This window comes from Geotrypetes seraphini, chromosome 5 (genome assembly GCF_902459505.1).
Source record: "Geotrypetes seraphini chromosome 5, aGeoSer1.1, whole genome shotgun sequence".
Taxonomy (NCBI): Eukaryota; Metazoa; Chordata; class Amphibia; order Gymnophiona; family Dermophiidae; genus Geotrypetes; species Geotrypetes seraphini.
The window spans coordinates 120737624-121025981 of NC_047088.1; the positions used below are offsets into that span (position 1 = coordinate 120737624).

The 288358-nt window shown below is 44.4% G+C and overlaps 1 protein-coding gene across 5 annotated transcripts; it reads right to left on the reverse strand.

Annotated features, from left to right (window-relative positions):
• Positions 1–911: 911 nt before the first annotated feature.
• SH3BP4 (SH3 domain binding protein 4) lies at positions 912–242268 on the reverse strand. Of its 5 annotated transcripts, none has more exons than XM_033944884.1 (6): positions 241574–242268; positions 168729–168921; positions 167396–167628; positions 141445–143798; positions 107336–107524; positions 912–1503 (listed from the first exon to the last, which is right to left on the reverse strand). In XM_033944884.1, the coding sequence occupies exons 3-6, from the start codon at positions 167511–167513 to the stop codon at positions 1276–1278; spliced, it is 2889 nt and encodes a 962-aa protein (XP_033800775.1). In that variant the 5' UTR covers positions 167514–167628; positions 168729–168921; positions 241574–242268; the 3' UTR covers positions 912–1275. The 5 variants fall into 5 exon arrangements, with proteins under 5 accessions (XP_033800775.1, XP_033800776.1, XP_033800777.1 ...); XM_033944885.1 differs by lacking the exon at positions 241574–242268 and adding an exon at positions 240932–241561; XM_033944886.1 differs by lacking the exon at positions 241574–242268 and adding an exon at positions 177848–177862.
• Positions 242269–288358: the final 46090 nt, after the last annotated feature.

Genomic DNA, 288358 nt, shown 5'->3' on the forward strand with positions numbered 1-288358 from the left:
TAATGGAGCAGGAGGGGTGCTCAATCCCTCCTGCTCCAATGCCTCCTGTGATGCTTTTGAGGTCTTAGGCATGTGATGCACGGGGAGGGGCCTGAGGCACCTGAGCTAATCAGGGACTTCCTTAGGCTCCTCCCTAAGGAAGTTCCTGATTGGCTCAGGCGCCTCAGCCAATCAGGGCCTTAAGCCCCTTCCCATGCATCACATGCACCGGGGCAGAGCTTAAGGCCTCAAGCATCATGGGAGGCATTGGAACAGGAGGAATTGAGCACCCCTCCTCTGTTATAGGTGTGGGGTGGGACTGGAATGGGGAGTCAGCGTCCCTTGGGTGGCACGAGGGAGTTGGCATCCCTCCTAGGGTGTTTTTTTTTTGGGGGGGGGGAGAAGTCAGGTGTTTTAAAGATGGCAGCGAGCATCAGCATGGGGGAAGCATTGGCACATGTCAGGTGGGTTAAAACCATGGGCTGGCTATGCGTTTTGCAGAATATATAAAATATCATGCTACCACAGAAACATATCCCATTTACCTAGTTCTTTTTCTTTCAGCATGTATAACAAAAAATAATATTAAAGTATTACATTGAACAGGAATAAGCTGAATGTTACATTAGAGGCAATACAAATGTTTTATTACTTATATATCTATTTTTTTTCAACAAAGAGGCTTATAAGAGATGCCAAAAGTGTCAATGCTCCTGAAACACAAAGGTGAGGGCTACTTTGTTAAAATTAAAAGCAGCTTACTTGTTTTCTGGCTAGTATTTTCTCTTTTCACAATATTTAGACAACACAAAAGTTTCAAAGATAACAAGAATAGGTTTACGTCTCAAAAATAGAAATAGAAAAGGAATACACAAAGCCATGATCAATAAAGTCTAATACTAATTATTTGAAAAAAAGTCAACACCTTTATGTTCGTTTTTAAACATGTATTTACAAAAACTATATTATAATTAAAAACAAAGTCAAGGAAATTTCAATATTAAAACCTCCTAATCTCATATCAAAAAAGTGGTTTAAATAGCATTATTCATATGGAAGTTCATCTGTCTCCAAAAGCTTAAAAAATGTTTGTGCTTGAATTTTATAAGTACAAAGATGCCTTCACTGATATTTGTATTTTTTGTGATTTTACTATCTGTGACAGACTTTTCAGAGGATTTCAATGTTACTAAAAGTTTGAATATTAAGTCAGTGCTGCATGCCTTGGTTTCAGATTTCCATGATTAGCAGATGGCAGGTAGTATTCTGTTAAAAACATAGCTAATGTGTAATGATTCAAATGACAAAGTTCTCATGATCAGCAAGAGGGTTGAAGGCAGCAGCCTGGAGAACTTCCAATGAGTTAACTAGGATAAGAGTCCCTGTGAGATGATGCCAGCGCTTGGTGATGGGGTTCTTCATTCGATCCAGTGCAGTGTGCAGCTCTTGGATCACATCACGATAACTGTCACCCATCTGCTGGCTCCAGGTTAGCAGGAAATCATAGGCAGGCTTCCACATGGCCTGTCAATTCCCATGAAGAAAGTGGGAGGAGAAGAAGATAGGAAAAGAGATGAAACAGAACACAATTAATTGAACAAATTTTAGTTACTAAGCAACTGCCATATCAAAAGAAGAAGACAATTAGCTTTCTTATATATATTTTTTTTATATATAATATTTCTTTATTGAGCAAACCAGTACACACATAACATAACAGAGTAAAGGGACATCCATCAATCCAGAAAAAAAACCCCGCCCTATCGGGCATACAGAGAAAAGGTCATAAACATAACCAAGATCAGATGTCTCAGGAACAAGAGGTGCTCAATACAATTTTCCATGTAAAACCCTCTGAAAACCCCCTCCCAGGACATATCATAGCACCCCAATACTATAACATACATTAGAATACACCGTAGAAAACCGGATCCAAACCTCCCCGCAACCCCCCCCCACCCACCCCTACTCCCGACCTGTGAAATATATATACGAAATAGACAAAATGGGGAGGAAAACTAGGTCAGAAAGGGAAGAAAAAGAGGAAAAAATAAAGAGAAATGAACCCCATAAGAGAATCCATGTAAGAATGAGTCTGAAGAGGGAGAGGACAGAAGACCCCAGTAGATGCTAACAGTTCAATAGTAGACTCCTCTCGCGATGGGGAAGGGACAGCCAATACTCCTCCCATACATCCTGAAATCTAGACCACCTTCGTTCATCCCGAGTGCCCGCAGCCCGTCTTTCCAAGAGAGCTAAGTCATAAAGAGACCCCTGCCATCGAGAGAAAGAGGGAGCATGCGGCTCTCGTCAAAATGGCTTTCTTAGCCAGCAAAAGGGCCTTAGAAATCAACTGCCGCTGCCCAACAGTGAAGCTCCTCCTGCTGGTAAAAAAGAGCTACACAGGGGTTACAGCTCAGGAGCCCATGATCCAAGGAGGACAAGTAGATCCAAATATGCTGCCAAAAGGCTCGCACAGAGGGGCACTCCCAAAACATATGCCCCAGGGAAGCAGGATTTACGGGACATTTGGGATACCCCGCATGAGCTGCAATACCGGCCCGGTGTGCTCTGTGAGGGGAGATAAAAGCTCTGTGAAGGAATTTATATTCTTGTTCCCTATGTTACATGATATGGTGCGTAAATGGACAAAGCAGCGAGAAATCAATGCAGACGGAACTATGCAGTCCAAGTCAGCACTCCATGCCCCTGCCAACCAATCAGCTCGTTCGGTCTACAGGGGGGGGGGCCCAGAGCATCAACATAATAGTGAAGACATGGAGCCGTATCCTCCCCCAACGCCAAACACCTCCCAAGATCCCGTGCCACAGATCCGCTCAACCAATCCCCAGAGAAGCTGCGGACATAATGTCGGAGCTGGAAGTAGCTGAAAACGTCCACCCTATCCAGCCCATACAGCGACCCCAATTCGGCAGAGGAAAGGAGATCGCCCCCATCGGAGAGAGCATCCCCTGTTCTACGAACTCCATGTGCATGCCAAATCCTAAACACCTTGCTGTCACTGCCCGGTTTAAAATGCAAATTACCCACCAGTGGGAGAAGAGGAGTTATGTTAGAGTTGATGCCCAGATGCTTACAAAGTAATTTCCAAATGTGTCTCATATAAGACCAAACGACATGCTGTCGCTAGTGCTTGCTGCACTTTGTACCATCGGGACAGGCAGTCCCGCTGCTGCCCGACCCAGCCAGCTGAGAGGGTCCTTGGAGAAGGAGCCTTAAACACCGGAGAGCAGAGAGGGAGCCTGTCGCTAGTGCTTGCTGCACTTTGTACCATCGGGACAGGCAGTCCCGCTGCTGCCCGACCCAGCCAGCTGAGAGGGTCCTTGGAGAAGGAGCCTTAAACACCGGAGAGCAGAGAGGGAGCCTGTCGCTAGTGCTTGCTGCACTTTGTACCATCAGGACAGGCAGTCCCGCTGCTGCCCGACCCAGCCAGCTGAGAGGGTCCTTGGAGAAGGAGCCTTAAACACCGGAGAGCAGAGAGGGAGCCTGTCGCTAGTGCTTGCTGCACTTTGTACCATCGGGACAGGCAGTCCCGCTGCTGCCCGACCCAGCCAGCTGAGAGGGTCCTTGGAGAAGGAGCCTTAAACACCGGAGAGCAGAGAGGGAGCCTGTCGCTAGTGCTTGCTGCACTTTGTACCATCGGGACAGGCAGTCCCGCTGCTGCCCGACCCAGCCAGCTGAGAGGGTCCTTGGAGAAGGAGCCTTAAACACCGGAGAGCAGAGAGGGAGCCTGTCGCTAGTGCTTGCTGCACTTTGTACCATCGGGACAGGCAGTCCCGCTGCTGCCCGACCCAGCCAGCTGAGAGGGTCCTTGGAGAAGGAGCCTTAAACACCGGAGAGCAGAGAGGGAGCCTGTCGCTAGTGCTTGCTGCACTTTGTACCATCGGGACAGGCAGTCCCCGCTGCTGCCCGACCCAGCCAGCTGAGAGGGTCCTTGGAGAAGGAGCCTTAAACACCGGAGAGCAGAGAGGGAGCCTGTCGCTAGTGCTTGCTGCACTTTGTACCATCGGGACAGGCAGTCCCGCTGCTGCCCGACCCAGCCAGCTGAGAGGGTCCTTGGAGAAGGAGCCTTAAACACCGGAGAGCAGAGAGGGAGCCTGTCGCTAGTGCTTGCTGCACTTTGTACCATCGGGACAGGCAGTCCCGCTGCTGCCCGACCCAGCCAGCTGAGAGGGTCCTTGGAGAAGGAGCCTTAAACACCGGAGAGCAGAGAGGGAGCCTGTCGCTAGTGCTTGCTGCACTTTGTACCATCGGGACAGGCAGTCCCGCTGCTGCCCGACCCAGCCAGCTGAGAGGGTCCTTGGAGAAGGAGCCTTAATCTTCGAACAGCCGCGGTACGCGGCCCGCGGTTGCGAGCCCCCGGTCGCGAGCTGAAGGGGCGTGGCTAAAGGGGCTTGCCCCTTTTGAGCCCCTTCGGAGCCTAAGAGGAGCAGGGAGCAGGACTACCGATTCTTCAACATGGGTAAGAGGAAAGCTAAAGCAATACCATCTGCTGCAACAACAGGCCCGATGGATCGCCATCTTGTGGTTCCTATCTTGCCTCCTGTTGAGGAACAGGTAACTTTTAATATACAAGCTGTCTCCTTATCCTCTGGGGAACCAACACCACCTCCTCAACCATCATATTCCTTACGGTTAGAAGAATCTCCTTCCCCTTTTAAGGAAGGAATAATTTCTTCTTCCCCTCAATCATTGTCAGTATCTGGTCTGGAGGTTTCAGGACCGTCCCTGGGGCAAGCTAAAGAACTAACCCCAGTGCAGATGAGTACTGGGCAAAGCTCGGATGCTCTCCCCAGGGATAAAGTGATCACTCTAAATGATGTTTGGCTTAGTATTAACAGAATAGAGTCATCTTTACAAAAAACCGTTTTGAACTTATGTCAATTTTCATCTGATGTAACTGTGAAAATTAAAGAACAAAATAATAAAATTGGAGAAACAGCTGTAAAGGTTGAAAAGTTAGATCAGGCAGTAGGTAATTTACAAGCTAGTGCTGTTTCTAATATAAAAGATAGTATGATGTTACATACTAAATTAGAAAAAATGGAAAATGCTATTAGAGTTAAGAACCTTCGTTTGTTAAATTTTCCTACCACACATTACCTTTCTTCAATGGAACTCTTGAAAATGTATTTGAGGGAGATATTACATTACAACAAAGTGGAGACCTTTGAGGTCGATAATTTATATTACATTTCAAGAGATTCCAAAGAAAAGGTAGAGGAAGGTGGAATGGATAGAATAGTATCACCAGAGAGTTTGAATGTATCACAGTTTTTGGAGTCATCTAAAGACATAATTGAGAAACGAGCAACTCTTCTCGTGACCTTCAAGACAGAACTTGAGAAACAAGATATTTTGAAATTATATTTCCTGAAAAAGCAAGAGATGTTTTGTGGTCAACGGGTGATAATTTTCCCAGATGTCTCTAGACAAACCCAGTTTAAGAGGAAACAGTTCCTTCAGCTAAAGCCTAAGGTTTTGGCAGTCGGAGCTACTTTCTTCTTAAAATTTCCATGTAAATGCCTGATATCATATGGAAATGACAAATATGTGTTTTTTGACCCAGCCCAGGTGGAAGATTTTATCAAAGAGAAACCTTTGTTGAAAGTTTAATTCCTTATATTCAGTTTATTTTTGGAGGATGATGTATAATATATATAATAGCCATTTGCCTGTTCCTAGATAGTAGATAGAAAGATTTGCTTTGATGTTTTATTTGTACTGGCGATCAGTTTTAATGTGGACTAGGACATGGTTGAATTAGTTTCCTTATATTATGTTAATTCCCGTTAGGGAATTTACATTTGTATTTTCTGTGTTCATTCATGCATGTTTGTTACAAAGATAATGTAATGAATAATCAAATAAATAAAGAAAAAAAAAAAAGACCAAACGACATGTCCCCGGTAGACGGAGTCCAACTGGGCAGCTGGAGCATGTAACAAAAACAAACCAGAGATAGGGTGTAAAAAATCCCTGTCCACGGAAAACATTAAAAAAGAGGAGCTCTCCATACACCAGTCCCAAATCAATCTAGTCCCACATGCCAGATTATAGGCGTGAATGTCTAGCAGTCCAACTCCCCTGCGACTCAGGCAACATCAAAATACGAACATATAGCCGAGGCCGGCGCCCACGCCACAAGAAAGTCCTCAAAGCACTATACAACAGAGCTAAGTCCCCGGTCTGCATCCACAGCGGAAGAGTTTGAAACAGATAAAGCCACCGAGGGACAATCATCATATTGTACAAAAATATACGCCCCGCAAGGGATACCAGCAAATCACCCCACAAGCGGAGGAGCTCAACCGTGCTCCGGAGCAGGGGCTTCACATTGATCTCATAGAGTCGCATGAGGGATGACGGTATCAGAACCCCCAGATATTTTACCTGCTGTGGTGCTTCCTGAAGCGGGAAATCAGCCCAAGCATGCGAGATACTAATATGAAGAGGAAGCGCCTCCGATTTAGACACATTGAGTTTTAGGCCCGAGATTTCCCCAAACTGGTGAAACATCTCCAATAATCTAGGGAGGCCTGAAACCGGGTCAGTCAACATTACCATAATATCATCGGCAAAAGCCATGCAACGCAAAGAGGAATTCCCCAGCTCTACTCCAGCTATCTGAGGATGGCATCGAAGGGAAATCAACAAAGGCTCCAAAAACAATATATAAAGCAGAGGGGACAAGGGGCAGCCCTGGCGAGTGCCCCGCTGGAGCACAAAGTCCGGAGAAGCTACCCCATTAACCAATACGGCCGCCACTGGGTGAGAATAAAGGGCCCCAAGAGCTCTCGTAAAGAACCCCTCCAACCCATAATATCGCAACAAGGGGAATAAAAAAGCCCACTCTACTCTATCAAAGGCTTTTTCGGAGTCAAAACTAATAGCCAGCGCTGGTTGCTGCCGAGAAACACAATGGGCCAAAGCAAGGATGAGCTTCCTAACATTATGACCTGCTAATCGCCCCCGCACAAAACCTACCTGATCTGCACCCACCAAAGAGGGAACAAACTGGGCCAAACGGTTAGCCAGAACCCGAGCTAAAATTTTTAGGTCAACATTAATAAGCGAGATAGGTCTATAGGATCCCACAAGCAAGGGGGTCTTTTCCCGGTTTAGGCAATACAGTAATCAGCGCTCGATTCGCTCCAAGAGGAAACTGCCCTACTCCGCCGCGCTTTCAACGGATCAGCCACATACCCCTGAAGAAGACGATAGAATTCCCCCCCAAAGCTGTCCGGGCCTGGAGATTTACAAAGAGGTAGATGCTTGAGAACACCAGCACCTCCTCTTGGGTTATTGGGGAAGCCAAGACCTCCGAGTCCGGCGCTGATAGTTTTGGTAAGGGCAAAGATTCCAAAAATGCCCGAATCTGAGATTCCCGACCTACTACTTCCGCAGTATATAGAGAGCTATAAAAGGTGACAAATAGCTGTTCCATCTGAGACTGATCCGTGACCAACCTTCCCCCATCATCTTTAAGCGAGGTAATCAAATTGGCACCTCGCTGCACCTTAGTCATCTGGGCCAACATTCTACCTGGCCTATTACCAAAACGATGTAGTCGGTACTTATAATAGAAAAGGGATTTGTGGGCTCTCTCATGAAGAAGTGGATGGAGTGCTGACTGGGCCGTCTGAAAAGCATGTTTATGAGACAGGGTAGGATTCTGAAGGACCAAAAGTCTACTATCCCGCACCTTGCGTTCAAGAACCAAGATTTTTTCCGCTAGCATTTTCTTACGTCGCGCGCAGTAAGCTATCACAGCCCCTCGGAGCACTGCCTTGGCAGCCTCCCAAAACAAAGTTCCATTATCCACATGGTCCCCATTAAATTCCACATAGTCCCGCCACTGCTGCTCCAAGTAAGATTTAAAGTCCGGGTCCAAATGAAGCGCTATCGGGAATCGCCAGTGCTATCCTCCCCAGGGCGCCAGCTGAGAAGCTGATGTCCATCCATACCATGGTATGGTTCGAGAGCCAGTACTCCAATCTCAGCCGCATGAACCGCATAAAAGGAGGAGTGTGAGAGGAAAATATAATCTATTCTAGAGGAGGAATTATGCACTTTAGACGTATGAGTGAAATCCCGCTCCCCTGGGTGTAGGGTCCGCCAGACATTCACTAGATCCAAAGCCTCCAACCAAACGGCAAGCCCATTATCGGACCTACCGGAGGTGTGAGTTGATCCCTTAGAGGAATCCAGAAGCGGATCTAGTATAGAGTTAAAATCCCCCAAAAAGATTTTCTGAGACTCATGGATTTGTGATACAGACAGCAGTACCCCCAAAAGTGTCATACAAAAGGACCGCTGTGCACTGTTGAGTGCGTATACGGACATCAAAATTACAGGGCGCTGATTAAGAGAACCCTGGACAATAACATAGTGTCCCTCTGGATCTGAGAGGACCCTAGATGCAGTAAAAGACACCGATTTGCGGATCAACAGTGCCACCCCAGCCCTAGTTTTGGAGGAAGAGGCCGAGTAACACTGCCCCACTCAGGATTGACACAATTTACCATGTTCCCATTCAGTGAGCTTAGTCTCCTGCAGTCCAGCTACATCAGCCTGATGTCTGGCTAGGCTCTGCAAGATCTTAGTTCTCTTGATAGGAGAATTGATACCAGATACATTCCATGACACACACCTCAAACCCTTCTTAACAGGCATAAGAAAGAAAAAAGAACCAGATATACCAAAAGAGAAAAAGAGCACAAAACAGCTGCCGAGAGTCCCAGCCCATCCCCCAGCAGCCCAGTCTCCACATCACTTCCTCACATGAATCAACAACATACACACAGGTCAGGAGCCTCCCCCCTCCTGAACTCCCCAATCCCTCCTCCCACCCAACAGACCAAAAACCACCACACCAAGAAGGACTCCATGTGGCCAGAAGCCCCCCTCACAGCCCCTGAAAAACAGAGCCCAAGCTTCCAAGAAGGAAAGAAATTAAAGACAATGTTTGAAATAGAACAGTATATATCAAAAAACAGTTCCCCACCCCCACTGAGTCCTTGTCAGTGTAGAGGATACATAGCCAATGCAAGCAGGGGAGCAGAAATAAAGAAATAAAAATGTCAATAAGGCAAACCGCTGCAGTAGCAGCAAGACAAAAATGTCACATCAAACCTGCAGAAACTGGAACAAGTAAACATAGTCCAGGTCCCAAACCGGATTCCCCAAGTAGAAGTCTCCAAGTCAAATGTGCATACCCTCCGCAGAGGGAAAAAAGGCTGATCAAGCTCCCGGCATCAGGTCAGGGAACCACGTGATCAGCTGGGTTCTGGCCGCCACACATGTTTCAAACACCACCGGTGTGCCATTGTGGATAACCCGGAGCTTAGCAGGGAATTGCAATGTGAATCGAATCTTCTTCTCCGTGAGGGCAGTGCAGATTGGCGAAAAGACTCGTTGAAGAGCAGCCACCTGTGCTGAGTAATCTTGGAAAAGCAGGATACGATGGTTTTGAAACTGAAGATCTTTTCGCTGGCGGAAATTTTTAAGGAGCAGATCTTTTATGGCAAAATTCAATATATGAACTATCACCACTCGTGGTTTTGCCATCCCCTCCTGCTTCCTGCCCAGTCTATGGGCCCTCTCAATGTGAAGCGGGCCAAAAGCAGGGGAAACCAGTAATTCCTCAGCCAGCCATTTCTCCAGGGCAGGCAGGAGATCCGCATCCAAAATGGTTTCTGGGATACCCACCAGATGCAAATTATTGCACTTTGAGCGGTTCTCCAAATCGTCCAGTTTGTCGGTGGCACTCACCACCGTGCTTTTAAGCTGACATAGCTCCTCCTGCACCTGGGTAATCGCGTCCTCCGCGGTGCCCACACGGTGTTCCACCTCAGTCACTCGTGTGTTAAAATCAGCCACAGAAGCAGAGAGCGTCTCCAACGATTCCTGAACTTTATCAAGCCGGGAACCCAGAGCTAGAACCACGGCATCCGTGAGCCGTGATACCATATCCTCACCCACGAGGTCTGGTGCTTCTGCCTGGCCCGCCATCTTGCCATCAGGCCCTGGGCCCGATTTTAGCCGTTCCCGCTCCTTCCTGCCACTTTTTGTTGCCATATCAGTGCTGTTTTTGAGCACAAATTTGTCCATAGACCCGAGGGCAGCAGTGGTCTAGCGTTTGGATAAATCCGCTCATAGAATTTAGTTCAAAAGGGCTGATTTGGAGGGAGAACTTCGGAGCTCAGAGAGAACACGTCTTCCCTGTGCTCTGCACGGCCACGCCCCCCAGCTTTCTTATATTTAAACATCAATTATATTAGAACTAAAATTTGGGGTGTTTAAATATTTCTATCCCTAGGTAATTGAACTGGCATCAGTTCATTCAATAGCAGCTGCTGTTATTTTTCCCAGTTCTGCTATTGCTAGAAGAGGACAAAAAAGCTTGAGAGCTACAGCAGCAGATATATCTTTGTGAATGGTAAGAAAAAGAGAGATGGGAGCTGAGGTCTGGGATAGGAAATAAAAATTGACTGAGAAAAAAGGGGGATGACAGAAATCTGTAAAGAAATGAGAGCGGGAATAGGGTCTAAAGCTAGATGGAGAATTAAAGACCGCAAGAAGAGGATGACAGAAAAAAAAAGTATTTTGAGTACAGGAAAAGGTAATAGATGTTTTACAGGTGAGAGAGGAGAGAAGACATAATAAGATGGGCACAGAAGTGATTATAGGCATGGGCATAGTTTGAGGGGGTACAGGCAGTGGGGGCAATGCCCTCCAAATGTTGCTAGAGAAGGCCCAACCAAATTTCTAAGTCCATAAAGTGGCGAGAGCTCACACTTTCGCTCCCTGCTGTGTTGTCAACCAAGCTGCCCTCAGGCCAACATGAGGGAGAATACTTTTTGTCAGCCCCCTCTTCCCATTCTCAGCTTCCCTATGCTCGCTGACAATCAATGACAGCCATCACACTGGCCTGCCATGTAACAGAGAATTAAGAACAGAGGGAAGGTGGGAAATTCTCCAGAAGGTACCATAGTGCTGTTATCTGACTATGTTACATTGGCATGCAGAAGGTTGTTTACAATGTTTCAGTAATGTTGGCATTCATTTCATTTCCATTTTTTCCTTATTTAAGGGGAGAATTCAAGGCACGCTAACGATTAGTATGTGCTAAATGCTAAGATGCCCATAGGAATATAATAGATATGTTAGCATTTAGCATGTGTTAATACAGTTAACACTCCTTGATGAATTTCCCCTTTGTGCAAGAAACCACAATGGACAATAACACTAATGATTTTGTAATGTTGTAATGCTGTTTCGGTAGTTTTATCATTTAACATTTGATATGCCATAATTTTCCGGAAGGCAGGGGCAAAGTGGGTTACAATGTTACAAATTTATTATACCCATATAAAAGTAAAAATGGAACAACAAATTAAAACACAAGAGACAAATGAAACCATCAAAAGAAATCAACATTCATTCTCGTCTTGACCAGGATTATCAATGCAACCCCATAGCCCCCAGGCCAAATCCCCAAAGGCCATTTGAAAAAGATGAGTTCTTAAAGCACTTTGAATCTTAGTATAGAACAGTTCTAATTGCAAAGAGGAGGAAAATGAATTCCAGTGAGCAGGAGCCAAATAATAAAATGCAGCCTTATGGGTCAACTCTAGATGGGTTTCAGATAGAGAAGAAAAAGTTAAACAGTGATCGTTCAAAGATTGTTACATGTTACATATGTATAACATAGGTACTGATAGATACATTACTGCTCAGTGTGGCTCAGCTGCTATTTGGATGTTGTGTCCATGACACTATCACCTGGATTCTATACAGTGGACCTTGGTTTACGAGCATAATTCGTTCCAGAACTATGCTCGTAAACCAAATTCCTCGTATATTAAAGCGAGTTTCCCCATAGGAAGTAAGGGAAACTCGCTTTGATTCGTTCCACCTCCTCCTCCCCCCCTGAGGCTACTGGCACTGCTCCATTCCCCCCCCCATTTGAGGCCACTGACGCTGCTCCATACCCCCCCCACCCGCAATCAAGCATCCCCCTGCGAACCGGCATCCTCCCCCTGCTCGCGTTGCCCCTCTCCCCCGCAATCCTACATCCCCTTCCAAGTACCGAAATGACATCCCTTACCCTGATTGGGCACCAGCACCAATGCACAGGACGTGCCGGTGCCCGAAGATCCTCCCTCTGCTGGGCTGGGTGGTGCGTTAGAGATCCTCCCTCTTGCCTGGGCTGGGCTGGACTCGCTGGTCTCCGAAATTCTGAGAGATTCTGGTCTTGCTCTCTCCGAGATTCTGCCATTTATAGAATCTCAGAGAGATTCTATAAACGGCATCTACTGGTATGCGGCTAGATTGGTGTTGCCTTCCTGTGTAGATACTTGCATTAACTGCGCTGTTAACGACCTTTAATTGAAAGGTAGACACCTATCAATGTGACATGATTCTATATAACAGGTTGCCTAGAAATCTGTAGGTGCCCTAGGAAATAACAGGCACCTAGAGAGATAGGCGTGTGTGTGGTTTCCAGAATCGTCCATACTAGGCACTCTATTCTACACTTATATTTTAGGCTTGCTGGAAGCTGGCATTCTTTTCAAGCACAAGCATCAACTAGACATGATTCATGACAGTGCACCTACTGGCACAGTATATACTCATACATCAAATTGAATGAGTTCCAATGAGGTTCTTCTGGAGAGTCTAGGGGGCTGTTTGCTATCAGGCTGAACAAAACCATAATATGAATATGCGGAAGCCCCAATTCCAATGGGTATGCTCTCCTACAGAGCAGCTGAAGTGGCCCAGTGGATAAGGCTGCTTGCTCCATCATCCCCAGTTGGTGGCTTCAAATTCAACAAGAAATTCGGATACATGTGGTACTGGGCCTCTTTTTCCAATCTATAATCCCCCATGTATTTTTCTAACCTCTTCTTTGCCACATAAGAGATTGGGGTCTATGGACAAGTGTTGTAACAGTCATCAAGAGGACTTTGTCATTTGCAACTGCAGTGTGCAGTTTCCCCAAAGAGAAAATCACTTTTACATTGTCAGAGTACATTCAGGCACCCCTCCCTGCCTCCCATTGTCAGATTATTTTCCCACTGACAATAGAAGCTGTGTCTTAGGGAGGGCTGCACCTCCTTTCCCAAGACACAAATTCCATCATCAGATGACATGCGCCACCATTCCCTCCCTCTGCCCCCCCAAGACAGATTCCATTGTCAGATTATATTCCACACTCTTGACAATGGGATCTGTATCTTGGGGAGGAGGGGAAAAGGAGTGGTGGGTAGGGAGGTACAGTCCTCCCCAAGACACAGATTCCACTAAAGCCACCCCCTCACAAATCTGCTCTCTCCCAAAGTGCTACCATTTCCCTCTCCCACATATTTTAACATGCACCTCCCCAACATGTTAAACATTCCCCTCTCCCCTGCATGTTAGCTTCACATGTCTCTCCCCCTCAACTACAATACCCACTATGGGATAGGCAGGTTGCTACCTGGAACCTACACATCAACATCACATCAATTTATATGCCTGGCAGCACATCAAAGGTACACAAACCTCAAGGAAGCACACAGCGGTATACAAAAATAGTAAATTGGTTATCCTACAGTTATAACCTCCTATGAATATATTCCTCAGAAGGATAAGTCATCAGATTTTAATTTCAATGTTTTGGGGTTGTTTTTTTTTAATTTCTTCATTCATTTAATGAAACTCTCAAAGTCAATTTGCCAAACAATCTGAGTAGGCCAGCACAATCATGTAGAGAACATCAGCCAAGTGGCACACATCTGATAGTCCAGAACTACGTGAGTTAGGGACAAATGAGGGGCAAGTGACCTGCCCAGATCACCAGAGTAGTGGTGAAAAGAGTCAGTCCCACTTAACCTCAGGCTATTGCTGTAACATAGGCTATATCTTCCTGAACCAAAGAGGGAAAGTGCCACTATGAGTGGAAAGCAAGCCAGCATGTACACAGCAGACCAAGATGCCAACAAGTTAATTGTCAACAGAATGCCACATACCCAGCACTGCCAAAATTTGGGTCATATGCCCATAAGCCACCAAGACATGAAAAGAACCTTTTCACCTGCAATAGCCAAAGTTGACGTCTGCCCACAAGTCATGGAAGCTTATCATCTTTATGTAGAGAAGGGTCCGCTGGCAGAGCGGGCACCAAAGAAACCACACTAGCCAGCTGAATTTCTCTCAGCCTTCCTGAGATACAGAGCAAGGCACTCCCTAGAGCAGGGGTAGGGAACTCCGGCTCTCGAGAGCCGTATTCCAGTCGGGTTTTCAGGATTTCCCCAATGAATATGCTTTGAAAGCAGCACATGCAAATAGATCTCAAGCATATGCATTGGGGAAATCCTGAAAACCCAACTGGAATACGGCTCTCGAGGACCGGAGTTCCCTACCCCTGCCCTAGAGTCTGTGACATGCCAAACGCTGCATCCGGAGCACCTGCCTCTGGATCAGGTCCCATAGTGTAGCATGCTGGAGGAAAACTAGGGCTGGTGAGGGTTGTATAGCCCCAGAGAAGCCGCAACTGGGCATCATGTCTAGGCACTGAAACATCAAAACCTTGCAGATGTGAAAGGCAAAGGCAGGGAGCTCCTGCTGAGACAACAGCAGCCCTGTGGGCCTCCCCCCCCCCCCCCAACTATTCTCAAAGATTACCCATAACAAATCCGGTTTGCAACCAACCAGACCAGAATGAAAGACGGGGGAAAAAGCCAACTTCAGGGTCCATCGATATCTACAGAGTGGCCCCCTGATTCAGAGACTAGGGCTGGAACTACAAGGTGGGATCCGAATATAAGAATGCATGTTAGGGAAAGTCCCTGGAGCCGTATCCCCAGCTCCATGGAGCAAACAAGCAACTTGAAACCAGAAAACCCCTAATAGGGAAAACAGGGGTATGAAAGGAAAAGTTCACTTTTAATAGCATTGTATTTTATTTAATACATTCCAAACCCTAAGCGCGCACAAGTCCCCAAATTTGTCGAGAAGAAAGGCGAGGTAGGCCTTCCCGGCCAAACCTCCACAGCAGAAAAGGCGAGAACCACTCGTATGGAAGAAAAAACAAGCACGGCACACTGAGAAGCGGCTTGCCCGTTCCTCGATGAAAAATCTCCAGAACTTGCTACTATGGTGTGGCAGCAAAGGAGTTCAAACAGCCTTCAAGATATACTTCTGGTGGAGCTCACAATGTTACCCCCCAAACAAGGTCTTTTTCAAAAATTTATTTTATTAATAGTGTCGCAATACAACTACCAACGCAGCCCTACACCCACAGCCGCAGTCTCAGGAGACACCCAAAGGCAGTCACCCTGACTCAAAAAGAAAAGGCAGATGCACAAAATGCCCAAAAACGGAAACCACAGGCATTTGAATAACATGCCTCCAATAATAAACAGACTAATTCACCAAAAACATACCAGGCTGGTAAATTGATGGCCAAGGTAGAAGGAGAGCCTTGGGCAGAAACCACATCTTCCATATGGTGGTAGTCATAGTGGGTGAGGCTACTACTGATGTAGTACAAACTCCCTTGTGCTTTTTTTAATGTGGGAAAGGAGAAAGCACAGAAGCCAGATTATTCTTCCCTAATTATTATTCTATTTTAATTGTTTATTTTAAATCAAATGTAATTTAACCTCTAATTCTTTACGTATCTTTAATGTAATTATGGATAAAATTGTATGTATATGGTTTTAAATTGTTTTATTTGTCCCCCCCCCCCACAAATTATTATTGTTATACGCATTGAAAATACTTGATATTGCGTTTAAATCAAAATCTCAATAAACTTGAAACTTGGGGTGAGCAGGTATATCCCCTCAGAGGGTGAGGCAGGGATGTGGGAGGCAACCACTCAGCCAGAACACCCCTCGGCACTGAGCAAGCCTAGACAAATTCAACAAGCAGAAATCAGGTAAGGCTAGACTCAGGGCACTGGTCTTTGACCTAAGGGCCGTCACGTGAGCGGACTGCTGGGCATGATGGTCCACTGGTCTGACCCAGCTGTGGCAATTCTAAAATAAAAACCACATCCATCAGCCTGCTGGTATACTGGTTGGCCAGGAGACTGTGCATCTAAGAAACCTAAGAGCAACTCAGTTCTCTCTATCTCCACTTGCTGGTAGATGGACGTAATTCCACTAGTCTCTGGATTCATCTGCTGCTGATGCTAAGGAAAATTAAGTTTGCACTTAGGACCCATGTTGCAAAGTGCATGCAATGATCTAGGTTGTATATATATCCATGAGCAGCCCTTGATCAACAATTTAAAATCTCACCACACTGACAGTCTCCCCCTCCTCAGGTAGCCTGCTCATTTGCTCCAGCAGCAGAATGCCATCATCATGCACATCAGGATTGTGGGGCTAAGGTATATACTGTGCCATATTTGGAGGTTGTAACACACAGTACATGTATCCCTAGGGGTATGCGAGCCACTTGGGGGGGTACACGGCATGGGTCTCCTGCCCCCCTCCCCCCGTGCCAAAGAGCCTTCATGTCCACATGCTTGGGTAGGTCCTGTCAGCTCCACCCACTTTGACAAGTTTTCATCAGAGGGGTGGTACCAACAGGGCCTCACGAGTGATAGACTCAAAGGCTCTGTGTCAGTTAAGCTAGTGCCAGTGCCAGGCCTTGTATAGACTTTGGACTCCCTGACAGGCAGCAGAAGGGTGGCAGAAGACAGTTGCCATGACTTTACTTGTAGATTTTTCTGTCTTAAACTTTTTTGGGGTGGGTGATGACTTGTGCGTCCACTGCATTGGCTCCATTTTGGACTCAGGATCTCTGTGATAGACCCAAGTCTCATCTCCGTCATCAAACGATGCTAACAATTTGCTTGCTCTTCAGAAAACATCTCCAAGTTCTCCTGACAACACTGGAGCCTCGTGGCCTTCTGACATGGCATCAGTATTCTTGGAACCCATCTTGCACTAACCCTGGACATGTACAACTTTTCATGAATTATTTTCCAAACTGTACCTGCTTCTTCAGCTATTTGGGAAACCGTAATTCATCTGTCTGACAAAATTAAATCCTCAACTTTCTTGAACATTTCTGTGGAAGTTGCTTCCAGAGGCCGTATAATGTGAGCATCATCTTCAATGGACTCTTAACTGCTTGCTTCAAAATTATACTTTGTAGGATGATGGGACACACTCACGTTAAACAGCAGTCATATGTTCATGGATCTCCTTTGGCTTTTTCCCTTCTTTTGTGAGAAATGTTATCACTGAGCAGTGCTCCGAATCTAGCAGTTTCTTTCTTGATACACATGAGGACTCTCCTGACATCCTGTCTCTTGGAATGTTAGTCTCACATTGAGTTGCAACAAAAGATTAGGTTCTTACTTTGCTAATCTTCTTTCTTGTAAATCCAAACTTTATTCCAGGTCAATTGGGATAATTCAATATACCTCCCAGGACTTTGTAGGAAGTTTCAAATTCTAGAGACTTAAGCTCCACCCCTCTCACCTCAGCACTGCCCCCTCAGGAATCAGTTAGTTGTAAAGCAGCCAGGACATCTGTAGAGGACAAAGACAAAAGAGAGAGAGGGATACAGGGACACTTCCCGACCAATAAGTCCAATAAGTCAAAAACAGCAACAATTAAACAGAATTGAATCAGAAACTGGCATGACAAGAAACAGTGCTATAAGGAGACACTGTCAGAAAGGGATGCCCCCCCAAAAAAAAACCCTGAGTGCTAACCTATTCTAATGGCCACCTTATAAAGGCTGGTCAGAAATAGAAATCCAGCTTACCAGTTCTTGGAAAGGCAGAACAATCTGTGGATCAGGAAAGCAGTGAGTTCCCAGAATAAAGTATGGACTTACAAGAAAGAAGATTAGCAAAAGTAAGAACCTAATCTTTTATTCTTGTACAATCCCACTGTATTCTGGGATGACTGTAACGTAACAGAGCAGTTATGAAGAATCAGGGTGGGACTGTGAGCCTGCTGCCAAAACAGGCACCAAAAGCAGCATCATACATGGCTGCAAATTGATCCTGTAAAACTTGGTGAACATATGCAGAGGACCAGGTAGTGGCTCTGCAAATCTTGTCCAAAGAGCCGACAACTCTGCTCAAGAGAACAAAATACCTCTGGTAGAATGAACCTGCCCTGCAAGGGGGGGCATTTTCCCAGCCTCAACATAAGCTGTGGAAATGGCCATACGGATCCATCGGATCCATCTGGCAATGGTGGCCTTGAAGGCCGGACTGCCCTTGCGGGCAGGACCCACCAGAACAAAAAGATGGACAGAGAGATAGCATAACTGGTTTTAAGAAAGGTTTGGGCAGGTTCCTGGAGGAAAAGTCCATGGGCTGTTATTGAAAAAGACAAGGGGGAAGCATGGAATATTGCTACTCCTTGAGTTTTGGCAAGGTACTAGTGACCTGGAATAGCCACTGTGATGACCCACTGGTCTGACCCAGTAAGGCTATTCTTATGTTCTTAATAGTTCATAACCACCAGTAACCGCAACTACAGCTTGTGGACGTCAAATGACTGCAACACCCCATCCTACTTCCCCAAGCTGAAGGAAGCAAAAGCAGGAAGCCGGACTTCCTAAATCACAGGGAAAATGGAAACCACTTTTGGAAACCACACCAAATCTGACAAAACGCAGAAAGGAATCCCAGCAGGAAAGAGTCAGAAACTCAGAAGCCCTGTGGGAGGAGGTAATGGTCACTAGAAAGATAGTAATTGTAAGATCCATAAGAGATGTCTGCCCCACAGGCCCATAAGGTGGACGAGCCAGAGAATGGAGAACCAGATAAGATTCCAAGCTGGGAGAGGTCACATGATGTCGTGCTAGTGAGCGGACGTCGATGTTAAGCTCCCGCTTCTGTTCCCTAATTCTTAGCTTTTACCCCTCTGATTGTTGCCTTTTTCGGCAATTCTCAGCATTTCCCTGGCTTTTGAACAGTGGTTTTTATTGCTTGCTTGGTGCGCCCACATGGCCTCTAAATTGCTGCGGAGAGAGCACGAACAGACCCAAGGCAGGGGAAGCCATTGGCAGAGGGCGATTCTAGCCATGCCCTTACCGTTAGCTCCATGTGGGTTTCCGAAGTGGTAAATGAGGTGCGGATCTTGCTCGAGGGATCGCTGACTTCTAAACTGCAGCCTATTGTGGACAAACTTGATACGGTGACACCCGCTTGGAATCCTTGCATGGGGAATTCACGGTGTATCAGCAGCAGCTGGCCACGCTGGAAGATCAGGTCCACCACCAGGAGGAGGATCATCGAAGGCTCCAGGTCCGGGTCACAGAGTTGGGAAACCAAGCTAGATGATCTGGAGAACCGTTCGAGGTGAGGTAACCTCGGGTTGGTGGGCCTACCTGAGTCGGTCAAGGATGGTGACTTGCTGGCATTTTTGGATACCTGGTTGCCACAATCGCTTAATCTGCAACTCCCAAATGGCCCATTGCAGATTGAGAGGGCCCACTGCCTGGGACCAGTGGACGCGCTGGGCTTCAGGGCACGCATGATCATTTTCAAACTGCTGAACTCAGCACATAAGCTGGCCATTCTGAGGGTGATATGTTTATCTGGCCCCTTGATGCATGAGAATTTTATGTTTTCAGGATTACTCGGCACTGCTGCAGGCTAAACGGAAGGAGTTTACCATAGCTTGCTCTTTATTGCATCAAAAGAAAGTGCAATTTGCTTTGTTGTATCCTGCACGGCTGCAGATTTGACATGATAGAAACATTCTCTTCTTCACTAAAGCGCAGGAGGTGTTTCAATTTGCAAGGGGCCTGCTACAGCCCGGGGCGCCAAACAGATAACTCGGTGTTTCTGACTGGATCCATTTTTGTTCATGTGCAGGAGTTGGTGTCCCTCACCATGGAGGGGACTTTAACTTTGCATCTTGTAGCCCTTTCTTCTGTACAAATGAAACTAAATGAGTCCAAAACAAAGTTACTTTGGCTCGGCCCAATATTAGACCATTTACCCACCTCCATCCCATTGCCTTCCGGCCCCACTCTTCAGCTCAAATTTTCAAGCAAAATCCTGGGCATCATCATAGATTCTTCTCTTTCCTTCAATGACCACCTCAATTCCTTGGTAAAAAAATGCTTTTTTAGCCTTCATATGCTGAGGAAAGTGAGATCCTGCTTTCATCAAAATCACTTTGTCATCCTTACACAATCCACCATCCTCTCCAGATTGGATTATTGCAACTCCATCTACTTAAGCCTAACTAAAAAAAACCTCCATAGACTTAAGCAGATTCAGAATGCTGCGGCTAAGCTTATTTTCGCAAAAAGCAAATTCGACCATGTCTCAACACTCCTGTCCAAGCTTCACAGGCTTCCAGTACCCTCCAGAGTCCTCTTTAAATGTGCCTGCTTAGCCTTCAAGATCCTACACGGCATCCTTCCTTCCGTTATTCCACTCTCTTGGAATTCCTCAAACCCTAATTCCACCAGATTCTCCCAAAAATTAAAACTATCATTCACCTCTACAAAAGGTGCAGGAAAACTAGGAACATCCCTCCCCTTTAGAACCACAGAACTCTGGAACAATCTTACATCCCCACTCAGAAATTCAAGCTCCCTCCAACTTTTCCACAAACACCTGAAAACTTGGCTCTTTTCAAAAATGTAACACCTCCCCCTCTCTGGCACCCTGGCCCCTCTATACCCTCTTAGTTCCTATCCCATAACCCTTCATTGGAGTTCCTTTCTATCCTAACTCTGTAAACCGTGCCAAGTTCTACGCTTGCAGAGATGGCGCGGTATACAAACCTAAGGTTTACTTTAGTTTAGTTTAGGGCCCCTGCCCAGGAGAACTTCCATGTTGCCAGGAGGCCTGCTTGGGACTGTTTGCTAAATCTGAGCACCGTCAGCTTTTCTTTTCCCAGGACTTATTATATCTGCCTTTTCAGTTATTTTGTGTTGGGATGTCTGAGGGACATAGCTGCTCAGCAGTTGGGACCCAGTTATCTTTGGGGGAGGGGGGTGAGCTGTCCTTTTGTCAGTGTCTATGGGCCGTGGTACTTGGATTGTTAACTGCTCCTTGTGGGGGGTTCCAGGATGCCCTCTTTTTTTGCCAATTGTTGAGGGTACCCGATACTGGACACTGAGTTGGCCCCTCAGTCGGTGTCAGTTACTGTTGTTAAAAGGGGATAGGGATGTTTGGCATTTTTTTTTTTTTTAAATACTTTATTCATTTCATATCTTAAATCAAGTACAATCAATACAAATATCAATTTCACTTTCAAATACACTTGATATCTTATAAACAATCTTTATAAAATATAATTTCTCCCTTCCTTATATAATTATGAAAAATATATTCATTCTATTATATTATAATAAAAAAATACCCACCCATCCCCTTCCCTATTTTCTTTAATTTTTTAATTCAGGGAAGAATATTTTTTAATCTTTACAAAAATCCATCAATGGCCTCCACACATCCTTAAATTTGTTATAATTCCCTTTTTGGACAGCTAACGCCCTTTCCATTTTGACAAACAGAATTCCACCAAAAACAATAATTAAGACCACTTCAATTTTTCGAATTATAAGTAATCTGTTGAATGGCAATCCCAGTTAAAATTTACAATTTTTATTATTAGATGATATTTGTTTCTTCGCTCTCATTTCTACACCAAATAAAACTGTGTCATAAGATAATGCCACATGATTTTCTAACAGGGTGTTAATTTGATTCCATATTGATTTCCAAAATTCTAATATATAAGGACAATAGAACAACAAGTGATCTAAAGTCCCTGCTTCAAGATTACAATGCCAGCATCTATCAGACTTAGAGCCATCTAATTTTTTTAAATGAACATGGGGTCCAGAAAGCTCTATGCAACAAGAAAAACCAAGTTTGTTTCATAGATGCAGACATTGTACATCTCATCCTCCAAGACCAAATACGTGGCCATTGAGATGCCGTAATTTCGTGCTTAATCTCAATGCTCCAAATGTCTCTAAGACTATTTCTTGGTTTTTTTTTCAATAATCCATATATTAATTTGTACCACTGCGCGGCCTATTGTCCCAGAAAGTCTGCCTGAAAGCAAAGTAATTCTAAACTATATTGATTATTAAGATTTTTCCATTCAGGGAACCCTGCCTGAATGGCCTGCTTCAGTTGCAACCATTTATAACTTTGTGATTTATTCAAGCCAAATTTTTGTTGCAACTGTGAAAAATCAAGCAATTTACCATTAGACATTATATCATCAAGAGTACGTATTCCTCCTATTATCCATTGCTTTCAGATAAGCTTACTTCCGCCAATTTGAATCTTGGAGTTAAGCCATATTGTTTGATTTGTCGATTTATGAATTGGATTAGAAGTTAAATTATCTATCAATTTTAAAGTTTTCCAAGTGTCAATTAATATTTTATTATCTTTGTATACCTAGGCATTTTAGTACTAATACTATACATGAGTTGCCATTCCACTCTTAACCAATCAGGTAATTTTTCCATGAGTTCTGGGAGGACCCAATACATACCTTGGCACATAATATAGGATTGATACCCATAAAAATTTTGAAAATTTACCCCTCCCTCTACAATTGATTTTTGTAAAGTCACTAAGGCAACTCTAGCTATTTTACCTTGCCAAATAAATTTTGTAAGAGTACTATTAATTTTTTTATAAAAAGACCCCTGAAAAAACACTGGTATCATTCCCAATTGGTAACAAACCACAGGTGAAATCATCATTTTAACTGTTTGAACTCTTCCCCACCATGTAAAGGATTCCATTGCTCATATAATTCTGTAACCTTCTTTAATATAATGTTTTTTCATTTATTTTTATTGTCTCTTCTAATGTATTTAATCCAGATACTCAAATATTTTATTCCTTCATCTTTCCAGACAAAAGAAAATGTAATAAAATAATCCTTTTGTACAATAAACATTAAGTGGAAGGGACTTCTGATTTACTCCAATTTATTTTATAACCTGAAAATTTTCCAAATTTATTAATCAAATCCAGTAAATTTGGAATCGTTTCAGGATTCCTCAAATAAAGCAAAATAGCATCCACATAAGCAGATACCTTATATTCCTGATCTCTATGAGGAATACCCTGAATCTCCTTTAATTGTTGAATTGCTAATAACAAGGGTTCTAATACAATATCAAAAAGCAAAGGAGATAGCGGACAACCTTGTCTAACCGCCCCTCTGCAACTTAAAACATTCTGAAAAATTATTATTAATATATAATCTTGCAATAGGGGAGCTATACAATGTTTGAATCATTTGAATATAACAAGAACATAAGCAATGCCTCCGCTGGGTCAGACCTGGGGTCCATCGTGCCCAGCAGCCCGCTCATGCAGCGGCCCAACAGGTCCAGGACCTGTGCAGTAATCCTCTGTCCTCTATCTATACCCCTCTATCCCTTTTTCCAGCAGGAAATTATCCAATCCTTTCTATAAACCCTAGTACCGTACTCTGCCCCTATTACATCCTCTGGAAGCGCATTCCAGGTGTCCACCACACGTTGGGTAAGAAGAACTTCCTAGCATTCATTTTGAAACTGTCCCCTTTCAACTTTTCTGAGTGCCCTCTTGTTCTTCTATTTTTTTAAAGTTTGAAGAATCTGTCCCTCTCTATTCTCTCTATGCCCTTCATGATCTTGTAAGTCTCTATCATATCCCCTCTAAGTCTCCTCTTCTCCAGGGAAAGCTGGCACCGAAGGCTGAGCCGGCACAAACGAAGCAGGCTTGAGGATGCTCGGGGCCGCAGAGGCTGGAGAGCAGCGGCTGATGTCGAAGGCGAAGCATCCTTCGATGAAGACAGCTCCGTTGAAGATTCCATGCTGAAAAGCAACTCCCACAAGAAGCAACGACGCTTGAAAGCACGTGCTGTGAGTGTGGAACAAGGCCCGCACGATTTCGGAAGATGTTAAGGCCCGAGACACCGAAGACAACGTCGATGAGGGTCCGTGAGCGAAATTGTGCGCTGGCACTTGGCACACTTTTTGAAGATGGTAATAGGCCGGGACATAGGCCGGAAAATCTCCGCCGCAAGATTGAAGCCGCAGGGCTGCGGCCATGTGGCCTGCCCGGTCAAACGGATGGAAGAATTTTTTTTTTTTTTTTAAACCAAGAAAGCACGACGAAAAGCAACGATTCTGAGTAAAAGAACCCAAAACCGCGGACTTTAAGAAGGCGCAAGTGAACTAACTTCACGCAGAGAGTCGAAGACGGACTTCTCGGCTCTGTGGAAAAGTAAGAACTGAGAAGACGCGCCCTATGCTGGGTGGGAAGGCACTCGCGCGTGTGCAGTGCGGGCGACTTGAAACTTCGAGTTTCTTCAAGCAAGACTGCTTGTGAGGCATCCGCATCGGGGCTCCATTGGATCACGTCACCCATTAGTGAGAATACCTGCCTGCTTGTCCTGGGATAAAGAATGTCACTGTGTGGTTTGAAAAGCCAAAAGAGAGTATGAAGAGAGACTAGCCAGGAAAGCACGAAATTTCAAACCGTTCTTTAGATATGTTAAAGGGAAGCAGCCGGCTAGGGAGGAGGTGGGACCGCTGGACGACGGAGACAGGAATGTGAGTGGAATGGAGTGGTGAAGGAAGAGAAAGAGGTTGCGGAAAGACTTAACATGTTCTTTTCGTCTGTATTTACAAGACGAAGACACAGCCAACATACTGGAACCTGAGGCAAATCCTTCAATGGAAATCAAGCACAAAAGTTAACATCCATGGAAGTGAGCCTTGAAGATGTGCGCAGGCAGATAGAAAAACTAAAAACTGACAAATCCCGGAGGAGGAAGTGACGTCAGCTCACAGAATGGCTGCTTGAGTAGTGAGCTCCGAGGGGGCACGTGAGAAATATTAACTTTGCAGCATTCTGAACGAAGGAGTTCTAATCTTTACAATACTGAGGGATAACAGTTGAGATGGAGACCCGTAAGAAGCTGGACAAATTTCGATTTCCTTTGCCTGAAGGGGAGAAATCGGCAGCTGCGGGCAGTAGCGGATCGCTGGGATGTAAAAAAAAAAATGGCGCCGGTGCACGCGGAATCGGAATGAGGAGGAGATTGCCATCGAGAGCGCACCAGTTGAAGCGAATCACCCCCCAAGTGTTGCAAGAGTTGGTTTCGAGCTCTCAAGGAAGAAATGGTGGGTGATTCGCCAGGACTTAAAAACAGCATTGACAGAGCTGCGGTCTGAAGTGGCTGAGTTGGGAGGTCGAGTGGGAGACACAGAGGAATCGCGTTTCGGAAATGACACAAGATCTGCTGAACATGCGAGCTGAGCTGGATCAACTGCCGTCCTCCATCCTGACATTGCAAAATCAGGTGCAAGATCTAGAAAATAGATTCACGCCGATGCAACTTGCGTTTAAGGGCATACCAGAGTTGGAGGAGTACAAGGATGGTGCTACAGTGGTGAGAAAGATCTGTGCTGATTTACTAACTGAGGCACATGGCTCCCTGGCTGGTCCGATAGTGCTTGTGAGGCACAACCGCAGTTTGGGTCCTGCACGTAGTACAGGGCCTAAGGATATTATTGCTTGTTTCCAGGATTTTGGGATATAAGGAAAAAATTCTACAAGTAGCGAGGCGTAAGCAGGAATATCGTTGGAATAACATCTCTGTGGGGCATTTTTCAAGATTTTAGCCTGGACTACTCTACAAAAAACGTCGGAACTTTCAACAGATAACGCAATTAGCTGCGAGCTGAGGGCCATCGTTATCGCTGGTTGTTTCCATTTGGGGTGTGGATCACGGATAGAAGGCAAATCCAAACGTGTTGGTGATGTGGGAGGCGTGGATGGCACCCTGAAAGAACTGGGGTTGCAAGAATGTTCCTGAGATTCCAGTGCCTGTACCTAAGAAGGCGGAGAAGCGTTCCTCTGGTGTTTGGTCCACCTGTTGGGCGTACGGGGAAGCGGCTAATTGAAGGGATCAAACCTGATGGATTGAGGAGATTATTATCCATTTCTTTCACTGTTTTCTCCCCTTTTCTATCTGGGACGCTCGGTCCTAGTTTTGGGATCCTAGTCTGGCATTTGCCAGGGGTTCTCCAGACTGTTCTTTACAATGACTAATTTGATTTTGCATTTTCAGAATGAGGTTATGTAAAGAAAATAGTATGAGTTTTTCATGGCAAGCATTATTGTCTGTGAGATTGTTATTTTTTTATTTTTTTTTTTACTTGTTTTATTGCTGATGTTGTTCATTGTAGTGGGCATTTTTGGTCTTAAGGATATGGGAGAGAGACGCTGGTATAAAGGGATCAAGTTGCCTTCTGTGGGGGGGAGACCTTACTTCTTCTCATTGGCTACTCAGATTTTGGGTATGTCGGGGTCGAATAGACAGCAGGGGGGGGAGGGGAGGGGGGGGAGAGTGGGGGATGGGGGGGAAGGATAGGGGGGATCATTTAAGGAAAAAAAGTTCTCTTGTCCTAGGCTCGTGGAATGTCAATGGATTAAATAACCCTGGGAAGCGTAGTATAGTTTTTCGTGAACTGCATTGGCTGAAGTGGGATATCTGTTACTGCAATAAACATCACTTAAGACCGAGGGACGATGCGGTTATTGCATACTCATCATTATGATCAATTGTGGACTCATCGGGCTCGAGGCACACAGCGGGATAGGGGGGGGTTTGGCTATCGTGGTCCGTAAGGGGATAGGGTTGGAGGTGGATGAGGTTTTCAAAGATAGGGAGGGAGACGATGTTTAGCTATAAGGGGTAGGATCCAGGACAAGGTGATTACTATTATTAATATATATGGGCCTAACACAGATCAATCTCATTACTATTCTGGTCTCACGGATGGCCTGACTGCATTTGTAAAGTGGAGCTATCTTTTGTGGAGGGGATTTTAATGTGTGCCCAGATCTGTCTTTAGATCACTCCAGGGGGGGACGAGTGGCTCTTTCGACATCACAGTAAGGCCTTGGTTAGGTTTTATGCACCAATTGGGATTAGTGTGAATTGTTGGAGAGATTGCTCCATGGTACACAGAGGACCTATTCTCAATTCTCTAATGCTACTCAGACTTACACGAGAATAGATGGTTTTTTGGGCACATAGAAATCTTTGGGGTGGGATTCAATGAGGCGGAGCTTGGTATACATTCAGATCTCCGATCATGCTCCTGTCTGGGTGGTATGCAAGGAACTTAGGATACCATCGGGTAACAGATTTTGGCGTTTAAATGAATCACTTTTAGGGGATCCTATCATATTGTCAGAAGTGAGGTGAGTCATATTGTAGAATATTTATATATGAATGATAATGGGGAAGTAGGTGATGGGATACTTTGGGATGCTCTGAAAGCTGTTATTCGGGGTATTTTTGTTAAATGGGGGGCCCGTAGAAAAACGAGACAAAGCTAGGAGATCTTTGGGATTGCGCAAAACAATTAGTGGAATTAGAAAAACACCACCCATCTGATCCTCGGCCCAGGGTGTATGAGGCCCTGAGTAAAAACACGGTTGGAATTACACCAACTACAGCTTGAGGATTTGGCTTTCAGAAAGATAACAATTGAAACAGGCTATGTTTGAGAATGGAAATCGGTCTAGTGCTATGCTAGCCCGCTATTTACGGGCTCGAAGGATGTCTGCTACTATTCAGAGCATTCGTGGACCGGATGGAGTTAGGTATAGGACTGATAAGGATATTCATAACCATTTTGCTGCATTTTTTGCAGCGTTGTATCGTGGGGACAACACGAATGAGGGTTCTAAGATCACAGATTTTTTAGATATGGTCCCTTTGCCAAAGCTCTCGGATTTGGAACAAGAGGGGTTAGATCTTCCCATAACGGAGGGTGAGGTATTTGGGGTCATACGGGGTTTAAAAGGGGGGAAATCTCCGGGGTTGGATGGGTTACCGAATGTGTTCTATAAGACCTTTAGGGAGCAGATTGTTTCCTTGTTGGTGAGGGTTGGTAATGGATTGCGCGATGGGGGTTCTCTTCCATCTACTATGGGTGAAGCAGGGATCACAGTATTGTTGAAGCCGGGACGGGATCCGGAGCAATGTGGAGCATATCGTCCCATCTCATTATTAAATGTTGATGCAAAAAATTTTGGCAAAGGTGTTGGCATTGAGATTGGGGCGAGTGTTACCCGGGACTTGTCCATGTTGAACAAGCTGGATTTATCCAGAGGCGTCAAGTAGGAGATAATATCCGTAGAACTTTACATTGATTTGGGAGGCACAGCAACAGCATAGTAAAATGGTTTTATTATCCATCGACGCTGAAAAGGCCTTTGATCAGGTCAGTTGGGAATTTTTATGGGCAGCAATGGAACGGATGGGAATAGGGGGAATGTTTGAGAGGGGATAAAGAATTTTTCTTTGACACCCAGGGCTTGTATTAAAATTAATGGGTTTTATACAGACTTCTTCACTATTACAAGAGGGACCCGACAGGGTTGTCCGCTCTCCCCTTTACTTTTTGCTTTGTATTTAGAACCCTTGGCTTGTTATATTCGGGACTTGGGGGCAGTTCGGGGAATACATATGGGAGGACAGGAACATAAATTAGCGCTATTTGCAGATGATATTCTTTTTTATGTGACAGACCCAGAGGCGACTTTTCCTGAGTTGCTGGAGTATTTGGGAAATTAGAGGTCTGTCTGGCTTTATGATCAACATGGACAAGTCCGAATTCTTGAATATTTCTTTGGAGGAGGGGAGGCGCAGAGGTTGGTGGACACCTTTCCGTGAGGCGAGTAAGGGGGACATCTTAGGTATCTTGGTATTTTGATTCCATCTGATTTATCGCATCTTTATGATCTTAATTACTCTAGGATAGTGCGCTTAGTACGACAGATTTGCAAACTTGGAAGGGTTTGTGGTTGTCCTGGTGGGGGCGTATAGCTGACAATCAAAATGAATGTCTTACCTCGTTTGTTATTTTATTCCAAACGCTTCCCATATGCGGTGCCTAGGGGGACATTTTGAAGATATTGCATAAGACTTTCGTTTTTTTAATTTGGCAGGGGAAACACCCCAGGTTGAGTCAACAAGTACTTTGGTCTGCTAGGGAAGATGGAGGACGGGGCAGTGCCCAATCTGCACTGGTATTATGAGGCTGCACAACTTCGCTTTATTTTGGATTGGAAGATTGCGGTGTTTACATTGGGGTTCAAATAGAACAAAGCTATGTTCCTCATTGTACTTTGAATAATTGGTTATGGACCTCTTTTTCGATGTCGGAGCGATTGCAGGGGCAAAGGAACACGTTTTTTTGTCATTTGGTACGGATGTGGGTTTCTCTGTGTCATAGGGACAAGAGTGGTAGGGGAGCTTCTACGCTTGCTCCTATTAAGGGGGAACTGCGGTTTCTTGCAGGTTTGGAAAGGGGGGCATTTAGGAGATGGGAATCTATGGGGATTCTTACATTTCGAGATGTACTTATTGGGGGATGCTTACCTACTTTTGATGCATTGGTGACTAAGAAGCCTGGGTTAGGGGGTGAATTTTTTGCATATATGCAATTGAGACATTTTATGATTTCGGAAGGTTGGGATAAAGGGAATCCTCAGGAATCTGAATTTTTGGAAAATTTATGGCTTTTATTGAGTAAAGTGCCGAGACCGATTTCCATTCTCTATAAATTTTTGCGAGGAAGAGAGGTGATTCCCCTACCTTTTAGACTGCAATGGGAAACGGGACCTTCGGCTTCCATTTTTCTGTATTTGTATTGAGGTACAGAAGCATCTCATTGTATATTTGGTCCAAGAAAATGCTTATAAAATCTTAACACGCTGGTAATTTCACACCTGAACGGTTACATATTATGTACCCTCAGGTTCCCGATTCTTGCTGGAGATGTGGTAAGGGGCCCTGGAATCTTTTATGCATATTTGGTGGAATGTGGGGTGATTCGGAAATTTTGGATATCGGTTATACGCTTTTTGACATTGTGGATCCAGGACCCACTACAGCTTTCACCTCAAGTTTGTCTGCTAGGGTTACACAATGTTAGAGATACTCCTTGGCAGACAAAATTGGTCCGAATGGGATTAGCAGCGGCCAAATGTTTGATAGCATTCTATTGGAAGAAGCTAGCTACCCCACCAGAGGAGGAATGGTTAGAGAAATTGCGAAAACTTGCCCAGATGGAATGTATAGCTGCTAAGCATTATGGTTATTATGACGTGGGACAAAATATTTCAGTGCATTTGATTTTTTTCCTTCTGTGGGGTGGGAGGTGGGGATGGGGGGGAGGGGAGGGATGGTTATTTGGGAGTCTTTTTGAAGGAACAACGAAGGGACTTCCTCATGGTGTTTATTTTGTTGGGGGTTATTTTTGACTGTATTGTTTATTTTATGTTGGGTGGTGGGATTGGGATATAATTATGTTGCGTTTATCTAATATGCTTTGTAGAGTGATTGTAATATCCCTGATTGATGTACTTATGGTGATTGTATTGTTTATTTTCATTCTAAAATTCTAATAAAAATTGATTAACACACACAAAAAAAAAACCTGACAAATCCCCGGGTCCGGACGGAATCCATCCAAGGGTTCTGAAGGAACTAAAGGAGGAAATAGCGGAACTAATGCAGCAAATTTGCAACCTATCCCTGAAAACAGGCGTGATCCCGGAGGATTGGAAGATAGCCAACATTACGCCCATCTATTAAAAAGGGATCAAGAGGTGACCCAGGAAACTATAGACCGGTGAGTCTGACCTCGGTTCCAGGGAAAATGGCGGAAGCACTGATAAAAGAAAACATCGATGAACATTTTGAAAAAAACAAACTACTGATAACCAGCCAACATGGTTTCTGCAGGGGGAGATCGTGCCTGACTAACTTATTGCACTTCTTCGAGGGAATTAACAAACAGATGGACAGAGGAGACCCCATAGACATCATATACCTAGATTTCCAGAAAGCCTTTGACAAGGTGCCTCATGAACATCTACTCTGGAAACTGAAGAACCATGGGGTGGACGGAGATGTGCATAGATGGATCAGAAACTGGTTAGAGGGCAGGAAACAGAGGGTAGGGGTGAAGGGCCACTACTCGGACTGGAGGAAGGTCACGAGTGGTGTTCCGCAGGGCTCGGTGCTCAGGCCGCTGCTATTTAATATATTCATAAATGATCTAGAAACAGGGATGAAGTGTGAGATAATAAAATTTGCAGACGACACCAAACTATTTAGTGGAGCTCGGACAAAGGAGGACTGCAAAGAATTGCAAAGGGACTTGGACAAATTAGGGGAATGGGCGATGAGATGGCAGATGAAGTTCAACGTTGAGAAGTGTAAAGTATTGCATGTGGGAAGCAGAAACCCGAGGTACAATTATACGATGGGTCTCCTCAGGTCAGGTAGCACAGCAGCCCCATACCCCCGGTAGTGCTAAAAGTCCCCAAGGCTTCTAAGCCCAAGCACTCTCACACTGCCTCTAAGGAGCGCGAGGCCCATGCAGGGGTCCCATTGCTGATGCGGATCCATCCTTGCCAGCCTCATTCCAGACTATGCTTGAGAAGCAATTCATTGAGCTCTTTACCACCATGGGGCCCAAGCTTATCTCTCAAATCCAGCCTGTGCAAGCGGAGGTCTCCCGCAGGGTCAAGCCGCCTCCGGTACATCAGCAGTACGCACACTCTCAACAGGAAGCAGAGTCTCTGCGAGTGTCTGGTCTGGCATCGATGCATGCATCGCAAAGAGCAATCTTTGCCCATGCCTCCGTTGGAGCCGATTCACTCGATGCAAGGACTCTAATCTTTGCGAATGCCTCAAAGTGATTCCAGCCATCCACCTCTGCTTCGATCCACCGATTCCAGCCCCCATGGGGGCTTCAGCGAAGACACACTCGCCTCATGTGTCGAGGCCTGTTTCCAGACACAGCTCACATCATCGCTCAATACATTCGTCGAGGCATTCGTCCAGGCATGCCTTGCCTCATCGGAAACAGCCTTTTCTTGAATATTCTCCACCGGCTACTTCACCTCCTCCGATGCCGGAGCTCGAGAACACGCTGGGGTCTTTTTCTCCATCTCGATCCCCGTCTTCATTGGATCCAGAGGCCTCAACGTCATCAAGTCCTTCTCGAGGCCCTGCTTTGGCTGACCAGCTGTCTTTCTCCTTTCTTCGGCAGATGGCAGCTGATTTGGACATTCAACTGGACACCGGTTCCAAGTTTTCAAAGGAGTATCTGGAGACTATGCATCTCCCTCAACCACCTGCTGAATCCCTCAAGCTTCCTCTTCATAAGCTGCTGGATCAGACCTTTGTTCGGTGTCTTGAAACACCCTACTCCATCCTCGTTGTACCAGGCAAATTGGATGCCAGGTACCGCACGGTCCACCATAAGGGGTTTGATGGTGCCCAACTCTCCCAACAATCCCTTTTGGTGGAGTCTTCATTGAAACGGTCTCACCCCTCCCAGGTGTATGCCACCATTCCACCTGGCAGGGAGGGCAAGACCATGGACAGGTTTGGCAGGAGAATTTATCAGAACTCCATGATGACATCCAGAGTTCTAAATTATAACTTCCACTTCATCACCTATTTTGAATTTTTCCTGTCTGTCCTGCAAAAGTTCATGCCCTATTTGGACTCTAGAGCACAGTTTGAGTACCAGGAGGTTCTCGCTTCATTATCCCAGCTTAGGTTGCAGATGATGCAGTCCTCCTATGATGCCTTTGAGCTCTCTGCTCGGGCTACAGCTTGCTCGGTAGCCATGCGCTGGCTGGCGTGGCTAAGGACCATTGACATGGACCCCAATCTTCAGGACAGGCTTGCCAATGTTCCATGTGTGGGTACCGACCTCTTCGATGAGTCCATTGAGGCGGCGACCAAAAAGCTTTCGGACCACGAGAAGTCTTTCCAGTCCATTCTTCATCTGAAGCCCAAGCCTGCTCCTTGGCCATCACCGTTGATCTACCAGCGGTGTTTCCCACCTAAACAGGCTCCTGCCATCCGTCAGCCTTTTAAGAGGCAGCACCCACAGCATAAATCTCAGCCATCTGCTGTCCCCAAGGCTCCTCAGCCTTTTTGACTGTCTCATGGAGAGCCGTCCATCGTTCTGCCGTTTTCAGTTTTTCCACCGAGAGGGGGTCGTCTCCATCACTTTTACCATCAATGGACAACTATTACCACCGACTTCTGGGTCCTTTCCATCGTCAGGGAGGGATACTCTCTTCAGTTCCATCAAGTTCCTCTGGAACATCCTCCAAGAGAGTATCCTTCCAACTTGACCCAGACCGCCCTTCTTCTTCAGGAAGCTCAGGCTTTGCTCCAGCTCCGGTCTGTCGAGCTGGTTCCTTTGGATCAACAGAACAAGGGTTTTTACTCCCGGTACTTCCTTGTTACGAAGAAGACGGGCGATCTGAGCCCTATTCTAATCTAATCTAATCTAATCCTTAGGTTTGTATACCGCATCATCTCCACATTCGTAGAGCTCGACGCAGTTTACAGTAGGAGAAATAGGAAGGAACTACAACAGAGGGTTAGAGGTAGAAGTGTGAAGAAAATTTAGAGGACTTGGGATACCAAGATATAAGAGTTTCCTTGATTCCTAAGTTGGAGTGAGACTTTACATTTTTTGAGAAAAGCCAGGTTTTCAGATGTTTGCGGAAAACTTGGAGAGAGCTCAAGTTCTGAAGAGGGGAGGTAAGGTTGTTCCAGAGCTCAGTGATTTTGAAGTGGAGGGAGGTCCCTAGCTTTCCTGTGTGGGAAATGCCTTTTAGCGAGGGGAAGGATAGTTTTAATTTGTGGGAGGATCTGGTGGTATTAGGGTTTGAGGAATTCCAAGAAAGAGGGATAAAGGGAGGGAGGATACCATATAGGATTTGAAAGTTAAACAGGCGCATTTATAGTGGACCCTGGCGATTATCGGAAGCCAGTGGAGCTTAGCCAGGAGCGGGGAGACATGGTCAAATTTACTTTTAGCGAAGATGAGCTTGGCTGCGGCATTCTGAATCCGTTGGAGTCTGTGGAGGTTTTTCTTAGTTAGGCTTAAGTAGATAGAGTTGCAATAGTCCAATCTGGAGAGGATGATGGATTGGACAAGGAGGGTAAAATGTTTTTGATGGAAGCAGGATCTAACTTTCCTCAGCATGTGAAGGCTGAAAAAGCATTTTTTTACCAAGGATTGGAGGTGGTCATTGAAGAACAATGTGGAATCAATGATGATGCCCAAGACCTTGCTCGAGAACTCAAGCTGCAGAGAGGAGCCAGAGAGTAGTGGGATAGAGGTGGGTAGGTGATCTAGTTTTGGACCGAGCCAAAGAAGTCTTGTTTTGGACTCATTCAATTTCATTTGCACAGTGTGGGCCCAGGATTGTAGGTTCATTATACAAGAGGATATGTTCTTAGACAGGTCGGTGAGGTTCGAATCGGTCTCGAGGAGGACGAGGATGCCATCTGCATAAGTGTAAATTGTTTCAAGGGGGGATAGGTGGAGGAGTTTTAGGGAGGACATATAGATGTTGAAAAGGATAGGGGATAGTGGAGAGCTTTGCGGGACTCCACAATTCAGTTTCCAGGGGGAGAATGAGGTGCCATTCATGTTAACAATGTAAGAACGAGAGCGGAGGAATTTAGAGAACCAACCTAGGACTGTGGAGTTGATACCTATCTCAGAGAGTTGGTAAACAAGAATATCATGGTGAACAACATCGAAAGCAGCGGAAAGGTCAAATTGTAGGAGGACGGCGAACTTGTTTCGAGAGTGAAGTTGTTGAACCCTTGAAATCAGGGAAGACAGTAGGGATTTGGTGCTGAAGTTAGGACGAAAGTCATATTGATAGGGTAAAAGAATAGAGAATCTCTCTAAGTTTGATGAGAATTGGGAAGAAATGATGGACTCTAGCATCTTGGTTAGGAGAGGGATATTTGCAATTGGGCGTTAGCTGGATGGTATGGAAGGGTCAAGGTCAGATTTTTTCAGTAGTGGGGTCAAGGCGATATGACCCATTTCTGGGGAGAAATGGCCCGACTGAAGGGCAGAGTTTATGAGAATGGTGATAGAAGACATAGCCTGAGCGGGAATATTCTCGTATAGGTAGGAGGGGAATGGGTCCAAGGAGCAATTACAGGATTTCAGTTTGAGGCAGAGATTGAGGACCAGGGATTCAGATACGCGCTCAAAGGTGGTCCAGGATCTGTCAGCTGGGATAGGGTTGGAGACCATTAGGGTGGGAGTGGAATCGGTGGGCACTAGGGAGTTGTAAGAGACTGAAGGAGGGAAAGAGCATCTCAAGGAAGAAACCTTATCGTTGAAGAATTTTGCTAGAACATCGGCTGAGGGAGAGGAGGGGAGCAAGGTGGGGTCTCTTTTGGAGGTTAGGGAGCGCCAGATGTTGAATAGAGTACTGCTTTGATTGTTGGACCTGGAGATTTTGTCACCATAGAAGTTCTTTCTTGCTTTTTTTAGTGCTGTATTGTACAGCTTGATATTGACTCTCCAGGACTGTCTGTCTATAGGACATTTTGATTTTTTCCATATGCGCTCCAGAGCTTGACATTTCTGTTTTAGCACTCTGTGATATGGGAGGAACCAAGGGGCCTTGTGGGGATAGGAGATGGATTTAGTGGAAAGGGGGGCAAGGGAAAGATAGGTGGATTTGAAGAGAGCGACCCAGTTATGCCAATTAGTACCTGAATCTGCAGGCTTAGGGGCAGAGGAGAATAGATTGAGAAATTTAGACCAGAACAGGTCGCTTGTGATTTTTTTGCGGAAGGTAATGGGGTTGGAAGTATGGGGTGGAGCCCCAAGGTGCGACATAAAGATGAGGAGACAGAAAGCCCCTAGGAAGTGGTCAGACCAGGGGACATGTTCCCAGCGAGTGTCGTCAATTGACGTCTTGTGAGCGGTAAGGTCGAGGAAGCTAATGAGATCTAGTGTGTGCCCCTTTTCATGGGTTGAGGATGGTGCAGGGGGGGTGAGGCCAAGGGAGGTGAGGAAACTAATAAGTTCAATCGTATCCTTGCTGGTGATGTCGTCTAGGTGGAGATTGATGTCTCCGATGATCAATAATCTTTGGAACTTGAGGAAGGCGTTTGTTATAGTCTCAAGGACAAGTTCGGAGGAGTTGTTCCAAGGGGTAGGTGGGCGGTATAGGAGCAGGATGCCCAGTGGGTGAGGGTGAAGTTCATCGTTGACGGAAGCAAGCATGTATTCTAGTGAGGTGTGGCAACCCCTTTCGAGGAGCTGAACATCGAAAAAGGATTTGTAGAGAATTGCCAGGCCACCTCCTTTACGGTTGGTGAATAGAGACCTTGGTAGCCATGGGAGCAGAGTTCATTTTGTGTAAATAGGTCGTCTTTTTTAATCCATGATTCCGTGATGCATAGGAAACCAGGGTCAGAATCTTCAAGTAGGTCCTTCAGAATTTGAATCTTGTTGCAAGCAAATCTTGCGTTGCAATAAAGCATTGGGACTGGGGTGAGCGAGTCAGAGGCAAGGTTGGGGAGAAACAGACTTTAAAGAAGCATGGTTGATTCTTCGGGGTTTTTTTTGGGAGGATGTGGTCTGGTGCGAATCAGCGTGGGGATTTTGAGGCCAGGGCAGATATTATTGGTATTTGCGGAATTGAGAAGATCAGGAGAAGGAGGTATTACGCAGAGGGTGGAGTTGAGGGAAAAGCAAAGTAGGAGGAGAAAGAGCCACGAGGGTGGCTTCATGGTGAGAGGTTGGTGAGCCTTTGGTGAGCTTTTGGGTTGTGAAAAAAAATATATATATATGTATATTTTTTTTTTTTGGGAAAAGCTAGGCAACTTGGTATCTAAGCAAGAAGAGGATCTAGACCACAGTTCTTCAACCGCCGGTCCGCGGACCGGTGACGGTCCGCAGAAAATTTCTGCCGGTCCACGCAGGGCCGGCGAGATCAAGTCAGCAGTTAAATTTCCTGCCGACTGCGGTTCCTCCCGACTGCGGTTCCTGCTGACTAATGTTCCTCCCAGCCTCAGGCGATCAAGATAGGCTGCCAACATCAAGGCCTTCCCTCTGTGAGTCTCGCCTGTTCGGAAACAGGAAGTTGAAACAAAATAGGCAGGACTCAGAGAGTGAAGGTCCCGACGTCGGCAGCGTGTCTTGATCGCCGCCCCTGCCGAGTTGCTGAAGAGGGCCGCGGGGAAGTTGCGATTAGAATGGAGAGAGCTGCAAATTCAGGTGCAGGTGGAGGGAGATGGTCAGCGTGTGCGAACAAGATCCTGGGGAGCCTTCACAGTGGCTGTCTCCCCTCCCACCAGCTCTCCTATTTGCCAGGGCAGTGATTTACCGGCAACTTCCTGCAGGCAAGTACTGAGAGCTGCTGGAAGGGGAGGAAGCCACTGTAGGAGGCTGGGAAGGTGCTGGATAAAAGGAGAGCTGTTACTGGACTTGAAGGGAGTTAGAAGGAGAGATGCTGCTGGGAGGGGAGGAGGGAAAGGGATGGGAAGAGAGTTAATGTTGGATAGAGGGAGGAGGGAAGGGAGAAGGAAAAAAAGGAAGGAGGGTAGGGAGAAAGAAAAAAAAGGAAGGAAACAGCTGGCAGGGAGATTACAGGAGGGGAAGGGGGTCAGGGTGGAATGGAGAGATTAGATGAGGGAAAGGGGAGAGAGAGGAATGAGAAAGTAGAGAGACATTGATGCTGGAAAGGGGGTCAGCAGAGAAATGAGAGAGGGATAAAGATACTAGATCTGGTGTAGGAGAGATAAAAATGAAGAAGGCAGTGAAGCTGGAATGAATGATGTAAAAAGGAGAGAGGAGGAACAGGCTGGATGGACAGGGAAGAGGGGCATATAAAGAAGTCAGATATATATGGAAGGGGGAGAGGGCAGACATTGGATGGAACAGGCAGATGCTGGAAGGAAAAGAGTGAAAAGAAGATGAAAGCAGAAACCAGAAACAACAAAAAGTAGAAAAAAAATAATTTTATTTCTATTTTGTCATTAGAATATATCAGATTTGAAATATATATCCTGCTAGAGATATAACTGGGGACTGCAGTATTCTGTTAGCATGATATTTCTATGTAGCATTCTATAATAACTTGGCTTGTTCAGTTTTCTTGATGGTAGAGGGGATATAGGGGAGTGGAGATAGGGGTTTTGTTGGTCCGTGCTCTGTATATTTGTATTTATAAAATCACAATTGTTCAGAATATTGTTTCTTTTTATACTTTAATAAAATGCGTTCAATATAAAATCATAATTGCGGCTTGTGCAGATGGGATCAGATGGTTTGCGGGGACCGAGCTCGCGGAGATGGGGCGTAAATGGGGTTTTTAAATTATAGTCCTAGTAGTTTGCCGGTCCATAAAATAATTCTTTTATTTCTGCCGGTCCACGGGTGTAAAAAGGTTGAAGAACACTGATCTAGACCAGTGGTTCCCAACCCTGTCCTGGAGGAACACCAGGCCAATTGGGTTTTCAGGCTAGCCCTAATGAATATGCATGAAGCAAATTTGCATGCCTATCACTTCCATCATATGCAAATCTCTCTCATGCATATTCATTAGGGCTAGCCTGAAAACCCGATTGGCCTGGTGTTCCTCCAGGACAGGGTTGGGAATCACTGATCTAGACAACTAGGTAGAGAGAGGACTAGACAGACTTAGCATACCTTGATGGAACTAGTATAGAGGTAAAGGAGAGAGCTTAAATATTGCGCTCGTCCCTTAACATTGAAAGCACTTAGCAACTGGATGGTGTCCTATAAGAAGCTGTGGACAAGGGCACTTAGCAACTGAATAGTGTCAAATAAGAAACTTTGAACAAGGTCAGGCACTTAGCAACTGAATAGTGTCCTATAGGAGAACTTAGAACAGGGTCAGGGTCAGGCGTATATTGGCTATACATGTGGTTTTACATGCGGTAACAGGCTAAAGGTGCAGTATATAACAATCTATGACATGCTGGACATGCAGTTTGTACAAGTTAAATAAGCAGGCTATACAAGCTATACAGGTTATATAGGGACAGGGAAAGCTGTGTTGAAACAGCTGATAGAATCCCCAGGAAGAGCAGCAGTTAGGAGAGATGAAAGAAAAAACAGTTCCCTCAGAGCCTGGTGTGCTTTTTCACAAGTGACTTGGCACTAGAGGACAGCGTTAGAGCCCTATTTTGGATCTCAGGGTGCTCAACAAATTTCTGATCAAAGAAAAATTTTGCATGTTGACCCTGGCATCCCTGTAACCCCTCATCGAGCAGAATGACTGGTTATGCTCTCTGGATCTCAAGGAGGCCTACACTCACATTCCCATCCATCCGGCCTCCCGTCAAAACCTCAGATTCCGGGTGGGACATCTTCATCTTCAATACCGAGTGCTGCCTTTCGGCCTGGCTTCGTCACCCAGAGTCTTCACCAAGTACCTGGTAGTGGTGGCTGCAGCGCTCAGGAACCATGGTCTTCAGGTGTTTCCCTACCTGGACGACTGGCTCATCAAGGATTCCACGTCTCAGGGAGTCGTCCTGGCGACCCAGAGGACTATTTGGTTGCTGCAGAATCTGGGGTTCGAGATAAACTTTCCAAAATCCAATCTACAACCTTCCCAGACTCTTCCCTTCATCGGAGCTGTTCTGGATACTACCCAGCTCAGAGCGTTCCTTCCTCCTCAACGTCTGGAAGCTCTCCTCCATCTTTGTCACTCGGTGTCCTCTCGCCCGTCCATCTCGGTGAGACACATGATGGTTCTTCTGGGCCACATGGCCTCTACAGTTCACGTGACTCCCTTTGCCAGACTTCACCTCAGGATTCCTCAGTGGACCCTGGCATCTCTCAGTGGACGCAGGTATACGTCCCTCTGTCTCGAAACATCCAGGTCATTCCTGCTCTGCAACAATCTCTTCGCTGGTGGATGCTCTCTTCCAATCTATCCAGAGGTTTGCTGTTTCACCCCCCCCCCCATCAGATAGTTCTCACGACCGACTCTTTGACTTATGCTTGGGGGGCTCATCTGGACGGTCTCTGCACTCAGGGTTATTGGACCAGCACGGACCGCCAGTGCCACATCAATCTCCTGGAACTCAGGGCGATTTTCAATGCTCTCAATACTTTTCAACATCTGCTTCATGACCATGTTGTTCTCATTCGCACAGACAACCAAGTCGCCATGTACTATGTCAACAAACAGGGAAGAACGAGATCGGCCTCCCTCTGCCAGGAAGCTCTGAAAGTGTGGATTGGGCGATTCGCCACAACAGCTTCCTCAAAGCTGTTTACATTCAGGGGGCGGATAATGCCTTAGCGGACAACTTGAGTCATCTTCTGCAACTTCACGAATGGACTCTCCACTTCACGCCCCTTCATCACATCTTCTCTCAGTGGGGAACGCCTCAGATAGACCTCTTTGCAGCCCCCACAACTTCAAACTGCCTCAGTTCTGCTCCAGGATCTACACTCCTCATCACCTCGAGGCAGATGCTTTCCTTCTGGACTGGACGAATCTCTTTCTATAAGCGTTTCCTCCATTTCCTCTCATTCAAAAGACTCTACTCAAGCTGAAGTCGGACCATGCCACCATGATTCTGATTGCTCCTCAGTGGCCCAGACAACCTTGGTACTCCCTTCTACTTCAACTCAGCAGCAGGGAGCCTTACCTTCTGCCAGTTTTTCCCTCGCTACTTACACAGCATCAGGGATCTCTGCTTCATCCCAATCTGCAGTCTCTACACCTGACAGCTTGGTTCCTCTCAACATAACTCCTCTCCAGTTTTCTCAACCTGTGAGGGATGTTTTGGAAGCTTCTAGGAAGCCTGCTACTAGACAATGCTATCACCAAAAATGGACTAGATTTTCCACTTGGTGTTTTTCTCATCATCAGGAGCCACTAAATTCCTCCTTATCATCTGTTTTGGACTATCTTTTGCACCTTTCTCATTCTGGCCTCAAGTCTACTTCAATACGAGTCCATCTTAGTGCAATTGCTGCTTTCCATCAGCCTCTTCAAGGGAAACCTCTCTCTAGATTCATGAAAGGACTTTTCCATGTCAATCCTCCTCTCAAACCGCCTCCAGTGGTTTGGACCTCAAAGTTGTTCTTGCTCAGCTTATGAAACCTCCATTTGAACCAATTGACAAGGCTCATCTGAAGTATCTCACTTGGAAAGTGGTGTTTCTCATTGGCCTCACTTCTACTCGACGAGTCAGTGAGCTCCAGGCCTTGGTTGCTGCCCGCCTTTTACAGTGTTCCATCATGACAAAATGGTTCTTCACACACATCCAAAATTCCTTCCTAAAGTTGTCTCGGATTTTCATCTCAATCAATCTATTGTTCTTCCAGTGTTCTTTCCAAAGCCTCATTCTCATGCTGGAGAATCTGCTCTTCATACTCTGGACTGTAAGCGTGCTTTGGCTTTCTATCTGGAACACACCAAGCCTCACAGATCTACTCCACAACTTTTCATCTCCTTTGATCCAAACAAGTTGGGACGCCCTATCTCTAAGCGTACCATCTCCAACTGGATGGCGGCTTGTATCTCTTTCTGCTATGCCCAGGCTGGATTATCCCTTCACAGTAAAGTCACAGCCCATAAGGTCAGAGCTATGGAGGCTTCTGTAGCTTTCCTCAGATCGACACCGATTGAGATTTGTAAAGTTGCCACTTGGTCCTCGGTTCATACCTTCACTTCTCATTATTGTCTGGATGCTTTCTCCAGATGGGATGGACAGTTTGGCCAAACAGTATTGCAAAATTTATTCTCCTAAGTTGCCAACTCTCTCACCATCCCATTGTGGTTAGCTTGGAGGTTACCCATAAGTGACCTGCTTGTCCTGGGATAAAGCAATGTTACTTACCGTAACAGTTATTATCCAGGGACAGCAGGCAGCTATTCTCACGTCCCACCCACCTTCCCTGGGTTGGCTTCTCTGCTAGCTATCTGAACTGAGGAGACGCGCCTTACGCTGGGCGGGAAGGCACTCGCGCATGCGCGGTGCGGGCGACTCGAAACTTCGAGTTTCTTCAAGCAAGACTGCTTGTGAGGTGTCCGCATCGGGGCTCCATTGGATCACGTCACCCATTAGTGAGAATAGCTGCCTACTGTCCCTGGATAACAACTGTTACGGTAAGTAACATTGCTTTTTGATACTTCCTGTGCTCTTTCCAGTTTCCCTCAGTTTTGTCCTTTTTCCATTTTCTGAATGAATTTTTCTTATTGCCTATCGCTTCCTTCACTATTTTAGTTATCCACGCCGGGTCTTTTGTTCGACTCTTTTTGCACCTTTTCTGAATCTGGGGATATACAGATTTTGCGCCTCGCTCACTGTGACGTTGAAAAAAGACCAGGCATGTTCTACCATTTGCCATTTTTTGGAAGTGTTCCTAAGTTTCCTTTTTACCATTCCCCTCATTGCTTCGTAGTTTCCTTTCCTGAAGTTAAAAGTTGTCGCTATGGTTCGGTATTCCTACCTCAATCTTGAACTTGATCATATTATGATCACTGTTTCCCAATGGTCCCACTACTTCTACTTCCTTTGCAGGTCCCATTAGACCATTTAGGATTAGATCCAGATTTGCGTTTCCTCTCGTCGGTTCTCTAACAAGCTGCTCCATGAAGGTATCTTGTATGGCCTCCAGGAATTCTGTCTCCCTAGCGCATATTGAGCTTCCAAGTCTCCAGTCTATCCCGGGGTAGTTGAAGTCTCCCATAACAACTGTGTTACCGATTTTGCATTCCCGCTTCATCTCGGCTTCCATTTCTTCATCGATATCTCCGGTTTGTCCAGGTGGACGATAGTATAGGCCTATCTTTATTTCAGGCCCTTTCCTTCCTGGTATTTTAACCCATAGCGATTCTAGCTTGTTGGTTGTCTCTGCTTTGTCCATTCTTGTCAATTGTATGCTTTCTTTTATGTATAGTGCTATTCCACCGCCTTTCTGTCCTGAACTGTACTGGCAATAGAGCTTGTACCCTGGCAGTGCTGTATCCCAGTTGCTTTCCTCATTCCACCATGTTTCAGAGATTCCAATGATGTCTATGTCCTCTGCATTGGCCATGGCTTCTAATTCCCCCATTTTGTTTCTTAGGCTCCTTGCATTAGTATATATGCAATTTAGCTCCTGGTATTTTGTTGCCTTCATTTCCTTTCCCTGTGCTTCGGTCTTTAGTTTCTTTTCTTTTGCTATAATTAATTGATCCTGAACCAATTCCAAACCATTCCATTGCTTGATATATAAAGGACCATTCCACTCGATCAAAAGCTTTTTCTGCATCTAACGAAACACAGAATGCTGGATCATGAATATCTTTAGATAAATTTAACATATGTAAGACCAATTTGGTATTGTTAGAAGAATGTCTCTGAGCTACAAATCCAGTCTGATGCATTCCAATAAAATGGGGAAGAGCCTTAGCCAAACATAAAGCTAATGCTTTAGCCAAAATTTTTCCATCTACATTTAGTTTGAAACCAAGGTGGGATCTTTATTTGGCTTTGGCAAAACAATAGTAACTGATTCTGCCATAGTTCCTTTTATACTGCCATTCTCTAATTGTGTTTGATATAGATTCAGTAAATAAGGTAAAAGGGTGATTTGAAAAGATTTATAAAACTCTACTGTGAAACCATCCCCACCTGGAGCAGATCCAACTCTAAGGGACCCCAATGCTGTTTGTAATTCTTTTAATGATAATGGCTTTTCCAAGCTTTCTTTTATATGCTCAGGAATTTTTGGTCCTTTAATTATATTTAAAAATTCTAATCCTTCTTTTTCCTTATCAGAATAAGACTCAGAAGAGTAAAGGGATTTATAAAATTTTAAAAGCTGTTTCAAGATTAAATCAGTTTGAGAATATGTATTTCCTTTTTCATCTTTCACCATCAATATTTTTGTTTTCCTTTTTTTTGCTTTTAAATAATTTGCCAATAATCTTCCCGCCTTATTCGAATTTCCATAATACATTGTTTGTTGAAAATAAATCTTTTCTTATCATTTTAGAAGAAATCTCATTATATTTCCCTTTAATTTGTAGTAATTCTTGTAAAGTAGAATTATCCCAATTGTTAATCAAATTTGATTCTAATCTCTTTATCTCTTGTTCGAGATTAGAAAATTGTTTTTTAATTTGTTTTTTAGTGACGCTGAAAAATAAATAATTTGTCCCCTTACAGTAGCTTTAAATGTATCCCATAATGTTTCTATAGAGATATCTACAGTATTATTAAATTTAAAGTATTCATTTATTTTTGATTGAATTCTCTCAACAAAATTTGGTTCTGCAAGCAATGTATTATCAAATCTCCATAGAGCTTTACTACTAATTTGATCAGTTAAGTTCATTTTGATCCATACCCCACCATGATCCAATAGAATGATTGGATCAATAAAGGCTTGTTACTTGTTGAACCAGGGAATCTGAAACAAATAAATAATCTATTCTAGAAAAAGATTTATGGACTTGAGAGCAAAAAGAAAATTCCCGATCATTAAAATGAAATATTCGCCAAATATCATGTAAATCACAATTTTGTACCAAATTATCTAGTCCTAATGATTTCATACATCTACTAGGTTTTTTATCTAATATTGGATCCATAACAGCATTGAAATCCCCAGACACAACTAAATTAGAAGTGGCCAGTGGTATTAGAATTTGTTGTAGGTTTCTAAAAAAAATCAAATTGGTTTGAATTAGGAGCATATATATTGAACAATGCCAAGGTAGTATTTCCCATTATCATGTCCACATGGACCCATCTTCCTAATGGATCTACATTTTTCATTTTAAAAGAGGCATTACATTTTTTATGAATTAGAATTGCTACCCCTGCTTTTTTCCCTATAGCTACATTTTAACTTTTTAGATTCGATGGTAGACAGATGAGTTTCCTGGATACAACAAATATCTATATCTTGCTGCTTCAGAAATAAAAGTGTTCTTTTCCTTTTAATAGGATGGTTGAGGCCATTTACATTTAGTAAATACATTTTTATCTCCATTTAAATAATATTACTAAGTTCATACATCCTAACAAATAATCTGTTATATTGTAGCCTTTTCATTAATATTTCATTTCTTCTTAATTTACCTCCCCTTTTTTCATTCCGACTTAACATTCATTAACTTAAATAAGAAGCCCCCAGACCCCGACCCTAAACCCACCCACAGTCCATCCCAATCAATCATACGATAACTTGAAAACATCAGAACAAGCAAGTTTCTAGTAAACCTCCCTTAAAAATCTTTTTTTTAATATAAATTAAATAGATTATGAGTTATTTTCAATTTATATCATTCATCAATAGAAAAATTAGATATAGCTTTAAAATAGAATGCTAACAATAAATATTAATTCTAAAAACTTAAAAATCATATATAAATACATTTCAGTTACCAAATAATATCGACTAATAAGTTCAATTAGATAAATTTCAAATAGCTATTCTGAATAAATAATAGCATATCACAAAAATATCATTGCTTTACTAATGTCAGAGAGAAAAAGAAAGAAGAGAGAAGAAAAAAAAATCATTAATACTGAAGAAATCTTCAACTTCTTTGCAATTTGTGTCCTAAAGAGCATTTCAAAACAAAAGAAGCAGCCGAATATGAGGGGGGGAGGGGGAAGCATCAGCTAGTAATCTTCATGGGGCCCAGTCCAGGACTTACACTCCAGGAGAAGCCCAGATCCAGCGGGAATCTTAAACTTTAAAGTCATATTTTCAAGTAACTTATTTCATGTCTTACCCGACTGCATTTTCCTGCCAAGTATGTTTTTCAACTGCAAAGATCTCTTCGTAGTTTTCTTTCCCCGGTAACATGACCACCCTGGAAACAGGAAGCATGAATATCTGATGCGTTTCAGCTTTTACCTCCGACTTTCCCCTCTCCACACTAAAACCGTTCCCACCTCCGATCTCACAGCCCTCACTTCCACGATGTTTCTTCCGCCGGCATGCAGTCCATCAAGTTTCCTTTTTAATATCTAACCGGTACTATGTAAGTATTATCGATCTTCTTTTCCACGTATCCCTCTGGACATCCAGACAGACATTAACAGCCCTGCTTAACAACTGCAGTTACCATTCCTCCATCATCCACATTCTAATTATACCTCATCACAAGATACATTCCTTTCCAAGGTTCCACTTCAGAGCACTTAGACGCCAGCAAGTATATTTTCACTTCTTAGAGACTTTCCTTATTCAAAGAATTTATGAAATCTTCAAATTCTAAAGCAGTTAACAGTTTCTTGTGACAGCCATTTTAGAACTAAAGAAATAAACTAATAAAAAATAAATGACAAACTTTTTTTAAATTAATAAAGTTTTAAATAATGGATTTGCTTCATTTTTATATCTTTTCTTTGATCATTCCATTGGTATTTCTTGAGAGGAGATGAATTCCCTCAATTTTTCAGGATCACTGAATATATAAAGCTTATCTTTATAAGTAACCTTCATTTGAGACGGATAAAAAAGACCACATTTAGCTCCCATCTCTTTTAGTGATTGTCTTAATTGCAAGAATTTTTGTCTTTGCAGAACTGTTTCCTTAGCCAAATCTGGAACAATTATTAATTTAGAATCTTTATATGATATATTTTTACTTTCTTTTGACGCTTTTATAATGTCCAAAACATGCTGGAATCTAAGTACTTTAAAAATAATTGTTCTTGGCTTACCTTGCACATGTTTAGTATTTGCTTTTTCTATCTCAATAGGAATTTTTGTTTTAATTAAAAGAATCTTTGGAATTATTTCCTCCAAAAAGGAAATAATATTGTTTCCCTCATATCCTTCCTTAAGTCCAAAAATTCTTAAATTCTGTTTCTTGAAAAATTTTCAAGATCAGTTAATTTCTTCTGCATTATAATAATTTTTTTATGTTCTTTATTTTCCATCTGTGTTTTTTCCAAATTCTCAATTCTGTTTTCCATTTTATTCATTCTATGATTGATGACATCTAATTTTCCATTCATGTTGTTCATTTCTTTTTTCATTTCCAGCATTGTTATATTTATATTCTCCAATTTATCCATTATTTCAATAACATCCAAAGCATCTGGCGATTGTAGGTCTTCTTTTAATCTTTTTGGTTTCACTGAAGATTTACCTGAGTTATCTTGTGCCTTTTGTTTAACAGATGTCATCTTCAATAATAAATCTTCAAAATTGAATAAAATAAGAGGCTAACAAGTAATTAATTCCTATTAAATTGAATCTAAGGGAGGGAGCTCACACTTCAACCTGCCTTACGCTGTGCCTCCAAGTTACGGAATCTGGCATTTTCTTTCTAACATTGCTTTTGGGATACACTGGATATACTGAGGGGTGCTCTTTCTATGGTGTCAGCTGCTGCTTGGTTTTCTTTTTTTGCTATCTTATGCTATTACCTCTGTTCTCTTACTTGAATCTATACTTGCTAGGAGGATATGGGGAATATTTCTAAATTTTTTAATATGTTGAGGAGGAGAGGTGGGAGGAACTCCACCAGGACCTCAGATCTTTAGAAGGTCTTTCTAGATATGGGTTGTTCTCATGTTGGGGGATGGGTTGAGGGGAGGGAAGATGGGGTTTTCTTGGATTTTCTTTCTTTGGGGTTTGTCTTTTGTTGGTCATTTCGTTCTTTTATATTTGTTGTTGTCCTTGCATGTCTGGCATCCCCTTGACTGTGGGCTGCCCCCTGCTCCGACGGTGGGGATAGCTGTTGGGATACTTGAGATATGTGGGTCACTGGCTGGGCTCATGTATTAGTCAAGGTACCTATGCTTTCTTATTTTTATCGATCTATTACTTAATGGGGCTTCGCTGTTATTCTTGGATTATTAATGGGGTAACCTCGCCAATTAAAAGGCAGAAGATTCTGAGCGCCTTGAACAGACAGAGGGAAGATGTGGCTTTCCTCCAGGAGACCCACTTATTGGCCTCTGAGCAAGCTAAATTTCACAAATAGTAGGTGGGTCATTTATTGGGGGCACCAGCAGTTGATCGTAAGGCTGAGGTGTTGGTCTTAATCCGTAACATCTGGGTGGCTGCTATGTTTTGGCCCGGGTGTCCCTGGATGATCAGGAATTACTTTTGGGCAATATTTATGCGCCTAACACTTATGATCATACTTTTTTTTTACTATATTGATATCCTTTCTGGCTCTGCATAATTACTGACACCCCGTTGCTACTGGGCGGTGATTTTAACGTAGTTCATGACCCTTCTATGGATAAATCCCATCCATCCCACAATGAGAGGGCCCAACCTACCATGGGGATTTCTCTGCTCTGTTCTACACTGGACTTGCTTGATATCTGGAGAACCTTGCATCCTGGGGACAAGGACTTTACCCACCTCTCGAGGGCGCATGCATCCTTGTCTCGCATTGATTATTGGCTAGTTTCTCATTCGCTTTTCTCTAGAATACTATCAGTGGGGAGATCTGCTCCTTTGATGTAGCGGATCATGCCCTGATCTCCCTTGTCTTAGAAGAGGCAGTCCCCAGGCAGCGGGTTTTTCACTGGCAGTTTCCACTTCATTTGTATAAAGACTCCAAGTTCCAGGATTTTAGTGTTAAAAAATGGCAGGATTATCAGGTTAACAACTTGAAACATTTTGCTGACCCTATTCTTTATTGGGAGACTGCCAAGGCTGTGCTCCGGGGGGAAATATTAGCATATTCCAGTCATCAGAAGAAAGCATGGGATCGGGAGATCTTTCATTTGGAGCATCAATTGATGCAGATGCGCTGCCTCTATGGGAGACGGCCCACGGACTCTTTGAAAACACAATTGATATCTACTCAATATGCCCTACAGGAACTTTTGCATAGCCGCACTCGTAAATCCCTGGCCTACTACTGCTATCACTTTCATTTATATGGTAATAAAAGGGGAAAGATGTTGGCTTGAGTGATCCAGCGATCTAGAGGTACTGGGCAGATCTTGCAGTTTCAAAGCCCAGGGGATGGTTTGGTAAAAACGGATGTGGAGATTAATAAGATTTTTTCAGACTACTTCCAACAGTTGTATACTTCTCAAGCTGACTTACTGGATGGTAACGTTTATTTGGATAATTTATCTTTACCTCGTATTGATGCTCACTCACAGTCTATATTGAACATCTATTATGGAACACAAACTTTCCATGGTCATTCAAGGTGGGGCTTTGCTCAAATCTCCCGGCCCAGATGGCTTCAGGCTGGAATTTTATTGTTTGTTGCAGGCTCAGGTCGCCCCGGCTCTCACAACTTTCAAATGCCTTTGTTCAACAGGGCAAGTTGCCTGATTCGCTGCAGTCAGCCCAAATCATAGTACACTTCTTCCTCCGTATCCGCGGATTCGCTTATTCATGAATTTTTGGAAGCTGACTCCGCCCCCCAAAATTACATCATCAGTAGTTATTTTTCCTTTTACTGTACTGATAAAAAAGTGTATCGCTTACCATTCACTCTGAAAATCGCTGTTACCATTCTTTCTCCCACGAATTCGCTACTTCCATACTTCCTACTGTGCACTGAGAAAAACGCTGCTTCCCAGCATCCATAAAGAGAAAAGCTTCTTCCCAGCATGCCTGCCCAGAAATCGCTGGTTGTCTGTCCTGAAATTACTGCTTGCTTGCCCAGAAATAGCTGCTTGCCTGCCCAGAAATAGCTGCTTGCCTGCCCAGAAATTGCTGTTTGCTTACCTGCCCAGAAATCATAAGAACATAAGAATTGCCTCTGCCGGGTCAGACCAGGGGTCCATCGCGCCCAGCAGTCAGCTCCCGTGGCGGCCCTCTAGGTCCTTGACCTGTAAGTTCCCTCCACCTGAATTGTTTATGCCCTAATCCTGAAGTACCATGTAAAGTACCCCTCTACCCCTGTAATCCCTTTCTCCTTCAAGAAGTCATCCAAGCCCTTTTTGAAAGCCATTATTGTACTTTGTCCTATCACCTCTCCTGGAAGTGCATTCCAGGTGTCCACCACCCTCTGAGTGAAGAAGTACTTCCGAGCATTCGTTTTGAATCTGTCTCCTTTCAGTTTTTCTGAGTGCCCTCTTGTTTTTGATGTCCCTGCTAGCCTGAAGAATCTGTCCCGCTCTACCATATCTATACCTTTCATGATTTTATAGGTCTCTATCATGTCCCCTCTAAGTCTCCGTTTTCCCAGCCTCTCCAGCCTTTCGGTATAAGCAAGGTTTTCCATGCCCTTAATCATTTTTGTTGCTCTTCTCTGGACCCTCTCGAGCATCACCATATCCTTCTTAAGGTGCGGCAACCAGTATTGGACGCAGTACTCCAGATGCGGGCGCACCATCACTTGATACAGCGGCAGGATAACTTCCCTTGTTCTGGTGGTGATGCCTTTTTTGATAATACCCAACATTTTGTTCACCTTTTTTGAGGCCGTTGCACATTGGGGGTATTGTGTCCACCAATACCCCCAAGTCTTTTTCAAGGTTGCCTTCCCCCAATACCCTCCCTCCCATCGTATAGCTGTACATCGGGTTCCCTTTCCCTATGTGCAAGACTACATTTCTCTACATTGAAGCTCATCTGTCATCTATTTGCCCACTCACCTAGCTTGTTCAGGTCACTCTGTAGATCTTTGCATTCCTCAATAGTTCTGACCCTACTGGAGAGTTTTGTGTCGTCCGCAAATTTTATAACTTCACACTTCGTCCCTGTTTCCGGGTCATTAATGAATATATTGAAGAGCAACGGTCCCAGCACTGACCCCTGTGGGACACCACTCGTGACTCCTTTCCAGCTAGAGTAGTGTCCCTTTACTCCTACCCTCTGTTTCCTGTCTGCCAGCCAATTTTTGACCCATCTGTGCACGTCCCCTTCTACCCCATGGCTCCACAGCTTCTTTAGTAGGCGCTCGTGGGGTAACTTGTCAAAAGCTTTTTGGAAATCCAGATATACGATGTCTATAGGGTCACCTTTGTCCAGTTGTTTGCTTATCCCCTCAAAGAAATGCAGTAGGTTCGTTTGGCATGATCTTCCTTTACAGAAACCATGCTGGCTTGTTCTCAACAGATTATTTTTTTCTATGTGCTGAATGATACTTTCCTTGATCATTGATTCAGCCATCTTCCCCGGAACTGAGGTTAAGCTCACTGGTCTGTAGTTCCCTGGGTCCCCTCTCGATCCTTTTTTGAAGATAGGCATAACATTTGCTATCCTCCAGTCCTCTGGGATTACCCCTGTTCTCAAGGATAGATTACAAATCTTTCACAGTAACTTTGCTGTTTCGTCTCTGAGCTCTTTCAGTATTCTTGGGTGGAGCCCGTCTGGGCCCGGAGATTTGTCAGTTTTTAATCTATCTATCTGTTTGAGCACGTCTTTGAGGCTGACCTCCAAGTATGATAATTTTCCCTCTTGATCCCCTTTGAAGATTTTTTCCGGTTCAGGCACGTTGGATGTGTCTTCTCTTGTAAAGACCGATGAGAAGAATGTGTTTAGTCTATCAGCCACCTCTTTTTCCTCCTTCACCACTCCCTTCCTGTCTCCCTCATCAACTGCTTTCCTTTCACATATCGGAAGAATGGTTTAAAATTTCGTGCTTCCTTGGCTAGTCTCTCTTCGTATGCTTTCTTTGCATTTCTGACTACCCTGTGACATTCTTTTTGCTGCTTCCTGTGCTCCTTCCAGTTTTCGTCAGTTTTGTCCTTTTTCCACTTCCGAAATGATTTTTTCTTGTCTTCTATCACTTTTTTTACTTCATTGGTTATCCATGCTGGATTTTTTGTGATTCTTCTTGCATCCTTTCCTAAATCTGGGTATATACAGGTTTTGCACCTCGTTAACTGTGTCTTTGAATAAAGACCAGGCTTGCTCCACAGTCTGAGCTTTCTTGGTGCTGTTTCTGAGTTTCTTCTTCACCATTTGTCTCATGGCACCATAGTTCCCTTTCTTGAAGTTAAACACTATTGCATTGGTTTTCATCCCTTTGGGTAATCCCATTTCTACCTTGAACCTGATCATGTTGTGGTCACTGGTTCCTAGTGGTCTCACGACCTCCACACCCTTTGCGGGTCCCTTCAATCCGTTGAGGATTAGATCCAGAATCGCTGACCCTCTCGTTGGTTCCCTGACAAGTTGTTCCATGAAGCAGTCCTGTACAGCATCCAGGAACTCTGCTTCTTTAGTACATTTTGAGTTTCCAAGACTCCAGTCTATCCCTGGATAGTTGAAGTCCCCCAAAACTATGGTATTAGTATGCTTGCATTCCTGCCTCAACTCGGCTTCCATATCTGTATCAGTTGCTTCGTTCTGCCCAGGTGGACGGTAGTACAGCCCCATCTTTATCTTGGATCCATTTCTACCTGGTATTTTAAGCCATAGTGACTCCAGTTGGACATTTGTCGCTACTGTTGCATCCACTCCGGCCGAGTGAATGGTGTCCTCCATGTATAGTGCTATTCATCCTCCTTTCTGATACATCCTGTCTCTTCGGTAGAGCTTGTACCCTGGCAGTACTGTGTCCCATTTGTTTTCCTCGTTCCACCATGTTTCCGTGGTCCCTATGATGTCCAGGCTTTCATTTTTAGCCATGACTTCCAATTCCCCCATTTTGTCTTTTAGGCTCCTTGCATTAGTGTACATGCAGTTCAGGTCCTGGTGTTTTCTCTTCCTTGTTATGCTTCCTTCCTTTCCGCCCCCTTCCTGACTTGCTGACTCTTGATTTGAGTCTCTTTTGTCTCCCCCTTGTGGTATGTTCCTATTGTCCTCCTCGTGTTCCCTCTCTTTGTCCAATTTCATTTTGACTTCCCCATGTAGTAAGTTCCTCGTGTCCTCCTCTCCTTTGTCTTCCCCTTGTGTTATGCTTCTACTGTTCTCCTCTTCCTTCCCGATGTCCAGTTCTACTTTGACTTTTCCTTGCAGTATGTTCCCCCTGACCTCTTCTTGCTTCTTCTGTTTCACTTGTTTATTCTGCTCCTGTTGTTTGCCATTTGCATCGTCCCGGCGTTTTTCCCATCCAGTATCTTTTCGGGATACTGTCTTCCGAACCGTCGACACTAGGTCAACTGTCGGCTTTCCCCTTCTACTTAGTTTAAAGCTTGCTCTATTGCGTTTCTGACATTATTTGCAAGTTGTCTAGTTCCCGCCTTACTCATGTGTAGTCCGTCTTTCTTGAAGAGCTTGTTCTTACTCCAGAATGTTGTCCAGTTCCTCACAAAGAGAAATCCCTCCTCCTCACAGCATCTCCTCATCCACGAATTTATTGATTGTAGCTCCATCTGCCTCTTCAGTTCTGCTCTCGGCACTGGTAGGATCTCCGAAAAGGCTATCCTCTGGGTCCTCATCTTCAGTTTCCTTCCTAAGATCTTGAACTGTTTGTCAGTGCATTCTTGCTGTAGTCTCTCCTGGTGACATCGTTCATCCCGACATGGACTATCACTGCTGCCTCTTCCCTCTCTGCTCCCTCCAGGATTCTTTCAATTTTGTCTACGATGTCCTTGGTTCTTGCTCCTGGGAGACAGGTCACTAGCCGATCCTCTCTTCCTCCTGCTATGTGACTGTGTACTTGCCGTAGGATTGAGTCTCCCACCAGGATTGCAGATTTCCCCTTTTTCAGCCTCCGCTGTGGTCGCAGGTCCGTGTCCTTGGTGTGCTTCGTTTCTTCTCCCTCTAGGCACTGATAGATTCTTGCCTCTTCTTTTCTGCGAGATTCCTCCATGGTTACCTTCTACCTTGGTGTCAGATGGATCTTGTCCTCCGTTCTGTGTGTCTTCCTTGTCCCTGCGCTGCTCGTGTTCTTGTTCTTCCACTCTCCTGTAGGCATCCTCGATGAACTTCTCGAGCTCCCTGACCTGTTCCTCGATGTGCCTCTCTTGCATAGGGTCTTCGGCCGCCTGGAAGGTGTCTTCTAAGATGTAGAGTCCCTCTAGCTCCTGGATCCTGTGATTCAGACGACTGACCTTACTTTTCAAGCTCTCCAGTTCCCAACATCGCCCGCACACATATGACTGACTCCCCGAGGGGAGGTAGTCGTACATGTGGCAGTCTGTGCAGTACACTGGAAAGCTCATCCTCTGAGTTCCTTCAGCCTCCATTCTTGTCTGCCTTCTGGTCCTGGTACTCTTAGATTGTGTGCTCGCTCCTGTGCTTGGCTCTTGGGCCTTTCCCTTCCTTATCTTCTGTCCCAGCTACTTTTCTTCTGCGCCTTCACCTGTCGCCTCCTTGTTCGTGTGTCGCTACTCTTTGTTTGTGTGTGGGTATGGTCTCCCCTGGGCCTACTTGTTCCTTATCTTCTGTGACTGCTGCCCCTCTGCCTTACCTTGTTGTATGTGTATGCTATCCTGTGCTCTTGTTACTCTCTTACCTTGCTGTCTTTCTCGGGGTTCCTGGGTGTAGCAATCCGGCCCTTCTTCAGGCCCTTCGCAAAGGCGCTCTCGCTAAGGCAAGCGCCTTTGCCACGCGCCGAACGGCCGCGTGCCGTTCACTCCCTTCTTGTTAAGGGGAGTCGGGGCGATAACACTGATGATGCGGAGGGGTGGGCGGAGCTTCCTCTCGCCACTACCGCTAGCTGTCTTCTGCCCTTACAGGCTCTTCCCGGCTTCTCCCTCCTGCTACCGCTGCTCCTCTTCACCACGTGGCTGCAGTGGCCTTCGCGCCCTGGCTCCCTTCTTGTTAAGGTGGAGTCGGGGTGATGATGCTGATGAAGCGGAGGGGTGGGCGGAGCTTCCTCTTGCCGCTACCCGCTCCTCTCTGCCATCGCCACTAGCTGTCTTCTGCCCTTACAGGCTTTTCCCGGCTTCTCCCGTCGGCTGCTCTCTCCTGCTACCGCTGCTCTTCTTCACCACACGGCTGCAGTGGCCTTCGCGCCCTGGCTCCCTTCTTGTTAAGGGGGAGTCGGGACGATGACGCTGATGATGCGGAGGGGTGGGCGGAGCTTCCTCTCGCCACTACCCGCTCCTCTCTGCCGCCGCCGCTAGCTGTCTTCTGCCCTTACAGGCTCTTCCCGGCTTCTCCCGCCGGCTGCTCTCTCCTACTACCGCTGCTCCTCTTCACCACGCGGCTGCAGTGGCCTTCGCGCCCTGGCTACCTTCTTGTTAAGGGGGAGTCAGGGCGATGAAGCTGATGACGCGGAGGGGTGGGCGGAGCTTCCTCTCGCCGCTACCCGCTCCTCTCTGCCGCCGCTACTAGCTGTCTTTTGCCTTTACAGGCTCTTCCCGGCTTCTCCCTGCTGCTACCGCTGCTCTTCTTCACCATGCGGCTGCAGTGGCCTTCACGCCCTAGCTCCCTTCTTGTTAAGGGGGAGTCGGGGCAATGACAGTGATGACGCGGAGGGGTGGGCAGAGCTTCCTCTCGCTGCTACCCGCTCCTCTCTGCCACCACCGCTAGCTGTCTTCTGCCCTTACAGGCTCTTCCCTGCTCCCACCGGCTGCTCTCTCCTGCTACCACTGCTCCTCTTCACCACGCGTCTGCAGTGGCCTTCGCGCCCTGGCTCCCTTCGCAGTTCAAATAATAAAAACGGAAGGCTTTTGCTAAAAACCGCAAATAACATTTAAAAAGTTATTCACGGTTTTTCCGTATTCGCGCCTATGGTCTGCCCGCATCCCCTGCGAATACGGAGGAAGAAGTGTACTGCTTAAACCTAACAAAGATGCTGAACATGCCTCATCTTATAGTTCTATTTCCCTTCTTAATGTTGAATCCAAATTATTCGTTAAGATCTTAGCTAATAGTTTGGTGCATTGTCTGCCCTTGCTTTTGGCTTCACCTCAGGTGGGCTTCGCTCGAGGCCAAACTAGTGCTAGGAATATCAGGGCTATTTTGGCTATGCTGGAACATGTGGAGAGGGTTTTAGATGAAGTCACTGCTGATCTGCTTTGATGCAGAACAGGCCTTCTACAGGGTTTCCTGGCCTTTTCTTTTTTCAGTTCTGTCGTGTTATGGCACTGAGGGTTTTTTCCAGAATCCGGTGAGAGCACTTTATAGTTCCCTGAGGGCTGAGGTATGGGTTAATGGTTTGAGCTTCTCTTCTTTTCCTATTCATAGGGGGACTCGGCAGGGCTGTCCGTTCTCACCGTTATTGCTTGTTCTCACATGATATCCCTTGATTTGGGGCATTTTGGCTTCGGAGGCTGTTAAGGGGATTCGCATTGGACGGTCAGAATTTAAAATTTCCACTTTTGCCGATGATATAACCTTCAAAACAGCATGCATCATTCACCGTATACTTTAAGGAAACTCCGTGGCTCCTCTCATCCAATTCTTCTCCAAGGCATGGTCTACTTCCCGCAGAACACTCAACAGAATACTTCTAAATCTCTCTTCCACAAAAAATCTGCAATACAAATGTGTTTTCCACTCCATGCTCACCTTTCTAGGCATAAAAACTTGGAATGACTTTACTAAATGACCAGGACGGAACCTAACTACACCATATTCCGGAAGAAACTGAAAACTCATCTATTTAACACTTAATCACCTGTATCTTCTCCTCCCCCCTCCACCCCCCTCTTACTCTTCTCTTCTCCCACCCCTAAAGAAGGAGATCGGGAGACTACAGGTCAAAGTACAGGAGCTAGAGGGACTCCGCTCCATAGAGAAACCAAGGGAATTTGAACCAACCGAGGACACCAGCAGAGATAACCACATCCACGAACAGGTCAGAGAGCTCGAAAGATTCATCGAGGAGGCCTGCAAGATGGTAGAAATACAGGATCACCCGCTCTTCAGAAGGGAACAAACGGATGGAGGACAGGACCCGCCAGGAGCCACCAGGACCCACCAGGAGCCGAGGGAGAGGAACCTTGCGGAGGAATCAACCAGGAGAAGGAAGGATTGGAGGATCCAATCATCGACACAGACCTGAGACCCAGGAGGAAGCTGAGGAGAGGAAAATCTGCTATCGTGGTGGGAGATTCAATCCTGAGAGAGGTGGACAGTCACATAGCAGGAGGCAGAGCTGATCGCCTAGTGACATGTCTCCCAGGGGCGAGGACAAAGGACATCTCTGACAGAATCGAGAGTATCATGGAGGGAGCTGAGACAGAGGACACAGCAGTGATAATCCACGTCGGAACAAATGACGTCAGCAGAAGGAATTTCAACATGACTACACTGACCGAGCAGTTTAAGATCCTGGGGAGGAAGCTGAAGCTGAGAACAGGGAAGATAGCCTTTTCAGAGATCCTGCCAGTACCAAGAGCAGATGCGAAGAGGCAGACCGAGCTGCAAGCAACAAATGGATGGCTGAGGCGATGGTGTGACGAGGAGGGTTTCCTCTTTGTACGGAACTGGTCAACCTTCCTGGGGAAAAACAAGCTCTATAGGAGAGACGGACTGCATTTGAGCACGGCTGGGACGAGGATGCTGGCACGTAACATCCAGACCTGCATAGACATGAATTTAAACTGATAACAAGGGGAAAGCCGATAGTCGATCTGACCTCGACACATCGGACCACAGTATCAAGCAAGGATACTGAAACAGAAAATGGCGATAGTGGACTAGAGACAAAATGGACACTTTATGGACATAAACCCAAAGATGCAGCACAGGGACCCGAGAGGCAACTAGAAATAAAGAGTAAGACAAGGAGGAAACAGCAGGACCCAGAGGGCTATCAAAGAACAAAAAAGCGGGCAGAGGACGGGATAGACACACCACAGGAGGCAACACGTGAGGAGACCAGCAGGAGCAACAAATCAAGAGTAGATCCAAAAGAAAAGGTAACAAACTGGGACTTAAATTGCCTATATACAAATGCTAGGAGCCTAAGGACTAAAATGGGGGAGCTAGAAGTTATAGCCGGAAATAAGGACATAGACATAATAGGAATCACAGAGACATGGTGGACAGAGGACAACAAATGGGATGTGGCCCTTCCAGGGTATAAACTCTACAGGAAGGACAGAGCACACAAAAAGGGGGGAGGAATAGCACTGTATATAAAGGACTCCATTCCTTCATCCAGAACAGAAACAACAATAAGGGCGGACAGTCTGGAGTCACTATGGGTTAAGCTGACAGGAGGGGAAGGAGCTGACATCAAATTGGGATTGTACTATCGCCCACCAGGACAGTCAGAAGCAAACGACCTGGAACTGGAGGCCGAACTGAGGCAGGAGTGCAAAAGTGGAAGGGTGGTGGTTATGAGGGATTTCAACTATCCGGGAATAGACTGGGACATTGGGCACTCAAATTGCACGAGGGAAACTAAATTCCTAGAGGCGATAAGGGACTGTTTCATGGAGCAGCTGGTCACGGAACCAACGCGAGGGGATGCCACGCTAGACCTAATCCTCAACGGGCTAGAAGGACCCGCAAAGGAGGTGGTGGTAATAGCACCATTAGGGAACAGTGATCACAACATGATCCAGTACAAATTAAACATGGGAACATCAAAGGTGAAAAGAACCAAAACGACAGCACTCAACTTCAGAAAGGGAAACTACAAGGACATGAGGAAAATGGTAGGAAAAAAGCTCAACAGCAACTCAGGGAAGGTGAAGACCGTAAAGGAAGCCTGGACACTGCTTAAAGGCACCGTGCTCGAGGCACAAGACCTGTGCATCCCAAGGTTTAGGAAAGGGTGCAAAAAAAATTGAACTAGAAACCCAGCATGGATAACATCTGCAGTTAAAAAGGCGATAAGTGACAAGAAATCATCCTTCAAGAAATGGAAAAAGGATCCAACAAAGGAAAACCAGGAAGAGCACAAAAGACACCAGAAAGAATGTCATCGAGAGGTCAGGAAGGCAAAGAGAGAATATGAGGAAAGACTGGCAGGAGAAGCAAGAAACTTCAAACCCTTCTTCAGGTATGTGAAAGGGAAACAACCAGCCAGAGAGGAAGTGGGACCACTGGACGACAGAGACAGGAAAGGAGCGATAAAGGAGGAAAAAGAGATAGCTGAAAGGTTAAACAAATTCTTCTCGTCAGTCTTCACCAGAGAGGACACATCCAATATCCCAGAACCCGAGGTGATTATAAACGGAGAACACGACGAAAGGCTGGTACAACTAGAGGTAAGCAAAGAGGATGTCCTCAGACAGATAGACAGACAGACTAAAGAGCGACAAATCACCAGGCCCGGACGGCATCCACCCAAGGGTACTAAAAGAACTGAGAAACGAAATAGCAGAGACACTTCGCCAAATATGCAACCTCTCCCTAAAAACTGGGGAGATCCCAGAGGACTGGAAAATAGCAAATGTCACGCCCATCTTTAAGAAGGGATCAAGGGGTGACCCGGGAAACTACAGGCCTGTGAGCTTGACCTCGGTTCCTGGAAAGATGCTGGAAGCAATGGTAAAGGACACAATCTGCGAACACATAGAAAACAATGGACAACTGAAGGCGAGCCAGCATGGCTTCTGCAAGGGAAGGTCGTGCCCCCGAACTTGCTGTACTTCTTTGAGGGAATAAACAGTCAGATGGATAAGAGTGAATCCATAGACATCATTTACCTTGACTTCCAAAAAGCCTTTGACAAGGTACCACACGAACGGCTACTTAAAAAACTGTGGAACCACGGGGTGCAAGGGGATATCTACCGATGGATCAAACACTGGCTAGCGGGCAGGAAACAGAGGGTTGGAGTCAAGGGCCAATACTCAGATTGGCAATGGGTCACGAGCGGAGTTCCGCAGGGGTCGGTGCTGGGACCTCTACTATTCAATATATTTATTAACGATCTGGAAACGGGGACAAAATGTGAGGTTATCAAATTTGCTGATGACACCAAACTCTGCAGCAGGGTTAGAAACACGGAAGACTGTGAAGACCTACAAAAGGACCTAACGAGACTGGAAGACTGGGCAAAAAAGTGGCAAATGAGTTTTAACGTGGAGAAATGCAAGGTCATGCATGTAGGGAAAAAGAACCCGATGTTCAACTACAAAATGGGGGGAACACTGCTAGGGGTGAGTAACCTGGAAAGGGACTTGGGGGTGATGGTCGACTAATCACTGAAACCATCGGCGCAATGTGCGACAGCCTCAAAGAAAGCAAACAGAATGCTGGGCTTCATCAAAAAGGGTATCACAACCCGGACGAAGGAAGTCATCATGCCGCTGTATCGTGCAATGGTGCGCCCGCACCTGGAGTACTGTGTTCAATACTGGTCGCCGTACCTCAAGAAGGACATGGCGGTACTCGAGGGAGTGCAGAGGAGGGCGACTAAGCTGATAAAAGGTATGGAAAATTTTCCATACGCTGACAGGTTAAAAATGCTGGGGCTGTTCTCCCTGGAGAAGAGGAGACTTAGAGGGGACATGATAGAAACCTTCAAAATCCTTAAGGGCATAGAGAGAGTAAATAAGGACAGATTCTTCAAACTGAGGGGAGCCACAAGCACTAGGGGTCACTCGGAGAAATTGAAAGGGGACAGGTTTAGAACAAATGCTAGAAAATTCTTTTTTACGCAGAGGGTGGTGGACACATGGAACGCGCTTCCGGAGGAAGTGATAGGCCAGAACTCTGTACAGGGGTTCAAGAAGGGTTTGGATAGGTTCCTGGAGGATAAAGGGATAGAGGGGTACAGATAGAACTTGAGGTAGGTTATAAAAGTGGTCAGAAACCACTTCACAGGTCGCAGACCTGATGGGCCGCCGCGGGAGCGGACCGCTGGGCGAGATGGACCTCAGTCTGACCCAGTGGAGGCAACTTCTTATGTTCCCTCCTCCCCCTTCTCCTTCCTCACCCCCCTCTTTAAGTCACCTTGAGCCTACCTAGGTATGAGCGATGCAAAAATAGAAGATTAGATTAGATTTATTGGTTCACCTTTCTGATCCGGTTTCTTCCCTGTTGTGCCTGATGGAACTTTTTCAAGAATATGGGGACTTCTCAGGGTTTTGATTGAATTTAATGACCCTTTCCTTTACAATGGGCTGCAGATTTGTTCCGTTATTTGGGAATTATTCTTACCCCGACTACATTGGTATTATACCGTAGCAATGTGGGCCCTTTGCTCCAGTACTCGGAGGAGTGCCTGGGTCATTGGTCTCCTCTTCCAGTTTCCTTATATGGTAGGGTGCAACTGTTTAGCATGGTTTTATATGTTGCAGCTACTACCACTTTGGCTCTTATGGAAAGATTTGGCTAAACTTTATTCTCTCTTATTGCGATTTTGTTGGAATGGGAAGAAACCTAAGATAGCACTTAAATTTCTATTTGGTGCCTGGCATAGAGGTGGCCTGGGCTTGCCTGATTTACGTCTATATAACAAGGTGTGCCTGATGCATTATCTGGGTGATTGGTTGTCGGATCGCAACGACTTTGTTTCTAAGGCTCGGAGGGGGCACTTTATGCCCCTTGGAATCTCTTGTCGTTGCTTCAGGTCCCACGATCTGTGATTCCTGGAGATCTCCAAGGTAATTTACTGCTCTCTTCTCTACGGAGAATTTAGTCCATTTTACTGACAACATGGGGCAGGAATCATAACTCCACTAAGTACTTACCTATTACTGGTAACCTCCGGTTCACACTGGAGTCGGCCAAAATTAGTTTTCGACAGTTTCTTTCTCATGATCTTACATATTTTACAGGCCGATGGGGTAATGTGACCTTGAGCTGATCTCCAGGTTGCTTGTGAACTTACTGTGGGTGATATTTTGGCTTATAAATAACTGCAGCATTATGTGGGTTCCCTGTTGTCTACCGATCTGTCTTTTCCTGTTGATGTCAAACTTCAGGACTTTCTCTGTATTTGCAGGATGGATTTACAGTGTCGGGGCTCCATAAAGACTTTGAACATCTTTCTGTTCGGGTAGATAGGGGTGCACTGCGCTCTCGCTCGGGCCAAAAGTTGGGCTTGCCCCCTGAGTCCTTGGATATTGACGCTTTGATCTGCCGTATCCCAGAGATATCAGTAAGTGCAGAACTCAGAGAATGCCAATATTGGGTCATTCATCGTGCTTACTTTACACAGAATCAGTTGTTCTACTTAGGCCTGACCACTGTTCCGATTTGCCCAAAATGCACCCAACATACTCATTCTTTTTTTCATGCTTTTTGGTCTTGCCCACGGGTTTCCTCTTTTTTGGTGTCGAATTGCGGCTTATGTCACCCTGCTGGATTTTTGCTCAATAGATATAAGGCATAAAGTTGGGATGGTGGGATAGAGGGAAATTTTGTCGGTTTGGGTGTGTGACATAAAAACATAAGAACATAAGAATTGCCACTGCTGGGTCAGACCAATGGTCCATCATGCCTAGCAGTCCACTCACGTGGTTGCCCTCAGGTCAAAGACCAGTGCTCTAAATGAGTCCAGCCTCACCTACGTTCATTCCAGTTTAGCAGGAACTTGTCCAACTTTGACATGAAACCCTGGAGTGTGTTTTCCCCTATAACAGACTCTGGAAGAGCGTTCCAGTTTTCCACCACCCTCTGGGTGAAGAAGAAGAATTTCCTTATGTTTGTACGGAATCTATCCCCTTTCAACTTTAGAGAGTGCCTTCTCATTCTCCCTACCTTGGGGGAGTGAACAGTCTGTCTTTATCTACTAAGTCTATTCCCTTCAGTATTTTGAATGTTTTGATCATGTCCCCTCTCAGTCTCCTCTTTTCAAGGAAGAGGCCCAGTTTCTCCAATCTCTCATTGTATGGCAACTCCTCCAACCCCTTAACCATTTTAGTTGCTCTTCTCTGGACGCTTTCAAGTAGTACTGTGTCCTTCTTCATGTATGGTGACCAGTGCTGGATGCAGTACTCCAGGTGAGGACGAACCATGGCCCGGTTCAGCAGCATGATAACCATCTCCGATCTGTTCATGATCCCCTTTTTAATCATTCCTAGCATTCTGTTCACCCTTTTTGCCGCTGCCACGCATTGTGCAGATGGCTTCATCGACTTGTCGATCAGAACTCTGAAGTCTCTTTCCTGGGAGGTCTCTCCAAGTACCGCCCCGGACATCCTATATTCGTGCATGAGATTTTTGTTACCGACATGCATCACTTTACATTTATCTACATTGAACCTCATTTGCCATGTCGATGCCCATTTCTCAAGCTTGATTATGTCACATTGCAGATCTTCACAATCCCTCTGTGTCTTCACTATTCTGAATAACTTCATATCGTCCGCAAATTTAATCACCTCACTCGTCGTACCAATGTCCAGATCGTTTTTAAAGATGTTGAAGAGCACAGGTGCAAGCACCGAGCCCTGCGACACCTCACTGGTGACGCTCTTCCAGTCTTCTGAAAATCCAGATATACAATGTCGACCGTGTCGCCCTTGTCTATCCGCCTGTTTACTCCCTCGAAGAAATGCAGCAAGTTAGTCAGATAAGATCTGCCTTTGCTGAAACCGTGCTGGCTGGTGCTCATCAAACCATGTCCGTCAAGGTGATCAGTAATGCAGTCCTTTATCAGCGCCTCTACCATCTTTTCCGGTACCGAGGTCAGACTCACCGGTCTGTAGTTTCCCAGATCTCCCCTCAACCCCTTTTTGAAGATCGGCGTAACATTCACATCTTCCAGTCTTCCGGAATCTTTCCCGATTTGATAGATAGGTTGGCTATTAGTTGAAGCAGTTCAGCTATAGTCCCTTTCAGTTCCTCGATGCCATCCGGTCCTGGGGACTTATCGCTCTTTAGCCTATCAATCTGCCTGTATACCTCTTCTAGACTGACCGTCAGCCCTGTCAGTTTCCCGTCTTCGCTTCCAGCATAGAGCCTAATGGGTTCCGGTATGTTGCATATATCCTCTTCGGTAAATACAGACACAAAAAATGTGTTCAGTTTGTCGGCGATTTCTTTATTTTCTGTTAGCACTCCCGTTATTCCATGATCATACAACAGCCCCACCGCTTCCTTTGCGGGTCATTTCCCATTAATGTATCGAAAGAACGGCTTGAAGTTTTTCACTTCCTTGGCTATTTTTTCCTCGTAGTCTCTTTTGGCCCCTTTTATCACCTTATGGCACCTGCGTTGATGTTTATGTTTATTCCAGTTTTTATCCGTTTTTGAACTTTTCCATTCCTTAAATGAAATTTTATTGTCTCTGATCGCTTCCTTCACCTCTACAGTAAGCCACGCCAGTTCTTTGTTCTTTTTCCTCTTGGATCCTTTGTTGATACGTGGTATATGTAGATTTTGCGCCTTTTGGAGTTGGAGGAATCATCTTCATGCCCTGTTGTTGCTGTTGGAGTGTAGGGCGGCTACTCATACCTTTAAGCGTAAGACACTTTTTTTTCCAGATCTGGGACCCATATATACAATCCTTGCCTTCTCGGGCACGTAGTGAAATTTTGAATTCCCTGGCCTAAATCTTGGTGGGAGGGGGGGGCAGCTGGAGGAAGGGCATTGGATGTGCAGGACTGTGGTACACCAAGGTTTTGTTTTTTTTAGTTTGGTCTGTTTTCTTCAGCTTCCATCTTGTTTTTCTCTTGCCCTTGGGACTATAAGAGTCTCAGTTCCTAGGGAAGGTACTCTCTCTATTGATTTTGGTTTCTGTGGGAAGCTAGGGTTGGAATGGATGGGGGGGGTAGTTGGGGAGGTTGCCATGGAATTTTGTTTTGTAGATTAGTTTGTACATTGTTGTGGTTTGTATTCTTGTACTTAATAAAAATTGTTTACACATAAATATAAAGATTACAAGCTGGACATGGAAGGAGCAGCAGAGACTGAAACTTCAGAGCGCCCCTCAGAAACTGGACAACAGCCAGAAGAGCTATGAAAACCCATCAATCTCCACCTGAAGAGAAGCCACCGCAAGGCCTGTCATCAGGCCATTGTGCAGAAACTCTTTGTTCAGGTCCATGCGAAAGCGAACTCCCAGGTACTCCCAATCCTGAGTCGGGCGAGTTCTACAGCTGCCATATCCAGTAATTTGCGGACTGTACCTGAGTTGCCTTCTCGGGGCAGACCAAATGGAAATCCAGGAAATAGTCAGGGGATAGAGAAACTCTAGTTTGTAGCCGAACTCGGGGGACCTCTGAGACCCAATGGTTGGAGGTAATGGGCTGCCACTCGGCCAGAAAGGCTGACAATCGTCCCCTAAGCATGGAAGAAGAGGTACCAGCCTGGCATCAGAACTGTGTTTTCGCAGGCCCCACCAGACGACCGCAGTCTGGCAGAAGAGGGCTACTGGTCATTTGGACAGCCTGAGTACAGACGAGAATACCTGAAGGCACAAAAATTAGAGCGCCCCAAAGCCTGATTACAGGCAAAGGCTTAGGTCTGTGATCCTGCAAACTGGCCAAAAGTCTTCCAACCCATGGCCACACAAAAGTTGACCCTTGAAGGGCAACCGGCTCAAGGTCACCATAGAGGATGAATCACTAGACCACTGATGGATCCATAGCATCCTGCGAACCGAGATGGAAGAGGTGAACAGCTAAGAGAAAACCTTCAACATGTCAGACAGGACATCAGCCACATAGTCCACACCCGAGACCAGAGAATCCAGGTCCCGGAGCACAACAGTGTCAGAATCATGATGGTGCTTCGAATGACATGCTCTGGCCATGCAGGAAGAGACCAATGCCACCTGTATTGCTGGCAGCCACAACGTCAAAAAGGTGTTTAAGGATGAAATCTACATGCTGGTCTTGGACATCCTTCAGGACCACCCCTCCCCTCCTGATACTGGGGAGAGAAGTGCGTTTGGTGACCTGTGTCACTGAGAAATCCACCTTTGGGGAAGCTAAACGCTTGTTAAAAGTGTCCGCCATAGGATAAAGCCGAGACATGGTGCAAGCACATTTAAAGGAACCCTCAGGAGCCTCCCAAATGCCTGTAAGGATCTGAACTATGTCAGGATAATCAGGAAAAAAGACAGATTGCGGCTTCTGGTCTCTCATCATGAGGGAACACACTGTAGTGACAGGCTGCTCAGCCTCCAGCTTCAATACCTGAAGAGATTCTGAGATCCAATCCACCGGATGCACAGGCTGGAAAAATCTGTGCACAATGGGATCCACTACTTGGATCCTAATCCCAGAGCTCTGTCAGGGCTGCCATATTTCCAGCATCCAAAGAGAATTCCTGGATAAGTAGAGGCATTGTAAGTGCATCTAGAGCAAACATGGGCACAAACGGCGCACTGACTGGAATTCCATAAGGGAGGCAAGAGATAAGACCCTAGTCCAGAGGAGGAGGGGTTCTCGTGGCCTGCAAAGAAGACTGGGGAAGCTTGATTCATTCCATTAATAAATCGAGCTAAAATCCATCCTCCATGGTGGGAGCTGGCTCCTGAAGACCCTCTGTGGAATGTTTAGATGAACTGAGATTAGATGAACGTGCTTGTTTCGCCCGAGCACCGCCTGCACACTCTACGGTGTCCCCTGATGCCATTTTCATGGGTGCCTGGGCATGAATAGTGGGAAGATTCCATTCAGAGGTTAAAGGCCCAGGGTCTGGGCAAATTTTGCCCCCCTCATGGGCCACAGCAAACGTGGAACACAGTTGCGCACCTGACAGACATCCATTGCAAACAAGGCATGAAACCATGACATCCTGCACTGGGGCTCCATATGAGTGGTTTTCTTGCAAAAAACAAAGCTTGCAAGTGCTAAAAATAACTTAAAACCAAAACGGGAAAATCCAAGATGGCCACTGTGGATGCTGATTTTGACTAAAAATAGCCCAGGAAAAAACAAACAAAAAACCCCCCCTCTTAAAAACATTGATTTTAGGATTTTAGGGGTGGGGGGTAGAACATGCACGTAAACCTCTCAAAATTGCTGATTCAGGCTGTCCACCTGTACTCACTGTGACATGTGCTGACTGGGAAAAGAGCTGAAACAGCTTACAGGGAGATCTTCTGGAAGCAGGCAACCCTCACTGGCTGGACATCCACAGCCGGATACCTCCGCCACCCTCGGACAGACGCCTGGTGGAGGAATGCAATCTGGAGCCATGCAGCCTGCACTTGAGACACACAGCCTGCACTCAACACACTAATAGATGAACCTGGGGTGTAGGCTGTTCAGAGGGTGCACTGACTGGCAGCCAATCCCCTAGAAGCAGACTTTTCCAAAGGTCTGCGATCTCCCATAGTCAGAGCTGTCCCCAAAGGGAACCTCTGCAGCACGAGGGCGAAAACCGCAAACTAAAAGATTGAATTTCAAAGAAAATAAACATGGGCAGAAAAGACAAGCTCCTATAGCCTGGCTTGTAGGAAGGGAAATAGAATACTGAAGGGGCAGTGCTGAGGTGAGAGGGGTGGAGCTTAAGTGTCTGGAATTTTAGGCTTCCTACAAAGTCCTGGCGGGTATACAGAATTAACACAATCGTCCCAGAATAAAGTGGGATTGTACAAGAACTGTACATGAGTAACTGAGCCATGTCACAACATGCACAGACTTGCTACTTTCATACTCAGGTAGATAAATTATTGAATGCCCCCATAAGATGTTTCTCTGATGGTTATCCATACCTTCATTTATCATGTTACAATACATGAACTCATATGTATTTGGTGATACCAAAAGCTATATTAAGAGTGTTATGTTATACTTTGCAATCTTTGGGACTCACATATTGATACTGGCAGCCTACACTGAAGGTGCTTAGTGCAGTGATCACTACTACATTTCATTGCACTCACTGTGACCTACAGTTACTCTTTGCCTACACCAAGAAAAGGCACAAAGAACTGCTTTCCTGTTTGTTTTGCACTTTGATTTGCTATCAATATTTATTGTCAACAAAAACAAGTACACAGTGAGACAGCTGGCTTAACCTTCTATTCCTCTCATTGGTAATAAGGAGAAATTAGGTCCTTACCTGTGCTAATTTTCTTTCTTTTAGTTCCTCCAGACTGGCACAGAAATGGATGGGTTTATGACCCTCTGCTAGCAGGTGGAGACTGAGACACCGACTTTTGGCACAAGTACAAGTGGGCTGTGCAGTCCCTCTTACAATCAGTCTTTATGAATAGCCGAGCAGAAATCAACTAGGCTGATTCAGAACATACGATGCCATACTCACATGGAGATAAAACATAAGCCTAGCCAAAGAGGACCAGGAAAACACTGTTGGATACTGATGAAAACAAGGACCTTACCCAAACTTCCCAGTTTGCCAGCTAAACCAGCTGAACCAATTGCCGCTGCTTGTGAAACTCCCCCAACAACCAACACTCACAAAAAAAAGTACTCCTTTTAAAAAACACAGGATAACACGACGGGGGGGGGGGGGGGGGGGTTCTGTGCCAGTCTGGAGGGACTAAGGGCTAGATTCACTAAAGATAGTGACTCAATCGCTGTTGGCCAATTTTCAAACAGCGATTGATTCACTATCAACTTTCTATATAAATGATTTGCACGGACGGGCAATGCCAACCCACTGATTCAATCGCTCTGTGCGATTCACATGCGCAAAGCCCTGACAGTAGTGACAGGAGAAGCAGCATCCTGTCACTGCTGTCAGGGCTTCTGCTTTTCTTTTTAATGGGACAGATGTTCTGCGCGACTTAAACTAGCACCATCTGTACCATTAAAAAAGCCAATAATCGCGGCACCGTTCCCCTGCCTGCCCCCCCCGAGCCACCATTCCCTCACCCACCTGAAAAAACGGCAGGAGGGATGCCTACTCCCTCCTGCCCCCAAAGGCACCTGCCTGCGCCCCCCCAAAAAAAAACGGCAGGAGGGATGCCACTCCCTTCACCCCTCTCACCTCAGCACTGCCCCTGCTTGTCTGTCTTGGCTGTTTAGATTGTAAGCTCTTTCAAGCAGGGACTGTTTTCTTCTTCTTTGTGACTCTGTGCAGCACTGCGTGTGTCTGGTAGCGCTATAGAAATAATAGTAGTAGTATGTATTAAGATTATATTGTATGTATATGAAAAATGAATGGAAGAAATTGCATTATAATTAGTACTATTATTATGGAGGTGGGGTCAGGGTTGGAGACTGGGCAGTGTACTCAATTGATATTTATTAGACTTAGGGGGTACTTGGCTTAAAGAAGTTGAGAAACACTGGGCTATGCTATTGAATGGCTGATATAACAACTATACAGACAAGGCCCTTGAGGAGGTGCCAAGTTGGCAATCATGTGATAGCTCTGTAACTGTTGGCATTATATGACATCTGGCCATATGGGTTAGTTGAACAGAGCATACAAAGTCAAACCACCATGTGAGAGGACCGGAAACAGAAGTAAATGGCTGATTAGTGAGTGAACTCACCCGGACTCCACGCAGACGAGGAGCAAGTTAGCATGCCATCCCACTGAGCGTTAGCTGTATCAAAGCGCAGGAAAACTTTCTCTGAGGCGTCCCTGCTGTGAATGCACAAGCTGCGAGGGGGAGAGCGACTGAGCGCTAGTTGTAAGGAAGCACAGGAAAGTTGTCTTTGAAATATCCTTATCATGAGTGCATGAGCTGTGAGGGAGAGAGTGACTAAACAACAGCTGCATGGAAGCACAGGAACGCTACCTTTAAGGTGTCTTCACCACGAGTGCAAAAGCTGTGAGAGGGAGAGCGCGAACTCCGGAGGAGATTGCCTTGTGTCCAGTGGACCATGGCGGATTCCACCGGGACGGAGAGGAGGGGTTATTTTGCGATGTTCCTGCTGCTGGTGTAAGTTGTGGAGGAGGATATAGTCCCTCTAAATAGACCTTACTGAGCTCCGCTGGAGATGAAGAGGAGCACAGGAGTGGAGGAGAGGTTTGGCTCTTGAGAGCCCGAGAAACCGTTCTGAGGCAGTGAGCAGCTGTGCTGGAGTTGGATTGCGGCTGTGGATCTCTGACTGTGTTCCTCAGTGGCCTTTTGGTAGAGGTGAAGAGGAGGCCCTACATGTGCTGGCCAAGGCTGGGAGAATCATGGAGGCTGGAGGCTTGAAGGTTTGAGACTCTATATCCTATTGTAAATGGTACAAGGAGAGCTTTTTTATGCCAGACTCGGGGAAGGTATTAGGAGACTGCTCAGTGAATAGAGTTTGATGATAATAAATTAACAGAATCTTCAATTTAATTTCCTATGAAAAAACTAGGTGATTCTAAAAGTTCTATTCTTGGAGGTGAAGAGCTAAATTAAATAATTGTATTGAATCAACTGTAAGAACAATAAGTTACAAGGATGAGTTCATATTAAGCTGATTTGGTGAAGGGGGGGGGAACTAATAAATTTCTGAACTATTTAGTTATTTTGAAGTGAAATACATTTTGGAAGTATGGCTAATAAAAATACTAGACAAGATCTTAAAGTATTTGCTTATCATGCAGAAGAACCAGATGAAATATTAACCTCCAAGCAGACTTTAATATAGGAAGAAGCTGAGCCAAAGATATGTAGCAAAGAAGTAACTGAGACGTTAGAATCCCCTCTGACGGATCCAGTATTAGCCAGTAAAGGAGATCTACAACATTGGATGGCTGACATCAAACTTTCATTAGCAGTATTTACTTCAGATATTAAAGTAAATATTGATGGTTTACACAAAAATATGGATGATATGAGTCAAAATCTCCAAGAATTTAAAGAGCGGATTATTACACATGATCAGGAAAAGCTGAAATTCAAAAACATTGTAAACAAATAGATCTATTAATGGAAGAATTACTAGTTAAGGTTGAAGATGGTGAAAACAGAACAAGGCGGGATAATTTGAGATTTTGTGGAATCCTTGATTCAGAAGAACTCAAAGAACCGTCGATTTTCATACAATCTCTATGCCATAAATTTCTGCAAATGGAAAACCCAGAAGCAGACTTACCAACTATAGAATTTGAATGAATACATCGGGCCCTGGGACGACGTAAAGTAGAGAGACCAAGAGATGTAATAGCATGTTTTTAAAGATATCCACAGAAAGAAAGAGTGCTACAGGCAGCACAGAAAACAGGTCATCTACTGTGGAACAATGCAAAAGTGGAATTATTTGCAGATATCTCTTCAGCAACACTGAAACGCCGACAAGATTGCCATGAAGTTACCAGATGTTTGCAACAAAATAATATTCGCTATAAATGGCATTACCCATTTGGAATCACTTATTTGGAAATAAATATTATAAAGTAACTTCAGCTTTAGAGGCCCAACAGCTACTTATACTGGCTAAACTTTGGGCCAACGAGGGAGAAAAACAACAATCGGATCAAACACAGCCTTTATCAACAAGATTGTCAAACCAGAGATGGCATAGAACTGATCAAAAAAAGTGATTACAGAGACAAGTAGAATAAGAATACTAGTACAAATAAAGAGTGGAATTGATAACAGCTATGATAAAAATTTGTTAGATTTAAAGGAGAGCTAAAATGGGGTAGATAATTAATAAAGTTGTGGAGAATTTGGGTTAGGGTTAACCCTCTCCGACCCTGACATCTGGAAGTGGACCTAACCCCTGGTTATTTCGACTGGAGGTCAGATCTGTCTCTAGTGGTAGAGGACGGGTAGGATTTAGTTGGGTTGGAATGAGGGGTTTGGGGATTAAATGGGTGGGAGGATATGTGCAGAGAGAGGTATGTATGAGTTATGAATGGTGAAAAGATATGCATGGGTTTGATGAGCAATTGGGAAAATATATATTATGGAGTGTATTTATGGCAATTTTATGTTTATCAAATGATTGAATGAGTTTTTATGTCCCTGAATGTTCGGGGACTAAATTCTCAGCATAAACAACAACTTTACTTTCAGGAGGATGGTAGAGTTAAGATGGCAATTGGTTTTTGGTTGTTTTTTTTACAAGAAAAGCATTTATTACCACGAGTGCAAAAGCTGTCAACCACCCTTTCGGTGAAGAAATATTTTCTGGTGTCGCCATGAAATTTCCCACCCCTGATTTTCAACAGATGCCCTCTTGTTGCCGTGGGTCCTTTAAGGAAAAAGAGATCCTCTTCCACCTCGCTAAGGCCTGTGACATATTTGAACGTCTCGATCATGTCTCCCCTCTCTCTGCGTTCCTCGAGTAAGTACAGCTGCAACTTACCCAGTTGTTCCTCATACGGGAGATCCTTGAGACCTGAGACCATCCTGGTGGCCATTCACTGATCCGACTCAACTCTCCGCACATCTTTTTGATAATGCGGCCTCACCATGGATCTGTACAACGGCATTATGACCTCGGGCTTACGGCTAACGCCAATTACGTTTATTTATAGAATCATGGGATCTCATTGATTTATGGATACATCAACACCCTACAGAGATTGACTATACTTTCTATTCTGATTTCCATTTTACATATTCTAAAATTGATCTCTGGTTAGTGGGGAAAGATCTGATGGAGGCTGTTAGCTTCTCTTCCATAGAAACTAGGATATGGACCAATCATGCTCCAATTTGTTTTAATTTAGTGATTCAATCTGCCCAATCTGGTAGAAAATATTGGAAACTATAGTATCCTGCTAGACCAGCGGTCTCAAACTTGTGGCCCATGGGCCGCATTCGGCCCTCCAGGAACTTTTTTGCGGCCCACAGTCTTTCCTCTCCACTTCACAAGTTTTCCGATTGTGGAGAGGACAATCGCGTACAGACCGCGACTGTTGTAATTGGACCTGTGTCTCTCTGGAGGGAATGTCGGCAAATGGCTCGGCCTCGCCTAAAGCAGGGGTCCCCAATCTGCTTCCCTTCCCTTCTCACTGCCCTCCCCCAAGCCACCGCAATCAGGGAACAGGCCAGCGCCGAGGTCTTAGCTCTCCCTGCTTATCTTCTCCAACGCGGAGCTGACCAATTCTTGCCACCCGACGTCAATTCTAATGTCGGAGAGGAAGTTCCAGGCCAGCCAATCGCTGCCTGGTTGGCCCGAAACTTCCTCTCGGATGGCAGAATTGATGTCGGGTGGTGAGAATTGGTTGGCCCCGCGCTGGGGAAGATAAGCTATGACCTCAACACTGGCCTGTTCCCTTATTGCGGCGGTGGTGGCCTGTTCCCCAATGGTGGTGGCTTGGAGGAGGGCAGGGAGAAATAAAGAAAGGGGGGGACAGGGAGACAGAAAGAAAGAAGGGAGATGGGACACAGACAGAAAGGGGCATGGAGAGAGAAAGACAGAAAGAAAGAAAGAAAGGGCATGGAGAAAGAAAAAAAGAAAGGGGGCACGGAGAGAGAAAGACAGACATATAGAAAGAAAGGGGGCATGGAGAGAGAAGGAAAGAAGGGGGCAGGGTGAAAGAAATAAAAAAGTTGGGGGAGGGATGGAGACAGATGCCAGACCAGGGGAAAGGAAGGAAGGAAGGAGGGAGGGAGAGAAAGGAAAGAAAAAGATGTCAGACCATGGAAATAGGGATGGAAGAAGAGAGAGATAGAAGGGAAGGGAAGACAAGGAAATGTAGATTTTGAAAAGAAAGCAGAAAAATTGAATATTAAGTTAATACCAAAGATGGATGCAAGGCAGAAAGTGAAGACGGAGAGAAAAACAGTCAAAGGACAAGAAGGCCCTGGAAACATAGTTAAAAGCACAGAAAAATAAAGTCACCAGCCAACAAAGGTAGGGAAAATGATTTTATTTTCAATATAGTGATTGAAATGTATCAGTTTTGAGAAAGGAAAGATAGTTAATGACAATTTTGCATAAGTTTAAACCCTTTATAGTTTATAAATCTTTCCTTTAACTGTTAGAGTTTACCTCATGCAAAGTTGTCATTTCTTTAATAAGACATTAACTATTTTTTCTGCGGCCTTCCAAGTACCTACAAATCCAAAATGTGGCCCTACAGAGTTTGAGTTTGAGACCACTGTGCTAGACCCTGCATATGTGCAACAACTAGGTAAGGATATAGGAGAATATTTTCACTTTCATGATACAGGAGACAATTCTCCAGAGACCCTTTGGAAATGTCTAAAAGTAGTTATGCGGGGTAAAATTATTGGTTTGGGGACATATATTCTCAATAGCGACCTACTGTCCTTTTGATCACTTTTCTCCTCAATAATGAATTTCCTGTCTAATTACTTCTCTTTCTTCTTCCCCTCTTGAAGTCAGTCAATTTGTACCTTTGCTTAATCTTTTGTAAACCGCATAGAACTTCACGGTATTGCGGTATATAAGCTGTTATTATTATTATTATTATATTCGGAGGGCACGTATGCTTTAGATCAGTGGTTCCCAAACCTGTCCTAGGGGACCCCCAGCCAGTCAGGTTTTCAAGATATCCCTAATGAATATGCATGAGAGAGATTTGCATACCTGTCACTTCCATTATATGCAAATCTCTCTCATGCATATTCATTAGGGATATCTTGAAAACCTGACTGGCTGGGGGTCCCCCAGGACAGGTTTGGGAACCACTGCTTTAGATTGAGGATTTGCGAGATCAGATTTATATATTAGAATGGAATCGTAAGGGTGGGAGCTTACCCCCTGAAAAAGAAGCAAAATTACAACAACTGAAGTTAGATCTTCAGGCGTTAGACTTGGAGATAATTAGTGTTAGACTCCAATGGCTACACCAAGAATATTTTGAAACAAATAATAGAGCAGGTAGAATACTGGCTCATAAGTTGAAAAAAAGACAACTTTGCAATGTCATCACTCGTGTACAGGGCCCGACTGGAGATTGCACTACCTTAGACCATATTCAGCAAGTTTTTATTAACTACTATCATCAACTATATCAACCTGAATATATAGTGGAAGAAGCTGACATCCGCGCTTACCTGGATCCTATACAGCTACCTGGTCTTACTCCTGGTGAAACCATGGAACTCTCCTTCCCCATTACAGTGAAAGAATTAACATGGGCTATTAAAGATATGTCGTTGGGAAAATTGCCAGGATTAGATGGTTTTACTGCTAAATTTTATAAGACATTTCAAACAATTTTGATCCCTCCTTTGTTGCGTTTTTTTAACACCTTGGTAGACAGACAGGAATTGCCTTATTCATAGCGTTTAGCTGGAATAACTTTGATATTAAAACCAGGTAAAGATCCGGTATCCTGTTCTTATAGACCTATTTCACTGTTAGATGTGGATTATAAATTGTTTACTAAGATTCTAGCTAAACGTTTACAAATTTATATGCCACATCTGATAGTTGATGATCAATCTGGTTTTCTACGAGGTCACCAGACTTTTGATAATATTCGACAAATCTGTCATATATTGTGTCAAGTTGTTGGTGGAAATGATTCGACTCTCATTTTGGGTATCGATGCCGAGAAGGCATTTGATAGGGTTTATTGGCCCTATCTATTTCAAGTATTAGAAAAGATGGGGATATCTGATATTTTCCTACATTGGCTTCAATTGTTGTATATGTCCCCTTTAGTTTCAATCAATATCAATGGAGGATATACTGAAAACTTCACTCTGGGGAGGGGGACTTGTCAAGGTTGTCAAGGTCACCTGTGCTTTTTGCACTAGCAATGGAGCCTTTGGCACAATTGGTACTACAGACTTCAAATATCTCAGGTATAAGTTGCGGTGGATTGGAGATAAAAATACTATTTGCTGATAATATACTCTTTACAATACAAGATCCCTCCACCTCATTGAAAACTATAGTAGAAGCTCTTACAGCTTTTGGACAGATGTCAGGATTTTGGATAAATATGTCTAAATCAGAAATCCTGGATAGGTCACGGATGGATTTTGAATAATTATTCTTTCAAATGGGCACAACAATCATTACAATATTTAAGGATTAATTTAACAAAGCATGTAGAATTGTTATATGCTGCTAATTACCCTTCCCTTTTGAAAGCGATCTGGCAGGATATGAAGAGATGTAAACATTTAAACATTTCCTGGCTAGGTAGAATACAAACAATAAAGATGGTGGTGCTTCCGAGGTTGCTATACCTTTTCTCAGCTCTACCGATCCCTCTATCTAAAAAATTATTTCTACAATTAGAACAGATTTGGCAATATAAGACTCCAAGAGTATCTTGAGCGATGATGTACCAACCTAGGAAACTGGGAGGAATGGCAGCACCACAATTTTGATATTATTATCAAGCAGCCCAATTACGATATTTAGTTAATTGGAAATGGGACAAGGGATAATCATGGGTGTGTATGGAACAGGAGATATTGGGTGCACCTTTATTATGGGCAATTCCCTGGTTCCAACTCCCAAAACTCTCTGTAATAGTTAAGATGTCAAACCCTGTATTACGACATACTCTTGAGCTGTGGATCCAGGTATGCAGGCAATGTTATGAGGATGAAAATTATTTTATGGGGGCAGCTATCATACATATGCCTAATTTTGTTCTCGGAGAAGTTGATGTGACTTTTCATCATTAGGGAAAGAAAGGTCTTAAAACATTAGGCCAATTGCTGGAAGAGGGGAAAATATGGCCTCGCATCAAGTGACTTATTTTATTATAGACAAATTGAAAGCTTTATCAGAAAAGTAGTTCTTGGAAAAATAACTATTGCTAAACAGTCAGACTTGGAGAAGGCTATGACAAAAGAGGGTGGGAGGGAAAATATCACTAGATTATATAATGCACAAATGGAGCATCTTCATCCCCCTTCTAAAAAAAAAGGGACTTTTCTTCACTTCTCATTCTTTTCTTCTTTCTCTACTCTTACAGCTAGCTACACGCCGGGCATACTCCAACACACCGAAGAAATTTAGGTACAAGAAAAGTGAAATGGAGGCAGCAGAAGCCCAGTGAAGCTTCCCAGTATACTGCGTCGAGTGTCATATGTATGACTACCTCCCCTCCGGGAGACAGGCATACATATGCAGTCGATGTCAGGAACTGGACAGCTTAAAGAAGGAGGTCGGGAGACTGCAGGTTAAGGTCCAGGAGCTGGAGGGACTCCGCACCGTAGAGGAACCGTGGGCAACTGAGGATACCACCAGAGAGAGCCACATAAATGAGCAGGTTAGAGAGCTCGAGAGATTCATCGAGGAGGCCTGCAAGATGGTAGAGACACAGGATCACCAGCATTTCAGAAGGGAACCAACAGATGGAGGACAGAACCCACCAGATGCCAGGGGGGAAGGACCCTGAGGAGGATCTGAGGAGACCTGAGACCCAAGAGGAAGCTAAGAAAAGGGAAATCTGCAATCGTGGTGGGAGACTCAACCCTGAGAGAGGTGGACAGTCACATAGCAGGAGGCAGAGAAGACCGACTAGTGACATGTCTCCCTGGGGCGAGGACAAAGGACATCTCCGACAGAATCGAGAGAATCCTGAAAGGAGCTGAGACGGAGGAGACAGCAGTGATAATCCACGTTGGAACCAATGACATCAGCAGAAGGAACTACAATAAGACTACACTGACCGAGCAGTTTAAGATCCTGGGGAGGAGACTGAAGCTGAGGACAAGGAAGATAGCCTTCTCAGAGATCCTGCCAGTACCGAGGGCGGATGCGAGGAGGCAGACTGAGCTGCAGGCAATGAACAGTTGGCTGAGGAGATGGTGCGATGAGGAGGGTTTCCACTTTGTACGGAACTGGACAACCTTCATGGGGAAAAACAAACCTTACAGGAGGGACGGACTGCACCTGAGCGTGGCTGGGATGAGGATGCTGGCATGCAACATCCAGACCTGCATAGACATGGCTTTAAACTAAGGACAAGGGGAAAGCCGATAGTCGATCTGACATCGACACATCGGACTACAGTATCAAACAAGGATGCTGAACAGGGAAAGGGCGATAGAGGGCTCGAGACTGAGTGGACTTTTTTTGAAAAAAAAAACCATAGACGCAATCCAGGGGCCCAAGGAAAAAATGAAACTAAAGAGCGGGAAAAGGAGGAAGCAGCCGGAACCAGAGGGACACCCAAAAAAGGGGAGGCAGGTAGAGGATGGGATAGACACACTGCAGGAGGGAAATGAGGACGAAACAGACACACCATAGGAGGAGGATGAACGGAGCGAGGCTCGGGCACTGGTAGCCCTTGAGGGGGTCAACAGGAGCACCACACCACGAGGAAAACCAACAAAGAAGGTAAACAGCCGGGACCTAATTTGCCTATACACAAATGCTAGAAGCCTAAGAACCAAAATGGGAGAGCTAGAACTTATAGCCAGTAAGGAGGACCTAGACATAATTGGAGTCACAGAAACATGGTGGTCCGAGGACAACAAATGGGATGTGGTCCTACCAGGGTACAAACTCTATAGGAGGGACAGGACACACAAGAAGGGTGGAGGAATAGTGCTATATATAAAGGACTCCATACCTTCGAATAGGATGGAAACAACAGTAAGGGCGGACGGCTTGGAATCGCTATGGGTTAAGCTGACAGGAGGAAATGGAGCAGATATAAAATTGGGACTGTACTATCGCCCGACAGGACAACCGGAAGCAAACGATCAGGACCTGGAGGCTGAAATGAGGCAGGTAAGCAAGAGCGGAAGTGTGGTGGTAATGGGGGATTTCAACTACCCTGGAATAGACTGGAGCATTGGACATTCAAATTGCAAGAGAGGGACTGTTTCATGGAACAGCTGGTCACGGAACCAACACGAGGAGATGCCACTCTTGACCTAATCCTCAACGGGCTAGGGGGACCCGCAAAGGAGGTGGTAGTACTAGAGCCACTAGGAAACAGCGATCACAACATGATCCAATGCAAGAAACGGGAACATCAAAGGTGAAAAGAACTACAACGACAGCGCTCAATTTTAGAAAAGGAAATTACGAGGCCATGAGGAAAATGGTGGGAAAGAAACTCAGCAACAGCTCAGGGAAGATGGCGACCGTAAAAGAAGCCTGGGCCCTACTCAAGGGCACGGTGCACGAAGCACAAAACCTGTACGTCCCCAGTTTTAGGAAAGGGTGCAAAAAAAAAATCGGACAAAAAACCCGGCGTGGATAACAAATGAAGTGAAAAAGGCAATAACTGAAAAGAAAACATCGTTCAGAAAATGGAAAAAGGACCCAACAAAGGACAACCAGAAGGAGCACAAAAGGCAACAAAAAGACTGTCAGCGAGTGGTTAGGAAAGCGAAAAGAGAATATGAGGAGAGACTGGCGGGGGAAGCAAGAAACTTTAAACCATTCTTCCGGTATGTGAAGGGGAAACAACCAGCCAGGGAGGAAGTGGGACCATTGGACGATGGAGACAGGAAGGGAATGGTAAAGGAGGAAAGAGAGATAGCTGACAGGTTAAACAACTTCTTCTCGTCAGTCTTCACGAGAGAGGACGCATCCAATATCCCAGAACCTGAGGAGATCATAAACAGAGACCAAGATGAAAAGCTGGTCCAACTAGAGGTAAGCCGAGAGGATGTCCTCCGACAGGTGGATAGACTGAAGAGCGACAAATCACCTGGTCCAGACGGCATCTACCCAAGGGTACTAAAAGAACTGAGAAACGAAATAGCGGAAACACTTCACCAAATATGTATCCTATCCTTAAAACCTGGGGAGATCCCAGAGGACTGGAAAATAGAAAACGTCACGCCCATCTTTAAGAAGGGATCAAGGGGTGACCCGGGAAACTACAGGCCGGTGAGCTTGACCTCTGTCCCGGGAAAGATGATGGAAGCGCTGGTTAAGGACACAATCTGCAAACACATAGAAAACAATGGACAACTGAAGGCGAGCCAGCACGGCTTCTGCAAGGGGAGGTTGTGCCTCAAGAACCTCCTGTACTTCTTTGAGGGAATAACCAGCCAGATGGATAAAGGGGAACCCATAGACATCATTTACCTTGACTTCCAAAAAGCCTTTGACAAGGTACCTCACGAACGACTACTCAAGAAGCTGTGGAACCACGGGGTGCAAGGAGATGTCCACCGATGGATTAAACACTGGCTGGCAGACAGGAAACAGAGGGTTGGAGTAAAGGGCCATTACTCAGACTGGCAATAGGTCACGAGCGGAGTCCCGCAGGGATCGGTGCTGGGACCGCTCCTATTCAATATATTTATTAACGACCTGGAGACGGGGACGAAATGTGAGGTTGTTAAATTTGCTGATGACACCAAACTCTGCGGCAGGGTTAGAACCACGGAAGACTGCGAAGACCTACAAAGGGACCTAACAAAACTGGAAGAGTGGGCAAAAAAGTGGCAGATGAGTTTTAATATAGAGAAATGCAAGGTCATGCATGTAGGGAAAAAGAACCCAATGTTCAGCTACAAAATGGGGGGGATCACTGCTAGGGGTGAGCAATCTTGAAAGAGACCTGGGGGTGATGGTGGACACAACATTGAAACCATCGGCACAGTGTGCGACAGCCTCAAAGAAAGCAAACAGGATGTTAGGTATCATTAAAAAGGGCATCACAACCAGGACGAAGGAAGTCATCATGCCGCTGTATCGTGCAATGGTGCTCACCTGGAGTACTGTGTCCAGTACTGGTCGCCATACCTCAAGAAGGACATGGCGGTTCTTGAGGGGGTCCAGAGGAGAGCGACTAAACTGATAAAAGGTATGGAAAACTTTTCATACACTGACAGGTTGAAAATGCTGGGGCTGTTCTCCCTGGAGAAGAGGAGACTTAGAGGAGACATGATAGAAACCTTCAAAATCCTGAAAGGCATAGAGAAGGTAGACAGGGACAGATTCTTCAGATTGTGGGGAACCACAAATACTAGGGGTCATTCGGCGAAATTGAAAGGGGACAGGTTTAGAACAAATGCTAGGAAGTTCTTTTTTATCCAGAGGGTGGTGGACACATGGAACGCGCTTCCGGAGGTTGTGATAAGCCAGAGCACAGTACAGGGGTTCAAGGAAGGTTTAGATAGATTCCTAAAAGATAAGGGGATAGATAAAAGCAGAGGTAGGTTATAGAGATGGTAAAGAAACCACTTCAGAGGTCATAGACCTGATGGGCCGCCGCGAGAGCGGACCGCTGGGCGCGATGGACCTCTGGTCTGACCCAGCAGAGGCAACTCTTATGTTCTTAAATACAGACGCTGTTTGGAAAAGATTATAGGCAAATATTATACTGATAAAGAATGGTTTAAAATATTGCTTTATCTTTTATATGGCACTATAGCTAGCAATATGATAGAGAATGGATATAAGATGTTTTTCTGTTGGTATTACACACCAGTACGACTTGTGCTATATATGGGAAAGGATCACATAAATGTTGGAAAGGATGTGCAGAAGTGGGTACCTTTGAACATATTTGGTTGTATTGTACTAAAGTACAGATTTATTGGGATAAAATAATTTCCTTTATTGAAGAAGTACTAGGTATTGAGATTGTTGAATAAAGGAACAGTTGCTCTGCCCCTGAAATATCAGAAATGGATACATCTGATAATGACAGCAGGTCGACTTGTCCTAGCATCTGCTTGGAAACAACCAGATTTACCGGGGCCCCGAGTATTATTGAATAAAGTCAATGTCAAAATTGAATGCCCTTAGGAGAAATCAGATACATAATTATAACATCATTCAGGGTACATATGAAACCTGGAATAATTCCCAAAAGGATAGTCCCATTGATCATTGATAGCTTTTATTTTTCTTTAAATTTTTTTTTCTACACCTTATTAATCTCCTGCATACATCCTCCCACCAGAGGATGTATGCAGGGTGGGAGGGGGAGGAGGAGGAAGGTGGGCTGGGAGGGTTGGGATACAGTAGCTATTATAGATATTTTGATACTTTTAGTATTTATCAAGAAATAAGTTATATAATAAATTAACGTATTGTTTTATGAATGAATATATACATTGGATGTTTTTAACTGCATTAAATTTCAATAAAAAAACCCAAAAGAAAGCTATTTTCAACAACAACAAAAAAAAACCCCACCATGTGATATATACTGCATGTCACCTATTGTTGGAGACCTTTTGCAATGAGTTGTTCAGGACTGCAGACATGGTATAGTGATTAAACCTCTGATATCACACCCTGACATAGGGCTAGATTCACTAAGCCCACCGATCGTGTCCTGACCACTTTGCGACCCTGACCCAATTCACTAACCTTCCTCCTGATCCGATCCACACCCGATCTGATCCATGCATGAAAATGAGGGGAAATGGCATGCAAAAGTAGGAAGGCAGCGATTCATAAACAAAATCAGGAACACCGAGTGGGTTGGCAGATCAAAAAAGAAGCGACTGCGGAGAACTAGAGAGTTGCGCGGGGTCAGAAATCCCACTCGTCCCCGCCGGTCCCATCTGTCCCCGTGAGGACTCCCACCTGTCCCCGCGAGGAATCCCCTCCATCCCCGCGAGGAATCCCCTACGTCCCCGCCCATCCCTATAAACTTCAGAAATAGTTATTTCAGTTAATTATGCTACTGAATTAAAGGCTCTGGTAGAAACCCATTTAAAAATAAGCAAAAAGACTTTATTAATTTGGAAATATTAATTGGGAAGAATACATACTTTGTAAATGGGTTTCTACCAAACCCTCTAATGTTTACAAATTTTTATCAGCACAACTAATATACTACTTTATCCTGAAGCAAAAAAAAAAGAATTTTTTTCCTACCTTTGTTGCCTGGTTTCTGCTTTCCTCATGTTCTCATTCAATTCCTTCTATCCACTGTCTCTCTTCTCTCTGCGTCTTCCATTTGCTCTGTTACTGTGCCTCTCCCTTTCTCCCCCCTCCCAAATTGGTCTGTCACCCATCTTCTTCCCTGCCAGCGTCTTCTCCCCACTCTCTCTTCGCCATTTCCTTTCAGCGTCCTTCTCCCCCCATCTTCCCCATGTCCTGTCAGCATCCTTCTCCCCCCTCTGTCTTCCACATGTCCTTCTCCCTCCCCTGTCTTCCCCATGTCCTTTCCGCATCCTTCTCCCCCCCCCCCCCCGCCTTCCCATGTCCTTTCAGCGTCCTTCTCCACCTCTTTGTCTTCCCCATGTCCTTTCAGGGTCCTTCTCCCCCCTCTGTCTTCCCCATGTGCTTTCAGCGTCCTTCTCCCCCCCTCCCCATGTCCTTTCAGCGTCCTTCTCCCCCCTCAGTTTTACCCATTTCCCTTAAGCGTCTTTTCTTCTTCACTCCACCTTTCCTCCCTTTCTCCCTCCCTGCCCCTTACCTTTGTGGCCCTTCCCCACCCGACCGACAACAGAACAGGCCCGGTTGGACAAACCTCCCTGCCCTGTAGCTGCGGATCTAAATTACCTTCTTACAGCAGCTGGAGTATTGAAGCTGCTGTAAGAAGGTAATTTAGATTTGCGGCTACAGGGCAGGGAGGTTTGTCGGCCGGGCCTGTTGTCGGTCGATCGGGGGAAGCACCACAAAGGTAAGGGGACCTGACCGGCTGTGCACACTCCCCCCACCCCATGGCTGCACCCGGGGTGGACCGCCCTCCGCTTTGGTACGCCACTGCCTTCTCCCTACCTGCCTTGCCACACACAGCCGACCAGAAGTCTTCCCGATGTCAGCGCTGACGTCGGAGGAAGGGAGGGCTTTGCTTAAGCCCTCCCTCTGACGTCAGCGCTGACATTGGGGAAGACTTCTGGTCAGCTGTGTGCGGCAAGGCTATGTGTGCTGCAGCAGGGCAGGAAGAAAATGGAAGATGAGGCCTCGCAGCAGGGCAGGTAGGAAAGGCATTGAACCCAGCGAGGTCCCCGAGAGCACGAGGGGCATCCCCAAGGGATCCCCACGACCCTAGCGGGCGTCCCCACGGGATCCCCGTGACCTGAAGGGAGAACCCGCGGGATCCCCGTCGTCCCCGTTTCCGTGCAGCTCTCTACTGAGAACCAGTCGTTCACGTCTCTGCCGCCCTGCCTCTCTGCCCTGACATAATTACACCTACCCACCCTCCATACCAGAAAAGCGGTAGAAAAAATATATTTATAGATGAAATACTGATCCTGTTGGGTGCACACATAGGGGAAACTGAGCAATAGGTGCTCCGAAATAGAAGCAAACCTGTTCTCTGCTGCCATGCTACCCTTTGAGCCCGTGGTTTTAACTTGCGTGTTTAAAGCGGGGCTGCACTACGGCATGTTCTGGAACAGAACACGCCGTAGTACAGCCCTGCTTTAAACACGCAGGTTAAAACCACGGGCTCGTGAAGGTAATATTGGACAGTGGTGGATTATACCAAGCTGACCCCCTGGCTCTGACTGCTGAGTTTTCCATAAATAAACATTTGCTATAAATAAGCAAACCTGTGTGAAAAGGTGAGCCGGTGAGAGGGAAGTCAGGAGAGCAAGTGCATGCGCAGACCACAGGCAAAGAAGATGGTCTGTGCATGCGTCTGGATTGCTCTGCAGCAATCCTCGCAGTCACTGTGGGGCATGCCTATGATCGAGTTAATTTGCATGTAGTGGCTTACTGAATTGGTCGCCCAGGAAGACTCGGACACGGATCAGAAAGGTAACGGGGTTTAGTGAATCTAGCCCATAGTGGTTTCAAGTCCCACAGTTGGACCTCAGAGACCAATGAAATTAGAGTGGAGATGCTTTCATACACAGTTTGCAGGCAAAAAGGCATGGAATTGTATAGAAGTGAGAGTGCATGTAATATGACTTAGAAAAAATAGAGATGTACAAAGATATTTATATACTAGTGTTTAAGCTCGTTACATTAACGGGTGCTAGAATAGATGTGCAGACTTAACAGTTAAAAAGTTTACTGAAAACTTACCGTGAGAGGTTTAATATCCATTGTATGGTTGATTTCTTGTAAGTTTTTGTATTTTTCTTATTTGTTGTTGGATGTTGTGGGCTTAAAAAATTGTTTGGTTTCCCATTTTTCCAGCAGATCTGTGTGCCATTGGGGCATATAGGTGCAATTAAAACCCCCAAAGTTTCTGACAAATATCTTCATCTTGTGAGATCTTTCTCTTCTGCAACACTATAAATGGCAGTATTTTTTCAAAACTGCTCCCCCCTCCCCAATTAACTATGCATGCAAACATGTATACCAAAGCCTTAGTTACCCCAAACCTCCGTTAACTGAACATAACACACATACTTCCCAGACAACTTAAGAAATCCTGACTAACTCAAGGGTGTATAAGAATGCTTGGTGGTCAGATGCTTCTCTGTTTGGTGGTTATATTATATTGTGCATGTGAAGGCATGGAGTTTCAAAGTGTGCATGTGCAGCTAAGGGTTTTATTATTATTGAAATTTTGGTTTTTGTGTTTGTTAATATATCTATAAAATGTCCTTATATTCCTTGTGAAGATTTTGTTTGAGTTTGGTAATAGTTTTTCTTGGTTAGGGCCGTCTACAACTGTTATCAGAATGTCTGAAAAACTTCTAACTCTAGAAAAAGCTACATATAAATGGCCATGGCTAAATACTGGTTCTTGCAAGTAAATGCCCACTTTTTCTAAAGTTTGCCCCTGAGCTTTATTGATTGTAATGGCGAAGGCTAATGTGACTGGATATTGTCGCCTTCGTAATGTAAAGGGCAAATCAGTGGATGTTGGAGCCAAATCAATACGTGGAATAAAAACTAATTCTCCTTCTGCTGAACCGGTTATTATTTGAGCAATGATGAGGTTGTTCTTTAAGTCATTAATGATGAGCCGGGTACCATTGCACAATCCTCTTTTAGTATTTAGATTTCTAAGCAGCATAATGATTGCTCCTTTTTTAAGGTTGAGTTTATGTTTTTTGGCATACCTGTTGGAGTTAGTTCATTGAGGAACTCTATTGGATAGTTTTGTGTGTCTTCCTGAGTGGAGTCATCAATTGAGGTGGAGCTGAGATATGTTACAATTTGTCCTTCCAAAATGTTGAGTACCTCTTCATTTATGTTGTTTACATCAGAGTTTTTTGGGAAAAGTATAGATTTTTTTGTTAATTTTGGAATATCTGCAATTGTAATTTTTTCTCCAAAAAAGTCTTTGATGATATTTTCTGTGGTTAAAATTTGTGAAGGGATTTCAATGATGTCATCAGGCAAGCCGTCAATGTGTCGCATATCACCATTACCCACTTTGATGAGCCAAATGCTGAAATCAGTGTCTATTGATCAAATATTGTTTTTAAGGTTGAGGACTTTGAATTTGGGCCACAGGTTGTTATTCTTTATACAAGCCTCAACAAGTTTTGTCCAATCATCATGAGGCACCACGGGAAGTGTTTGACGGAAATCTCCACCAAGTAAGAAAACTTTTCCTCCAAAAGGTTTGTTGTTATCCATTATTTCTTGTAGTAGTTTGTCAACCACTGTAAGAGCTATAGAGGGGGCCATAGTGCATTCGTCCCAAATGATTAGTTTAGCGGATCGTAAATTGTCAGCATCTGTGAAATTTATACGCATATTTGATACTGAATTCTCAAGTATAGGCACGGGTAATTTGAATTGGGAGTGGTATGTTCTCCCACCCTTAAGAAGATTTGCTGCTATACCTGTGAAGGCTACAGGGAGTGCAATGTTACCTTGTGCACGAAATGTGCAGAGAAGTGTTGTATAAAGGTAGGTTTTACCACTACCTCCTGGGCCATCCAAGAAGAAACAACGGTGGGAGAGGTTGTTATTTTGGGTTGCTGACAATATTTCTTGTAAAGCTGTTTTTTGATCTACGTTTAAGGTTGTCATCATTTGTTCAGCTGTTTGTTTTTCAAAGTTTTGGTCGTAGGTATTTGTTTGTAGGTTAGTATTTGGTAGTGTGTATGGTAATCCAAAATCTTCACACTTTTTTCCATGGAGTAATAAAATGTTGGATATGTGTTTGAGTGCTATGTTACGACATAGAGTGCATTCATTATTGTGAGTGATATGTGTGTGAACTAAATCTTCAATAAGGTATTCTTCATATTTTAAGAAAAGGTCATTCATATTTTGTAGGGAGGCAAATATTCAGATGTATGCAAATAATTCCCTTAGTTTTTAGGCATGTTATATTGCACTGCATCTTCGAGAGTGTTGTCCCATACTTTATCATCGTTAATGAGGCCTCTTTGTTTTGCAGCCTCTTGGAAAGTGGGGTAGATATTTCCATTTACAGTTCTTAGATGTTCAAAGGATTGTGCACCAGAAACATTGAGTAATAGGAGGCGCAGAGAGTAGCGTTCTAGATCAGATAGTAAGTTCACAGAATACATGCGTCCAATAACTTTTTCAGCACCCCGTTGATGTAATTTCCAAGTACAATGGTCAGAGTCAAACACATAGTGTAAAGGAATGTCTGGGTATAATATACTCCTTGCTTCTTCGTGGTCCTGATTTAGTTTGAACCAAGCTGTCAAATGAGTATTGCGTTGTGAAGCTATGTGTGCTGCTGTGGAAATGTTATTTGGTTGGAAAAATACAGTTTGTTCATCAGGAAGATGTACTGCTAATCTGTGTATGGTATGTGATTGATAATGCATTTCAAATCCATTCAAACGCAATGATGCTTCTGGAGCGCTCACATATCTTGAATTCATAAAAGTTTTAATTTCATCATGATTTAAACTTCCGTGTTCTTCGATTACAACATTTGCACAATCATGACCTTTGTATACATATTTAAAAAGGTATTTGACGCTTTTCACAGAAGCACAGACTTCAACATTAATGTGGCAACTGTACTTGAGGGCTAGATATGGATTATATGGTACAACCCAAGTATTATCAATTGTTTTGCCATTAAAATTTGGCCTGTGTTTTGTCTTCTGTATTTGGGATAACCATTAATATTTGCAATAGTTTGTTGTTGAAATGGCTTTGGGTAATCCTTAGTGCATTTGCCATTTGTCATACACGGAGAATTTAGATTGTGTACTCCACATGGTCCATGAATCATATGTTTTGTTACAATTGCATATAAGCGAGGAATGGTGGTTATATTTGGAATTTCTGCAGATACAATTTTGTCTATCACTTCTTCTGTTTTTGGTTTACTATCATCTTTAAGAATGAGTAGTATGTGAGCATGTGGTAAACCCCTCTTTTGAAATTCAATTACGTATACAATGGCTTTTGTTAGTCCAAAAATATAATTTTTGCAGATATCATTGATTAGAGCTTTTAGTTTTATGTGAAATACCCTTGCAACTAAATCTGGGCGTGCATCAGCAGTTTGACCATGTTGTAGGTTATTAACAATCTCTTCCCATTTGGGGTTGCACGTCATTGTAATGAAAAGATCAGGCTTGCCATATTTTCTGACAATTGCCATTGCATCTTGATAATTTTGTAGCATGTTTCTGGGGCTACCTGTAAATGAAGAAGGCAAAATATAAGTTTTTCCAGGAATTAGGCCTTCATTGTTGGCTTCATTAATTAAATAGTCCATTAATCCTGAGTATTTTTCTACTCTTAATTTTGGCTGATTTTGGTGGGTGTAATTTAATCTGTTGGCTTCAGTTTTGACATATGCATCTACAATATATTGTTGTGTAAGCCAGCCAGCATGTAAGAAGGGATTAAATGCATCTCTGATGGAAAGACGGTACCCATAATATTGCATTTGTGTTACCCTAACTCTAGGATTTTTTGACTGATTTGTTAAGCCTACAGACTTGTGGTCTGTGTTGCAAAGGTATGTCAATTCCCCAGCTTTGATCCCCATATGGGAAGAGCAATGGGTAAACCATGGGTTCCAGATTAGGATCAAGGACACTAATTTTTTGTGTTATTCTTTGCGTTGGATTGTCTGCACTTGGTTTGCAGTGTATAAGGAGATCTCGTTCAAGTGGTGGTTCTCCGTCATTATTTTGAAAAATAAATGCAACTTCATTATGTGTTGGTGCGTTATAGCGCCTTTGGTCATTTTTACGATCTTGCACTATTGTCATAGTTACCTCCTTAGTAACATTGCCTGTTTTGATGGCATCGTCTTCATATTCTTTTTCAACCTGTTGCAACATTTTGCAGGCCTCAGCAAATGGATTGGATTGTGCCATAAGTGTTCTTAGTGTTTGCATCAGTTCTTCATTTATTCCTGAGTTAGGTGAAATGAGCATTCTTTGTTCTGCAGCTTCAGAGGGATCTAAAATATATAATTATGCATATTGTCTGTTTTTTCCCTGTTGTGGGTGCAGTGTACCTACTCTGTGACAAATTGATCCATGGATGCGGAAACAGTATGGGCCATGGTCAGGAGGTGGAGCAATGTTTGCTCCCATGGAGGCAAATGCTAGGGCACTATTTATGGATCGTATATTTTGGAAGAAATTTTTGCTGTAGTGATGTTGACCGGTCATGAATTGCTGGATGAAAGGGTTTATAGTAATTGGGGAAAGATGTACTTTTCCTTTTGAGCAACATTGTGAAAATTTAGAATCTGAAGGTCTTTCTGCTTCAAAATGTTTAGCATTACAAAAGTTGCAGATGTGATCTAAATATCCACATGTGTGTGTTTTAATGTTGTCCTCATTAATATTTTTCATGTCATTCAGAACTGCCATTGGTTGTATTCCGGTCCTTGACAGTTGGGTATGGTTTTTTTCTTCGGTGACAGATGTGTTATAATGGGTTGGTATAGGTTGGTGTGTTGCTGAGTTTGTGATTGTTGTTGTTGTTCTGGAGTGAAAGTTGCTATTTTAGTTTTTTGGTGGTTTGAATTTTTTTGACGTTGATTTTTATTTTGTTCAACTGTTATATGGGCCAATCAGGCCTTAGGCTTCGGCGGGATGGGCCGGGAAGGGGCGGGCCCGCCTCATTTCGACGAGGCGGGCCTGCCGGCTGGATGGGCAAGAACCGTCTGGCCTTAAGAAAAGGTTAGTTTGGTGGGGTGGAGGTTTGGGGGTTGTTAGCGCCGGGGGGGGAGGGTGCGTCTTCGGGCAGGAGGGATTGGGCACCCTCCTGCCAGCGATCGATATTGCCGTGGGGGGAGGGTGCGTCTTTGGGCAGGAGGGATTGGGCACCCTCCTGCCAGTGATCGATATTTTTGGGGTGGGGGGGAGGGTGCGTCTTCGGGCAGGAGGGATTGGGCACCCTCCTGCCAGCGATCGGTAGTGTCGGGGTGGGAGGGAGATCGGTAATTTTGGGGGGAGGGGCGGTTGGTAGTGTCGGGGGGGGCGGTCGGTAGTGTCGGGGGGGGGCATCTTCTGGCAGGAGGGTTTGGGCCGCGGCCCGCTATACTTATAGCGGCAGAGAGATCCCTTGCCGCAATAAGTATAGCGGCCGCGTCTACTTACAAAGTAGACCAGCATTTTGCTGGCCTACATTTTAAGCATTTCTTCCTCTACTAGGGAGACGCGTAGGGCCACCTAGGTTCGCCTAAAGCCCGCCTAAGGCCCTTAGGCGAGCTTAGGCGTCTTGCGGGTCTCCCTAGGCTCCCGGAGGCGCCTTCAATATAGGTGGCCTGCCTGGGGAGCATTTTTTTTAAAACGTGCATCCCGATTGGCTGATTAGACAGCTGTAGGACGCGTACAGCTGCCTAAAATTGGGACGCACTTTGGCGAATCAGGCCCTAAGTGCTGTTATGGTTGTTTTTAGTCACACTGAGTGGTAGGAGTGTTTTTTAAGTCACAATGAGTGGTGGGATTGTATTTTTAAGCACACTGAGTGTTGGGATTTTTTTTTATGCACACTCACTGCTGGCACTATTTTTTTACGCACTCTGAGTGCTGGCACTGTTGGGGGGTTTTTTGGGCACACTCACTACTGTAACTGCAACCAAGTACAACCCTCCCCCCAAAGCAAAGCAACATCACTCCATAACCCTAACCAACCACACCTCTCCTCCAAAGCAAAGCAATATCAGTCCTTGACCCAAACCAAGCACACCCTCCTTCACCCAAACTAATGCAAGATCATTCCCTGCCCACCTCCTCAACACACCCCTCCCCACAAAGTAAATTAAGATTGTTCCTTGCTCCCTACTAACCACACTCCTCCCCTCAAAGCAAAGCAAGATCACTCCCTGATTCCAACCAAGCACATCCCCTTCATCCAAACCAATGCAAGATCACTCCCTGGCCCCCTCCCCACTACACCTCTTGCCCAAACCAAAGCAAAATTACTTCCTGCCCCAAGCACACAAATTTTTGCCTTATCTGAGAAATTTTCTGTTTTCTAAAGCAGCTCTGGCAGGGTCTGACGCAGGCTCCTTGTAACGATAGGGAAACTGCTCCTGGTTGAAACAGCCACACACAAATCACTGCAGTTGCTAGAATAGATGTGTAGAGATAGGCATTTCTTTAATTTTTATTTCTGTAATGTGTGTCTTAATTTCTATCTGTCTCTCTCCCTTGCCCACTGTCTTTTTTTGTTTCTTGGACGCGGTCTCTCTGTCTTTCTGTCTGTCTCTCTGGTACTCCGTCTGTCTGTCATAATTTATTTCTCTCTCTTTTTCCTTGGCTGCTGTCTGTCTGGATTTTCTTTCTCTCTTTTTTCTCCTTGGCCGCTGTCTGTCTGGGTTTTATTCTCTCTCTTTTTTTCCTTGGTCACTATCTGTCTGGTTTTTTTCTTTCTCTCTTTTTTCTTGGTCACTGTCTGTCTGGTTTTTTTTCCTTTCTCTCTTTTTCCTTGGCCACTGTCTGTCTGGTTTTTTCTCTCTCTCTTTTTCTTCTTGGCAGGTGTCTATCATTTTATTTTTTTAATTTATCTATCTCTCCTTGGCCGGTGTCTGTCTATCTATATTTTATTTCTCTCTCTCTCCTTGGATGCTGTCTGTCTGTCTTTTTTTTTTTCTCTCTCTCTATCTCTCCTTGGCCGCTGTCTGTCTGTCTTTTTTTTTTTTTTCTCTCTCTCTCTCCTTGGCCGGTGTCTGTCTGGTTTATTTCTCTCTCTCCTTGGCCGGTGTCTGTTTGGGTTTTTTTTCTCTCTCTCTCTCCTTGGCTGGTGTCTGACTTTTTTTTCTTTGTCTCTCTCTCCTTGGCTGCTGGCTGTATGTCTTTTTTTCTTTGTCTCTCTCTCCTTGGCCGCTGTGTGTGTGGGTTTTTTTTTTTCTTTCTCTTTCTCTCTCTCCTTGGCCAGTGTCTGTCTGTCTTTTTTTAAAATTTTTTTTTCTCTCTCTCTCCTTGGACGCTGTCTGTCTTTTTTTTTCTTTGTGTCTCTCTCTCCTTGGCTGCTGGCTGTCTGTATGTCTTTTTTTCTTTCTCTCTCTCTCAGCCATTGTCTGTCTTTTTTTTTTTTTTTATTTCTCCCTCTCTCCTTGGCCGGTGTCTGTCTTTTTTTTGTATTATTTCTGTCTCTCTCTCCTTGCCTGGTGTCTGTCTTTTTTTTAATTTTTCTCTCTCTCCTTGGTCGCTGTCTGTCTGTTTATCTTTCTTTCTGTCTGTCTCTCTCCCAGGCCCCCTTTTTCTCTGCCTGTCTCTCGGTCTCTCTCCTTGGCCCCCTGCCTGCCTGTATTTCTCTGTCCCTTCATGGCCTCCTTCTGCCCCCTAGAACATCCCTCCCCCAAAGCAGCCCCCTTTCCCTCTCCCCCTCCACTTCCCTGAGCAGTAGCAGAATTAGCAATTTACTTACCTTATTAGAGAGAAACCGGCAGAGCAGGACACCCTCCTGCTGATCCTGTGAGCCAGCTAACAAAACTGTAGCTCCTGGACACAAACTGCCACCGCGACTCCCTCCTGCGCACCAGCCTGAAGAAATGAAGAATTTGAAAGCCGGGCGCATGCGGCAAGCCGCTGGCGCCTAAACAGTTTCACAGCGCGGTGCATGCAGCAAGCCGCCGCTCACGCACAGCTCGGAAGTCGGGGGAAATGCGGCAAGCTGCCGCTCGCGCCTGAAGAGTTTAAAAGCCAGGGCGCGTGCAGTAGAATACGGCCACGGATCACACACCACAGCGGCAGTGATCACGCCGTTTTCAAAGCGCATGCGCTGGTAACCTTTTATTATATAGGATTCAGTATATGAGCAGTACACTGATGTAGCTCCTAGCATTTATTTGTGATAGAGCTGACTGTTGTTTCTGCTAGCCAACCACAACAGTATGAAAGGTAAGACTGCACTGCCTAGATGCACAAGGTGCAATGATGGTGGAGATGTTTTTACATACAGTTTGCAGGCAAAAAAGCATGGAATTGTATATCAGGTTATCTAAGCAGTTTAACAATCAGGTACTCAAGCATTCTTCCTATCTGCCCTGGTGGGCTCATAATTTATCTAACGTACCTAGAAGTGAGACTTCAGATAATATGACATACAACAGATAGAGAGGTAAAAAGATGGTTATACATAAGGTGACCATACGTCCCATTTTGAACGGGACCGTCCCATTTTCAGACCCCCCTGTCCCGTTGTCCCCACACACAGCTTCGGGATGCCGGAATGTCCCATTTTCAGGGACAGCGTCCTGAAGCTGTGCTCGGGGCAACGAGACAGGCAATCACTTCCTATCCCTACCTGCTGCGCAAAAAAAAAAAAGCCTCCCTCCTTCCTTTCCCTCGGTCCGCTGCTATCTTACCTCCCTGCTGCTGCTGCTGCTGCTAATTGCCAACATGAAGTCTTCTTTCCGACGTCAATTCTGACATCGGAAACGACGTTCTGGGCCAGCCAGGCAGCGATTGGCTGGCCCAGAACGTGCTTTCCGACATCAGAATTGACATTGGAAAGAAGACTTTGTGTCGGCGATTAGCAGCAGCAGGGAGGTAAGATAGAAGCAGACTGGAGAAAAGGAAGGAGGGAGGCTTTTTTTTTTTGTGCGCAGCAGGGAGGGAAGGAGGTAGGCAGGCAAGCAGGCTTTGGCCAGGGAGGGAGGTAGACAGGCTGGCTTCTGGGGTGGGGGTGGGACAAAGTCTGGAAGGCAGTGAGAGGGACATAGGAAGGAGACACTGAGGGCACTAAGGACATGGGAAGGAGGCACTGGGGGCACTAAGGACATGGGAAGAGGCACTGGGACCACTAAGGCCATGGGAAGGAGGCACTGGGGGCACTAAAGACATGGGAAGGAGGCACTGGGGGCACTAAGGACATGGGAAAGAGGCACTGGGGGCACTAAGGACATAGGAAGAAGGCACTAAGGACACTAAGCACTGGTAAGTTAGATGCAAAACATTGATAAAGAAAGCTAAACAAAAATATGAAGAACAACTTGCCAACGAGGCAAAAACTCATAGTAACAAAATTTTAGGTACATCAAAAGCAGAATATCTGTGAGGGAAACCGTGGGACCGTTGGATGATCAAGGAGTAAAAGGTGAGCTCAGGGAGGATAAGGCCACAGCAGAGATACTGAATAAGAACATAAGAATTGTCGCTGCTGGGTCAGACCAGTGGTCCATCATGCCCAGCTCATGCAGCGGCCCTCTAGTCAAAGACCAGCACCCTGACTCTAGCCCTACCTGCGTATGTTTCAGTTCAGCAGGAACTTGTCTAACTTTGTCTTGAATCCCTGGAGGGTGTTTTCCCCTATTACAGACTCCGGAAGAGCATTCCAGCTCTCTACTACTTTCTGGATGAAGCAGAACTTCCTTACGTTTGTACGGAATCTATCCCCTTTCAATTTAGAGAGTGCCCTCTTGTTCTCCCCACCTTGGAGAGGGTGAACAATCTGTCTTTATCTGCTAAGTCTATTCCCTTCAGTATTTTGAATGTTTCAATCATGTTCCCTCTCAGTCTCCTCTTTTCAAGGGAGAAGAGGCCCAGTTTCTCCAATCTCTCACTGTATGGCAACTCCTCCAGCCCCTTAACCATTTTAATCACTCTTCTTTGGACCCTTTCGAGTAGTACCGTGTCCTTCTTCATGTATGGCAACCAGTGTTGGACGCAGTACTCTAGGTGAGGGCGCATCATGGCCCGGTACAGCGGCATGATAACCTTCTCCGATCTGTTCGTGATCCCCTTCTTTATCATTCCTAGCATTCTGTTTGCCTTTTTTGCTGCCGCCGCACATTGCGCGGACGGCTTAATTGACTTGTCAATCAGAACTCCCAAGTCTCTTTCCTGGGAGGTCTCTTCAAATACCACCCCAGACATCCTATATTCATGCATGAGATTTTTGTTACCGACATGCATCACTTTACACTTATCCACGTTGAACCTCATCTGCCATGTCGATGCCCATTCCTTGAGCCTGATTATGTCACGTTGAAGATCTTCACAATCCCCCTGTGTCTTCACTACTCTGAATAACTTCGTATCATCTGCAAATTTAATCACCTCACTCGTTGTATCTATGTCCAGATCTTTTATAAAGATGTTGAAGAGCACGGGTCAAAGCACCAAGCCCTGCGGTACCCCACTGGTGACGTCCTTCCAGTCTGAGTATTGTCCATTTACCCTCACTATGTTTCCCATGCTCCAGCCAGTTTTTAATCCATGTGAGTATTTCATCCTCGATTCCATGGCTCGCAGTTTTCCGAAGTAGTCGTTCATGTGGAACCTTGTCAAATGTCTTCTGAAAATCCAGATATACGTCAACTGGGTCGCTCTTGTCTAGCTGCTTGTTTACTCCCTCGAAGAAGTGCAGCAAGTTTGTCAAACAAGATCTGACTTTGCTGAAACTGTGCTGGCTGGTGCTCATCAGACCATGTCCGTCAAGGTGATCAATAATGTGGTCCTTAATCAGCACCTCTACCATCTTTTCCAGTACCGAGGTTAGATTTACTGGTATTTAGTTTCCCGGATCTCCCCTTGAACCTTTTTTGAAGATCGGCGTAACATTCGCCACTTTCCAGTCCTCCGGAATCTTTCCCGATTTGATCGACAGATTGGCTATTAGCTGAAGCAGTTCAGCTATAGTCCTTTTCAGTTCTTTGATGACCCTCATATGGATACCATCCGGTCCCAGGGATTTATCACTCTTAAGCCTATCAATCTGCTTGCATACCTCTTCTAGACTGACCGTTAACCCTGTCAGTTTTCCGTTTTTGCTTCCAGCATATAGCTTGATGGGTTCTGGTATGCTGTATATATCCTCTTCAGTAAATACAGATGCAAAAAATGTGTTCAGTTTGTCGGCGATTGCTTTGTCCTCCTTTAGCGCTCCCTTTATTCCTTGGTCATCCAATGGTCCCACCACTTCCTTTGCAGGTCGTTTCCCCTTAATATATCAAAAGAACGGCATGAAGTTTTTTGCCTCCTTGGCTATTTTCTCCTCGTAATTTCTTTTGGCCCCTTTTACCGCCTTATGGCACCTGCGTTGATATTGTTTGTGCTTTTTCCAGTTTTTGTCCATTTTTTACCTTTTCCATTCCTTAAACGAAGTCTTCTTGTCTCTGATCACTTCTTTCACCGCTACAGTGAGCCACGCTGGTTCTTTGTTCTTTTTCTTCTTGGATCCCTTGTTGATACGCAGCATATATAGATTTTGCGCCTCAGTGAGCATGTCCTTAAAGAGGGACCATGCTTGCTCTAGTGTTTTTACAGTGTTTATCCTCTTCTTAATCTTCTTTGCTTCAGTCTTTATGGAAGAAGATGCAAGAAATCTTCCAGAACTGGAAATGGTTTTCAAGGGTGAAGAGGTGGCGGAACTGAAATAAATCTCGGTGAATCTGAAAGATATACTAAGCCAAATCAACAAGTTAAAAAGTAATAAATCACCTGGACTGGATGGTATACATCCCAGGGTACTAAAAGAACTTAAACATGAAATTGCTGAACTGCTGTTAGTGATCTGTAACTGCTGTTAGTGATCTGTAACCTGTCACTAAAATCGTCTGTAGTACCTGAAAATTGGAGGGTGGCCAATGTTACGCCGATTTTTAAAAAGGGCACTAGGGGAGATCCGGAAAATTACAGATCGGTAAGCCTGACCTCAGTGCCGGGCAAAATAGTGGAAATAAAACTGTGGAACATGTAGACAAACATGATTTCATGAAACAGAGTCAGCATAGGTTCAGCTGAGTGAAGTCTTGCCTCACCAATTTGCTTCTTCATTGAGGGTGTGAATAAACATGTGGATAAAAGCAAGCCGGTTGATGTATCTATATTTCCAGAAAGCTTTTGATATAAGTTTTTCATGAGAGGCTCCTGAGAAAATTAAAGAGTGATGGGATAGGAAACAATGTTCAGTTGTAGATTAAGAAATAGTTATCAGACAGAAAACAAAGGGTAGGATTAAATGGCCATTTTTCTCAATGGAGGAGGGTAAATAGTGGTGTGCCACAGTGATCTGTACTGGGATTGGTGCTATTTAACGTATTATAAGCTGGTTTAAATGATCTGGAAATTGGAACTACAAGTGAGGTGATTAAATCTGAGATGACACTAAACAGTTCAAAGTTGTTAAAATGCATGCGGACTGAAAAACTGCAGGAAGACCTTAGGAAATTGGAAGACTAGGCGTCCAAATGGCAGATGAAATTTAATGTGGACAAATGCAAAGTGATGCACATTGGGATTATAATTACTAGTTGCTAGGGTCACCTTGGGGGTCAGCACTCAAGAAAAAGTTCTGGGTGTCATTATAGACAATATGATTAAACCTTCCGCCCAATGTGTGGCAGCGGCCAAAAAAGCAAACAAGATGCTAGGATGGTTAACAAGACTAAGGATGTTATAATGCCTCTGTATTGCTCCATGGTACAATCTCACCTGGAGTACTGTGTTCAATTCTGGTCTCCTTATCTCAAGAAAGATATAGCAGCACTAGAAAAGGTTCAAAGAAGATGGAACTCCCCTCGTATAAGGAAAGACTAAAAAGGTTAGGGCTCTTTAGCTTGCAAAAGAGATGGCTGAGGGGAGATATGATCAAAGTCTACAAAATTTTGAGTGGTGTAGAACAGGTACAAGTGGATCGATGCTGCTACTATTTGAGTTTTTGCTGCTCCTGGGTCAGACCAGTGGTCCATCATGCCCAACAGTCCGCTCACACAGCAGCCCTTAGGTCAAAGACCAGTGCCCTGAGTCTAGCCTTACCTGCGTACGTTCTGGTTCAGCAGGAACTTGTCTAATTTTGTCTTGAATCCCTGGAGGGTGTTTTCCCTTGTAACAGCCTCCGGAAGAGCATTCCAGTTTTATAATGCTCTCTTGGTGAAGAAGAACTTCCTTACGTTTGTACAGAATCTATCCCCTTTTAACTTTAGAGAGTGCCCTTTCGTTCTTTCTACCTTGGAGAGGGTGAACAACCTGTCTTTATCTACTAAGTCTATTCCCTTCATTATCTTGAATGTTTCGATCATGTCCCCTCTCAGTCTCCTCTTTTCAAGGGAGAAGAGGCCCAGTTTCTCTAATCTTTCGCTATATGGCAACTCCTCCAGTCCCTTAACCATTTTAGTTGCTCTTCTCTGGACTCTCTTGAGTAGTACCGTGTTCTTCATGTACGGCAAACCAGTGCTGGACACAGTATTCAAGGTGGGGACGTACCATGGCCCGGTACAGCGAGATGATAACCTTCTCAGATCAGTTTGTGATCCCCTTCTTAATAATTCCTAGCATTCTGTTCGTCCTTTTCGCCGCCACCACACATTTCTTGGGCACTAACCCCCAAGGTGGACCCTAGAATCCATTAATTGTGATTCGGGTTATTCTTCCCAATGTGCATCACTTTGCATTTGTCCACATTATATTTCATCTGCCACTTGGACACCCAGTCTTCCAATTTCCTAATTTCTGCCTGCAATTTTTCACAATCTGCATGTGTTTTAACAACTTTGAACAGTTTAATGTTATCTGCAAATTTAATCACTTCACTAGTCATTCCAATTTCCAGATCATTTATAAATAAGTTAAATAGTACCAGTCCCAATACAGACCCCTGCGGCACTCCAAGGTTTACTCTCCTCCATTGAGAAAAATGGAGTATTTATATACTGTTCTCCCAGGAGAGTTCAGAAGAACTGTTTTAATGGATTTGTTCTTGTACTCAGGCACTTTTCCCTGTCTGTCCTGGCGGCCTCACAATCTATCTCATGTACTTGAGTCAATGGTGGGATTAAGTGACTTGGATGAGTTCACAGGGAGCAGCATGTGTTTGAACCCTCAACCCTGGCGTGCTGAGGCTGTAGCTTTAACTACTGTGCCACACTCTTCCTCTTCATTTGCTCCTTGTTTTCACCTACTGATGCTCTACCACCATTTAAAGTCAGAAGGAGAGGCAGAGGAAGCTGAGGACCCAAAACACAATCTAAAAGATTGCGCACTAAGCTTTACACCACTCTGACTGGCCTGACAATGATATCAAATGGGTGGTCTATCCACGGTTGACATCCTGTTTTTCCTTTGAAGGTGGGAGAAACAACTCATATATCACTATGTCCCTGAGGAGTTAAATATTGTATGAAGACACATGACCTGGCCAAGTGCACACCATTTTCACATGTCCATATACTCACATATATGTTGTGACCAGTCAGACCCGGGCTCTGCCAAGGTCCCAGTTAAGTCTGGGAAAAATGTAAAAGTAAAATCCCGGAAGGAAAATGCCAGGATGATAATGTGGGGGATAATGCCAGTGGCCACCAGGAGGAGCCAGATTTATCTGCAGATGAAGGGAGTGAGCTTTGTCCTAGTCACCATCAGGGGAGCTCAAGAGGCCCCTGGTCTTCTGCTGACACCATCAGAACAGGGCACGTCCCTAGGGTAGATAAGCCAGCAGTGGCATTCAAACCAGCAAGCCGGTTAGGGAGGAAGTTTAAGTCTTGCCTCCCTAAGGATCCACCTGGGTCAAGCAGGGACAACAGACCTGTACCGATGGAATGGACTGAGGCTGAACAAGCAGAAGACTTACCACTTCTGAGCGAGGAGCCTATGGACTTCCAAGAAGCTTGTACTGGCTGTGAATCCAATTATCCTGAATCAATGCAGGTGGACTTGGCTTCAAGCCACAAACAGTGAGTGTGGTGTGTTTTGGACTGTTAGTGTGCTGTTTTCTGGAATGTTGTTTTGAGGAAGCTGTGAGAGTGTGGGGAGAGGTTTTGCTTCCACCTTGGGAGGGAATTTTTGAAAAGCCTAACTCTAGGCCTTTATTTTGGCAAAACCTGTTGCACTCTCCTGTTCCTGGCAGACATATACGGTTGCCAGAGGCTTTCCTTTATTTTTCTCTAATGGCTGGGAATTAAAGGAAACAAAAATGCTGAACTTTATTTTGAGTTGTGGACTCAAGAGCAATTAGGACTTAAAGAGCAGTAAAAGAAAGTTTGGACTTTACTGTGGACTGTTTGATTTTCCTGCCTGTTTATTTTGGCAAGTTTTTTTTTTCTTTTCCTTAAGGCTGTGAGAAATCCTGACTAGTGTTACAAGGTATGAATAAATACTTACCAGCCTTAAGACTTAAGTAAAAAGAACTGTGTGCTGAACAACCTTAATTGTGAGGACCTTATTTGTGTTTGATTTAAGCTTCATTGCTTCTAAAAATCCGGTCCTGCAGGGTGACTCCATGCCGGGTCACACGCCAGTGCATTGTTTGTTGTAGCCACCAGGATTTCTACGGAGCCCTGTTCTGGGCTATAGTGGTGGCCACAATGTATATACATTTTGTCATTTTTATGCATATCCTGAATGTTACACACCTCTAGTAGGAGGCCTGGTTACATTAGCATTTGACTATGAACTGGGAGACAAGAGGGATGAATCAGGTTAGCTTGGATCAGAGGAATAGACACTGCAGGCAAAGGAAGAAGGCTAGGGGCATCAGAACAAAATATGGAAACACAATTTGTCTTGCACCTATTGGACTATGAACCCACTGAAAACACTTACTACGCCCATTTACCTTACACTATAATAATAATAATAACAGTTTATATACCGCAGGACCGTGAAGTTCTTTGCGGTTTACAATGATTAGAAATGTTACAGATTGAGTGAATAAACAAAGGTACAGATTGAGTGAACAAACAAAGTACAGATTTAGCGACAGGTGGTTCTTGCGCTCGGTTGTTAAGGACTAAGATTGAATAGGTTGGTTTCCTAAGTATTTCAGGAATAGATGTGTTTTCAGGCATTTCCTGAATTCTCCATAGGTAGTAGGCACAAGCAATTGTTCAAGGTCTTTACCCCATAATGCTGCTTGATGTGCGAGAAGATGTTGATAATGACTTTTAAATTTACAACCTCTAACCGGTGGAGAAACGAAGTTCAGGTGTGAGCTTCGCTTGTGTCTGTTGGTTGAGAAAGAGAAAAGGTCTGTTATGTATTTAGGGACTAAGCCATAGAGTACCTTGAAGCAAAAACAGCCAAACTTGAATTTCACACGTGCCTCCATCGGTAGCCAGTGTAAGAGTCGATAGGAAGGTGTCACATAATCAAACTTCTTCAATCCACAAAGTAGTCTAACCGCTGTATTCTGAACCAGTTGCAATCGCCACATGTATTTCTGGGGGAGTGCCAAGTAGGCGATGTTACAATAATCGAGTTGACTCAGAATAAGGGATTGTACTAGAATTCGAAATGATGAGGCATCGAAGTAAGCTCTGATGGACCGAAGTTTCCAGAGGGTATGAAAGATTTTTCTGATCAAGGAGTCCACCTGGTCTTTCATGGTCAGGTTTTGGTCCAGTGTTACACCCAATATCTTCAAAGTGGGTTGAATTGGATAGCTGAGGTTGTTGATGCACATTGGTGCTTTAGTGTCGAGTGGGTATGGCACTGGGGTGTCAAAGTTCCTCCTTGAGGACCGCAATCCAGTTGGGTTTTCAGGATTTTCCCAATGAATATGCATGAGATCTATGTGCATACACTGCTTTCAATGCGGAAATCCTGAAAACCTGACTAGATTGCAGCTCTCAATGAGGGACTTTGAGATCCCTGCAATATAAGATCCTGGTGACAGGACAAAAGCGCTTGGGTCAAACGCCGACATAGTGTTCATACGTGACTGTGGTGTGCAAATACATTTTTAATCACTATAATTACCTAGCCTCTTGTCGCGCTCAATAGTCTTTTGCTCATTTGTCTTGCGCTCATTTGTCTTGAGCTCATTTGCCGACGCTCACTTGTCTTGCACTCACTTGTCAGCGTTCAGATGTCTTGCACTCAAATGTCATGCTCGTGCTTTTTACTAGAAATCATTCACACTGAATTGTCTTGTGCTCACTTGTCTGTGCCCGTTTGTCCACGTGCTTTTGTCTTGCGTGCATTTGACTATGAACCACACAGAAAGGGGTGGAGTTTGCTACAAGGCTAGGCAGCCACGTAAGCCTCAAGCAGGAGGGAGTCAGATGAATAAATTACCCTCAGCTGACTCTAACGAGGCAGGCAGGCACATGAGGAGCAAAGCAAAAAACTTCCCTTGTCCACAAAACAGGAGTTTTGTTCCAGGTCAGGAAGGAAGGGCAGGAATATTCCCTTCAGAGAGGTATGATAATACCCCATATAATCCTTGGGAGGTAGGGCTAGAGGATAGCTCCAGCCAGGAAGAATTCTCCTTTGAATCTGTCCCAAACACCCAGGAAGGGGGATGGGAAGTGGAAAGTGAAACAGGAGACCTAATGGACTATAGCCCAGTGATAGAGGATGGGGAAGATACAGTGAGACTGACCCAGGGGACTAGGTGCTAGATCAAGGCATGGACATGTGAATGACCCATGAGAAGCTGCCTCCTGCCTCACAGAGTAAAAGAAAAGTCTTTGCCAAAGAAACCTAAGCCTAATTGAAGCTACAGGTAATAACAATGCAGCATTACTCGAGTTTCCAAGTGTGTTTAAAACCTCACCTAACAGTCTCCAAAGAACCAAGCTGAAGGACTTTTGGGGGGCATTTTTGGAAGGGTCTGAAGACCTTGGTGAAAAGGGAGGCTTGCTCCACACAGCCTGCAAAGCAGGGCTGTGAAAGTCCTTAGAGGGGACTCATTGCTAGAGAGGAAAAGCAGTGGCAGAGAAAACGTTTTTCTTCTCTTTGTTAGGAAAAGTGTTAGGAAGAAGGGCTGGCACCTGCAATGCTCAGCCAGTGCTAGCCAGAACTGGTGCTAATAGAAGCCATCTGCCCTAAGGAGGAAGTATTGGGGCATTTGAGAGACTGAAAAGCTTGTTTGATTTTGGTTTATCTTTTTTGCTGTCAAGTACTGTCCAGTCCCTAGACTAGATTACATATAACAGACACTGGAAGTCTGTAACATGAACTGTGTGACTAGAGACTGTGAAGGAGAATTCTTTTGAGTTTGATAATCTTTATTTTTTCTTATAATAAACCCGGTGAAGTTTTGTTGGAAAGAAATCCAGTGTCTGGTTTTCCTTACACCAACCATATAAAAGGCGCATCAAAAATCTTACCTGTGGTCCGCGCTGGGGTTTCCCACTCACCTGGGGCCTGGCCCTGCCACAATACAGACCTATCTACAATAACTGAACAGAAGCTGTTAGCTATATGGTCTATGCACTGATATAACCTGATATGACATCTCCCATCGAGTGGTGCACCCCTATCAGTAGCAGTCATACTCTTGACATCATGTGGCTCACTTGAACATAGCACCATGATCTGCAGGAGGTCACAGCTGTACAGGGTACAACAGGGACAGCACTTTCTGCACGACAGATGGCAACTGATTAAGACATAGTTCAATGACACCCACTTCTCCACCTGAACACATGGGTGACATACGAAAAATATTCCTTAATGATTTTCTGCCGCATCTGCCTACCATTCACTGTGTTTGCTCGAGCACCTGCAGGGCAACATGCGGGATCTGGGATACGATGCCCGATGGCAATATTGTGCAGTATACAGCAACAGTCTCAGGGGGTTATTGTAAGGCTCCCTCCCCCCTCCGTTTTATCCAGGCACTTAAAATGACTTTTTAATATGCCAAAGGTGTGCTCAATGATCCCACAAGTGGCAATTTGTGCATCATTATATGCAGGTGTGACTGGATCATGCAGTGGACTAAGCAGCCATCTGCGACAAAGGGAATAAAGGAGCAAATATTACAAGCAAGTCATATTGGTGGGGAAACAGAGGCCCATATCCCTAAACAGCTGTTGTTAAGAGGCTTTCCTGGGATATCATCTCCAACTCATATCATAGCCAAATGAGAACCCACACCTCCCTTTGCACAGTGTGTTAGCATTGCAGATTATTAATTGTAGTCATTGCAGATTATTAATTGTAGCACACAATTCACAGTTAAATGCTAATGGTGGTTACATTTAAGCAGTTACATTGTTATGTATCCATGCTGAGGTTGGATCAAGGAGAATACATGGGGGCTACAAGAGCAAGCATCATCTGAATGACCCCTTACAACGTGGCCCGCATACCAGGTATCTCTTGTAACAACCATGCAAACAGAATTGTGAGGCTCCCTGAGCAATCCAGAGAAGATACCTGTAAACAATAGGTGTTTGCTACATGTTATCCTTGAACTATCCTACATGAACAATGTAGGAGCTGACCATCACCTTCACATTCTGCATTTGTTGGCACTTCTATGTGTAGCTAAGTGGCCAGGATTGGATACTCAACAGATCACACCATCCCAAGATAACAGAGAGCAGAGTAGTCCAATGTGTCACCGGTGTCCAAAGCTCAGTAAGTGAGATGACCCAGTGTACACTGAGCCACATACTGTATTTTCAGAGGCTTGTCTTGACAAACATTCCCATGACTCTTGCACACGCATGGCATGTTTACAAATGTGCTCATGACACACCTGGTATGTGGGACTGCCCTGCAAACCTACAGAGGTAAGGGTGAATACCAGAATAGGGAAAGGTTTCCACATGTACCTATATCAGAGCTATTCAGCTACCTAATTTGAGGCTGGAGATGGAATAATGCTCTGGGATTTCTAATAGGTTCATCATGGTGCATTATGGAACTTGCAGCACTAATAGTAATGGGCAGGATCAGTCCGTACAAATCCCACAGTGGTTTGATGTGATTTTGCAAGCCAAGAGTGTTACAAAATCACCATCCTGGAACAGGGTAACTTTTTGTCTGTGCTATTTGTAAACATGGAACACCATATGCCAGTACTGGTCTTGGAAGTTCCAAGTTTAAAGAGAGGTGGGAACAAGCAGGCTTGGCTATGGAAGATAGAATAGTCATGTATATTTCACTGGCAGACAGTGACCCCTACTGGTTTAAATCGGGAGGTGGAGTAGTGGGCGTTTCTACACTGATGATTGACACCCAGGCATAGTATTTAAACTGGGGGATCAGCTGCTTCTGATGTCAACAGGAAATGCAATCGATTTAGAAGTGAAGATTCAGGTATCCAGCCAGCAGCGTCGTGAGTTTGTGAGAGTATATGGGGTTTGAATTCTTACAATGGTTTGTCTCTGTCTTCTTTCGTTAGGAAGTTGTTGAACTTGATGTTCCATCCAGCATGGGGATTCTCTGAAGAAGTCTGTCGGCGAAACGCGTTAGAACCCACCTGTACCTGCTGCAGCAAGTTGGCTTCCTAAACTCTCACAGCTATGTTTTGCCTATTTTGAGGATCACAGTTTTCACTTAAGTATTGGACACTTCAAATGGACATTTAATAGAAAAAAGAAAAATAGTATAAAAAGACACTCACCAAAATTTAAATACCTTTCTACCGCTTGAGGATGGTGCTATGATAGACTCTTTGAAAGTCCTTACAAGGGTTGCTGCCCTGGTTTGGTCACTTTCTTACCAAGCAATGGTTCTGAGCATCTTCGTGGTTTAAAGGCATTTTCATTTTGTTTTTTGTTTTTGTTAGTTCATATAAACAGACACAGCACAAGTATGGCAAAGGTGACATAGATACCCAGACCCCCATACCAGCTAAACAACCATTGCTATGCTGGCATAATTGAAGGAGGCAGTAAACACAACAGAACTAAGCAACTTTTGAGGTAATTTACCATCCACCTAAGGCATTCTGGCAATGAATCACTCAAACACATGAGACTATGTTTGAGTCCACTAAGTGGGAAGGCACAAAATGCCCTCTTCAGGCTGTGAGGCCACCACTACCACAACCATGACTTGGAGAAGGCCCACAGAGCTGTAGCCAGCCAAACGGAAAAGCTCATAAAAACATAGAAACATAGAAAGATGACGTCAGATAAGGGCTACAGCCCATCAAGTCTGCCCATACCATTGACCCACCCTTTTAAGTCTACAGGACTGAAAATGCAGTCTAAGCATACAGAATTGTGAGGCTCCCTGAGCAATCTAGAAAAGTAATGAACTCTCTGGGCCTCACCATGCACATGACCCTCAGAGAGGTACTGACCCTTTTGAGATCCAATATGGGCCTGAACAAACTGCCCTGCTTGGGCACCAAGAAACAGATCACATTAAATTTCATCTGCCATCTGCATAAAGTCTTCTTGCAATTCCTACAATCCTGTTGGGAAGTAAGGCCAGGACAGCAAATCTTTAAGTCCTATATCCCCAAAAACGAGACAGATTAGGATGGACTAGAGTGGTCTTCAACAGCTTGCCAGCTGCCCTGGTTGAAATGATGAGGATATTGTGCAGAATATAAGATGGGTCCCCCATAACTAATATGGCCCCTATAACCAATATGTATTGGATACACTTTTAGTTAAGGCTTTAAAAGACACTAATATTATATGAAAATGTAGCTGAATAATAGAAGTCCTTCACACACAAAGCAAAGTATAAACAGCAGCTCGCAGAGTACATAGTTTTCCTTCATAGAACAAAATATTTTGGTTTAATGCCTGAAACAAGATGCTGGGGCCATAACAATCATTCCATGAAAGTGGGCTAAAAGTCACACTAACACATTTATTTATAAAAACATATTTTTCTTCCAGTAGTTGTTTAGATGGTTTAGAGAGAAAAACACATCTATTTATAAGAACGAGATATTTGCAATTGAATAGAACATGTCTGCAAAGGTCAGCTTGACCTCAGTAAGCCAATAGCATGTTGTCCACTTCCTTCTGACAGAGGTGACAAATAGCATGTGCTGAGTTAAGTCACTGTTGCTAAGGAAATTACTAGCAAAATAAAATTAAGAAACCATGTGACTTCAATTTCTTCAATTTGTTAATGGATTGTGATTAGAGGATGTACCACCTATGTATGTTTAATAATGAATTAATTAATGATGTCAATAAAATGGCCAGTCACCTGTATTTGGGAAGCCTTTCTGACGTCCCATTATTTTGGTGGATGCAGAAACACTTCTCAAAGCTTTGACTATTTAACTATACTTGAGTGTGGAATTCTTTCTCTGATCTCCCCAGAAATAGAATTAAGAACCGAGGAAAATATGGAAGTATTAGGAGGCAGGTAGATAGCCTGTATACATATTCTTTTCAACCAAACAGTGATGCCAGTGTTCAATCACAAAAGAGTGTAACCTACACAAAGTGGCAGATGTGACTCTGGCTGCATTATTGGGCAAAACGGATAGGTCTTTATCTGCCATTATATACTATGTTACATAGACAGAGACTTATGCATAGACATTATACACACAGATGTATACAAATGCATACACACAGGCACACCCATACGCTGTCATTCACTGAATAAGGAAAACTGGATTTGTAGGATGGCCACAGTAGTGAACTAAAATAATCCTGTAGCTACAATTAAAAAAACAACAAAAATCACACACCATAATTATAAAAAGAAGAGCCAAATTTGGCAGGAAACCTTTGCAACACTGAATGGTATTATATATTGCTAATGCAGACATCTTGAAGAGATCAAAATCACCAACTCATTATACACTCTTCCGAGGGCTAAAATTTCTGAATATTTGCAGGATTTAACCAGATAATCCCTGAGTGAATGGCTTTCTCTTCCTTGTCCAAGTCACTCAACCATGCAGGAACAAGTAAGATCATGCTCTTATAATAAAAGTATATTATCTGTGGTTATTTCAATGAACAGGATTAACAATTTCAATAGCAGTGTTTTCTTGCCATTCCATATTACCAGCCAAGTTTGTAGGGCATTAGAGGGAAGCAACTAAAAATACCAAGCCTGCCTCAATTTATTTATTTATTTATTTATTTTTTTAATTTAAAGAAGGCATAACTTGAAAATAGGCTTTGGGGGCCACCTTTTGCCCTAGTCCTCTGTATGTCTAACATTGGTCCTGCACCTTTGCTCAGCCCAGCTTGCAGTCATTACGTCTCCTTTTACCTCATTATCCACAATTCCATTCTTATCTCGGTGGGGAGCTTCATATGCCTCTATCTGTTGCTTGGAGATTTTGGTTAGCTTGTCAGCCAGTTCTCTCCAGTGTTGAGATATTTCCACTGCTGTGCTGAGAAGAACAAAATCCTGGAGGAGCCGAACAACCAGACCTTGTGAGTCCATCTTCAGCAAGGCCTAAGAAAAAGAACAGATCCAAACAGCTATTTTCACAACCTTAGCAAAGCTCAACACAGATAACATAAAATCATTCAATGTTGTTAAATTTCAATAAGTTAAGCCATCTAGGCAGGCTGCTCTCCACATGGTAGCATGTTCCCTCTGACGCGATCGCGTCAGAGGGAACATGCTACTGAGGTGGACAGCGAACTGCGAGGTTTCGCTACAGCTGGCCACGAACCTCAGCAGGGCGCTTTTAGTCCTGAAAAGACTTGCAGCAGTGCTTTTTGATGGTGTGTCTGGAGCTCTTGCACCTGGCGAAAGGCAAAGGACAGTGTGATGATGATCACTACCAGAGGCTGGACCGGTAGTGCGCCGACTGCAGGACAGAGAGGAAGGATGGCCAAGGCACAGCAACGTGTTGCTGTCAATCCACACAAAGGCTGAGCACCTCCGGTGTTTTGGGTAGCCCTGCTCCACCCAGTCAAGGCTATTCGACCCTTAGGCAAGAGGCGAACTGGCGCGGTCTGGGGGAGGAGCTGCCCACGCCCTCCACTCACCCGGAGACGTACAGATCTCCCCAAACTGAGGTACAACCCAGCTCACCCCCAATCCCCCACCACGAGTACCCTGTGGCCGAAACCCAAGGCAGATCGACGGATTACGGCTTCGTCAGCGCCGTGATATGTTTAGTGGCCGGGGTGGTCGTCTCCCACACGGTGCTGCAAGAGGCGAAGAAGGAGCGCGGCAAGATCCTGGCCCGGGAGATGGAGTGCCTGGTGCAGGAGAGTGCCAGGCGCGGGGCGCATCTGGACAGATGTGTGCTGGCGGGGATCTGCTTGCTCACGCTGGGGGCCGTGCTGCTCGCCACTTTGCTCATGAAGTCCCTCTGGGAAGGGAGGTGTACAGGAGGAAGAGACGGGCAGCCCTGAGGGAAGCTGCCAAACCCTATGGCTCCTTCAGCTTGAGAATAAGGACTGGTGATGGGGGGAGCAGGTACAGGGGGCTGCTTTTGTTGGAGAGGTGTTCTGGGGGGCAGATAGCTTTGCTCAGGGGGGGAAGACATAAGGGGGCCATGGAAAGACAGTCAGGGAGAGGGAAAGGGGGCTACTTTGAGGGGAGAGGTGTGCTGGGGGGCAGACAGCTTTGATCTGGGGGGGAAGACAGAAGGGGGCCATGGAGAGACAGTCAGGGAGAGTGAAAGGGGGCTGCTTTGGGGGAAGGGGTATGCTGGGGGCAGACAGCTTTGCTCTGGGGGGGGAATGTTACAAGGACACAGACACGAAGAATGACACACAGGGGGCCAGAGAGGCAGACAGAAAGGAAGACAAACAGCCAGCGTCTAAGGAGAGACAGCCAGTGTCCAAGGAGAGACAGCCAGTGTCCAAGGAGAGAGAAACAAATAAACATAGACAGACAGACAGCGGCCAAGGGGAGAGAAAGAAAGAAAGATACACACACATCTATTCTAGCACCCGTTAATGTAACGGGCTTAAAGACTAGTACATAAATAAATACATAAATAAATAAGACATAATAAGAGGAAAAGCATAGAAAAGGCCTCACTCTTGTGAACTCCAGATCCAAGTCAATCTCAAAACCTTCCCTTCTGGGCAAAGACCAAGTACAGGATCATGAATCAAAAATGTCATGGAAAAATGTGGGGTTTTTTTAAGATCAGCTTTAAATCTTTGGAAAGAGGTTTCCATTCTAATGTGTAGTGGGAAGTTTAATTTTTATATGCCGTACAGCTAATGGCAATTCCTTCATTGGAATTTACAATAAAACTAGAATAAAATTCCATGCCCAGACTAAGCTGCATCAACTGTGTCTTCTAGGAGAAATTCTTCTAATCGCCAAATGTGATTTGACATATTTTTTGAATAGTACGTATGAAAGTTCTATAGTAGATGTTAAGCACAAAGGATGGTGTCCAAAAAAATAATGCAAAAAGGAAGAGAAGCTAGCCAATTTTGCTGAGAGGAATGTAAAACTCATGAAGTATAGTATGGTATTCGAAGTCAGTAGTGCTGCCCAATTCAAACCGATTTCACTAATTCACTTTGGTGAATTGATTCGTTGCCCGAGAAAATCAGACTCACCAATTAATTCAGTGACCAACACCCTCCCCCCACCCCGGTAAGACCTGACATACCTCTGAGGCCTTCTAAAGCAGCAGCAGTGGTGGTGGTGGACAGTTAGCTGGCATCACTCTGAATGGGCTGCTCGCAGAGTAGCCTGTTCAGAGCAATGCCGCTGCTGATCGGCCACCGCTGCCATTGCTTTAGATCTTGGAGGTATGTCAGGTCCCATTGGGAGCGAGTAGATGGGTGCTGTGCATAGGAGGATGGGAGGAAGGGATGGAAAACTACTACACAGGCGGATAAGAGAGAGGGAGATGGAAAGCTGCCACACAGGAATGGGTGGGAGGAAAGATGCTGCACATTGGGGGGGGGGGAGAGAGAGGAAGAATTGTATATTTAATATCTAGAACAGGGGTGTCCAACCTTTTGGCTTCCCTGGGCCGCATTGGCTGAAAAAAATGTTTCTGGGGCTGCACAAACGCGCAAACGCTGCAGCAAGACAGAGGAGGGAGCTAGCAAGACAGTAAACACCCGGGGGCAGCAGAGGAAAACACTGCATTGCCCTCGACTGGGGCCGCACAAAATAATTCACCGGGCCGCATGAGGTAGGATACCCCTGATCTAGAATATCTATTTTCTCACTTGCTGGTAAGAATCTCTGGAATTCAATTCCAGGTATAATGAGATTATGCAAAGATCGTAAGTCTTTTAAGAAAATGTTAAAAACACAATTATTTGTGGACGTCTTTCTCTAACCCTGTGGTTATTATTTGTTTTAGAGTTAAAGAATTCTGTATTAAGGAAATTTGTGGGGAGATTGACTTATTTGTTTATTGCATTTTATAATGTTTGTTTGTGCTTGAAATTGTGGATGTAAATGTTTTGTACATCGCTTAGATTTAAGCGATTCATAAATTTTAAAAATAAATAAATAAAAAATTGTTGGCGTGGAGTAGAAGAAGGGAGAGAAGAGGTAGAAAAGGGTGAGAGGGAGAAATCCTACATATGGTGGAGGGGAGGGAGACATGTATGGAAAAGAGAGAGGGAGAAGTTTATTTATTTTAAAAATTTATGAATCTCTTAAATCTAAGTGATATACAAAAAACATTTACATTCACAATTTCAAACACAAACGTCATAAAATGCAATAGACAAACAAGTCAATCTTCCCCACAAATTTCCCTAATACAGAATTCTCTAAATCCAAAACAAACAACTAAACTAAACTAAACTAAACCTTAAGTTTGTATTACCACATCATCTCCATAAAGATAGAGCTCGGCACGGTTTACATGTAAATTCAATAAATGAGGGAAGAACATAATAAGAAATAAGAGGTTATGAAGAAGATAGCTAGCTTTACATTTTACATTTTGGAGAAAAGCCAGGTTTTCAGATGCTTTCACTTGCATGCTCTGCTACATAACACCAAGGAATTGGAACACAGCTAGACCCGAATTAGAAGATTTTATATACCAAAATTCATTAACAGCAATTTACAATCTAATCCTAGGAGACCTAAACCTCCATCTTGAAGACCAATCCTCCAAACAAGTAGAAAACCTATTGTCATTCCTCGAAGCCCTAACATACAAGATATTAGACCCACAAATCACACATGAAAAAGGTCACCAACTTGACATAGCAGCTTTCATGACCCAACAGCCCTTACTGCCAGAGAGTCAAACATCAAATGGAAAGTGGTCCACTCCTAATCCCTTTGGTCAGATCACTACACATACTCCTTCAACCTCAATTGGGCCAAAGACAAAACCAAACCAAAACCCCAAAGATCAACCTACAACTCTCGTAACTACATCGACCCCTCCAAATTCTGGACTAAAATAGATGCAGCACTCCAAGAATGCAACCCCAAGGACTTCGTCTCACAATGGTGCAAGATAAGCACAGCTACCCTAGACAAGCTAGCCCCAATACAAACAAAAAACAGAATTAGCAGACGATCAGACATATGGTTCGATAACGAATTACTCCTACTCAAAAGACGACTAGAAAGAAAATGGAAAAAGAATAACCAAGAACCCACGAAAACAGCTTGGAAAAAACTAAACCAATACAAACAAAAACTAAAAGAAAAACACACTACTCCAACCTAATAGGCAAAGAAACCCAAGACACACAAAAAATATTCCTAATACTAAAAGAACTCACAGACACCAAACCCTATCTGGCCAATAACGGAACCCCTCCCCCCTAAGCTACACTTTTAGCCGAATACTTTAAAAACAAAATCACAACAGCTAGGTCCACCCTCTACGGAAGCCCAACCCACCTAGAAGAGATCACAATGCCCCCCACAGAAAAAGATTCAACAGCGGCAGACAGAACCTGGTCCCACTTCCCCACAATACAATGGCCTGACCTTAACAAACTCTGCAAAAAATACAACCACGCAACCTGCTATCTCAACCACTGCCCTCCATACCTATTAAAATCCTCCAGTACCAAATTCCGCACTCTCCTCTTACAATGGATACAAACCATGCTCACAGATGGCCTTTTCCCGCAAGACCTTGGTGAAATCGTTGTTACCCCGATCCTAAAAGACCCTAAAGGAGCAACAGACCAACCATCCAACTACAGACCCATAGCCTCAATACCACTCTATGTAAAAATAATGGAAAGCCTGGTAGCCAAACTCCTCACCACTTACCTAGAAGACCACAACATACTCCATCCCACACAATTGGGTTTCAGAACCAACTACAGCACAGAGACACTACTAGGTTCTCTCCTGGAACTTAGCTAGACAACACCTCAGCACAGAAAAATGCTGATTATACAGCTGGACCTCACCGCTGCATTTGACCTGGTGGACCCACAACATCCTACTACAAATACTAGAAATAGGGATCACAGACATGGTTTCAAGGCTTCCTACAATCCAGAACCTACATAGTCAAATTGAACAAAGAAAAATCATAACCATGGTCCATCCCCTGCGGCGTACCCCAAGGATCTCCATTATGCTCAACCCTCTTCAATCACAACATTGCATCCCTCGGTACCTGCCTGGACAAATTAGGCTTAACCTCCTATAGCTATGCTGATGACATCACCATTCTCCTTCCTTTTGACCAACCAACGTCCTCCATGATAGACACAAGACACTTGAAACAATTGCAACATGGATGAATAATCACAAACTGAAACTGAACCCAGACAAGACAAAATTAATTCTCGAAAATAAATCCCCAACTATAACAAACCTAGTAATAAACTCAATCACATACCCTATACAACCTACTCTAAAACTTCTAGGAATGACAATAGACAGATGCTGTACCATGCAACCACAAATCAACAAAACAATACAAAAATCATTTGGGGTCATGAGAAACTTAAGACAAGTTCGAAAATTCTTTGACAGAACACAATTCTAGCTCTTAGTCCAATCCCTTGTCCTGGGTCTTCTAGACTACTGCAACATACTCTATCTCCCCTGCCCCACAAAAATGATAAAATAACTACAAACTGTTCAAAACACAGCGCTAAGACTTATCTATTCATTGAGGAAACACGACAACATCACAGTGGCGTACCTAGATTCTCACTGGCTCCCAATACAAGCAAGAGTACAATTCAAATTCTATTGCCTACTATTTAAAACCATAAACGGAGACAGCCCAGCCTACCTAAACAACCGCCTAATCCAAACTACCTCAACCAGACACAGAACGCATAGACCGTTCACTCATCCCCAAATCAAAGACGTCAAACAAAAAAAACTGTACGACGGCCTTCTAGCCACTCAAGCAGCAAAACTAGACTACCAACTCTCCAATTTACTGATAATGACTACAGACTACAAATCGTTTAGAAAAGAAATAAAAACCATCCTATTCAAGACATTCTTGAAGACAAACTAACTCCGCAAGACTCATCCCAATTCTCTGTAGGAAATCTCTCTACTCTTCAATTCCTCTGGAAATGGCCAGAAAACTTCTTTTGTAATCCGCCTTGAACCGCAAGGTATTGGCAGAATAGAAATCACTAATGTAATGTAATATAATGTAATAATTGGAATGAGCCTAGGTTCAGCAGCGGGGCAGGGAGGTTATTCCAAATCTCAGTGGTTATTGGATCTGGTGATTTTGTCACTGTAAAAATTCTTCCTTGCTTTTTTTAGTACTGTATTATAGAACTTGATACTGTCCCTCCAGTAATAGGGACTGTCCCTCCAGGACTGTCTATGCGGGGGATTTTGATTTTTTCCATTTACACTCTAGTACACGGCATTTCTGCTTTAGTTCTCTGTGGTATGGAAGATACCACGAGGCCTTACGGGAGTAGGAGACCGTTTTAGTAGAGGGGCAAGAGAGCAGTATGTAGACTCAAAGAGGTTTACCTAGTTGCGCCAGTTGGTTTCTGGGGTATCAGGTTTGGGACAAAAGGAAAACTGGTTGAGAAATTGGGTCCAGAACTAATCGCTTGCAATTTTTTTACGGAAGGTAATAGATTTTGTGGCGCGGGGTTGAACCCCAAGGTGAGACATGAAAATGGGGAGACAGAACGTACCTAGAAAATGGTCGGACCAACGGACATGTTCCCAGCAAACACCTTCGGCTAGAGTTTTGTAGTCCGTAAGATTGAGGAAACTAATGATATCTAGTGTATGCCCCTTTCATGGGTTGGAGAGGGCTCAGGAGAGGGAAAGCCTAGAGAGGTGAGAAAGTTGTTGAATTTCTTCGCATCCTTGCTGGTGTTATTGTCAAGGTTGAGATTGATATCACCAATAATCAGTAATCTTTGAAATTTTAGGAAAGCGCTTGTTATGGTCTCAAAAACGAGTTTGGAGGATTTATTCCAAGGGATAGGTGGACGATATAGTAGCAAAATGCTCAGTTGGTGATAATAGAGCTCGTCGTTGACTGAGATAATAGCATATATTCTAGTGGTGTGTCACTACCCTTTTTGAGGAGCTGAACGTCAAAGAATGATTTGTAGAGAAGTGCCAGGCCTCCTCCTTTCCAGCTATTTCTGGACAAGAAGAGGCCTTGATAGCCGTGGGAACAAAGTTCGTTTTGTGTAAATAAATCGTCTTTTTCAATCCATGATTCCGTAATGCACAGGAATCCAGGATCAGAATCTCCTAGTAAATCATTTAATATTTGAGTCTTGTTGCATACTGATCTGGCATTGCAGTACATTGTCGGGACTGGAGTGAGGGAGTCAGAGGTAAGGTTGGACAAATTGGCAGAAGGTACAGGCTTTAGAGAAGCATAGTTGACGCCTCAAAGGATTTTTTGAAATCTCTGTTAAGAATGCTTTTCTGAAATTAATAGTTTTACGTTTATAAAAACATTTCCTAATGATGAATAAAATATGTTCTTGAAAAGACAAATCTAAGTCAATAATTATGCCCAGCATTTTAAAGAAGACACAAAGTTTACTGGAATGCCAGCAATAGAAATAGAACTTGATGCTACATGTGTTCCTTTCCTTGAAAAAATGATACCTTTAGTCTTATCAGAATGTAATTTAAGTTTGTGCTAGTCTATTTGCAATGGTATCTCTAGTGTTGAATTTATTTTAAGTTTTCTATTTTCAAAGAGGCAAGTACTTAAATATCATCTGTGCAAACAAAACCAGTTGAGACCTACAGAATGAATAAAGGTTAGGAGAGGAGCTAGAAAGATATTAAATTGAATTGGTGCCAAAATAGAGCCTTCAGGAACAACTCAAGCAACATAAAATCTGTTTTATTCCTTGGGATCTTCTCAGGTACTTGTGACTTGGGTTGGCCATTGGATTCTGGGCCAGAGGGATGTTTGGTCTATCCCAATATGGTAACTTATGTTCTTCCCATAGAACTGTATATATTCTAACCTGAAGATATGATGTAAACAGTGGCATAACTAGGGTACAGTCATAAGAACAGCCTTACTGGGTCAGACCAATGGTCCATCAATCCCAGTAGCTCGTTCTCACGGTGGCCAATCCAGGTCACTAGGTACATGGCCAAAATCCAAGGAGTAGCAATATTCTATACTACCAATCCAGGGAAAGAAGTGGCTTTCCCCCTGTCTTTGTCAATAACAGACTATGGATTCCGGAACTTGAGGGCAACTGAAATTGTTGGGTGAATTTGAAGCTCCTCATATTCAGGCAGATATTTGGCTAATTTTTCAACTTTGAAGTTTATTTTTCTTCAAAACGCTGGTATACTCTAATAGTAGATGATGGCTTGTACTAAGCAAACCAAATTGGAGGCAGCTTTTACATCTGGTGGAAAGGGAAAGCGTTTGAAACCTGATCCAGTGACTCCCTCTAAGATTCCATTGCCTGCTGCTGATACTGAAACACTGGACTTATTAGACGAACTAAAGGCAATTAAACTAATTGTAAAAAGTAATGCAGATCAGCTAGCAGCAGTAAGAGAAGACGTTTCCAGCTTATCAAGGCAAATGGAAGTGGCTAACAACAGAATGGAGCAGATAGAAACCAGAGTTGTTAAAATAGAAGAAAAACAAGCACAGTGCAAAAAAGAACATAAAATGTTACAAGAAATGGAAAATCAGCTGGAAAATAAGAACATAAGAACATAAGCAATGCCTCTGCTGGGTCAGACCAGAGGTCCATCGTGCCCAGCAGTCCGCACACGCGGCGGCCCAACAGGTCCAGGACCTGTGCAGAATCCTCTATCTATACCCTTCTATCCCCTTTTCCAGCAGGAAATTGTCCAGTCCTTTCTTAAACCCCTGTACTGTACTCTGCCCTATTACGCCCTCTGGAAGCGCATTCCAGGTGTCCACCACTCGTTGGGTAAAGAAGAACTTCCTAGCATTCGTTTTAAATCTGTCCCCTTTCAACTTTTCCAAGTGTCCTCTTGTTCTTTTATTTTTCGAAAGTTTGAAGAATCTGTCCTTCTCTACTCTCTCTATGCCCTTCATGATCTTATAAGTCTCTATCATATCCCCTCTAAGTCTCCTCTTCTCCAGGGAAAAGAGACCCAGTTTCTCCAATCTCTCAGCGTATGAGAGGTTTTCCATCCCTTTTATCAAGCGTGTCCCTCTCCTCTGAACCCTCTCGAGTAACGCCATATCCTTCCTAAGGTACGGAGACCAATATTGGACGCAGTATTCCAGATGCGGGCGCACCATCGCCCGATACAATGGCAGGATAACTTCTTTTGTCCTTGTTGTAATACCCTTCTTGATTATGCCTAGCATTCTATTTGCTTTCTTAGCGGCTGTTGCGCACTGTGCCGTCGGCTTCATTGTCATGTCCACCATTACCCCCAAGTCCCTTTCTTGGTTATATATAATGAGAACCGGTCACGTAGAAATAATGTACGTGTCCTTGGTCTTGAAGAGGGAGTGGAAGGTAAAAATTTAATTCCCAAACTGCTTCCAATATCTTTTAAAGCCCCTTTTGAGATTGAAAAAGCGCACAGAATTACATTAAAAAGATCAACTAGTAATTCTGGACCCAGACCTTTGATTTTCAATGTGTTAAGGTTTCAGCAAGCTTTAGAAATTTTGCGTTTGGCAAAGTAAAATAGAAATCTGAAGTATAAAGAATAAAAATTATTATTTGTTCCAGACTTTGCTAAGAAAACGGCCAATTTAAGAAAACAATTTTTGATGCTACGATCTGATTTACAACAGATTGGGGCAAAACATTATCTTTTATATCCAGCCATAATGAGAATTACACATGAAAATCGTACAGTTCAATTTGAGGATCCAGCAAAGTTAAAGGAGTACATTTCTCAGTAGATGCAGCCCATGTCTTAAAGACTGTCAGTGTCTCCTGATTTCAATCAAGGGAATATGGACACTATAGTTGTTTTATTTTCATTTATTTTAAACTAAATTTTGATTGATTGATTTATTAAGAACATAAGAAATGCCTCTACTGGGTCAGACCAGAAGTCCATCGCGCCCAGCAGTCCGCTTATGCGGTGGCCCATCAGGTCCAGGACCTGTACAGTAATTCTCTATATATACCCTTAAATCCCCTTTTCCTTCAGGAAATCATCTAATCCCCTCTTGAAACCCAATAGCGTACTTTGTCCTATCATACCCTCTGGAAGCGCATTCCAGGTGTCCTCCACCCTTTGGGTGAAGAACTTCCTATCATTAGTTCTGAATCTGACCCCTCTTAATATTTCCGAATGCCCTCTCATTCTTGTAGTTTTCGAGAGTTTGAAGAATCTGTCCCTATCTACTTTCTTTATGCCCTTCATGATCTTGTATGTCTCTATCATGTCCCCTCTAAGGTTCTGCTTCTCCAGGGAAAAGAGCCCCGCGTTTCTCTAATCTCTCAGCATATGAAAGGTTTTCCATACCTTTTATCAATTGTGTCGTTCTTTTCTGAACCCTCTCGAGTATCGCCATATCTTTCTTAAGGTACGGCGACCAATACTGGACGCAGTACTCCAGATGCGGGCGCACCATCATCCGATATAACGGCAGGATAACATCCTTCGTTCTGGTTGTAATACCTTTCTTGATAATACCTAGCATTCTGTTCACCTTCTTTGAGGCCGCTGCGCACTGTGCCGACGGCTTCGTCTTATCCACCAGTACCCCTAAGTCCTTCTCTAGGCTACTTTCACCCATTACCAGCCCTCCCATCGTATAGCTGTACATTGGGTTTCTGTTTCCTATATGCAAGACTTTACATTTCTCTACATTAAACTTCATCTGCCATTTATTCGCCCACTCTCCCAGTTTGTTCAGGTCCCTTTGTAAATCTTCAAAGTCCTCTTTAGTCCTAACCCCACTAAAAAGTTTTATGTCATCTGCAAATTTTATAACCTTGCACTTCGTCCCTGTTTCTAGGTTATTAATAAATACATTGAACAGCAGTGGTCCAAGTACCGACCCCTGCGGAACACCACTCATGACCCTTCTCCAGTCTGAGTAGTGGCCCTTCACTCCTACCCTTTGTTTCTTATCCGCCAGTCAATTTTTGATCCATCTATATACATCTCCTTCCACCCCATGGTTCTTCAGTTTCCGTAGTAGACATTCATGGGGTACCTTGTCGAAGGCTTTTTGGAAATCCAAGTATACGATGTCTATGTTTAATTCCTTCGAAGAAGTGCAATAAGTTCGTTAGGCATGATCTTCCCTTGCAGAAGCCATGTTGGCTTGTTTTCATCAGTTTATTTCTTGCTAGATGCTCTTCAATGCTGTCTTTTATCAGCGCTTCCGCTATCTTCCCCGGGACCGATGTCAGATTTACTGGTCTGTAGTTACCCGGGTCACCTCTCGATCCTGTTTTGAAGATGGGTGTAACATTTGCTATCTTCCAATCCTCCGGGATTACCCCTGTTTTCAGGGATTGATTGCAAACCTGCTGTAGTGATTCCGCTATTTCTTCTTTTAGTTCTTTCAAAACCCTATGGTGGATTCTGTCCGGGCCCGGAGATTTGTCAGTTTTTAATCTATCTATCTGCTTGAGTATGTCTTTGAGGCTTACCTCTATGGATGTTAATTTTTCTGCTTGATCTCCTTTGAAGATTTTTTCAGGTTCTGGCACATTGGATGTGTCCTCTCTTGTAAATATTGACAAAAAGAACATGTTTAGTCTATCCGCCACTTCTTTTTCCTCCTTCACCACTCCCTTTATATCTCCTCCATCCAGCGGTCCCACCTCCTCCCTTGCCGGCTGCTTCCCTTTAACATATCTGAAAAATGGTTTGAAATTTTGTGCTTCCCTGGCTAGTTTCTCTTCATATTCTCTTTTTGCTCTTCTAACCACTCGGTGACATTCTTTTTGATACTTCCTGTGCTCTCTCCAGTTTTCCCTGGTTTTGTCCTTTTTCCACATCCGGAATGATTTTTTCTTATCTCCTATCGCTTTCTTCACTTCTTTAGTTATCCACGCCGGGTCTTTTGTTCAGTTCTTTTTGCATCCTTTTCTAAATCTGGGGATATACAGGTTTTGTGTTTCGTTCACCATGTCCTTGAATAAAGACCAGGCTTACTCCACAGTCTGCGATTTCTTTGAGCTGTTCTTAAGTTTCTTTCTTACCATTACTCTCATCTCTTCGTAGTTTCCTTTCTTGAAGTTAAAAGTTGTCGCTGTGGTTCTCTTCCCCTTCGATATTCCTACTTCGACTTTGAACTGGATCGTATTATGATTGCTGGTTCCAAACGGTTCCACTACTTCCACTTCTTTTGCAGGTCCTCTTAGCCCATTGAGGATTAGGTCCAGAGTGGCATTTCCTCTCATCAGTTCTCTGACAAGCTGCTCCTTGAAGCAGTCCTGTATAGCCTCCAGGAATCCGGTTTCCCTAACGCATATATACTTATATTTGTATTTAGCTTTTAAGAGGGCCTGTAAAGTATTTTGTTCCCATTTCAAAGCCAACTATGACTCTAAATCCTTAATATTTTATTCCAAATTAGCGAATTCTAGCTTAAGTTGCTTCCTGACATGAGCCAAATATGAGATAATTTGCCCTCTCATGGTAGATTTAAAAGCATCCCAAAGTATTTCTAAAGAGATTTCTTCTGAGGCATTAAGTTGAAAATATTCCTCCATTTGGAATTCCTCAATAAATTTTGCATCTGCAAGCAATGCATTATTAAATCTTCAAACAGGTCTATTATATTCTTGCTCCTCAACTTTAAACTCAGTCCAAACTCCACCATGATCTGACAAAATGATTGGATCAATAGTGGCTTTTGTGATCTGTTGCACAAATGTGTCTGATACAAATACATAATCTATTCGTGAAAATGATTTATGGACATGGGAGTAAAAGGAAAACTCCCGAGCATTATGAAGAATCCGCCATATATCCTTCAATCCACAAGATTGAACCAAATTATCCAATCCTAATGATTTTAACATCCTACTAGGTTTTTTTTATCCAGCAATGGATTCATTACAGCATTGAAGTCCCCTGCCACCACTAAATCAGAGGCAGTCAGGTGTAGAATCAACTGTTGCAGAGCCTTGAAAAATTCAATTAGATTTGAATTAGGGGCATATACGTTAATGAGTTTCAGCATATGTTTCCCCATGCTCATGTTTACTTGAACCCATCTACCTAAAGGATCAGCTGAAAGGAATTTAAATGTAGCCAGACATTTTTATTAATTAAAATAGCCACTCCCGCCTTCTTGCCCACAGCAGGAGTGTAAAAGCAATGTTTAACCCATCCTTTTTCTAATTTACTTGATTCTGAGGCATTTAAGTACGTTTCCTGGGTGTAATATATATCTGCATCTTGTTGTTTCAAGAAATTTAGAGGTTTTTTCCTCTTAATTGGATGGTTAATGTCATTGACATTTAATGAAAACTATTTCAGCGTTTTGTATATTCTAGCAAAAATGAGACCCAAAAATATAATCCAACATGCTTAACCCTTACTAGCATTATATAAACATTACACATCCTTATACCCCTATAAATAATCCTTCCCCCCTACCCCATATATAATACGAACCCTTGAAAGCACCCATTTAGTTTGGAAACTCAAAGACCCCTCTCAGGCCTTTAAATTCTTTTCCAAATTCAACCTTGTATCCCTTACAAATTACTACATGAATCAACTTCTCGTATGACACTACTGATTAATGATGTATAATATATATGAGATAATCTTTATTAACTTATCAATTTATCCCAAAATAAATTATTGCTCTGAAAATCTAAAAAATGATAACTCTATAAATAAATAACAAACCTTAAAAAGAGCCACAGAAACCCCCTTCCCGTCTCAGTATCATTCCAATACGTCCGCTAGGGGGCTCCGTAGATGACGTCACTCACATGTAGAGAATATGCTGCCTGCTTGTCCTGGAATAAGGGTATGTTACCAGTGTTTTTTCACGGGTCCTTTTATAAAAAGTTAAATAGTATTCTCACCAAATTTATTTGGCTAGGGAAAACTGCGAGATCTGCTCAGGCTGTATAAGGACAATAGAATTTTATTAGAAACATGGCAAACTTTAAAATATATTAATAATTTGATAAATATTCCGATTCATAAATCCATCTGTCAGTCCCTTTGGCTGAACTCCAAGATCCAAATTGGCAGGTTTAAGGTCATCTGGAAGCACTGGATGCAGGCAGGTATACGCACTTTAGATGATGTTATATCAGATGGTCAGCTGCTTGACTTTTCACAATTGCAACACAAATTTGGTCTTAATAAATCACAAAATTATACATGGCAGCAGTTGAAGCAGGCCATTCAGGAGGGGTTCCCTGACTGGAAAAATCTTAAGAATCTTAAGAATCAATATAGCTTGCCGGTCTTATGTTTTCAGGCGGACTTCCTGAGACACCAGGCCGTTCAGTGGTATAAATTAATATCTGGATTTTTGAATAAGAAACGAAAGACTGGTCTTCGTGACATTTGGAGCATTGAGATAAAGCAACAGATTACTGCATCTCAATGGTCACGAATTTGGACTTGGAGGATGAAATGTACGGTGTCTGCATCTATGAGACAAACATGGTTTTTCTTATTATATAGAGCTAATAGATGCTGGCACTGTCATCTCGAAGCTGGGATGTTGGATCATTTATTATACTATTGTCCCTTGATACTGAAATTTTGGAGATCTATTTGGGATCAAGTTAATAATTTATTAGAGAATCCAGTGGCATTATCATATACCACCATTTTATTTGGTACATTTATGAGAGCGAAGAGTCAACTATCTGTGAGAAATTACAAACTTCTTTTTATAACAGGGGTTGCCATGCAGCTTATTTTAAAAAATTGGAAAAATTTGGATAGATTAAATTACACATTCTAGTGGGAATCCCTCTGTTATATTTTCAAAATGGAGCGATTAATGGCCTTTCAGAAATTACAAGAAATTACAAGAAATTTATGGATGTTTGGGAACCATTAACTAAATACTGTAAGCATTGATCTCCTTAGATATCCCTTTAAACATACACATCCAGGGCGGGAGGGCGGGGGTGGGAGGTACATTTTGGAATTGGTTTAGGGGGGATGTTTTGATTTTTCTTGAAGGTATTTATTTATTGATTAGTAGGTGGAAGGGTGGGGAGAAATAATTTTATTTTTTATAAATTTTTGTAAGTATTATTTGCTTTAATTTGAATATTCTATGTAAGTTTATTAATTACTAGCTGATGCCCTGGCGTTGCACGGGTATTTAATTATAGCAATAACACAGTAAATGGATTGAAATAAAGATACTTTATAGTGGTGAATGAAATTATTTTTTTACAGCTTTATAAAAAGTACAATAATCAAATTATAATGTGAAATATTTGACAAAATGAATACAATACAACTAACACAAAACTTGATTATAAACAACAATTTTAGTTTCACCTCCAGGAGCAAGAACATATAAATTCTTGGGTGAACCCACCCTTGATCAAGCAACATAGAGTTGTCCATGGGAAAAACAGGGGGATCTTAAATCCACTCCACAGTATGTAATAGTCTGTCCCTGTGATTTGTTGATTGTGATAGAGAATGCAAGTTTCACTGGAATTTGCAATCTCTTAAACTGAAAAGGAAGATCTGTTGGAATAAGTGGCATCCAAAAGTTTCAATATTGATTTAAACAACTCAATATGTGGAAACTCAGGTTGAAAAGAAACTCCATGCAGTTTGTTCCCGGTTCAGAATGGAACCTGTGTTCCTAGTTCAGGATATGTGAGTACTCATGTAATGTAATAACATTATGAACTGGGGTGCATGAAGGAAACAGTTACAAACACAGTTAGAACATACAAACTCTATATGTATGGTGTCCGTGGTAGAATAGAAATGATGTCCCTAGTGGTTATAGTGTCATAGAAAGTGTTTTATAGTTGGAATTACTGTGAGAATGGCAGCTCCATTGACATGAATGGGTGAAATCAGATTTTCTGTTTGTAGCGCCGCCCACGTGTGCAGGTGGGCCGCGAGACCCCCAGAACATATCACCCCAGGTAGTGAGGGATCTGCATACCAAGTTTTGGTCAAATCGGTCAAGCCAGTTTTGAATTACAGTGAGAATGGCAGGTTTTTACATTTTTTCCATTGACATGAATGGGTGAAATAAGATTTTGTTTGTAGCTCCGCCCACGTGTGCAGGTGGGCCGCGAGACCCCCAGAACATATCACCCCAGGTAGTGAGAGATCTGCATACCAAGTTACATTCAAATCGGTCAAGTCGTTTTTGAATTACTGTGAGAATGGCAGCTTTTTACCATTTTTTCCATTGACATGAATGGTGAAATAAGATTTTCTGTTTGTAGCTCCGCCCACGTGTGCAGGTGGGCCGCGAGACCCCCAGAACATATCACCCCAGGTAGTGAGGGATCTGCATACCAAGTTACGTTCAAATCGGTCAAGTCGTTTTTGAATTATTGTGAGAATGGCAGCTTTTTACATTTTTTCCATTGACATGAATGGGTGAAATCCGATTTTATGTTTGTAGCTCCGCCCACGTGTGCAGGTGGGCCGCGAGACCCCCAGAACATATCACCCCAGGTAGTGAGGGATCTGCATACCAAGTTTCGTTCAAATCGGTCAAGCCGTTTTTGAATTACTGTGAGAATGGCAGCTTTTTACATTTTTTCCATTGACATGAATGGGTGAAATGTGAATTTGTTTGTAGCTCCGCCCACGTGTGCAGGTGGGCCGCGAGACCCCCAGAACATATCACCCCAGGTAGTGAGGGATCTGCATACCAAGTTTCGTTCAAATCGGTCAAGCCGTTTTTGCGTGATCGCGGCACATACACACACACATACATACATACACACATACATACCTCCGATTTTATATATACAGTGGTGCCTCACACAACGAACTTAATTGGTTCCAGGAGCAAGTTTGTTATGTGAAACGTTCGTTATGTGAAACGCGTTTTCCCATAAGAATACATGTAAAACAAAATAATTCGTTCTGCAGCATAAAATATGCTAAGATGACATAAAAAAAGATAAATTTTTGGTTATTATTTTTATTTAGATACATCTAAAAACACACATTTTTTAAATTTAAAGACAGACTAAGTAGAGTCTACCAAATCTTGCACATCTTCATCCATTTTCTGCTTTTTGGCCGATGGTTTCATGAAAAAACCTGTCCAAAGTCGTTTGTTTTCCTCTTTTCTCCAACATCTGCCGGAAATAACGGACAAGAGTATCGGAGTAAAGATCGTTGATCCTGTTTGCTTCAGCTGAATCCGGATAGTGGGCATTGGTAAACTCCTGAACTGCTTTCCATTTGACCAGGATGTTCTTGATGTCAGCACTTGGGATTGGTTGATTGTTTGATTGTTGCTCCTCGTCATCAGATGACGCTTCCCTTTGAGCATTGTCTGTTGCTGGACCAGAAGTGCTTGGAGCTCTTCAGTTGTCAGCTCTTCTTCGTGTTCCTCAATAAGCTCCTCTACATCCTCTTCCTCTACCTCTAATTCCAACCTTTGGGCCCTGTGATTGATGTCCTTCACCACTTCTGTGTCATCAACTACTGCTTCTTCCTGGGTCCACGAAGGCACAAGCATTCTTCCAAGCAGAACTTAGGGTCCCTTTGTGACACTTCTTCCCAGGCCTTCTGTATGAGTCGTATTGCCATAGAGGACATCAAATTTCTCCTTCCAAAACTTTCGGACAGTCATAATTGTCTCCACCAAACTCGCATTCTTCTAACACCTTATTAAAGAGGGCTCTAGTGTAGAGTTTTTTAAAGTTCGCAATAACTTGCTGATCCATTGGCTGAATAATGGATGTGGTGTTTGGTGGCAAATACTGCACCTTGATAAAAGGATAATTTTCCTGCAATATTTCCTCTAGGTCTTTTGGGTGAGCAGGGGGCATTGTCAAGTATCAGAAGGGCTTTGAGCGGCAGTTCTTTTTCCAGCAAGAATTTCTTCACGGCAGGAGCAAAGATTTCCAGAATCCATTCGTTGAAGATAACTTGGGTCACCCAGGCTTTTTGATTGGACTTCAATGGACGGGCAGTTTTGACTTAATAACGTTATTTTTCTTGAAAATTCTTGGATTTTCAGAGTGATAAACCAATAGAGGTTTGATCTTGAGGTCTCCGCTAGCATTAGACGAAAACATAAGGGTAAGTCTGTCCTTCATGGCTTTGTGTCCTGGCAATTTCTTCTCCTCTTTGTAATGAAGGTTCTGCTCGGCATTCTTTTCCAGAAAAGACCGTTTCATCGGCATTTGAACACTTGTTGTGGCAGTATCCTTCATCCTTAATACATTTTTGAAAGTTAATAGAGAACTTTTCTGCTTCTTTCTTGTCAGCACTGCCAGCCTCACCATGCATAGTAACGCTGTGGATTCCCACACCTTTTCTTAAATCTAAAAAACCACCCCCTGCTGGCTTTGAATTCTTCTTCATTAGCTTGATTGCTGCTACTTCCAGGGACGTTTTTCTTTAGATCCTCATAAATTCTCTTGGCTTTGTGACAGATAATATCTTGGGTTGTTACGTCACCTTTCACCTGCCTGTCCTTAATCCAAATTGCTATATAGCCTCTCCATTTCCTCGTGGATTGAAGACCTATGTTTTTCATGAAATAGTTTTGATACTCCTTTGGCTACTTTGGCTGATTTGATTGCATCCTTATTTGTCAAAATGGTGCAAATGGTGGTCTTGCTGAGGCCAAACTCTTTGACGAGGTCACACTGTTTTACCCCACATTCACTCCTTCTAATTATTTCCCGTTTAATTTCAACAGAAATCACCTTCCTGCTTTTTTTTAGAAGCCATGCTTACTGTTTAAACAATAATTTTACTGTGAGAGAGGGCAGAGTCTCAGCGGCAAAAACTGGGACTTAAATCACCTTCCTGCTTTCTTTAGAAGCCATGCTTACTGTTTAAACAATAATTTTACTGTGAGAGAGGGCAGAGTCTCAGCGGCAAAAACTGGGACTTAAATCACCTTCCTGCTTTCTTTAGAAGCCATGCTTACTGTTTAAACAATAATTTTTCTGTGAGAGAGGGCAGAGTCTCAGCGGCAAAAACTGTTCGTTTTTTTTTTTTTTTTCCTAGCATCGGGAAGCGGCGAGAGTAGCTCCGCCCCCCCCAACGCATCAACAGTAGGCGCCGGGCCCCTTCAGTCCGCCACTGCAACAGGGAGCCAGGCGGAGAGAGGGCAGTTAAGCGCGGTGCCTGCGCGAAAGGATGCAGCTCGGGCGACTTCGGCGACTTCGTTGTGTGAAACGAAGTTCGTTGTGGGGAGCAACGACATTAAGTTCGTTGTGCGCAGCGTTCGCTGTGCGAGGCGTCCCGTTATGCGAGGCACCACTGTATAGAAGAAAAATAGATTGTGCACATCTGTAGTTTAAAAATTGAATAAAGAATTTAAAAAAATTAAAATAAAAAAAGGGAGACAAAATTTTTTTCAGATATATTAGTGAAAGGAGGAAGATGAAAAAATGAAATTACTAAACTAAAAGATGCTGGGAACCGATATGTGGAGAGTGATGAGTAAAAAGCAAACATGCTAAACAAATACTTCTGTTCTGTGTTCACGGAAGAAAATCCTGGAGAAGGACCAAGATTGTCTGCCAAAGTAATGCGAGGAAAAATGGTAGTAGATTATGCGCTGTTCACGGAGGAAAGGGTTTATGTGCAATTTGAAAAAACTGAAGGTGGACAAAGCGATGGGACCGGACGGGATCCATCCCAGGATACTCAGGGAGCTCAGAGAGGTTCTGGTGGGTCCTATTAAAGACTTGTTCAACAAATCTCTGGAGATGGAAGTGGTTCCTGGGGATTGGAAGAGAGCGGTTAATGGAACATAAGAACATAAGCAGTGTCTCTGCTGGGTTAGACCAGAGGTCCATCATGCCCAGTAGTCGCTCACGAGGAAGGAAAGGTGAGTAGAGGAGTCCCTCATGGTTCGGTGCTGGGGCCGATCCTGTTCAATATGTTTGTGAGTGATGTTGCTGGGGAGGAAGCTGAAGCTGAAGCTGAGAACAGGGAGGATAGCCTTTTCAGAGATCCTGTCAGTACCAAGAGCAGATGCAAAGAGGCAGACCGAGCTGCAAGCAACAAATGGATGGCTGAGGCGATGGTGTGACGAGGAAGGTTTCCTCTTTGTACGGAACTGGTCAAACTTCCTGGGGAAAAACAAGCTCTACAGGAGAGACGGACTGCATTTGAGCACGGCTGGGACGAGGATGCTGGCACGTAACATCCAGACCTGCATAGACATGACTTTAAACTGATAACAAGGGGAAAGCCGATAGTCGATCTGACCTCGACACACCGGACCACAGTATCAAGCAAGGATACTGAAACAGGAAATGTCGATAGTGGACTAGAGACAAAATGGACACTTTATGGACATAAACCCAAAGATGCAGCACAGGGACCCGAGAGGCAACTAGAAATAAAGAGCAAGACAAGGAGGAAACAGCAGGACCAGAGGGCTATCAAAGAACAAAAAAACGGGCAGAGAACGGGATAGACACACCACAGGAAGGCAAACGTGAGGAGACCAGCTGGAGCAACAAATCAAGAGTAGATCCAAAAGAAAAGGTAACAAACTGGGACTTAAATTGCCTTTATACAAATGCTAGGAGCCTAAGGACTAAAATGGGGGAGCTAGAAGTTATAGCCGGAAATAAGGACATAGACATAATAGGAATCACAGAGACATGGTGGACAGAGGACAACAAATGGGATGTGGCCCTTCCAGGGTATAAACTCTACAGGAAGGACAGAGCACACAAAAAGGGGGGAGGAATAGCACTGTATATAAAGGACTCCATTCCTTCTTCCAGAACAGAAACAACAATAAGGGCAGACAGTCTGGAGTCACTATGGGTTAAGTTAACAGGAGGGGAAGGAGCTGACATCAAATTGGGATTGTACTATCGCCCACCAGGACAGTCAGAAGCAAACGACCTGGAACTGGAGGCCGAACTGAGGCAGGTGTGCAAAAGTGGAAGGGTGGCAGTTATGGGGGATTTCAACTATCCGGGAATAGACTGGGACATTGGGCACTCAAACTGCACGAGAGAAACTAAATTCCTAGAGGCGATAAGGGACTGTTTCATGGAGCAGCTGGTCACAGAACCAACGCGAGGGGATGCTACTCTAGACCTAATTCTCAACGGGCTAGAAGGACCCGCAAAGGAAGTGGTGGTAATAGCACCATTAGGGAACAGTGATCACAACATGATCCAGTACAAATTAAACATGGGAACATCAAAGGTGAAAAGAACCAAAACGACAGCACTCAACTTCAGAAAGGGAAACTACATGGACATGAGGAAAATGGTAGGAAAAAAGCTCAGCAGCAACTCAGGGAAGGTGAAGACCGTAAAGGAAGCCTGGACACTGCTTAAAGGCATAGTGCTCGAGGCACAAGACCTGTGCGTCCCCATGGTTTAGGAAAGGGTGCAAAAAAAATCGAACTAGAAACCCAGCATGGATAAACTACTGCGGTTAAAAGGCGATAAGCGACAAGAAATCATCCTTCAGAAATGGAAAAAAGGATCCAACAAAGGAAAACCAGGGAGAGCACAAAAGACACCAGAAAGAATGTCATAGAGAGGTCAGGAGGGCAAAGAGAGAATACGAGGAAAGACTGGCAGGAGAAGCAAGAAACTTCAAACCCTTCTTCAGGTATGTGAAAGGGAAACAACCAGCCAGAGAGGAAGTGGGACCATTGGACGACGGAGACAAGAAAGGAGCGATAAAGGAGGAAAAAGAGATAGCTGAAAGGTTAAACAAATTCTTCTCGTCAGTCTTCACCAGAGAGGACACATCCAATATCCCAGAACCCGAGGTGATTATAAACGGAGAACACGACAAAAGGCTGGTACAACTAGAGGTAAGCAAAGAGGATGTCCTCAGACAGATAGACAGACTAAAGAGCGACAAATCACCAGGCCCGGACGGCATCCACCCAAGGGTACTAAAAGAACTGAGAAACAAAATAGCAGAGACACTTCGCCAAATATGTAACCTCTCCCTAAAAACTGGGGAGATCCCAGAGGACTGGAAAATAGCAAATGTCACGCCCATCTTTAAGAAGGGATCAAGGGGTGACCCGGGAAACTACAGGCCTGTGAGCTTGACCTCGGTTCCTGGAAAGATGATGGAAGCAATGGTAAAGGACACAATCTGCGAACACATAGAAATCAATGGACAACTGAAGGCGAGCCAGCATGGCTTCTGCAAGGGAAGGTCGTGCCTCACGAACTTGCTGTACTTCTTTGAGGGAATAAACAGTCAGATGGATAAGGGTGAATCCATAGACATCATTTACCTAGACTTCCAAAAAGCCTTCAACAAGGTACCTCACGAACGACTACTTAAAAAACTGTGGAACCACGGGGTGCAAGGGGATATCTACCGATGGATCAAACACTGGCTAGCGGGCAGGAAACAGAGGGTTGGAGTCAAAGGCCAATACTCAGATTGGCAATGGGTCATGAGCGAAGTTCCGCAGGGGTCGGTGCTGGGACCTCTACTATTCAATATATTTATTAACGATCTGGAGACGGGGACAAAATATGAGGTTATCAAATTTGCTGATGACACCAAACTCTGCAGCAGGGTTAGAAACACGGAAGACTGCGAAGACCTACAAAGGGACCTAACGAGACTGGGAAAAAAAGTGGCAAATGAGTTTTAACGTAGAGAAATGCAAGGTCATGCATGTAGGGAAAAAGAACCCGATGTTCAACTACAAAATGGGGGGAACACTGCTAGGGGTGAGTAACCTGGAAAGGGACCTGGGGGTGATGGTCGACTCATCACTGAAACCATCGGCGCAATGTGCGACAGCCTCAAAGAAAACAAACAGAATGCTGGGCATCATCAAAAAGGGTATCACAACCCGGACGAAGGAAGTCATCATGCCGCTGTATCGTGCAATGATGCGCCCGCACCTGGAGTACTGTGTTCAATACTGGTCGCCGTACCTCAAAAAGGACATGGCGGTACTCGAGGGAGTGCAGAGGAGGGCGACTAAGCTGATGAAAGGTATGGAAAATTTTCCATACGCTGACAGATTAATAATGCTGGGGCTGTTCTCCCTGGAGAAGAGGAGACTTAGAGGGGACATGATAGAAACCTTCAAAATCCTTAAGGGCATAGAGAGAGTAAATAAGGACAGATTCTTCAAACTGAGAGGAGCCACAAGCACTAGGGGTCACTCGGAGAAATTGAAAGGGGACAGGTTTAGAACAAATGCTAGAAAATTCTTTTTTACGCAGAGGGTTGTGGACACATGGAACGCGCTTCCGGAGGAAGTGATAGGCCAGAACTCTGTACAGGGATTCAAGAAGGGTTTGGATAAGTTCCTGGAGGATAAAGGGATAGAGGGGTACAGATAGAACTTGAGGTAGGTTATAGAAGTGGTCAGAAACCACTTCACAGGTCACAGACCTGATGGGCCGCCGCGGGAGCGGACCGCTGGGCGAGATGGACCTCGGTCTGACCCAGTGGAGGCAACTTCTCATGTTCTTATGTTCTTAAGGGTTTGCCTTTTTGCGGATGATACCAAGATTTGTAACAGAGTAGACACCGAAGAGGGAGTAGAAAATATGAAAAAGCATCTGCAAAAGTTAGAGAAATGGTCTAATGCCTGGCAACTAAAATTCAATGCAAAGAAATGCAGAGTAATGCATTTGGGGATTAATAATCGGAAGGAACTGTATATGCTGGGAGGTGAGAGACTGATATGCGCGAACGGGGAGAGGGACCTTGGGGTGATAGTGCCCAAAGATCTAAAGGAAAAAAAAAACTGTGACAAGGGAGTGGCTACTGCCAGAAGGATGCTGGGCTATATAAAGAGAGGCGTAGCCAGTAGAAGGAAGAAGGTGTTGATGGAGTATTGTGTTCAGTTTTGGAGACCGTATCTGGTGAAGGACGTAAGAAGACTTGAAGTGGTCTAGAGGAGGGTGATAAAAATGACAGGAGGTTTGCACCAGAAGACGTATGAGGAGAGACTGGAAGCCCTGAATATGTATACCCTAGAGCAGGGGTCTGCAACCTTTAAGACATAAAGAGCCACTTGGACCCGTTTTCGAAAAGAAAAAAAAACTTGGAGCCGCAAAACCATTATAAAACAAATCTAACACTGCATATATTGTTTCTTATCTTAATGCTATATACAGGATCACTAAATTGAAAATAAAATCATTTTTCCTACCTTTGCTATTTGGTGATTTCATGAGTCTCTGGTTGCACTTTCTTCTTCTGACTGTGCATCCAATCTTTCTTCCTTTCTTTCAGCCTCCTGTATGTTTCCTCTCCTCCAGACCTCATTCTCTCCCCCAACTTTTTCTTTCTGTCTCCCTGTTCCCCCTTCTTTCTGTCTCCGTGCCGTCCCCCAAGCCACTCGGTTTGCTGCCACCGTAATCGGGGAACAGCCCCCAAGCCACCGCCGTCCCAAGCTTTCCCTGCAGAAGTGTTGTGCTGACCAGCATTCCGCTCCCTGACGTCAATTCTGACGTAGGAGAGGAAGTTCCGGGCCAACAAGGCATTTCTCCTCATTCCATCCAGCCTGAGCCCCATCTCTCCTTGATCCAGCATTTCCCTTCTGTGTCTGTCAGAATTACCATTCCACCCATCACCCTTCTTTGTGTCCATCTCACCTATATCCCTATCTCACCACTTTTTCAGAATCTTCATTTGTCTCTGTCCTTATCTTTACGCCATGTTCACCATTTGCCCTTTCAATGTCTTTATCTCCCCCCACACACTTTTTCAGCATTACTTCTATGTCTCTATTTCACCTCCTCTTCATGTCCCCTCTGTATCTCTATCCTTATTCAGTAGGTCCTGCTTACCCTTTCTCTTCTTTGTGTCACTATCTCCATTTTCAGCTTTCCCCCCCTTTTCCTTTGTTACTGCACCCTGTAGCTAGAATCTTTCCACCCTCCCTCCACTCCGGCCCAGCCCAGTATGAAAGATTTCCTTTTGTTTCCCTCCCCTCTCTCTTTCTCTTCTCCTCCCTCACCCACGAGTCCTGCATCTGGCCCTCTCCCTTCTACCTGCACCTGGCAACACCCCCCTGCTCCGCGGCTCTCTTCAGCAACTCGTCAGCAGCGGTGATCAAGACAAGCTGCCGACATCGAGGCCTTCCCTCTACGAGTCCCGCCTTTGTGGAAAAAGGAAGTTGAAACAAGCGGGACTCGCAGAGGGTAGGCCCCGACGTCAGAAGCTTGTGTCCATCGCTGCTGCTGAGTTGCCGAAGAGAGCCGCGGAGCAGGGGATGTGGCCGGAAGCAGGTAGAAGGGAGAGGGAGATAGGAAGGCTGTAGATCTCCGGAGCATGACACCGACCGCGGCCAGGATGATTTCTTTTTCAGGCACCTTACAAGTCCAGCGTCGTGGGGGAAATAGCCATGCTGAGCAGTGAGCTCAGCACTACACAGATGAAAGCCTTGCTTGCTGATTGGTCCGGCGGGGCTATTTCCCGCCGCGACGCCGGACTTAAGCTGCATGCCTGCGTGACACACTACCGGAGCCGCAGCAAAGGTGGAAAAGAGCCGCATGCGGCTCTGGAGCCGCAGGTTGCCGACCCCCGCCCTAGAGGAAAGGAGGGACAGGGGAGATATGATTCAGAAGTTCAAATACTTGAAGGGTATTAACGCAGAACAAAATATTTTCCAGAGATAGGAAAATGGTAAAACCAGAGGACATAATTTGAGGTTGAGGGGTGGTAGATTCAAGAACAATGTTAGGAAATTCTACTTTTCGGAGAGGGTGGTGAATGACTGGAATGCGCTCCCGAGAGAAGTGGTGGAGAGGAAAACGGTGACGGAGTTCAAAGAAGCGTGGGATGAACACAGAGGATCTAGAATTGGAAAGGATAGTAAATATTGAAGAATTAAGACCAGTACTGGGCAGACCTGCACAGTCTGTGTCTGTATATGGCCTTTTGGATGAGGATGGGTGGGCAGGGCTTCAATGTCTGGAAGGGTGTAGATGGGCTGGAGTGAGATTTGACGGAAACTTTGGCAGTTGGAACCCAAGCACAGTACCAGGTAGAGCTTTGGATTCTTGCCCAGAAATAGCTAAGAAGAAAAAGTTTAAATTTAAAAAATTTAAATTGAATCAGGTTGGGCAGACTGGATGGACCATTTGGGTCTTTGTTTTTTTTCAAACACTGTAAACATAATAACATAGTAGATGACAGCAGATAAAGACCCAAGAAAAAAACCTGCACATTTGCAGAGGAATTACAATTCAACTATTTCAAAAGTTTCTCAAAGAGATAAGCTTTTAACAATTTCCTAAAATTTAAATAGGAATTAGAATTTGAGATCAAATTATTAAACCTCTTATTTCAAAGGGCTGCTTGATAAGCAAGAATTCTATTGAAAAATTGCTTATAGGGGGAGGAGTTAAGATGGCGGCAGCGTGAAGCTTGCGATTACACCAGCGGTCCGGGACAGTTTCTTTACTTACGCCGTGATGCCTCATTCTAAACGGAAGGGTAGCGTCCAAGCCGAGCCCTCTGTGGCCCGGACGTCTACACCCGTTCAGCGTTCTATCCTGGACTTCGCTGCAGCTTCGTTTGGCCCCGTAACTCCAGGAGGTAGTCTCGGGCTCTCTCCGGCCGGAAGAGCGGCTGGGGATTTCGGGCAGGAGGTTTCTCTCTCCCCTCCGGAGCCTGCTCCGCCCCCGCACCCTGCTCAACTCGCGGCCCGAATGGATGCTTCCTCTGCGGAAGTGAACGCTGGGGAGACCCCGTTTCAGGGGCTCGGAGTCGCAAGAATAGGAGGAGAGCAGGGGGAAGTGAGAGCCAGTATTGTTACTGGCTCTGGAACAGCAAAAGCGGAGGCGATTACTCTCGAGAAGATTTGGGATTCTCTCGAGAGACTAAACATCCAGGCAGCCAGATCTTCACGTGATCTGACAACTCTTGTAAGCACTGTGGACACTTTGGGGAAATCCTTGGAGAAAACTAAAGATGAATTTTCAACGGAGATAAAAGAGGTTAAGGACAATGTGGTAAATTTTCAAGCTATAACCAATAATTTGATAAAGGAAAGAATAATTTTGAGTAAAAAAATTGAACAAATAGAAAATTACAACCGAAGACTGAATTTGCGTCTTTTGAACTTTCCGAAGGCCTTGGAGGTTACACCTATAGATATGTGGAAAAGGTATTTAATTGAAGTATTAAAGTTTTCCCCTGAACATATACCTCCACTTAACAGAATTTACTATTTGCCGAAAAAGAAAATTGAAGGAACCGACCCAGGTGTAGAGGAACGTTTGACAATAGACGCTATAAATGTTACTGAATTATTAGAAACTACACTTTCCGAAACTATAGAGAGAGCCACAATGTTCATATCTTTTGTTTTCGAACAAGATATGAATGCAATTATGCGTTTATATTTCCGAAATCCTCAACAAATGTTTCTAGGAAAGAAAGTATGGATTTTTCCAGACGTCACGAGAACAACGCAGGAGCGAAGAAAATTATTCTTAGCAATGAGAGTAGAGACTTTGACCCTTGGAGCGACATTCTTATTAGCATATCCATGCAAATGTTTAATTAAATACCAAGGTGTTAAATATGTCTATTATGCACCAGAACAGTTACGCACCTTTTTAGATTTAAAGAATCTTGCTGCCCGGAATGTTTAAGAGTAGGAAGAAAAGAGGGGGTTAAAGACTGTTAAGCCTTTCAAGAATACAATTATTACTTATGTTTGTTATCTCTTCAATATATTCATCTCCTCTCCCTCCAGAGTTAGTGGTCTAAGAAAGAATGAAATTTTCCTGATAGTAGAAATTGTGATTTTATTTAATTTGTTTCTTTTCTGTTTTACTTGTACAAGAGGAATATTCTTGTGAATTATGTAAAATTTCAATAAATAAATAAATAAGAATTTAAAAAAAAAAGAAAAATTGCTTAAAAAGACAACACTTTACTGAGGGGAAAACAAAAAACCTGGAATCACAAGCAAAGCATCTTCTGTTAACAAATTTGAAATGATCAACAATATAGGTAGGTATTAAGCCGTAGATGACTCTACTTTGCGTTTCATGGGCTGCGGGGCATCCGCGTACGTACGTGCATAAGTCATTATTTCCAGGCCCCAAAAACAAGATGGCCGCTCCAACAGGCTAGTCACCCTTTTTTGTCATCTTAGTACACAAGGGAAACACTAAACTGGCCAATCCCACCTCTCCGGTCCGAATTTGCAAAACACGTGGCACAAGGATGCTCCTGAGGTGAAAATTTACACAATCCTGGCATGAATTTGGGGTAGAAGAGTTCAAGGACTCCATCCCAACTAGTTTTGACACAGAAATTGCAGTTTTGGAAGTGCTAGGATCTTTTGAAAAAAGATCGCTAAAAAACCAAGCCGGCTGCCATCAAGATTTTCACGCTCCCCCCCCCCAAAAAAAAACCCCAAACTTGCTAAATAAAAAAATGGCGTATTTAGGATTTTTAAGGTGGAGTAACACTGAGAAACATTCAGAAACTTGGAAAAACCTGTTTTCAGACAAACCCTTCCCCCCCACCACCTCACAGGCTCTAACAGCCTTACTCAGTCCTTTACAGTAGCTGGAAAAGAGAAGAATCACTGCCTCATGCTGGAAATGCCTCTTCAACACTGATCTTCAGGCTGCCAATGTCTGACCATATCCCCAACCTCAAGGACTGAGGAACACGCTAACAGAAGGGAAGAGGTGAAAAATGCAGCTGGCACACTGTGAGACACCACTGAGCCTCCTATGGATGCCTAACATTCTGCTCTCAAACCCCTGCTCAGCAGTAGGTGAGGATTAAAAGTGGGGATGGCCCCAAGCTCCAAAATACTTGTGCAGGCTAGCTAACAGGTACCACCTGGGATCGGCCTATCAGCTGCAGACTGCAGTCTGCTTCTTCTCTATGTAGACAGAGCTGAAACCAAGGTGAAAGCTTTGAGCACTAAAATACCGAATAAAAATTGAAAACACCAAATAAAATAAGAAAAAGGGGAGAGCAGAACAGAAACACTTCTGGCTCGCATGCAAGAAGGGAAAAACTGCAGGTGGTAGTAAGAACATAAGAACATAAGAAGTTGCCTCCGCTGAGGCAGACCAGAGGTCCATCTCGCCAGCGGTCCGCTCCCGCGGCGGCCCATCAGGCCCATTGCCTGAGCAATGGTCCCAGACTATCCCTATAACCTACCGCTACTCTTATCTGTACCCTCAATTCCTTTATCCTCTAGGAACCTATCCAAACCTTCTTTGAAGCCTTGTAACGTGCTCCGGCCTATCACAGCCTCTGGAAGCGCGTTCCATGTGTCCACCACCCTCTGGGTGAAAAAGAACTTTCTGGCATTTGTTTTAAACCTGTCTCCTTTTAATTTTTCCGAGTGCCCCCTTGTACTTGTGGTTCCCCGTAATCTGAAAAATCTGTCCCTGTCTACTTTTTTCTATACCCTTCAGGATCTTGAAGGTTTCTATCATGTCTCCTCTAAGTCTCCGCTTTTCCAGGGAGAACAGCCCCAGCTTTTTCAGTCTGTCAGTATATGAGAGGTTTTCCATACCTCTTATCAGTTTAGTTGCTCTTCTCTGGACTCCCTCAAGTACCCGCCATGTCCTTTTTGAGGTACGGCGACCAATATTGGACACAGTACTCCAGATGCGGTCGCACCATTGCATGATACAGTGGCAGGATGACCTCCTTTGTCCTGGTCGTGATACCCTTCTTAATGATACCCTGGTAAATTAGGAGGATCACAGAAAAAATCCAGAGTGGATTCCTTCACGCGACCATAGGGAGATAACCCGCTTGTCCAGAATGACCCACCTATTGCACTAGAATAAATTCATGTAAACCGTTCTGAGCTCTCCTGGGAGAACGGTATAGAAAATGGAATAAATAAATAAATAAAAATACCTTACTCCTAGGGGTTTGACTGACTGTGTCTTTCTACTTGAGCTCACACCACACTCTTCAGAGCTAAGCCTGCTGGTCTTTCAATCCCCCCATCTCCTACAACTCCTAGGACTTTAGTCTATGGGTTTCCATCTGTGACTGAAACCTGACCCTAGGCTGACTTTCTGGGGATTCAGAGGACTCCTTTATCTATTAACACTCTGTTCCACCTCCCTATAGTCTCTGATAACAGCCCTTAAGTGTTACGCTACATAGCAGCTGACTGGGGGAATTCTGTGCAAAATATTTGAAAATTCTGCATTGTTTGCTTTGTAGTGTTTTTACACAATTTCTTCATCATAAGGCCTGAAATTTCCTCCTGCCTTTTCTCTCCACAGGCTCCAAACTCCTCAGTTCTCTCTCCATCTAAACTCCAGCATGATCCCTAATTCTGCCCCCAAAGTATTCTCCTGCTCCACACTTCTCATTCTTCCTCCCTAAAACATACACCCCACCTCTCATTATTTCTCTTCCTCTTCTCAGCTATCATTCTATCTTTCCCATCCTTCACATGGCATACCCTCAAGCTTGATTTCCCCATACAGTAGCAGAGTCTTTGCTTTTCAGCCCCCACTCCAACAGCACACACTCAGCTTTCACTGAACCCCCTCTCCTCATGAACTCCATGGTACACTCACCTTACTCTGCCCTCTCTCAACCTCTCCATGGTACACATCTTGTTTTGCCACCCTCCCTCAAGGCACTCTCAACTTTCTCTTCCTATCTCCCCTCCCCATCAGTGGCATATCTAGCATATGTGACACCCGGGGCCCATCATTTTTTTACACCCCCACCCATCTGTACAAAAAACATGATTTTTAGTAACAAGCCACACGTTACACCTGAGTACCTAGGAAAAGGCAGCATCTTACATATGCAATGAGCAGTACATCAATACACCCATTGTAAAACTAAACAAGCCAGACTAGTACAGATCAATCCTGCAGTCAATCCTAACAAAAAACCATGTCTTTCGAACACACAGAACACAGAAAACACCTTCGCCTAGTATGGAATATGTCATCACAAACTAACCCCTCCCCCTTTTACAAAACTGTAGTGTGGATTTTAGCCATGGTGGTAACAGCTCTGACGCTCATAGAATTCTGAGCATCAGAGCTGCTACCACCATGGCTGGTGCTAAAAAAACACTTCCACGGTTTTGTAAAAGGGGGGATAAAATAGAAATACATAGACAAAGGTTAAATTGAACCAGTAAGAAGCTGGATTCTGCATACAGTACTCCACAGAAACAGTGACACATGTCTCCTAAAGCAATAAATAAATAGAAAATGTTTTTCTACCTTTGTCTTCTGTGGTTTCTGCTTTCCTCATCTTCTTGTAACTCTTCCTTCCATCCACTGTCTGCCCGTCTCTTCCCCTATATGGCATCTTCTTTCCTTCTATGCCCCTTCCAGAAACTGTATGCCTCCCCCTTCCATCTTTCCTTTCACCCCCATTGGTCTGGCATCTCTCTCCTCTCCTTCCCTCTCCCACACCTCTCCTCTACAATCTCTTTCCCTTTTTTCCCTCATTTTCCTTTTCAATTTATTTTCTGTATCTGTCTAGATTACGTTCTTACTACCCTCTCATCATGTCCTTTTTTACTGTCTACTTAAAGCTTGCCACCTCTTTCCCCTCACCCCTCCAGTGTTTCCCTAACTCAATCCTTTTCTCCCTATCATGTGCCCTCCTTTTATTTATCCCCTCCTTCCATCATGTACCCTCTTTCTCCAACCTTTCCATCTAGTACCTTCTCCTCTCTCTGTCCACTTCCATCCAGTGTCTGCTCCCCTCTTTCTCTCCTCCCATTTCCTTCCTGCATTTGCTCCCTTATCTCTCCCATCTGCACTTCCATTCAGCATAGGCTCCCCACTACCATCAAATGTCTGCCCTTTCTCTCGCCATCCACCCCTCTTCAATCAGCTTCTGCCCCCTTTCTCTCCCTCCAATATTCTTCCCCCTTATGTCTCTCCCCTTCTGTGTATATCAATTCTATCAGCACCACCCTTCCATACCACCCTGCCCCCTTTCTTTCCCTCCACCACTCTTCCATTTCAGCAATCCTGCTCCTTTCCCTCCCTTCATGCAGCAAGGTCCCACAATGATTGTAGCTGCTGGCTGTCAGTCCACCCCACTCCGACGTACTTGCTCTGGAGCGGACTCAGCAGCCACATGCTGGAAGGTCCCGCGATGACTCATCTGCTGACTCTGCTCCAGAAGAAGTAAGTTACGTCGGAGGAGGTGGACCCGGCAGACGCAGGGAGTTGTGGCAAAGTCCCACAATGACTGCATCTGCCGGGTCCACCCCCTCCGACGTAACTTACTTCTTCCGGAGCAGAGTCAGCAGATGAGTCAGCGCAGGACCTTCCTGCACCTCAGCACAGCTGCCGACTCTGCTGCAGAGAAAGTAAGTCAGAGGTAACGTGACTATTTATTTTTTTCATCAAAAGGGGACATCTATTAATTGACTTGTGTATCCTTTCTTTCATTTCTTTCTCTCTGCACTCAGACCCAACAATTGGCCATTTCTATTCCCTCCCTCCTTCCTTCTCATGTCCTTAGTGCCCCCAGTGCCTCCATCCCGTGTCCACAGTGCCCCCAGTGCCCCTGTCCTGTGTCCTTAGTGCCCCCAGTGCCTTCGTCCCATGTCTATAGTGCCCCCCAGTGCCTCCATCCTGTGTCCTTAGTTCCCCCAGTGCCTCTATCCCATGTCTTTAGTGCCCCCAGTGCCTCCTTCCCGTGTCCATAGTACCCCCAGGTGCCTCCTTCCCGTGTCCATGGTGCCCCCAGTGCCTCCGTCCCGTGTCCATGGTGCCCCCAGTGCCTCCGTCCCGTGTCCATGGTGCCCCCATGCCTCTGTCCTGTGTCCATGGTGCCCCCAGTGCCTCCGTCCCGTGTCCATGGTGCCCCCAGTGCCTCCTTCCCGTGTCCACGGTGCCCCCAGTGCCTCCGTCCCGTGTCCATGGTGCCCCCAGTGCCTCCTTCCCGTGTCCATAATGCCCCCAGTTCCTCCGTCCCATGTCCATGGTGCCCCCAGTGCCTCTGTCCCGTGTCCATGGTGCCCCCAGTGCCTTCTTCTTATGTCCCCCCACTACCTTCCGGAAAATGCACGTCTCCCCTTCCTTTCTCCCGGTCCGCGCCTGCAATCTTAACTCCCCCCGCCGACAAGAAGTCTTTCCGATGTCAATTCTGACGTTGGAGAGGACGTTCCAGGCCACCCAATCACTGCCTGGCTGGCCCGGAACGTCCTCTCAGACGTCAGAATTGACGTCGGAAAGACTTCTTGTCGGCTGGGGTTGGTAGGATAGTTGTGGCACGGTTGGGGGAAAGGAAGGGCAGGAGGACCCGGACCTGGCCGGCTGTGCACCCCCCAAAGCCGTGCACCCGGAGCGGAACGGCCTCCCCCTTGGTACGCCACTGCTCCCCAAGGCACACTTGTGTCTCTCTTCCCCCTACCACCCTCCTAATGGCACACTCAGCAGGCATCATCTATTCTCTCCCTATTCCCCAAGAGAGATTTTGTGACAAGAGGAGGAGGAAGTGAACATCTGCCAGTTCCTCCTTGTCCTTGACCTAGATCTGTGGTTCGCATGCAGGTCTAAGCTGGCGGAGGAGGAGGAAGAAATGGGATGTGCAACTTTTCACTTCCTCCTCCTAACATGCAATCTCTGGAGAGGAGCAGGATAGAGCATCTGTTGCTGGCAGATTTGCAGATGTTCTGCCAGAAAATTCTAGACAAATTCTGTGCTACACAGTTGTACAGAATTCCCCCAGGAATATATGCCACCCCTCCTCTGTCTGCTCTTCAACTATATGGAAAGTGCCATGGTGGTTAGACAAATTTTCACTGTTTTATGGGCTTTTAAAATCTATGCATAACAACCCACTTACCAGTCATGTTTTACCCCTAAATTTCAAAGGATAGTGATTTAAAATTTGAGACTATTACTTTCTAGCAATGAAGAGACAATTCAATGCGTAACACATGAATGTTGGGCACTTACCATCATTAATTCCTTTTGAAAAGATTTGCGATTCATATTCTCCAAGTTATTACTGTCTTCCTTCAACTTTTCTAGCACAGAGGCCACTCGCTCAGACTCACTATCCAGTTGTGACCGACAAAAGTAGGCAAGTGGCAAGTTCACATAACCTAAAGCATCAGCAAATGATCTCCAACTACAGATGTTCTCCATTAGCAAGGTTCTTACTGAAGCATAGATATAAGTCAGAAACTTGCAAGGCCTCAGGATCTGCTCCAGAAGAGTGCCTGTAGTGAGATCTGGCCCAGAGAAGAAGCTTGGCTTGCTTTTCCCCATGATCAGCACATTTTTATTGTGTACAAGGCCTATTTTACCTTGATAGTATCCAATGTACCACTCCTTGGTCCACAGCTGACCTTTCAGTTTAATCTTCTCTTCGCTCAGTACTACAATGGCATCCCCCTTTTTATATTCCAACAAGTAACAGTTCTTACTTTGTCGTACAACTGTCTTCAAAAGCTTTCCATACTTTAGGTTTGCAACAGGACAATCCCGAAAGGTTGGGTATTTCCAGGTGACGGTTAGAGGAGATAAAATGATCTTTCCCACTTCATTCTTTTTAAGGAATCTTCTCTGGCCAAGGTTCTTGAGGCCAGTTTTTGAAGGGGGCTGTGGAGTCTGCACACAGAACTGAGTTAAGACATCCTCATCATGATCCTTAACTTGTATCCTCAGCGTAAAATCTGAAAGCATGTTAGGGGTGTGACAGTTTATGTGAAAGATAAGACAACTGACCTTACCCAGCTTCATCTGGAACCCACGCACTATTCTGGTTTGTTCACTTGCTCTGACCTCACAGTTAATCATGTTGGAATACATATAAACCTTTAGATCTTGTGGTCTAGCCAACTCAAATTGGTGCTTACCCCACAGTTGTAAGGCTATTGATGCTGACTTATGATCCTGCCATGCAACTTCATTAACAAGCAAGGTCTTTGGTGCACAATCATGTCCAAAGATAGTCACTACTGTTTTAAAAGAAGGATGGATGTGTTTTGGGCCATAGACCCCCATGGTGAATTTTTTACTGATATAATCCCACACAGTTGAAGAATACACTAAATTCTGTGCTTGTGCTACAGCTGCCAAATACATGCAAGGCCCCAGATTATCAAGCTGAGCTTGTATTGTATCTCCATAACAATGAGTCTTTGGCACTGGGGAATAAGGACCTTCTATTGTATCACTCCGTAGACACATAATCCCCACGCTGCTCTTACTTAGGGTATCATTTTTTACTTCTGCTGATACTTTCATCTTTAAGGTAATTAAACTCTTTACTTCCATATTGCTCAGCTTAATTTCTAGCACTGGGCTAATGGTGATAGATCTGTCACTGTTAAGTTCCAGAGGAGGGTCTAAAACAGCTTTCATTGAAATTTGCTGCACTTCCCCAATTAACACATGTCCTTCTGGTATATGAATGCTGATGTTGGTATTTGGGAGCTGGATAGCTCCTCCAAAACTGTCCAATTTACACACAATGTTAGTCTCTACAGGTTGTGTTTGACCCCAGCCAGGGTTCTGCCCAAGCAAATTTAAGTCATGGCAAGACCTAGTTAGTTTCCTGTGGTTCAGCCAAGCAGTTCTGAAGTCATCTCTGCTCTGGAACTCGTCAGGGGTAGGAGATTTCAATCCAGAGGAAAACCCAAATAAAGCTGAGTTCTCTGATTTTGCTTGAAGAACTGAGAGCTCAGAAAGGCTATAGGAACGTTTGTTTCTAAAATATGGATTGTCTTCTTTGGTGGCTTGATCAGACTTCAGTTTGGAATATGAAAGGTCCTCATTAAGGCAGCTGCCTATCTTGTTAGCAGAACTAAGCTCTGTGTATGAGGGAGCTAATGGGTCAAATAAATCTACTGGAGTCTTAAGGAGGTACTCATTATTATGTGAAGGTATGGCTGAAAGTTTACTATTGAGAAAAGGATTTGTCTGTATTCCATTAAAGAATGGATTATTATGGTATGTTTTGGCAGTGCTTGTCTTTACCACATCCGCCCAGTCCCCAAGAAAATCCAACTCTTTGACAAAGCTGTCTGGACTATCAATCAAGCTGTCTATCATGCCACTGTCACTCAAAGAAGAGTATCTATGATTCAGAGGTTGAACATAGGCAGATGGTATGTAGCCCATCTCAGTGGTATTATGTGCATACCACCAGTCCCCTCCAGATGAGTCTAGAACATATAGGTAATCCCCTTTGGAAAATTTTAAAGTGGTAAAATTTGATGGGCAATAGTCTTTGATGGCTATAACTTCTTTCACGTTTCCAAGGGATGTGCAATTGTCTATTAGTAAGGCACTGGGTGAAGGCACTGCAATGCAAACAAAAAAGCCTTTGTTAAATAAGGTATACAGTTTTCAAGCATGGTTATTTCAGTTATTGAGCTCAGTGAAACAACTCATGGCTGCAAAAAAACCCAGAGAAACTACAAAAATAATTCAGTAAAAGAAAATGGGGGAAAGAGGCAAAAATTAAAAACAGGTCTCTAGTAGTTTTAATTCTTAGCAATGCGTGCAAACCTTATAACCTGAGGGAATAGATGCTAGAATTTCCAAAGTTGGAGATCTAAATTCTAATCTAAGCTTGGATCCACAATATAAACTTTGGAGTTATCAAGTTTCTTCATTTGTGCTTTAAACTAAAGGGTAAGCTTACACACACACACAGAGAACATAAGAACTCACAAACACATCTGAGGCAGACACTATTAAACTTGTTCATATATGCAAAAAGCGAACAGGTATATAAAACAGACATAATCCATAATTACCGTATTTTTGGCTCCATAAGACGCACCTGGCCATAAGACGCACCCTAAATTTAGAGGAGGAAAACAAGAAAAAAAACAATTCTGAACCAAATTCTCCCTGCCAGGCTCTGTAACCAATCCCATACTCCTTGTCAAGCTCTGCACTTTGTCCTAGTGGTAGGCCAGGACAGTGCGGGCAGGGACAAGGCACAGAGCAGGCAGGCCTAGTGGCAGGTAGGTAGGCCTAATGGCAGGCAGGCTGGCATAGTGGCAGATAGGCAGGCCTAGTGGCAGGCAGGCTGGCCTAGTGACAGGCAGGTCTATTGGCAGGCAGGCTGACCTAGTGGCAGGCAGGCCTAGTGGCCTAGTGACAGACAGGCAGGTCCCATACCCCCCCATGTACCCTCCCAGTACCTTAAATCATCCCCCCATCCCCCCTACATACCCCCAATACCTTTTTTAATCATACCCCCCCTCCCCATATCTTTAAAAATCCCTCCCTCCCTAGATGGCTGTCTTGTATTTTAAAATCCCTTCCTCTCTCGCTGTTTCCTCTTATTTCCCAGCCAGCAGCACAGAGGTCAGAAGAGTGTGGAGGTCAGGAGCAAAGCTTTCTGCGCTCCCACTTGGATCTACATTGCTTTCTGAATGGCTACAATCAGTTCTCATGAGTCCAGCCATTCAGAAAGCAGGTCAGGCCCAAGTGGGAGCACGGAAAGCTTTGCTTCTGACCTCCGCGCCACTGGCTGGGAAATAGGAGGAGACAGCTAGCGAGGGAGGGATCATGCTGGACCACCAGGTTATTTGTAACAAGGTACCATAGCGGGTGAACGGCGGGCCGGCAGGGTTGGGGTTTAAAAAAGGTGTGGTGGCGATAGGTGTGCAGGGGGTGGGGTGTTTTACAAAGGTGCAGCAGGTGGGTGTCAGTGCAGCGGCGGGAGGGGTGTTTTTAAACGGTACGGGGGGTAAATTTTTTGTACCTACGCTACATAAGACACACCAAGATTTCCACCCACTTTTGGGTGGGGAAAAAAATGCGTGTTATGGAGCGAAAAATACAGTAATCAAATCAAAGTTTAAAAAAATTGAACTATATTCAATTTTATTTCAATGATTTACACACCATTTTACTACTAATTACTACAAATATTTATAGTACTACTAGATGTAAGGAGTGCTGTACACAACACATGAGAGAGAATTCATTGTATTCAGACAGCTCATGCTCAACAGACTTTACAGTCTATCCAAGATAGACAGGAAACAAGAAAATATTAAGAATAGGGGGGATCGACTTGTTGGAGGCATAGCGTTATATGTTAAGGAGGGCCTTGAATCAAGTGGACTAAAAATTTTACAGAAACCAAAACACACCTTAAAATATCTATGGGTAGAAATTCCATTTGTAACGTGGAAAAGGATAATGATAGACTGTAATATCGTCCACCTGACCAGGATGCTGAAATGTTATCAGAAATCAGGAAGGTGAACAAACTGGGTAGCACAATAATAATAGGTGATTTCAACTATCCTGATACTGACTGGGAGATAAAATTCCTTGATGAAATCAAGGACTTCTTTATGGGGTAGCTGGTACAGGAACTGAAAAAAGGTGAAGCAATTCTAGACCTAATTTTTAATGGAGCGAATGAAATGGTGCGGAAGATATTATTCACTAGGCCCAGTGATCTTCAGGTCAGTTTCACTGCAACAGGAACTGCCCCAAAGAACTCAGGCACCATTAGAGGAGTGGAATATGTCAGGGTCAGTGTGAAGAGAGTCACTCCACGGCCCCAACATCCTCCTGACATGCTACCATTAATCACTAGGCCCGGTGATCTTCAGGGCAGCTCCACTGCAACAGAAACTGCCCTCAAGAACTTGGACACCATCAGAGGAGCAGAGCAAGTCGGGGCTAGCATGGGAAAGTCGCTCCACCCCCCCTCGATGTACTCCCGATGTGCCACCATTATTCATCAAGAGCTGCCCTAACAAACTCGGGACACTGTAGGAGGAGCAGATCAAGTCAGGGCCGACATGGGAGAGTCGCTCTGCTCCCCTTCCCCTGACATCCTCCCAACATACCGCCATTATTCACTAGGCCTTCTTCAGGGCAACAGGAGCTGCCCCAACAAACTCGGATGCCATCAAAGGAGCAGAGTAAGTCAGGGTTTATGTGGGAGAGTCGCTCCATCCCCCCCCCCCCCCGACATACCGCTATTATTCACTAGCCCCAGTGATCTTAAAGGCAACTCCATTGCATCAAGAACTGCTTCAACGAACACGGACGCCATCAGAGGAGCAGAGCAAGTCAGGGACCGATATTTTCCCAACGTGCCGTCATTTAAAGCAGCCGCCGCCAGAAAAAAGAGGGGCGTGGCTTAGCGTGCACACAAAATGGTCGTGTGATCGCAGCGCTCCTCTTACCTGGGCAACCGTTGAATAAATAAAGATTTCCTTTTAAACTGTTTTCGGCTGAAAACATCGGAGAGGACAGCGGGAGCACGGCGAGCACCCGACAGAGTAAGAGTGAAACCGGAGGGGCTGTGAAAAGGCAGAAGCAGGATCAAATTACCCCGAATAAGGTTCCGCTTCCTGCTGATGTATCAGAGGAGTTAAGCAAAGCTGAAGTTATGGGGGAACTGAGGCAAATCAAACAAATGCTGACAGAGACTGTGAGTAATATGGCAGAACTGAAGGAAGAAATCCTGAATATACACAGACAAATGGAAGTAGCTAATAAAAGAACAACAGAGTTGGAAGTTAAAATGGAGAGCTTAGAATGTGAAGGAAAAAGATGCAAAAATGACAGTTTGGAAATAATTCAATTGAAAAGTCAGCTGGAAGATTACGAAAACCGTGGAAGAAGAAGAATATAAACTTTTTGGAATACAGGAAAATTTGGAAGGGAAAAATGCAATACAGTTTTTAGAAAATTTAATTCCTAGATTATTGCAGTTGGATTTCAAACAGCCTTTGGAAACAGAACGGGCACACAGGATTCCAATAAAGAGTCTGGAAAATCAAGGGAGACCAAGACCATTAATATTCAAGATGTTAAGATACCAGCAAGCAATAGAAATTTTAAATGCTGCCAAAAAAGATAAAAACTTAAACTATAAAGGATCCAAAATATGGTTTTTACCAGACTTTGCTAAAAATACAGCAAATATTAGGAAGAAATTCCTTGATCTGAGATCTCAATTAAAGGAAAAAGGATATAAGTATGGGTTATATTACCCAGCAAAAATGAGGGTATCTTGTGGGGATAAATCTTTGTATTTTGTTGATCCGGAAAAACTAAAGACCTTTCTTTCAAAATCAGAACCTATGTCATTTTAGCACAATGGGTGTTGAAATGAAGGGATAAATACTAAGACTGGATTGGTGGATATTGAACAAAAAATTAATATAAAGAACTATGGGACTTTAGTTTGTTGGAAAAAGAAGAATATGCAACAAAGAACAGGAAATAAAAATGGACAAGTGAAAAAGAAAATAAAAGAATGTAAAGAAGAAAGAAGGATAGACTGGAAAGACATTAAAGTGAAGTTATTAGACTGAACTTTTAGGAGACTGAAAGATGGATGGTTGGAGTAAAGAATGAACAAGAAGGATTAAAGGACTGGACAAATTAACACAAAAGGAAAAGTGAAGACTGAATAGGAAAATAAATAGATGTGTGTTGGATATTTAAAGGAGGATAGGAGAAGATGGATTAGATAATATAAGATATAGGAAAATGATACTTTTTATTAAATATATGACTATGATAGAATTTTCTTGAATTAAATAAAATGTTGGGGGAATGAATTAGAGATTGGTGAAATGATAAAAATGCATTAATGGAATGTTAGGAAATAAATATGGTTATGTGACTAAAGGTTAAATAATAGATAGAGAAATTCATTACTTTAAAATGGAAAAAAAAAAAAAAAAGAAAAAAGGTTTTATGATTAGAAGAGAGATATAATTAGATATATTGTGGAGAGGTAGTGAGTTTGTCTCAATAAAGGATAAAGGGGTTATTAATAAATATTGGTTGCCTGGGGGGGAGGGGGGAAGTTGGGATTACTGTCCAATGTGTGTCCTTAAGCAGTCATTATATTGGGGAGGGAGGTGTGGGAAGAAGGTAGGTATTAAAGATATTACTAGGATGATTAAGGAAAAGATTAATAAGGGATTGGGTAATTTGGAGGTAAGAATGTGTGCCATGGGGAGAAGTTTTTTAGATCTTAGTTATGGAAGAAGGGAAGAGGAAGATTATGATAAGGAGTATAAAATATATTATGTCTTTTAATATATTTTCTATTAATGTCAATGGCCTGAATCATGTAATCAAAAGGAAAAAGGTATTATCATTTTTAAAGAAGCAAAACGCGGATGTTTATTGTCTGCAGGAGACCCATCTTAATATAAAGGAATCAGAGAAACTAACGGGTGGGTGGGTGAAAGAATGTTTTTTTGCTCCAGCAGAGGGTAAAAAAGCAGGAGTAGCAGTTCTTATAAATAAAAAGTGTATGGCCAATTTTAAGATAGTAAATTCGGACCCACATGGAAGATGGCTACATGTTGATATAAGTATGGGAAATAATGCCCTGACGTTGTTCAATATATATGCCCCTAATTCGAATCAATCAGAATTCTTTAAAAAATTGCAGAGTATGTTGTTACCACTGGCTGCTTCTAATTTAGTGGTGGCTGGAGATTTTAATGCTGTAATGGATCCATTAATGGATAAAAAACCAGGTAAAAGTATAAAATCTTTAGGTTTAGATAATTTGGTTCAATCATGTGATTTGAAGGATATATGGCGTATTCTTCATTTTAATGATCAGGAATTTTCATTTTGTTCACAGGTTCATAAATCATTTTCAAGAATAGATTATATTTTTATTTTATCACATAAGGTGCAGCAAGTGATTAAGGCTTCCATTGATCCCATTATCATTTCGGATCATGCGGGAGTATGGATAGATTTACAATTAGATCAATTAGAAAATAGAAGACCTCTTTGGAGATTTGATAATGCATTGCTTGTGGATGAAAAATTTTTGGAAAATTTTAAAACACAAATTAGTGATTTCTTTCAAATTAATTTAATGGAAGATACATTTATTGAAAATGTATGGGACGCTTTTAAAGCGACTATGAGAGGTCATATTATATCATATTCGGCTTTTCTTAGGAAACAGATTAAAAAACAGTATATAGAGTTAGAAAAAGAAATTAAAATACTAGAAACTAAATTGGTAAGCAAATGGGAACATGATGTATTACAAGCTCTTTTGAAAGCAAAAGGTAAATATAACGAATTAGCTTCAAAAATGATAAGAAGAGACTTGTTTTCCAAACAGACAATGTATTATGGAAATTCTAATAAGGCGGGAAGATTATTGGCAAATTATCTTAAAGCAAAAAAAAGAAGAACTAACATTAATGGGATAAAAGATGATAATGGTATAATAACCAATCAAACGGATATAATTTTAAAGCAATTTCTAAAATTTTATAAGGACCTGTATTCTTCCGAGCCATATTTGGAGAGGCAAAAAGATGGTAAAAATTTTTTAGATTTAATTATTGGACCTAAGGTTCCTGATCATATAAAACGGAGTTTAGATGAACCTATATCATTAAAAGAATTAGAAACAGCGTTGAGATCTCTTAGAGTTGGATCCGCTCCAGGTGGTGATGGTTATACAGTAGAATTTTATAAAACATTTCAAAATGTCCTTTCCCCATATTTACTAAATTTATATCAGACACAACTTATAAAAGGTGATATTAAAGGTACTATGGCTGAATCAATAGTAATTGTTTTGCCTAAGCCAAATAAAGATCCTACTTTGGTTTCAGACTACAGGCCTATATCTTTAATAAATGTGGATAATAAACTTTTGGCGAAAATTTTGGCTTTGAGATTAGCCAAAGCTCTCCCACATATTATAGACACGCATCAGACGGGTTTCGTTGCTAAAAGACATTCCTCTAATAACTCTAGATTATTGTTTCATATGTTAAATTTATCAAAAAAAATGGATGAACCGGCTTTTACAGTTTCCTTGGATGCAGAAAAAGCGTTTGATAGGGTAGAATGGAATTTTATGTATCAGGCTTTAGAATGGTTTGGTATAGGTTCTGGATTTATACAAATGGTAAAAACATTGTATAGCTTCCCGATTGCAAGATTAAATATTAATAATATGATATCTGATGGTTTTCAATTGCAGAGGGGAGTTAGACAAGGTTGTCCTTTATCTCCTTTGTTATTTGATGTTGTATTAGAACCCTTATTGTTAGCAATACAGCAAGCAAGGGGGATACAGGGTATTCCATATTCTGATATGGAATATAAAATTTCGGCTTATGCGGATGATATTTTACTTTATTTGAGGAATCCAGAGTCTACCTTATCTTGTCTATTGGAATTAATTGATATGTTTGGCAAATTTTCAGGTTATAACATTAATTGGAGTAAGTCTGAACTTATACCTTTAAATGTTCATGGTGTAAAAGGATTATTTGACGCTTTTCCGTTCATATGGAAAGAAGAAGGATTTAAATATCTTGGCATTCAAGTTAAAAATACAATTGAAGATACAGTAAAAGAAAATGAAAAATTTGTATTGAAAAGAGTTATGTGAGCAATGGAATCTGTTACATCTTTCTTGGTGGGGGAGAGTTCAAACTATTAAAATGATGATCTTGCCTGTAGTTTGCTACCAAATGAGTATGATACCTATTTATTTTCAGGGGTCCTTTTATAAAAAGCTTAATAGCATTTTAACGAAATTTCTTTGGCTTGGTAAAACGCATAGAATAGCTTTGGTATCTTTGCAAAAATCAATTAAGGAGGGAGGGGTAAATTTTCCAAATTTTTATAGGTACCATCAAGCCTATATTTTACGTCAGGGTATGTATTGGATCCTCCCAGAACTGATAGATAATGCACCGGATTGTTATATTTGGAATGGCGCCTTATGTTTCCCCTAAATTTAGTTCATCTTCCAAGTATCAAAATGCCTAGAAGATACAGAGAAAATAAGATATTAATGGATACTTGGAAAACGTTGAGGTTTATTAGTAAATTAACACCTGTCCCAATAAACAAGTCAACTAATCAGTCTTTATGGATAAACTCCAAGATTAAAATTGGCGGAGCTCAAATCCTTTGGAAGGAATGGATTATTGCAGGCATTAGATCTCTGAATGATGTTATTTCGGAAGGTAAACTGCTGGAATTTTCACAATTGCAACATAGATTTGGTCTTAGTAAAAAACAAAGTTTTAAATGGTTGCAATTGAAGCAGGCCATTCAGGTTGGGTTCCCTGAATGGAAAACATTGAATAATCAATATAGTTTAGAGTTCTTATGCTTCCAAGCAGACTTCCTAGGGCATCAAGCCGCATTGTGGTATAAATTAATATCTGGATATTTGAATAAAAAACCAAAAAATGGTCTAAGAGACATTTGGAGCATTGAGATTAAGCATCAAATTACTGCATCGCACTGTAATCTGGAACCTGGGACGTTGGATCATTTACTATATCATTGTCCCTACATTAAAAGTTTTTGGAATGCAATTTGGCCACAAATTAATAAATTGATGGAAAATCATGTAGCAATATCATATGATACAGTGTTATTTGGAATGATGATGAGAAAAAAAAGTCAAATTTCACCAGAAAATAACAAGCTTTTACTAGTCATGACAGGGGTTGCCATTCAGCATATAACCAATAACTGGAAGAATCATAGTAACCTTAATTATACATTTTGGTGGAATACAATTTGTCATATATTCAAAATGGAAAGAGTAATAGCAATACAAAGAGGGACATATCCTAAATTTATAAAAATATGGGGGCCATTGACAAAGTATTGTACTGAATGAATAATAGGATTTATCTTCTTCTTTTCTTCTTTTTGGCACACATGGAGGGGGGGTAGTGAAAATAATTTTACATAACATGTTATAATATGGTATACAATATGTATAAGGTGATTGGAAAGTACTTGAAGGGTGGGGGGTGGGAGAGGGGATAAAAAAAATGTGTTCAGAATATTATGTAATAGATATAAAAGTGATATTGTGTATTCATTAGTTGTAACTCAATATTTTGTACACTTCATGTAAAATATGAAAATGAATAAAGAATTATATTTAAAAAAAAGCAGCAGCCGCCGCCTAAGGCGCAAATCAAAGGCATGCCTCTTAGTGTACTTCTTTGCGCAGTACTTGACACAATTCCTTGCACAATACCAGACAAATGAACCTTGATCAAAAAAAGGTTACCCTTCCCCAACCTGCTGTCTCCTAACACCTACAGCTTGTATCCAAGTTCTGCTGAACAGCTCAGCTAACTGCAGTACTACAACCTCTCCACCCTTGGAAAGTATCTTCCAGGTTATTCCAGAGAATCAAAAATCATAGAACCGCAATTAATCTCTCAATCATAAAAATCTTTCCTCTCCTATACCTGGCAAACCTAATAGAAGACCAGTTTATAACTATCACTAACATACTCATATCCCTATGGTCCAACACAAAATGATGACCCAAACCCCATAGCTCCACCACTACACCATGGGAGAGCTACCCTCATCACCAATACCCATTTCCCATTCTCAATTCTAAGCATGATACCAACAACAAAAAATCTAAGACAACCCCCTTTCAGAAATCATGCAAACTTAAGATATGTATCAATCAGAAAAAGGAAAAACTTCCAACCAAATCCCCTGCATGTACTTCAATGCTAGGTCTGTAATCAACAAATTTTTTTACTTACCAAGAACGTGGGCTCATCTTCATCACTGAAACCTGGCTAAAAGACCCCAATAGTCCTGAACTGCCCCACCTCTGCCCACAAGGATACAGTATCTTTCACATTCCCAAGCAGGATAGGGGAGGAGGTATCTACAGAAGCTCCTTCAATATTGTCCTAATTGACACCTACTCTGACTTTGAATATATGAACTGCAAACTTGAAGACAGTCTAAGACCACCAAGAACGTCTGCCTCCTACTGATATTTATTTAATTAAAATATTTATATCCCGCAAATGCAACAATGCTAAGCGGATTCCAAAATTACATACATAATTAAAAAACAAAACAGGACAAAGACACAGAAAAATACAAAAACTATGTAACAAGAGCTAGAAAAAACACTTACAGAAACAACAAATTTAAAACATCATAAAAACTGAAGAAAAAGAAAAAAATATACAACTAAAAAAGGTATTCAATAAAAAGCTACCTCAAGCAAATTTATAATCTCAAATCGATGTACAAATAAGAATGTTTTCACACCTTTCCTGAACTGAGCGAAAGAACTCCAAAGAAAGAGCATTCCAGCAAACTGGACACTGTATGGAAAACATAATTTTACAAGTTACATTTAGTTTCACAAAAGTCAAAGATGGCACTTTCAAACTCGCCCCGTCCATAGAACGTAATGTGTGTGATGGTTGATAGACCTGTAGACTGGAGCACAACACTGTTGGACAGTTATTTTGCAACAGCCTGAAGATACATAAGACCATCTTCATGTCATTCTTTAAAGAGAGAGGGAAGAATCAGAGTATGAATGGCCACAACAACTGACCCTCAAGCTTTGCTTTGAAGAATGCTGGTGTAGAAGGACTGAGGCTGAAATAGACACAAAAAAATGACATGGGATTATTTCCCGCGGTTATGCGCGGGGACGGGAACGATGATGAATTTTGTCACTGTGTCATTCTCTACTACAACTGTCCCGGATGCAGCGGATGGCCTACTGGAGGAACCGAAGACTCTAGCACCAGCAGACTAGCTATTGAGCTTTTGATCCTTGCTGGAAGAAATTAAGAGTGGCTCAAATTAAGAGTGACTCAAACTCCAAATTCTTTACCGACTGCACAAGAACTCTTAACCTATTTCACAGATAAAATCATTAACATAAGGAAAAATTTAACTATCAAACAAGACCATGCCCCTCCGTCAGAACTTTTGGCGCAAAGGTTAATATCATCTTCGAAATGTTCACATTTCAATCTTCCCAGTCTTAAAGAACTAGAATCTCTTATTAAAACTATTAACACCAAGGGCACGCAATTTGAATCAATCCCTCCCTTCCTTCTTAAGAGATACTTTACCATATTTGGTCCTCAAATACTCACTCTAATTAATACAAGTTTGCAATATAGTACCGTGCCCCCAGCTTGGAAAAACGCAATTATTCATCCTATCCTGAAAGATCACAAAATCAGCCCTGAAGAAAAATCTAACTATAGGCCAATCGCCAATATCCCCTACTTAGCAAAACTGACAGAAAAGATTGTATTTAATCAAATTTCAGAATTTGTAGAGAAGACAAATGTCTTACACCCAAATCAAACGGGTTTTAGACAATATCATTCCACCGAGCACTTGCTTATTGGCATGACTACATCTATACTCTACTTTTTAGATCATCATACCTCTGTGCTTTTGATTTCTATCGACCTTTCATCTGCTTTCGATACCATCGATCACAACCTTTTATTAAATAGACTTCACTCTATCGGTATCACAGACCAGGTTTTACTTTGGTTCAAATCTTACTTTGATAATCGTTCTTCTACTGTTTTTTTTAACAAATCTTCTTCAGAAAGCTTTTCTGCGCCCTACGGTATTCCGCAGGGTTCCATTCTTTCTCCCCTTCTTTTCAATATCTTCCTTGCACCTCTTATGACACTCTGTCAATCTATTGGCTTTTCCGTATTCGCTTACGCGGATGATATACAATTATTACATTCTCTCGACCCCAATAATTCTTGTGAAATATTAGCCATAAATGATAAGCTTGAACAAATTCACCAATGGCTTGACTCAAATAGATTAGCCCTTAACATTAATAAAACAAATATCATGCTTTTTCCCTGGAAAGATTGTCATAAACTCTCTTTCCCAATCACTATTAAGGGAATCCCCTTGAAGTTGATTCACAAAATCAAGATTCTCGGGATTATCTTTAACGATAAACTATCATATCACGACCATATCAGTCATGTTGTCAAAGCAACTTTCTATAGACTCCGTCAAATACATTCAATATCTAAATTCCTATGCTCGAAATCTCTGAATATTCTAATTCATTCTCTGGTTATCTCTAAAATCGACTACTGTAACGCCCTTTTCAAAGGTCTGGCGCAAAAAGAAATTAGACGTTTGAAAATTATTCAGAATGTCTCAATCAAACTTATTACGAAAGCCAAAAAATTTGATCATGTCTCTCCCTTACTAAAAAAAGCTCATTGGCTTCCAGTCGCTCACCGTATTATGTATAAACTATGCCTGCTCACTTTTAAATCTTTGATATTTAAAATCCCAGCTTTTATCTATAGAGTTTTAATCCCATATACCTCATCTAGACTTTTGCGTTCAAACGACCAACATTTATTGGTCATTCCCTCTCTTAAAATTATCAATACGCAATGGCAGTCTATTTTTTCTGTAACGGCTCTCCAATCTTGGAATGCCCTTCCAATTTATTTAAGAGAGGAAAAGAATCTTGAAAAATTTAAGAGCAAATTAGAGTCTTCTTTTTAAAGATGCATTCAACGATTAATTGAATTGCTTATGGCTCTGATTTTAACCTAGACCATTTTGACTTTTTTTATTCCCTTCCCCATTGTTCTTAACCCTAATTGTACTACTTTATAATCAAATTGTAATTTATTCGCAAGTTTCCTTATGTTTCTACTTGCATGTGTAATTTAATTTTATATTATGTTTTAGTCGTTTAGGTACCTGTCACTTAAGTCTGTCTTCCTTTACTCTGTAATTTTTATCAATTTGTACATCGCTTAGAGTTCAGATTAAGCGATTAATCAAATGTGATAATAAACTTGAAACTTAAAGCAGTACATTCTGAGTTGGGAACTCTTGCAACGGACCTCAGAGGCGAAATTACTTAACTTGGTAATCGTTTACTGCAGGGGTGTCCAATGTCGGTCCTCGAGGGCCGCAGTCCAGTCGGGTTTTCAGGATTTCCCCAATGAATATGCATGAGATCTATTGGCATACAATGAAAGCAGTGCATGCAAATAGACCTCATGTATATTCATTGGGGAAATCCTGAAAATCCGACTGGACTGCGGCCCTCGAGGACCGACATTGGACACCCCTGGTTTACTGGAATCCGAGGCACGTCTGGATGATCACCATGATGCTATTACCAACTTGGAAGCATCGGTACAAGGGTGTAAGGAAATGGATACTTACCTGTTAAGTTGGAAGATTTGGAAAATCGTTCGCGGAGGCATAATTTATGCTTCTGTGGTATCCTGGAACTGCCTGATTTTACTGACTATAAAAGTATCATATAAAGATTGGTGAGTGCTTTACCAATGGAGACCCCCATGCAAGATCTCCGGAGAAAGTGCATATAGACAGAGCACATCGCATTTTGGGACGCCTGCGAACAATTGTGCCTCGTGATATAGTGGTCTGTTTTGGAGAGTACAAATTAAAAGAGGCAATCTTATCGGTGGCCAGGGCTAAGACGCCTTTTCAATAGGATACCTATAATATTGAAATATATCAAGATTTGGCATCCACTACATTGCGTAGACAAAGTGAATTGAAGCCCTATGCTAACCATCTGCGGAAGCAGGGAATCAAATATAAATGGCAGCACCCCTTTGCCTTAGTGTTTTACAGAGATGGCAAATTGCACAAACTTTGTTCATTGTCAGCAGCTAGAGACTTGTTGCCGGAAGTACAAGTTCCAGATGATCGTGCGCTTTCTACAGTTCCAGAACAACCACCTTCGGGGACCCTATTGTGTCCTTGATCAAAATGGCAGCATGCCCTGAAAGGGAAAGGCCGTCTTACTAGGCAATCTTCTCAGATCCAGATGCAACTGGGCACTTCTTCAGCAGTTCTCCGACTTCAGTTTGATGAACATAATGCAGAGTTATTTAATGGCACCGTTGTGATTCTCTATGTTTAACATTGAGGGTTTCTTGTTATTGCTGTATATTATGCCCCGATGACACCTAGGGTAGGTTATGATATAGGGGTTGGTATTACTACTTATTTACCTGGGCTCGGTGAACTGGGCAAGTTTAGCCTGGAGTTTCTGGCCTGGCTTTAGGGGAGGGGTCCAACCCTCCTCTTTTTTCCTTTTTATTAGTTTGCCATTTTATTTGCCTAAAGACACGCTGGATTTAGGGCAGCGTGCATGACCATCTTGTTGAATGTTGGGTTGGAATGAGTTTTCGGGGGGGGGGAAATGTGGTTTGTTTTTTTGTTTCTGGTTTACCCTTTTCAGACGTGGGGATTTTTGTACTACTGCTGATATTGGTTATGGTAGCTATACTTTGAAATGTCTGATATTCTGTTGATGTCCCTAAATGTGAGAGGCTTAAATACTCCTACCAAGCGATCTCTTTTGTTTAAGGAGGCACGATTAAGAGCTGATGTGCTTTTTATACAAGAAACACACTTATGCCCTAGGCACAAGAGACTTTTAGTACATCCACAATTTCCACAAATTTATTTGGCATCATATTGGGGTGGTTCAAAAACTAAGGGGGGTGGGGGTTCTTTTCTCCAGTTCCTGTCCATGGCAGATACATCATACAGTACAAGATAAGGAGGGCCGATATCTGCTAGTAAGGGCGTAATTATATCAGCAGACATATACGTGTTTGAATATCTATGCGCCGAATGTGGCACAGGGAGAATTTTTTGCTCATATCTCTCAAGCATTAATGCCAATATAGAAGGTATTTCAGTGCTAGGAGGAGATTTCAACTTAACGACAGATCCGGTCCTGGATAACTCTGCTGTTGTAGTTAATTATGCTCAGATAAAGCTCAACTTATTAGCTTTCTAAGTCAATGGGGTTTATTTGATCTTTGGTGCTTAGGTCACCCAGGAGAGCGTGATTAAGCACAGTTACTTACCCTAAAAGTGTTATCCAGGGACAACAGGCAGATATTCTCACGAATGGGTGACGTCACCGACGGAGCCCCGGTATGGACCACTTTAAAAGTGCATCACCACTTTAGAAAGTCTTTAGAAAGTTTGCGATAGCCCGAACCGCGTACATATGAGTGCCTTCCCGCCCGACGTAGGGTGCGTGGTCCCTCAGTTAAGATAAGCCAGCTAAGAAGCCAACCCAGTGAGGTGGGTGGGATGTGAGAATATCTGCCTGCTGTCCCTGGATAACACCTGATATGGTAAGTAACTGTGCTTTATCCCAGGACAAGCAGGCAGCATATTCTCACGAATGGGTGACCTCCAAAAGCAGGCAGCATATTCTCACGAATGGGTGACTTCCATGCTAACAGAAATGGGATGGGGGGAGTGTTGGCCTAAGAAAATAAATTTTGTAATACAGATTGGCCAAAATGCCCATCCCATCTGGAGAAAGACTCCAGACAGTAGTGAGAAGTGAATGTATGAACTGAGGACCAGGTGGCAGCATTACAGATTTCCTCAATGGGAGTAGACTAAGGAAAGCAACAGAAACTACCATAGCTCTAACTTTGTGGGCTGTGACACGACTCTCCAGTGCCAGTCCAGTCCAGACTGAGCATAACAGAACGAGATGCAGGCTGCCAGTTGGAAATCGTTCTCTTGGATACAGGATGCCCCAACTTGTTTGGATCAAAAGAGATGAAAAGTTGGGGAGATGTTCACTGTGGCTTTGTCTGGTCAATGTAGTAGGCTAAAGCCCGCTTACAGTCCAAAGTATGCAAAGCAGTTTCTCCAGCATGAGAATGAGGTTTAGGAAAAAATACTGAAAGAACAATTGACTGATTGAGATGAAATTCAGTGACAACTGTTTGAAGAAACTTTGGATGTGTATGCAGAACTACCTTGTCATGATGAAAAACTGTGAAAGGTGGATCTGCTACTAATGCTTGTAACTCACTGACCCTCCTGGCAGAGGTGAGAGCAATAAGGAAGACCACTTTCCAGGTAAGAAACTTGAGATGAGCTGTGGCCATTGGTTCAAATGGTGGCTTCATCAAGTTGGAAAGTACCACATTAAGGTCCTAGACGACAGGAGGAGGTTTGAGAGGTGGTTTAACATTGAAAAGCCTCTTCATGAATCTGGAAACCAAAGGATGAGCAGTCAGAGGTTTTCCCTCGACTGGCATGTGAAAAGCAGTAATAGCACTGAGATGGACTCTGATAGATGTAGACTTGAGACCAGAGTCAGACAGATGAAGAAGATAATCCATCACCAATTCCACTGCCAAAGAAGTTGGATCATGATGATGAAGAAGACACCAGGAAGAAAACCTAGTCCACTTTTGTTGGTAACATTACTGAGTGGCTGGTTTCCGGGATGTAAGTGAGATGGATTCAGCCCGAGAGAAACCAAGCTGCCAGGTGTAGTGATTGCAGGTTGGGATGTAGAAGTGATTCCTGATTCTCAGTCAGCAGAGTAGGAAATACTGGAAGAGGTATGGGCTCCCTGGAAGCCATCTTTTTGGACTCAGTTGAAGCGGTTGTTTTCGCTCTTTCAAGACTGATCGGTCGGGTCACACCCTGATGCAGCTAGTCGGTGAAACGCTGGCCTCCGTCGGTGTGCCGATCAGTTGAAGATAAGTGGTTTTTCCTCTATCTACAATTGTATATATGTGAAGCATAAGTTTCTTTGCTCAAATCACTCATTTTAATGAAGGTTTTGCCTGTGAGACCGTATCTGGCGAAAGACGTAAGAAGACTTGAGGCGGTCCAGAGGAGGGCGACAAAAATGATAGGAGGCTTGCGCCAGAAGACGTATGAGGAGAGACTGGAAGCCCTGAATATGTATACCCTAGAGGAAAGGAGAGACAGGGGAGATATGATTCAGACGTTCAAATACTTAAAGGGTATTAACGTAGAACAAAATCTTTTCCAGAGAAAGCAAAATGGTAAAACCAGAGGACATAATTTGAGGTTGAGGGGTGGTAGATTCAGGGGCAATGTTAGGAAATTCTACTTTACGGAGAGGGTGGTTGATGCCTGGAATGCGCTCCCGAGAGAGGTGGTGGAGAGTAAAACTGTGACTGAGTTCAAAGAAGCGTGGGATGAACACAGAAGATTTAGAATCAGAAAATAATATTAAAGATTGAACTAGGCCAGTTACTGGGCAGACTTGCACGGTCTGTGTCTGTGTATGGCCGTTTGGAGGAGGATGGGCAGGGGAGGGCTTCAATGGCTGGGAGGGTATAGATGGGCTGGAGTAAGTCTTAACAGAGATTTCGGCAGTTGGAACCCAAGCACAGTACCGGGTAAAGCTTTGGATTCTCGCCCAGAAATAGCTAAGAAGAAAAAAAAAAATTTAAATTGAATCAGGTTGGGCAGACTGGATGGACCATTCGGGTCTTTATCTGCCGTCATCTACTATGTTAAGTGTGTCCTACCAAGAAGATATGGGACGTATACATATCACACCCATCCCCAAAGATCAGAAGAACTCAATCGCATTGACGTCCAAATACAGACCCATAGCGAGTACCCCCTTATTCACCAAACTACTGGAAGGGTTGGTCAACCTGGAACTAGTAAATCACTTAGATAAATTCAACCTCCTCAATGAACATCAATCTGGGTTTAGAAAAGGATTCAGCACAGAGACAGTCCTAGGATCTATCCTCAACTACCTTTATGATCTCTTCAGTAAAGGTACCAGTGCCCTGATCTTACAACTGTACTTCAGCAGCGCATTCGACCTAGTGGATCATGAAATAATGCTAAACTGCCTAGACGCAATGGGCCTCTCAGGAAGTGTTTGGACCTGGTTTCAGGGCTTCTTAACGAAACGATCGTATCAAGTGGTCTACAACGGGAAATATTCTAATTCTTGGAAAAGTCCATCGGGAGTTCCCCAGGGTTCCCCCCTATCTCCCACCTTATTTAACATCTATACTTCTTCCTTAGGCCATCTTCTACAAAAGTTAAACCTAATATACTATATATAAGCCGATGACATCTCTATCCTAATACCAGTGACCAAAGTGACCAATGACATCTCAAAACAAATCTTCCCACATCATGACCGAAATAGAACAATGGTCTATTAATTTTAAACTGAAACTCAACTCAGAAAAGACAAAAATCTTCATGGGCAAGCCCAAAAGACTAGGAGTCACCCTAGACACCCACCTGACCTTGATTGAACACACAAACTCAGTGACCAAAAAATGCTTCTACACACCTTGGAAATTAAAAACCATCAAAAAATATTTCGACCCTCCATCTTTTAGACTACTGGTTCAGTCACTGATCCTATCCACCTTAGACTACTGCAATATCATCTATGTGGGTACACCCAAAAAAACCTTGAGAAAATTAAGGATAGTGCAAAACACGGCCGTCCGACTAATATTCGGACTAAAGAAAAGTAACCACATTAGCCCCTACTATAAACTGCTGCACTGGTTGCCAATTGAGGCACTTGAATAAAGTACGTGCCTCAATTGACAACCAGTGCAGCAGTTTATAGTTGAATAGTTTTCCTGCTTTTGCTATAAACTGGTGTGGGGAATGGCCCCAATTTACCTATTACCTCACTTCAAACTTTAAACCCCCACAAGGACAACCAGAAATCGCAACCTCTTTGCCTACCCGAAGATCATAGGTTGCAAATACAGAACCTTTCTGGATAGAACTTTTAAGTTTCAAGCTGCCAGACAGCAAACCTGGCTAGGCAACTTCACCAACAAAGCCAGGCAGACCTATGGCGCCTTTCGGAAAGAAATCAAGACCGCTCTATTCAATAGATTTATTTCCCAGCCAGATAACCCCCCCCCCCCCCCATCCTAAAACCTTTCTCTTTATGTTGATACTACACTTCTTCACAAATGTATTCTGTTCTTCTCTTGACTATTCAGTGTCTTCCTCACCACCTGTATTCTGTAACTCGCTGACCATCCAGCCCCTTTGATGTAAAATGTAAAATGCTTAAGATTATACTGTAACCTATTTATAACCTGTAAACACTGATTACTCAGTGACTTCCTACCTGTTCTCACCTTGTAATTCGCTGATTGTACAGCTTTCTTTCACTGTAAACCGCCTAGAAGTCGCAAGATTATGGCGGTATAGAAAAAATAAAGTTATTATTATTATTATTTACCACTGAATTTGTATGTTCTACCACAGATAATTGGGAATCTAATAGAACCCTTAATATTTTTATGGATTTTGATATTGGGTAATCATAGCCATTTAAACAAAGCGATGGCCTAGTTATTTTGCCTTTTGGGCTGGCCAAGAATATTTTTGGTTTTTCTATATTAAGTGTGATCCGGAAATGCAGGAAAGCCGGAGCTTAGAACTTATGACGGAATACTCCGCCTGAACCAAGTTTCAAGGTCTGAAGGGATTCAGAGATAAGATCAGGAAGGCGACTGGACTTAGAGAGCCTGCGCACCATCTGATCCTCTCCCAGATCACGGAAATCAGTGTTCTGGGAATCCCCAAGATCCACCAGGCTAGCCACATCAGCAGAGCCTGCCAAAGAGCCATGCGACTGCAACGTCATAGAAATTGATGCAGACACTGAGGCAATAAGTGGAAGTTGCCACTGGCTTTCAGGTGGACCAGCAAGGGAGCAGACTGACATGCTGGAATCCAAAGGCTGCACAGACTGCCGCACCGGAGTCTGAGAGGAAGACACAGGCATAGCCTACTTTCTCATGAAAGCCTGATACAGCATATCCACAAATTCCAGCGTAAAATAGTCCCCAGCGGCTTCAGTTGATCTGTGGGACTCAGATTTGGAATGAAGACTTATGAGACTTTTCCCTGGAGCTGCGCTTGCGTTCCACAGAAGCGCCCTCCTCGCCCAAATTTGGTGTCCCAGATGTTGGATCGCGTTTCCGGCAGAATCGGAGGAAAACAGGGCCTCCCCAGAGGAGGATAGTGCAGGATCCACACACAGTTTACACCCTTTGCGGGCCGCAGCACACGTGATACACAGCTACGAATCCATCAGCTATCCGCCACATTTACTGCATGAATCCATGCCCCTCCTGTACTGAGGTGGCCATATGTGAAGTTTGGAGCAAAAACGAAGCTTCTAAGACCAACAAATATGCTTTTAAAAACTTTAAAGAAAATCCAAGATGGCTGCCACGAGGGCCGATTTTGCCTAAAACACACCTGTTAAATGCAGGAAAATGGTGGGGGGAAATCAGAGCATGCAGGGAAACCACCCAAAACCCCGATTTAAGCACCCTCAAAATTGGCAAGCTCTGTGACTCACAGACACCACAGAGACATGTGCTGCAATGAAAGTCTATGGCAGCCTGCAATACACAGTACAAGCAAGGAGATCAGTACCTCAGGAGCTGATTAAACTGAATTTTTCAGAACTTCTGACCGCCTCACCTTCCACGTCACCTCAGATCACAACCACCAGGACCTCTCAGGGAAATTAGGGAAGACACGCGGTGCGGTTCCGATCTCGGCGTAACTCAACAGAACCAAAGCAGCCTGCGCTCTACCCTTTTGCGGATAAACCAGGGGAGAGATGGCTCCCGATCCAATTTTCAGGCTGTCTAGAGGGCTTACTGCAGTTTAAGCTTACAGAGCACCCTCTAGAAGCAGACAAAATTTAAAATGTCTACGATCTCCCGCCAAAGGATCACTCGTACAGAGTTGATCCACAGCACGTGGGCAAACCCACAAAATAAATTTTTTAAAAACTAGGAATTGAAAACAAATCACGAGCAGAAGAGACTGATTTCAACCATGCAGAGAAGCTGTAGGTACAAAACTGAACATGACAGGAAACTCCCGGGCATGTAGCCCAAAGGGGAGGGATCAAGTTTTAGTAGCCGTGCAGCAGAAGCTACCAGACATACAAGAACCCTCAAGATCAGCCTCTAGAGGGATTGTACAAGAATTTGTAAACGCTGATGTTTCAAATTTGGTACAAGTGCACATAACACAAGTATAGTCCTTTCTCATTATTTGAACATTCCCAATTTGCAATTTCGCTTATGTGCAGTTGCATACGTTGTGACCACTATTCATTATTCATATCATGTGTTCGCACACCATGTGAACTAGCATGTTTTCTGTATTTGTAGACTTCTGACCTTGGAGAAAAGCTTTCTTTCCTTTCACATTCACTTCCAGTTTTGGCTTTTCTTCCAGAATCAGCCATTAAGCATCAACAGAGTGAGTTACAAGCATCTGCAGGTACAACTCCAAAGAGAATGGCCACCAAGTGTCAAGAGAGTTAGTTACTGTACTTCTAATAGTGAGAAAACCATGGTGCATTGCATTGGTTAATGAGCAGATTAATTGCTTACAATGGCTGTACATATACTTATTTTCTAGCACTGTTTTGTGCAATTATTTTGTTTAAGAATGTTACAGTACTTCTATAAGCAATATTGCAAATAAAAAATGTTTGCAACATTCTAAATGTTCTACTATGTTTTTTGTCAAATGCCGTCCCATGCAGGAACCTAACCCTATTTTTCTTATAAGATCCATTAAGCACAATTACTTATCATAACAGGTGTTATCCGGGGACAACAGGCAGATATTCTCACATGTGGGTGACCTCCAAGCTTACAAAAAATGTAATGTGGGAGAGTTGACCTTTAAGAAAATAAATTTTGTATGACTGCTTGGCCGAAATAGCCATCCCATCTAGAATAGGGTTCCAGACAGTAATGAGAGGTGAAAGTATGAACCGAGGACCAAGTAGCAGCTTTGCATATTTCATCAATAGGAGGAAAGTGGATAAAAGCTACTGAAGCTGCCATAGCTCGAACCTTGTGGGCTGTGACACGACTCTCCAGCTGCAACCCAGCTTGAGCATAACAGAATGAGATGCAAGCAGCCAACCAGCTGGAAACTGTCCTATAGGAAATAGGGTGCCCCAACTTGTTAGGATTCATTTCAGGTGCCTATCATGGCCCTAGGGATTCACCTAGGGTTGCTTAAGCTCACCTAAGGCCACTTGAGGTGAAACCACACCCATGCCCAGCCTTGGGCGAGCTTAAGCGTACCTGCAACAGATGCCTACAGTGTAAGCAGCCTGCCTCGGTTTTTTAAAAAATTTTTTAGAAAACGTGTGTCCCAATTGGTACTAAGTGCCATATAACTTGATTTTATCTTTATGATTTGTGACTTTTATCCATTTTTATGTCTCAGTCTTTTGTGTGGTATTTTTCTATTTTTAAGGTTTATGTCAGGGAAGCAGAGAGGTTAAAAGGGAACTCTGTAAAGTTAAATAATGTATTAAAACTTATGGCAAAAATGTCTAGTCTTTGCAGATTAGCTTAGAGTGATAACCCACGTTTCTAACCTTGGTTTATATTCGAGTCACCCTTTTCCCCATTTTGGGAGGGAAGGGTTACCTCAGTTTATATTGGAGTACATACGGTATATGTATTTTATACCCAAGTACAGATCTTGCCTATGTTGGGGGGAGGGGAAGACATCTTATAGGGCAGACATGTCAAATTCTGGCCCGCGGTATCATAAAATTTGGCTTGCCAGACAATAAAAAATTTGCAATTAAGCTGGCCTGCCAGAAGGTATCAACTATAGGCTTAGGTAGAAGAAAGACCTTTACTGCTCTGCTGCGAGACTTGAGGCGCGTGAATCTACAGCTGATGCCTTCCAGGGGTCAGCTTAAGCTAGCCCGCCGGAAGGCATCATGTGTAGATTCACGTGCCTCAAGCCTTGTGGCCGCCACACTTTGCGACACTGTGCTCCCGACGCTCTCTACTGCCACCGCTCTTCACGAGCGCCTTCCTCTGCCTTCGTCATCGCTGTCACCGCTCGTGGTCGCCTGCACCCTCCCAGCTGCCGTCGTCGTTCAGGTCCCGCCTAGTTCTCCCGGCTGCCTGCACTCTCCTGGCTGCCTGCCTGAAAATTTTAAAAGAAAAGCTTTCGAACAGGTGAGTTCCAAAACCTACTAAGTATTTTTGTTTTTCAAAAATAAGGTCCTACTGGAAACGGACTGCCTTCACAGATAGCCACAGCATGTGTGAAATTTGCACCAAAAGCATTTATTCGGTGAAAACCTTCTATTACGTTGGCTAGAATTCTTGAAAATAAAAACACGCCATTTATCCAGAAAATAGCTTCTCATATTAACAGGTTTGGGAACTAAGTTCTTCAGTTGTGTGGAAACACTTAGGGGGGAAGTTATCAACGAGACACTGCTAAAATAACCCAACTCAATAGCAGCCCCCATTAGGAACTTCTCTCCTTAATGCTGATTGCATGAATGCTTCTACTGACCCACCCATGGCTACATGTATAGAGCACTGCTAAATAATGTTAACTATGAATCAAGAGGTTCTTCAAGCTTGTCAGGCCTCAAAATTTCAGCCAGCCTGAATTTTTTCCCAAGCAAATATACAATGTACCATACATTCGAATGGAAAAGGCATATGGCTATACTGGGACAGACCGAAGGTCCATCAAGCCCAGGATCCTGTTTCCAACAGTGGCCAACCCGGCCTCATCCTCCCCAAATGGCGTGATCAACATCATATACTTCTACTAAGACTAAGGGGTGCTTTTATTAAGGTGCGCATTTAGAGTGCACTACATTGGTTAGCATACCTTAATAAAAGGACCCCTAAGTATCCCTTACACTGACAAAATGCACCTTGATAGTAAACCACTTGTATTGTAACCCACTTGAATCCCATGTACTGACAAAATATATCTTTACTGTAACCCACTTGTATCCCATGTACTGACAAAATATATCTTTACTGTAACTTGTATCCCATGTACTGACAAAATGAATCTTTAATGTAAACCACTTGCATCCCATGTACTGACTAAATGTATCTTTATTGTAAACCGTTTCAATCCCATGTACTGTCAAATGTATCTTTATTGTAAACCGCTTCGAACTTCATGGTATAGCGGTATATAAGAAATAAATTATTATTATTAATAAAAAATTTGGCCCGCGACTTAGACTATGTTTTAGATTTCAGTCCCTTATGTGATTGAGTTTGACACCCCTGTTATAGAGGAAATTAGCAAGTAAAATGAATAAGTACTAGATTGTTGGTCAATTACTATGACTGTTGGACACCCTGGATGGACCATTCGGGTCTTTATCAGCTGGACACATCTTAAATTCCAAATCTTAATGACAAATCCTCTTTTTTGTAACTTGAAGATGGCTTACCTTTGACATCACTGAATTTGGGTTCTGAGCATCCAATGTTCAAGTCAAACAGGGTCCCTTCAGACTGGCAGCGTGGGAGACCACTGCACGTAGCTGTACGGATCCTCTGAGCTGCCATTCTTGCTTAGTAATGCTAGCACTTCATGCTTTTACTGGAACTGCAGCAGCAACCACGGGATCACACTCAAAATGCTCAGTTGATAATCAAATTACGATGCCCAAATGAAAAAACCCTGTTAAATAAAGAAATCAACTTGTTAAGATGAATAAGAAAAAAAAAAAAATCTGAAAAAAGCTAGTATGCTTTCCTTCAAAGATATAGTAATTGTCTGATTTTGTGAATTCCTCTTATTTTTTACCTTGTTGGTAGGCACCCCAGAGCAGTGTTTCCTCTAAGCTGTGGATTCCTCCAACCACATTCCTGCCAGTGATTCCAATATCATATTTTCAATCTCAGGGTGGTCCCCCTCTGGAGTACTACAAAACTTGCCTGTCCCTCCATATTGAAATTGTGATATTAATTTGTAATATTTTTACTCTTGTTTCTTTTGATTTCTTTAATTAAAATCTTCAATACAAAAAAAAAAAACCCAAAAAAGAAAACAAAGCAAATGTTTAGGTTTTATTTGGTTTTCTAGCCCATCTTCCCAAGATATCCATATTTAAATTAACAAATACTCTATATAACATTATATCATAGCCAGGGCTGTGGAGTCGGAGTCGGAGGAAATTTCGGGTACCTGGAGTTGGAGTCGGAGTCAGAAGTACAAAAACTGAGGAGTTGGAGTCGGAACATTTATCTACCGACTCCATTTTTGAACTTGGCATACCAATCACAAGCGATTCTTTCAGCTATAGCACCCACTATATACACAGCACAAATGTTGCGAGCAGCTTCTGCGGCCTTAGAACCTTGATTAAAAGCAAAAAGAAGGTGGTGTCGAAAATGCTCATTTCTCTCAACTTGACATTCCATTTTAACAATCTGAAAATTAGCCAGTGCTGTGGAGTCGGAGTCGGAGGAAATTTTGGGTACTGGAGTCGGAGTCAGAGTCTGAAGTACAAAAAACTGAGGAGTTGGAACATTTATCTACCGATTCCACAGCCCTGATCATAGCAATAATGTCAACATAAATGAATCTAAATTTAAGATCATCATTAAACAAAACCTCAAACTAAAATCCTAACAATTAATTTAAATACTAAACAGATTAGTTTTCACAGTCCTTCAAAAAGACAACACATTGTCTAATGATTTGATCATATTACCCCAATCTTACGGAATTTGCATTTGTTGCCAATTGGTGCACGTGTGGAATTTAAGGTTCTGTACCTGATTTTCAGGCTTTTAAATTACAATTGTCAAGTGGTGCTGAGCTCTTTGTTGCATTCCTATCAACCAACATAGATGCTTTGGCCTGTTGATAAGATGTAGCTGGAAGTGCGTCCATGAATATGGTCACTTTCAGGTTTTTGTAAAACCATGTTGACTGTACAAGGGCCAATATGTCAGAATGCACTGCCTACTGAGATTTAAAAAAATAAAAAAAAAGCATCACATGTTTTGCAGTTCAGGAAAATGGACAAAACCATGCTATTTGACAGCATTTTTAATAGCATGTTAGGGTATTTTTTTCTTTTTTAATATTTATTAAAATTTTTTGCAATAAAGAGAGCATAAAATAAGACAAAAGTGAACAAAACCAAGAATGTACAAAACCAACAACAAACAACAAAGAGGATTCTCCAAGGCCTCACTGAACTAATTAATACAAAAATGGACTCCTCATGGGCCCTAGACAGCAATCCTGTGCACAAGCACCCTCAATCCCAAATAAACACACCCCACCTACCCCTCTCCCCCTGAAAAAGAATCCCCAGTCCCTCCCCCCCTCAGCATTATTCCAAAAGGAGTAACATGCAGGGTGTCCTTCAGCATGCCCCCCAGAACACCATCTCCCCCCTCCCCCATCCCAGCCCCTTTACACAACCCAAAAGTAGAAAGGATCAAAGAATAGCGAAGATTTTCATCCAGGTCCACTCCTGTTTCTCATAATGACCATAATGTTTAGCAGCAAGGCACTCCATTTGCGCCAACTTACATAATTTAAGAATCCAAGCCTCTCCCATTGGAGCTGTTCTACTCTTCTACTGACCAGCGATAAGACATTTAGCAGCAGCCAGCCCCAAACGAACCAATTTGGTCTGCCAAGAGCCAGCGCGGACATTATGCAGCCCCAGAAGACAACTTTGGGGTAAAAATTGAACCGGCTCCTGGATCCAAGCGGTCAAAGTAGAAGTGACATGCAACCAAAACACCTGAATAGCTGGACAAGCCCACCAGATATGAAAGCCCTGTCCCCACCACATCTCCAACAGATATCACTAGTTTGTGGATACATGCTGTGCAACTGATCAGGAGTAAGATACCAGTGGGTCAGCACTTTGTAAGCAGTCTCCTGCACCAATGAGATGAGATGCTTTCTGTACTTCAAGACAAATTTAGGCCCACTCCTTCGGTTGGAATGTAATACCCAAATCCTCCTCCCTTTTAAGCTGAAAAGAGTACTGTAGTTCCTCCTGCCCCCAGATGTATCGATATAAAATGGAAATGGGCCTCGGCACCTTACTCAACAACACCCACACATTTTCCAAATGTTCGGAGGCCTGAGGTGATTCCTTCCCCCAACCCACAGAAAGAAAAAAAATGACGCAGTTGCATACAGGCAAAAAAATCCCCCTTTAGGCCCTCCACCTTCCCCAAAAGCTCATCAAAAGTAGGGAACTTTCCACCCATGAAAATATCCTGAAAGGTAACCAAGCCCTTCGCGGCCCATTGGAGAAAAGTATCTCTCCTGTCTCACCATAAATTTAGGTTCCCCCTACTCATGTACTCATGTCTGGACAGTAGAAAGAATGAGTTAACACCTCCCAGCCATATTTGCGTAGTTTTTCAATGACATTCCCTATGTGCGGGCAAGTGTTGTCTTGAAGAATGAGTGGCCCAGCCAAGAGCAACTGAGATTGGGTTTTGTAAATTTTTTTGCGCATTTTTTGCAATAAATCACGATAATACACTGCTGTGATACTTCTTCCACGTGGAACTTTGTCTGTAATGATAATGCCTTCTTGATCATAAGCAAAAATCATCATTTGTTTGACTTTTGATTGAGCTTGTCAAAATTTTTGGGCTGTGGAGAAGATGGAGCTCTCCACTCATCATTGAAAAACTACACATATACGGCTGGGAGGTGTTACCTCATGCTCCCTACAGTCCAGACATGAGTCCACTAGACTTCAACCTTTTTCCAAAGTTGAAACAACCTATATGTGGACATCATTTTGCATCTCTGGAAGAGCTTTTTTCCGCCGGTACCCGAGCCATTTGGCAACTGAACAAAAATGGTGTCTTGGATGGAATAATGAATTGGGACTCGGTCATTGAAAAGCAAGGATTGTAAAGAAATATTTGAAAAAAAACCAAAAACATAAAACATGTAAATTAACAAAAAGTGTGTATTATTTATGAAATGACCCTTGTATTTTGTTTAACCACATCAGTTAACATGAATGTTTCAGCAAATACAAGAAAACATACACTATAACATTGTTTTGGTTAAATAAAAATAATTAAATTGCTATTAAGATAATGATTATTTTTCTCCTTTCAATAAAGTACAGCAGAAAAGTTGTCCAAATATGAATTATTAATCTGTTAAACTGAAGATAGTTCAGTTCATCTCACAATAGTTTCACATTTATGCATTTCAAATAGTATAACCAAATCAGTAATTTTTTGCTATAACTGTAAAACTAATCTGAAAAGATGTTTAAACAAAACCCCTTCATCTGGTTGTAAATATATCAGAAAGAACGAGTTTTTCTGTTCAAAACCATGATTTAAATCAAGTCAACCGTGACATATATAGCCTTATGAAAACTAATCCTTATTTCATGATGAATAACTTTTAGACTATAATGTATCTTAAATAGAAAAGTATCTTTAGATTGGATTTTTTAAAAATATCTTTATTAAACAGAACAAGGAAAAACTAACAAGTAATACAATAAAAGCCAACACAAGAACAATATATCAGTCTTTGAGATGAGAAGAAACATTTTTACAAGTTTCTCCCCTTCCCCTCCAACCCCTTCCCCCCAACCCAACCCCCCCATTCCCTACAAACAGCAGATGTAGCCCATACAAATGCAGTTTACTAAAGCTGCCACTCTAGGAGCGTCATAACAAGGTAAGTGCCTCAATAAGGGCTAAAAATCAAGAGCCTAAAATTACATGTTCAGCAAATAACTACACGCCGCAGGTGTTAATGTATTTCAAAAAGGGGCCCAGACATCTTGCAAACGCTGACCTGCTTGGGACTCCAGATTGGGAGCCATTTGAAGCTCCATCTGCAACAAATGGATCATAAGCGCCTGTCATTGCTGCAAAGAGGGGGGCGACTTGTCCAACCAGCACAGGAGTATTACCTTTTTCCCCAGCAGTACAGCTTTTCTTAAAAAGCAATGCAGGCCCTTCGGTACTGGAGCAAGTACCCAACAATGATAGAACAAAATCTGAGGTAAGACTATACAATGGGCATGCCACATTGAGGAAATGTGATCCAAGACCCTCCCCCAAAAGACACGGATCCCGGGACAGGTAAAAAACATATGCTCCAAATGAGCGCCCAGAAACTTACAATTAGGGCAACAAGCATCCAGTTGAAGTGAAATTTGTTGGGCGCGCCGAGGAGACATGTGAAACCGCATAGTCATCTTATAATTCAGTTCCCATAGAACCACTGAAAAGCGCATCTTGGATACCACTTGAAGACTACGACACAAAAGGTCTGCAGAAATAGGAACCCCCAGATCTCAAGTCCATTGGTGACCCAAACATGTGTAATCAAAACTGGGGAGATACTCCTCTAAAGATTTCAAATGAAACCGCAATGGAATGATATTCTGTGCTTCCAAGCATAACCCCTTTCGAAGGTGTTCAAGGGAGTCCCCCAACAGTGCACTGGCTGGTAGTGTGAGAATGTAATGTTGCACTTGCCAATAAGCAAAGTGATCTGAAGCTGGGAGCTGAAACTCCACCTGCAGATCCGCAAACGGGCAAATGCTGCCGTCCTCCAAGAGAACTTGATGCAAGTACGAGACCGTGAGACTGCCATGTATGAAATGAAGCGGATGTCAATCCCGGCGTGAAAAGAGAATTACCCCAATCGGTAAAAGAACGGTCGTTGCCTTGTTGCCAGGCTTTACAAATCGAAAAGCAGAGAGGAAATGTTCGGACAGTGATAGAAAAGTACCGCAATGGAGCATGAAGCAGACTACTAAAATGCAGAGGATGCAGCAGCGAAGTTTCCGCCGCCATAAATGAGAACTTTGAGACATTACAGAACCAATCGTTAAGGTGACGCATCTGACAGGCTACGATATAAAGTTTCAAGTTCAGAAGCCCCAGGCCTCCCTTTTCCCTAGGCAAGGCCACCACCTGATACGCCAGGCGGGCCGTTTCTGTTCCACAAAAAGGTATTCAACATGTGCACAAAAGCTCGATAAATCGAAGCAGAAAAAAGATAGAAGAAGCATCTGAAAAAGATACAACCAATAGGGGAAGAGTAGCATGCTATATAAGTCAATTTTCCCCAGCAAGTTTCAAGTTTCAAGTTTCAAGTTTCAAGTTTATTAAAATATTTGATTGAACGCTTTTCAGGATACAAAGCGTTTAACAAAGAAATAAAATTGGATATATTAAAATTACAAATACATCGTAAATAAAAATTGTTACTTAAAAAATTAAAAAACGAACTGGGGTAACAAACACATGGAACAGTAGGAAAGGAGGGAAAAGAAAAAATACAATAAAAAAATAAAAAAAACAAGATGAGTTAATCAGGTTGGGTTAGAACATAAGGATAATGTGAGAAAAGGATTTACAATCTTGAAATCTAAGAGAAAAGGATTTACAATCTTGAAAATCAAAGAGGGAAAAAAAAAAGGGGTATATACTCAGAGTTTAATACAAAACGATAAAATTAGGAATGAACCGAAAAATAAACTTTTAGTTAAAGGCTTCTTTAAAAAGAAAACACTTTAAACTATTTTTGAATTTATTCAATTCTTGTTCAAGTCTTAAATGAAGAGGAAGGGAGTTCCAAATGGTAGGGGCTGTAACCGAAAAAATAAGGTCACGGCGAGTACCTATGACTTTCAAAGAGGGAACATAAAGGGACGCTTGTGAGGAAGATCTAAGAACTCTAGAGGGGCTGTAGGGGATCAGAAGCCTGTCTATAAATGCAGGTGTATTATTTCTTAATGTCTTAAAGACTAATAGTGCTATTTTATAGGTGATTCTATATGAAATTGGTAGCCAGTGAGCATTTTGAAGCAGTGGTGTAACATGATCGAATTTTTTTGAACCTGTGATTACCTTTATTGCAGTGTTTTGTATGATTTGGAGGCGCCTTATATCCTTAAGATATGCCCCCTTTAACAAGGAATTGCAGTAGTCTAGCTTTGAGATCACTAGAGAATGTATTAAGGTATTGAGTGAAAATGAATCTAGAAGGGGAACCAATGAGCGGATCATTCTTAATTTATAGAAACAATTTTTTACCAAAGCACTGATGTGTAATCTGAAAGAAAGATTATTGTCTAAAATGACGCCTAAGATTTTTGTGTTGGTAGTAAGGTATAGAGGTTTGTTATCTATTAAGATTGGGTTAATTAGTTTTACACCTTCTCTCCCTGAAAAAAGCATAGATGTAGATTTATTAATACTTAAAGAAAGTTGATTATTGTTCAACCAATCGTGAACTTTGGTCAACTTACGGTTGATTTCGAGTATATCCTGGGAGCTTGAAGAATCAATAGGGTGTAAAAGTTGGAAATCATCCGCGTAGGCATACACTGTAAATCCTATAGATTGACAAAGAGTTAAGAGAGGGGCCAGATAAATATTGAAAAGTAATGGAGACAATATGGACCCTTGAGGTACACCATAATTTGTTTGATAAGGCTTTGAAGTAGAATTGTTAAAGTGTACAGAAGAAGATCTATTGGTAAAATATGACTTAAACCAATCTAAAACTTGGTCTTTGATGCCTATGGAAGAAAGGCGGTGAAGTAGTAAATGGTGATCAATAGTGTCAAAGGCTGCCGCTAAGTCTAAGGAAATGAGAATGACAGATTTGTGTTGGTCCAGAAAGTAATGAATAGTAGTAACAAGACCTAATAAAGAGTGTTCAGTTGAGTGATTCTTGCGAAATCCTGCTTGATTGGGATGCAAGACATGAGTTTTATCTACAAAGTCTGATAACTGTTGAAAAACTACCTTTTCAGTTAGTTTTGCTAGGAATGGAAGACTCGCAATTGGACGATAGTTAGAACATTCACAAGGACTGGTTTTAGAATCCTTGATAATTGGTAGAAGAACAGAATGTTTCCAGTCTTCTGGAATTGATGATGAAGACAAGCTTTTGTGGATAATTTGTAGAATAATTGGACCGAAAATTGAGAAGTATCGTTTAAGTAGAAAAGGAGGGAATGCTTCATTTTTCGAACCTTTAAGTTTTATTGATTGAAACAACTGTTTTAGTTCAGATAGGGTAGGAATGATAAACTTAGAGCATGTAGCTTGAAAATTAATTTGATCTTCATCAGAAATAGCAGGAGTTTTGTTGGATATGTTAGCTTTGATAGTATTAATTTTAGTATAAAAAAAATCAGCTAAACTGTCAGCTGTGAGGGAATCATTGACAGGAATATCCGGTTTATGTTTAAAGGTAGTTAATTGTTTTAATATTTTGAAAAGTAAAGAAGAATTCTTAGTCATAGATATTTTTTTATTGTAATATTTTTTTTTTGTTTCGTTGATCTTTTGGCGGTAATATTGGGAATGATTTTTGTACGTTTCCAGATTGTTTGATGTGGGTTTGGCTCGCCATTTACGTTCAGCTGAACGTAACTGTTGTTTTAGTAATACAAGAGAAGAGTTGAACCAGGGATTTTTTTGTTTTTTTGGAGAGATAGTTTTAATTGTTATAGGAGCAATTTTATTTAAAAGAGATTGACAGGTGTTGTTCCAGGTAGTTAGTTGGTCGTTTATAGATAGAGAGTTAAAGTTATCCAGATCCAGTAATGGTGTAACGAGAAGCGAGTCATCTATATTTTGGAAATCTCTTACTTTAATAATTTTGGGAGATCTAAAGGGATCATGAGGGGGGTAAATAACTAGTGTTGATTGAATTAGACTATGGTCAGACCATGGGACTTTTAAGATTTCTAGATCTGAGAAATTATCAAATAATTCCCCTGAGGCAAAGATCATATCTAGAGTGTGACCTTTGATATGTGTTGGGCCAATTTTGAAGGGTTTAAGGTCAACAGGGGATATGCTTGCCAAAGCCTTAACTTAGTTTCTGTGAAAATCTCTAGGAATCCATACACCCAAATACTTTATAGTGTCACCAGCCCAGAGAAAAGGGAAATCGCCCACTCAGGTATGGGGCAAAGTGTCGCCTAATGGTAGAATAAGTGACTTATGGCGGTTGAGTTGGAACCCAGAGTAGAAAGAGAATTCATCAATCACCCCCAACATGGCTTTTGAGACCAGTGGCTGAGTCAAGACCAACAGCAAGTCATCTGCAAAAGCCAAGACTTTTGTCTCCGGCATCCACACTAGAACTCCCGACACCGCTGCATCCAACATTAGAGTACGCAAGAGGGGTTTAAGGTATAAAACAAACAACAAAGGAGATAGGGGACAGCCTTGGTGAGTTCCACGTACAATAGCAAAATAAGCAGATCGCTGGCCATTCACCAACAGGTGTGCAGTGGGTTGAAAATATAGAGCATAAAGAGCCATCAAGAACCAACCCATCAACCCCATATAGTGTAACAGATCAAAAAGATAATCCCTACGGACTTTGTCAAAGGCCTTTTCAGCGTCCAAACTTGCCACAACCGTGGGCATAGCCAAAGATTGACAATGAAAAAGAGATATAGTATACTTCCGGACATTCACCACCGACTGTCAGCCCTTGACGAAGCCTACCTGTTCAGGGCAAATCAAAGTAGAAAGAATGGGAGAGAGACGATTCGCCAGTATATGTGCAAAAAGCTTAATATCAACATTCAAGAGTGAAATTGGACGGTAAGAACCAGGGAATTGCGGGTCTTTGCCCGGCTTGGGAATCAAGGAAATCAACGCCACATTGGACCCCGCAGAGAACTGCCCATCAGCGATAACCTGGTCAAAATGAGAGAAGCAGGGCACACAACTGTGGTAAAAGCATCTTACAGAATTAGGAAGAGTATCTGTCAAGGCCAGGAGCTGTCGCAGTACGCAATTATTTCATACTTTTCTGCAGCTCTCTTGCTGTCAAAGGACCATTCAATATGGCCAACTGACCTGGTGTAAACTGAGGAAGGTGAGAGTCAGAAAAATAATCTGCTAGAGAGGGGTCCACAGCAGAAGCATCTGGGGAAGCGTACATGTCTTGGAATAAAGGCATAAAAGACATCCATGATGTCTTGAGTTTTATGGTGGAGACGATGTCTCTGACCGTCTTTGAGTCCCGAGATATACCGAGAGCCCTGGCAGGTATGAATGATGCGAGCCAACAGTCTCCCCGAGCGGTTACCATATCTATAAAAGTTAAAGCACCGGCGGAAAAGACATTTCTGAGTCCGCTCATGAAGAAGCGCATTCAAAGCAGTTTGGGTGGCCAGGTAAGCCTCTTTGGCAGCACAAGAAGGGTTACGAATATAAATAGCTTTCTTTTGTGAAGTGTCCTTATCTAGGGTAACGATACCACTAGCAATCCGTCGAGCCCTAGTGAACATGTACTGTAAGATGTCACCACGCAACACCGCCTTGAGAATATCCCAATACAGAGTTGGTGTATCTTGATGCTGTTCATTAAACCGACAGAAGTCTTCACATTTAGACAAAAGATAATCCTGAAAATGCTTGTCCTTATACAAGTAAGATGGGAAACGCCAATGAAAGGCACCCGACACCACCGATGGAAGTTCCAAGTCCACCCAACAGAGCGCGTGATCAGATACTACAATATCCACTGACGCTACCTTCTGGAACAAAGAGGAAGATAATAAGATGTAGTCTATGCGCGACAAAGTACCGTGACTCTAGAAAGATGCGTGTAGTCCTGAGTGGAGGGATTCAAAAGGCGCCAAGGATTTATCATGTCCAAGGTGTTGCAAAGAAAAGGGATGCCCTTTCTGCGGCCCAATATGGGCCCTCTTGGGGAAGAGCAGTCAAGACTGGGGTACAAAACCTGGTTAAAGTCACCGGCAAGGACCACAGGCAGATCAGCTGTGTCCATTATCGTGTGGATCAGCTGTAAAAACAAATGTGTGCTCATAATTATTAGGGGCACAGATAGCAAGGAGTAAAAAGGTAAAATGTGGTAAACGTACCCGCAATAGCACATATCTCCCATAGGCATCACACTGCAACTGATCAACTTGTCCCAGGAATCCTTTCTGAAGGAGAACCGCCACTCCTCCCTTTTCCCATGGATTAGAAGAAAATACCTGGCCAAACCAGGCCGTCGCCAATTTTGCATGCTCAGCTACAGTCAATTTAGTTTCTTGGATACAAGCAATATCCACAGAATGCCTCTTGAGCTGGGAGAAGATCTTAGATCTTTTTATGGGAGAAGTAATACCTGCAACATTCCAGGTATGTATTCTCACTGTATTCCATGGCATGTTATAAAAGATCTAGAAAAAGACAAATAAAACCATGAGGAACTGGTAGCATCCTCCGGACTCCCATCCTAAACCCAGAGGAATCAAACAAAACAGAAGAATTGCAAGTCTGGCGGACATGCACCACAGCATCTAAGACACTGAAAGGCAAACAATGCTGGTCCCTTGAAGGCTCCAAACAAGTAGCAGCAGAAAGAGGCAGGCCCAATACAGCATATAGGACACACACCCAAAACCCAAACCACCCTCTCCCCCGACATTTACCCCAGCCACATCACAACCCTCCACCATCCCCCCCACCCAAGTCCCCAACCACCCAGCCCCCAACTCTTGCCCCCACCACAACCCAAAATACAACCAAGTATACTCGCTCTGCACCGCCAAAGCAAGCAGAACGAAGGAGTCACAGCACGATGTGAACAGGACCCCCAGCCCCCCACCTCACTCAGCTTCAAAGCCAGCTGCAGGCCAACAGTCACACCAACATGCTCACACCCACCTCCGAATTGAAGGAGCACTATTATCAAGATCAAAATAGAGGCTCTGGCCTGTGCAACTATGACGACCCCCTAAGAACTGGAAGAGTCCCAAAGATGAGCCCGGGACTTCAGCTGAATTACCCCTCTCGAAAATGGAAAAAAAAAAACTATAGGGAGGGTATTCGCACAGCACCAACAGACTAAGCCATCTGGGTCACGGCTAAAATCAGAGTGAAAGTGATCACTGAGCAACCCGGACACCCAAACCTAAAAGAACAGTAAAGGTGCGCTACAGCTTGTCTCATGCCCCACCACACACCAGAAACTCAAACCATGCACTAAACAGCCACAAATATTTGTCTCCCATACACTCCATCTCTCATACAGCCAAACAGAAGTAGATCCCAATCCCACACAAACGCACCACTCACAGCCATTCTCCTCGGGCACCAGACCATGAAAGCGAGCAATAAGACCGCTACAATGAGAATCAAACAATGGCACCCACACATATGGATAACACAGTGGGGTAAAGTCTTGAAGTACCATTGCTCAGGAAAGACTGTCCAGCAATGTCCACAGAGGTAACCACTGCTTCAGTCAAGCCCATCAGGGGGACGACGAGGCTCCAGGCTCCCGGGATAGATTATCTAAGTAGGCTCATGCAGTTTCTACGGTGTCATATGTCTTCCACCTGGTTCCTGTCCAGATTTTCAGTAGCACTGGATACAGCATAAACACTACTTCTTTTCAAACAATGCAGAGCATACTGGGGAGAATTGCTACCGCTGCTCCTGCAAAGAAGCGGAGTAGTCCTGGAAAAGCCTGGTTGGTTCACCCTCTTAGCAGAGGGTATTTTTTTCCCTTTATACTGTCGCATAAGTTCTGCTTTATGCGCATAATTATGGACCTTCAGGATGACAACTCGGGCGCGTGTATGATCATCCCGCCGCCGGCCCAGACGATGCGCTCATTCTAGATGCACCAGTCCCATGCCCTCTGGCAGCGGAAGTTCAGCTAGGAGCCAGGACTCTAGGGTGGAAAGCAGTTGAGCATCGGAGAGATTCGGGCAAACCCACTAATCTCAAGTCGTCCCTCTGGGAGCGATTTTCAAGGTCTTTGAGCTTCTCAGCCTGGCGCTGTAGCTACTCCCGGAGGGTGACTAAATCCGCTGATGAGGAAGTGTGCATGTCCTCAACCAGTGCCACTCGGAACTTCAACTCTCCCGTGCGCCTAGTTGTTTCCGAGATATTTTCCATCGTGGAAAGTTGCCCCGATAGTTGTTCAAATCGGGAGTACAGGGCGCGCATCATCGAGGCCATGAGCGCCTCGATGTGCTCAGCAGACAGCAGGAGTGCGGAACCTGACTCTGCCGACACCATCTTAGGATCAGGCCTCTGTGGCTGTTTGGGTAGCCTTTCCGCTCATCTCTGGATTAATATCCTGGACAAAACCTGTCCATGCACTGCACAAATCACCACCACAATAAAAGAGGCAAGGGAGAGACCCGGTGAGGAGGGATAGGACTCAGGGCCCCGGTGCTCAGGCAAGACACGTCTTGCTCTGCTCAACACATCACGTGACTCCCTAGATTGGATTTTTTAAAATAAAATGCGTTTTTGAGGAAAAATCTATTTAAATTTTAAAAAAATCATTCTTATTCACCTTAGATTTTCCCAAGTCCATCTTAATAACGGCTTATAGACTTTTCTTTTAAGAACTTATCCAAATCTTGTTGTAGTTGCCAATTGTCTGAGAAAAGAGGTGCTGGAGAGGAAGAGACGCTGGATGGACCAGTGGGGAGGAAGTACATGGGTATCCAGGAGAAAGGGATAAGGGTGAGATGCTACCATTTCTAGCTGTGGCTTCAGGGCCAAAAAAAAAGGGCACCCCAGCTGTCCACACTGGAAGGCTTTGGCAGTCAGATTGCAAACTGTGGTTCAGCATTTGAGTAGCCCTGGTTTAAGGGGTGAAATATGTTTTTGCACAAATTAGAAGTGGGACTTGTTGTGATTACATGTGATGATCTATCTTAAGATGGGCAAACAGGTTGAAAAGGCGAGAAGTATGCTTGAGTACATAGGGAGAAGAATGGCCAGCAGGAAGAAAGGAGGTGATGAGAAATTAGGTACTTACCTCAATAATCTTTCTATTAATATAGCATACGGGTGTTGACAAGTGGGTTAAGTCCCCCAAATCGTGGACTGTTGCAGAAGGAATCAATATTTTTTTCTTCAGCTCCGCCTCCTTCCTCAGTGGGCTATACTGCCTCTTTTCAGTTTGCATCAAAACATTCACTAGCCACTACAATAGGAAGAAGGGGTAAAGGGAACTTCCCTTACAAGATACTTCTGTTCTGCTCTGTAAGAAGTATAAAAAGAGATTAGCTTCTTACCTCATAGCTTCATATATTTTCCAGTAGATAGGGATGGTATGCTGAGTTGTAGGTTTATCCATGTGTGCTTGCAAGCACTATGCAGAAGATGTTAATCACAGCTTTTCACTCCTCCTCCTTCTCCCTGGGCTGTGCTGCCCCCATCAGTTTGTACCAAAGCCAATGAGAGGTCTAAATGAAAAGACAGAAGGATGTACACAGGGAAACTCCCTGAACACATATTTCTGATCTGCTCACAAATTGTTAAATAACAACCAAGTTTAGAGATGAACAAGAAAATGCAACAACTTTTCAAGAAAGTTCATTCAACAAATTTCAATAAAGAAACATCAGTCTGAACATTTATGGAGTTCAAACATGCTCCTTCAAAACTATTGTGACAGGGAAGAATCCGTCACTAGTGAAAATTCCCCTTTAATGAATTCCCCTATAAATCTGTCCCAATTCCAAAGGAGAGGAACAAACCCAGTAAACCTGTAGCTAGCCCTAGAGAAGGGATCTCAAAGTCCCTCCTTGAGGGCCACAATCCAGTCGGGTTTTCAGGATTTCCCCAATGAATATGCATTGAAAGCAGTGCATGCACATAGATCTCATGCATATTCATTGGGGAAATCCTGAAAACCCAACTGGATTGCGGCCCTCAAGGAGCGACTTTGAGACCCCTGCCCTAGAGGAATGCAGGGATTACAACAGAGAGGGAATACTGCAGGGGAGAATAGGATTCCTACCACTTGCCCCTACTATTCCTTTTTATAAGCAAGGTGCTAGCTGGATGGATCGAAAGGAACACAAGAGGGAAGGAAATGCAAGAAAGTAACAGGATGCAAACTCAAGTGTATGTACACGAACGTAAGGAGCCTAAAGAATAAGATGGGTGAATTAGAAGCTATGGAACAAAAAGATAACCTTGACATCATCGGCATCACAGAAACATGATGGAATGAGGAAAACGTCTGGGACACTGTGCTACCGGGATACAAGCTATACCGCAGAGACAGAGTGGGTCAAAAAGGTGGGAGCATTGCCCTATACATCAAAGAGGGAATCGAGTCTACCAGAGAGAACACAAAGCACAGTTACTTACCGTAACAGGTGTTATCCAGGGACAGCAGGCATATATTCTCACATGTGGGTGACGTCATCTACGGAGCCCCGATGCGGACAGCATTTCAAGCAAACTTGATTGAAGATTCAAGCTTGCTGTACTGCACCACGCATGTGTGCCTCCTGCTCCACTAGAGGGCGCATCCCCTCCTCGTGGTCTCCAGTTCACATATCCAGCAAAGAAGCCAACCCCGGGGAGGTGGGCGGGTTGTGAGAATATATGCCTGCTGTCCCTGGATAACACCTGTTACGGTAAGTAACTGTGCTTTATCCCAGGACAAGCAGGCATGATATTCTCACATGTGGGTGACCTCCAAGCTAATAACGAAGGGGTGGAGGGAAGTTGGCAATTTAAGAAAATAGATTACGTAATACCGATTGGCCGAACTGGCCATCGCTTCTGGACAGTGTATCCAGGCAGTAGTGAGAGGTGAAGGTATGAACCGAAGACCACGTGGCAGCCTTGCAGATATCCTCAATAGGCGTGGACCTGAGGAAAGCTACCGAAGCTGCCATCGCTCGGACTTTATGTCCCGTAACTCGACCATGCAGCGCGAGACCAGCCTGAGCGTAGCAGAAAGAAATGCAAGCAGCCAACCAGTTGGACAAGGTGCACTTGGAAACTGGGCGTCCCAACCTATTAGGGTCAAAGGACAAAAACAATTGTGGAACTGTCCGATGAGACTGAGTGCGTTGAAGGTAAAAAGCCAACGCCCTCTTGCAGTCAAGAGTGTGGAGCGCCACCTCTCCAGGGTGAGAGTGGGGCTTGGGAAAGAACACAGGCAGAACAATGGACTGGTTGAGATGAAAATCAGATATCACCTTAGGCAAAAACTTAGGGTGAGTGCGGAGGACCACCTTGTCGTGGTGGAATACCGTGAAAGGTGGGTCCGCCACCAAGGCCTGCAGCTCGCTAACCCTCCGAGCAGAAGTGAGAGCGATTAGGAAGATCACTTTCCAAGTGAGGAACTTAAGATGACACTTATCCATAGGCTCAAATGGAGGTTTCATCAGTTGAGCTAGAACCACATTAAGATCCCAAACCACTGGAGGTGGTTTGAGGGGAGGATGAACATTCAAAAGCCCCTTCATGAAACGGGAAACCAAGGGATGGAGTGAAAGAGCCTTCCCTTCCAGGGGCTGATTAAAGGCAGCAATGGCGCTGAGATGGACTAGAATGGAATTGGTCTTCAGGCCAGAGTGAGATAAATGGAGCAAATACTCCAGGACCAAGGACACAGGGACTGACACCGGGTCCTGGCGGTGAGAGGAGCACCAGGACGAGAATCTAGTCCACTTCTGAGAATAGCAGAGTCTAGTCGAGACTTTCCGAGAAGCCTCCAACACTTCCCTGACCGACTGAGATACAGGGAAGGAAGTCAAGGGGAAAGAAACCAAGCAGTCAGATGAAGAGACTGAAGATTGGGATGTAACAGTGAACCCCGACTCTGAGATAGCAGAGAGGGAAAGACAGGCAGAAGCAGAGGTTCCCTGACACTGAGTTGAAGTAGTAGGGAAAACCAAGGCTGGCAGGGCCATCGAGGAGCGATCAAGATCAGAGTGGCCCTCAGAGATTTTAGATGGACCAGCGTCCTCAGAATCAGAGGAAACGGCGGGAACGCATAGAGGAACTTTCCCTCCCAATCTAGGAGGAAGGCATCGGCCTCAAGACGGTCCGGGGAGTATATCCTTGAACAGAAGAGAGGCAGTTTTTGATTGTTGGGGGAGGCGAACAGATCTATCTGGGGAGTCCCCCACGTGTCGAACACCTGTCGCAGCACCTGAGAATGCAGGGACCACTCGTGTGGCTGGAGGAGGCGGCTGAGCCTGTCCGCCAGGCAGCTTTGTTCCCCTTGGATGTAAACCGCTTGAAGGGAGATGTTTTGGGAGACCGCCCACTCCCAGAGCCGTAAGGCCTCCTGGCAGAGGGGCCAAGACCCCGTCCCTCCTTGCTTGTTTATGTAGTACATCGCCACCTGGTTGTCTGTGCGGACGAGAACCACCCGGTTGTGAAGCAGATGCTGAAAGGCCACCGCGGCGAAGTAAATGGCCCGAAGCTCCAGCACGTTGATGTGGCAGCGACGGTCCTCTGTGGTCCACAGACCTTGAGTGTGTAGACCGTCTACATGAGCCCCCCAAGCGTACTCCGATGAGTCCGTGGTTAGGACCTTGTGGTGTGGAGGGGCGAGAAAGAGCAAGCCCTTGGAAAGATTCGAAGAGTCGGTCCACCAACGGAGCGATCTTTGCAAGGAAGGAGTCACTGTCACATGGCGGTTGATCCTGACGCCATTGTGATGCCAAAGTCCACTGTGGTAACTGCAGGTGAAGTCGAGCAAGCGGGGTAACATGGACTGTGGAGGCCATATGGCCGAGGAGCGTCATCATCTGTCGTGCCAAGACCGAGGTCGATCTCGATACCTGTCGGCTCAGATTTACCAACGCCTCTCGCCGCTGAGGGGCAAGGAAGGAACGAAGACGGATCGTGTCCAGCACGGCCTCGATGAATTGTAAGGACTGAGAGGGGCGCAGCTGGGATTTTGGAAAGTTTATCTCGAACCCCAGATACTGAAGCAAAGTAATAGTCTGTCGGGTCGCTGAGATAACCCCCTCCCTGGTCGGGGCTTTGATCAGCCAATCGTCCAGGTATGGGAATACTTGCAGACCCTGGGAGCACAAGGCAGCCGCGACCACTACGAGGCACTTCGTGAAGGGGACGAGGACAGGCCGAAGGGGAGGACCCGGTATTGTAGGTGGAGGTCCCCCACCTGAAAGCGGAGGAATCTGCGACAAGCAGGGTGCACCGGAACATGGGTGTAGGCCTCCTTCAGATCGAGGGAGCAGAGCCAATCGCCCTCGTCGATCAGGGGGTAAAGAATCGGAAGGGAAAGCATCCGAAACTTTTCCCTCATCAGAAATTTGTTCTGGTGCCTCAAGTCCAGGATCGGGCGCAGGTCTCCCGTCTTCTTCGGTACCAGGAAGTTACAGGAGTAAAACCCTTGGCCCCTTTGATTTTGGGGAACTGGTTCCACCGCCCGCAGGCGAAGGAGGTCCTGTGCCTCGGAGAGGAGGAGGGACAGCTGCGCTCGATTGGGAGGACATGCACTCGGTGGGCTGTCAGGAGGAACCTCCCGAAAGTTGTGCGAGTACCCTGATGAGATCACGCCAAGGACCCATGAGTCCGACGTTATGGCTTCCCAGCGAGGGTAGTAGGCTTGTAGGCGGCCCCCGATGGGAAGGAGACCCAGGTGCGGAGGGGGCCCGCCCCCGTCCGCTCATCCCGTCAAAAGGACGGAGACGGCTTCGCAGGCGCAGTGGGCTGTGATTTTGGTGGAGCCCTAGAGTGAGCCTGGAGGCGTCGCGGTGGCGGTCTGGAAAAGGCCGGAGTAGACTTCTGGGGGTAGCGGCGAGGCAATCCCCGGAAGGGGCGAGAGGCTTTCGGTTTAGGTTTTTGCCGGACGAGGGATGCGAAGGAACGTTCGTGTTCCGACAACCGTTTCATAGCTGCCTCGATGGTGTCGTCAAACAGTTCCTTCCCGACGCAAGGGAGGTTAGCTAACCGATCTTGCAGGTTTGGGTCCATATCGATGAACCCTAGCCACGCCAGTCGGCGCATGGCCACCGCGAAGGCTGCGACCCTGGAAGACAGTTCAAAGCCATCGTAAGCGGCATGGAACAAGTGCAGTTGGAGGTTGGAAAAGTCCTCGAGAAGGAGGCGGTAGGTCCCCCGAGAAGGAAGCCAGCAGCCCAATGAGGTGTTTCAGGTAGGAGGAAAAGGTGAAAGTGTAGTTTAGGACCCTAGAGGCCATCATAGAGTTCTTAAGCACATAAGCACATAAGCAATGCCTCTGCCGGGTCAGACCTGAGGTCCATCGTGCCCAGCAGTCCGCTCACGCGGCGGCCCAACAGGTCCAGAACCTGCGTAATAATCCTCTATCTATACCCCTCTATCCCCTTTTCCAACAGGAAATTGTCCAATCCTTTCTTAAAACCCCAGTACCGTACTCTGCCCTATTACATCCTCTGGAAGCGCATTCCAGGTGTCCACCACCCGCTGAGTAAAGAAAAACTTCCTAGCATTTGTTTTGAATCTATCCCCTTCTAATTTTTCCGAATGCCCTCTTGTTCTTTTATGTTTTGAAAGTTTGAAGAATCTGTCTCTCTCCACTTTCTCTATGCCCTTCATGATCTTGTAGGTCTCTATCATGTCTCCTCTGAGTCTCCGCTTTTCCAGGGAGAAGAGCTCCAGCTTCTCCAATCTTTCAGTGTATGAAAGGTTTTCCATGCCCTTAATCATTCGTGTCGCTCTCCTCTGGACCCTCTCAAGTATTGCCATATCCTTCTTAAGATGCGGTGACCAATACTGAACACAGTACTCCAGGTGCGGGCGCACCATTGCCCGATACAACGGCAGGAATGACTTCTTTCGTTTCTGGTCGTAATACCATTTTTAATAATACCCAACATTCTGTTCGCCTTCTTCGCGGCTGCTGCGCATTGCGCCGTTGACTTCATTGTTGTATCCACCAGTACACCCCAAATCTCTTTCAAGGTTACTTCCCTCTAATACTAATCCCCCCATTTGGTAGCTGAACATCGGGTTCTTTCTCCCTATATGCATGACCTTGCATTTCCCTACATTGAATTTCATCTGCCATTTATTTGCCCACTCCTCCAGTTTGCTTAGGTCTCTTTGTAGGGCCTCACACTCTTCTGTAGTTCTGACCCTTCTACAGAGTTTAGTGTCATCCGCAAATTTTATAACTTCACATTTCGTCCCCGTTTCCAGGTCATTAATAAATACATTGAACAGCAGTGGTCCAAGTACAGACCCCTGCGGAACTCCACTCGTGACCTTTCTCCATCCCGAGTAGTGACCTTTCACTCCAACCCTCTGTCTCCTGCCTGCCAACCAGTGTTTGACCCATCTGTGTACGTCCCCTTCCACCCCGTGGTTCCACAGCTTCCTAAGTAACCGCTCATGGGGTACCTTGTCAAAGGCCTTTTGGAAGTCAAGGTAGATGATGTCTACAGGTTCCCCTTTGTCCAAATGGCTGTTTACCCCCTCGAAGAAGTGCAGTAAGTTTGTTTGGCATGATCTTCCCTTGCAGAAGCCATGTTGGCTCGCTTTCATCAGCCCATTTTTTTCTATGTGCTCACAGATGCTGTCCTTTATCAGTGCTTCTACCATCTTGCCTGGAACCGATGTCCGAATTTGTCTAGTGTCCGGCCTTCGCGTCCAGGAGGAACCGCCGCGGACACTCTAGAGGGGTGAGCTTTCTTCAGAGAAGACTCCACCAGTAAGGATTGGTGGGACAGCTGTGGTTGCTCAAACCCTGGGCAAGGCACCGTTCGGTACTTTGACTCCATTTTAGATGGGACCGCCGTCACCATGTAGGGAGTCTCGAGGTTCCTTATGAGGGTCTGCCGGAGTACCGGGTTCAGCGGTAGCCGGAGGGACTCTCGGGGCGGGGAAGGCAAGTATGCCAGCTCCGCCAGGTACTCCTTGGAGTACTCGAGTCGGATTGTAAGTCCAAGTCAAGGGCACGTCCCATGTCCTGGACGAACCTCGTGAAGGAAGGTCGTGGGATCCCTTGGCCCCTTGCGGGGACGGTGACCGAGACCTCCGTTTCGCCGAGAAGGAAGGGGAAGCCTCCCTCGAATAGCGAGGTTCTCGCTCGGACCCTCGATCCGACGCCGGGGACACGCTATGGAAACGCTCCAGGGTCGAGGACCTGCGTCGCCTCGAGGAGCCCCTCGGGGACGACGCCAGGGTACGGGGTACTGACCGATGTCGGGTCGGGACCCCTTCCCGACTCCCTCGGCGAAAGCCTGGAGACTCGGACCGGAGCCCCGGTCCGAGGGGGAGTCAGTAGGAGCTGTGGGTTAGTGAGAGACAGCTCGGTAACCCGTAGCGGTCCCCCCGATCGGGTTGAGGGGGAGCGGCCTCGAACCGGAGGCGAACTCCGGGCCTTTTTAGAGAGGGGCTTCGATTTTCGTTTCGCCCCGCGGTGCTCCGCCGGGGACGCGCGCCTCGAGTGCCTCGGAGAGGAATCCGAGGAAGAAGAGAGGCGGCGAAAATGGTGTGCTTTGCCTCGAGGGGTCTCGACGCGTTGCTCAGGCTGGTCCGGCGCATGCGAGGTCGAGGTCGGTTGAAGGTGAGCCATGGCAGCGGAGAGCTCCGTTGTGATCATTGCTCGGAGCAGCTCCTGGAATACCGGCACGGACAGCATCGACGGCATGTCCGAGGCCGCGGTGCACTCCACCGGGGGCGATCTCGATTCAGAGCATTCCCGAGTGGTGGAGGCACGTCCCGAGGTCTTTGGGGGTTTCGCTGGGGCCATGGGCAAGGAACTCCCCCCTTGTCCGGCCATTGTCCCCGAGGATGGCTTCTTTGGAGGTATGGAACTGAGGAAGGAAGAGGGGACTTACCCGGAGCGGAAGACTTCTGAGAGCTCGGGGTCTTCGAGGTCGAGTCCCGAGGCGGGGCCGAGGTACCCGAGGCCGAGATCGAGGCCGAAGCCGGGGCCAATCTCGAGGCCGAGGTCGAGGGTTGATCAGCAGCAAATAGGTCCGCCATGCGGGCCCGTCAGCGGCGGAGCGCCCGGTGTTGGAAGGTTGCGCACCGGGGGCAAGTTTCTGTTGGATGATCGGCCCCCAGGCAGAGGATGCACCAGCGATGCGGGTCTGTGAGTAGATAGAAGACGCTCGCACCCGGTGCACTTTTTAAAGCCCGAAATGGGCCGGGACATAGGAAGTCCAGGCGACCACGGCCAATCAGGCCACGCGGCCACGACGACCCGGGAGCCCCCGGATCGCGAGAAAAAAGCGCGAAAAGCGCGAAGAGCAGGAAGAAGAAAAAATTTTTGTATGCAAAGCGACTTTAAACAAAGAAAAAACAACAAATCGCGGTGCAAAGAAAGCACTGGGGCAGAGCTAAGAAAAAACGTGTCTTCTTAGCACAGCGGAAAAAAAACGAACTGAGAGACCACGAGGAGGGGATGCGCCCTCTAGTGGAGACAGGAGGCACACATGCGTGGTGCAGCACAGCAAGCTTGAATCTTCAATCAAGTTTGCTTGAAATGCTGTCCGCATCGGGGCTCCGTAGATGATGTCACCCACATGTGAGAATATCATGCCTGCTTGTCCTGGGATAAAGAATAAGTCAGAGTCTCTATGGGTCAAAATTAGGGGAACAAATGGAACGGAAATGAAGATTGGCATCTACTACCGACCCCCAGGGCAGTCAGAAGAAATTGATGGAGAAATGACAGATGAGATGAAACACAACTGCAAGGGAGGCAATCCGGGGATAGACTAGGCAACTCCGGCTGCGGTAGGGAGAACAAGTTCCTGGATGGTGTAGGCAATTGCTTCCTGGAACAATTCATCAAGGAAAATACGAGAGGAAACGCAATTCTGGACTTGATTCTAAATGGACTATGAGGACTGGCGCAAGGTGTAGAAGTAGAGGGGATGCTAGGAACCAGTGATCACAATATGATCCGCTTTGACCTGGACACAAGGGTGAAACATCGATCCAGAACGACGGCCATGGCGCTGATCTTCCAAAAAGAGAATTACAAAGGGATGAGACTCATGGTAAGGAAGAAGATTAAGAAGAGGATAAACTCTGTAAAAACGCTAGAGCATGGTCACCGAGGCGCAAAATCTGTATATACCTCGTATCAACAAAGGATCCAAGAGGAAAAAGAACAAGGAACCGGCGTGGCTCACTGTAGCGGTGAGGGAAGTGATCAGAGACAAGAAAACTTTGTTTAAGTAATGGCAAAGGTCAAAAACAGATGAAATCTGGAAAAAGCACAAACAGCATCAAAGCAGGTGCCATAAGGTGGTAAGAGGGGCCAAAAGACATTACAAGGAAAAAATAGCCAAGGAGGCAAAAACTTCAAGCTGTTCTTTTGATATATTAAGGGGAAACAACCCACGAAGTAAGCGGTGGGGCCGTTGGATGACCATGGAATAAAGGGAATGCTAAAGGAGGACAAAGCTATTGCCGACAAACTGAACACATTTTTTGCGTCTGTGTTTACTGAAGAGGATATACACAACATACCGGAAGCCAACAGGCTATACACGGGAAACGAAGATGGGAAACTGACAGGGTTGAAGGTCAGTCTTGAAGAGGTATGTAGGCAGATTGATAGGCTTAAAAATGATAAATCCCCTGGACCGGATGGCATCCATCCAAGGGTAATCAAGGAACTGAAAGGGGCTATAGCCAATCTGTCAATCAAATCGGGGAGGATTCCGAAGACTGGAAGGTGGTGAATGTTACGCCAATCTTCAACAAAGGTTCGAGGGGTGATCCAGGAAACTACAGACCGGTGAGTCTGACCTTGATACCGGGAAAGTGGTAGAGGCGCTGATAAAGGAGCGCATCATTGAGCACCTTGACGGACACAATCTGATGAGGACCAGCCAGCATGGCTTCAGCAAAGGAAGTTGCTTGACGAACTTGCTGCACTTCTTCGAGGGAGTAAACAGGCAGATAGACAAGGGTGACCCGGTCGACATTGTATATCTGGACTTTCAGAAGATGTTTGACAAGGTTCCGCATGAACGACTACTTCGAAAAATTGTGAGCCATGGAATCGAGGGTGAAGTACTCAAGTGGATTAAGAACTGGCTGGCGGATAGGAAACAGTGAGTGGGGGTAAATGGACAATACTCGGACTGGAAAAGCATCACCAGTGGAGTGCTGCAGGATTCGGTGCTTGGACCCGTGCTCTTCAAGATATTTATAAACAATCTGGAAATTGGTACAAGTGAGGTGATTAAATTTTTGGATGATACGAAGTTATCCAGAGTAGTGAAGATGCAGAAGGACTGCGAAGATCTGCTACCTGACAAACACGCTCGAGAAATGGGCCGCAACATGGCAGATGAGGTTCAACATGGATAAGTGTAAGGTGATGCATGTCGGTAACAAAAATCTTATACACGAATACAGGATGTCCGGGGTGGTACTTGGAGAGACCCCCCTAAGAGAGACTTGGGATTACTGGTCAACAAGTCGATGAAGCCGTCCAGAATGCTAGGAATGATTAAGAGGATCATGAACAGATAGGAGGTTATCATGCCGCTGTACCAGGCCATGGTACGCCCTAACATGGAATACTGTGTCCAGCACTGGTCGCCATACATGAAGGACACGGTACTACTTGAAAGGGTCCAGAGAAGAGCGACTAAAATGGTAAAGGGGCTAGAGGAGTTGCCATACAGCGAGAGATTAGAGAAACTGGGCTTCTTCTCTCTTGAAAAGAGGGGACATGATAGAAACATTTAAGATACTGAAGGGATTAGACTTAGTACATAAAGACAAGTTGTTCACCCTCTCCAAGGTAGGGAGAACGAGAGGGCACTCTCTAAAGTTAAAAGGGGATAGATTCCATACAAACGTAAAGAAGTTTTTCTTCACCCAGAGAGTGGTGGAAAACTGGAACACTCTTCCAGAGGCTGTTATAGGGGAAAACACCCTCCAGGGATTCAAGACAAAGTTAGACAAGTTCCTGCTGAACCGGAGTGTACGCAGGTAGGTCTGGTCTCAGTTAGGGCACTGGTCTTTGACCTGGGGGCCGCCGTGGGAGCGGACTGCTGTGCGCGATAGACCACTGTTCTGACCCAGCAGCGGCAATTCTTATGTCAGCTGATACAGAAAGGGTTAAAGGAGGGCAGTTGGGCTGAAACACACGGTGTGCAAGGATCACAACCTTTAGTTGTCCAGGGTGACATTATGAGGGAAAAGTCTTTGAGTAATAAATTGAGCATACCTGGGAGCAAAGGAAGACAGCCCAGGATTCTGAAGCCAGGGAACTTCAGGGAAGGCACAGAATCCCAGAGACACCAAGTTCCCGTGCCTGCACAGAGGGGACGCTTTCTACAGAAAGGTAGCAAAGGTGAGAGAAGTGTAATATCAGGGCTTGGGCAGAAAAAAGGAGCAATGGGAGTTTTCTCAGTTTAAAGCTGCCCAAGAGGATCCTTTGAACTCTCTATCAGACAAGACAGAAGAGCTCACTGATGAAGAGCACTTTATGAAGTTGAGATCAGTTTCCCTGACCTGGCAGGAGACATTCCTATGGAATGGGATCCTGAGCCACAAAAGGAAGGCAAGAGTGAGGTTTTATTACTTGAGAGAATATGTAATATGAAAGCAGATGGTTCTAAAGATTGTTGTATACAATGTACTTTGGAATGAATGCAAGGACTTAGAGCATTAGTGCTGAGAACCTTATTTCCCCCAAGGCAAAGAAAGGGATTGCTGTATGAGAAAGGGGATGGGTTGAAGAGAAGTTTGGGGACTTGATTGTGTTAGTGCCCTGTAATTAAATAGAAACCCTTGCATTGTCAGAAACCCATGATAGTGGGGGGGGGGGGAGGAGGGGGGAACTAGGGAGGCACTAGAACCATCTTAGTGTAATGGGTGGTACAGTTCCCCTACCCCACTGACTTAGGTCAGTGAGGGGGTTGTTGTTTATGGGAAAGCTAAAGAGAGCTTTCTAGTTGTGATGTTTAAAGAGCTTAAGTTGGCTGCAAAGCACAGGAGAAGAGGAGAAAGGCAAAGGCAGGGTGGCCTTAGTCTAGCTGAAGGAACACAGGTTCCAAGGACTTTTTCCTGCCACCAAGAGTCAACTGGGAGAGCAGCAGTGCCATGTGAAAAGGAAAGATGTTCACTGAAGTTTGAAGAATGCTAATGAACTGTTTTTACCTGCGGTTCCTCTCATACTGAGCAGGGTTACTATTGCAACAATGCGTCATCAGTAGGGTAAAACTAACATATTGTTCCGTTTAGGGGGGATTCTGACTTAGAGGTGTTCAGTCATAATCCCACAGATGGCAGCTTCGCCCCATTGGCTCCTCAGCCAAGCACATAAACCAAATATCTGAATCTGCGGTTCCTCTCGTACTGAGCAGGACAAGAGGAACTGCAGGTTCAGACATTTGGTGTATGTGCTTGGCTGAGGAGCCAATGGGGCGAAGCTGTCATCTGTGGAATTATGACTGAACGCCTCTAAGTCAGAATCCCCCCTAAACGGAACGATAGGATAGTTTTACCCTTCTGATGATGCGTTGTTGCGAATGAACTGTTTTTAGCCATTCAAACACTGATTGGTGTGTCTTGTGATTTGTGCACCTGTGGAAAGGTTATTTTTGTGAGGGGCATTTAAGCCCATACAGTGAACTATAAGTTACCAGAATAAATGCTTTGCTTTTGGATTTGGCTGGAAGACTCAGTTATTATTTTTACTAGTTGTCACTACCCTGTGGCCCCTCCAAGGAGTGCTGGATTGTGCGATAGTGGCATGGGTCAGCTCTTTGTTCTGCTGGCAGACTCCAGCCCCACCACACACCACAGACTCTTCCCAGACCTAAAGTCTGGCTGACAGAAAAACTCAGATAGGGAGCTGACCTTTGAGCTGGAAGCATTGAAACAGCAAGCAGGTGAATAAAAACCAGACAAGTGAAGGTTCCAGCATACCATCCCTATCTACTAGAAAAGATTATTATCAAGGTAAGAATCTAAGCTATTTTTCCAGTGCAATAGGGATTGTATGCTGAACTGAAGGGATATACCTAAGCAGTCCCCAAAGTGTAGAGTGGGCTTGATGAGCCTGCGTGCAGTACTGTAAAGCCAAAAGAGACATCCTCCCTTACTGCTATGTCCACTTGGTAGAATTTAGTGAAAGCACCATTTTCATTTGGGATCCAACTCAGCTCTCCATGTTCCCACCCTTCCCTCTTTAACTTGTGAGAGGTTCAGTGCTGTTGCTCTTGAGGAAGGAGGTCTGTTGACTCCAAAACAGAGCTCTGTTGAGCATTCATGTATACAGCACAAACGATGGACTGTTTATATGCCACCATTTTGTGAGATAAGTACACAGCTCTTTCATTTTAAATTTTATTCATTCAGGAAACAGTTTGTATGCGAAGGGGAGTACATTCTGGGAAGTTGAAACCCAAATCAAGAAAATAAATGTAGCAATTTTCATTGCACTATAAGTATATTGGAGAGACCTATGCACATTTTTCACTTTGTGCAAGTTTGCACTTTATATTAAAATACCACTACACTAAGGTCCAAGAATGTAACACGCTTAAAAAAAATCCCTATGGGTTTATACAGCTTTCAACTCAACATGGCAGAGCTTGTCCCGATAAAGTGAGTTGTGTTAACTGAGGACCTTGCACACAAAAATTAATTTAATTTTGAGATAATTATTAATTTTCCCTTGTTGGGGATATTTTGTGTGGATCTCCTAATACATTTTGGACTTATACTTAGCTATTCTTCAGTAGCTTCGGGTTTGTAGACCTTTTTGAGTGTAAGCCTGCCAGAGGAGTTTTAACAAATTCTAGAGTAAAAGCCTGAGAAGACAACAACTCTTCCCCCTTGGGATGCTGGATGAAAGAGAAGAGGGGAGGTTAAAAATTGCAGCCAGCACTTTAAGCACCCTGAAAGAATGCTATTGGTGCATAACAGCCTGTACTCAAGCTCCTGACCAAGTCAAGGAAGTGAGCAAATGCTGAACCGAGCCCCAGCTGCAAATAGAAGTCTGCTCCTCTCCAAGCAGGCAGAGAAAACCCTTCTCAGAGGAAATTTAACACCGCAAAAAATCTGCAAAAACACTGAAAAATAACATGAAGTAAACCGAGAAGATCAGAGAGACACCTTCATGCTCATTTGAAGCAGAAGAACTGATGAGGACATCACAACCCAAAGAGGACGAGGAGTAAAAAGCTATGACATCTTCTGCACAGTTCTCACAAGCACACATGGATAACCCTATGGTTCAGTATATCATCCCTATTGCACTGGAATGAAAATTGTTAATCCAAACATATATCAAATGAGACAAAACAACCAAGCCACCTTCCTGCATGAATTTATGGAGTTTGCATACTCTCAACTGCATTTATATTTACAATATGGTATCGTATTCATATTAGCCGACTGGCAGGATAAGAATAATTATACTGACAGGGAGAAGCATCAGGACTCGTATGCTGAGTTAACAGAAGATTATCGAGGTAAGTACCTAATCGTCCCTTCTGTTCCACAAAGCATATGAGTCCTGACAAATGGAATGTATCAAAGCAGTCCCTGGAATCTAGAATGGAACAAGATAAGTCTGCCCTTACCACAGAGAACACTGTTCCATCCACACTATAAAACTTATTAAAGCTATGAATTATGGACCATGTAGCTGCTCTGCAAATCTCGGGTGGAATCACTCAGGTCTCCGCCCAAGAAGAAGATACACTTCTCATGGATGAGCTCTGAAAGATAACAGTGGCTTGCTCAGCCTGGCTTATTAGTTAGGACAAAAAGATGGTTGGATAGACAAATATTATTTGTCTCTTCAAGATACTGGAGAACTCTCCTCACACTTACGGCCTCTTTTACAAAGCTGAGCTATCGGCTGCCCTGCGCTAACGGCCCCGAAGCCCATAGAAAATTAAAGGGCTTCGGGGCTGTTTCCGCGCGGCTTTGTAAAAGAGGCCGTTAGTACATTCAACAGTTTCTCCTGTTCCTTTGAACCTGTAGTTTGAAATGCCAGTAGAGATATATGCAAGTACAAAAAAAAGAGACTCCAGTTGGGTGTAGATTTTTCTACAGTCACCTACTTTCCATATGGCTTTGGGTAACATAGTAACATAGTAGATGACGGCAGAAAAAGACCCGAATGGTCCATACAGTCTGCCCAACCTGATTCAATTTAAATTTTTTTTTTTTTTTTTCTTCTTAGCTATTTCTGGGCAAGAATCCAAAGCTTTACCCGGTACTATGCTTGGGTTCCACCTGCCGAAATCTCTGTTAAGACTTGCTCCAGCCCATCTACACCCTCCCAGCCATTGAAGCCCTCCCCTGCCCATCCTCTACCAAACGGCCATACACAGACACAGACCGTGCAAGTCTGCCCAGTAACTGGCCTTAGTTCAATATTTAATATTATTTTCTGATTCTAAATCTTCTGTGTTCATCCCACGCTTCTTTGAACTCAGTCACAGTTTTACTCTCCACCACCTCTCTCGGGAGCGCATTCCAGGCATCCACTACCCTCGCCGTAAAGTAGAATTTCCTAACATTGCCCCTGAATCTACCACCCCTCAACCTCAAATTATGTCCTCTGGTTTTACCATTTTCCTTTCTCTGGAAAAGATTTTGTTCTACGTTAATACCCTTTAAGTATTTGAACGTCTGAATCATATCTCCCTTGTCTCTCCTTTCCTCTAGGGTATACATATTCAGGGCTTCCAGTCTCTCCTCATACGTCTTCTGGCGCAAGCCTCCTATAATTTTCGTCGTCCTCCTCTGGACCGTCTCAAGTCTTCTTACGTCTTTCGCCAGATACGGTCTCCAAAACTGAACACAATACTCCAAGTGGGGCCTCACCAATGACCTGTACAGGGGTATCAACACCTTCTTCCTTCTACTGACTACGCCTCTCTTTATACAGCCCAGAATCCTTCTGGCAGCAGCCACTGCCTTGTCACACTGTTTTTTCGCCTTTAGATCTTCAGACACTATCACCCCAAGGTCCCTCTTCCCGTCCGTGCATATCAGCTTCTCTCCTCCCAGCATATACGGTTCCTTCCTATTATTAATCCCCAAATGCATTACTCTGCATTTCTTTGCATTGAATTTTAGTTGCCAGGCATTAGACCATTCCTCTAACTTTTGCAGAACCTTTTTCATATTCTCCACTCCCTCTTCGGTGTCTACTCTGTTACAAATCTTGGTATCATCTGCAAAAAGGCACACTTTTCCTTCTAACCCTTCAGCAATGTCACTTACATACATATTGAACAGGATTGGCCCCAGCACCGAACCCTGAGGGACTCCACTAGTCACCTTTCCTTCCTTCGAGCGACTTCCATTAACCACCACCCTCTGGCGTCTGTCCGACAGCCAGTTTCTGACCCAGTTCACCACTTTGGGTCCTAACTTCAGCCCTTCAAGTTTGTTCAACAGCCTCCTATGAGGAACTGTATCAAAGGCTTTGCTGAAATCCAAGTAAATTACATCTAGCATATGTCCTCGATCCAGCTCTCTGGTTACCCAATCAAAAAATTCAATCAGGTTCGTTTGGCACGATTTACCTTTTGTAAAGCCATGTTGCCTCGGATCCTGAACCCATTAGATTCAAGGAAATACACTATCCTTTCTTTCAGCAACACTTCCATTATTTTTCCAACAACCGAAGTGAGGCTCACCGGCCTATAGTTTCCTGCTTCATCCCTGTGACCACTTTTATGAATAAGGACCACATCCGCTCTCCTCCAATCCCCAGGAATCACTCCCGTCTCCATAGATTTGTTGAACAAGTCTTTAATAGGACTCGCCAGAACCCTTAGTATCCTGGGATGGATCCCGTCTGGTCCCATCGCTTTGTCCACCTTCAGTTTTTCAAGTTGCTCATAAACACCCTCCTCCGTGAACGGCGCAGAATCTACTCCATTTTCTCGTGTAACTTTGCCAGACAATCTCGGTCCTTCTCCAGGATTTTCTTCTGTGAACACAGAACAGAAGTATTTGTTTAGCACATTTGCTTTCTCCTCATCACTCTCCACATATTTGTTCCCAGCATCTTTTAGCCTAGCAATTCCATTTTTTATCTTCCTCCTTTCACTAATATATCTGAAAAAATTTTTATCTCCCTTTTTTACATTTTTAGCCATTTGTTCTTCCGCCTGTGCCTTCACCAAACGTATCTCTCTCTCGGCTTCTTTCAGTTTCACCCTGTAGTCCTTTCTGCTCTCCTCTTCTTGGGTTTTTTTATATTTCATAAATGCCAACTCTTTCGCCTTTATTTTCTCAGCCACTAAGTTGGAGAACCATATCGGCTTCCTTTTTCTCTTGTTTTTATTGATTTTCTTCACATAAAGGTCCGTAGCCATTTTTATCGCTCCTTTCAGCTTAGACCACTGTCTTTCCACTTCTCTTATGTCCTCCCATCCTAACAGCTCTTTCTTCATAGATAGAGATAAAATTGATAGAAAGCACATGAAAAGTTCGGTGCTTATCTGGGAAATAGATACAGAAAACTGAATATAGGATACAGTTAAGAGCCAGAAAAACAGAATAGTAAAAAAAAAATCATAGGAATAATATATATATTTGTGTAATTTGCTGGTTAAGCAGGATTTAGGATAGTCATTCGAGACTACGACGGGAACTCCCTACAGCCATTTCCTCATGGCGATCTGCACAGGGCAGGAGCATAGGAAGATCACTTCTGCCCCGAAAGCCCGCTAGACCACCAGGTAAGGCAGAGAAGGCGGCAGGGAGGTAAAAAATATGGGTTTTTTTATTTTCCCCCTCCCCAGAAAAAAATCGCAATTATGTGAAATCGCGAGTGCAGAAACCACGAATGGGGAGGGGGAAGTGTAATACATATAATTTGGCATTTTAATTCTAATTTTAACCTCAAGTTTAATTTTGATATAAATTTAATAAATATTATTTTTATGAAAATGCATATCTTTGTGTGAGTTATTGGTATCAAAAGGTACCCTATGTTGAGCCAAGATGCAGTAATCATGCTCAGCAGGCGGACCTTCTGACTGACGTGAAAAGCCCAAACTACCTTCAGTAAAGCAGTTACTTACCGTAACAGGTATTATCCAGGGACAGCAGGCAGCTATTCTCACATATGGGTGACGTCATCCAACGGAGCCCCGATGCGGACACCTCACAAGCAGACTTACTTGAAGAAACTCAAAGTTTTGAGTCGTCCGCACCACGCATGCGTGCGTGCCTTCCCGCCTAGCGCAGTGCGCGTCTCCTCAGTTCAGATAGCTAGCAAAGAAGCCAACCAGGGGAGGTGGATGGGTTGTGAGAATAGCTGCCTGCTATCCCTGGATAACACCTGTTACGGTAAGTAACTGTACTTTATCCCAGGACAAGCAGGCAGGTATTCTCACATATGGGTGACCTCCAAGCTAACCAGAATGGGATGGTGAGAGTGTTGGCAACTTAGGAGAATAAATTTTGTAATACTGTTTGGCCAAATTGTCCATCCGGTCTGGAGAAAGTATCCAGACAATAATGAGCAGTGAAAGTATGAACCGAGGACCAAGTAGCAGCCTTACAAATTTCCTCAATTGGAGTAGAAATGAGGAAAGCTACAGAGGCTGCCATTGCTCTGACTTTATGGGCTGTGACTTTACTGTGAAAGGGTAATCCAGCCTGGCCATAGCAAAAAGAGATACAAGCCGCCATCCAGTTAGAGATGGTAAGCTTAGAGATAGGATGTCCCAACTTGTTTGGATCAAAGGAGACAAAAAGTTGAGGAGCAGTTCTGTGTGGCTTGGTGCGTTCCAAGTAGAAGGCCAAAGCACGCTTACAGTCCAGAGTATGAAGAGCTGATTCTCCAGGATGAGAATGTGGTTTTTGAAAAAACACTGGAAGTACAATGGATTGGTTGAGATGAAATTCCGAGACCACTTTAGGAAGGAATTTAGGATGAGTACGAAGGACCACCTTGTCATGATAGATCACCGTAAGAGGTGGATCAGCAACTAAAGCTTGTAGTTCACTGACTCTGCAAGCGGAAGTGATGGCAATGAGGAATACCACTTTCCAAGTGAGATACTTCAGATGAGCCTTATCAATTGGTTCAAATGGAGGCCGCATAAGTTGAGAAAGGACAACATTGAGATCCCAAACCACAGGAGGCGGTTTGAGAGGAGGGTTAACATTGAAGAGTCCTTTCATGAATTTGGAAACCACTGGATGAGTAGAGAGAGGTTTTCCGTCAACAGGCTGGTGGAAAGCCGCAATTGCACTAAGATGGACTCGGATCGATGTAGATTTGAGACCAGAATGGGATAAGTGCAACAGGTAATCCAAAACAGAAGATATGGAGGAATGTTGAGGCTCCTTATGATGAGAAAAACACCAAAAAGAAAATCTAGTCCATTTTTGGGAATAAGATTGTCTCGTGGTAAGCTTCCTGGAAGCTTCTAAGACATCTCATCAAAACAATAAATACAGCTCCGCTTATAGGCATATGATGCTACTCTCCATCCGAAGAAACTTGACTCAGCTCATGTAACATCTTCTGTAATCTAGAACATATTGTAATTCCTTATTCTCCACCAGTAGTAAATTGACTCAGTTGCTATGTAACATCTCCTGTGATATTGAATGTACTATAATTCTTCAATATAAACTGTAATTATCTCTTCCTGTAATGTAATTCTACTGGAAACGCCCAGATATCTTCTTTATTGTAATCCGTGGCTATGTTACATATGCTGCGATATTGAATGTATTGTAACTCTTCACTGTTACTTGTAATCTACTCTTCTCCTGTAATGTAATTCTACTGGAAATGCCCAGATATCATCTTTATTGTAATCCGCCTAGAACCGCAAGGCACAGGCGGAATAGAAATCCCTAATGTAATGTAATGTAATGTAATCTCGTACAGATTGAGAAAACTGAAGAGGAGTTACGTTGAAAGGTACCAAGCTGTCAGGTGTAGAGACTGCAGGTTGGGATGAAGCAGAGATCCTTGACTCTGTGTGAGCAGAGAAGGAAAAACTGGTAGAAAGTATGGCTCCCTGCTGCTGAGTTGAAGTAGAAGGGAGTACCAAGGTTGTCGTGGCCACCGAGGAGCGATGAGAATCATGGTGACATGATCGTTTCTCAACTTGACCAGAGTCTTGAGAATGAGAAGAAATGGAGGGAATGCATAGAGGAAGAGATTCGTCCATTCCAGAAGAAAAGCATCTGCCTCGAGGCGATGAGGAGAGTAAATCCTGGAGCAGAACTGAGGCAGTTTGTGGTTGTGGGGAGCTGCAAAGAGGTCTATCTCAGGTGTTCCCCACTGTGCAAAAATGTAATGAAAAGGCGAGGAATGGAGTGTCCATTTGTGAGGTTGCAGAAGACAACTCAAGTTGTCCGCCAGCAATTCTTCGCCTCTTGGATGTAGACAGCTTTGAGGAAGGTGTTGTGGCGGATTGCCCAGTCCCACACCTTCAGAGCTTCTTGACAAAGGGAGGCAGATCCCGTTCCTCCCTGTTTGTTGACATAATACATGGCGACTTGGTTGTCCGTCTGAATGAGGACTACCTGATCGTGAAGATGTTGAAAAGCGTTGAGAGCCTTGAAAATCACCCTGAGTTCCAACAGATTGATGTGACATTGACAATCCGTACTGGTCCAATGGCCTTGAGTACGGAGACCATCAAGATGAGCTCCCCAAACATAAGTTGAAGAATCTGTCGTGAGAACCTTCTGATGAGGGGGCATTTGAAAAAGCAAGCCTCTGGAAAGATTGGAAGAGAGCATCCACCAACGGAGAGACATCTTCAAGGAAGGAGTGACTGAAATATGTCGAGAAGGAGGGTCGCAAACTTGCATCCATTGAGATGCCAGAGTCCACTGAGGAATTCTGAGGTGAAGTCTGGCAAAAGAAATCACGTGTACTGTGGAGGCCATGTGACCCAAAGTACCATCATGTGGCTCGCTGGGATGGAAGAGCGGGAAGACAGAGATGAAGAAGAGCTTCCAGACGTTGCTGTGAAAGGAACGCTCTGAGATGGATAGTATCGAGAACAGCTCCGATGAAGTGTAGATTCTGTGAGGGCTGAAGGTGGGATTTGGGAAAATTGATTTCGAATCCCAAAATTTGTAGGAACCAAGTAGTCCATTGGGTCGCTACAATAACCCCTTGAGATGTGGAATCATTGATGAGCCAGTTGTCGAGGTAGGGAAATATCTGAAGACTATGGTTCCTTAGAGCTGCCGCTACCACAACCAGGCACTTGGTGAACACTCTGGGAGACGAGGCCAGGCCAAAGGGTAGAACTCTGTATTGAGAATGCAGATTCCCCACTCGAAATCTGAGAGTTTTACAGGAGGCCGGATGAATGGGGATATGAGTATAGGCCTCCTTGAGATCCAGAGAGCATAACCAGTCATTCTGCTCGAGAAGGGGATAGAGAGATGCCAGAGATAACATTTGAAACTTTTCTTTGACTAAAAATTTGTTGAGAGCCCTGAGATCCAAAATGGGTCACAGATTGACCGTCTTCTTCGGAACAAGGAAGTAACGGAAGTAAAAACCCCTGTTCTGCTGTTCCAAGGGAACTGATTCGATGGCATGGAGACGAAGCAGAGCTTGAGCTTCCTGAAGAAGAAGGGTGGTCTGGGATGGATTGGAAGGATACTCTTTTGGAGGAAGCTCTGGTGGAACCTGAGTGAAATGAAGAGAGTATCCTTCCCTTATGATGGTAAGTACCCAGAGGTCGGATGTAATGACCGTCCATCTGTTGTAAAAATGATGGAGACGACCTCCTATAGGGGGTAAAGGAGACAGAGACAGAACAGTGGAGGTTATGCTCAGTGTTAAACAGTCAAAAAGGCTGAGAAGCCTTAGGTGCAGCAGAAGGTTGGGGTTTCTGTTGCTTCTGAGGTGGCTGTTTCTTCAAAGGAGGGCGAGTGTAAGGCGCCGGCTTTGGAGGAAAACACCTCTGGTAGATAACAGGAGGGCTTGTAGGCCTAGAAGGAGCTGGCTTAGGTTTAGGTCTGACTATGGAGGCAAAGGATTTAGCATGGTCAGATAATTTCTTGGTGGCTGCCTCGATGGATTCATCGAAAAGGTCATTGCCCTCACAAGGAATGTTCGCCAGGCAGTCCTGAAGGTTAGAGTCCATGTTAATGGTGCGAAGCCAGGCTAGACGACGAATGGCCACAGAGCAAGCCGCTGCTCGGGCAGAGAGCTCAAAGGCATCATAAGATGACTGCAGAAGATGGATACGTAACTGAGAGAAAGAAGCAATGACTTCTTGAAACTCAAAATGCATGTTATCATCCAAGTAATTCAAAAATTTTGGCAAAAGAGACAAAAGAAATTCAAAATAACTGATAAAATAAAAATTATAATTAAGGACTCTAGAAGACATCATAGCATTCTGGTAGATGCGATGTCCAAATTTATCCATGGTTTTTCCTTCCCGGCCAGGAGGAACTGTGGCATAAACCCTGGAAGGATGGGATTTCTTTAAAGAGGATTCCACAAGCAGGGATTGATGAGACAACTGGGAGTTGTCAAAGCCTTTATGATGCACCGTTTTATATCTGGAGTCCAACTTTCCTGGAACTGCTGGAATGGAAAAAGGAGTCTCCATGCATCTAGTAAAAGTCTGATCGAGAAGCTTATGTAGTGGAAGCTTAAAGAGATTCAGTCGGAGTTTGCGGAAGATGCATGACCTCGAGGATTTCTTTAGAATATTTAGAGCCAGTGTCCAATGGAATACTCAAGTCTACAGCCATCTGTCTCAAAAAAGAGGAGAAAGATAACTGATCTGCAGTTGCATGGCCTCGAGAAGGACTCGAGGACGTCGAGACAGCCGGAGTCGAAGAAGAAGCCTCGGCAGGACACCATGTTGCGAAGGAACCTGGAGACTTGGACGAGGCACTGGAAATTGGAATATCCTCGAGGGCCGGCATCGGAGACCTGGAACGAGGAGTTGGTGGTCTTGTCGAAGCCGGAGAGGATCGAGGAATGATGCCTCAAAGAGGAAGAATGCCTCAAATCAGGTCTCGAGTGATGTTGAGAACTGGGTCTCGAACTGGATCTCGAGGACCGAGTAGATTTCACCTAGGAAGCAGAAGATCGAAGATCTATAGGTTTGGAGGAGTAGCCTCGAAGCACTTTCGAAGACTGCACACCCTTTGTAGAGTGTGAGGTATCCTGTCGATGCACTCGCAAAGAATCTACTCCATGTGTTTCGTGCTTGGAAGCCAGACCAGACACTCGCAGAGACTCCACTCCCTGCATCGAGTGTGGAGGATCAGTCCGGGGCAAAGGCGGCCCAACCTCGCGGGAGACTGCTGCATGCCCAGGCTGGAGAAGAGTAAGCAGTGTGGGTCCCATGGTAGTGAGGACCTTAAGAATCTGCTCCTCCAAAGAGGTCTGGGACGAAGCCGGCAAGGAGGGTACCGCTTCTGAAACCGGCCCACTTGCCTTGGCTGAAGGGTCCCGCACAGTGGTGTGAGTGTTTCGACTTCAGAGGCTTTGACACTTTAATCACCACTGGCGGAATCGAGTGCTGAGCTATCTGACCTGAGCAGACAGGAGAAGATATCGCAGCAGAGGACGTCGAAGCAAGAGCCGCTCCAAACGACGAAGATCTGATGAGGCTCAAGGTGGAAGCAGTAGAGGCAGAGGCTTCGACAGGGGTCGAGGCCGAAGACACCTTCGATGTTGAGGGATTAGTAGACTCCATCTCGAAGAGGCTATCCACCAGGATGCAACAACACTTAAAAGCACGAGGTTTAAGTGTTTGGAAACGCAGGCACGAGGTAGGATGATGCATCGGCCCAAGGTACTTGAGGCAGCGTCCGTGAGGGTCCGTGAGAGATATCGTGCGCTTGCACTTGCTACACCATTTGAAACCAGTAACAGGTCGGGGCATAGACAAAAATACAGCCGACGCAAAGTCGAAGCCTGCGGGCTGCGGCCGAGCGGCCTGTACCGGACGAATGGACAGAAGTAAAATTTTTTTTTTTTAAAGAAAGAAAAGTAACAATACAGCGATTTGTGAGAAAAATAAAACACAAACCGCATTGAGAGAAGGCACGAACGACGAAGTAACCAGAGAGAGCCAAAAAGACAGACTTCTTGGCTCTGCGGAAAACTAAGAACTGAGGAGACGCGCCCTGCGCTAGACGGGAAGGCACGCACGCATGCATGGTGCGGACGACTCGAAACTTCGAGTTTCTTCAAGCAAGTCTGCTTGTGAGGCATCCGCATCGGGGCTCCATCGGATGATGTCACCCATATGTGAGAATACCTGCCTGCTTGTCCTGGGATAAGAAGGCAGGAACCTTGTACAGGGAATCCCAATTTTTGTCACCTAAAGAAATGGCTCTCAGTATGAAAGTGCCTGAACCTTGCAAAGGCGATAGCCACTAGAAAGACTGTTTTGATTGTCAGATTTAGTAGAGATGCATCTTCAAAGGCTCCTACAGAGCCATAGTGAGACCCTTAAGCACAATGTTAAGGTTCCATGACAGAAAAGGTCGTCTTACTGGAAGATGCAGACTGTGTACCCTCTTTAAAAATCTTGCTATATCTGAAAGAGAAGACATTGAACCCTTTTCCAATTTGGCTCTGAAATACGACAGGCTGCTTACCTGAAACTTGGTGGAGAGCTATTCTATGGAGGCCAAAGGGGAAACACATACAACAGCTTTTTCTCTGGTCACAGCTTCTGGACTCGGATCTGCAGCTTAAGAAACAGTTTGAGTTCCTGTTCACTGCTGAAGCTAGACCCCCTTCGGTCATCCCCAATGCTGCATTGAAAAGCTATCTGGGACAATGGCAGCTTCCCCAGGTCCAAATTCTGTCAACTGAAATTGTCAGCTTGTATGTCTCCCCCCTGCTACAGGAGCAGCAGAGCTCACAAGAAGGTGGATTTCTACCCAATGAAACCACAACTAGGTCTCTAGTTTTAACGGCACAGTCTTGGTGCCTCTGTTCTGGTTGATATATGCCACCACTTTAGAACTGTTTGAAACCTCCTGAGGACTTTGCCTTCTAGGGATCTCCCATTCGTATGGCTCTCAGTTCTAGTCTATCAACCATTTCTTTTGAGAGAGAATCCATTGGCCTTGAATCGGACAGCACCCAGGCTTAAAAACTGGCATAATGGGTATAATGTGTGAGATTCAAATAAAATGTTTGATATGGGTGGAAGGGAGGGGGGGGGAGGGGGGATAATATAAGATTTAATATTATATGAAGTATACAAGTGAATTGTATGAATATTGAATGATTATTGTATACTTGTTATGAGATATGAAAATGAATAAAGAATTGGAAAAAAAAAAAAACTGGCATCTGTGGTATCACCCATGATGCTATCCAGAGGGGCATGTCCCTCGACAGAGACTCTGGCCGAAGCCAACGCATGCCGCACCATGCTTCCTCCATCCAAGCCAGCTGCATATGAAGGGAATCTGTCTGCGGGGACCAGCTTTGACAATAGGGTGTTCGGTAATGGGCGCATCTGAACCGCCATCCGAGGAACCATTTCCCATTCCTTGAAAAACTAATGGATAAAATCATATTTAACCAAATCTCAGACTATTATGACAAAACTCAAGCTCTCCACCTTAATCAAACTGGCTTTCTAAAAAATCACTCTACAGAACATACACTAACAGGTTTAACCACATCCATACAATACTTTGTGGATCAGCATAAATCGATTATTCTCGTTTCTTTAGATCTGTTAGCCGCATTTGATACAATAGATCAACTCCTACTTCAAAGGCTGGCTGTGGCAGGGATCTCTGAACAAGTCCTTGAGTGGTTCATTTCTTATTTCACAAATCGCATTTACGTTGTCTCTTTCAATAACTCCACTTTGTTAGCTATCCAAAATAAAACTTCAGCATCCCTCAAGAATCTATACTATCCCCTTTACTCTTTAATATATATCTGGCCACTTTATTGACACTTTGCCAATCTATTGGTCTTACCGTCTACACCTACAATATTCAGATCATCCATCCTATCGCTGCTTCCAGCCTTAATGACATTAATCTCATTAATTCAAAATTAGACAAAATTAGTCAATGGCTTCACGAAAATATGTTGTCACTTAGCATATCTAAAACCAAATGTCTTTTGTTTCCATGGAAAGAAAATATAGAGCTTACATCTCCTATCACCATTAACAATGCTCCAATTATTTCTGTTAGTGCCGTTAATATCCTGGGAGTAATAATAGATGGCAAACTGTCCTACCGTCCACAAATTAGTGCAGTAGTAAAGAACTGTTTCTTCAAATTTAGGATGATTAGATCTCTTGCGAATATTCTGGACCCCCAATCTCTTAACATTCTAATTCACTCTCTCATCATATCCAAGCTCGACTACTATAATGCACTGTATAAAGGGATCTGCCAAAAAGACATCCGTCATCTTCAACTGATACAAAATACTGCCATAAAAATGATCACAAATATGAAGAAATTTGATCGTCACCCTCCTACTAAAAAGCGCGCACTGGCTGTCAATCCCACACCGAATCATATATAAAATAGCTATTCTCTCCTTCAAATTCCAAAATACTACAGAAACGGCCCATGCTTCTTATTCCACATGATTCTTCAAGAGTCAGAAGATCCTCCTCTCAACATCTCCTTCATATACCATCCTTGAAAATAATTAGTACACATCGGGCTTCTTCATTTGCTATTACGGCCCCTACAGTATGGAACTCCTTACCACTTCACATTAGGGCTAAACAAAATTTAGATAAATTTAAGGAAAATTTAAAATGCTTCCTTTTCCAAGACGCATATGATTGTTGAATAGGTTTAGCCTGGGTTACATAAGAACATAAGAAGTTGCCTCCACTGGGTCAGACCGAGGTCCATCTCGCCCAGCGGTCCGCTCCCGCGGCGGCCCATCAGGTCTGCGACCTGTGAAGTGGTTTCTGACCACTTTTATAACCTACCTCAAGTTCTATCTGTACCCCTCTATCCCTTTATCCTCCAGGAACCTATCCAAACCCTTCTTGAACCCCTGTACAGAGTTCTGGCCTATCACTTCCTCCGGAAGCGCGTTCCATGTGTCCACCACCCTCTGCGTAAAAAAGAATTTTCTAGCATTTGTTCTAAACCTGTCCCCTTTCAATTTCTCCGAGTGACCCCTAGTGCTTGTGGCTCCCCTCAGTTTGAAGAATCTGTCCTTATTTACTCTCTCTATGCCCTTAAGGATTTTGAAGGTTTCTATCATGTCCCCTCTAAGTCTCCTCTTCTCCAGGGAGAACAGCCCCAGCATTTTTAACCTGTCAGCGTATGGAAAATTTTCCATACCTTTTATCAGCTTAGTCGCCCTCCTCTGCACTCCCTCGAGTACTGCCATGTCCTTCTTGAGGTACGGCGACCAGTATTGAACACAGTACTCCAGGTGTGGGCGCACCATTGCGCGATACAGCAGCATGATGACTTCCTTCGTCCGGGTTGTGATACCCTTTTTGATGATGCCCAGCATTCTGTTTGCTTTTTTTGAGGCTGTCGCACATTGCGCCGATGGTTTCAGTGATGAGTCGACCATCACCCCCAAGTCCCTTTCCAGGTTACTCACCCCTAGCAGTGTTCCCCCCATTTTGTAGTTGAACATCAGGTTCTTTTTCCCTACATGCATGACTTTGCATTTCTCTACGTTAAAACTCATTTGCCACTTTTTTGCCCAGTCTTCCAGTCTCGTTAGGTCCTTTTGTAGGTCTTCACAGTCTTCCGTGTTTCTAACCCTGCTGCAGAGTTTGGTGTCATCAGCAAATTTGATAACCTCACATTTTGTCCCCGTTTCCAGATCGTTAATAAATATATTGAATAGTAGAGGTCCCAGCACTGACCCCTGCGGAACTCCACTCGTGACCCATTGCCAATCTGAGTATTGGCCCTTGACTCCAACCCTCTGTTTCCTGCCCGCTAGCCAGTGTTTGATCCATCGGTAGATATCCCCTCGCACCCCGTGGTTCCACAGTTTTTTAAGTAGCCGTTCGTGTGGTACCTTGTCGAAGGCTTTTTGGAAGTCAAGGTAAATGATGTCTATGGATTCACCCTTATCCATCTGACTGTTTATTCCCTCAAAGAAGTACAGCAAGTTTGTGAGGCATGACCTTCCCTTGCAGAAGCCATGCTGGCTCGCCTTCAGTTGTCCATTGTTTTCTATGTGTTCGCAGATTGTGTCCTTTAACAATCTGATCTCCATAACTTCCCTACTATTTTTATACCCTCTATGTCTTCTTTACTTTAAAATTGTAGTTTTCCCAACTTTCCTTTTGTTCTTTATGTTTGTCAAATATTGTCTAGTCGGTATTCAATGTTTTCCCCTTTTTTATTGTAAAACGCTTAGAATTTATGATTAGTGTTTTATCAAAATCTTAATAAACTTGAAACTTGATGACTGCCACCTTGGACCCCCAATAATTGTAGAAAGTGCCAGGCCATAGGCGTTGGCATTGTCAAAAGGTCTGAATTTGTCTTGATCTGTTTGCATCTCTTGGGAAGAAAAACACAGCCTTCTACCGTATTGAACCAAATTCCCCAATACTCTAGGGATTGGGATGGTACTAAGTGACTCTTCCAGAAGCTGACTATCCAACCCAGGTTCTGCAGCTGTTGGACCACTTCACCACTGCCTTTACTCCCTTCGACTTGGGCAGAGCTCTAATAAATCAATCATCCAAGTAAGGATACACCTGTATTCCTGCCTTGCAGAGATGGGACGCTATCACCACCATCACCTTAGTGAATGTGCACGGTGTTGTTCCCAGTCCAAACGCAGTGAGGAGAACTGGAAATGTCTCCTCAAAACATGGAACCTCAGATACTTTCTGTGCTCCAGAATATGAGAATATGCAGATAAGATTCCATTAAATCCAGGGAGGCTAAGAATTCCCCTGGAGCCACCACCCCAATGACCGACTGAAATGTTTTCCATGTGGAACCATAAGAACATAAGCCGTGCCTCTGCTGGGTCAGACCTGAGGTCCATCATGACCAGCAGTCCGCTCACGCGGTGGCCCATCAGGTCCAGGACCTGTATACTAGTCCTCTATCTATTCCCTTTTATCCTTTTCCTTCAAAAAATTGTCCAATCCCTTCATGAACTCCGTATACCATACCCTGTCCTATCACTCCCTCTGGAAGCACATTCCAGGTGTCCACCACCCGTTGGGTGAAGAAGAACTTCCTAGCATTGGTTCTGAATCTGTCCCCTTTTAATTTTTCGGAATGCCCTCTCATTCTTGTAGTTGTCGAAAGTTTGAAGAATCTGTCCCTCTCCACTTTCTCTATGCCCTTCGTGATCTTATAGGTCTCTATCATATCCCCTCTAAGTCTCCACTTCTCCAGCGAAAAAAGCCCCAGTCTCTCTAATCTTTCAGCATATGAAAGGTTTTCCATACTTTTTATCAAACGTGTCGCTCTCTTCTGAATCCTCTCGAGTATCGCCAAATCCTTCTTTAAGTATGGCGACCATACTCCAGATGTGGGCGCACCATCGCCCGATACAACGGCAGGATAACTTATTTCGTTCTCCTTGTAATACCCTTCTTGATTACGGTATTCCTAGCATTCTATTTGCTTTCTTAGCAGCCGCTGCGCTTTGTGCCGATGGCTTCATTGTCATGTCCACTATTACCACCAAGTCCCTTTCTTGGGAACTCTCACTCAATAACAGCCCTCCCATTGTGTAGCTGTACCTCGGGTTTCTGTTTCCTACGTGTAAGACTTTGGATTTTTCTACATTGAACTTCATCTGTCATCTCGTCGCCCACTTTCCTAGTTTGTTTAGGTCGCTTTGTAAATCTTTGCAGTCCTCTTTAATCCTAGCCCAGTGGTCTCAAACTCAAACCCTTTGCGGGGCCACATTTTGGATTTGTAGGTACTTGGAGGGCTGCAGAAAAAATAGTTAATGTCTTAACCCAAAAGCTCACCAAAGGCTCACCAACCTCTCACCATGAAGCCACCCTCGTGGCCCTTTCTCCTCCTACTTTGCTTTTCCCTCAACTCCACCCTCTGCGTAATACCTCCTTCTCCCGATCTTCTCAATTCCGCAAATGCCAATAATATCTGCCCTAACCTCAAAATCCCCACGCTGATTCGCACCAGACCACATCCTCCCAAACCCCCCCCCCCCCGAAGAATCAACCATGCTTCTTTAAAGTCTGTTTCCCCTGCCAATCTCCCCAACCTTGCCTCTGACTCGCTCACCCCAGTCCCAATGCTTTATTGCAACGCAAGATCCGCTTGCAACAAGATTCAAATTCTGAAGGACCTACTTGAAGATTCTGACCCTGGTTTCCTATGCATCACGGAATCATGGATTAAAAAAGATGACCTATTTACACAAAATGAACTCTGCTTCCATGGCTACCAAGGTCTCTTTTCACCTAGATCTAACCGTAAAGGAGGTGGCCTGGCAATTCTCTACAAATCCTTTTTCGATGTTCAGCTCCTCGAAAGGGGTTGCCCCACCTCACTAGAATACATGCTTGCTTCCGTCAATGATGAACTTCACCCTCACCCACTGGGCATCCTGCTCCTATACCGCCCACCTACCCCTTGGATCAACTCCTCCGAACTTGTCCTTGAGACTATAACAAACGCCTTCCTCAAGTTCCAAAGATTATTGATCATCGGAGACATCAATCTCCACCTAGACGACATCACCAGCAAGGATACAATTGAATTTATTAGCTTCCTCACCTCCCTTGGCCCCACCCCCCCTACACCATCCCCAACCCACGAAAAGGGGCACACACTAGACCTCATTAGCTTCCTCGACCTTAACGCTCATAAGACGTCAATTGACAACATTCGCTGGGAACATGTCCCCTGGTCTGACCACTTCCTAGGGGCTTTCTGTCTCCCCATCTTTATGTCGCACCTTGGGGCTCCACCCCGTACTTCCAATCCCATTACCTTTCGCAAAAAAATCACAAGCGACCTGTTCTGGTCTAAATTTCTCAATCTATTCTCCTCTGCCCCTAAGCCTGCAGATTCAGGTACTAATTGGCATAACTGGGTCGCTATCTCCAAATCCACCTATCTTTTCCTCGCCCCCCTTTCCACTAAATCCATCTCCTATCCCCGCAAGGCTCCTTGGTTCCTCCCATATCACAGAGAGCTAAAACAGAAATGTCGAGCTCTGGAGCGCATATGGAAAAAATCAAAATGTCCTATATACAGACAGTCCTGGAGAGTCATTATCAAGCTGTACAATACAGCACTAAAAAAAGCAAGAAAGAACTTCTATGGTGACAAAATCTCCAGGTCCAACAATCAAAGCAGTACTCTATTCAACATCTGGTGCTCCCTAACCTCCAAAAGAGACCCCACCGTGCTCTCCTCCTCTCCCTCAGCCGATGTTCTAGCAAAATTCTTCAATGATAAGGTTTCTTCCTTGAGATGCTCTTTCCCTCCTTCAGTCTCTTACAACTCCCTAGTGCCCACCGATTCCACTCCCACCCTAATGGTCTCCAACCCTATCCCAGCTGACAGATCCTGGACCACCTTTGAGCGTGTATCTGAATCCCTGGTCCTCAATCTCTGCCTCAAACTGAAATCCTGTAATTGCTCCTTGGACCCATTCCCCTCCTACCTATACGAGAACATTCCCGCTCAGGCTATTTCTTCTATCACCATTCTCATAAACTCCGCCCTTCAGTCGGGCCATTTCTCCCCAGAAATGGGTCATATCGCCTTGACCCCACTACTGAAAAAATCTGACCTTGACCCTTCCATACCATCCAGCTATCGCCCAATTGCAAATATCCCTCTCCTAAACCAAGATGCTAGTCCATCATTTCTTCCCAACTCTCATCATACTTAGAGATATTCTCTATTCTTTTACCCTATCAATATGGCTTTCGTCCTAACTTCAGCACCGAATCCCTACTGTCTTCCCTGATTTCAAGGGTTCAACAACTTCACTCTCGAAACAAGTTCGCCGTCCTCCTACAATTTGATCTTTCCACTGCTTTCGACGTTGTTCACCTTCAAGAAGGGATCGAGGGGTGACCCCGGGAACTACAGGCCGGTGAGCCTGACTTCAATTATAGGGAAGATGGTGGAAGCTATGATCAAGGACGGCATTTGCGAGCACATCGAGAAGAATGACCTATTGAGAACAAGCCAGCACGGATTCTGTAAGGGAAGGTCGTGCCTAACGAACCTTCTGTACTTCTTTGAGGGAATAAGCAATCGGGTGGACAATGGGGAACCCATAGACATCATTTACCTCGATTTTCAAAAGGCTTTCGACAAGGTGCCACATGAAAGGCTGCTTAAGAAGCTGTGGAACCACGGGGTGGGAGGGGATGTGCACAGATGGATCAAGCACTGGTTGTCGGGCAGACTGCAGAGGGTCGGAGTAAAGGGTCAATATTCTGACTGGCGGGGAGTCACAAGCGGTGTACCACAGTGGTCGGTGCTGGGACCATTACTCTTTAACATATTTATCAATGACCTGGAAAAGGAGGCAAAGTGCGAGGTTATAAAATTTGCAGACGATACCAAACTGTGCGGCAGAGTTAGGACAAGGGAGGAATGTGAGGACCTACAAAGAGACCTGGACAAGCTAGAAGACTGGGCAAACAAATGGCAAATGAGCTTTAACGTGGACAAATGCAAGGTCATGCATATAGGGAAAAAGAACCCGTTGTTCAACTACAAATTGGGGGGGGTATTATTGGGAGACAGCAGACTTGAGAGAGACTTGGGTGTGCTGGTGGATGCATCACTGAAGCCATCTGCACAGTGCGCAGCAGCCTCGAAAAAAGCCAACAGGATGCTTGGCATCATAAAGAAGGGCATAACAACCAGAACACGGGAAGTCATCATGCCATTGTATCGAGCGATGGTGCGTCCACATCTGGAATACTGCGTTCAGTATTGGTCGCCGCACCTCAAGAAGGACATGGCGGTACTTGAGAGAGTCCAAAGGAGAGCAACGAAAATGGTAAAAGGGCTGGAACACTGCCCATACGCCGAGAGGTTGGATAGGCTGGGGCTCTTCTCTCTGGAAAAGAGGAGGCTCAGGGGAGATATGATAGAGACCTTCAAGATCATGAGGGGCATAGAGAGGGTGGATAGGGACAGATTCTTCAGACTGAAGGGGACAACAGGTACGAGGGGGCATTCGGAGAAACTGAAGGGAGATAGGTTCAAAACAAACGCAAGGAAGTTTTTTTTCACCCAAAGGGTCGTGGACACTTGGAATGCGCTACCAGAGGAAGTGATCAGGCAGAGTACGGTACAGGGATTCAAACAGGGATTGGACGGATTCCTGAAGGATAAAGGGATCATGGGATACTGAGGGAGGAGCTGGGATGTAACAAGTATAGAAAGCTAACCAGGTAATGAGTATAGAAACCAAACCAGGTCGTGCATGTGCAAGACCGGAGGGTTAGGACTTCGATAGGAAGACAGGACTTAAATGAGAAACCAAGGTGGCAAGGGAGCCCCTTCTGGTGATACAGACAGGTCGTGACCTGTTTGGGCCGCCGCGGGAGCGGACTGCTGGGCAGGATGGACCTGTGGTCTGACCCGGCAGAGGCACTGCTTATGTTCTTATGTTCTTATATTCTTGTTTACCAACTCTCTGAGATAGGTATCAATTCCACAGTCCTAGGTTGGTTCTCTAAATTCCTCCGCTCTCGTTCTTACATTGTTAACATGAATGGCACTCCATCCTCCTCCTGGAAACTGAATTGTGGAGTCCCGCAAGGCTCTCCACTATCCCCTATCCTTTTCAACATCTATATGTCCTCCCTAAAACTCCTCCACCTATCCCCCCTTGAAACAATTTACACTTATGCAGATGGCATCCTCGTCCTCCTCGAGACCGATTCGAACCTCACCGACCTGTCTAAGTACATATCCTCTTGTATAATGAACCTATAATCCTGGGCCCACACTGTGCAAATGAAATTGAATGAGTCCAAAACAAGACTTCTTTGGCTCGGTTCAAAACTAGATCACCTACCCACCTCCATCCCACTACCCTCTGGCTCCTCTCTGCAGCTTGAGTTCTCGAGCAAGGTCTTGGGCATCAACATTGATTCCACATTGTCCTTCAACGACCACCTCCAATCCTTGGTAAAAAAATGCTTTTTCAGCCTTCACATGCTGAGGAAAGTTAGATCCTGCTTCCATCAAAAACATTTTACCCTCCTTGTCCAATCCATCATCCTCTCCAGATTGGACTATTGCAACTCTATCTACTTAAGCCTAACTAAGAAAAACCTCCACAGACTCCAACGGATTCAGAATGCTGCGGCCAAGCTCATCTTCGCTAAAAGTAAATTTGACCATGTCTCCCCGCTCCTGGCCAAGCTCCACTGGCTTCCGATAATCGCCAGGGTCCACTATAAATGTGCCTATTTAACTTTCAAAATCCTATATGGTATCCTCCCTCCCTTTATCCCTTTTTCTTGGAATTCCTCAAACCCTAATACCACCAGATCCTCCCACAAATTAAAACTATCCTTCCCCTCGCTAAAAGGCATTTCCCAGACAGGAAAGCTAGGGACCTCCCTCGACTTCAAAATCACTGAGCTCTGGAACAACCTTACCTCCCCTCTTCGGAACTTGAGCTCTATCCAAGTTTTCCACAAACATCTGAAAACCTGGCTTTTCTCAAAAAATGTAAGTCTCCCTCCAACTTAGGAATCAAGGAAACTCTTATATCTTGGCATCCCAAGTCCTCTAAATTTTCTTCACACTTCTACCTCTAACCCTCTGTTGTAGTTCCTTCCTATTTCTCCTACTGTAAACCGCGTCGAGCTCTACGAACGTGGAGATGATGCGGTATACAAACCTAAGGATTAGATTAGATTAAAGAAATGACAATTTTGCATGAGGTAAAACTCTTTATAGTTTATAAAACTTTCCTTTAACAGTTAAAAGGAAAGATATATAAACTATAAAGAGTTTTACCTCATGCAAAATTGTAATTTCTTTAATAAGACATTAACTATTTTTTCTGCGGCCCTCCAAGTACTCAATTTTTTCTGCAGCCCTCATATTTAAAGTTTAATATCTTTTCTTTCTCAAAACTGACACATTTCAATCACTATATTGAAAATAAAATCATTTTCCCTACATTTGTTGTCTGGTGACTTTATTTTTCTGTGCTTTCAACTATGTTTCCAGGGCCTTCTTGTCCTCTGACTGTTTTTCTCTTCGTCCTCACTTTCTGCCTTGCATCCGTCTTTGGCATTAACTTAATGTTCAATTTTTCTGCCTTCTTTTCAAAATCTACGTTTCCATGTCTTACCTTCCCTTCCTAACTCTCTCTTCTTCCGTCCTATTTCCATGGTCTGGCATCTCTTTCCTTCCTTTCTCTCCCTCCCTCTTTCCTTCCTTTCCCCTGGTCTGGCATCTGTCTCCTTCCCTTCCCCCATGCCATGGCATCTCTCCCTCCCCCTCCATGGTCTGATATCTCATTTCCTTCCCTCCCTCCCATGAACTTGGCTTCTTCTCTTGTTCCTCTCCGCTCCCTTCTCCTTCCTTCCCTCTTTCCCCAATTGGGTGCAGCAGCAACAGAAGCATTTCCCTTCCCCCTTTCCTGTGCAGGAGAGGCATTTCTCTTCCCTTTTCCCTCCATCTCCCTTTCCCTGTACAGCAGCAGCAGCATTTCCCTAGGGTCCCCCTTTCCTATGTAGCAGAAGCATTTCTCTTTCCCCTTCCCTTCCGTTCTCTTCCTTGTGGAGCAGCAGCGTGTCTGGCCGGCTCGTTCCGTTCAAAGCCGCGGGTGGCGGCTCCTTGCGAGATCCGCGCCTGCGTCTGAAGCCTCTCTGATGTTGTGATGTCAGAGAGGCTTCCGATGCAGGAGTGGATAGCGCAAGGAGCCGCCAACCCGCTGCTTTGAACGCCACGAGCCGGCTAGACACGCTGCTGCTCCAAAAGAAAGGGAAAGGGGAAGAGAAATGCTGTTGATCGCGTCCAGACCGCAGGCCACAAATAAAACCTGGAGAGCCACATGCGGCCCGTGGGCCGCGTGTTTGAGACCGCTGTCCTAGCCCCACTGAATAGCTTAGTGTCATCTGCGAATTTTATTACTTCGCTCTTCATCCCCGTTTCTAGATCATTTATAAATACATTGAATAGCAGTGGTCCAAGCACCGACCCCTGCGGAACACCACTCATGACCTTCCTCCAGTCCAAGTAGTGGCCCTTCACTCCTACCCTCTGCTTTCTGCCCGCCAACCAATTCCTGATCCATCTGTGTACATCTCCTTCTACCCCATGGTTCTTTAGTTTCCGAAGTAGGCGTTCATGGGGTACCTTGTCAAAGGCTTTTTGAAAGTCTAAGTATACAATGTCTATGGGGTCCCCTTTGTCCATCCGTTTGTTAATTCCTTCGAAGATGTGCAATAAGTTCGTCAGTCACGATCTTCCCTTGCAGAAGTCATGTTGGCTTGTTTTCATAAGTTTATGCCTCTCTAGATGCTCCTTGATGCTATCTTATCAGCGCTTCCGCCATTTTCTCCGGAACCAAGGTCAGACTTACCAGTCTGTAGTTCCCCAGGTCACCTCTCGATCCCTTTTTAAAGATGGGCGTAACATTGGCTATCTTCCAATCTTCTGGGATCACGCCTGTTTTCAGGGATAGATTACAAACCTGCTGTAGTAGTTCCGCTATTTCCTCCTTTAGTTCTTTCAATACTCTAGGGTGGATTCCGTCCGGGCCGGCGATTTGTCAGATTTTAATTTTTCTATCCACCTGTGTACATCCTCAAGGCTTACTTCCATGGATGTTAATTTCTCTGCTTGGTCTCCTTTGAAGTTTTGTTCAGGTTCCAGTATGTTGGATGTGTCTTCTTTTGTAAATACTGACAAAAGAATATGTTTAGTCTTTCCGCCACTTCTTTCTCCTCCTTCACCATTCCCTTCCTATCTCCGTCATCCAGCGGTCCCACCTCCTCCTCCCTAGCCGGCTGCTTCCCTTTAACATATCTGAAGAACAGTTTGAAATTTCATGCTTCCCTGGCTAGCCTCTCTTCATATTCTCTTTTTGCTTTTCTAACCACGAGGTGCCATTCTTTTTGATACTTCCTGTGTTCATTCAGTTCTCCTCGGTTTTGCCCTTTTTCCATTTCTTGAATTAATTCTTCTTATCCCCTATTGCTTTCTTCACTTCTTTAGTTATCCACGCCGGGTCTTTTGTTCGGCTCTTTTTGCACCCTTTTCTGAATCTGGGGATATACCGATTTTGCGCCTCGCTTACCATGTCCTTGAATAAAGACCAGGCTGGTTCTACAGTCTGCCATTTCTTTGTGTTGTTCCTGAGTTTCTTCCTTACCATTACCCTCATTGCTTCATAGTTTCCTTTCTTGAAGTTAAAAGTTGGCGCTGTGGTTCTCTTTCCCTTTGGTATTCCTACTTCAACTTTGAACTTGATCATGTTATGATCGCTGTTTCCCAACGGTCCCACTACTTCCACGTCCTTTGCAGGTCCTCTTAGCCCATTAAGGATTAGATCCAGAGTGGCATTTCCTCTTGTCGGTTCTCTGACAAGCTGATCCATGAAGCAGTCCTATATAGCTTCCAGTAATCCGGTCTCCCTAGCGCATTTTGAGTTACCAAGACTCCAGTCTATTCCGGGATAGTTTAAGTCTCCCATAATGATCGCGTTACCGTTTTTGCATTCCCGTTTCATCTCAGCTTCCATTTCTTCATCGGTAGTTTCGTTTTGCCCAGGTGGACGATAGTACAGGCCCATCTTTATCTCGGGCCCTTTCCTTCCCGGTATTTTAACCCATAGTGATTCCAATTTGTTGGTCGACGCTGCTGTGTCCACTCTGGTCGAGTGTATGCTTTCTTTTATGTATAGAGCTATTCCTTCTCCTTTCTGCCCTGACCTGACCTACCCCGGCAGTGCTATGTCCCATTTGTTTTCTTCATTCCACCATGTTTCGGAGACCCCAATGATATCTAGGTTCTCAGTTTTGGCCATTACTTCTAGTTCCCCCATTTTGTTCCTTAGGCTCCTTGCATTAGTATATATGCAATTTAAGTCCTGGTAATTTTTTGTCTTCGTTTCTTTTACCTGTGCTTCGATCTTTATTTTCTTCTCCTGTGCTACAATCCTCTTATTCTCCTCCTATGTTTTAATCCGCTCCTGTGTTTTGCCTGTTGTAACAATTTAATTAGTCTTAAGTTTTTTAAATATATACTTATAATGTTATTGTTTTGGTTAAATAAAACTATCAGCCAGGCCCACAGGTGAAAAACAATCATAGAGTTGGGGTGGGTATTTGGAATGGGTAGACTTGGTGGGCTATAGACCTTTTCTGCCATCATTTTCTATGTTTCTAGAGTTCCTATGAGCGTTGGAGTAGCGAAGAGCATTCAGTGTGCTGGCCAGAACTAAAAAAAACTCTTGCACAGTTTTGTAAAAAGGTGGGGGTCAAAAGTACTGTCTTCAGTAGTTCCCTCATCTTCTTGTTTGCTCATAGTCTGGAAAAGAAAAACAAAGTTTCCCGGCTTTATCGGGTCCCAAACAATTTCTTAACTTGGAATGAATGAGACCAAAGGAAGAGAATATTCTTTCTATGCCAGAAGCAGCAGCTACTGCTGTTAAAAATGAAATCATTACTTCAACAGTCTCTAAATCAAAGTTCTTAAGTGACCTCCACTAGTTCACTGATGTGACTTTATTTAAAACATAATCGGCAAACGTATATATTTGTTGAATGGTTCCCCTTAGATCTGAAATTTATTATACTGTAGTTGGCATTACAGATGGATGATTCCTGAATTCAATGTCATAGCTAACTCTTCTTATTCAGCAAGAAAATGAGCTGGAGAAAGTGCTTCTCTGAGTCATTTTTTTAATGCTTGTAATTTAATTCTGTCATTGTGGCGTTCTGTTTTTAATAGCTCACAAACTGTCATCACAATAGGCCAGCTCTTGATATACATGGACTGCTCATTTAATATCATGTAGGAGCGTTGACTTGCTTCCACCCATTTTCAGAGCTGCTGCAAAATGATTGTTATAGAAGTATTTAGCAATTTCAATGACATTAGTCTTTATTTGTGGGACACTAAAGTCTGGCTAGGAGCAAATGCAAATATATGGTATTAGCTTGGTATTCTCTTCATGCTCTTCTAAATGTCTTCTCATCTTAGATACATTTGCAGCATTGTCTGTGACTAAACTGCATACTAGACATTTGAATTTTTGTTCACATTATAGCTTTTGCTTCTACCGTGTTTCTCCAAAAATAAGACACAGTCTTATATTAACTTGGGGGTCCAAAATAACACACTAGGGCTTATTTTCGTAGGATGTCTTTTTTTGAGTGTGTGTACAACGATCATCTCTCACTCATCTCCTTGTGCAGCATCTTTCTATCCCTCCCATCCCCCCATGCAGCAGAACCCCAAAAGCAATTTCATTGTTGTGTTAGATCTAACCTAAGCATTGTTCTTGTATGCCACATCTTCCCTATAAAATAGAGCTTTAAATGGTTAACAAACAAATTACAGATCATCCTTCAATAAACTGAATTCAGATGTCATAACATTTCTGAAATAAAAAAGTCTTGAGATTGTTGTGGAACAGATAATACATGGGCTTTTCTGAAAAAACTACAATACCAAACAGCTCCAAAGGATAAGCTACTTCTGTTTACTGTAACGGAAGCCTATGCTGAATTGTCTCTGGTACCATTTTGACAACTTTTAAAAGACTGTTACACTCAGTGTTTGGGGTGGTGCAGCACAACTAAAGCTAGCATTTGGGGCTAGAAATCCCAGGACTGCTTCAGTGGGTGATCTTCACTAATTTTGGGGTGTTGCACAGATAATACGAAGCTATTCCCCCCATGCAGCAGAACCCCAATAACCCCATCAACCCATCCCCCTGCACATCTTTCCATCTCTCCCTTTCACCCCCCACTCCTGTACAGCAGAACCTCAACGACCCTCCCACAGCGAGGCCGACATACCTCCGTTCCAAACAGCAGCAGCGGCAGCAGCACTAAACAGTCTGCTTTGCAGCCTTCCCTGTGCCGTGTCACTGACATCATCAGTGATGCGGCAGAGGGATGGGAAGGCCCCGGCAGGGAAGTCCACGAAGCAGCTTGTTCAGTGCTGCCACTGCTGCTGTTTGGAACAGAGGTACATTGGCCTCGGGATTGGAGGGTCGGCGGGCTTCTGCTGCACGGGATAGGAATAAGCTACACATGGGGGGAGGAAGAGAAAGAGCTGCCGACGGTGAATCAGGGAGTGTCGGGGACATTTGGGAGTCAATCCAACTAGGGCTTATATTAGGACCTACCCCAAAAATTATGCTAGGGCTTATTTTCGGGGTAGAGCTTATTTGGGGGAAAACCACGGTATTTCCTGTAACTATTCTGATGTATATGCATTTCCTGGGGTATCAATTATTTCTGCAAGAAAGACATTTCCTTCTGTTATACAAGCACATACAAGATCATTGTATTCATTTCTCTACTCATGTAGACTTAGGTTAACAATTTTACCCTCTAGACCAGGGGTGCCCAATAGGTCGATCACGATTGACCGGTAGATCGCCAAGGCAAAGTGAGTCGATCGTGGAGCCCAGACTCACGTTGCCTTCAAAATCTACTGGGCGGATCAGCCTTCCTCTCCCCGACGTCAATTCAGCCGTAGGAGAGGAAGTTCCAGGCCAGCAAATCTAGTCGGCCCGAAGCTTCAGGGGAGGAAAAAATGCCATAAAAAAGTCTGTGTATTTGCTCTTCCTGCCTTTCACACGCAGACCAGCAACTGACCAAGGAAGCCAATCTCCTCTTGCGGAAAGGCAGGCACAAACCGCTTCTCGCTCCAGCCCAGTGGGATCTTTACCACGTCCCCTTCCTGCCCTGCGAGCAAGGCAAAAAGACCAGTCTCCCTCCTATCTGTATTGCATCATCTGTCAGCACTGTTTGCCTTCCCTTCCACCCTGAGCGCTGGCCAGCACTCACGCTTAACTCCCTCCTCAGTATCCAAGCGTGCATGCAGCCGCTGTAGGAGAAGGCGACGGGGAGAATGCCCCAGAAAAGTTTGGGAGAGCTTGGGATGGCGGTGGTTTGGAGGCCTGTTCCCCAATGGCAGTGGCAGTGGCTTGGGAGCAGGCAGGGAGACAGAAAGAAAGGAGAGCAGGGAGACAGAAAGAAAGAAGGGAAAAAGAAAGAAAGGAGGGAATGAGGTCTGGAAGCATACAGCAGGCTGAAAGAAGGGAAGAAATCTTGGATGCACAGTCAGAAGAATAAAGTGCACTCTTGCGACCAGTTCCACCAAATATCAACTGGGAGTGGGTGTTTCTCCGCTTGCTTCGTGTTTCTATAGCTAGCTCTTTGGTGGAAAATGGATACAAGATGCTATACCAGTGGTACCTTACACCCATGCGTCTCCATAAAATATACCCCCAAGTTTATGCTGGAGAAATCACATTTGGTGGGACTGCCCGCGGGCTGTACCCTATTGGGCTATGGTTTTTGAATTATTGTCTGATATCTTACATACCACTCTTATTCGACATATGGGTAGTGCTCTTTTACATCTTCCCTTGGCTCCATTGACTGCTAAAGCACATAAATTAGCTTGTTTTATCTTTACTGCAGCTAGACTTTTATTGGCAGCTCATTGGAAACAGTCTTTTCCCCCAGGTCGGACTCATCTACTGTGAAAAGTGGACTTTATTTTCCGTATGTCTAAACTGACTGCTTTGCTTCAGACTTGTCTTACTCCCTTTTTCAAGGTGTGGGATCCCTATATTAGATGGTGTAAAAGTTCCTCATGACCTATGGTTAGTTATATACTTGTTACCTGCAAACCTTTTGTATTGCTATAAGCTATATTTTTGACCCTGGGATGGGGGTGGGAAGGGGGGTTTGGTTTATTGGCTGTGTTCTTGTGCATTGTACTGAAGAGTTATGGTACAACATTTTATGATATTTAGAGTTTTTTTGGGGGGGGATTGAGAGGATCTGTTTCATGTGGTTTTTTGGTTCTGCATCTGTTGTACCTCTGAGGCTTTGTATTTTTTCTGCAAAAATTCCAATAAAAAAAAAAAAGAAGAAGAAAGTGCAACCAGAGACTCATGAAATCACCAGACAATAAAGGTAGGAAAAATGATTTTATTTTCAATTTAGTGATCAAAATGTGTCCGTTTTGAGAATTTATATCTGCTGTCTATATTTTGTACTATGGCCCCCTTTTACTAAACCGCAATAGCGGTTTTTAGCGCAGGGAGCCTGCGCTAAAAACCGCTTTATTTGTCTATTTTTGTATAGTTGTTCCTGAGGCGACATTGCATAAAGTCATCTGCCTTGATCTCTTTGAAAACCCGCGGAATATAAATGATAATTAACATTTTCTCTGCGTATAGTGTGCTTTGTGTTTTTTTTAAATTTTATTGTTGGTAGATCGTTTTGGCTTGATCATTTTAAAAGTAGCTCGCAAGCCCCAAAAAGTGTGGGCACCCCTGCTCTAGACCTATTGCACATTGCTCCATTTCTCTGTCATACACTTTATCCAGCAATTTTCCTGCAACATTTGCTCTGTTGGGTGGACTGTATCCTGGTCTCAGTGACTAAACCATATTAATGACGTATGGGTTTTCAAGCAGATGGAAAGAAGATTTTGGTGCATAAACAAACTGGGCAATTTATTCATCAATTACCTTTTTTTCTAACCTACTGTTTTTATCACAAACTTATCTGTTGGTCCCTGGATGGTTGTTTTTCTTCTTTCTTTTAGGTGATATACTGTGGATATATGATATATATATGATGTGACTGAAACATTATAAGGGACAGATAACTCTGAAACTGTAGAACAGAAGGAGGATGATCTCGAAGGTGGATAGTTTCCACAATCCTTTAGGTTGCTGATAAGATTCCTCCAAACAAAAATGTCAATGCTGTCATTATATGATTTCTGCTTATTCCATATTATTCACTGTATACACTATCACCGCCCAGAAAAGGAATATTTGCTTGTTTCAACTCTTTATTTCTTCATAACAACTATATCAAAATGATGGTAACATGCAGTAATAACAAATATGAGATTTATGCTCAAATATGACAACTCCTCAAGGAAGTCATTAAGAAATATAATGAAATCAAAACATTTACCAACCTGAAGATCCTGCCTGTTCACCCATGTTCTTTTGTCATCTTTATCAATGCAAAACATTTACCAACCTTAAGATCCTGCCTGTTCACCCATGTTCTTTTGTCATCTTTATCAATGCACTTCTCATGTTTCAATCAAGCCACCAGGCTTTGCTTTTCTTTGTTGCACTTTTCATTTTGCAAGCATGCCTGCTTTAGCCACAAGCAGAGGAACTGCATTAAAATATTCTCAAACCAGGTCTGTTTTACAGTCTGCACCCATTATAGGTTTTCTCCTCCACGGAGAAAATATGATAAACCTCAGGCTATACACACAAAGATCCCAAAACCTGTAGAGCATTCTGTTCAAAAGGTTTCACATTCATGTTTACTGCTTGTTCCTTCCTCTTCACACTTAGTTCCACTGAAGAGGTACATCAATTTGAAAAGGAACAATGGGGGTTTAAAGTCTTTTTCTCAACTCTGTATATGTTATCTCTGCAGACACAAATTTTCAGTTTTGAGAAATGCAAAACCAAGTATCTTTTAGATCAGTGTTTCTCAAACTGCAGTATGCATACCTTAGGAGGTACGTGGACTGCCTGTTGGGGGTATGTGGGCTGACCGCTAATTCCTTCCTGTCACCCCCCACCGTCGCAACTCTGGGAAGGGAAGGGCCAGGCATGTGCAGCAATTGCACGCCACCGACCCACAAGTCTTCCCCCAAGAGAAGGTTTAGGCCAGCCATTTGCTGCTTGGCTGGTCCAGACCTTCTCTCCAAAATCAGAATTGATGTTGGGGGAAGGCTTGTGGGCTAGCAGCATGCAATCGATGCACGCATCTGGCCCTTCCCTTCCCAGAGTTGCAGCGGTGGTAGGGATAATTAAATGGAGCTGGCGGATGGTGGCGGTGGACTGGGGGGGAGGAGGAATTGGCGCAGGTCAGCTTCAGGGGAGGGAGGGAGTGGGACAAAGGCTGGAAGGCAGTAAGGGGGAGGGAGCATGAACTTGGGACATAGGAAGGAGGGAGAGAGGGGGCACTAACTTGAGACATAGGAAGGAGGGAGAGAGGGAGGGAATAGAAAGGGACAATTGTTGGGCCTGAGTGTGTTAGTGTGAGAGGGAAAGACATGGTGCACATAGGGAAAAAGGCAGAGGAAATTGGGCACAGAGAAGAGTGAGGTAGAGATGAATGGGGAATAGAAGGATGAGAGGGAGAAATGTTGGATATTGTGGTGGAGAGGGAACAGAGGGATAGATTGAAGGGGATGCAAGGGGGAGAATGTTGGGCATAGTGATAGAGGGAGAGATGTGGCATGGTGTTGGAAAGGGGTGATAGCAGGAAAAACGAACATGAGGCTGGTTGGCAGTGGTGAAAAATGCTGCACATGATCTCTGGGGGATGAGAGAAGAAGAAAAGTTGGACTCCTGGAGGGACAGAGAAAGATGTTGGTTGGGGAATGGAATGAGGTCTGGAGGAGAGGATACGTGCAGGAGGCAGAAAGAAAGAAAGAAATATTGGATGCACAGTCAGAAAGAAGTGCAACCAGAGACTCATGAAATCACCAGACAACAAAGGTAGGAAAAATGATTTTGTTTTCAATTTAGTGATCAAAATGTGTCAGTTTTGAGAATTTATATCTGCTGTCTATATTTTGGACTATATTTGTATATTTTTCTATAGTTGTTACTGAGGTGACATTGCATATTTTAAAGTCATCTGCCTTGACATCTGAAAACCCCCAAATATAAATGATAATTAACATTTTCTCTGTGTACAGTGTGCTTTGTGCTTTTTTAATTTTGTGGTTACCATTATGTATTAATAAGATTATATTGTGTGTATATGAAAAATGGATGGAAGAAACTGCATTACAATTAGAAGTATTATTATGGGGGTGGAGTCAGGGGTAGAGTTTGGGCGGGGGTATTTGGTATTTGTTAGGCTTAGGGGGTACTTGGCTTGAAAAGGTTAAGAAACACTGTTGTTAATTAAAAAAAAATTGCTTATGACATTATGAATTAATTTCCAAAAAAAATTAAACATTGCATGAAGTTCCAGGCCACGCCACCTTCAGCTTCCAGCAGGCTTAGGGCTCTCCCTGGTCAGGAGGCAGTTGCACTTATTGCACTCCACTCCCCTAATACCATTCTTGGCATGTGTTATCTTTATATTTTGCACAGCTATAGGAGGAAATTGATCTTTCAATTTTTTTGGTGTTGTACTAAATGGAAAGAGTGTGGCTTCTTGGGATTTTGGTTTGTTTATAATTTTTGGTCAGCTATTATGTATTGAAAGATTAGGTTTCTTACCTCTGCTAATCTTCCTTCTTGTAGATCTCCTTTGAAGGCTGAACTAGTGGGTAGTGCATCTATTCTAGTCTTGGCTGTAGAACTTAAAAATAAAACCAATCCCCTCTGCAAGGTCACTTCTGCGGCCACTCCCCTTGAAGTGCAGTAGGTATCAAAGTAATGTAATGTAATGTAATTTATTTCTTATATACCGCTACATCCGTTAGGTTCTAAGCGGTTTACAAAAAATATACATTAAGATTAGAAATAAGAAAGGTACTTGAAAAATTCCCTTACTGTCCCGAAGGCTCACAATCTAATCACAATCAGGAGTATCTAATATAAACAGGAAACACAAGCTGCTCATGATAACCAAATACATAATCAACAACCGCCAAAAGAGGCCAAGTTAGGATAATAAGAAATTGAAACATGGGTCATTCCATGTCAAGTGATCAGATTCTTGGAAAGTGCCCTGCATGACCATCACGGATTTTGATGAAACTTCATATGCAGAGTCCACCATGTCTCAAACGAACTTTGGTAAAGTTTTAGTTTCGCCTGTGGAATATTTGTGGAGATATAGCCATTTGTTTGACCCCATACCACAATGAAATACAGTACGACAATGACATTCTGACAACTTTGAGACACAATATCTCCCGAGCTGTGTTTCCAAAAAAACTGAAACTTAGCTACCCTGCACAACTTTTTGAGCTCTGTTCATTGCTACCAATAACAATTTTTGCCACGCACTGATTGAATGCCTGAATTACAGTAAACTTGGCCAAAAAAATTAGTGCTCCAAAAAAAGTCAAAGTTTGACATTACTTAGCTCCCACAATAATTGAGTAATAAATGCAAAATTTGGCGCATAATGTCTCAGTACAACGTTGTTTTCAAACGTACAATTTCAACCTCCAAGCTCTTTCCATTAGTTTACAAATTAAGTGTAAAGTTGCTAATTTGTGTAAAAAGGCCAAAAATAGGGTATTTTCAGCCTGCTTTTACAGAAAAATACCTTTTAGAAACTCTTTCAAATCAGTCTCATTAGAAAGAGCATATTTCAAACCCCCTAGAAAAGTGGACTTCATTTTTCAACGCAGGTTAACAATGGCTGAAAAAGGGGGACAAAGTTGGGAGACGTTGCCACGGCAACAACCTCTATTTCAACATAGTTCTGTCATTTTTTAAGTTACAGTTTTGTATTGACGTAGTATTACTACTACTCTATTGCGTTGGTCCATGGTGACATTGTCACTACCAGTTCAAGAGTTTGAACTGGCAACCCCATCGCCATAGGGGTCACGCCCGATAGCTGTGCAATACCAGCCACGGGTGGGCCACTTCGTCCAGGTTCCCAAGCCTCGCATTTGGTTTCTTTGTCAAGGTTCCAAAGTCTTTTGTTGGTATCTTTCTGGTTCCAAAGCCAATGATTACGGTGTCTTATCCTAGGTTCCCAAGCCTAAATTGGGTATCTTATATGGTTCCCAAGCCGAAGTGAAGTCCACTTTGATTTTAACTGCCAGCAATCTTTATTTATTTATTTATTTTTTTAATTTATTTATTTATAATTTTCAAATTAACAAATCAAGATACATCTTGTACAGAAAGTGATTACAACAAAAAGAACAAATAGAAACATAATGAATTATATAGAAATCAAATATTTGTATAATCTCTCAAGTCCACCATTTTGATCCATGATGTGAATTAAACGGAATTTTAACAAAGAACCATATTATAAAAGATAAGTGGTACGTGGTTAACTGAAATTCCAGGCGCCTTATATCTCAAGCCCTCATTCTTTCCCCTTTTCCAGGCAAGACATGGAGAGGAGGGCCGTTAACTGATTTGGTTCAAAGAAAACATATTTTTGAGAGTTATATTGAACTATACACTTGCAAGGATGTCGAAGATAGAAAGTTCCCCCAAGAGCCAAAACACCAGGTTTTAATAATAAAAACTCTTTTCTACGTCTTTGTGTATCTCTTGCCAAATCTGGGAACATCTGAATCTTTAAATCAAGAAACTTTTTCTCTTTATTTTTAAAGAATAATCTCAAAAGCCAATTCTTATCGAGCGTAATAGCCAGGGTAACAATCAATGTAGCAGGTATTGCTATTTCTTTATCAGATAGTTCAAGTAAAGCAGATACATCAATTGGTCCCTGCGTTTTTTCTTGAAGATCCTTATTTTTATTAGGCAAATAATAGACCTGGGTGAAAGGAGGCAATGAATCTTCCGATACTTCCAATATCTCCAGCAAATACCTTTTTAACATTTCTCTTGGAGTCACTGTTGAAATTCGTGGAAAATTAATCAATCTTAAGTTATTATTCCTGGAGAAATTTTCAAATGTCTCAATCTTCCTTCTTAAATTTATATTATCCTTAATTAAGGTGTCCTGAAGAAGCTTGGAAGATTTAAGTTGATCTTTAATGCACTGGATATCTAGTTTTGATTCTCCCAAGTCTTGTTTTATCTGAAGAACTTCTTTCTCTTGAGTTTTTATTTTCCCCTCTATTTGAAGATGGTTACTATTTACTGTTCTAGTCAGATTGGCAATCAAATCCCACAAAGCTCCCATTGTGACTTCTTGGGGCTTTACAAGGTCAACAGTTTGCAAGTTTAATAGTTGTATATTAGGCTCACCAGCTACAGGAACCTCTCCTCTCCGTCCCTCCTGTATTGGAGTTAATCCCAGCGTTGTTGTATCCTCAAATACACTCAGGCTCTGCTGCAATCCTTGTGAGCCTGAGTCGATGTTCATCTCACCGTTCCCTGCAGCCTCTGGGGGAGAGCTCATGCCGACTTCCGGCTGGCTCCCCACTCCCGGGGAACTGGTGACTCGAGGATTGGGAGGAGGGATTCTCGTGTCGGGGCTCAAAGAGATCTCATGAGCCCGAAGAGATGCCTCGAGTCCGTTACCAAGAAGCGTCCCAGCCGGGGGCACCACCGACGTTCCCATGACGCCCTGCATCCGTCTCAGCAGATCTTCAATATTGCCAGAGGAGGCTGAACCGGGACGCCGTGGGGCCGAAGAGGCTCCCTTTCCCCTCCTTTTCGGCATGGTAAGAATTCTGCGGTGTTAACCGCCTAAAGAAAAGTTTCCTTTAGTGAAGATTTGCGGGCGGTTGCTCAGCGCTCCACAACCGTGGCCATCTTGGATCAAGTCCCTCGCCAGCAATCTTTATAACATTCTGTTAAATTTTTGAGCCACTTTCTTCAATGCAGTTTCTGGAAATTGATATTGGCGGCCGGATGATGTAACTGAAGGGGCACAAAGCATGCAGATGAGGTGTTGCTCTGGAACCCAACAAACGTCTTGCCTTTCTGGCCAATAAAACGAATGAGCTGGACCATGAGGATGCATAAATTTTATCAATGCATCATTTTGTTCAATTAAGACTTCAACAACGTTGCCTATACACCATTGATTATCGTAAGTACAGGCAACGTAGCAACCAGGAAAGATTTCGGACACTTTCAAATTTGGAATGGCAGTATCAGAAATTTTGGCAACAAAATTTATTGTGTCATTTGAAACTTTGCTGACACGAACCGAGTTTGAGTCGACTGGTACAAATTGGTGGTGCTCTCTGGTACCGGCTACTGTGCTGCTTTCATGCCATCTTTCTTCTTGAAATTTTTTGCTTTCTTCAATTTCTTCTTTTGGAACATAAATGTATTTAACTCCGTGTATATTTTGGTCACAAAAGTTAAATAGATCCTTTGGCATCAATATTTGATCCGTTGATGATCTTTGGAGGCTAGCCCGGGCAGCCAGTCGTTTAGTTGTTCCACCAACTCCATCGCAGGGTGATTTTCCGTGGCTAGTTCCAAAAAAATTGCATTCAGCCTCAATGTTGAAATCATTTCTGTGATTGCACAAATTCACAAAGTTCTTGTAGTTTTTATATTGTGCAGCTGAGCCGTCACTGAAGTAGTATATTTTGGTAATGTTTGTTTGAGTTACCAAAAATTCGATCAACTTTTGAATAAACACGTGTACAGATATCGTATCATGTTGCATATGATCAGAAATAATGCAACAGTTTACAACTTGCAATGTGCCCACTTCATTGAGGTAATATGCAACAAAAGGATGTACCGTAGCTTGTGAATTTTCCCAGTGAAAGCCTTGGGCGGCATCCTGTACAACAAATGAGTAATTTTCAGCGAAATCCATCAAAACGATCATTTCCGTTTCTTTTAAGCCTGTCTTCAACATCTTCAAATATTCACTTTGATGTTTTGAAATGAAATGGTGGCTTGTCAACTTCCAAATCTTGCTTGCAAGTCTTTCAATAAAGTTGTCCATGGTTAGTACGCTTGTTTCTAATGTTTCACGGTCAGCGTGAACCCATTGCTTAAATTCTATTGATTCTTCTGGATCTAAATCCTTGAATATTTCTTCCAGGTATGCTGTTAGTGCTTCTTCACCAGGGCAGTTTTGACATCGTTGTAGCATACAGTCCTTGACATTTAGGTCGCACACAGTTTTTTCCATAAGAACTTAGTAGTTCTCTTTGACATTGGCACCTTGTAGCATGAGCTTTATATTTTGATGTATCGTGCAGACACACACGGAGTGTGCACCTGATGCACCAACGGTTACACACCACTTTGGCCTGAACTCACAGAATTTGGAAAAACCAATTTCAGTTCCGTATTTGTTACAGTACGCCACGTACAGCTCTTTTAAATTACACAACAGCAGCCGCTTTTGCTTTTGTACTTTTAAACCATTGAGGCGGACTGAAATGCAATCTTTTTTGCCAGGACATATTCTGCTGAATTCATCGTCTTCGTAAAAATCTTGAACTCTATTTGCAATTTCTTTTGGAAGGGACTTGCCAATTTTTGCATCAGGTATAGAACAAATGCCTTTCTCTTTCTTTACTTTTTGGGCTGTTCTGACCATGCGCTCTGAAACGCCAAACTTCATTGCTGTTTCCTTTATTGACCAACTTTTTGGGGCCATCGTCAATAATTGAACTTTCATTGACCTGTTGGATATTGCAATTTTCGTTTTCATTTCTTCAATGAGGTCAGTGTAATCTTCACATAACTTGCATTCTACAGACTGACGAGACGGCCCAACTTCTTCAGCTGAAACTCCAGCAGCAGATGTAATCTTCTTGGCTATCACATTCTGCACACGTTCAATTTTTCGTATCACATAGCTGGCTTTATCTCTACTAGCTAACCTTCGAATTTTCAATGGAGAGGTTCCTAAAGCAGCCAAGCTTTGATCAACTGCATCGGAGATGCTGATATCAAAATCGTCTGAAGATGAAGATGCTGCAGTAGCTTCACTCATTGAAACGTATTGGGCATTGCACCTATTGCAAAGTTTCTGACCTGGCTTGATATTTATTTTTGCCACTTTTCTAAAATCATTAGACATGGCAAGATCAACTTTTAACAATCCACTTTGAACAATGTGATTTTTCTTTTCAAATGGATTACAACACGATGTTTGCTTTAATTCGTATTTGTCGAGATACTTTGCTTTGTGGTGGAGGCAGATTTGGTCTTTATCCATCAGTTCAACTTCAGAGCGCCGAGTAATAAGCAATTTTTCATCGGTTGACAAATTATGTAAAAAAATGAGCCCACATTTTTTAGAATAAAATGTGCCGTCATGACACTTTGACAACAATTTTTGCCCAATGGCACAGTCTGGCAGAAAAGGATTATTATTAGTCGATTCGTTGGCATCCATTTTAAACTGAATTAATAATAATGTGGATCTGAAAAAGAAAACAAGTTGTAATTTGTGATCTGCATGCAACAAAATTATCACCTCAATTTCTAGTTAGGAATAATCATTAATTAAGAACACTATAATTGTACCCAAAGCTTGAGTAAAAATAAACAGGGAAAAACAGTGTGAAAAGTGACATAATTGTAAGTTGAAACGTAGGCCGTTGCTATGGTGACATCTCCCAACTTTGTCCCCCTTTTTCGGGCATTGTTAACCTGCGTTGAAAAATGAAGCCCACTTTTCTAGGGGGTTTGAAATATGCTCTTTCTAATGAGACTGATTTGAAAGAGTTTCTGAAAGGTATTTTTCTGTAAAAGCAGGCTGAAAATACTCTATTTTTGGCCTTTTTACACAAATTAGCAACTTTACACTTAATTTGTAAACTAATGGAAAGAGCTTGGAGGTTGAAATTGTACTTTTGAAAACAACGTTGTACTGAGACATTATGCGCCAAATTTCGCATTTATTACTCAATTATTGTGGGAGCTAAGTAATGTCAAACTTTGACTTTTTTTGGAGCACTAATTTTTTCGGCCAAGTTTACTGTAATTCAGCCATTCACTCAGTGCTCGACAAAAATTATTATTGGTAGCATTGAATAGAGCTCCAAAAGTTGTGCAGGGTAGCTAAGTTTCAGTTTTTTTGGAAACATAACTCGTGAGATATTGTGTCTCAAAGTTGTCAGAATGTCACTGTTGTACTGTATGTCATTGCAGTATGGGGGTCAAACAAATGGCTATATCTCCACGAATATTCCACAGGCGAAACTAAAACTTTACCAAAGTTCGTTTGATACATGTGGGACTTTGTGCATAAAGTTTTTTGTTTTTTTTTTATATTTATTAGATTATTCATTACAATATTTTAGTAACAAACCTACATGAATGAACACAAATAGAACAAATGTAAATTCCCAAACGGGAATTAACATCATATATAAGGAAACTAATACAACTATATCCTAGTCCACGTTAAAGCTGATCGCCAGTACTAATAAAACATCAAAGCAAATCTTTCTATCTACTATCTAGGAACAGGCAAATGGCTTTTATATATATTATACATCATCCTCCAAAAATAAACTAAATATTAGGAATTTAAACTTTCAACAAAGGTTTCTCTTTAATAAAATCTTCCACCTGGGCTGGCTCAAAAAACACATATTTATCACTTTCATATGAAATCAGGCATTTACATGGAAATTTTAAAAAGAAAGTAGCTCCGACTGCCAAAACCTTTGGCTTTAGCTGAAGGAACTGTTTCCTCTTAAACTGGGTTTGTCTAGAGACATCTGGAAAAATTATCACCCGTTGACCACAAAACATCTCTTGCTTTTTCAGAAAATATAATTTCAAGATATCTTGCTTCTCAAGCTCTGTCTTAAAGGTCACGAGAAGAGTTGCTCGTTTCTCAATTATGTCTTTAGATGACTCCAAAAACTGTGATACATTCAAACTCTCAGGTGATACTATTCTATCCATTCCACCTTCATCTACCTTTTCTTTGGAATCTCTTGAGATGTAATATAAATTTTCGACCTCAAAGGTCTCCACTTTATTATAATGTAATATTTCCCTCAAATACATTCTCAAGAGTTCCATTGAAGAGAGGTAATGTGTGATCGGAAAATTTAACAAGCGAAGATTCTTAACTCTAATAGCATTTTCCATTTTTTCTAATTTAGCATGTATCATCATACTATCCTTTATATTAGAAACAGCACTGGCTTGTAAATTACCTACTGCCTGATCTAACTTTTCAACCTTTACAGCTGTTTCTCCAATTTTTTTATCTTGTTCTTTAATTTTCACAGTTACATCAGATGAAAATTGACATAAGTTCAAAACGGTTTTTTGTAAAGATGACTCTATTCTGTTAATGCTAAGCCAAACATCATTTAAAGTGATCACTTTATCCTTGGGGAGAACGTCCGAGCTTTGCCCAGTAATCATCTGCACTGGGGTTAGTTCTTTAGCTTGCCCCAGGGATTGTCCTGAAACCTCCAGACCAGATAATAACAATGATTGGGGGGAAGAAGAAGTTATTCCTTCCTTAAAAGGGGAAGGAGATTCTTCTAACCGTAGGGAATATGATGGTTGAGGAGGTGGTGTTGGTTCCCCAGAAGATAAGGAGACAGCTTGAATATTAAAAGTTACCTGTTCCTCAACAGGAGGCAAGATAGGAACCACAAGATGGCGATCCATCGGGCCTGTTGTTCCAGCAGATGGTATTGCTTTGGCTTTCCTCTTACCCATGCTGAAGAATCGGTAGTCCTGCTCCCTGCTCCTCTTAGGCTCCGAAGGGGCTCAAAAGGGGCAAGCCCCTTTAGCCACGCCCCTTCAGCTTGCGACCCGGGGCTCGCAACCGCGGGCCGCGTACCGCGGCTGGACCGCTGTTTAAAGGATTCTGAAGGACCCTCTCAGCTGGAAAAAGTCGGGCAGCAGCGGGACTGCCTGTCCCGATGGTAACAGTGCTAAACAGCACTAGCGACAGGCTCCCTCGGCGGCTGGACCGCTGTTTAAAGGATTCTGAAGGACCCTCTCAGCTGGAAAAAGTCGGGCAGCAGCGGGACTGCCTGTCCCGATGGTAACAGTGCTAAACAGCACTAGCGACCTTGTGCATAAAGTTTTATCAAAATCCGTGATGGTCATGCAGGGAGCCCTTGATCACTTGACATGGAATAACCCACATTTCACACCTGCAAAACTGAGGAACAGGTCGCTAAAGAAGACACAGCCTAAAGAGCAGAAGGGGTACCACCCCAGGACCCTTAAAACCCCATAAGCTTACATAAAAGGACACTCAGGGAAATTTTAGTGAGGATGGTCAAAGAGAGAAAGCCAACTTACCAATTACTGGCAGGCAATCTGTGAATTAGACAAAACAGATGGGCGGGAGTTCAGCCTCCAGAGGAGATCTACAAGAAGGAAGATTAGCAGAGGTAGGAAACCTAATCTTTCATTCTTGTACAATCCCTCTGGAGGCTGAACTAGCGGGATGTATCAAAGCAGTCCCAAATCTCAGGGGGGGGGCTAATGAGCCCGCCGCCAGAACAGAAGGGCCAAAGGCCACATCACCCATAGCTGCCATATCAAGCCGGTAAAACCCGGAAAAAGGATGAAGGGAAACCCACGTGGCCGCCCAACAAATCTCCTCAGAGAGACCACATGAGAGTCAGCCCACGAGGAAGCCCTTCCTTCGGTAGAGTGAGCCCTCACCCCAAGGGGAGGCTGCTTCCTCACCGCCACATATGCTGCGGAAATGCCCGCACGTATTCAACGCGAGAAGGTAGCCTCGGAAGCAGGCCAACCCCCGCGCGCAGGGCCCGCCAAGACAAACAGATGGTCCAACAGATGGAAATTGTTAGTAGCTTCAAGGCATCTCAAAAGGAGATGCCGCACCTCTTAGACTTGGAACCCGACAGAACAAAAGTGGGTAGCAGAACTACCTGGTTGAAGTGGACTGCTGACCCCACATGCAGAAGAAAAGAAGACACAGTCCTCAAAACAACCGCAGACTCCGAGATGCAGAGAAAAGGATCCCTGCATGATATAGCCTGAAGCTCTGACAGAACCTGAGCAGAAGCGACTGTAACGAGGAAAGTGGTCTTTACGGCAACATCTCTCAGAGCAATCGCATCCAGGGGTTCATAGATCAAACGAGCCAGTGAATGGATAGCCAGACTCAGATCCCACAGAGGATACAGCAGTCGCAAGGGAGGCTTCAGCCTCCCCCCCCCCCCCCCGGTAAGAAGCGTGCATCATCTTGGGGAGGCGCCAGAGAATCCCCGAGAGAAGAGGGACCCGAACACGACAGTCCCACAATGGGGACCCGGAAGAAGAAACAGCCACAGGCCAGCCCACAAGAAGGCCAGAACATGCGCCACCGATGGGGCTAAAGGATCCACGTGAACTCCTGTACAACGGGCTGAAAAGTACCTCTAGGCCTTTGCGGAGGTCGACCCCGAATTCCTGTCGCCGTGAAGAAACGTGGCGATGACAGCAGAAGAGAAGCCCCTATCCCTCAAGGCCGTGCATACAGTGCCAGGCTACAAGCCTGAGCCGTCCAGAACTTGAAGGTCTATCGGGCCCTGCATGAGCATCTCCGATGGCAAGGAAGACGCAGATCCCTCACTGAGCTCAACTGCATCAGGTCTGCAAACCAAGGGCAGCTGGGCCAGTCCGGGGCCACTAGGAACACCGAACCTGCGTGAGATGCCACCCTGCCCAGAACGCTCCCTATCATAGGCCACGGGGAAAAGCCATACAGAAGTTCCCCATCCATCCATGGCTGAACCAGAGCACCGAGCCCTGCTCTGCCGACCTCCCGTCTGCAGCTGAAGAACCTGTCCGCCCTCTGGTTCCCCGAGGACGCTATTAGATCGAAGGCGGGACAACTCCACCAACAAAACATGGCTTTGAGCGCTAGCCTGGACAGGAACCATTCTCCCGGGTGCAGAATCTGACAACTGAGGAAGTCTACTGGCACATCGTCCACCCCTGCCACATGAGCCAAGGACAAGGCCATCAGACGCTTCTCCGCCTAGGCAACAAGCATCCGAGCCTCTAGGCTCAGCAAGGGACTTCTCATGCCCTGTTGCCAGTTGACATAGGCAACCGCCGTCGCAATGTCTGAGAATACGCAGAGATTTCCTTGAAATCACAGCAGGGCCAGACAGATCGTACGCATCTCCAGCCAATTTAACAGCCATCTGCTCTCCAACGCAGTCCACAGACAGTGGACCGGAACAAACTGGCACACTGCTCCCCAACCATAGAGACTCGTGTCCATCACCAGGGGCACCCAGTCAAAGATGCACAGAGGGAGCCCTCTGTACAGAGTAACCAGATTCAACCACCACACCATACAGCTGCGAGCCATCACCAACCAGGCACCTTCACCCCACAGAGACAGAAGGGACAACTAAATAGGACGGATGCGAGCTCTTGCCCACGATCACAACTATGGTCGCCTCTATGAGATTCAATACCTGCAGATTCTGCCAGGCCGTCGGAGCTGGAGCCGCTAACATGTCCCAAACTGCACTCTGAAGCTTGAGCTTGCTGGATTCCATCAAACACTTGGTTCCTGCCCGCATGGAACCGGACTGCCACATACTCCAAGTCCTGTGGCGGCTCTAGGCGACACCGTCTTGAGATGGATCACCCAGCCGAGACTGTCCAGCAGTTACCGCTTGGCAAACCTCCAAGGGTCTTCCACCAAAGAGGGAGCTCTGATCAGCCAGTTGTCGAGGTACTGATGGACCTGCACACCCAGCGAGTGCAGATGGACAGCTACCACCACTATGACTGTGGTGAATGATCTGGGTGAGGACACCAATCCAACAGGCAGCGCCGCGAACTGGAAGTGCCTCCCGAGAACATGAAACCTCAGGAACCTCTAATGATCCAGAAAAACAAACAAACAAACAAACAAAAAAAAAAAAAATGAGATGTGGAGGTACGCTTTCGAAAGGTCCAAGGAATCCAAAAACTCCCTGGGTGCCACTGCTGCCACCACTGAATGCACCGTTTCCAGCCAGAAACGCAGAACTCACAGGAAGATGTTCACTGCCTTCAGGTCCAGAATTGGTCTGCAGTCTTTGGAATCCTTCATTGGCATGCTGAAGTAAATCACATATCTCCCGGTGCCCCAGTCTCCCTTTGAGACAGGCTCTATAGCTGCCTGATCCAGCAACCTGCTCGCTGTGGCTCACACCTGGCTGGCCCTGTCCGGAATTCCCACAGGACAGGAAGAATTCCGGCGGAGGCTGGAAAAACTGTAGTCAAAGGCCTTCCCTGAGCACGACGACTCCTCACTGGACCGAGATTACCAGTTGCCATTCCAGAAGGAAGGCCGAAAGCCAGAGACCTGGCGTCATATTTTTCTCTAGAGAGGGGCAGAAGGCCGGGAGTAGGAAACTGTTGGTGCATTGCACCTCCAAAGAGAGGGGGTCCGGTGAACTGAGAAGTGCGCCGGTAGGAACGAAATTCCATCCATCCCACATCCCTGGTCGGACGGGGTCTAGAGCCATGTAACACCTCAGGCTACAGACCTGAACACTGGCTATAAGGTCATCCAAACCCTAGCCAAACAGGAGTGAACCCTTAAAAGGGAACCTGATCAACGGAGCCTTTAGCTGAAATAGCACCCGACCACTGGTGAATCCAAGTCATTCCCTGAGCAGAGCCTGAAGAAGCTCCCAGCTTAGTTCAAAATGCTACAGAGTGTGTCGGGCAAAAAATTCAGACATGCCCAGGCCACAAGGAAGTGGCCGCCGCAGCTCACCCTCCCACCGTAGCGGAAACAGAAAGACACTGGAAATCAAAATGCAATCATCAGTCCTGAACATCCTGCAGGACAATCTCTCCCATCTGAGGAAAAAGATGTACGCTTAGTGACCTGAGCCACAGCTGAATCCACTGTCAGCGGGATCAGTCTAGTTGAAGTCCGATGCCATGGGATACAACTTTGCCAAGACCAAGGATAAGGGAACCCTCCATGGACTCCCAGACCTCTAACAGTACTTCCGCCAAAACCGCATTGCAGCAAGGAGGCGGACAGCGGAGGCTCAGAACTCTGAATTGTATATTCTGTCAGAACCGCATGGTCTGAAACTAGGTTCCGTGTTCACAGTGACCCAAAAATAAGACGGGCAAGCAGCTAGTCTTAAAGAGCCGGCACACCGCCTGGCGATCCGCAACGTCTCGGAACCCATTTGGTATGGGTATCACCCAGATCCTCTAAGTTAGCCACCTCTGCTGATTCTGCTGAAGAAACAGGCGACAGCATCGGCACAGACACCGAAGCACAAGCAAGGACAGGGATGAGCCGCCTGCTTTCTGGTACCCCAATAAAGGAACAAGTCGTCATGCTGGCATCTGAAGGTGGAACAGACTGGAGTCAGAGTGGGAGAAGCAGGCAAAGCCCCTTTTACTCCTTTTTTTTTTTTTTTTTACAGTCGGATATCTCAGAGCCACAAATTATAAAGAAAAATAGTCACCGGCGGCCAGAACTGCTCTGTGCATCTCAGATCTCACAGGATTAGCAGACTAAAGAGACTTTTTCCCGGAACTGCACTTGCATTTCGCAAAAATGCCATCCGTGCTCAGTTTAGGTGCCCTGGACACAGCAATCATGACTCCGGTGGAATTAAAGAGCGTTAAGGCCTCTCAGGAGGAGGGGAGCATACGTCTCACCCCCCATCACGGCCTGCGGCGCACAGGATACATGGCCACGAATCCTGCCGCCATCTATCGCATCTAAGGCATGAATCTATGCCATCCTGTCCTGAGGTGGTCATCTGTGAAGTTTGGAGCAAAAACGAAGCTTCTTAGTCCAAAAAATATACTTTTAAAAACTTTGAAAATCCAAGATGGCCGCCGCAGGTGCCGATTTTGTCTAAAAAACGCCCGTTGAAAATGTGAAAAATGGCAATTTTAGGATTTTACAGGTGGGGGGACCAGGGCATGCAGGGAATCCCCCCAAAACCCCAATTTGAGCACCCCCCAAAATCAGCAAACTGTGACTCACAGACACCACAGAGACGTGTGCTGCAATGCATTTCAGTGGCAGCCAGCAATACACAGTGCAAGCAGCCAAGGCTGGAATAGATGCACTGCCCCGCTAGTTCAGCCTCCAGAGGGATTGTTCAAGAATTGGCATTTGTGTTCTGTGTGTGTGACCGAGATATTGTTTGCATAAATTTTCTACACAGCATTCTGTAGTAATTTGGCTTGTTCAATTTTCTCAATAGTGGAGGGGATATTTGTGAGGTGGAAGACAAGGGTTTTGTTGATCCTTTTTATATATTGTTTGTGATTCATAAAATGAGAGGTATACAGAATATTGGGGGGGGGGTTATACTTTAATAAAATTATTTTAAATATAAAATCACAACTATTTGAGCTCTGGCTCATTGGGACAAAGACAAACTTTGGCCCCCTTTTACTAAGCAGTGTTAGTGATTGTTACGCGGCAACCGCATCAAAACCCATAGGGATTTAAAGAGCTTTGGCGCGGTTACTGTGTCGGCCCACATTAGTTGCCTTAGTAAAAGAGGACCTTTGTCCCTATATCATTCCCTAGTCAGTATATTTAGGGGCTCATTTTGAAAGCATTTACATAGAGGTACAATAATAAGTGCTTTCAAAATGAGCCCCTTAATATATTAGTTTTATTTAACTGCTTCAGTTTTGTTAAGTATAATTACTGATTGCAAAGTTTTAATTTCTTTATTATACAGGCTGTGAATCTAAGGGCTCCTTTTACTAAGCTGCGTTAGGACATTAATGCACGGAATAGCACGTGCTACAATGCCACGTGCGCTAGACGCTAACGCCAGCATTGAGCTGGCGTTAGATCTAGCCACGTAGCGCGCACTAATCTGCTGCATGCGCTAAAAACGCTAGCGCACCTTAGTAAAAGGAGCCCTAAGTTTTTCTTCTTTTGGGGGGGCAACCCACCTGGACAATGTTCTGAGTGAGATGAGCAGAGCTCTGAGGGGTCCTCTTTTTTGGGTACCTTGGGAGAGAGGAGTGCCATCTTGTCCCTTGCCCTATTGCCTACCTTTGAGCAACATATACCAGCCTAGGATACATAGTAACATAGTAAATGATAGCAGATAAAGACCTGAACGGTCACACAAAATCCCAAAACAAAGAAGGGAAAGAAAAAGTCTTCCAAACTGAGCATGAAGAAAAATGAATTTCTGCTTTTTAAAAGGGACAAGGGATGAGACAGAGCAGATAGATGTCTCATGTCCTAAATTCCATTTCCTAGAAAAGGAAAATTCGGGACTAGCTCAATCCTATGAGGTAAATCCTGCTGACAACCCTACTATCTCATTATAGCTCAGTAATTTGACCTCTGCCTTTTGTATAAAATAGGAACTAATGTGCGCAAATTTGGTGATTTCAGAGTCTGCTTGAATAATCTTACAGATACATCCTGATAACATAACAAAATGCAATCTACAATATCAGCATCCCAAGAGATACATATACTGTATTAAAATGATGGCAGATAAAGGCCTGAACGATCAATCCAGTCTGCCCATTAGTTATACACATTAAAAATACATGACTAAATTACCTTGTCACTTCTTTGATATTTCTGAGTCATAGCCTGTAAAGTCCATTTGGTATTATTGTAGGTTCCAAATACTGAAGTTGCTGTCCAAGCTCACTCCAGCCTATTCAACCATCCTATTTGCAGGATATCTATCTACCTTAAAGTCTGTCCAGTAACATCCTCCATGTTACAAGTTAGTGGAGTTCCAATTGATACCCTCCCCATCCGATCCTATACTAAATCACCACATATGGGACACAAAGTGCAAATTATATTTACGGGGCATTATGTTATTTATAACAATTAAAAGCTTTAAAAATATAGCGGCATAATACCAGCTAAGTAGATTGCTGAACCCCCATCCCCCAACATATACATTTGGAGGAGCAGTAGGGAGAGGCCAAATCAAAAGCTCAACACTACAAAATTTCAAGTAGCGGCATAAAACTAGAATAAGACAAATACAAATAATCTCGTTCTACACGAAAACTACCGCACAAGTCGTTCAGAAAAAGTAAAACGTACAAGCAAAAAAGGCATACAAATCGAATCTTTCTGTTCTGGAAAACAGCATAACGATAGACGTAGAACTATGAAGGCCAGAGAGGAAAATACAGACAACAAATTTCTGAGATTGCACCACAAAAGGAGGGTTCATCTTACCCAGTCTAATTTCTATCTCTTGATTACTCTTCGTTCACTGAAGTAAATCCATAACAGCTTTAAAAGAGGAAAAATACTAAGGAAAAAAAAATCATACCGAACTATTCCTCCCCATCACAGAATGAAAATGGAAGGGAAGGAACAAAAGCCATGATGTCATAGAATGGGAAGGGCGATTAACTGATCGAGTCCTGCCTGAAGTGACTGGAATTAGCTCCTGATTTCAGTTTCCATGTATCCTAGTTAGAATATTATATATATCTTTCTTTCTTTCTTTTTTTTTGCTGTATAGTCAGAGCCGCTTTTACCAGTGGGCAAAAGGGGCATATGCCGCAGGTCCAGTCACACAATTGTCCAATGGTAATTTAGCCGTGTCTGTCTCTTTCTGACTCCCTAGCGAATCCTGCATCTATCCCTTTTTCCCGTCCTTCTCACCACTTCCCTGTGATCCTTTGTAAAAATCTTTTTTTTTTCCCCAGTTGTAGGCCAGACGCAAAAAGGGAGGGCCCCGACGTCGGCAATCCGGATTCCATAGTAATCGCTGCAGCCCCCTTTCAGCATAGCCCCCTCTGTGGGAGTCTATCTATCCTTCCTTTCAGGATTGATCCCCTCATGGTCCCTATCTAGACCCCTTATAGCTTTACTCTGCTGTAGCTACGGGGAACATGGTAAAAACCAGGATTCTCAGGATCTCCAGGATGTAGGGCAGACCACCTTAAGAATGGAATGCTCATTTTTTAATGACAGTAACAGGCTGTCTTTCAGTGGGGAATTTCTCTATAAAGTCCCGCCCCCTATGATACAGTTCTATTCTTCTGTGGGTGGGCTTGGCAGAAGACAATGATGTCAGCAAAAGGGGAGGGGACTTCTTGCAGAATGACAGAAAATCAGACAACACAGTTGGTGCAAATTGCAGAGCTAAATAGTGGAAGCTGCTGCAGGGAGTGATTGTGGGGGACTGAAAGAGGCATAAAATACAATCAATATGTTCCAGAAAGAAGAAATAAAAATAGCATACAAAGTAAAGTGAAGGGGGGGGGGGTGGACAGTGGTAGGAAACATCCACATTTTGTACTCCTTCCTTATCAAAAGCACAGGACCTACCAGGATCCTGCAATTCTGACCCCAGGAAGGGCTGCATCTATCTGGTTTCAGCACCCTCTATCAAGAAACATCCTCAAGGCAGGAAACATCCATTCCATACACTCTTTCCCTATCAAAAGCACAGAATATGCCAGGATGTTTCAGGATTTGCAGGATATCCATGATCCAGCAGGATCTGTCAGGACCCCAGGAAGAGCTGCATCTATCTGATTTTAGCACCCTCAACCACCTATAAGGCAGGAAACATCCATTCCATGCACTCTTTCCCTATCAAAAGCACAGGATATGCCAGGATGTTTCAGGATATCCAGGATCTGTCATAATCCTGCAATTCTTACCCTAGGAAGGGCTGCATCTATCTGGATTCAGCACCTTTAACCTCCTATAAGGCAGGAAACATCCATTTAATGCTCTCTTTCCCTATCAAAAGCACAGGAAGTTTCAGGATGTACCAGGATCCTGCAATTCTGACCCCAGGAAGGGCTGCATCTAGCTAGTTTCAGCACCCTCAACCACCTATAAGACAGGAAACATCCATTATCCCAATCAAGCAGACAGCATATTTTCACATGTGGGTGATGTAATCCTTGGAACCCTGGTACAGACAGCTTAAAAAGTGTATTGCCACATTAAGAATTTTAAAAAGTTCACGACTGACCACACCACACTTGCGAGAGTGCCTTCCTTTCCGACCTAGGCTTGCGACTCTTCAGTTTAAGTTTTCCGCGGAGCTAGGCTGTATTTTTTGAATGTCAATCAATTTTGCCTTGTTGCTTTCCCGCTCTCGTGTATTTTCTTTTCTCCCTTTTTTCTTTCTTTAAAAAAAATAATAAAGCAGGGTTTGTTTTTTTCCTCTTGCTTGCAGAGAGCTAGAGGAGGTGAAGGTGGTATGGGTGAGGGTAGGAGAAGTGAGGGGGCACCTGCTGCTGTGATGTGGGTGAGGTTCAAGCAGGGAGAGAGTGGATGATCGAATGAGAGGGAGAAAGTGTTGGATCTTTAGAGAGTGGAGAAGAGGATAAGAGGAAGGGAGAGGCAATGGGTTTAAAGAGTGAGTGGTGAGGTGTTAAGGGATTCAGTGATTTGGAGAGAGATTGGGGATCGTTAATACCAGTAGGAGGGGGAGTAAGGGAATCAGAACAGTGGAAGGAGGAAGAGGAACAGGGAAGAAACTTGCTTGTGGGCTAGTCTAGAGAGCAGAATGTCACATGTCCATCTCAGTCATTGAGTTTGATTTGCCTGAGGTGCTCTTCCCATCGATGTCCCATCCATTGATGGGTTATAAGAAGTGTAGCAGGTGTCAATAGCCCATATCTCTCACTGACCCACATTGCTGGTGTCTGTAGTGCCTGGGCCTGGAACATCGTGTTGAGTTCTGTTCATGTTGTTCATTGCTTCAGAAACATACCATCAAAAGCCACAAATTAAAGCAGGAAAAGTAATTTGGCACTAGCATGAACGTCGATAAAACTTCCCAGCCATCAAAACCGACACTGGGGTCGAAGGACATCACTCCCTCTGGTAAGCCTGTTAAGAAGCCACCAGCTTCCCAGTCTGTGTCGCAGGGAAGTGATAACCTCTCTTATGATTCGCTTCTTTTCCATCGAAAGTTGCATCTTCATCGGAGTCATTCTCTCCAAGGCGAGCCGAGGCACCTTTGGTACTGGCAGAAAAGCCGACGGTACCGGTGCTGTCTTTTTGGGAAAAGCTGGATGCACTTTTCCGCTTAGAATTTGGTGACATGTTTCACTTTATTACCTCTGCACTGACTGCTCTGGTACCGGCTCAGTCTGAGCATGACACTGTGATGTCTGGCTCTTCGGTACCTCATCGAAGCACCTCTTAACACCGATCATCTCATCAATCCTGCAATTCTTGTCATTCAAGTTCATCAAGGCATCGTCGATCATTGCCTTCTCATTCCAGCAAATGTTCTTCCAAGAGGAAACACCATTCTCTTGCAGATAGTTCCCAATGTCTCAGGTCTCTGACACTGATCCCATGTAAGAAACATCACTCTTCTCATCATGCTTCTAAACATACCAAGTCTTCCACACTGACTTCATCCAAAAAGAAGCATCCTCCTGACCATGCTTCTAAATGTCCACAGTCCCCAACTTCAGCTTCGACTTCATCATCTGATGGGTATCGGTGCAAACACAGACATCATCACAATTCATCTTCACAACCGCATGGAGAAGAGGAAAGTAAGATCCTGTTTCCATCAAAAACACTCACCTTGCAATTTTTTTTTCAAACGGAAATGGCCCCCCCCCCCCCGGCGGCATCAACGGTGACGGCCCCTCCCCCCGGCGTCAACAGCAATATGGCCGGCTCTGCTCCAGGAAGGTTCCGCAATGACTGCATCTGCTGGTCCATCCCCTTCCGACATCACTTCTTCCGGAGTAAGTAAGTGACGTCGGAAGGGGATGGACCAGCAGACTCAGTCATTGCGGGACCTTCCTGAAGCAGAGTCGACAGCGTTGCTGTCCATGCCACCAGCTGTTCTAATGATTTCTGCTTTCAGGCTTCCTTTTGCCAAGGAGATCAGAGAGCAGAGCCGGCAGCACGGGACCTTGCATTTGTTTGGAGGGAGAGAGAAAGGAGCATGGAAGGGTGGTGGAGGGAGAGAAAGGGGGCAGGGTGGTATGGAAGGGTGGTAGAAGGAGAGAAAGGGGGCAAATGCTGATGGAATTGGTGTGTAGGGAAAGGGGAGAGAGACATAAGGGGGAAAGATACTGGAGGGAATTGGGTTGGAGGGAAAGAAAGGGGGCAGATGCTGATGGAAGTGGGGGAAGGGAGAGGAGAGGAAAGAGATGCCAGGGAAGGGAAGAAAGTGGATGCCAGACCAATGGGGGTGAAGGGAGTGAAGATGCTATATAGAAGGGGCAGAAAGAGGGTAGACAGTGGATGAAATGAAGAGAGTGACAAGAAGATGAGGAAAGCAGAAACCAGAGAAGACATGGTAGAAAAAATGTTTTGTTTTTTTTTGCTTTAGGAGACATGTGTCACTGTTTCTGTGGTGTTGCATTTTTTGCAGGTGGTTCAATTTAACCTTTGTCTACGTATTTCTATTTTATCCCCACTTTTGCAAAACCGTAGAACATTTTTTACTGCTGGCCATGGTGGTAACAGCTCCAATGTTCAGCATTCTATGAACAGTGTGTGTGGCGCGGTGGTTGAAGCTACAGCCTCAGCACCCTGGGGTTGTGGGTTCAAACCCCGCGCTGCTCCTTGTGACCCTGGGCAAATCACTTAATCCTCCAGAGCCCCAGGTACATTAGATAGATTGTGAGCCCGCCAGGACAGATAGGGAAAATGCTTGAGTACCTGATTGTAAAACCACTTAGATAACCTTGATAGGCGGTATATAAAATCTTAATAAACTTGAAACATCTGAGCTGTTACCACCAAGGCTAAAAACCACACTACAATTTTGTAAAAGGGGGGTCACGTGATGCATCGGATCTGAACGGACGTGTGCCCTTGAGCTCTCCGGTCCCCGGTCTCCTAATCCCAGCTAAACTCCCGCTAAATCACTGCCGGATCGGCAAAATTTTCTCTGGAGACCTCCTTTAAGTGCTGTGCGCGAGTGCAGCCCCGGGAAAGGTGCTTTGTGTCCGGCATGCCGGTGCGTTCTGCGAGGCCGCCAAAAACCAAGTCTGTTCTCTCTGATAACAAAATGATGGCGGCGCCGACTCCGACTTCGGCCCCAGCACAGTGGGGAGAGTGGGCACAGGAAATTTCCCGCCTAGTGTCGGCGGCCTTAAAAGATCGGCTCCATAAGCTTCAGTCTGCAGTGGAGTGCATAAATGAGCGTTTTGAGATGCAGGCAGGCCGCATTGCGGCGGTGGAGCAGCGTGTCTCTGACGGGGAAGACGCGGCGCAGCGGGATCGCTTGAGTTTGGTCGCACTGCAGGCCCAGGTGACAGCACTGACTGACCGCCTCGATGAGCAGGAGAATCGCCAATGCCGTAACAATCTTTTCATGGTGGGTCTCCCAGAGCTCCGGGCTGATCAGGATCTGTACCACTTTTTTCAACTCTGGCTATCGACTAAGGTGGGCCTGGAGGTACCACCGACTGGCTTTATCTGTGAGCGAGCGCATCGCCTGGGCTCTCGCTCGGGGGATAATAACTGTCCTAGGGCTGCGATTGCTCGCTATCTTAACTGGAAAGAAAAAGAACTTATTCTACAAGCTTACCGGAAAGTGGGTTAGCTGGACTATGATGGCAAGAAACTGTTGCTGTTTAACGACATGTGGCCTCCATGCGTAAAGAAATGGCTCCCCTGTGCACCACGCTACATAGAAGAGGGGTGAGGTTTGCGCTGGTGTACCCAGCATCGCTGCGCATTTGGAGAGAGGGGAAGCCTCACACCTTTGTTGATCGAGCAGCGGCGCAGAAATATCTGGATTCCATGCCGGCGGTAGCTGACGGGGGAGCCCCGGAGGTTGATCCGGCCCTTTGATGTGGCAGTTTGTCATCAGCTTTCTTCTATCTGTGGCCTTCCTCTCTCTGAGTGGCATTGAACACCTTAGCTATGGAGGGGAGTGATGATTAGACTCTGCTGGCTGGTGTGGAAGTGAGCTGCCTGGCGACCTTTTGCTCTGGTTTGGTCTCCTGCTTAGGACTGTTTTGGGGCCGCCAGCAATACATTTTGTTTGGTATCTCTGCTGTTCCACCCTTGCTGGGGCTTGTTTGGATTGGGCTGCTCGAGGACGGCTGATTTGTTTCACTGCTGGCTGGATTTTCTTTTCCTATGGGTAGTTACTGTCTTTTTGGGAGACTGTGGGTCCCTGAGAGCTCAGTTCAGTACTTTTAGATTGCTCCGCTTTTTGGGAGTGGAACTTTTTGTTTTCAGTTTTTTCTTTTGTATTGGGGGTTTTTGGGGACGGCTCTGGGGAAGTCTTTCTCAGTGGGGAGGGTTGAGGTTGGGGGGAGGGGAGGGGGATGTTTGGGTGGGGGTGTGGGAGAGTGGCTGTTGTGTTTGACTGTGGACCTGTGTGGTGGTTGTATGTATGGGTAGGGGTGAGAGATGTGTGCGTGGTGGTGCAGCGCTCCTGGGGGCGGTTGGCCTTGCCTTCATGTCCCGTGCTCTTCTTTAGAGTGTTCCAGTTCCAGTATTTCTGGATGGGGGGCCTAGCTGGGGGGGGGGGGTTGCCTGTCTATTGTACTATATTGTATCCTGTTATTCACCTTGGGGAACTTGTTCCTAATGACTAAGTTGACTATAGCTACCTTAAATGTGGACGGGATTCACTCTCCTATCAAGAGGAAGAAAGTCTTGACCTGGTTCCAAAGGAGGAGGACCGATATTGCCTTTGTGCAGGAAACCCATCTTTACATTACGGAACACCTCAAGCTTCGGAGAGACTGGGTGGGCGAGGTCTGCTCGTCTTCCTTTGCTACCCGGAAGCGAGGGGTTGCCATCCTCATTCACAAACAATTGCCCTTCCACACTCATAAAGTTCTCCAAGACCAGGATGGCCGATATGTTATAGTGTTGGGAGAATTGTGGGGGCACAAATGGTTATTGTGTGATCTGTATGCTCCTAATGTGTATAATCATAAATTTTTTTCAGCTCTGCTTGCAAGATAGCCATGTATCCAGATTACAAGCCATTGGTGGGAGGGGACTTCAACATTACCGCAGATCCTGCCCTGGATTGAAGTCCAGCAAAGACAGGGGCCAGGGACCATGGAGCTAAGGGGGTAATTTTTTTGCTTAGCCAGTTGCAGTTATTGGACACCTGGAGGATTTTGCACCCAACGGAACGCACTTACACCTTTTACTCACATCCCCACAATGTATATGCTAGATTGGATTACCTATTGGTATCGCCCTCTCTGCTCCCCAGGGTGTCTGGGATAGATATTGAGGAGGTTCCCTTGTCGGACCATTCGCCTGTTGTCATGGAGCTTCAGTTTACGCCAGAACCCGAGGAGCGACATTGGAAATTTCCGTGTTACCTCTATAGAGATCTCGAATTTCATAAATATCTTCGGGAACAGTGGTTGGAGTATAGTTCTCATAATAATACCGACGATGTTCATCCAGTGACATATTGGGAGGCTTCCAAGGCGGTTCTGCGGGGGTTCATTATTGCTTATCTCTCTCGCAAACGGAAATCCCTGGCTGCGGAGTTACTGACTCTATCGGTGGAGCTTCAGCAGTTGAGGGCACGCCACTGTACTTCTCTTTCGGCGGATGAGAAACTCGTTTGCTGACTGTCCGGCAGCAGATAGATACAATCTTGACACAGCGAGCTTCTCACGATATCTATTTTCAACGGTATAAATTGTACACCTGGGGGGGTAAGACAGGGAGATTGTTGGCTAATTTGGTCCGGCCTCCGCGCACCCGTCAGGTTATCCTGTCCATTCGGGACCCGAAGGGTACTTGTTACACGCAGGAATGGCAGATTCAACAATAATTCATTCACTTTTATGAATCTCTGTATGCTAACCGACCGTTCTCGGATGCTGATAGGGATGCTTTCTTTCAGGGGCTCAAGCTCCCTCGGTTGACAGAAGCCAAGTTGGAGCAACTGAATGCCCCTATTAGTTCCGACGACGTACAGATTGGTATTAAGAAGCTTAAATTAACTAAGGCACCGGGCCCAGATGGGTTTGGATCTGAGTATTACAAGATTCTGTCGGATCAGATCTCTCCTGCTTTGGCGGGGGCGTTTAATGCACTCTCTGAGAATCGGGGTTTGGGGACTCCTAATATGGCCCATGTTGTGCTGTTGCCTAAGCCTGGCAAAGACTCGGCCCAGGTGGGTTCTTATCGGCCTATTTCCCTCCTTAATCAGGATGCTAAACTTTTTGCCGCGATCTTGGCGCATAGATTGAATGCCTTTTTGCCACTGTTGATCCATGAGGACCAGGTAGGCTTTGTGCCGGGCCGATATGCGTCGATGAATCTGATCAGAGCTTTGATGGCCCTTCACTCCAGGCGTGGTCTGGAGGGCGAATCGGCTATTGTAGGCCTGGATATGGAGAAGGCATTTGATAGTATCTCTTGGCAATATCTCTTCTGGGTTCTGCGTCAGTTTGGTATAGAGGGTTCTATTCATCATTGGATCAGTAGCTTATATATACAGCCGCAGGCCAGACTTTTAGTCAATGGTTAGTTTACTGCTCCGTTTGCTTTGGGAAGGGGGACGCGACAGGGCTGCCCGTTGTCCCCGTTACTTTTCATGTTAGCTATTGAACCACTGGCTGCTAGGATTCGAGGTGATCCGAATATTCAGGGCATTCGCATTGGGAGCAAGGAGAGTCGCATTAATCTTTTTGCCGATGATATTCTCCTTTATCTGGATCAACCCAGACGGGATTTGGGGCGGGTACTTGCTTTGGTCCGTTCCTTTGGAGATCTTTCTGGTCTGCGCGTTAACTGTGATAAATCTGAACGTCTTCTCTTACGGTCACTAAGGTGGAGACCTGGCATGCGAGCCTAGAGATACCACCGGTGAAGGGGCCGATGCGTTTCCTTGGTGTATATTTAAGCCCGGACCTCAAGCTTTTGTACCACTCTAATGTGACACGCCATTTGGAGGCCATTCAGCGTTTGTGTGATAAATGGAGAGATCTTCCGTTGGGTGTTTGGGATCGTGTAGCTTTGACTAAGATGGTACTTCTCCCCAATATTTTGTATCTGTTGCAGGCTGTGCCGCTTTGGGTTACTGATAAAGAGGTGCGTCTGTTTCGTTCGATTATCTCCTCTTTCATTTGGCCTCATAAGCGGGCCAAGATTAGATATGCCACCTTGGCTTTGGATAAATATAGGGGTGGTTTGAACCTTCCTGATCTGCGCTATTATAATGTCGCCGCTCTGTTTCGCTTTATACATGAAGGACGGTCGGTTGTTATAAATTTTCTTCCCAGGGCTGGGTTGAATCCTGGTGTGCCCCTCAATCGGTCCTGTCTCTTCTTCATGCTCCGTTGTCTGCCCTACCGGGAGGAGGGGATATGATGCCATGAGGAAAATGGTGGGAAAGAAACTCAACGATACCGCAAGGAAGATAGAGTCCGTAGAAAAAGCCTGGACCCTACTCAAGGGCATGGTGCACGAAGCACAGAACCTGTGCGTCCCCAAGTTCAGGAAAGGGTGCAAGAAAAATAGAACAAAAAACCCAGTGTGGATAACAAATGCAGTGAAAAGGGCGATAAGTGACAAGTAGGCATCATTCAAAAAATGGAAAAAGGACAAATCAAAGGACAACCAAAAGGAGTGTCACCGAGTGGTTAGGAAAGCAAAAAGAGAATATGAAGAGAGACTGGCAGGGGAAGCAACAAACTTCAAATCATTCTTCAGGTACGTCAAGGGGAAGCAACCAGCAAGGGAGGAAGTAGGACCCTTGGATGATGGAGACAGAAAGGGAGTGGTAAAAGAGGAAAAGGAGATAGCTGACAGGCTAAATGAGTTCTTCACATCAGTCTTCACGAGGGAGGACTCAACCAACATTCTGGAACCTGAGGAGATCGTAAAAGGAGATCAGGATGAAAATCTGGTCCAACTAGAGGTAAGCAAAGTGGATGTCCTCAGGCAGATAGACAGGCTAAAGAGTGACAAATCGCCAGGTCCGGACGGCATTCACCCAAGGGTACTCAAGGAACTAAGGAACGAAATAGCTGAGCCACTTAGACAAATATGCAACCTATCCTTAAAAACTGGAGAGATTCCGGAAGACTGGAAAATAGCAAATGTCACGCCCATCTACAAGAAAGGCTCAAAGGGAGACCCAGGAAACTACAGGCCGGTGAGCTTGACCTCGGTCCTGGGAAAGATGATGGAAGCGCTGATTAAAGACTACATCTGGGAACACATCGAAAACACTGGGCAGCTAAAGCCGAGCCAGCATGGCTTCTGCAAGGGCAGGTCATGCCTCACTAACTTATTATACTTCTTTGAGGGGGTAAACAGCCAGGTGGATAAAGGGGAATCTATAGACATCATTTACCTTGACTTCCAAAAAGCCTTCGACACATGAAAGACTGCTAAGGAAGCTATGGAACCATGGGGTGCAAGGGGAGGTCCACCGATGGATCAAAAACTGGCTGGCGGACAGGAAACAGAGGGTTGGAATAAAGGGCCATTACTCAGACTGGCAATGGGTCATGAGCGGAGTTCCTCAGTGGTCGGTACTGGGACCGCTCCTGTTCAATATATTTATTAACGACCTGGAAGCAGGAACAAAATGTGAGGTTATTAAATTTGCGGATGACACCAAATTATACAGCAGGGTTGAAAGCAAGGAGGACTGCAAAAATCTCCCAAAAGATCTGACAGCGCTGGAAGAGTGGGCCAAAAAGTGGCAAATGAGCTTCAACATAGGGAAATGCAAGGTCATGCATGTAGGGAAAAAGAACCCGATGTTCACTTACAAAATGGGGGGATCACCGCTAGGGGTGAGTAACCTTGAAAGAGACCTGGGTGTGATGGTAGACACATCATTGAAGGTGTCGGTGCAGTGCGCCACAGCCTCAAGGAAGGCAAACAGAATGTTGGGCATCATTAAGAAGGGTATCACGACCAGGACGAAGGAAGTCATCCTGCCATTGTATCGTGCAATGGTGCGCCCGCACCTGGAGTACTGTGTCCAGTACTGGTCGCCGTACCTCAAGAAGGACATGGCGGTACTTGAGAGAGTCCAGAGAAGAGCAACTAAGCTAATAAAGGGTATGGAAAACCTCTCATATGCTGACAGACTGAAGAAGATGGGGCTTTTCTCCCTGGAAAAGCGGAGACTTAGAGGAGACATGATAGAAACCTTCAAGATCATGAAGGGCATAGAAAGAGTAGACAGGGACAGATTTTTCAAATTACTGGGAAACACAAGTACAAGGGGGCACTCAGAGAAATTGAAAGGGGAAAGGTTTAGAACAAACGCCAGGAAGTTCTTTTTCACTCAGAGGGTGGTGGATACATGGAACGCACTACCAGAGGATGTGATAAGCAGGAGCACGCTACAGGGCTTCAAAGAGGGTCTGGACAGGTACCTGGAGGACAAAGGGATTGAGGGGTACAGATAGGAGTAGAGGTAGGTAATAGGGATAGGATTAGAGGCAGTTACAAAATTAGTCAGGGACACTGTTCAGGCAATTAGGCCTGATGGGCCGCCACAGGAGCGGACCGCTGGGCAGGATGGACCTCTGGTCTGACTCAGCGGAGGCAACTTCTTATGTTCTTATAAGTTTGCGTATCTTCTACCCCTACGACATGCATGGCGATGGTGGCAGCGTCAGCAGGGGAAAACTCCGTCAGCCTCCCTGTTGTTACAGTTGTATGGAAATCCTGACTTTCCACCAGGAGTGGGCCACTCCTGGTTTCGGCAGTGGGAGCAGAGAGGGGGTAGAACTCTTCAAGATTTCCTCACAGTGGGGGAGGGTCAATTTCCTATCTTTGCCCAACCCTAAGTTCACTGGCAACTGCCCCAGACTCATTTCTGGGCTTATCTTCAGGTCCGGCATTATTATTTGTCTCTTGGTCGCAAATGGGGGGATGCTTGGCTCTGTGGTCCCTTGGATGTTCAGTTTTTTCAGGTATCTCCTGCTTTTAATAAATTAGCTACCTGGAATCAGATTCTGAAGAATGCATCGGACATGGGATCTATTGATCGATTGGCTTCCCAGTGGCAAACGGAGCTTGGCACTTTCCTGGATCGTAAGGCTTTCCTTGATGTTTTTGCCACTGTGCATGCCTTCGGGGGGTCCACGGATTTTAGGGAAATGCAATTTAAAATTCTGTATCGGGCTTATATTTCTCGGGCTCAGGGGGCTCGTATGGGCCTTTGGGAGGGAGCAGTTTATACTAAATGTAATCGTTTTTTAGATACCCTTATGCACCATTTTTTGAAGTGTCCCTCTTCCGACTTGTGGCTGCAAGTTCTCCCTTGTTTGGAGCGCATTCTTCAACAAGATGTGCCATGGTCTTATGGTTTTCTGCTCTTGGGAGATCAACGTGATTTGATTGAGGGAGAGCTTACGCTTCCTCAGCGCAGGGTTCTTTACATGGCTGTCTTGGTGGTAAAAAAGCTCTTGTTGCAGCATTGGGTGGCTGGCTCAGTGGCCTATTTTCCGCAGTGGCTTTCTCGTGTTACTGAGGTGGGGCGGTATGAGCTTCAACGCATTCCTAGGTCTGGGACTCTGGTCCTCCGCTGCTATCAAGCCTTGTGGAAACGGTGTTAACTGTTTGTTCTGGCATGGAGCCAGTGGATACGGAGTCCCTACCCTGATATTTCTTCTTGGTGGGGCTGTTGCTCTCTTTTGCTCTTTTTGTTTTTGCTTTTCCACAGGGTAGCTGCACTGGTGTGTGTGCAGGTGTGAGTATTTGGGTGGTTGGCTGTCTGGAGGTATGCTTGTGGAGTGTTTGTTGTCTGTTAGTTGGGATTTGAAGCCAAATGCTTGAGGTATGGGTGGGTTTGATTGGGGGATTTTATATTTCAAAATGTCAATTGTGATGGGCATACTCCCATTGGATTCTTGTACGGTGCACTTTTTGCTGTTATAGTTTTCAAGTGCTGTTTTTCTGGCTGATCTGTTTTTATGCTTACACTGCTCCTGGTTGTATGTTCCCTTTGCAATTGTTAATAAAGATAATTGAAAAAAATAAAAAACAATTTTGTAAAAGGGGGAGGGGTTAGTTTGTGATTACATATTCCATACTAGGCGAAGTTGTTTTCTTTCTGTTAGGATTGACTGTGTAGGATTGATCTGTACTAGTCTGGCTTGTTTATTTTACAATGGGTGTATTGATGTTGTACTGGTCACTGCAATTTTTCTAGGTACACTCTTGTGCGACGTGTGGATTGTTTCTAAAAATCATGTTTTTCATACAGATGGAGGGGTGTAAAAAAAAAAATTATGAGCCCTAGGTGTCCCATATGCTGGGTACGCCACTGTGCTTGGGAAAAAAATGACACACTTGTGACATCGGCGTCTCCCCTCTCTCTCTCTGTGCTAATTAAAAATAATAAATAGTAATACCATTGAGTGGCAGCAGCAAGAAGGGGGCGGTGGCTGCCGTGTAGGGCAGGAGAAGAAGAAGGAGGCGGTGGCTGGAAGTGGCACACGGCGCAGTTCCGCGGGCTGCTCTGGGGAACACTAGATTTTAAAGTGAATCTTGCAGTGGTGTCTTTGACTAGTTACAGTCTGGAGATCGAGGCGAGCTGCAGGTAAGTGAGGCTCTGCCCAGGGAATGTGTCATGGGATCCGGAGAGGGCGGGAGCTGCAGGCAGGTAGGTAATCCTCCTGTCTAGGGAACGCTGGCTGCAGACAGGGTGGTGGATGGGGACGTTGTATTTAATATAGTAACATAGTAAATGACGGCAGATAAAGACCTGATCGGTCCATCCAGTCTGCCCTTAAGTTATACCAAATACATGATTAGATTAACTAGTCTCTTCCTTGGGGGTAGGGCAGGGCATGGGCAGGGATAGGGGGCTCAGTGTACTTGTGTGCTTAGGGGCCCTCGAAGAATCCTGCCCTGCCTCTTCCTTGCCCTGCAGATCCTGCAATTGTGTGGCTTTAATACAAGGGTGCCCAATACGTCGATCGCGATCGACAGGTCGCTCGCTCAGGCGACCCCAGTCGATCGCAGAGCGGGTTCCCTTCCCTTCTCTTTTTTTCCCCTCCTGACTAGCCCGCTCCTGAATTCTGCAGCTGCTGCCGCTGCTCAACATTTAAAAAAAAAAATGGCTTGAAGAACTTATGCTCCGGGGGCTAACGTGTGCTTGTACCGGCTTCCCTTCTCTTCCCTCTGAAACCGGAAGTTATGTCCGGGGGGGGGGGGGAGAGAGAAGGGAAGCCGGCACGCACATGTTAGAGCCCCATTCGCGGGCTAAAGCGGGAGACAGGTCAGTGAAGCTTGCGATTTGCTCTTCTTGCTGCCAGGTCCTGCCTACTTTCTGTTTCCTCAAAGGCAGGACCGGGCAGCATTTTTTCCAATAGGTCGATCTTGGGCCATCAGCCTTCCTCTCCCCGACGTCAATTCTGCCGTCGGAGAGGAAGTTCTGGCCAACGGAACTTCTTCTTCGACGGCAGAATTGACATCGGGGAGAGGAATGCTGGTGGGCCCGAAGCAGGGAGAGCTTGGCCGGCGGCCTGTTATCTGATGGCAGTGGTTTGGGGGAGGGCAGGGAGGGAGAAAGAGGGCAGGCAGGGAGACAGAAGGAAAGAAGAGAAACAGAAAAAAAGAAAGGGGGCATGAAGAGAGAAAGAAAGAGAGGGCAGGGAGAGAGGAAGAAAACATTGGGGGTGGGGGAATGAGGTCAGGAGGAGAGGAAGCATACAGGCTAAAAGAAGGGAAGAAAGATTGGATGCACAGTCAGAAGAAGAAAGTGCAACCAGAGACTCATGAAATCACCAGACAAGGTAAGAAAAATGATTTTATTTTAAATTTAGTGATCAAAATGTATCTGAATTTATATCTGCTGTCTATGTTTTACACTGTGGTCCCCTTTTACTAAACCGCAATAGAGGTTTTTAGCGCAGGGAGCCTATGAGCGTCGAGAGCAGCGCTGGGCATTCAGCGCAGCTCCCTGCGCTAAAAACTGCTATCGTGGTTTAGTAAAAAGGAAGGGGGGTATTTGTCTGTTTTTGTATGGTTGTTAGTGAGGTGACAGTGCATCGAGTCATCTGCTTTGACCTCTTTGAAAAACCCTGGAATAGGAATAATGATTAACATTTTCTATGCGTACAGTGTGCTTTGTGTTTTTTTTTTAATTTTATTGTTGGTAGATCATTTTGACTTGGTCATTTTAAAAGTAGCTCGCAAGCCCAAAAAGTGTGGGCACCCCTGCTTTAATAAGATCTTTAACATATAACACTGCTCCCCCTCCTTTTCTTCCTGAACAGATTATAGTCTTTAATAAGATCTTTAACATATAACTACTCCCCCTCCTTTTCTTCCTGAACAGATTATAGCCCACTACATCCCAGTCATGGGTCTCCGTGATCACCACTATATCCAACTCATCTTCTTCAATCAAAGCTTCTAGATCCAGAATCCTGTTTTCCATACTTCAAACATTAGTATATACTGCTTTTCAGACATTGCCCCCTTTTCTCATCCGTGTAGAGCAGCGGTCTCAAACTCAAACCCTTTGCAGGGCCACATTTTGGATTTGTAGGTACTTGGAGGGCCACAGAAAAAAAATAGTTAATGTCATATTAAAGAAATGACAACTTTGCATGAGGTAAAACTCGTTGTAGTTTATAAATCTTTCCTTAATTGCTTCTGATAATTTCAGCTATACACAGCTGAAAGCAGTGCAACATGCAGAAAGTGAAGTTTAGATAGTTTTTCACTTTCTGCATGTTGCACTGCTTTCAGCCATGTATAGCTGAAATTATCAGAAGCAATTAAGAAAAGATTTATAAACTATACAGAGTTTTACCTCATGCAAAATTGTGATTTAGATTCTAAAGTATCAACTGCAAGAGACAAGATTTTGGTGTAGTCCTCTAGGGTTTTTTTTGTAGAGGAGAGAATCAATATCTGACTTGTGCCTGGAAAACTTGTGCCTTAAGGCCTAGATTCTGAATACTGCATCTAACCTTAGGCGTGGTTTAGACGTCCTTGCAGCGGAAGTGCCAATCAGTGATACTTAAACGTTCCATAGGCTGCTACTAGACGTCTGTACAACGCTGAGCGCGAGTTAGACTCAGCTTTCTGAAACGTCATCTAGACGTCTCTACACTGCCATTCCAAGATGCTAGATAGACGTCCCTACGATGTTATATATATTTTAGCATGTTATAATTATTTCACCATTGTAAGCTTTCACATAATTACCCAAAGTATAGGATCATTAAAAGGATAATTAAAAACACAGTATAGCATGTTTAAACCAATATTTATAATATATTAGTTTCAGTGGGAGTTGATCTGGGAATATCAGTGAGTATATTGAAAAAATGTGACATGCTAACCTTCACTCTAATCCACTGTGCTAGACAATGAACCATACAATAATAGCAATTCTGATTTGATTATACTGTTTCTTATAGGTAGTGAATGGCAGTTAATTCTGCTAGGAGACAGAACACTGCTCTGTTATATCTTTTTACTTCATGATTTCAAAATTGTATACTTTACCATTATAAAAACTTTAAAAGGGAGCACGTGATGCCGCGTACCTGAACGGACGTGCCTCCGCACAGCTCCGGGCCATACCGACCTAAATCTTCTTATTACATGGCACAATCGCTTTGGATTTTAGCGCCTTGCGGACCGGCACCTCTCAGCTGGGACTGCTGGACTCTTGGCGCACGCTGCACCCCTCTGAACTTGATTTCTCTTTCTACTCTCACCCCCACTTGTCTCATTCTCGCATTGACTACTTTCTCATCTCTGCCTCTCTATTCCCGAATCTATCGGCGGCGAGCCTCTCACCACCATTAGTATCTGACCATGCTCTACTAGGCCTTGACTTACAATTCGGGTCTCAGATCGAGGGTCGTATTTGGAGGATGTCCCCATTCCTTTACAAGGATGCGGAATTTCGGGAATTCTTTCAAAAACAGTGGGAGGAGTTCCATAGTACTAATTCTGTAACAGATGTGGACCCCGTTGTATACTGGGAGGCAGATAAAGTGGTTACACGGCGTCATTGAATAAAAAGCGGGACGGGAAACTTTTGGCTTTGCCGCGGGATCTTGCCAGCTTTCGCTCTCTTCATATTTCGCATCTAGACGACACCTCCAAACAGGCCATGTGCGACGTTAAGAAAAAAATTAACCTACTTTTAGATCAAAGGGCCACTCGTAATATATACTGTTACAAATACAAACTCTACCGCTGGGGGGATAAAACGGGGAGATTACTGGCTAACTTGGTGCGCCCGCACAACACTCGTCACACCATTACTTCTATTAAAGATAATCGTGGCATCACGCATGTTACTCACTCGCCCGTCACAAAGCAGTTTGTGCAATTCTATGCCGAGCAACCTTATGACGAGACTGCCAGTGATTGTTTTTTTCAGGGCTTCTGTTTCCCCACCTTGTCGGAGACTCAAAGCCTTGCTCTAAATGGTCCTATTCTGGGAGAGGAAATGCAGGCTGCTATCAAAAAGCTCAAGCTGGCCAAAACGCCGGGCCCTGATGGCTTCGGCCCAGAATTTTATAAATTATTAGACCCCCCGGCTCTAGCCTCCTTACAACAATACTTTATGGGACTCCGCAGCGTCACTCCCCCAGGGGAATCGCATAATAGAGCGCACATTATTATTCTTCCTAAGCCCGGGCGCCCCCTTGACGCTTTAGGATCTTACCGCCCCATTTCCCTTCTTAACCAAGATGTAAAACTTTTGGTTAGTATCTTGGCGACGCGTCTCAATAAATTCTTACCCACACTCATCCACGAAGACCAGGTCAGCTTTGTACCGGACAGGCACACATCCATGAATCTACTACGGATCCTAGCAGTGTTACAACACCCTCGCGCCGCTTCTGACAGGGCACTCATCACTAGCCTGGATGTGGAAAAAGCGTTCGATATGGTCTCCTGGCCCCATCTATTCCGGACGCTTGCCCGATTCAGGATCCAGGGGGACTTTCTCGCTTGGCTGTTGGCTTTGTATCATCGCCCCACGTCCCAACTCTTGGTGAACGGTGGACTTTCTACTCCCTTCCCTTTGGGACGAGGCACACGTCAAGGCTGCCCGCTTTCTCCCCTCCTCTTTCTCGAACCTTTGGCAGCTCGAATCCGTCAGGATGCGGGGTTGGAGGGTCTTCGGGTGGGATCCAACGAATTTCGCATTAGTATGTTCGCCGATGACATGCTCTTATATGTTAACCATGCGGACCGGACAATGCCTGCCCTGATGTCCCTCATTCGTGAGTATGGCATCTTTTCTGGTCTGAAAATCAATTTTGAAAAAACGGAGGCTCTCTTGTTGGGGGATTCGCAAACGGAGCCCTGGTGTAAGGGTCTCGGCGTAAGTATTGCCCCAGGAAAGCTGAAGTACCTAGGTATCATGCTTTTTAAAGACCCGCACAAGCTGTACGAGGCTAATATTTCTGCTACCATCGGACGGATCAAAACTCTCTGTCTTAAATGGCAATCGTTGCCTCTATCACTCTTGGGGTATGTGGCCTTGGTAAAAATGGTGATGTTTCCAAAACTGCTCTACCCACTGCAAACTATACCTGTCTGGATTACCCGTACGGACAAGCGCGCCTACCAGTCCATCATTTGCTCCTTTGTGTGGAGGGGGAGGAGGGCACGTATTAACTCGATTAAACTATCCCAGAGTTGGGATCGAGGGGATTTGGGCCTGCCCTCCCTACGTATCTATAATGTTGCCACACTCCTTCGCTGGATTCATGAGCACCTGGTCTCTTCGTGACGCTATTCCCCCAAATCTTTACTTGAGGACTGCTGCTTGCCCTGGTCCTTTTCCTCCTTCATCCATGGAGCGGGAGGAGGGGGCGCGCAGCCTCGTTCCGCTATTATGCCTTTCCTCCTTCCTTTCAGACGGGCATGGCGTTGGTGGCGAGGTCTACAGAACAGGTCACATACTGTATCCCCGTTTCTCTCTCTCCTCTGGAATCCTAACTTCGCTTTCGGAGTGGGGGGCTTGGCGGGACTGAGAGATCGCACTGTCCGCACCATGACTGTGGTTGATGTTTTGGCTCTGGGAGGGGGCGAATTCCCTTCCTTTGCACAAATGCGGGCGGCGTGGCATCTGCCTCCTGCACATATGTACACTTATTTGCAAATTCATCACTACTTCCATTCTTTAGTACGTGCTCATGGGGATAGCTGGAGATGTGGCCCTCTGGATTTGGTTTTTCTCACCACCCCCACTGCTTCTAATAAGATTTCTACATGGTATAAGGCGGGGAGAGATCACTCAGGAGAGGGATGCCTTAGTGTCCTGGGGGGTGAATGGTCCACAGAGCTTAGCATGCAGGTTTCCAGGGATGACCTCAGGCTCCTATTTCAAACACTTTACTTGCATGTGAAGGCTGCGGGCCTACAAGAAACACAATATAAAATATTGCACCGGTCTTATATCACTAGAGCTAGATGCTATCATATGGGCTTATGGCGTGATGACACATGCTCTAAATGTAAATCTCACAGGGGTGACTATGTCTACTCATTCTTTACTTGCTCCACACTGCACTTCTGGACTTCGGTGCAGCTCTACCTAGTGAATGTCCTGCAGTGCATCGTGCCCTGGAACCCTCCTGCACTGTTACTGGGAGATATCACGGACTTCAATCAGCATAGCCTGGACTTTTCTGCTCAAAAATACCTCCTACACGCGCTCCTTGTGGGCAAGCAACTCGTTCTGAAGTATTGGGCTACTGAGGAGGTACCGACCTATGGTATGTGGATAGAGCGGATGCAACTTCAGGCGAGGTTTGAACTGGACACCTATGCGTCCCGACCCTAGCCCCATTGGAAACTCTATTGCTCATTTTGGAAGAAATCCTTAGCTTGGGTTGCTTAGCCACTTTGTAGAGTGGGCTCCCACAGCGAATGTGTATATTTACGCTTCTTCTGCATTTTAATTTCTACATCATGTACCCTACCCTCCGCTCTAATGCTGCGGATTGCATATTAGAGTATTTGCATATTTCAGTTGTGCTTATGTGAGTGCCCTTACAATCTTGCTTGTGTGACTCTTGACGATTTGAACAAAGCAGTGTGAGCGTGTGTCTGTTGGGTTGTTTGAGGTATGTTTGGAGGTTTGTATGTTTTAGACTGGGGTGTGCCTGTTGTGCGGATGTGATGGATCGTTTGGGGGTCCTTGTTGTTGCAGTTCTCTCTAATCAGAAATTGTAGGCGAGGGATGCTGGACGGCATGCTGTTCTCTTTTATGGCTAGTTATCTGTTATCTATAGGGGTGTTGAGCCTCCTTATCATACACAGTTATCTGTTTATGCTTGTCTTGTATGACATTCAAATTGAACTGTTGTTATGAGGTTAGGAATGCCATGTTCAATGCAATGTTTCATATCCCCTGTACTGCTTTTGCTTCGTTTTGCTTCGTATTGTAGATGGCAGTGGCTGTCCCCGTGTTTCTTGTCTTAATAAACATGATATTATAAAAACTTTAAAAATATGCTATGTTTAAAAGGAGAAATATAAGATGAGAAGTACTGAGTAGGAGTTGAACTCAAATTATCAGCATGGAAGGGGGAAACTTCAGATTTATGCTATACAGAAAGTTGTACAGTAATGTTATCAACTCCTATAAGAAGTGGAAAGCATAGGACTTTGAGCACCATATAGGATTCTGATAAACTTTGTTTAAGCTCCAGAAACACTTTGATAGGCAGCCTCAGTCATCCAATGAGCTCTCTCTGGGCTTCCCAGAGACGTTATTTGAAACAGGTTTTATAGAAGTGATTCCTTGCTCTAAATAACACTCTCCTTGTCTTGAAACATTGCTACAACAGCTCATTCTTCAGACCAAAGAGAAATCCCATTACTTCAATTGGCCAAGTTTAAAACCAGAATAAAAACACAGAACAGACCTGAATGTGGCTTCTAGTTCATTGCAAATGGAAGTATGGAGGTTGCACAATGATGACCTGTTGTGACATCATCAAGGTGCACCAGGAACTTGGAATGTCACAAGTAAAAGACAGGCCAGGAGTTGAACTCACAACCTCCAGAAGATCGGCACAGTGCTTGTACTCATTGAGATACAGCACCTTTCACTCCAGTGTCTCAGGCTCCCCTGTCATATCATACCTTAGTGACCTGCTAAGGTAAAATCAGCTTAGTTATCATCTCACAGTAGGCTGAGACAAAAGAGTGGTAGCTCAATGGTTTAAAGCTGCTTTCACTGACCCAAAACCCATATTCTCTAGTATGGTTCAATAAATGTGACATGGAGTCCAATAGTGCTGTTTTTATCGCTAACCTTCATTCTAACCACTGTGCTACTAAATGAGCTATAAATTTGTAATTTTCTGTTCCACTTAGGCGTCGTATGCGAAATATCGGCGACCTTTGAGGTGAACGCTTGGCGTGGATGTGAATCTCTCTGTACGCCTAACTGTCCGTAGCATATCATGCCATTTTTTACACATTTCTTATCATTATTTCAGGAATGTAAGCTTTCACATAATTAACTCAAAGTATACCATCATTAAAAGGAGAATGAAATCACAGTATAGCATGTTTAAAGCAATATTTATAATATATCAGTTTCAGTGGGAGTTCATCTTGGAACATCAGTGTGCATATTGAAACAATGTGCCATGCTTACACACTATCCTTCACTCTAATCCGCTGTGCTACACAATGCGCCATACAATAATAGCAATTCTGATTTGACTATACTACGCCTTATAGGTAGGGAATGGAAGTTAATTTTGCTAGGAGACAGAACACTACCCTGTTATGTTTTTCTTCATGATTTCAGAATTTATACTTCAACACTATAAAATCAAAAGAAGTAACATGTTGAAAAGGATAAGAATAAGATTTGTTTTTCAGTGGGAGTTGAACTAGAATTATCAGGATGGAAAAGGGAGGGGGAAGCTTTAGTCTTGTGCTACACACAAACTTGTATAACAATACTATCATTAACTCCTATAAGAAGTGGAAAGCAGAGCACCATATAGACTACTGATAGCTGTAGTTTAAGCTCCAGAAATACTTTAGCAGCATAGGTAGTCTAGGTCATCCAATAAGCTTTCTACAGGCCTCCCAAAGACGTTCTTTATAGAACTCATATCTTGCTCTAAATAACACTCTTTCTCATGAAACATCGCTACAATCAACTCATTCTTCAGACCAAAGGGAAATCCCATAACTTCAATTGGCCAAGCTTAAAACCAGAATAAAAACACAGAACATATCTGAATGTGGCTTCTAGTTTATAGCAAATGGAAGTAGCCAGCAGCACAATGCTGACCTCATAGTGACCTCATCAAGGTGCACCTGGAAGGTAGAATGCCATAAATAAACGACAGGCCAGGAATTGAACTCACAACCTCCAGAAGATCGGCACAGCGCTTGTACTCATTGAGCTACAGCACCTTTCACTCCAGTGTCTCAGGCTCCCCTGTAATATCATATCTTAGTGATCTATCATCTCACAGTAGGCTGAGACATAAGAGTGGTAGCTCAATGGTTTAAAGCGCTGCTTTCACTGATCCGAAACCCATATTCTCAAGTATGGTTCAATAAATGTGAAATGGAGTCCACTAGTGCTGTTTTGATCAAACGCAAGCTCAACTTTTCTAATGTATTGTGTCTTGTATTGCTAATGTGCTGTTTGAGATGAAAATTAGATGGGATTGCTCTGTATCTTGTAAGTTTTATTAAAATGAGTACTGTGTCAGCTGAAGGACTTGAGGCAGTCAAACCCAGACTATGCTCACACACTAACCTTCATTCTAACCATTGTGCTACTGAATGAGGAATAAAATTGAAGCTATTCTTCAATTGTACCTTTCCGTTTAGGCATCGTATGTGATATGTCAGCAGCCTTTTTGATATTATATGAACATCATTGTGGATCTTCCCGCATAGGCGTCGTATGCAAATTATAGGCGGCGGTAGCGTTGTTCTTCTTATCGGCGTCCTAAAGCTGTTCGCCATTATGCTGTTTTAGCATTCAGACATCATACATTCACCTTTTTTTTGGTTTGTTTTATAACACATTTTATTAAGAGAAAATGGCAGCTAGGAGAAATCCTTATTTTACCACAGAGGACTCCAGGCTCCTAGCCAGTTTGTTCCACCCTAAGGAACATCATTATTCATATTCAGGTGATCGCTAAGAATAATGTTAAATTAGTTTGTGTATATAAACATGTACAAAATAGTTCTTTTTATAAATACCCCCCCCAAAGGTGGCAGAGAGGGATTTGAACTTACAACCTCTAATCCTTAGTCATGTTCTTTTACAATTTGTTGCTTTTAATCTTTGTGCCACATGCATGTGTTATCAAACAGCTCTTTTATAATAGAAACCTGTTGAAATCCACTTTGCAAAAAAAATATAAAATACAAAAGATGTAAAATATTAAAGTGCCTGCCTGATTACACATATGTACCTATAATTTCACTTTGGCATACGTACACAGCAATCTGTTTTTAATATATATTTTAAAGATTTTATTTAAAAAAAGTTTATACTGGTTTATATGTTTCCTGTGTGGTTTTGTCGGATGTATAATCTAAGAATGCAGCAGGCGAGAGTAATGTTATGCAACTGTAGCTAGATGAGGTGAGATGATATGCAATGCAAGCAGACGGCTATGTGTGGAAGGGAAGAGAAGTGAAACCCAGATGTGTAAAAAGGAAAATATTTCCCTACAAACCACATGATGGAACAATACCACCTTATCCATCCTCTCTAGTAATGCCATCTTCTTAATTATGCTATTTGCAGGCTCTGAGGTAGTGTCATTGTACTGGTGAGCAAATGGGAGACTGGACAACCCCTAGTTCCCCCCCCCAATAGCACACCTACCCTGTTTGCTACCCCACTTCTCTCCTTTGCAACCTGGCCCTCATTAAACAATAGTTAAGACAAAGATCAATGTGATAACATTGATCAATTTACAGTGGTACTTAAGGAAACACTAATGCCTGTGCACTACTCAATGTATCAGAATGGTCCCTGGCATTCCTTTGGCAAATAATCACAAGATCCATAAATGGTTTAAGATTTTTATTGTAGAATATCATGTCATTTCATTGACACTCAATCCTTGCACAGTCCAGGAAAACGGTGTGCAAGTGTAACATCATGCAACTGCAGTTTGATGAGATGGATCACAGCTACACCGGTATACAGAGTAAGCCACTCCTAGGTCCAAATCAACTGCCAGCCTACAGGAGGAAAGGGTAAAATGTCAGTGCGCTTGAATTATTAAAGTTTCCTCATGGACCCCCGGTAGGATAAGGCAGATGGATTCAGAGATGTAGGATGTTCTTCGTTGCACTGGAAGAAAGGGAAGTAAGGAGGTCAGAGAATAAAGCCCAGAGGTTTCTGCCATTGAAAGCAAGGGAAATAAATGCCGTCCTCCTTGTTACAGAGTCCATATGAGAGCTAGGAACCTACACACACTGTTTGGAATCTTGAAGGTTAGTGGAAATGAGCACAAATGTCTCGTACCTACCTATGCACAAGTATCAGGAATAGGTCACAGGATCCGCCCGTATCACAGGAAGAGCTTCACGATGAGATGCTAGCCACAGGAGGTCAGCTCGGCCCGAACACCTGCATAGAGGGGAAGCATGTTAATACATTGGAAAAGTCCCCCCACCTCAAACTGTCAGAACACCTACAGTTACCCTATAGCTTCAGTTGAACTTCAATTATCAGCATGGAAAAGGGGGGGAGCTTTAGTCTTATGCTACACAGAAACTTGTAGACCAATACCATCATTAATTCCTATAAGAAATAGAAAGCTGAGCACCATACAGGCTTCTGATAGCCGTAGTTTAAGATTTTAGCAGTATAGGTAGTCTAGGTCATCCAATCAGCTTTCTCTGAGCTTTCCAAAGACGTTAATTGAGAGAGGGTTTTTAGAACTATAGATGTGATTTATACTTAAAAATAAGGGGGTGTTCAATCAACACATATGCTAAACTAACACCAGCATGTGTTGATTTAGGACTTGTTGTTGGTATAAAAACAAAAAACCAAGAGGTCCTAAACTGCTAGCTCTTACCAGGCCATCAAGAAGCACATTACGATGCCCTTGTATGGTGACGATGAAAGTCTTGGACATCCAACCTGCAAAAAGAGTATGAAAGCTGTTAGCTATTTGAAATGTGGTCAATTCATCATAAAGCCTGCTAATGGAATGATATACAGGAGCAACATAGTGAATCAGGCCAAAAACAAAGATAGCTATATTCGATTCTCACCTATTATTCCACCTTTAATATTTGAGCTGCTACCAATAACTTCTTGCTTTGGTGGTCAGGGACATCTGAGCTTTAACTGCTGCCTATAGAAAGAGGCATGATCACATTCAGTCACATGAGACAGAGACAGACAGAGAGAGAAGCTTTTTGGGATTCACTTAAATATACTCACCATTATCCCAAGAAATGGGCTCTTATTAGGTTGTCCCTGACCACCTGCCCTCTCCTACGCTCCTCTTGCTCAGGTAGCAGCCTCTGTCTAGGTTGGATGTCCTCATCATCGTCACTGTCTTGGACCGGCTCAGGAGGGTCTGGCATCCTTCTTCTCACCGCTAGGTTATGTAGCATGCAGCACGCAACAAACATCTTGGACACCTTGTCGGGGCTGTAGAGCAGTTGCCCTCCTGAGCGGTGTAGACATCTAAAGTGGGACTTGAGCATCCAAAAACATGGTCAATGATAGCCTTTGTGGTGTTCAGAGCCCGGTTATACCGCACCTCCTCCAGCTGTTGGGGACGCACAACTGGGGTCATCAACTACACCCTCAGGGGATAGGCACGATCACCTGCAAGAAGAAACAATATTAGAAAAGGGGCACATATCTGTTGTCCATTGCTCTGCATCATCCTCCAAAGTTTGCGATGACCCTGTGGTAAAATGAGAGAAAGGTGGTTAATGTAGCAAAGCTTTATTTGCAGTAGTATGTTAATTCACCAACCAGCCATTCACCATGGATTTCTCCCCTCTGGAACCTGCCACCTAGGCTGGAGTGGGCCAGGATATAAACATCATGGCAGGTCCCTGGGAAGCTGACACACACTTCCGTCACCTCCATGGTAGCACTACAGACCACCTGCATACTCATCGAATGATATGCCCTCCGGTTCCTAAATTGCCTTTCAGTCTCAGCAGGTGGTCTGAGTGCTACATGTGTGCAGTCTATAGCTCCCAGGACAGAGGGGAAATGTGCCAGTTGATCAAAATCCCTCATTGTGCGTTGCCGCTCTGCCTCACTCATCAGAAACTGTATATACATGGCAATACGCCTTAAAAAGACATCCAAAAACTTATTTATAATCCTGGATACAGACGGTTGACTGATACCAGCCCCAGCTCCCAGGGGCCTTTGGAAGGTTCCTGTACTAAAAACGCCAGGGCTGGTGTGCTCCAAATCCTCCTGCAGTTGGTCACACAGATGAACTATGGTCTCCCGATAAAATCTAAAGAGACCAATGCACCGCTCATCTGTCATATCAAGGAAGTTCGCCCTGGGCCTATATACCCTGGGGGCCTGGCGTCGGCGTCGGCCTGTGCCTCTGCCTCTAACCTGGCCACGCCCCAGGGCCGGGACCGGACCCCTTCCTCTCTGCAACAATCTATGGCGGGCATCCACACGTAAGACAAACTCAAAGTAGTCAGCCATCTCTCAAACCAACACCAAACCAAAGACACCAACTGACAAGTACATAACAAAAGGGAGAAGATGGGGGAAAGGAGAAACAGTGAGATCACAGCACAAAGTCACAATATCACAAATCAAGCACCAGAAGAATGAACACACGGGAGTCTAAAGGAGACAAAAATATGCTGTTTTAGAGCCCTATATATACTACGCACTCCTAATTAGCATCTGACGTCATAGGCGCCGTTAGAACTTCCCGCCAACACATTCAAATCTGATTGGATGATATATGGGCGTTGTCAAAGCTTTTACATGAACGCATGTTAGGGTTAGGGTTGTTATTAAAATAAATGCAGGTGAGACTGGGACTTGAATTGGAGAGCTGCCACACGAAAGTGCCTTAACTTGCTAAGCTAAAATATGTGTGAATCTCCTGAGATTATGCCTATTACTTCCCACTCTTAATTTATTGTCATTGTATTTGTTCAAATGTAGATTGTGTGAACTTCAATACATGGGGGGAGTTGAACTCCCATCAGGTTTACATGCTAAGATTAATTCTAAGCATGCTATATTTATTTTTATAACTGCGGTTTCGGTGTGGTACAGTATGTGATTAACGGAGTTCAGAGAGCGCGGAGCATTCGCCACAAGCACGCCCAAATGGCACAAAAAACGTCATCGCGTTTTTTGCGTTGTGACATCATAGAATCGCCCGTTCTTCATACGCAGTTACCTCTCCTAAAATGGCTGCCAGGAGACTGCCCAACTTCAGCACTGCTGATACAAAACTCCTGGCCAGGCTATTCTTGGTGCACGAGCACCATTACTTTGTGGTGCCTGGCCACTGCAGGTCATACCTGCAGTTCAGGGAATCCTGGACCCGCCTGACCCGGCGGTATAATAGAAGAGCCTCCTGTCCCAGGGAAGTAAGTATTCTTAGTCAGGCTATCTCAAATAATAATGTAAAAAGTAATGATGATGTAAACCAGTATCAATCAAATTGATCATATTTCTTTGGTAAATCTTGATTCATTTTTAAAACTGCAATTGTGCCAAATAAATCTTTCACATTGAATATTAAACATTACAGCACTTCCCAAAGGAGCAGTAGTAGGATTTAAAATGACAACCTCAGCTCCTATAGCACATCTTTCCCATTTACAACATGGCATTTGTAATGGAAACATCTTGAAATCAACTTTGCCAAAGGAAATAAAATATATTAAAGTGCTCCTATGTCCTTTGAAGTACCTACAACTTTCCTTTGCCATATGTATGTATCAATCTGCAGTTCTAGGGAGATAGTGGCATAACGTTTAAAGTGACAGCATCAGTACTCTGACATCGGGGGTTTAAAGCCATGCTGCTCCTTCTGACCAAACTATTTTATTGCCCCTGCTGCATGATTGTAAGCTCACCAGGACAGGAAATATTGATTGACTAGATTAATAAAGTCATGCAAACTTTAATGTGGGGCATTGCTGAAAGGCTACAGCCTCAGCCCCTGGGGTTGTGGGTTCAAACCCACACTGCTCCTTGTGATGCTGGCCAAGTCACTTAATTCCCCCCCCCCATTGTTCCAGGTACAGTAGATAGATAGGGAGGCCACCAGCACCGAAAGGGGAAAATGCTGGAGTACGTGAATACATTGCTGTAAAACATGTGGCTGGAAGGGGTGGAGGCAGCCATCAAAGACAATAGGGGCTCTTGGAGGCCAGCATATCTTTCACTCCATTTTTATGTGATTATAATAACATAATAACATAGTAGATGACGGCAGATAAAAACCCGAATGGTCCATCCAGTCTGCCCAACCTGATTCAATTTAAATTTTTTTAATTTTTTCTTCTTAGCTATTTCTGGGCAAGAATCCAAATCTCTACCCGGTACTGTGCTTGGGTTCCTACTGCCGAAATCTCCGTTAAAACCTACTCCAGCCCATCTACACCCTCCCAGCCATTGAAGCCCTCCCCAGCCCATCCTCCATCAAATGGCCATATAGAGGTCAATACTTAAGTAAACGTGTTATGCCACAGTGCTATATGGCACTCATCATATCCCTCCCTCTTCTTTCTTTCTCTCTTTCTCTATTATCCAGCTTGAGGATCTCAGGAAATGGGATCGACTGCTGAGGTGCCAGGAGCGGGCCTTCCTTGAGGGGGTGAGGGAGGAAATGCGCGCTGAAGCCGGTGAGTAATGAGTCCAGAGTGTGGCTCTTTGTGATCCGCCTACCAGAATAAATACATGAAAATGCTTGAGTAGCTGAAAATCATTTTTATTCATGTTTTAAATGATTTTTATTATTCCAGCAGTAAGAAGCCAATACAAACAGTAGCACCATTCAGGAAATAACATTTTCAACAATATAATCAGTTCCCCTCCCATCCCCCTCTCCCCTCCCCTCCCCTCCCCAAGAATCCATGGCCAGTTCAACAGCTGAGAGTGGGAATAAAATCTTAAAGATTCAAAAGTGAAGGTCACGTGATGCCATGAGCGTGTGAGGACGCATCCTTACTCGCTCCGGGGCCACCCTGTTTACCTGACAATAATCGCCGATTTTTTGAAGCCTCCTTTCAGCTGTTTCGACTCCAGAACTTGATCGGGGTGCATGGACAAATATTTAACAAGATCACAGGATTCCATGCAACCCAAATCCGCTCGCAAAGATCGTGAACGAGCGCGGCCTGGGGCGAACAAAATGGCGGCGAGCCCCGCGACGGCGGTCTCGAACCTCACTGAGACCGCCTTAAGTGATATCAAGGACGCCTTGGCGCAGGTCTTGGGGCCGAAGCTGGAAATCATTACGGCACAAATCAACAACGTGGAGACTCTGCTGGCGGCGGCGGCGACTCGAACGGGTGAGCTGGAGCAACGGGTCTCCACGTTAGAAGACACCTCTGTGACTCAGAGCACAGATTTGGAGGAGTTGCGGGCGCAGGTTCGGGCGCAGGCTGAAAAACTGGACGATTTGGAGAATCGTTCCAGACGCTCGAACCTGCGCCTGCTGGGAATCCCAGAGTCGATCCCGGACCGTGACCTGCTGGGGGTCCTAGAAACATGGCTGAAGGAAGAATTGCCTTTTCATTCCTCTCTGGGGCCCCTCCGTATTGAAAGGGCACACCGCTTGGGCCGTCGTCCTGATTTGGAGACCCGGCCACGTGTTGTCATCATGAAGGTGCTCAACTTTCGCCATAAGGTGGAACTGTTACAACTCTATCGGAATAAACGTGATGCCTTGAAGTACGATGGCTCTCTGATCAGAATTAGCCAGGATTTTTCTCTGGCTCTGCAGGAACGGAGGCGACCATTTTATTCCCTCTGCACACAACTGTCTGAGCTTAAAGTCAGGTTCCAGTTCAACTATCCGGCTCAATTGAGGATCCTTCACAATGGTGTCTGGAAGACCTTCCAATCTTCTGCGGCGGCTGCTGAATTTATTACCTTGCTTAAAAGGCCTGATTCAGGACAGGTTTGACACTGGGGTTTGAGCCTTCTATGAGTCTGACATGTATAGCTTGATTGTTATTGTCCCTAAGCGCTTTTTAGGGAGACCATGTTTTGGAAATTTTCCTGAGTATATCCTCTTGCTGGCCAGGGTGGCCCTGGGAGGGACATCTATCGTGACTTTTCTTTCTCCCACATGATGGGAGCAGTGGGAAGTGTGGGGGGGCTTTGGGGGGTGGGATACTCCTGGGTGGCAGCAGCGGTACCTACAGGGACACTTGTGTTTTTCTATCTTTGTTCTCTATGTTTCTTGAACATTTTGGGATATTGCGCATGGTATGAATGGAGTATGTTTGTGCAGTCCTGGGGTGAGGCTGGGCGCCCCTGGACTCTCTCTATAGGATGGCTTACTTATTATGATCTGAGAGGTGGGGAGAGTCATGGGTGATAAGAATGTCCGTATACTCTCCTGGAATGTATCAGGCATCACCTCGCCTGCCAAGCGTACAAAGATTTTGTCACAGCTAAAACATCACTCAGTTGACATAGCCTGCCTTCAGGAAACTAGACTTACCGATGCAGAACACCAAAAACTGAAGAGAGGTTGGGTTGGGGACCTATATTATGCATCAGCATCAGGGAGGAGGGCAGGGGTGGCTATATTGATCAGAAGGGGTTTACCATGCTCTGTCCAGGTCCTGAGGCGTGACACCGAGGGTCGATACTTGCTGGTGAGGGTGACAGGTCCGGGTGGGTCATTCAGGTTACTAGTGGGATATGGCCCTAATGGCTACCAGCACTCTTTCTTCCAAAATCTGGTTAATATATGTTTGCAGTATTCGGGTGACCCGCTGATACTAGTGGGTGACTTGAATCAGGTTCTGGATCCTGGTGTAGATCGCTCTGGAGGGTTGGGACCCACGACGGCGAGACAGACAAAGGGTGTCCCCTATCTGTGTCGGACTTTGGGGTTGGTGGATCCCTGGCGGTTGCTCCACCCCACTGACAGGGATTATACGCACCAGTCCAGGGCCCATGGAACCTTTTCCAGAATTGACTACACCTTGATTTCTGAACACAAATTTGCTTGGGTTTCTGAGGCAACAATAGGCCCCCTTGAAATTTCTGACCACCATATGATTTGGCTAGATGTAGCACTGGGGGGTGCGGTGGGTGTGGGGTCGGGTTGGAGATTTCCCTCTTATTTGCATTCTGATCCTCACTTTCGGGAGTTTTTATCTGGGAAATGGGAGGAATACTGTTCTTTTAATGCTCCACATTTAGATCAACCCATATTATTTTGGGACGCTGCTAAGGCGGTACTGCGCGGGGAGGTGATTGCTTATGTGGCCGCTAGGACTCGGAGAATTGCTCATCGTATAGTATTGCTGGAGAAACAGTCAACTCAATTGAAACGGGAGTTACTGCATTCTCCCTCTGTAACTGCTAGGGAGGCATACACCGCCGCTTTGGCGGAGCTGAACTCTTTAATTCATGAGCGCACTAAGAAATTATTATTCTTTCGCAAATATCAATTTTATAAATATGGCAATAAATCTGGGAAGTTGTTAGCATCCGTCGCGAAGAGTTGGAAGGGCTCTCGATATATAGCTATGTTGAAGGAGAAGTCGGGAAAAATACTGACGTCCGCGGCTGATATCTCCACCTGTTTTAAAAATTATTTTGAGGCCTTTTATTCATCCCCTGGTCCTTATACGGGCCCGGACGTGGGGGATTACCTAGAGGACGCTGGGATGCCCAAACTATCGGCGGTTCAAATATCTCGGTTGGATAGACAATTGCAGCTCCCGGAAGTGTTACAGGCGATTAAAACCCTGAAATCGTGTACAGCTCCGGGTCCGGACGGCTTCTCTCCAGAGTTTTATAAGATTTTATCGTCCTCAATAGGGGGGTCTCTCTTAAATTATTACTCTGCGGTACAAACCTCTGGTGCCCTCCCGCGGTATGCAAACGATGCTTTGATAACCTTGATCCCAAAACCTTCTAAACCGCCGACGGATATTGAATCATACCGCCCGATATCACTGCTGAATGTAGACCTGAAAATCTTGGCGCGTATTTTGGCAGACAGGCTGGCCACTCTACTTCCAGCTGTGATTGTGCCGGAACAGGTGGGCTTTGTACGATCTCGCCAATCGGTAATTAATGTACGCCGGGTGCTTTTGGCCTTCTCTCGTGCTCAGCGGACCCATACGCCAGGGTTGTTGGTTGGGTTAGATGCAGCAAAGGCATTTGACAAAGTCCACTGGCATTACCTTTTCCAGGTGTTACATTACATGGGGTTCCCCGATAGTTACCTGGCGTTGATCCATTCGCTCTACTTGAGACCCAGGGCATCGGTCTTGGTGAATGGAGTGCGCTCTTCCTTTTTTGTGGTGGGCAGGGGGACGCGACAAGGATGCCCACTATCGCCCCTCCTTTTTCTTCTATACTTAGATCCTCTATTACGCACACTGCAAAGAGACGATGTAATAGTGGGGTTACCTGAGGGCTCCGCACAGTTGCGGGTGCTGGCATTCGCGGATGATCTTCTGCTTACGTTGGGCGATCCGCACCATTCTTTGCCCCGAGCTCTGGAACTTCTGGATGAATTTAACATTTATTCAGGTCTGGTGCTTAATAAGCAGAAGTCCATAGCGTTGCCTACGTCACCTGGGGTGCGTCTGGGTTGGCCGGGTGAATTTCCTTTACAGTGGGCCTCCTCTCAGCTGACCTATTTGGGGGTGGTGATCCCTCAGGACCTGGACAGATTGTATTCCATTAATGTCACTCCCCTACTACAGCGTACTTTGTCTACTCTGACGGGTTGGAGGAAGCTCCCCCTGTCCCTTTCTGGTCGCATAGCATTGTACAATATGATGCTTTTGCCGCAATGGCTTTACATTATGCAAATGTTGCCTATTATGCTTACACCACAACACATAACGCGGCTCAACTCCCACCTTTCTGCCTATTTATGGCAGGGAAAGCGGGCTAGGATAGCTCTGTCTAAGTTGATGCTGCCAAAACACCGGGGGGGGATGGGCTTACTGGATATATCTCGATTTGCACTTGCATGTCAATTTAGACACCTACATGATTGGTTTTGCAATACCTCCTGGTTTTCCCGGCCTGAGAATGAATGCTTTGAGTTCAGACCGTATCATTTCAGTTACCTTTTACATATTAGACAGTTGCCTGATTTGCCATCTATATACAATCATCCCTTTTTGCAGGTCATGCGATCAGCCTGGAAAAAGTTATGTAGGTTGTTGCACATTTCTTCTGAAACGACTCCCTACCTTCCTGTGGCGGGTAACGGAGCGTTCCCGCCTGGCATGGACTCCGTTGTTTTTGGACGCTGGACTTCTCTGGGTCTTCAATACCTGTTCCAGGTGGTGCAGGATATGGGTACTCCGACCCCACTTCCTGATCTACAGACCGAGTTTACTTTTGTACTCGGGGACTGGTTTGCTCATCGACAGCTGTGCCACTACATACAGACTTTGACTCCTGTACTGTTAAGAGACGAGGTTCAATCCAGCTTACGAGAAGCTCTTGATCTAACGGCACACGACCATGTACCCCTCAAATTTTATCATAAATTCTTGCAAGAACTGTCTGGAGAATTGGACTTTATTTCTCTCGCTCAGAAATGGTCGGCTGACCTACAGATACCAATATCCGAGGATCTGCTTCGAAGGGGACTTCGAGTGGGACGCGATCCTACCTTGTCTTCGATGGAGAAAGAACGCAACTACAAGTTTTTACTGCGAGCGTTCTATCCACCTAAGAGGGCTATGATCATGGGGATTAGTGCGACTTCTGGTTGTGGAAAATGCTCTTCTCCTATGGCATCCTTTGGTCACATGTTTTGGACATGCCCTTTGGTGTCTACATTTTGGTTGACTTTAATATCCACGTTGGCCGCACTATGGGGATGCTCGTGGAGGTTACACCCCAGTTTTCTCCTAACTTCACAAATTCGTTTTCATCCGCCTAAGCCGGGATGTGCGGCATTTCTCCGCAAGACTGTGCTTATGGGCAGGAAATGCATTCTGACCCAGTGGCTTTCACCTCAGCCTCCCTCTCTACAGCAGTGGAGATCACTTATGCTGCAGCAAATGTTATTGGAACGAAGGGACATTATGGATTTACAAACAAAAAAGGGCAGGCTGTTCCGCCAATGCTGGTACTTGTTTAGTTTAACATTTGTCACACCCATTCAACAACAACTATGGACAGCCTGATCTGCATACCATTTTGATAATATATGTTATCTTAGTACTCTGTTCTCTTCCGCTGTTGCTGCCCGGGAAGGGTGGGATGGGGAGGGATGTGGGTGGGGGGAGGATTGGGTGGGTTGGGGATTTGGAAGAGTGTGGTTTTCTCATAAAATGTTTTTGCTGTTCGCATGTTTGTTTGCCATGATATTTAATAAAAACTATTTCACATAAAAAAAAGATTCAAAAGTCTACTGTGAGCACGCGGTGTGAGGTCCTGCCAGAAGTGCTCCCACACCTGACAAAATTTGCGACCCGGGCCAAGAGTCAAATCTCCCACCATGTGTCTCTCCAGTGTTGCGTGCACTATCATTAGGGATCTCCATTGTTCATATGACGGGGGATCACGGGAGAGCCAGTTGGTGAAGATGGCTTTTTTTCCCATCAAAAGGGCTCTGGAGATAAATGCTGACATTCCCTGGGTTTGGGCGAGGCTATATTATAAAATCCAAATAACGCCCTCGGTTGCGGAAGCCATCGCCTTCCCCAAAGCGATGTAGTATATAGGCCAAGATGTCTCCAAAACTGTTGGATTGCGGGGCAGGCCCAAAACATGTGACTCAAAGATGCGTGAGCCTGATTGCATTTCGGGCAAGAATGCGACGCAGTAATCCCCATCCGGGCTGCACGTTCCGGGGGAATGTAAAGTCTAAGAACAATTTTCAATTGCATTTCCCAGTGAGTAATATTGGGTGACACCTTCTGAATGTTCTTCAGGACCCGTTGTAACTGTTGAGCAGTCAACTAGCAATTCAAGTCCTCAGCCCACGCTGTCGCTAATATATCCAGATTCGTACTTGGTTGACAATCCCGGATCCCCACAATAAGAAATCGTAGAGGAATCCTCTGTTGGGCTGAAAGGCTGAAGAGTTCCGAAAGCGCCTCCCTGCAGACTTCAGTAAGGGCAGCCACTGGGAGAGACTGAACATAGTGACGGATCTGGTAATAGGTGAAGAGATCATTAGCCTGTAGGTCAAAAGTTCGTTGCAGCTCGGCAAATGTGCCCAGGCTCCCCTCCTCCGAAAACAGGTGAAAAAGATATTGTAGACCTTGTGCTTGCCACCTATGAAAGGTGGCATTTTGCATGCCCGGCTGGAAAGCTCCATTGCCCAGTATAGGCAAATATAAAGACACCCTAGAAGACAATTTGGCTGTTTTACAGACCCATCTCCATGTCCTTCTGGCCGGCATAAAAATGGGGTAATGAGACACCAAAGGACGCATCCTCAGATCCGCCACATGTAGAACGGAGCCAGCAGTGGTGTAGCAGAAAAATCAGATGTTCCTCTAAACCAATCATTAATATGTCTCATCTGACAAGCCATAGCATACCAACGTACATTTAATAAACCATAGCCCCCCCTATCCCTGGGCAGACACATCCGTAGCAAGGGCATACGTGGTCGCTTACCACCCCATAGAAAACGCTGTAGCTCTTTCGTTAAACGAATGTTATGGGCATGGGACAGCAGCAGAGGTAAAACCTGGAAGCGATATAACCATTTGGGAAAGAGCACCATATTAAAAAGGGCTACCCGGCCCGCCACCGATAAGGGAAAAGTGGACCAATTCTGTAGATGTTGTGAGGTGTCTTGAAGCAATGGGGTGATATTGCTGGAGTACAGGGTCGTAAGGTCTCGGGGGATCTGTACCCCCAAATAGCGAATTGAAGTCTGAGCCCACGTAAATGGGAAGTGACCACTCCATGTCTGTTGTAGTGTCATGGGGCTAGCTAGGGCCATAGATTTCTGGTAGTTCAACGTAAATCCCGAATAAAAGTTGAATTCGTCAAGCACTTGCAATAAATATCGAACAGAGTGAGCAGGGTCAGTTAGCAAAAATAATAGGTCATCTGCAAAGGCCAACACAGGCCTCGGTCACAAGGGGGCACCCGCTCAAACTCAGAGGAGGGAAATTTAATGGTGACACCAGGAAGTACTTCTTCACAGAAAGGGTGGTGGATCACTGGAACAAACTTCTGGTGCAGGTGATCAAGGCCACCAGCGTGCTCGACTTTAAGAATAAATGGGACATCCAGTGGGATCCCTACGAGGGTCGAGCTAAGGAACTAAGTCATCAGCACTCAGACTTAATGGGGTGGGTCAGTAGAGTGGGCAGACTTGATGGGCTGTAGCCCTTTTCTGCCGTCATCTTTCTATGTTTCTATGAGTCCCAAAGTCCACACCCACTATGTCGGGGTCCTAAGACACTGTGCGAAGAAAGGGTTTGAGGTACAATAGAAATAAGAGGGGTGACAGGGGACAGCCCTGTCGAGTTCCCCTCTCAATAGGTATTGGGTCAGTAATAATGTCATTGATAAGTAGTCTTGCTGTTGGAGTGGAATATAAAGTGCGTAATGCTGAGGCGAACCAGCCAGATATCCCCATACAATTTAGCATCTCAAAGAGGTACGTCCAATTGACCTGGTCGAACGCCTGTGCCGCATCCAAACTGAGTAGAAGCATAGGAGTGTGATGGAATTGCGTGTGTGCTAAGGCTATCAATGCTTTACGTACGTTGTGTACTGCTTGTCTACCCTATACAAAGCCGACTTGTGTGGATGCAATCACATCGGGGAGAAGGGTCGCTAATCTATCAGCTAAGATTTTGGACAGAATTTTGATGTCTACACTCAGCAAAGAAATTGGGCGATAGGACTCGGGAGCTGAACTGTCTTTGCCAGGCTTCAATATCAACGTGATTAAAGCCTCATTCGCTTCTCCAGGGAAATGTTCATCCTGGATTACCTGGGAGTAATAGTCCCTTAAAAAAGGACTAAGCTGCCGTGAGAGCAGTTTATAAAATTCTGCCGTAAAGCCATTCGGCCCTGGAGCCGAAAAATTTCGTTGATTGTGGATAGCTTTATGTAGTTCTTTAGGGGTGATGGGTGCATTAAGAAACCTAACATCCGAGTCAGAGAGCGGCTGTAAACCGGAATCCGTGAAATGGTCCTTAATAAGGGGTTCAGCTCCCGAGTCCCGGCGCCCATATATCTTCCCGAAGTGGGACTGAAAAATTTGTGCAATGTGTTCAGTAGTGTGTTGAAATTGGCCCGTACTATCCCTCAATCCCAAAACATAATGGTGACCCCGCACCTTGGAAGTCAAGCGGGCTAATAACTTCCCTGCCCGATTTCCATAGCGACGGTAGCGAAATTTTTGATACAAGAGCATTTTCACCGTGCGCTCATGAATATAGGAGTTGAGGGTCGTTTCCATGGAAGCTAAGTGTTCCCTAGCATGGCGGGTCGGGAACAGGGTATACTGATGCTTAGCGCTTGCTAGTTCTTTTTCCAACCGCAGTATTCCCCGGGACAAACGGCGATTATGTGCTATTACATAAGTTATACAATCTCCTCTGAGCACCACCTTAGCCGTGCTCCAAAACAGTGTCGAATCATTGCTATGCTGACCATTAAAGTCTAGGAATTCACCCCATTTAGTCGTTAGGTATGTTTTGAAATGGTCATCAGAAAATAGATAACTAGGGAAGCGCCAACGTACAGGTCCGCGTAAACCAAAGCCCACATTCACATCTAGCCAGATCATCGCGTGATCTGAAATCACCGCCGGGCCTATTACCGCTGCATCCACATTTAGAAATGCTCTGCGCGTGGTAAGGATGTAATCTATCCTAGATTGTGTGTTATGTGCTCTGGAGCGGTGTGTGTAATCCCGTTCAGTGGTATGGAGAATTCTCCACGGGTCCACCAGATCTAAAGTGGCGCAAAGATAGGGCAGGCCTCTGGTATGAGATATACTCGCACCAGGTCCCGGCTGAGAACGATCACAAGTCGGGTCAAACACCTGATTGAAATCCCTTGCAATGTATACCGGATCAGTAACCCGCCCAAGAAGCATGGCAGTTAGACCCTCAAAGAAGGCATGGTCACAGGTATTAAGTGCATCTACATTCATCAAGTAAAAGGAATATGTGCCTACTGACAACTGCAGCAAGAGGTAGCGGCCCTGTGGGTCCGAGGCTACTACTTTCGCAGTGTAAGGCAATGTCTTACTAATCAGTATCGCCACCCCTGCCCGCTTATGAGTTGAAGATGCTGCATGCACTGCGGCTACCCAGGACCTCCTCAATTTCTGATGTTCCAAGTCTGTAAGTCGGTTTTCTTGCAGACAGGCTATGTCGACCTTATGTCGTTTGAGCTGTGTTAAAATTTTTGTTCGTTTTATGGGAGAGGTAATGCCCGAAACATTCCAGGATACTATTCTCAAACTGTTAGCCAGCAGGTATGAAAGGGGCTAGTACAAACATATAAAATGCTAAGTGCGGAAAAAATCCACCCCGGGTTCCCAGCCATACCCAGGGCAGCCACATGACGCTCAGGACCTGCCCGAGCAGCACCAGTACCATGGTAAATGTCAGGTGCAGGAGTCTCGCAGCAGGGTCTGATCCCACCCTTCCCAATATTCGAAAGAATACCAGCAGCAACCACGTAGGCCAAGGACTCCCCCCCCCCGGAACCCCAACCTTCTCCCCAATTGCATGGTTGTGGTCACAGCCTCAGGTTCGCCCTAGGCGGTCCCAAAGGTGTGAAAGATCACAAAACAATGCCACTCCGGGCCCCGAGTTCCCATACAGTAAATACAATAGTCATAAGAGCAGTCTGCAGAGCAAATGAACGTTAGGATGAGCTCAAATATACAGTATATCAATTTCTGAACTAGAACAGGAAAAAACACAAAATTGTAAACAAACTTAAACCAGAATAGCAAGTAACAGCCATATAGAAACATAGAAACATAGAAATAGATGGCAGATAAGGGCCCACGGCCCATCTAGTCTGCCCACCTTAATGTCCCTCCCCTACCTTTGCCCTGTGAATAGATCCCATGTGCCGATCCCATTTGGCCTTAAAATCAGGCACGCTGCTGGCCTCAATCACCTGTAGTGGAAGACTATTCCAGCGATCAACCACTCTTTCAGTGAAAAAGAATTTCCTGGTGTCACCTCGTAGTTTCCCGCCCCTGATTTTCAACGGATGCCCTCTTGTTGTCGTGGGACCCTTGAAAAAGAAGATATCTTCCTCCGCCTCGATGCGGCCCGTAAGATACTTGAACGTCTCGATCATGTCCCCCCTCTCTCTGCGCTCCTCGAGCGAGTATAGCTGTAATTTGTCAAGCCGTTTTTCGTATGGTAGATCCTTGAGTCCCGAGACCATCCGGGTGGCCATTCTTTGCACCGACTCCAGTCTCAGCACATCCTTGCGATAATGCGGCCTCCAGAATTGCACACAGTATTCCAGGTGGGGCCTCACCATGGATCTATACAATGGCATAATGACTTCCGCCTTACGACTGACGAAACCCCTTCGTATGCAGCCCATGATTTGTCTTGCCTTGGACGAAGCCTGCTCCACTTGATTGGCAGACTTCATGTCCTCACTGATGATTACCCCCAAATCTCGTTCTGCTACCGTTTTTGCTAGGATCTCGCCATTAAGGGTATAAGACTTGCATGGATTCTGGCTGCCCAGGTGCATAACTTTGCATTTTTTGGCATTGAAGTTGAGTTGCCATGACCTAGACCACCGCTCCAGTAGGAGTAGGTCGTGCATCATGTTGTCGGGCACTGAGTCTTCGTCTGTTGTGCATTTGCCCACTACATTACTCAGTTTGGCGTCATCGGCGAATAATGTTATTTTACCTCGAAGCCCTTCTGCCAAGTCTCTTATAAAGATGTTGAATAGGATTGGGCCCAAGACTGAGCCCTGTGGTACTCCACTAATCACCTCCGTCATTTCGGAGGGGGTGCCGTTCACCACCACCCTTTGGAGCCTACCTCCAAGCCAGCTCCCAACCCATTTCGTCAATGTGTTACCTAGTCTTATAGAACTCATCTTGCTCAGTAACCTGCGGTGTGGTACGCTATCGAATGCTTTGCTAAAGTCCAGGTACACGATGTCCAGGGACTCCCCAATATCCAGCTTCCCCGTTACCCAGTCAAAGAAGCTGATCAGGTTGGATTGGCAGGATCTCCCCTTAGTAAATCCATGTTGTCGGGGATCCCGTAGATTCTCCTCATCCAGGATCTTATCTAATTGGTGTTTGATTAGAGTTTCCATTAGTTTGCTCACTATCGATGTTAGACTCACTGGTCTGTAGTTTGCTGTCTCCATCTTTGAGCCTTTCTTGTGGAGTGGAATGACGTTAGCCGTCCTCCAGTCCAACGGGACGCTGCCTGTACTAAGGGAGAGGTTGAAGAGCGCGGACAGTGGCTCCGCCAAGACATCACTCAGCTCCCTAAGCACCCTGGGGTGCAGGTTGTCCGGCCCCATTGCTTTGTTAACCTTGAGCTTTGACAGCTCACCGTAGACACTGCTGGGCGTAAACTCAAAGTTACTAAACGGGACAACTGAGCCAACCCTTGTCTGTAGCTGAGGGCCGAGCCCTGGCGCTTCTCGAGTGAAGACTGAGCAGAAGTATTCATTTAATAGTTGGGCTTTTTCCGAATCCTTTTCCACATAGTCTCCGTCTGGTTTCCTAAGACGTACAATCCCGCCTGAGTTTTTTCTTCTATCACTGATATACCTGAAGAAGGATTTATCTCCCTTCTGGATGTTCTTTGCTAGAGACTCCTCCATGAGGAATTTAGCCTCCCTGACTGCTGTTTTGACGGCTTTTGATTTGACCAGGTAGTCTGCTCTAGAGTCCTGCTTCCCTGATTGTTTGTAAGAGATGAATGCTTTTTTCTTCTCCTTGATCAGGTCTGAGATCTCCACAGTAAACCACTGTGGCTTATTGTTCCTTCGCCGTTTACTTACTGATTTTACATAGCGGTTTGTTGCTTCTTGTATGGTTGCTTTCAAAGTCGACCAAAAATAGGAGTCAGAGGTCCAACTGTCTGCAGTAAAAAACAATCCAAAGCAAACAAAACAGAAGACTGCAGACCTTGTACACGATGAAGGCAGACTTTATTTATAACAAGTAAATCATTAATTAAAAACCTCTTTCTAGGCAAGGGACCCAACACGGTCCGTGTTTCGTACAATCTTCATCAGGGGTCGTAATGAATATAAACACAATATTTAAAACCAAGATAACGTTCTGGGGCAAGAGCAAGCTTTACAGGAAAGATGGACTACACCTGAGCACGGCAGGAACTAGACTTCTAGCAAACAACGTCAGGAGAGGAATAGAACAGGCTTTAAACTAACAAGAAGGGGAAAGCCGACAGTCGACCAAGCGTCGACGATTCGGAAGAAGGTATCCTGTGAAGATACTGAGGGGAAAAAAGGCCGGGAAGAAGCAAGGGACAAATTGCAAGAGTCGACTAACCCAGAAGAGGAGGTTAAAAAGATTGTAGCAAAAGAGAAGAAAATAAAGACTGAAGCGCAGGGAATGGAAATGAAGACAACAAAACACCAGGATCTAAATTGCATATATACCAATGCAAGGAGCCTGAGAAACAAAATGGGGGAACTAGAAGCCATGGCCAATGCAGAAGACATAGACATCATTGGAATTTCTGAAACATGGTGGAATGAGGAAAACAAATGGGATACAGCACTGTCGGGGTACAAACTCTATCGCCAGGACAGATCAGGACAGAAAGGAGGTGGAGTAGCCCTATACATAAAAGAAAGCATACGATCGACAAAAATGGACACAGCAGAGACGGCCAACAAGCTAGAATCGCTATGGGTTAAAATACCAGGAAAGAAAGGGCCTGAAATAAAGATAGGCCTATACTATCGTCCACCTGGACAAACCGGAGATATCGATGAAGAAATGGAAGCCGAGATGAAGCGAGAAAGCAAAAGCGGGAACACAGTTATTATGGGAGACTTCAACTACCCTGGGATAGACTGGAGTCTTGGAAGCTCAAAATGCGCTAGAGAGACAGAATTCCTGGAAGCTACACAGGATTGCTTCATGGAGCAGCTTGTTAGAGAACCAACGAGAGGAAATGCCACTCTGGATCTAATCCTAAATGGGTTAAGGGGACCTGCAAAGGAAGTAGAAATAGTGGGACCGTTGGGAAGCAGTGATCATAATATGATCAAGTTCAAGGTTGAAGTAGGAATACCGAAAGGGAAGAGAACCATAGCGACAACTTTAAACTTCAGGAAAGGAAACTACGAGGCAATGAGGGAAATGGTAAGAAAGAAACTTAGGAACACGTCCAAAAAATGGCAAACGGTACAACATGCCTGGTCTTTTTTCAAGGGCATGGTGAGCGAGGCGCAAAATACATATATCCCCAGGTTCAGAAAGGGGTGCACAAAGAGTCGAACAAAAGACCCGGCATGGATAACCAAAATAGTGAAGGAAGCAATAGGCAATAAGAAAAATTCATTCAGGAAGTGGAAAAAGGACAAAACTGAGGAGAATTGGAAAGAGCACAGGAAAAATCAAAAAGAATGTCACCGTGTGGTTCGAAAAGCCAAAAGAGAGTACGAAGAGAGGCTAGCTAAGGAAGCACGAAACTTCAAACCATTCTTTAAATATGTTAAAGGGAAGGAGCCGGCTAGGGAGGAGGTAGGACCGCTGGATGACGAAGACAGGAAGGGAGCTGTGAAAGAGGAGAAAGAAGTGGCAGAAAGGCTAAACATGTTTTTTTCGTCTGTATTTACAAATGAGGACACTTCAAACATACCGGAACCTGAGCAATTCTTTCATGGAAGTCAAACAGAAAAATTAACATCCATAGAAGTGAGCCTTGAAGACGTACGCAGGCAGATAGGAAAACTAAAACCTGACAAATCCCTGGGTCCGGACGGAATACATCCAAGGGTTCTGAAAGAATTAAAGGAGGAGATAGCGGAACTACTACAGCAAATTTGCAACCTGTCCCTAAAAACAGGCGTGATCCCGGAGGATTGGAAGATAGCCAACGTTACGCCCATCTTTAAAAAGGGATCAAGAGGAGACCCTGGAAATTACAGATCAGTGAGTCTGACCTCGGTTCCGGGAAAAATGGCAGAAGCTCTGATAAAAGAAAACATCGATGAACATTTCGAAAGGAACGAACTACTGATAACCAGTCAACATGGTTTCTGCAAGGGTAGATCGTGCCTAACGAACTTACTGCACTTCTTCGAGGGAGTTAACAAACAAATGAACAGAGGAGACCCCATAGACATCATATATCTAGATTTCCAAAAAGCCTTTGACAAGGTGCCCCATGAACGTCTACTCCAGAAGCTGAAGAACCATGGGGTGGAAGGAGATGTACATAGATGGATCAGAAACTGGTTGGAAGGTAGAAAGCAAAGGGTAGGAGTGAAAGGCCACTACTCTGACTGGAGGAGGGTCATGAGTGGTGTACCGCAGGGCTCGGTGCTCGGGCCACTGCTATTTAATATATTCATAAATGATCTAGAAACAGGGACAAAGTGTGAGATAATAAAATTTGCAGACACCAAACTTTTTAGTGGTGCTCGGACTATAGAAGACTGCGAAGAATTGCAAAGGGACTTGAACAAGCTAGGGGAATGGGCGACGAGGTGGCAGATGAAGTTCAACGTTGAGAAATGTAAAGTATTACATATGGGAAGCAGAAACTTGAGGTACAACTATACGATGGGAGGGATATTATTGAAGGAGAGTATACAGGAAAGGGACTTGGGGGTAATGGTGGACACAACAATGAAGCCGATGGCACAGTGTGCAGCGGCCGCTAAGAAAGCGAATAGAATGCTTGGTATAATCAAGAAGGGTATTGCGACCAGAACGAAAGAAGTTATTCTGCCGTTGTATCGGGTGATGGTGCGCCCGCATCTGGAATACTGCGTCCAATTTTGGTCACCATACCTTAAGAAGGATATGGCGTTACTCGAGAGGGTCCAGAGGAGAGCGACACGTCTGATAAAAGGTATGGAAAACCTTTCATACGCTGAGAGATTGGAGAAATTGGGTCTCTTTTCTCTGGAGAAGAGGAGACAGAGGGGATTTGATAGAAACTTACAAGATCATAAAGGGCATAGAGAAAGTAGAGAGAGACAGATTCTTCAAACTTTCAAAAAATAAAAGAACAAGAGGGCACTCGGAAAAGATAGAAGGGGACAGATTCAAAACGAATGCTAGGAAGTTCTTCTTTACCCAACGTGTGGTGGACACCTGGAATGCGCTTCCAGAGGACGTGATAGAGCAGAGTACAGTAATGGGGTTTAAGAAAGGATTAGACAATTACCTACTGGAAAAGGGGATAGAGGGGTATAGATAGAGGATTACTGCACAGGTACTGGACCTGTTGGGCCGCCGCGAGAGCGGACTGCTGGGCACGATGGACCTCTGGTCTGACCCAGCAGAGGCACTGCTTATGTTCTTATGTTCTTATAAATTAAGTGTTAAAATAATCCAATTTTTCAAGAATATGAGTGAAAAAGAGAAAGAAGAAAGGAAGAAGAAGAAGAAAAGAATAAATACATATACATATTTTATAGTTCTCAAAGTGTCTGATAAGTGATGCTAATTAGCTATAAAAAAGTATAAAGGATATATATAGAAAAAAGGTAGAAAAGTAGAATAAACAAAAATAAAAAAGGGAAAAGAAAATGGTAATAATATAAACATAAAATGTATAATACATACCTATTAGGTAAAAAGAAAAAGGTATCAAAGAGGTAACCTTGGATAAATAGCTATCAGGAGATATAGAAAAAGCATGTGAATTAAAAAGGTGTAGTTCTGATTATTATAACTGGAAAAATATAAAATAAAAATAATAATAAATAAATCATAATTACCAAATATATAAATAAGGAAAAAATTATATAAAAGCAAATAGATTGACAATTGATAATTGATCATTATAGGTTTTCTAAATATACAGCAATAAACTTCAACATAGCAACAGTAATGAATAACAAATAAATAATGTATATAAGAAATATATAAAATTAAAAACAGTAATTGATAAACATTGAAATAAAATAGAATAGACCCGTTAAAAAATATTGAATTACAAAGCATTCTAATTATTGGAAAACAACACAAAGCAGTGAAAAATGAAAATATGTACAACAATCCTGAAATATCATAAATTTTTTGACCAACAGAAAATATAAAAAAATGAGCTTCAACAAATGTTGAAACCAGTTAAAGTAAATATACCACCATACGTGACAGACTAGATCTTAAAACAGTATATATTTACTATTCCTAGTATTTGTAAAGGCATAACAAAGGTATATTACATTGTATTTACTATAAAAGGTCATAGAACTATGCTGCAATAAATATTAAAACTAATGAATGTAAATTTATCACCATAGGAGACAGACTAGATGTTAAAGCAGTATATATTAGCTCATTATTATTTCCAAATTCTTTCAAAAACATCCCAGGGACATATTGCATTATCTAACTTTAGTTACAGCCAGCAAGTATGAATTCACCGTTATAAAAACCAGACCAGCCATTTCCTTGATTACAGATAGAAAAAGGTGCGTTTTTTAAAAAAAAAATTGCATTTTTTTCAAAAAAAACAAGCATATAAACTAAATTGTGACAGGAGAAGTTGATTTTGACAATTAATTTCACCAGTTGTAAAGAGCTACAGAAGCAAATGCCATGAGAAGTAGGCCGGCCATTGCCTTGGTTACAGCCAAGAAAGGACGCATTTTAGAAAAAGGCTCGTAAACTGAGATGGGGAAGGGGAAGTTGATAAAGACAGTTATAAAGAACTGTAAAAGCAAGTGCCGCATGTTCCCCTTCCCCGGGTCTTTACATGGGTCCAGATGTATGTGACTACCTGGCGGATGCAGGATTACCTCGTCTGACGACAGCCCAGATATCTAGATTAGATAGGCCGTTACATGTGCAAGAGGTGATCCAAGCAATACAAAAATTGAGGCCTTGCACGGCACCAGGGCCAGACGGTTACTCACCAGAGTTTTATAAAATCTTATCCCCCTCTATATGCGATTCTCTTCTGGATAACTACTTGACTATTCAAGAACAAGGGGTTTTTCCCCGTCATAGTAATGAGGCCCTGATTACATTAATCCCGAAACCATCTAAACCTCCAGAAGATATAGAATCATATCGACCGATATCTTTATTGAATGTTGACGTTAAAATATTTGCTAGAATCCTGGCCGATAGGTTAGCCCTTATTCTGCCCTCCATTATTGTACCTGAGCAGGTGGGTTTCGTCCGGAACAGACAATCAACACTTAATGTCAGGCGGATCCTTTTAGCTTTCTCTCGCGCGCAACAGGAACGATGCCCTGGATTGCTTGTTGGGCTGGACGCGGCAAAGGCCTTTGATAAGGTTAATTGGCACTACCTGTTTCAGGTATTACAATATATAGGGATTCCCGCCGGTTTCTTGTCTTCCGTGCAAGCCCTATACACTGGACCAACGGCCTCGGTCTTGGTCAATGGAGTGCGATCTTCCCCATTTGCCATAGGTAGGGGGACCAGACAGGGCTGCCCGCTATCTCCCTTACTTTTCCTATTATATTTAGATCCACTGCTGCGCACCTTACAAAGAGATGATGAGCTTCGGGGTTTACCAGAAGGCGCGTCACAATTAAGGGTGCTAGCCTTTGCAGATGATCTTTTGCTTGCATTGGGTAACCCTCATAGATCATTACCGCGAGCATTGGAAATACTGGATGAGTTTCATATTTACTCGGGTCTGGTACTAAATAGACAGAAGTCCTTGGCGCTTCCTACACTATTAGAGGTGCGACAAACTTGGCCGGGTGAGTTCCCTCTGCAG

What these genes read in the sequence shown, in the direction of transcription:
- SH3BP4 (XM_033944884.1), bottom strand. Translation starts at nt 167,513, where the DNA reads ATGGCAGCTCAGAGGATCCGTACAGCTACGTGCAGTGGTCTCCCACGC. An exon ending in CAAATTCAGTGATGTCAAAG is followed by an intron (nt 143,799 to 167,395) that starts GTAAGCCATCTT and finishes TTTGCATTGCAG; the next exon opens with TGCCTTCACCCAGTGCCTTA. An exon ending in TTCAAAAGGAATTAATGATG is followed by an intron (nt 107,525 to 141,444) that starts GTAAGTGCCCAA and finishes TCTTTTTCTTAG; the next exon opens with GCCTTGCTGAAGATGGACTC.